We start from the raw sequence: 288,358 nt of genomic DNA on the forward strand, positions 1-288,358 counted from the left end.
GCCAGTTCCTTAGAAATGGGCAACTGCTTAAGTGGAGTGCCTCACGTAACCGCAAAACGAACACGTTAAGTGACCGTGAAGAAGCATGCTTTTCATGTGCTTCACTATATGGCACGCAACGCACAATTAGGAGCTGCAATACTTATACTTTCCATAGTGTTGTGTTCTGCTTTTACAGGGAATGCAGCGTCCATGTGTAACCTAGCCTCTCACTGATAAGGGATTAAATAAATATGTTTTTTGCAGGACTAGAGAGTGAGACACTTGTATAAGTGAAGGGAATGGAGGGCCAATAGTTCAAGACTGAAGCTGTAAACCATTGGAAAAACCGCTGTCATTTAGCTAAGGCTATAAAAACTTGTAAACTCCGATTGTTAGCTTAAACTTTAAACATGACTATGGGAAAAAAAAAATTAATAAAACGTTGTTTTCATTGTGTTTGTCTTTTGCTTAAACTGTGCAATACAGTAGACTGTTGGCTTCCCAGCCATTAGCCCTGTGGTAGGTTGCGTTTCTTTCCCTCAAGGAATGTATAAAATACATTTGCATATTAATACAGAGGAGTCGGGGAGTCGGAGTCGGAAGTACATAAAACTGAGGAGTCGGAGTCCGAACATTTATCTACCGACTCCACAGCCCTGGGTTGTAGGAGGCCCACTGGAAGGTGTCGTGGAGTCGTAAGCCCTGTACACACGGCTCAGAATCTCGTCAGGAAAAAATTTTTTTTTTTCTTGACAAGATTCTTGGCAAGATTCTCTTGCCGGCCGAGCGTACACACACTCTATTCAAAAGAACCGCTGTTCTTTTGAATTGCACGAACGCGGTGACGTCATCGACAACGACGAGCATGCGCTCGTCACATTCTTCGCCGCCATCTTGCTACAACCTACCTATGCATTGGAAGCTACCGCGCATGCGTCAAAGTCATTTCGAGCATGCGCGGGTTTCCACGGCGACAGGTAAGTATACAGACGCTCAGGTTTCTCGGCAGGAAAACACTGCCGAGAATCACAATGAGAAAATAGAGAGCAGGTTCTCTATTTTACTCGTCTAGATTCTGGGCAGTTTTCTTGACGAGAAACCACAAAGCCTCGTACACACGCACGGTTTACTCTGCAAGAAAGCTCTGCCAGCAGTTTTCTTGCTGGTTCTTGCCAAAAAAAACGTGCGTGTGTACGAGGCTTTACTCTGAGCACACATGGAACAGGCAGCTACGAAGGTGGTTACATCAGCATGTAGCCTAGGCCAGCAACATTTTTGGAAATGGCCCAAAAGAGCTGATTCTTCCCAGGGTGGCCAGCAGCCTTGGTAGAATGGCAAGTCTGGAGCACGGCAGTACAGAGACTCTCCTTCTCAGGAGGAGCATCGACCTGAGCAGCAAGAATTTTGTCACCCAAAGGAGAAGTGAGACTGGTGCGAACCATAGCCAGAATACGATCAGGAGGAATCACAGGAACCGGAACAACTCCATCTTGGAAGTGGAGGGAAATTGTCGCGACAAAGCGTCAGCCCTTACATTCTTAGTACCAGGTAAGAATGAGATAATGTAATTAAAACTTGACAAGAAAAGAGCCCATCGTGCCCTTCTGGGAGAGAGGCATTTAGCCTCAGACAAGAATGTGAGATTCTTATGGTCAATAAGAATGAGAACCGACACAGTGGTACCCTCGAGGAGATGTCTCCATTCTTTCAGGGCTAAAATGATCGTCAACAGCTCTCTGTCACCAATCTCATAGTTGCACTCCGCAGGTGACAGTTTCTGGATTAAAGCTCCCAAAGGAGCTGCTGTTGTATGGGTGCCCGATCTTGGATGACAACTACCTCTCAGGCAATGCCACACCCTTTGACACACCAAAGCTAAAGAAGGAGGATTTAAGCGGGCTATACACCCCATGACAGCAACAAAAAAATTCAACACCAATAAAAAGTAACAGAATAAAACAAATTTGTACAATGTAAGAAACAACACAAGGACCACGTATTAATGTACCAGAATCCTAAATTTAGAGGGGTTTCTTAAGAAAAGCTGGGGATTCCTTTTATGTTTACCGGACCTTATTTTGAGGGTCTGATATGGATATCTAAAGGGAACCTAATACGAAAAAAAAATATATAAAATAAATTCATGTAGTTCCCAAACAGAAATAAGTTGTTACTTAATGACAGTAGCAATACTGTCACTAAATAAGTGACTTGCAGCTGTAGACAGAGGTTCTCTTCAGCAGGCGGGCAAACACCCTATTTGCCCGTTTGCTGAACTGCAAACATCCAAAGTCGGATCCCTACATTTCGCTAATCATTTTCCTTTGCTCACCTGTCGTCATTGTATACTGTATTTTACTATGACACCAGGAAAATCGTCCAGCAGCCCTTACCTATATAACCAACACTCTCTTACGTATTACACATAGAGATATGTTAGGGCAATCCTCACAATTTTTTTGGAGCCAACAATTCTTACAAGTTGTGCAGAGGGCAGAAACTTTTTTACATTTTTTTTTTACAGCAGCATATAATGCTTTAGGGACCATTCACCGAAGAAGCGTTGGGAAGTGCGTGTGGCAACATGCTTTTGACACATTCTTAAAGAGTATTTTATGTGTTTGGTAGAACCCTGTTTAACCATCCTGAAAAGACATTGCGAGTCAGCAGAGAAAAAAATGCTGTATACCTAAAGCCATTTTTTTACATTTTATTTGGATAAAGTGGGGAGGTGTTAGAACCGCTGTCTATGTTTTTATTCCTGTCTGTGTCCCTGTTAGGAAGATGCACTCTAATTGTCTTGATCATCAATGAAAGTGAGGATGAATCCCAAATTTGTCACCAGAACAAGAATAAAGGGGAAATCAAAAAATTATTGGTGAACTGTAGGGATGGGTTTTGCAGTCTTCCAGGGTTTGCAAGCCAAACTAAATAGGGTGTTCATCCGCCCACCGAGACACATGTTCTTGTGATAACTGTCTATGAGGTGGTCTCCCTCACATTAAAGAGAAATTCCTTCACTTCCTGTTAAGCCTACAGGACGGAAAATGAGGGGAAATTTTCTTGAGACATACATTACAAAAAAACTTACCAAGGTTTAACCTTCCCTATCCACAAAAAAATTGGCTTAGGTATACTTTAAGGTTCGGAAAGGGATTTCTCTGTCTTAACAGAAAAAACACTGCGCTAACAAAATAAAATCAATTAATTGATCGTGTGAATTAAAAAAGCTGCCAGTATTAATTACTAATTACCATAGTAAACAAAAAAACACAAAATACAAGATAATACAGCGCTAATAACTTAACCTGTGAAAATTATGTGTGAGAAAATAACCAATAATGATATGAGTGAACACAATGAGTGAATAGAGAATAAACCATTCAAAATATCGGACACATCCAATTAGTCAATGAGTGTGATAAAAAATAGTCCATAAAAAACGGTGAATTGAGTCCAATTTAAGTGACCAACAATATCTGCATGTGAAAAGATCCTCCACCGAAGATGAAATAAAAGGACACCCAATGTGTGGGAAATGAAATCTCCTTACCAGAGAAAAAGACCGGGCTTTCAACGGTCTCATAGGGTATAAGGATGTTTAAAGTCTTCCTTGAAAAAGACTATTCCAGACACTGCTACTAACTCCTTTGGGAGACATTGCTGGAAGAGGCAGTAGAGGAGGCAGCCAATCCCCGTAGACGTCCGTATTGCGACGAAACGCGTAGGAGGAGCTTAGCCGTAGTGACGTCATCGCGTTAGACGGAGAGACACGTGACGAACGGAAGTACGAGGCAAACGGAAGGTCGAGGAAACGCCATCCTCTCCACGCTATATCCCACATGCAAATTTACCAAGTCTTTGTTGTAAGTGCACACTTGTTTTTATTAAATTCAATCTTTATACAGTAACGCACTATGTGGTTTCCTACCATTTTTTATTTTATGAATATATCAACGCCAAATTGCTAAACCGGAGTGGATCTGATCAGGATCTTGTCCCCTGGAGCTCTTATGCTGGTGTTAGTAGCAGTGTCTGGAATAGTCTTTTTCAAGGAAGACTTTAAACATCTTTATACCCTATGAGACCGTTGAAAGCCCGGTCTTTTTCTCTGGTAAGGAGATTTCATTTCCCACACACTGGGTGTCCTTTTATTTCATCTTCGGTGGAGGATCTTTTCACATGCAGATATTGTTGGTCACTTAAATTGGACTCAATTCACCTTTTTTATGGACTATACTTTAAGGTTCATTGGTATAAGCACATTACTCTTAAGCAAGACTGGAATTACCATGAGGTTCTATGGACTTGTGCCTATAGGTGTGTAGCACTGCCCCCATAGGGGTTGCTGTGTATAAACCTCCCGGAGCTTTTCCCCCTTCTTATCTTACAGTCAGTTACTAAGGGTTTTCACACAATCGCCCGTTCTCTCATCCGCTCGTTCCCAATAATCCATCTAGGGTTTTTATTTTTTTGGTATTTATTGTTGGAACTTGAATAGGAGAAGGGAATAGTGGGATACTCCAACTGGAATGATTTACAATTGAGGACAACTCTTGTTCGGCCTCACAGGTTAGATGTGGTAACAGGCTGTTATACCATACAACACTGGTATGGAAAGAATAAGTCCTTTGCTTGCTCTGGCAGCAGACTTGATGAAACCGTTTATCTTCAGGACACTCACTAGCATCCCCTTTGACTGACACCCGTCCATTGACTCTTCTCGCTAAAGGGGTGGCCCTCACAGGACAGGCCCCATGACACATACCTCTACTCACTGTAGGCCAAAAAAGATTTTCTGGCATGTCCTTCTTCCAGTCAGTTCTGTAGGACATCTGATTTGCAGCTATTTTTAGATTCTGGCCCTCAGGTCAGCAACCTCAGCCTCTACAGTGGGGGGGGGGAGGGGGGCAGTCGCCCCTTCCCTCCGAAACTCTGCTCTCCAGCCAAAGACCCCAAGCATGTGTGCCCTTGTCATATATTCAGTCACCCAGCATGCACTGAGGTACTTTCCTCTGACAATGGCCAGTGCTATAACTATGCCTGTGTTACCATTTGTCAGGTTTCCTCTCACTGTCCAATATGCCTCCCTATTGGACCAGTGTGAAACATTCAGACAGCATGAGCAGCACCTGAACACCATGAGCAGACCTTATCAATGGATCCCCGCTCCCTGGTAGGCAGAGAGCATCCAAATCCACCCGACAGCCTTTCTGGACCCAAAAACTCTCTCTTCTAGCACCTACCTAGGAGGGTGCTACAGATGAAAGGGAATAAAATGTGAGTTTATTCTGTCCAGTAATCAACCACACATTTTTTCCATCATCAGTGGATAGCTTCATCTATTATAAACTTAACAGGCATTTTCGTCTGAATTTCTGTGATTTTCGTGTTTGTTTTAACTAAACAATAAAGAACGCCCAGAATCCGAAATCTGAAAGATCCAAAATAAAAAAATGCTTTATTTTCGTATCCATTATATTTTTTTATGGTTGCAACAACAGTTCGATATACATAGATAGAAGATTCAACATGACGGTGACAACAGCAGTCTGTGTCTATGGAACCTGCGGTCGATTGTGCTCTATTAGTCCAAGATTATTCGACAGAGAGAAAAGATTCAACATTATAGAGTCATTATAGAGCAAAGAGTCGATGAAGCAGCTAAAAACATACGATCGCCGTGATTGGACATTTACGATCAAATGCTCCGCCCGTCGGCTATAGAAGAATTCTAATGTTGTTTGGCTAGTGATAATAATTAATAATTATAATTATTACTACTATTACTAACAACATAAAAATTCAACTATAGATTGTGGGCGGAGCATTCGACCGGAAACGTACGATTGCAGCGTCGTACAGTTTAGCTGCTTCGTTGAATCTTCTTAGAACATCCGACACCAAAAGCCTTCAATTGATAGATTCGACCTTAATTAATTCGGATTTTCGTATGTACATTTTTAACAAAACAAAATACATAAAAACTAATTTCGGGAGTAAATAAATAAATCTATTTTTCAGACTAAACCGAAATTCCAAAACAAAATATTTCAGTGTGCACATGTCTGAAGCCTCGTACACACGGCCGGTTTTCTCAACAGGAAAACTGCGAGGAGAGCTTTTGGCCTGGAATCCCGGCCGTGTGTATGCTCCTCGCAGTATTTCCAACTGTAAAACTGACCAAAAACCGCTGGACAAAAAGCTGGGAAAACCGGCGGACTTTTGCCCGGCCGTTTTTGTCAGTTTTCCTATGGTAAAAACTGAGATGGAGCATACACACGGCCGGGATTCCCAACCAAAGCTCCATTGCAGTTTTCCTGTCAGGAAAACTGGCTGTGTGTAGGAGGAAAGACTGACTGAGCAGGTTCTCAGGCTTTCCCCTCAGGATTTCCGATGGGAACTTTTCCCGTGAGAAATCCTGCATGTGTGTATGGGGCATAAGCTTAGCTACAGTCAAAATGGTATCAGTGGGATAAGGACCAGTAAAACAAGATAATGTTGTATGTAAAAGAGGTGATCCTATCAGAGGGTGTTCCTTTGTGTGCAAAAGTTTGTGTGTCTATAGACTCCAGCAATGAAAATCTGACCCTGCTGTAAGGTGATCTAATGAAAAAGGGTTATAAACTGATAAAAAAAAACTGATCCCGTGCAGACTCAAAGCATTATGTGCATTGCATACCAGCACATTATGACAGACTTACCAGTGACACGCGACACGCTGTCACCGCTGACAAGGATTCCATCTTCACCCGTTCTTTCTTCTGGGTTTGGGGGCTCTGGCCATTTGAAGGACCGAGTTGCAATGACGTCACTCCCGCTCATGTGCATGAGAGTCAGGGCCGGGGCACAGCTCTCTCAATGGACGGCATGGTCTCCATTGAAAGCATAATACGCATGCGCTGGTGGCTCACTGCCCGCTATACATGTAAATATCTCCTAAACGGTGCACATTTAGGTACCTCTATTCACTGTACTTACAGGAAAGCCTTATTATAGGCTTACCTGTAGGTACAAGATGTATTACCGCTTTAAAGGATGATTAGTATAGCATTTTCAGAAGGAAAAACCAAGTCAAGCTGCCAAAACAAGGTGTGAAAGGGATCTTGTCAACCAAAGGTTTTGTTATTTTTAAACAAAGCAGTATCATGTTGCAGAAGGCAGTCATTGCTGCGTCCAAAGCATTACTGGTTAACAATGCAACAAAAGTGCATTTCAGACCACTAAAGTAAGATAATGAAAATGTTGTCAGAAGGGAGAAAAGTGCTTGCTATAAACTTTTACTGAATTTTTTCAGTAGGTCCGCGTGTACAGGTGCTCATGTCATTATCAGAGGGCGTCTTCCTGAATGATGGATGGGAACACCTGTGCCCTGCTCAGTGTTGTCTTATAATTAAGCACTTGTCCCAACTTGTCTTTACTGTATTCTTCTAGTTCATTGAATTTATGGCCCTGTAGTTTTATTGCATCTCTTTTTATTGATTGTGTGATTTAAAGAGTAGAGTGACCTGGCTACTAAAGCTGGCCAGAGATCTAAAGGGGCCAATAAACATGACATCAAAGTCACTGGAGTGGATCCTGCCGTTTTCAGCAAAACTGGGATATACTCCCATGTCTTTGGAAAGCCCCTGACCCTGCAATCTGGCATGATAAAAAATGGCACTGGCATATGTTCTTACCACGCTGCTCTCACACCTGCTTTACAATCTCCCGACTCCTAATTCATGTTTATAGAGCTGCTAGGTGATAGCGGTACCTGAGGGTAAACTATGTATGCATATTGACTAGAGGCAAGAATCTACACTCACTGCCCACTTTATTAGGTGCACCTGTTCAAATGCTTGGTAATACAAATTGCTAATCAGCCAAACACATGACAGCAGCTCAATGCATTTAGGCATCTAGAAGTGGTGAAGAGTTCTAGTCCAATTGAAACCTAATCACAAAACTGAAACAAAGATCCTTATCCTTGTGTTACAGCTTTGAGGATTATGCCGCGTACACACGGTCGTTTTTTGGCATGAAAAAAAACAACGTTTTTTAAAAACGTCATTTAAAATCATCGTGTGTGGGCTTCACATTGTTTTTCGGCTTCTGAAAATGTAGTATTTTCGGGTTGTAAAAAATGATCGTGTGTGGGCTAAAATAACGTTTTAAACCCGCGCATGCCCAGAAGCGAGTTATGAGACGGGATCGCTCGTTCTGGTAAAACTACCATTTATAATGGAGTAAGCACATTCATCACGCTGTAAAAACGATGGTGTGTGGGCAACATCGTTTTTAATGATGAAGTTGGAAAAACTTTGTTTTATGGACATGCTGAAAAACTTTTTTTTTTTTTTCATGCCGAAAAACGACCGTGTGTACGCGGCATTAAATTTCTTGTACTTGCTGTGAAGGACTTTTTTTTTGAGGAAACAAAGTTGTAAATTATGGGAACAATAGTACCTAAAGAAGCGCTACACAATGCATGTCTATGGAGTTTAATGTATGCCGGACTTCAAGTCCCTGCCTCTGTATGATATCAAAACAATTGGAGGTGGATTGTGTCTGCTGTTTAAGAGGCCAACATCCCTGAATTCAATGTAAATACAGATTTCCCATTTGGAATGGGACTTTTTAGGCACAGATTGTGAAATGATTTTTGTAAAGAAAATCCTCAAACTTACTAGTATCAAAAAGAATAACAATCATATACAAAAAGTTTATAAAACCATGGAATGTTAGATCATCATACATACACCATCAGATGCACATGGAGAATAAGAATATCCACAATGTAGGCATCCGTGGTGTAGACACAAATTACTAATGGCAATTCTAATTCCTATTGGTTACGGAGTACATAGGAATCCTTTCAGGGATAATCCGATATGCAGTAATAGTGATAGTCTAGAAAATATAACAATATGCATTATACATCCAATAGATCCTGAACCAAAGTGAGGGCGACAGATTTAAGCCACATACATCAGCCACCCACATATTCACATGTCCAATGATGGTGCACCGTCCAAGTAAATAAGACAGGAGTGACTAGAATGGCCAGAGAGATGCAGTATTAAAAAATAAATTCAGAAGAGCTGGTGAGTCAGGGAGGGGGCGCCAGACCACTGCAGTGCAAACCGGGACCAAAGCAGCATTAACTGGGGGCGGAAGAACAGCAATTAGGGCAAACAGAGCAGTAGAGTGGCTAGAGACCCCAGGGTTGTGAACACGCACCCCAACACACACACATATAGTGTGCATGCCCAAACAACAGCCCAACAAGCCCAATGGTAACCAAAAAATACAAGGAAAGAGGGGGCATACCTTAGAGATAGTTTATGATGTCTGAACATTAAGCATAGTATGTGGATGTAAATTTAAATACTCGACATGGTTTGCCATTGATTCCACAAACAGGAAGAGAATCCTGGAGGTGAGTGGTTGGTTGGTTGCAGACAAAAGGTTAAAGGCAGCTAATGAAGTGAGTTCCTTCACAATATCCCAAAACAGCCCAGCATCGAAACAACACAGAAGGAAGCCACCTAAAAAAACACATATATACATTCATACCTAAAACATGTACAAATACAAAGATACATGTGTGGGTATACAGTACAAGGACACCCCTCTGCCTTCCAATCTCTGCTTTCTGGTGGACTCTAACCCAAATCAGGTCAACTCTGCCCCCCCTGTTTCTGCCTGCCCTCTGCCCCAGTCCTCCCGGCCAGACTGTCCCCCACAAACACAATCTTCTCCTTATGAATAAAGTAAAGTGGATCATATATGTTGATATGTGCATTAATTAATTCTCTATAGGTCTTTCGATCACCAGTAAAAGGTGCAGGTGGATTGACCTTAGGTTCTGGGGGAAAACGAGGCACATTTGGATTTTGCGCAACTAATTCTTGCAGTGTTTGGTTCTCCAACTGCAGGGTTTGTACAGTTTGAGCAAGTGCGTCTACCTTTTGAGTAAGGGCGACCACATGGTTGGCAAGTTCCACTGGGTTAATTTTAAGGTCCTATTATTCTGTCACAAACTACGGTGAACGTGAGTGAACCACAACTGCGGTTAGCGAAAGATTTCAATTCACCTCCCTATGTTATGTGAGAATTCAGTACTGGTCCCCAGGCGTCACTCCAATCAGAGAACAGGAGTTTGGGGGGTCACTACATCATCTCTCTCACATATAGGAATGCGATGAGCTACTAAGGGCGGAGGTATTACAACATGCATAGAAAGATTACAATAAAGATCAACGAGCACAACTGCATTAAGGATTCCAATGCACTTCTCTTATGCAAGTGATTATCAGTACGGGACCCCAGGCGTCACTCCAATCAGAGAACAGGAGTTTGGGGGTTCTTTACATTATATCACTTTAACATAAAGGAATGCATTGGGCTACTAAGGCAGGAGGTGTTACAACATAGCTTCCAACCTTAGCCAAGAAAAGGTATAATGAACATGTACAGTATTTAAGGGCGGAAGACCGTATACAAGAATCAACGTATGTCAGGCACGTAGCATATGAGAATACTGTATGCAATAGCAATTTACTTAAGAGAGACAACTTTAGCGTAATTGAATTGAGAGTGTATGTCGCCTTAAGATATTCTTCAGCGGTCAGCCAGTGGCGTCTCCAACTTTCATATTTAGGGGGGGGCACATGGGGGGACAGGGACAAAAGTAGGGGGGCCAACTATAAAATGCAATTATATACAGTAAATCACTGTTTGTCGGGAGAATACAATTGCTGGGCAGGAGGGATATTCCGCTGTCAGCGCTGTCTGTGTTGATGGGAAGAATCTGTGGATGCAGGGAAGAAATTTGCACCGTATATTACCTGCCTAACTGAAAGTGAAAGTAAATTGTGAATGTCTTGAAAGGCTTGCCCCCCCCCCCCCCCCACAGTGCTCATGGAGTCCTTCCTGCAACTCACTCTTCTCCGTGAGAATGAGGATGCAGGGGAAGGAGCAGATTGGGCGGCTGTGATTGTGTGAGTGCTCGCATTATGCAGTGTCAGCGAGCAGAGGGAGGGGGGAGGAATCCCCCGCAGAGCTGACTGGGGATGCTCTCCCTCTCAGGAGAGACTGTTACTCCAGCGGCGGCCCGAGCAAAATAGCTGCCATAACCCTGGTAAATTTTTTTGCATCTGCTAAATGTGATCCCGGTGGCGGATTCGCCATTGGAATCACTTTTAGAGGCGGCGGGAGAGGTGCCCCCCCCCCTGCCTCTTTCCGGTCAATTCTGTGTTTACCAGAGCCGTCCGTAAACCCGGAAGTGATCCGATCCATTTGATAGATATGCAGGAAGTCGAGTGAGGGCAAGATGGCCCCTACTGGGCTCTATGCCCTTGGAGGATCAGAGCAACCTCCAACGTCACTTCCAGTTCTTGAGCATAAAGAACAGATTTTTTAAATTTTTTGAACTAAATTCTTTTGATTAAATGAGATATCTGGGGTCTTTTTGACCCCATATCTTTGAATGAAGAGGACCTGTCATGCTTATTTCTATTACACGAGATAATATTATATAAATAAAAGTGATTAAAAAGAAAGAAAGGGGGACAGTGTTAATTTAAAAAATAAAAAGTTAAATAAATCACACAAAAAAATTCCCTCTGCGCTCGCACGGAGAAGTGATCGCATACATAAGTCACACCCGCATATGTACACAAAGTTCAAACCACACATGTGAGGAATCACTGCGATCATTAACCACTTGAGGCCCGCGCTATAGCCGAATGACGGCTACAGCGCGGACCTGAAAATCCAAGTGGACGTCAATTGACGTCCGCCCCTTTGCTCGTTCCTTGCGCGCGCTGCCGAGCGCGCAGCGGGGAAACTCTGTGCTGCCCGTGTCCCTTGGACACAGGCAATCACAGATCGCCGTGAACGGCCAATCGGAGTGGTGAACATAGGAGATAATTTCTCATTGCCGGCTCTCACAGACAGTGTCCTGTCAGGGAGAGAGGAGACCGATCTGTGTCTCCTGTACATAGGGACACAGATCGGTCACCTTCCCCAGTCACCCCCCTTCCCCCACAGTTAGAACACTAAGCAGTATACACATTTAACCCCTTCCTCACCCCCTAGTGTTAACCCCTTCAATGCCAGTCACATTTATACAGTAATTAGTGCATATTTATAGCACTGATCGCAGTATAAATGTGAATGGTGCCAAAAATGTGTCAAAAATGTCCGATGTACCGCCATAATGTCGCCGTCGCTGCCATTACTAGTAAAAAAATAATAATAATTCTGTCCCTTATTTTGTAGGCGCTATAATTTCGCAAACCAGTCACTTATTGCGATTTTTTTTTTTTTACCAAAAATATGTAGAAGAATACGTATCGGCCTAGACTGAAAAAAATGTATTTTTTTTTTAAAAAAATTGGGATATTTATTATAGCAACAAGTAAAAAATATTGTATTTTTTTAAAAAAATTGTCGTTCTTTTTTGTTTATAGCTCAAAAAATAAAAACCGCAGAGGTGATCAAATACCACCAAAAGAAAGCTCTACTTGTGGGGAAAAAGGGACGTCAATTTTGTTTGGGGGCCACGTCGCACGACCGCGCAATTGTCAGTTAAAGCAACGCAGTGCCGGAAGCTGAAATTTCACCTGGGCAGGAGGGGGGTATATGTGCCCAGTAAGCAAGTGGTTAAAGTGAGAGCAATAATTCTAGCACTAGACCTTCCCTGTAACTCTAAACAGGTAACCTGTAAAAAAAATTGAAGCAAGATTTTTAACGAGTGTGTACAAATTTAAAGCATGACATGTTAGGTATCTATTTACTCAGCGTAACATCTTTCACATTATACAAAAAAATTGGGCTAACTTTGGTGGTTTTTTTTTATAGATTTTTTCCCCCAAAAATTGCATTCGAAATACTGATGCGCAAATACATTGTGACATAAAATATTGCAATGATTGCCATTTTATTCTCTAGAGTCTCTGCTAAAAATATATATATATATATTGTTTGGGGGTTCTAAGTAATTTTCTAGCAAAAAATACTAATTTAAACTTGTAAACAAAAAGTTACAGAAAGGGCCTGGTCGGCAAGTTGATAGAACTATACTTTTCAGTGCAGTCTTTCAGAGTGCCAATAGATGGAGCCATACTATAAGGAACAATGAATTCTTTCTACACAGGGCTTAGTTACTAATACTCAGGGAAAAAAAGGTTGCTTGTTAATCTCAAAAACAGTAATTAAAAAGTAGTTTAATAATAGAAAATACACTGTATAAGTTTTTAAATGTTGATCCTTTCTAATACATTAATTGGGGAGCTGACCAAGAGAGAAACTGCTGCCACTTTCTTTCTCTCTGTAATAAATACAGGAATCTTCCCTTAAACTGCAAGAGAGTGTTTGTGATGCAGAGTGATAATTACAAGCAGTACTTGAAGCCGAAGTTACGACACAAGAATAAAGGCATACTTCAGTGTAGAAAATTCCCATACATCCATTAAAACCCCTGACTCTTAAAAATAAATTGTGAAAGTGCCATAAAATCATCTTATAAATTCAGGTCACAATCCTGCTTCCCTGACTGCAGCGTGGGAGGAGGTAGACAACTAGAGATGTAGTCACATCATAGTTTTACAATTAGCACAAGGTATGGCATAGGGAGGCACTGAGTTCAGCCTTTATTGGCAAAGGAGATGAAAAGGTGATCGTGTCAATGGAGGTTCGGCCTGCAATACACACTCTGAGCTGAATTTTTCCTTGACTTTCACTTTAACCTACATACCAGCTTATCATTCATTTTGAAATCAGGATTAAAGCAGTATTAACCACTTCAGCCCCGGAGGATTTGGCTGCCAAATGACCAGAGCACTTTTTGTGATTCGGCACTGCGTTGCTTTAACTGACACTGCCCCCAAACAAAATTGACTTTCTTTTTTTCCCACAAATAGAGCTTTCTTTTGGTGATATTTGATCACCTCTGCGTTTTTTTTTTTGCACTATAAACAAAAATAGAGCAACAATTTTGAAAAAAAAGCAATATTTTTTACTTTTTGCTATAATAGATATCCTCCAAAAAATATATAAAAAAAAATGTTTTTTCTCAGTTTAGGCCGATATGTATTCTTCTACATATTTTTGATTAAAAAAATCGGAATAAGCGGTTATCGATTGGTTTTCGCAAAAGCTATAGCGTTTATAAAATAGGGGATAGTTTTATGGCATTTTTATTAATATTTTTTTTTACTAGTAATGGTGGCGATCAGCGATTTTTATCGTGATTGCGACATCAGGGCGGACACATCGGACACTTTTGATGCTATTTTGGGACCATTGTCATTTATACAGGGAACAGTGCTATAAAAATGCACTGATTACTGTGTAAATGACACTGGCAGGGGAGGGGTTAACCACTAGGGGGCAAAGAAGGGGTTAAGTGTGTCCTAGGGAGTGATTCTAAGTGTGTGGGGGCTGGGCTACCAGTGACATGACACTGATCATAAATGTTCATGACATGGTCGGTAAGGGGTTAAACTAAAAAAAAAATATATATATATAGATATAGATATCTATATCTATATCTATATATAGATATCTATATCTATATATACAGTTGTGCTCAAAAATTCTGCCAGGGTATTTAAACTTATGATTTTTTTGCCCATTTTTAAGAGAATATGAATGATAACGCAAAAAAAATCTCTTTCACTCATTGATAGTGTTTGGCTGAAGCCATTTATTATCATTTAACTGTGTTTGCTCTTTTTAAATCATAATCACAACAAAAACTACCCAAATGACCCCGATCAAAAGTTTACATACCCTGGTGATTTTGGCCTGATAACATGCATACAAGTTGACACAAAGTAGTTTGAATGGCTATTAAAGGTAACCATCCTCACCTGTGATCTGTTTTCTTGTAATTAGTGTGTGTGTATAAAAGGTCAATGAGTTTCTGCACTCCTGACAGACCCTTGCATCTTTCATCCAGTGCTGCACTGACGTTTCTGCATTCTGAGTCATGGGAAAAGCAAAAGAATTGTCAGAGGATCTGTGGGAAAAGGTAGTTGAAACGGATATAAAAAGATATCCAAGGAATTGAGAATGCCAATCAGCCGTGTTCAAACTCTAATCAAGAAGTGAAAAGTTAGGGGTTCTGTTGAAACCAAACCACGGTCAGGTAGACCAACTAAACTGTCAGGAAAATTGTTCAGGATGAAAAGAAAAACACACAAATAATTTCAAGTGAAGTACAGGACTCTCTGAAAACATGTGGTGTGGCTGTTTCAAGATGCACAATAAGGAGGCACTTGAAGAAAGATCGGCTGCATGGTCAAGTCACCAGAAGAAAGCCATTACTACGCAAATGCCACAAAGTATCCCGCTTACAATACAAATGCAAAACAGCACAGAGACAAGCCTTCTGGCACAAAGTCGTTTGGAATGATGAGACCAAATTTACAGGTGATACTCGAAAAATTTGAATATAGTGCAAAAATGAATTTATTTCACTGATGCAACTTAAAAAGGTAAAACTAATATATGAGACTCATTACATGCAACGCAAGATAGTTCAAGCCGTGATTTGTCATATTTGTGATGATTATGGCTTACAGCTCATGAAAACCCCAAATGCACAATCTCACAAAATTTGAATATTGTGATAAGGTGCAATATTCTAGGCTCAAAGTGTCAGCTAATTAAGCCATAACACATGCAAAGGGTTCCTGAGCCTTTAAATGGTCTCAGTCTGGTTCAGTAGGAATCACAATCATGGGAAAGACTGCTGACCTGACAGTTGTGCAGAAAACCATCATTGACAAGCTCCATAAAGAGGGAAAGCCATAAAAGCTAATTGCAAAAGAAGTTGGAAGTTCCCAAAGTGCTGTATCAAAGCACATTAACCACTTGCTTACTGGGCACATATACCCCCCTCCTGCCCAGGTGAAATTTCAGCTTCCGGCACTGCGTCGCTTTAACTGACAATTGCGCGGTCGTGCGACGTGGCTCCCAAACAAAATTGACGTCCTATTTTTCCCACAAGTAGAGCTTTCTTTTGGTGGTATTTGATCGCCTGTGCGGTTTTTTATTTTTTGCGCTATAAACAAAAAAGAGCGACAATTTTGAAAAAAAAATACATTATTTTTTACTTGTTGCTATAATAAATATGGCAATTTAAAAAAAAAAATCATTTTTTTTCTCAGTTTAGGCCGATACGTATTCTTCTACATATTTTTGGTAAAAAAAAAAAAAAATCGCAATAAGCGCAAAAGTTATAGCGCCTACAAAATAGGGGACAGAATTAATTATTTTGTATTATTTTTTTTTTTACTAGAAATGGCGGCGATCTGCAAATTTTATTGGGACTGCAACGTTATGGCGGACACATCGGACACTTTTGACACATTTTTGGCGCCATTCACATTTATACTGCTATCAGTGCTATAAATATGCACTAATTACTGTATAAATGTGACTGGCATTGAAGGGGTTAACACTAGGGGGTGAGGAAGGGGTTAAATATGTTCCCTATATAGTGTTCTAACTGTAGGTGGGGGGGGTGACTGGGGGGGGGTGTGACCGATCTGTGTCCCTATGTACAAGAGACACAGATCGGTCTCCTCTCCAGAGACAGCACCGCTGTCAGTGTGTGAGCCGGCAATGAGAGATGATCTCATATGTTTACATATGAGATCATCTCTCATTGGCCGCACAGATCGCATCGCAAACGGCCACTCTGATTGGCTGTTCACGGCGATCTGTAATTGGCTGTGTCCAAGGGACACGGTCAACACAGAGTTTCCCCGCTGCGCGCTCTGGAGCGAGCACGGGGAACGCCCAAAGGGGCGGACGTCAATTGACGTCTAGTTGGATTTTGAGATCCGCGCTGTAGCCGTCATTCGACTATAGCGCGGGTCTCAGGAGGTTAATAGAAAGTTATGTGGAAGGGAAAAGTGTGAAAGAAAAAGGTGCACAAGCAGCAGGGATGACCGCAGCCTGGAGAGGATTGTCAAGAAAAGGCCATTCAAAAGTGTTGGACTTTCACAAGGAGTGGACGGAGGCTGGAGTCAGTGCATCAAGAGCCACCACACACAGACGGATCCTGGAGATGGGCTTCAAATGTCGTATTCCTCTTGTCAAGCCACTCCTGAACAACAAACTCCAGACGCGTCTTATCTGGGCTAAAGAAAAACAGAAATGTGTTAAAATATGAGGTACAGCTCTAAAATAATATATTGATAATACCCAAAACTTCAGTGAAAAATTAGGAAACAAATAACATATATGTACAAAAAAAAATGTCATATGTGAATAGCAATGCTCCAAAAACATGCATGTATAAAATAACAGTGAAATGAATATAAACTGTTAAATAAATAAGTGAATGTTTCCAGCAGGACTTGGCACCTGCCCACACTGCCAAAAGCACCAAAACCTGGTTCAATGACTGTGGGATTACTGTGCTTGATTGGCCAGAAAACGCGCCTGACCTGAACCCCATAGAGAAGCCAAGAGAAAGATGAGCGACGTGAGACTGAACAATGCAGAAGAGCTGAAGGCCGCTATTGAAGCATCCTGGTCTTCCATAACACCTCAGCAGTGCCACAGGCTGATAGCTTCCATGCCACGCTGCATTGAGGCAGTAATTGCTGCAAAAGGGCCCAAACCAAGTACTGAGTACATATGCATGCTTATACTTTTCAGAGGTCCGATATTGTTCTATGTACATCTCTATTATATTCCACTATTTTAGACAACGCCTTTAGCTGAGCTTCTTCTTATTGCACTCAATGGGAATATGCTCTTAAAAAGTCTTACCCCGGGAGAATAGAGTAAGTTTTTATTGGATCTATCAAAGTACTCCCAAAATGTACAAGCATTGAAAAGGCCCATCGCCTATGAATAAGGGTCTACACTATCTTCAAAAAGACCTTTGGGAGGGAGACCCTTTTCCACAAACCTATCAACATCATCACAGGCTAACACTCATAACACATTTGTAGTCAGAGTCTTCACCGAGGAATACGACATCCTAACTACCCAGGCCTGAGGTGTGCCATTGGCCTTGCCGACAGTACGCCTATAAGTGGGCATACCCCGAAGTGATAGTGAAGTGAAGAAATAATGATGAAAAAAGACAAAATTGAAAAAAGGGGGAACGGGTGGGTGGGTACCCAGAAATCCCACCGACGCCGGAGATTAGAGGGGAGGAGGGATAAATAGCCCTCTGACTCCTCCTACAAACACAGGCTAACCTGCGGCTAGCCTTAACACTTGTAGTCAGAGTCTTCACCGAGGAATACGACATCCTAACTACCCAGGCCTGAGGTGTGCCATTGGCCTTGCCGACAGTACGCCTATAAGTGGGCAAAAAGACCCGGAAGTAGGTGTGATGAAAAGTGGAAGGGCATGAACCATCTGTCCGGTAGGGAAGCATGCCCGGACAGTCTCAAAGAACGACTAGCATCCGTGACTACAGCAGAAACCAGCGTACTAAGAACCGATGATTAGAAGGAACCCCCCCATCCGTTGGCACTACACAACTGCCCGGAAACCAAACGACCGTCCCATGACTGATAGACTAAGCCTCCCTCCTGAAAGCACAGACATGGGCACGAATGCTGATGGCGAGAAGATACGTGGGGGAATGGAACAAGGGCCGACCTGAGGAGCCCTGTGAAATGCAAACATCATCCAATAGGACGCAAGACCAGTAGCCCTGTCAAACACCCACAACCCCTGGCCTAACTATCTATACCTGGTAAGGGGACGTGAGAGGGAGAGATGCCAAAAAGGACAAACTGATAGGAGGGAAGGGGTATGAGAGCCGGCTACCCGAAAGAGGAGTAGCTGATGTTGACGGATGAGGCCAACACGCAGTAGCGATATGCAACGATACACAGACAGAACCAGACATGGCATGACACAAACTACCCAAGTGACTGTGACCCCCCACCTAGGAACAGGCTGGGAATTGGACAAGGAAACCTGGACTGACAGACCTGCCCCGACGATCCCGCAACCTATGAACAAGAGAACAGCCCAGACCCCTACCATGAGCAGAGAAGAAGTGACGACTTCATGAACGAGAACCCTGATAAAATTGTCCTTGCAGGAAAGGCCAGAACCCGCTCCATGCTGGTATGTGAAGTAACTGGGATGGAATTGGACACAACCTGAAACGTACCGCCTACCCTGCTGTGGCCGGAAAAGGAAACCCCTTGTTGACTTACCGCTCTGCTAAGTCAAGTACGGACCAACCCGAGTGACGGAGTACTACCATGCTCTGAACCCCCACGTGGAGCAGCCAGGATGTACCAAAATGTGTCATCCCCGAACGTGCGGCACGCCCAACCCTAGGAAAACAGGAAGAAAAGACAACAGACAACAAAACATGAGACACCCCCCCCTTTCTGTACCTGCCTGGGCCAAAGACGTGAGCAGAAATGACCAGACCTCAGCGCGTGCATGAACCTGACAGATCCCACCCAAGTCTATGTGATAAGTGTAAGCAGTAAGTGAGCCCGAGTAACCTGCCGCGCAGAGACAGGTAATTAAAAACGAAACACTCAGGGCTGATGTACCCACAGACCGTGGTGGGTAGATGTATAGGCGTAAGAATGAACGTGCACGTATGACGTATGGTATACAGGCGAGAGGATTGTGGTCAACAATCATTTAAAAACGAAACCTCAGCCCGTATGGATCTGTAGACGTGACAGATCCTGAGATGCGCACCCTGGCTAACTATACCCGGAAGAATGGTATGACAAGACAAAGAAACACATGAAGCTACAAGGCTGTTCGTGTGCCATGACTGCATAGCACCGACAAGCTATGTGACCGAACCACGCTGGAGTAGAACCCCAAAAAGAAACACAAGCCCCTCTCTGCCTACCCAAGCATGACGACATGCAGTTGCCTGGAGGGACCCTAGCATGTGAATGAACCTGACGACCCCCCGGTGAATAACTGGTGAGCACAAGTGACCTGCTGCGCAACCGAACACTGAGGACCTGTGTACCCACAGACCGTGGTGGGTAGTCCTGCAGGTGAAATGAAACGTAATGCATGGTAAGACGTGACGTGACAGGCGAGAAGATTGGGGTCAACCATCATCTCTAAAATGATAACCTCAGCACGAAAGGACCTGTAGACGTGACAGATCCCGAGACGTGAGCCCTAGCCAGCTGGACCAGGAAGCAAACCTACGAAATATGATAAGACATGAAAATGGACGAAGATGAACCGGCTACCGGTAAGGGCTGAATCTGCGTGACACTGACGCCATGACAGAAACACGCCATGACAGAAACGCCATGACCGAAACACGCCATGACCTGAGCTGCTGTGACAGAAATACTAATGACAGAGCAGCGATAGCAAATCGTGCTACGACAGAACATGCCATGACAGAAACATGACGCTGACAGAACACACTACGACAGGAAACATGATACAGACAGCCCGATACGACAAAACACACGCTGCTGACAGAACTGCTATGACAGAAACATACTACTGACAGAACCGCTATGACAGAAACATACTGCTGACAGAACCGCTAAGACAGAAAACATACTGCTGACATTACTGCTAAGACAGAAACATACTTCTGACAGCACCGCTAAGACAGAAAACATACTGCTGACCGAACCGCTAAGACAGAAAACATACTGCTGACATTACCGCTAAGACAGAAACATACTTCTGACAAAACCGCTAAGACAGTACAAGCTATGACAGAAAACATGCTGCTGACAGAACTGCTATGACAGAAACCTACTGCTGACATTACCGCTAAGACAGAAACATACTGCTGACAGAACCGCTATAACAGTACACGCTATGACGGGAAACATGCTGCTGACAGAACCGCTAAGACAGAACATACTGCTGACAGAACCGCTACGACCGAAACATACTTCTGACAGAACCGCTATAACAGTACACGCTATGACAGGAAACATGCTGCTGACAGAACTGCTATGACAGAAACTGCTACGACAGAACACGCTAGTGACAGAAACTGCTATGACAGAACACACTGGTGACAGAAACTGCTATGACAGAACACGCTAGTGACAGAAACTGCTACGACAGAACACGCTAGTGACAGAAACTGCAACGATAGAACACGCTGGTGACAGAAACTGCTACGACAGAACACGCTGGTGACAGAAACTGCTATGACAGAACACGCTGTTGACAGAAACTGCTACGACAGAACACGCTGGTGACAGAAACTGCTATGACAGAACACGTTGGTGACAGAAACTGCTATGACAGAACACGCTGGTGACAGAAACTGCTATGACAGAACATGCTGGTGACAGAAACTGCTACGACAGAAACGTTGTGATAGTACACGCTATGACAGAAACACGCTGTAGACCGAATCGCTATGACAAAACATGCTACCAACCACCGCCATGACATGAACAATGTGAGGCAAGAATCATGTGATGACCCCCCCCCCCCTGCTGGACTACACCCCCCTCCCCTTGAACTGTAACCCCCAAGGAAGCCTGACTAACACGCCAGACCCCGCCGGCTTGGCCCCCGGCTCATAGCTATGCCAGGGCACATCAAGCAACATGTGCCTTGCAAACAGTGCTTATAGTTGTATCCCCTGCAAGACCGACATGGTGACAGACAGCATGGGAAGGAGAAAGTGGATGAATGGAGCAGCATTCCCCCCCCCCCCCAAGCTGTGAACGGCAGGCCACCCCCTATGGCTGCTCCACTGACAGCACGATCCATCGGATTCATGAGTAATCCACCAACCGGACTGACTGTGTGTGCGCCCCCCCCCCCCCCTTCCCCCGGCGCGAGCACCAGGAGAAGCGGGCGGCCTCCTCAATGCTGCCAGATTGAGCCCAGGCAGCGGGGGTGGGTGACTGGCCCCCCCTCCCCCGGCGTGAGGAATGTCCAGCAACGTGGTGGATGGTCTGGCGAGAGCTCGAACAGGTGGCGGCCTCCATGGAGCCATACACCACGCGGACGCCACCGTGAGTGTCCGTAGTAGTGGGAGGACAAACGGCCCCCCCCTTCACCGTGCATGTCCAGTGGAGCAGGAGGGTGGATGGAGGGGCCCCCCACTGATGCTGCATGACGGCTGGTGTGGGGAGAAGCAGGCTGGCAGCCTCCGTGATGCAAGATGGAGCCGTTACCATGAAGATGGCCCCCCTCCCGTGGAATGCACCCCCCACCCCGCGAGCATCAAGAGAAGAGGGGAGGGCGCTCAGCTGACGGAGGAGGATGGGGAGCTGACGGCACAACTGACCCCCAAGTTACCCCTGACTGAGGGGAGCACAACGGGTGGGTGGCAGCAGGCCCCCCAACCCTGGAGCATGGCAGAACCCCCCAGTAATACCACCTGTATGGTCGCGATCCCCCGTGGGGGATCGGAACCACGATGAGACACCTGCTGCCACTGCTCTGCCCGAACCGGAAGTGACGCGCGTACCCAGAAATCCCACCGACGCCGGAGATTAGAGGGGAGGAGGGATAAATAGCCCTCTGACTCCTCCTACAAACACAGGCTAACCTGCGGCTAGCCTTAACACTTATTTTCATAGCTACCAAACAAAGCATTGCAATGCATGGAAATCTCTGTCTTCTAATTTAACTAAGGTCAGGTCCTGGGTACAGGGTACATTTAGTAACAAAAAATTAAACCACTATAGAAGAAGACACTCATAACCAATTCTTCCTTATCTGGCAACCATGGCTCAAATATTCCCCCCCCCCCCCCTCTCACAACAAACCACAGGTCTCCTCCTACTATGAGACTTGGAGGCCAACTTCCTACTTTATTTGTTACCTTTCATAATTACTTCAGCAGCCTCTGTGCTTCCTTCTCTTCCCTCTTACCCCCTCCTTCCCTTTCTCTACTTCCTCTATCATGCATCCTCCTCTTCTATGTTTTATCCATTCTCTTTAGGTCTGCTCCTCTTTCTCACGTTATCACGTTAAGGAATTTCATGGTATTGAGTTCACAGCTCTACACTTTGAAGCCATACAGGTAGAGCTCTCTCCCCTTCCCTCCTTCTTCTTATAAGGTGTGCTCTTGACCATTGTTTTTGACAAAACTGTGCTGTTTCTGCAATGGAGGTCAATGATCTATTTGTGCTATCTGGCAGAGGTACTTGTATTTTAAAACAGGCTGCATGAATTATAAATTCTTAGGTAAGTAGAGAAATTTTTGTATGTAATTTAACTGTGCATCTGTACAGATGCTTGTCCAGAATTCAGCTTTAAATAAATTATAAAGAGTACATTCCCTGTGGGAATAACATTTACAGTAATAAAGGGAATTTAATGTGGCAGAATAGGAAAGGTTAATACATGGTGGGAAAAAAAGAAAGCAACTACAAGAAAAACTAAAACTAAAAAAAAAACGGAAGGCGAGCACACCTAGTGCATTACCAGGGATAATTTAATAATAAAACATTTTTGTATAAAAGTGGGTACTCGCAAAATGCAACTGACAAAAGGCCATAAACACAGTTCATGGACATGCACAGAACACAGAGCCGAGCTCTGAGGAAGGGGGTGCGCCCACGAAATGCGTTAGTTGTACCCCGTGTTCTGTGCATGTCCATGCACTGTGTTTATGGCCTTTTGTCAGTTACATTTTGTGCGTACCCACTCTTATACAAAAAAAAGTTTTTTTTATTAAATTATCTCTGGTAATGCACTAGGTGTGCACGCCTTCCATTTCTGTTTTTCTGGTAGTTCCTTTCGGATGACCCCATCTGAGGAAGGCAGCATCCACCTAGCTTTGGGATACCATATATACCTTTAATGCCCTGTACACACGATCGGTCCATCTGATGAGAACGGTCTGATGGACCGTTTTCATCGGTTAACCGATGAAGCTGACTGATGGTCAGTCGTGCCTACACACCATCGGTTAAAAAAACAATCGTGTCAGAACGCGGTGACGTAAAACACAACGACGTGATGAAAAAAACGAAGTTCAATGCTTCCAAGCATGCGTCGACTTGATTCTGAGCATGTGTGGATTTTTAACCGATGGTTGTGCCTACTAACGATCGTTTTTTAGGTATCCATCGGTTAAATTTAAAACAAGATTGCTTTTTTTTAACCTATGGACAAATAACCGATGGGGTCCACACACGATCGGTTTGGTCCGATGAAAATGGTTCATCAGACCGTTCTCATCGGTTTGACCGATCGTGTGTACGCGGCATTACACCACCATTTTATCTGATATCTGTTACATCGACCTTGGAAGACCAATTAGCGGTGGACATGCCTTTACATATTTTACTTCTTGTGAGTTGCCAATTTTTAATTGCATTAAATTATGAATTTTACAAATCATACTACACTCAAATAGGCGCTGCTGTGTCCCCTTCAATCAATTAAAAATGAAACATACAGTCCTTCTTCAATTTTGTAATTAACAAAATATTAGCTTTTAATTATACCTAAATTTTATCCATTAAATCCAGATTTTAGGATGGTTTCATGTTGGGTACAGGTTGACACATAAGATCTTCCATGAAGGAGAAGTATGGCCAAAGCTCTTTTGCCCATATATCTGTGGATCACAGGAGTGCACTTAATTTTGCACCTCTGTGGCCTCGTACACATGGCCGAGGAACTCGACGTGCCCAACACATCGAGTTCCTCGGCCAGTTCAGCACTGAAGCCGCCGAGGAGCTCGGCGGGGCGAGAGCTCCCATAGAACAACGAGGAAATAGAGAACATGTTCTCTATTTCCTCGCCGAGCTCCTCGTCGGCTTCCTCGGCCGAAAGTGTACACACGGCCGGGTTTCTCGGCAGAATTCAGCCAGAAACTCGGTCGGAAGCTGAATTCTGCCGAGGAAACTGGTCGTGTGTACGGGGCCTGTGACCCAGACTTTAGCCCGCTGTTGGCTGACATCACAGAGCAGGGCCAGGCTCTACAGGGATCCCAACAATAACCACTTGCCACCAAATCACATACCTAGTATGTCATTTGACTTCAGGTGGTTGTACCGGGATCAACCCAATACCATTTTTTAGAGCCAGCGGTCGGCACTCTTGTAATAGCAATCGTAGAGGCTAACTAGTCACTCAATTGCTATGAAAAGCAGCGAAAGGGGATCCCCCCCCATCCTTCCGCAGCTTGCTTGGGCTATCCCGTCCCACTGGGAGACCCGAACTACCAGCCGACACGTCCGCTGACTAGTCGGACACCTAAACAAAGCTGGAATCAGCTTTTATCAGGTCTCCACTAGGTAACATGAAAGCAATGAAATTACATGACTTCAGATGTCAACTACAGCATCTTTTTTAAATCAAAAGTATTCAAAACACTGATCTTGGTGTTTTGAATACTTTAAAAGGCAGAGGAGGGATATGGGGTCTTATAGACTATAGATCTCTCCATCGAGAGTACCTGTCATATGCCTATTGCTGTTACAAGGGATGTTTAAGCTTGAATACTTTCTGGATACACTGTATAATGTTTAGGAGTTCTAAGTAATTTTCTAATTTTCTACCAACCCCCCCCCCCCCCCACTAATCGTTAAATGATTCTCATCAAAGCCTGTGAAAGGATGGATGGATGGTTTGTTTCCCCAGGAGTATAGATCTAATTTTTGCAGCTTTTAATAAGAGGTGATCCTCCATAGAGTTCCTGAAGCATGATTTGAATGAAGAAGATAAGGTGGATTATACTTCAATTGAATGTTTCTTGGTTTAAAAAAGATATATCTTTTTCACCGAATTCCAAAAGGAGTGTAGAAGAGGTATTTCCAAGAAATGTTTAGGAGTGAGCCAAGTAATTGGTTACAGCTTCATCACCATGGGGAAACTCCAGAAAATATTCTGTATGGAATGTGAGGAGATTATAGCTTGCTTTTTGTGACCAATTAGAAATATTGGGGATGATTTATGAACAAAGTATATGATAGAATCTCTTTATTTCTCAACTCTCATTATAAGTGGCGATAAACTGTCCTGATGAAGTGAAATATAATGGATGACAGCTCTTTTCATTTTCGTTTGTTGAGCGTTTTATAGAGAATAATGTTTCAAGCATTTGTCCTCCCTTGTGGAAACTCTTTGATTTGCTTAGCCGAGCCTAAGGTTTGACTTAATTGATCTGGTCTTTAAAGCTGAAGTTCATTCAGAGAAAAAGGAAGTCCGGACAGCCGCACTACTGTAGAAATCACCTTTATTCTGAAAATAAAGGCATCAAGGAAATGGCAGTGAAGAAGCAGGGCGACCCACTGACATGTTTCGCGCTACACTAGCACTTACTCATAGCAGTCTCAACCACCGCTGACAGACACACTCATATAAAATACTCACTATCTCATCAACAGGTGAAACCGACAGGGCAATCAGGACATCAGGGAAAGAAAAGAACCCATCCACAGATGTTACACATCTATGTGCTAGAAACAAAATAAAAATAAATATATACAGCGGGTATAATAAGTATTGAACACGTCACCATTTTCTAGGTAAATATATTTCTAAAAGTGCTATTGGCATGAAATTTTCAACACATTTCAGTAAAAACCCCATGAAATCCATACATACATAGAAACCAAAACAAATAAGTTCAGAAAATAAGTTATGTATAATAAAATGGAATGACACAGCGAAACAGTATTGAATACAAAGTAAAGGAGGTGAAAAAAAGGTATGGAAAGCCAAGATACCAGCTAAAATCTATCAGTAAATGGAAAGCAACCCTCCCCATTGTCAGTGCAAATTAATATCAGCTGGTTCAGTCTCAACCGATGGCCTATAAAAAGTTGTCTCATTACCAAGGTGTCAGACAAGGAACATCTCATGATGGGTACTCTCTAAACCTTCGCAACTTTATTGTTTTAAAACATACTGATGGCATTGGTTGAAGGATTTCTAAACTTCTGAATGTTCCAATTGAGCACTGTTGGGGTCCTAATCCGGAAGTGGAAAGAACATAATTTCACCATAAACCATCCATGAGCAGGTGCTCCTCGCAAGATTTCAGACATGAGAGTAAAAATAATTATCCAAAGAGTTTTCTTTAAGAGCCAAGGACCACTTGTGGAGAGCTTCAGAAAGACCTGGAATTAGCAGGTACAATTGCTTCTAAGAAAACAATAAGTAATGCACTCACATGCCATGGCCTGTATTCACGCTCCATTGTTGAAGAAAAAACAACATTTAGACAAGCCTGTGAAATACTGGGAGAATATAGTCGGTCAGATGAGACCAAAATTGAACTCTTTGGATGCCATAATACACACATTAGCCTGGATTCACAAAGCACTTGCGCCGACGTATCTCGAGATACGGCGCGTAATTGCAAATATGCTCCGTTGTATCTGTGCGCCGGGCCCACAAAACTAAGATACGCCTAAAAACAGGCTTCATTCCACTGATGTAACTTGCCTACGCTGGCGTAGAGTGGGCGCATAGTTACGCTGGACGCATGTGGCGCTCCCATTGATTTTCTATTCAAATATGTAATTGAGGGAGATACGCCAATTCACGATCGTACTTGTGCCTGACGCAGGCTACGACTGGTGCGCGTAAGTTGTACATACAGCGTAAAGTTATGCCCCATAAAGGAGGTGTAACTCAGCAGCATCCATGCAAAGGGCTGCACCAGGGAACCCAAGCCGGCCTATTTTACGTAGTTTACGTTGGACGTGAATATGGCTGCGCGTAGGTTACGTTCACGCTGTAGGCAGTGATCTGGCGTATCTTTGGCAGTTGATTCTGAGCATGCGCAGAACGATGCGCCCACGTCCCGGTGCATGCGCAGTTGGTGATACGTATCTGTCTGGCGCTCGGCCCATAATTTGCAGAGGGTCACGCCTCATTAGCATGGCTCACGCCCACTTCCACTTACGCCGGCTTGCGCCCAGGAAACCCAGCGCAGTTTTGGGAGGAAGTGCTTTGTGAATTCCATGCTTGCCTCTCTGCGCTGCGTCGGCGTAGCGTAAAGGAGATACGCTACGGCGGCATAAATGTGCACCGCTGTCTGTGAATCTGGGCCAATGTTTGGAGGTCAAAAGGCACTGCACATCATCCCAAAAACACCCCCATACCAACAGGGACGTTTTGAGCTGGGAACATCATGGTATGGAACTTTTTTTTTTTTAGCATACTGTACTGACAAACTTAATTTCATTGAAGGAAGGATGAATGGAAAAATGTACCAAGACATTCTTGATAAAAATCTGCTGCCATCTACCAGGATGATGAAGATGAAACGATGGTGGACATTTCCACAAGACAATGATCTCAAACACAAAGCCAAGGAAACTCTCAATTGGTTTCAAAGACATAAAATAAAGCTGTTAGAATGGCCCAGCCAATCACCTGACTTGAGTTCAATAGAGAATCTATGGAAAGAACTAAAGATTAGAGTTCATAGAAGAGGCTCACGGAACCTTCAAGATTTGAAGAATGGGCCAAAATCTCACCTGAGCAATGCATGCGACTAGTTTCTCCATACAGGAGCCATCTTGAAGCTGTCATTATCAACAAAGGATTTTGTACAAAGTATTAAACAAATTTCAGTTAGGCCTCGTGTACACTGTTGCTGGTAAATGGATGTTTAGGAGCAGTTGGCCTGTTTTTTCAACTCCTCCTGAACTCTCCTCTGTTATCTTATCAGTACGTGTACACAGGGTCATTTACAGTTGTTCCTAGGCAGTTGAGTTAGAGGCTTTATTTTTCAGAGGCTGAGTCTAGAGGAATTTCAAGTGCCAAACGCTTCTAAGGGCAGTTAAACGCGGTAACTCGCATTTTGCCGCATTTCGTTTACAGGAGCTTTTAATTTGTGTCTATTTTAAAATGCTTCTAAAAGCAAACGCAGCAAAACACCGCTAATTGTGGCATATAAATGTGGCAAAACTGACGTTTTAAACGTGGGTTACTATCTGTCAAGTTAAATCATTCAGGAGAGGTTGTAAAAACGCCCCTTGTACATGAAGCCTTAGCGTGTTCCATACTTTTTCATGTGTCATTCCATTTTATTACGCATTACTTAATTTCTGAAAATATTTGATTGGTTTCTTTGTATTTATGGATTGAATGGATTGTTACCGACATGTGGTGGAAATTTCATGTCAATAGCACCTTTAGAAATATATTTACCTAGAAAAAGGGTGACGTGTTCAATACTTATTTTACCCGCTGTATATGTTTCAACTTATATTAAACATCCAAAACTCTCAAAAGGGTAATACTATACAATCTTACAATATTAGATTAAAATGAACAAAAATGAATAATACTAAATACTAAAACACCTTATTTTTTTTGGAAACACAATTAAGAGAAGGGGGATCACTCATAAAACATCCTACTCAAAATTCAACCCCATGGGTCATCATGTTTACATCTGGAAAATCCAGAATACTTTTAAAGAGGAGTCTGAATAAATCACCCTCTCAATAACTTAGATGCAGAAAGCTGCGGAATCACCCCTATGACATTTATTAAAATGCCTGCCAATATTAGTCAAGCGATTTGTTTTAGGACCATAGAAATGGTTGTGGTCATGGACCAACCTTCTTGTGGTCCTGCCTACATATTGCACAGAGCAAATACATCAGGCGATCATATAAATAACATATTTGATGTTGCAATTCAGAAAATAGTGAACGATAAAGTTTCTCCCACTGTTAATGGAGCTAAGAGTGTCACCCACAACAATATGTGGGCAACAGGGGCACCTAATATCACCATATCTAAAATTCCCTTTAAAATGTAACCAACTTGTCACTTTACTATTCTCACTGGAAAAACAACTTGGAGAAAGAAGTTGTCCAAAAAGGGAGCTCGCCAGGACACAGTCTTGATACCCTTAGAGAGTATCTCAGAATATACACTATATATTGTCATTGTACAACACTGGTAAGTACTATAGCCTTGACCTTGTGGAACTCCAGGCTGTAAGCAGAAAAAAAGACTGATAACCAGCTTATTGTATTTCTTCCTGACTTTATCAACTAACAATTCCTCCCTGGTTTTGATCATTGCAATACGAAGGGCTCTTTTCAAAACAGACACTGGATTGTGAAATAGTGGAAGCATTCCCGCATAGGCTTGGCCTCCTGATTAAACTGACCATCAATACCGCAAATGTGGTGCAGCCTTAAATGTCTTCCTTGCTAGAGGTTTTCTGTTAAGGTGATTGTAAAGTCTCATTTAAAAAAAAATATATAGAACAAACATGTCATACTTGCCTCCTCTGTGCAGTTGTTTTTGCACAGAGCAGCCCAGATCCTCCCCTTCTTGGGTCCCTCTTCAATGCTCCTGGCCCCTCCCCCCTATCGAGTGCCCCCACAGTCAGCAGCTTCCTATGGGGGGACTGGAGCCTAGTCACAGTCCTGTGTGTCCATTCAGACATGGAACCACCGACCTGGCTCCGCCCCTCTCTGACTGACTTTAATTGACAGCCGCGTGAGCCAATGGTGCCACTGCTGTGTCTCAGCCAATCATGAGGAGTGTCCCAGATGGCTTAGACACTCGTGAACATCGCTGGAGAGAGATGGGCCTCTGGTACGTTTTTGGGGTGGGGGGTGCTCAGATGGCTGCTACACACAGAAGGTTTATCTTAATGCATGGAATGCATTAAGTTAAAAAAACCTTCGGCCTTTACAACTCCTTTAAGTCCAGAAAGTGTCTGTTCATCTACACCTGATAATGTTCCATCCAAAAAAAGAAAACTAGGATATTGTCTAAAGCTGGCTACACATTATACCATTTTCTGGTCCAATTTTCCTTTAGATTTACCAAAACCATATGAGGTCAAACCTAAACACTTTCAAATTGTATGTAATCAGGCAGGCTCTTGCACTACATAATTGAAGGTAAATCTAAAGGAAATTGAACAATAAAAAATGTATAATGTGTAGCCAGGTTAAGGGTGTCAAGACTGCCCTGATGAGCTCTCTCTAATTTTGTTTCACACATTAGAAAGATTAAGGATAAAGGAGATCAGATCTTATTGGAACATCCACACGCTTACAGAGTACCGTATTTTCCGGCATATAAGACGACTGGGCGTATAAGACGACCCCCTAATCTTCCAGGAAAAATGTTGGTTTTGGGATATACTCACTGTATAAGACTACCCCCTTCTTACTAGTCTTTCTGGAAGTTGAGGGGTAGCCAGAACTGCTGACAGAAACAGGCTTTTTCAAATCTCACTGTGCCATAACATTACATTCCTCACTGTGTCATTACATTACATGCCCCCACTGTGCCATCACTTGCCCCTCACTGTACCATCACTTGCCCCCCACTGTACCATCACTTGCCCCTCACTGTACCATCACTTGCCCCTCACTGTACCATCACTTGCCCCTCACTGTACCATCACTTGCCCCTCACTGTACCATCACTTGCCCCTCACTGTGCCATCACTTGCCCCCACTGTGCCTGAACTTGTTGCCCCCCAGTGTAATCACCGCAAACACTCACTTTTTTGCAGGCGGTGACAGTCTCCGTGCTGCGAGCACGAGCGTCAATGATTTGAAAGCCGCGCCTTCTCTTCAGAGTGTTCTGTGATAGGCGGAACACAAATTTTCCCAGCAGTGCCTCTGTTCTCTTTTCCGCCTATCACGGACGTCTTCTCATCCCGTCCGAGGATGAGAAGGCATCTGTGATAGGAGGAACACAGAACAGAGGCGCTGCTGGGAAGATTTGTGTTCCTCCTATCACAGAACACTCTGAGGAGAAGGAGCGTCTTTTAAATCATTCACGCTCGCGCTCGCAGCACGGAGACTGTCACCGCTGGAAAAAAAAGTGAGCACCGAGACCGTACCCGGCGTATAAGACGACCCCCGACTTTGGATGCATGTTATTGCATCCAGAAAGTCGTCTTATACGCCGGAAAATACGGTATCTTTCCCTGGAGCCAATTCAGGGGGATTAAGATTGAAAAATTCCCTACGTTCGCTCAGTTTGACAAAAGAGTTAAAGAAAAAATGGGCCGATACACTAACAAACAGCACTTAAAACTCTTTGTGCTGATTCTAGCATTATGATTAGAAATTCGGACAAGGGTGGGTTTGTTTTTGTCTTGGATGCAGAAATGGATAAATCAGGGGTGATACGCCAATTGTCTGATGGGGACACGTATGTTAGGCATAAGGGAAACCCTACTTATGCATTTAAAAGGTACCTGCAGCAACTTTGATAGAGGAGTTAGGGGTGGTATTTCACAAAGGAAGAGGGGGATATGTTTGTATCTGCTTCGCCTATTATTCCCGTGTTTCACCACTTCCCAAAAACTCACAAGCGTCTTGAACCTTTATATGGGAGACTGATTGTTGCAGGAATAGGGTTCCTAAATGAAATTTTCCACCCCTCTGGCCAACCTTTATACATCTTGGTGGGAGAAGACCTGCATTTTTGGAGATTGGAACCCCTTCAGATCATGTATAAAACTGTATCTTTGTTACATTGATCTGCTATTGGTTGTTTCAAAGGATATTGGCAGTTTGGAAAGCTGGTTGGCTTATTTTACCAACAATTAGTTAAATCTGAGGTTCAGTGGCCATATGGAGGCCTTGTTTATTAATTTTTTGGATGTAACATTGTCAGGTGTAGATGGACTTTACAGGAAACCTCTAGCTTGCAACACAGTGTTGTGGGCAGATTCAGGAATCCCACATATACTAAAAAAGGTATACCGACAGGCTAATTGTTTACTTTTGTAGATAGGTTCTTTCCTTCTGATTGCCATGTCAGTTTCACCCCGTGGATGAGATATGAGTATTTTATGAGTGTGTCTGACTCTATGAGTATGCACTAGTGTAGTACTAAACGACTTAGGGCCAGATTCACAGTACAAGTACGCCGGCGTATCTACTGATACATCGGCGTACTTTCAAATTTGCCGCGTCGTATCTTAGTTTGAATCCTCAAACAAAGATACGACGGCTTTTGGCTTCGATCCGACAGGCGTACAGCTTCGTACGCCTTCGGATCGTAGGTGCAATACTTCGGTGCCCGCTGGGTGGAGTTTGAGTCGTTTTCCGCGTCGGGTATGCCAATTAACTTTTTCCGGCGATCCACGAAGGTACGCGCGTCCGTCGCATTCTCTTACATCGTCGCTAGTAGGCTTTTCCCGGCGTATAGTTAAAGCTGCTATTTCGTGGCGTATAGATAGACCTGCCATGTTAAAGTATGGCCGTCGTTCCCGCGTCGAATAAAATTTTTTTTTTTTTGCGTAAGTCGTTCGTGAATAGGAAAGGACGTAACTCACGTCGACGTTCAAAAAATGACGTCGATGCAACGTCATTTCGCGCAAAGAACGGCGGGAAATTTCAAAACGGAGCATGCGCAGTACGTTCGGCGCGGGAACGCGCCTAATTTAAATGATCCACGCCCCCTACCCGGATCATTTGAATTAGGCGGGCTTGCGCCGGAAGGATTTACGCTACGCCGCCGCAACTTTACAGGCAAGTGCTTTGTGAATCAAGCACTTGCCCGTAAAACTTGCGGCGGCGTAACGTAAATGCTATACGTTACGCCGCAGTAGATGTACCTGAATCTGGCCCTTAATGTTTTTACCCTATTTGGCGATTTAATGACGGGTTAACACAGAGGCAACCCGACTTACAGCGCGACTTAGCAAGGTGACTTCAGCGCGACTTGGAGCAACTTACAACGCAACAAATTTGCCTCCAGGACAGGCGACTTTGGCTGTGGCCAATCACAGAATTATCAGTGTGGGAGGGAGGGGTTTGCCTGAGAAAACGATTTTCTTTTCCTGTAAAGTTGCTTCAGTTAAGACAGTGATCCGACTTTGGAGGCAACTTCCATTGATATCAATGGGTACAAGTTGCCTACAAGTTGCCTAGAATTCGCCTTGAAGTAGTACAGGAACCTTTTTTGAAGTCGGAGAGACTTTAGTGGTGTACATTAAGACGGCTCTCATTCACTTCAATTGAATTTCTCATGTCGCGCGACTTGGGGCGGATCCCAAGTCGTGGTAGTGTGAACGGGCACTAAAAGGGAAACTGTTATCATGGGACATAGAGGTGGATTTATTAAAGGCAAAAAGACTGTGCACTTTGCACTACTAATTTTTCCCGGATATATATAATATAATATATATAATATAATATATAATATAAAGTTCTGCTGATTTCCTACATCCAAACATGTTGCCATCAAAAATGCTTTTTTTAAACTTTCCTGGCACCTGAGTTTATGTCAATATTAGATCCCATATCCCTGTATGTTGCGATCGTTAAGATGCCCATCTAAAAGTTTTTTTAAACTAGCCACGCTTCCTGCTGATACCACTGCTTGTGGAAGGGGGTTCCAGTCCTCACCACCCTGACAGTAAAGAATTCTCTATGCACTTTAAGGTTAAAATGCTTCTCCTCAAGTTTCAATGAATGTTGTGTCTTTTTAAACTCCCTCCCACTGAAAAGTTTTTTTTACTATAGTAAGGTATTTGTATATTGCTATCATATCCCTCTCAAGCATCTCTTCTCCAAATAGAATACGTTTTGTGCTGGTAGCCTTTCCCCATAACTGAGATCCTCTAGTCCCTTTATTCGTTTTGTTGCTCTTCTCTGGACTTTCTTCAGTTCCAGCACATCCTTCCTGAGGACTGATGCCCAGAACTGGACGGCATACTTAAGATTCGGCCAGACCAGAGTCTTGTAGAGTAGGAGAATTATCGTTTTAGCTCTGGAGTGATAATACATGCCAATATTCTGTTGGCTTTGCTTGCAGCCGCTTGGAATTGCATGCTATTGCTGAGCCTGTCATCTACTAGGACCCCCAGATCTTTCTCTATCCAGGATTCCCCCTTAGCAAGCAACTTGCATTTGTATTTTTAGACCCCACATGCATTACTTTACATTTTTCAACATAAACCATGTAGTTGTCCAACCCATTTTTTTATTTATTTTCTAAGGAAAATGAGTGCAATTTGCAAAGTGCACAGTCTATTTGTCTTTAGTAAATCAACACCAACGTTTTCTACTCTGCTTGATAGTTTTTTTAAAGTAATTATTAATCTGGTACAAGAGTAGCTGATCAGCAATTTAGCGAGGTGGTGTCCTAAAGTGGTCATTAACCTCCCTGGCGGTATGATTCTGTCTGGAATTACGTACCAAAAGCGGTACAATTATTTTGCAAGGAAATTTGGCGTTTTATACTGTAGGCCTGCAATTCTTAGGAATAACTCATTTAAATCTGACCAAACAAGAGTCTAGTAGGCATCCCGGGTATGAATTTTTTTTAAAAACAAAATTATAAATTATAATATAATAAATAATTATAACAAATAATAATATAATTATAATAAAAATTATTCAATAATGTAATCACTGAAATTTGCTCAGTTGCAGAATTGTCGCTGTCATTACTTTTATTTTTTTATGATGAATTTCCCCACAAATCGCTATCGCACAATTCTGCAAGTGATTATAATTTATTATCGCTGTTTTCTAGCTGCTCTAAAACCATTTTTGACATAAAGGGACACATTTGGTTGCTATGGACAATCTACAGTTTGCAGGGAGAAAGAACAGTTTTTATTATATAAAAGTACATGCAGGACACTGGGCAGACCACTAGGGACAAGGGGGTGTGTATTTTTTACATACAGTACTGTAATCTATAAGATTAATAAGATTACAGTATACTGTATGTAATGTGTTTGTTTACTTTTTTTAATTTTGCGCCGTTCTCCGCTCCCGTGCATCGTAACGTCGCAGGGAACGGAGATCGGCGGCACACAGGGACACTGTGAATCGAGCGAGGTCCCGCTCGCTCACACAGCGGGGATGCATCGCAGGATCCAGGGACAAGGTAAGTAACTTGTCTGTGGATGCTGCGAAAGGTAAGCCGCGCCGCTGCACGCTCTGCACATCTACCCCGAGCGTGATTCGGGGATACCGATCCTAGCATAGAAAAACAACCCCGAGTCACGCTCGGGGATACCGCTAAGGGGGTTAATGTCATTTTGTAACCGCATGGAATGTGTTAAAACTCATATTACATAGCTACTACACATAGCAGGCTGCTCATTCTGGGTCCAGAAGAGACACGTTTTATGTGATTGCATTCTATTCTGTATTTCATACGTTCATAATAAAGTTGGTAAACAATACGTTTTTTTCCCTGTCTGTCTCCCATTTGTTCATGATTGAGGATTGTAAGATGTCGATGGTGGTCCCTCCTGAGAGGTTGTGGCGACCAAGCAGAGGAGAAGAGGCTTTGGTGAAATAAGGAGCTGGCTTTACAATATCTAAAAGAAAGAAGAAAGGGGGTTATTTACTAAACCTGAGAGTGCAAAATCTGGTGCAGCTCTGCATAGAAACCAATTAGGTTCCAGGATTTATTATCAAAGCTGTAAACCCAAAATGTATTTATTTTTTTGATGTCACAATGTACCATATAAGATTTCCTATCATCTGGGCCCAGTCTTGCCACACAGAGTTAATCCAGCGCTGAGAAATCCTCTTTTATTGTTCAGTGAAATAAAACAGACTTACAGAGAAAAACCTTAGTCTGTTCCGCCCCCTTGCTGTGAATGACAGGTTGTTTACATATCTCACACACTAGCTTCAGACAGGTATTATTTTTTAATTCCCACCCCCACTCCTTTTCTGAAGTCATGTGGTTACTTTTCTGGATTTTGACTGGATGTTAGTGATCATAGCAGAATTCAGTGTAAGAAATACATAGGAAAAAATGCATGTTGACAAGGGGAGTGTAGAGGTGGGCGGGGAGTCTACTGACATCAAGACCCGACCAACCGTGCTCCAGACAACAGATCCACCCACAGAATCTGCAGTTTTTCAGGTCTCATAACAGACAGAAGGGAGACATTTGACAGGTGAGGATACATGCAGGAGGCATCTATATCCTTATAGATCAGCACTATGGCAGTAGTTTAGAAAGGATGAGAGTGGGTTTACATCCACTTTAATTGAACAAGCTGAAGTTAGAAGCTGATTGGCTACCATGCACAGCTGCACCAAATTCGGAGTGCTCTAGTTTTAGTAACTCTCCCTGAGGCTGGGTTCACACTACTACACTACTTTCATCCTACTTTGCTCTGCTACATTGGTCCTACATGTATCCTACATTGGTCCTACATCCATCCTACTTTCATGAACAGGATACTACTTTGGTCCGACTTCAATGATATTCAATGGGCCTGAAGTAGGATCAATGTAGGACCAAAAGTAGTACAGGGAGCATTTTCAAAGTCAGACCGACTTGTGTAGGACGCTACAAGATGCTCTCATAGGGAAACATTGAACACAGAGCAAAGTAGGATGAAAGTAGTGTAGTAGTGTGAACCCAGCCTAAAGAGACACTCCAGAACACAAGTTTTTGAAGAGCTGGCACTGAACATATATTGACACCTTTTGGAGGAATTGTTGTTTACCCCAATACATGTCTAATAACTTAAATTCATTGCACAGTCAAATTCATTACATATGTATATTGTTTAAATAGATATAATAGTTTGTAATTTCTCTTGTTAATTTTTATTGTTAAATACATATGGCATCTTAAAGGCTAATTATATATTTATTCCAGCTCCCCTATGTATCAATACACCATTCAGCCCGGGAAGATTTGGCTGCTCAATGACCGGGCCATTTTTTGCAATTTGGCACTGCGTCCCTTTAACTGACGATTGCGCGGTCGTGCGACGTTGTACACAAACAAAATGTAAGTAATTTCTTTACCAAAAATAGAGCTTTTTTAAAAATGTACTTATTTTTGGTAAAAAAATTAAAAACTGATAGTGTCTACAAAATAGGGGATAGATTTATGGTATTTTTATTATATATATTTTTAATAGTAATGGCAGTGATCAGTGATTTTTATCAGGACTGTGATATTGCGGCAGACACATTGTCAATTATACAGCGATCAATGCTATAAAAATGCACTGATTACTGTATAAATGTCACTGGTAGGAAAGAGGTTGACACTAGGGGGCGATCAAGTGGTTAACTGTGTTCCCTAGGTGTGTTCTAACTGTGGGGGGGATGGGAATTACTAGGAAGAGAGAGAGATTGGTGTTCATACCTTGCCAATCCATGTCACCATTGTACAATTGTGCCTGTAATAAATCTTTTAACCACTGCACATAGAGGCACCTTTCTCTTTCCTTTATGACCCTTCAGAGCTGCTTCTTCTCTACAAAGTGCTGCCTTCAGTGCCATCTCTCCACTGCTACTACGGACTGGATACCCAGACTCACCAGAGCACCCTCATCTCTCCCTCCTTTGTGATTTGAACAGGAATGTGGTGCGATTCCTGATCAAACTCAGTGGAATTTCTTTATCAGCCAGGATGTGTGTTTACTGGCAGAATCACCAGGTGAACATAAAAGGTAAAAGTATAAAAAAAAAGAAAAGAAAAATGAATACAGTTACCTAAAAGAAAAAGAGGTAAGCTGCAATGTTTCAATTTGCATATGGTTTAAAGAAAAACTAATATGAAGTATTTCTTTTTTTTCAAGTTTACAAATTTTTAAATGGATATTTTATTTCTAAATCAAAAAATATCCTTCTGTGCCTCAGTACATTCCTTGTCAAGCCAAAATGGTCTTATTACTTCACATTCTCTTTCAAGTCAAATGTGTCTTTAACAATACAACTAGATTAGGTACTTGCTTGATTGTTTCATACACTGCCGCCATCTAGTGCTCAATTTTCAGAATACAGCTTCATAGTAATTTTCTGCATATTATTATCACATTTATGAATCAATACATTTGTAGAACTATACTTTGCAATTTTCTGAGGAAAAATAAAGCTGACCATAAATGTTACAGTTTATTTGTTCAATCTACTTGTATTCATACACATGTGATCTTAAGGGGTTATTTATAGTTATGTAATGCAAAGGACTACCTTGGAAATTCACGCAATTAATATTTAGTTTGGGAGCACCTTTCGCTGCATAGCTGTTAGCAAAGTTAAAGTAAGTTGTATGGAGATAGTTTAACCACTTCAATACCAGGCACTTTCACCCCCTTCCTGCCCAGGCCAATTTTCAGCTTTCGATGCTGTCACACTTTGAATGACAGTTGTGCTGTCATGCAACACTGTACCCAAATTACATTTGTATAATTTTTTGAGACAGATAGAGCTTTCTTTTGGTGGAATTTAATCATCACCCTTAGCCATAGGCTTCTATTATATCCTGCAGATTTGGTGCACTTTCTGAAAGCACACCACACCTGCAGGATATAATAGAAGTCTATTGCCTTGTACACACGACCAGTTTTCACAACAAGAAAACTGCCATTTTTTATATTGGCCGTGAAAACCGGTCGTGCGTATGCTCCCTAGCAGTTTTCTAAACAAAAAAAAAAACTGCCCGCAAAGAAATTGAAATCAGCTCTCTTTTCTTGTTGTGTTTCCTGTGTGTACGAGGCATTAGGCAAAGTACAGTTAAAGTGGAGGTTCCCCCTAAAAAAAAATTCTAACAATACATTCAGAAGACTGATTACACTGCGGGTATGCTGTTTTTTTTTTTTCCGTACATACCTCGTTATCGCCGTTTCATCCCTCGGCTTCCGGGTATGATTCTTTCGGGTCTGGGCGTTCCTAGTTGATTGACGTTCCCCTGACCGACGCATACTTGACGTCACGACTTCCTGAAAGAAGCCGAACGTTGCTGCACAGGCGCCGTATAGAGCCGACTCTATATGGCGCCTGCGCAATGACGTTCGGCTTCTGTCGGAAAGTCGTGACGCACAGTATGCGCCGGTCGGCGGAACGTCAATCAACTAGGACGCCCAGTCCAGCAAGAATCATACCCGGAAGCCGAGGGATGAAACGGCGATAACGAGGTATGTACGAAAAAACCCCAGAAAAAAAAAAACAGCATACCCGCAGTGTAATCAGTCTTCTGAATGTATTGTTAGAATTTTTTTTTAGGGGGAACCTCCACTTTAACCCAGGAAATCTGCAGATACACTGCGCTGCACCCACAGTGCAGGTAAACAGCAGCACATCAATGTGAAAGCAGCCTTATAGGGGGCCCAGAACAGTAAGGATTAATTTATATTTGAAGTAAAACTCCATATTTAAGATGTGCTTTTGTCACCCCCCATCCCAACCACACCCTCTTTAGCTGCAGTGACCAGCGGTGTACACATGTCGCAGCCGGAGTCAGGGCTGGCCTTAGGTGTTCAGGCGCCCTGTGCAAGCTAATCCTGTGGCGCCCCCCCCATCTTCACCCCTCGCCCCCTGGTCACCTAAACATACACAAAGAGGAAAAAAAATTGTAACAAATAATTTGTTTTGATAACAGATAATTTAAGTGCATGCTCCTCCTCCTCATCCCACATGCCACCAGTTCAGCGTCATCTTTGTGCTGGACTGGTGGGTGGGAACTGTTGTTAATTGCAGGGGGCTGGAGCCTACTGTCTGGAGGGAGAGAAGCAATGGAAAAAAAGGCAGTCTTATCTATGCCCATTTTCTAAGTGTAGTATTCAAGTACTTTTATTACAATAATTTGTATAAAACGGGTGAGAGCATGGGGGAGCAGTGGGGGGCTGGACAGCACAGTAGGGAGGAGAGCATGGGGAGAGCTGGGGAGCAGTGGGGGGGACTGGACAGCACAGTGGGAGTGAGAGCAAAGGGGGAGCTGGGGAGCAGTGGGGGGACTGCACAGCACAGTGGGAGGACTGGACAGCACAGTGGGGGGGGGGGGGGCTGGACAGCACAGTGGGGGGAGAGCAGTGGGGGGGGACTGGACAGCACAGTGGGGGGGACTGGACAGCACAGTGGGGGTGAGAGCATAGGGGGAGCTGGGGAGCAGTGGGGGGACTGGACAGCACAGTGGGAGGGAGAACATAGGGGGAGAAGTGGGGGGACTAGACAGCACAGTGAGAGCAAAGGGGGAGCTGGGGAGCAGTGGGGGGACTGGACAGCACAGTGGGAGGGAGAGCATAGGGGTAGCAGTGGGGGGACTGGACAGCACGGGGGGGGCTGGACAGCACAGTGGGTGGGACGGGACAGCACAGTGGGGGTGAGAGCCTAGGGGGAGCTGGGGAGCAGTGGGGGGACTGGACAGCACAGTGGGGGTGAGAGCAAAGGGGGAGCTGGGGAGCAGTGGGGGGACTGGACAGCACAGTGGGGGTGAGAGCATAGGGGGAGCTGGGGAGCAGTGGGGGGACTGGACAGCACAGTGGGAGGGAGAGCATAGGGGGAGCAGTGGGGGAACTGGACAGCACAGTGGGGGGGACTGGACAGCACAGTGGGGGGGAGAGCATGGGGGAGCTGGGGAGCAGTGGGGGGGACTGGACAGCACAGTGGGAGGGAGAGCATAGGGGGAGCAGTGGGGGGACTGGACAGCACAGTGGGGGTGAGAGCATAGGGGGAGCAGTGGGGGGACTGGACAGCACAGTGGGAGGGAGAGCATAGGGGGAGCAGTGGGGGGACTGGACAGCACAGTGGGGGGGAGCATGGGGGAGCTGGGGAGCAGTGGGGGGGGACTGGACAGCACATTGGGAGGGAGAGCATAGGGGAGCTGTGGGGGGACTGGACAGCACAGTGGGGAGAAGAGCATGGGGAGCTGGGGAGTACTGGACAGCACAGTGGGGGGGGGGGCTGGGGAGCAGTGGGGGGACTGGACAGCACAGTGGGAGGGAGAGCAAAGGGGGAGCTGTGGGGGGACTGGACAGCACAGTGGGGAGGAGAGCATGGGGGAGCTGGGGAGCAGTGGGGGATACTGGACAGCACAGCGGGGGGAGCTGGGGAGCAGTGGGGGGACTGGACAGCACAGTGGGGGGGAGCTGGGGAGCAGTGGGGGGAGCTGGGGAGCAGTGGGGGGACTGGACAGCACAGTGGGAGGGAGAGCATAGGGGGAGCTGTGGGGGTACTGGACAGCACAGTGGGTGGGAGCTGGGGAGCAGTGGGGGTACTGGACAGCAATGTGGGGGGGAGCTGGGGAGCAGTGTGGGGTACTGGACAGCACAGTTGGGGGGAGCTGGGAAGCAGTGGGGGGGAATGGACAGCACAGTGGGAGGCAGAGCATAGGGGGAGCTGTGGGGGTACTGGACAGCACAGTGGGAGGGAGAGCATAGGGGGAGCTGTGGGGGTACTGAACAGCACAGTGGGGGGGAGCTGGGGAGCAGTGGGGGGTACTGGACAGCACAGTGGGAGGCAGAGCATAGGGGGAGCTGTGGGGGTACTGGACAGCACAGTGGGGGGAGCTGGGGAGCAGTGGGGGGAGCTGGGGAGCAGTGGGGGGACTGGACAGCACAGTGGGAGGGAGAGCATAGGGGGAGCTGTGGGGGTACTGGACAGCACAGTGGGTGGGAGCTGGGGAGCAGTGGGGGTACTGGACAGCAATGTGGGGGGGAGCTGGGGAGCAGTGTGGGGTACTGGACAGCACAGTTGGGGGGAGCTGGGAAGCAGTTGGGGGGGGACTGAACAGCACAGTGGGAGGCAGAGCATAGGGGGAGCTGTGGGGGTACTGGACAGCACAGTGGGAGGGAGAGCATAGGGGGAGCTGTGGGGGTACTGAACAGCACAGTGGGGGGGAGCTGGGGAGCAGTGGGGGGTACTGGACAGCACAGTGGGAGGCAGAGCATAGGGGGAGCAGTGGGGGGTACTGGACAGCACAGTGGGAGGCAGAGCATAGGGGGAGCTTTGGGGGTACTGGACAGCACAGTGGGGGGAGCTGGGGAGCAGTGGGGGGTACTGGACAGCACAGTGGGGGGGAGCTGGGGAGCAGTGGGGGGTACTGGACAGCACAGTGGAGGAGCCAGGGAGCACAGGATCAGAGAGCACTGGGGGAGGGAACCATTAAACACAGGGGATATGCAGGGAGAACTGGGAGGAACCAGGGAGCACGGGGGCAGTAAAATAAGTTTTATAACCAGAGCCTGTTGCAGCCTGGCTGACCGCTCAGAGAGAACGTAAGTACCCGGCCGCCTCCCTGTGTGCCTGGATAGGAGAAGCGGCAGCCGGCGGGGACAGCTGCACATGGAGGAACTAATTGGGCGGTCGGCCAGGCTGCAGCAGGCGCTGAGATGGGATCCATCCACCGATGCTTCCCTTCACAGAACTTCGCCGACTCTCCTTAGAAGCTGCATTCCGCTACCAGCACCACCTGCTCTGTGTGTGTGTGAGACAACAAGGAGGAGGAGGGAGGGGAACATTCTGACACTTCTGCGCCCCCCCTCTGCAGCGCCGGGGTGCTGCTGAGCACCCCATGCACCCGCACCTGCCTGAGAGTCTGCGACTCGCATTATGCGAGCTGTGACGGCCGCACGGCGCCCCCGTTGCCCATGTCGCCCTGTGCGGCTGCACAGCTCGCACACCCCAAAGGCCGGCCCTGGCCGGAGTTATACACCCTGTCATGGTTGGTGGGTGTAGCACCTGCCAAACGTGATCCATTAAAGTGAATGTGGCCACTATGCAAATGCCCTGCAACCTTTTGAGTAAAGCAAACAAGGGGTTAAAGCAGGCAGTGTTCTATTGCTTTCCAACAACCTGCTTTAACCTCTTAGACCCCGCAGAAGCAAGCAGTTGCAGGCACATAAAGGGTGACCCCATTTATATAGTTACATAGTTAGTCAGGTTGAAAAAAAGACACAAGTCCATCCAGTTCAACCATAAAAAATTAATAAAATAAAAAATATCATACAATCCCATATACCCACAATTGATCCAGAGGAAGGCAAAAAAACAGCAGAGCATGATCCAATTTGCTACAACAGGGGAAAAAAATCCATCCTGATCCCCCCGAGAGGCAATCAGGTTTACCCTGGATAAACTTTACCTACGAATCTTAGTACTCGGTTATATTTAGGAAAATATCCAGGCCTTTCTTAAAGCAATCTACTGAGCTGGCCAGAACCACGTCTGGAGGGAGTATGTTCCACATTTTCACAGCTTTTACTGTGAAGAAACCATTCCGTATTTGGAGACGATTTTTTTTCCCTCTAGACCAGGGGTCTCCAAACTTTTTACTTCGAGGGCCACATTCTATATTTTACACATATTCGCGGGCCGGAAACATAATTTATAAATAAATCCACAGAAGAAGAATAGAATAGAATTTGACTTACTGCTGACAGCAGGATTGGATGGTGCTCCTATATTCTTTGCTGGCACCTAAACGCTGGAGCATCATGCAGCGGGGCTAAACTTCCAGCGTGCATGAGGCTTTACATCCGTGTCACCATCATCTGTGTCCCCATCAGTCTTCCCATTCATCTGTGTCCCCATTTATCTGTGTCCCCATCATCTGTGTCCCCATCAGTCTCCCCATCCATCAGTCTCCCCATCCATCAGTCTCCCCATCCATCTGTGTCCCCATCCATCTGTGTCCCCATCCACCTGTGTCCCCATCAGTCTCCCCATTCATCTGTGTCCCCATCCATCTGTGTCCCCATTCATCTGTGTCCCCATCAGTGTCCCCATCCATCTGTGTCCCCATCCACCTGTGTCCCCATCAGTCTCCCCATTCATCTGTGTCCCCATCTGTGTCCCCATCCATCTGTGTCCCCATTCATCTGTGTCCCCATCAGTGTCCCCATCCATCTGTGTCCCCATCCACCTGTGTCCTCATCCACCTGTGTCCCCATCATCTGTGTCCCCATCATCTGTGTCCCCATCAGTCTCCCCATCCATCTGTGTCACCATCATCTGTGTCCCCATCTGTGTCCCCATCCATCTGTGTCCCCATCCACCTGTGTCCCCATCATCTGTGTCACCATCATCTGTGTCCCCATCAGTCTCCCCATCCATCTGTGTCACCATCATCTGTGTCCCCATCAGTCTCCCCATTCATCTGTGTCCCCATCAGTGTCCCCATTCATCTGTGTCCCCATCAGTGTCCCCATCCACCTGTGTCCCAATCCACCTGTGTCCCCATCATCTGTGTCCCCATCATCTGTGTCCCCATCAGTCTCCCCATCCATCTGTGTCACCATCATCTGTGTCCCCATCAGTCTCCCCATTCATCTGTGTCCCTATCAGTCTCCCCATTCATCTGTGTCCCTATCAGTCTCCCCATCCATCTGTGTCACCATCATCTGTGTCCCCATCAGTCTTCCTATTCATCTGTGTCCCCATTCATCTGTGTCCCCATCAGTCTTCCCATTCATCTGTGTCCCCATTCATCTGTGTCCCCATCAGTCTTCCCATTCATTTGTGTCCCCATTCATCTGTGTCCCCATCAGTCTCCCCATCCATCTGTCTCCCCATCCATCTGTGTCCCCATCAGTCTCCCCATCCATCTGTCTCCCCATCCATCTGTGTCCCCATCAGTCTCCCCATTCATCTGTGTCCCCATCAGTCTCCCCATCCATCTGTGTCCCCATCCATCTGTGTCCCCATTCATCTGTGTCCCCATCAGTTTCCCCATCCACCTGCGTCCCCATTCATCTGTGTCCCCATCATCTGTGTCCCCATTCATCTGTGACCCCATCATCTGTGTCCCCATTTATCTGTGTCCCCATCCATCTGTGTCCCCATCCATCTGTGTCCCCATTCATCTGTGTCCCCATCCATCTGTGTCCCCATCAGTCTTCCCATTCATCTGTGTCCCCATTCATCTGTGTCCCCATCATCTGTGTCCCCATCATCTGTGTCCCCATCAGTCTCCCCATCCATCTGTGTCACCATCATCTGTGTCCCCATCAGTCTCCCCATTCATCTGTGTCCCTATCAGTCTCCCCATTCATCTGTGTCCCTATCAGTCTCCCCATCCATCTGTGTCACCATCATCTGTGTCCCCATCAGTCTTCCTATTCATCTGTGTCCCCATTCATCTGTGTCCCCATCAGTCTTCCCATTCATCTGTGTCCCCATTCATCTGTGTCCCCATCAGTCTTCCCATTCATTTGTGTCCCCATTCATCTGTGTCCCCATCAGTCTCCCCATCCATCTGTCTCCCCATCCATCTGTGTCCCCATCAGTCTCCCCATCCATCTGTCTCCCCATCCATCTGTGTCCCCATCAGTCTCCCCATTCATCTGTGTCCCCATCAGTCTCCCCATCCATCTGTGTCCCCATCCATCTGTGTCCCCATTCATCTGTGTCCCCATCAGTTTCCCCATCCACCTGCGTCCCCATTCATCTGTGTCCCCATCATCTGTGTCCCCATTCATCTGTGACCCCATCATCTGTGTCCCCATTTATCTGTGTCCCCATCCATCTGTGTCCCCATCCATCTGTGTCCCCATTCATCTGTGTCCCCATCCATCTGTGTCCCCATCAGTCTTCCCATTCATCTGTGTCCCCATTCATCTGTGTCCCCATCATCTGTGTCCCCATCATCTGTGTCCCCATCAGTCTCCGCATTCATCTGTGTCCCCATCAGTCTCCCCATTCATCTGTGTCCCCATCAGTCTCCCCATTCATCTGTGTCCCCATCAGTCTCCGCATTCATCTGTGTCCCCATCAGTCTCCCCATTCATCTGTGTCCCCATTCTTCTGTGTCCCCATCACTCATTAGGCTATCCCCACAAATTGGTGTCCCCATTAGAGCCCCCCCCATCATTTATCCGAGTCTCCCTGCACATTTGTGTCCCCATCACAGCCCACCCCCGCCTGCATATTTGTGTCACCATTAGAGCCATCAGCCCCCCTCCTCACATGTTTGTGTCCCCATAAGAGCCACCAGCACCCCCACATTTGTGTCCCCATCAAACCCCACAGATATTTGTGTCCCCATCAAAATCATCAGCCCCCCACATTTGTGTCCCCATCAGACCCCACAGATATTTGTGTCCCCATCAGAGTCATCACCCCCCCCCCCCCATATATATATATTTATGTCCCATCAGTCATCAGCCCCCCCACATTTATGTCCCCATCAGTCATCAGCCCCCCCCCCCACATGTATGTCCCCATCAGAGTCATAAGCGCCCCAAAATGTGTGTCCCCATCAGTCTACAACCCCCCCTCCACGTGTGTCCCCAGCAGAGTCATCAGCCCCCCAAAATTTGTGTCCAAATCGGTCTGAAGACCCCCTCCACGTGTGTCCCCATCAGAGTCATCAGCCCCCAGATGTTTGTGCCCCATCAGCGCCATTCAACCCACCCCCACTCAAGTGTATCAGCCCCCCTCCTTGCATGTGTCCAGCGCGTCTCCACTCTCCGCCACTGGCTGTGCAGACCTGCTGCATCTCCCGACTCCCGCCCCGCTGGTATTGCACACTCGTTACTGGTTAACAGCGAGGCGGGAGGCGGGAGCAGGGAGGCGGCAACCGGTCTGCCCTAAACACCTTATTGGCTGCTGGGATGCCGTGGTCCCAGCAGCCAACACACACAGTGAGATGCCGGGAGGGATTGCGGGACCTGCGCTGCATATTGCCTGGGGCGAATATGCAGCGCAGATTCCACAACTAACAGGTGGACTAAGGAGTCACGCTGCGGGCCGGAAGAAATGGCCTGGCGGGCCGGATGTGGCCCGCGGGCCGTAGTTTGGAGACCCCTGCTCTAGACCTAAAGAGTGCCCCCTTGTCTTTTGCGTTGTCTGTAAAGTGAATAACTCAACACCAAGTTCACTATATGGACCCCCTTATATTTTTGTACATGTTGATCATATCTCCTCTTCTCAAGAGAGAATAAATTCAGTTCCTCTAATCTTTCCTCATAGCTGAGCTCCTCCATGCCTCTTATCAGTTTGGTTGCTCTTCTCTGCACTTTTTCCAGTTCCCCAATATCCTTTTTGAGAACTGGTGCCCAAAACTGAACTGCATATTCCAAATGGGGTCTTACTAAGGCCCCTTTCACACTTATACGACTTCAAAGTCATGCTATTTTGCCGCGATTGGGATCAGTACAACTTCAACTTTGCCACAACTTTGGCATTAACCAATGAAAACATACATCGTGTGAGGCAATTCTATTTCCTGGCACCTGTCATTGCTGCTGCAGCAGTAGCAGTGCATGAGGAAAAAGAGAAGGGGAGGCGGAGAAGACGTCAATATTGGGTACATACCATCATTGCCAATCGTGAAGATAGTGGTCAATTTTGGGTCCTCTATAATGAAGAATGAGAAGAATGCTCCTTACATTGGTGGTCAGTGAGAAGAATGCTCCTAACATTGGTGGTCAGTGGGAAGAATGCTCCTTACATTGGTGGTCAGTGAGAAGAATGCTCCTAACATTGGTGATCAGTGAGAATGTCCCTTACATTGCTGGTCAGTGAGAAGAATGTTCCTTACATTGGTGATCAGTGGGAAGAATGTTCCTTACATTGGTGATCAGTGGGAAGAATGTCCCTTACATTGGTGGTCAGTGAGAAGAATTCTCCTTACATTGGTGGTCAGTGGGAAGAATGTCCCTTACATTGATGGTCAGTGGGAAGAATGTCCCCTTCGGACACTTTTTTGGGACCATTCACATTTATACAGTGAACAGTGCTACAAATGTGCATTGATTACTGTAAAAATGTGACTGGCAGGGAAGGGGTTAACCACTAGGGGGCGGGGAAGGGGTTAAATGTGTAGCCTAGTGAGTGATTCTAACTGTAGGGGGGTGACCAATCTGTGTCCCTATGTACAAGGGACACAGCATCGGTCTCCTCTCCCTGACAAGACGTGGATCTCTGTGTTTACACACAGAGATCCAAGGTCCTGCTCAGTTACTATGCAATCGCGGTGCCCACGCATTGTGTTCCCAGTTAAAAGACGAGGACGTCATATGACGTCCTGTCAGAATAACCGAGCTACCTTGCCGCCATCAATTGACGGCGGCTGGTAGTATAGTGGTTAAATCGTTTATTTTCCCAGCGAGTAGTCATCTATGTGGTCTTTTATTAATCTCTCCAATATCTTCCCAGCTATAGAAGTTAAACTAACAGGTCTATAGTTACTTGGTAAAGACTTTGTTCCCTTTTTAAATATGGGCACCATATTGGCCCTGCGCCAATCCAGTGGTACTATTCCCGTCATTAATGAGTCCCTAAAAATGAGATACAATGGCTTCGAAATTACAGAGCTCAATTCTTTTAGGATCCGTGGGTGGATGCCATCTGGTCCAGGTGCTTTATCCACCTTTATTCTGTCTAAATATTTATGGACCATATCACTTTTGAGACATTGTGGATTTGGGGCTGTGCCGCCACCACCACCCCCATTATGGACATGAGCTCCCCCATGCTCATTTGTATACAGAGCTGAAGAATTAAATTAGCCTTCTCTTGTCCCCAGTCACCCACTCTAGATTATTTTGTAAAGGGCCTACATGCTCAGACCTGACCTTTTTACTATTAATATATTTGAATATTTTTTGGGGGTTTGTCCTACTATCTTTTGCAATATGTCGTTCGTTTTGAATTTTTGCATCCTTGATTTCCTTTTTACATATCCTGTTATATTCTATGTAACATTTAAACGACACTAGTGTTCCTTAATTTTTATATTTTTTAAAAGCTCTTTTCTTATAGTTTATAGCTTTTTTTTTTACTTTGACTGTGAGCCACATAGGTTTTATTTTTAGCCTTTTAAACGTATTGCCCATGGGAATATACGGATGAATGGATCACAATTGGTAGGCAGTAGCACCCACCAAAAGCAACAGGGAGCTTAATTCCTGCTGCGGCATGTGTACACCTTTGGCTGTTGCTTCAGCAGTTAAAAGGCGTAGAGATGGGGGCGATAAAACGGTGACTCAACCGCAGGGTTTTACCACCCCTAAACTTTACGTGTGAAGGAAACAAAGGGTGCCACTGCCAAGTGCAACTAAAGGCTCATTCATAAGTGCAGCGAGCAATGCTGCCCCCCTGAAAAGCGATCCAAACGTGTTTGACAGGCAATATGTTGCCTCCTCACCACCTGATTTTCACCCACGATTGCAACGCGGTAGTGAAATAATTGTAATAATATATTATATGAATTACGCCACCTTCTGAAATGTATTTTGCCTGTCTTAACTGTATATTCCCTCTTGTATTTTATCTATATGTATCTGTATGGTATGTAAGAATGTTTGTATGACAACACACCCCCCATTATGTTATTGGTCAAGCCTGGAATCCTGCATTCAACCTCAGGCAATGCTTTATGACCAGGTATCCATCTTCTCTTAAGTGATAAACAAAACCCGTTTTCTTTCGTAGTCATGTAACCATAAATCAGCCCCTCCCCTTTCTTTTGTTCTGTAGACAATATATACTGTATGGCTTTTTCAGTAAAATCAGACACCTTACAAACTGCCTCTCGTGTCTCATTATTTTGTCGTCTCCATATCTGAAAGAGTGCTGTTGGTAGACCTACAAGAAGGATGGTTCGTCCAGAATAACTAATATTTCCTTTCAGGTAGTATGGCAATTTCGAAGTTGAAATGAGGTGCGAGAAAGCAACACCATGTCCGATTATCTTTGACTTCTCCCATCTTGTTCAGGTAGATCTCCACCTCTTTAAGGTAGCCTACCCCTAACCTGGATGGTCTGTATATATTGGATAAGAGGGGATGTTTTTTTTGCCTGGAGTTTTGTGGATGTTTGACCCCAGTCATGGGAAGGGTATTACAAATGTATGGTTTATTAATTTATCTTTTGAAAAGTTATAATTTAATTGGGGATAGATGTCCTTCCCTTTTTCCCGCTCTCTTCTGTTCCGCCCTATATAAGTGGTGAGGATACATCTTCAAAATGGAAATTGCTCACTTCTTCTGCGAGTCTGACAAACAAGTTTCAACTTTTGTAAGTGCCCCTCTTTTTCTTCTCCTTGTATTTAAAAGGTAATATGCTTGTGAATGATTAGGTCTTCTGTTGCAATTTTTGCATAATATTGAAATTCTGTTTATATCCTGCAGGCATTTCAACTTTCAACTCAACTTTGTGGAGAAAAAAAACATTCCCCGCTAGGTGATCTATGTACATTACAAGGATTTTGAAAAACTTTGTTGCAGATTCCTACCTTTTGTTATTCCAAAGACATCACTGTGTGTTTGTCTGTGCCCATGTTCAGAAATGAGTGTAAGGGGAGCGATTTCATAATTATTAACCAGCTGATGCACCTTCAAGGCTTTAATGAGGGGAAAATTGCAGGGTCGGCATGCCTTTAGATGTGATTTCCTATTGGAAGTATCTCACCAAAAATGTTTTTTTTTGGTTTTTTTTTGGAGGGGGATGTCGGATATCCGATTTGTATTTTAGTGCAGACTTCTGGGAAAATCAGTGAGCAAATCACACAAGCAGGAAATTATGTTTCTGGGGGGCATTCTGTACACAGATCACCTTCAGGTAACCATATTGCATTTCACAGAAAGTTACAGCGCTGCATATTAAAAAGGAAAGGTAATTTTTAATAACATACAATTAAAATATGTCGCAATTGTATACGCTATATTACATTAGTTGCCATTTTTTTTCCCCATGAAAGTTGAGTTACCCTTTAATCACAGCACCTGTATCTTCTATGGTCACTAATGAGATCCTAGACTAGTTCTCTCTGCCTTGATGCATGAAGTGTTTACAATTTTTCCCCTGAGCACCCTGGTAGGGGATATTCCCCAAATGGCTAGGTCTCGTTTCATTTGATTTGTTAATACCTTTATGTATTGCATTTCATTCATGAATTGTACAGACCCTGACAAAAGTCTTGTCGCTTTTGTACAAATTGACCTGAAGTGACGCTAAAATATATTTCTAATCAAGATTTTGTTACAAGAAATTGGTCATTTTAATCCCAACAGCTTTTGTAATAATGTTTTAGTGCAAAACGAAACTGACAAAAAATATTCTAATATTCACAGCTTGGTAAAGCCCATTGAGTCAATTTTTGCAGAAACATAAGTGTTGTCGCCTTGTTATATGAGCTTCACCTGTGACTAATAATGGATCAATTAGGTCTCAGGTGTGTATAAAGAGAACACCAGTACATTATTTCAGTGCATTAAACATCATTTGGGAGGGCTTTAGCTTTTCATATGAGCCATTTCTAACATCAATTGAATAATTAAAAGTCAGGTTAATAGCAGGAGTTTCTACAAAATAGAGAAGCGACAAGACTTTTGTCAGGGACTGTATGTCTCATTTATATTTGCTAGTGTTTGAAGCACTCATAAGATTCTTGAAGAAGCCATATCTTGGGGAAACATGTAGAGCTGAAGTTGCTGCACCACTGCTCAAGCCACATGTTCTCTTGTGATGGTTTTATTATGCATTTTGTCATTTGTAATACAATGTATCTTATCAAAATATTTGAGTATTGACCTTGGTACAGGGAGAGCCGGTTCACACTGGGGCGACTCGTCGGGCGACTCAGCCGCCTGACAAGTCGCATCCCATTCTATTCAATAGAACCGTTCTAATAGGAGCGATGCAAGTCGCTCCGACTTAGAAAAAGGTTTTTGTACGACTTTGGGGGCGACTTGCATTGACTTCTATACAGAAGTCATTTTGCAAGTCGCCTCTGAAGTAGTCTTCAGGATGCCTTGCCGAGTCACCCCCGAAGTCGTGCCGCCACAGTGTGAACCGGCTCTTAAAATCCTTTATTTTCTTATTTTGTTTATTGGGTTGCAGTGTTTTTTGCCCAACACTACAATGGTTGTTTGGCATGAACTTTCATTATAATGATTTATTGATAATATACTGTATATGCACAATTTACCCATTTTCTATGCCCTTTCATTTAAGTTTTTAGATTTGAATTTGTTGTATGATGCACATGCAAGGTGTAATTTATGTACCCAAGAGTGAACATTTTAAAAAAAAGGGGTAGCACACCTACTTCCATTTTTTGCTCAATGTATATTGCATGGATTTTAACAAACATTGTTGCAGATTCCTACCAGTTTCTACTCTGAAGACAAAGCTGGTTGTTGTGTACAGAGAACATTTTAATGGCAGTGGCTTTTTCATTCTTAATCAGCTGATGCAGTATTCTAATTACGTTACAGGGCCTGCATCCTCTTTAGAAATAATTACCATTAGGGGGTATCACAATTTTTTTTGACATTTTTGATGCAGAGGATACCTCAAAAATTACATAATTGAGTGCATAATTCTGGGAAAATTAGTCAGCCAATCATACAAGCAGGAAATTACATTTCTGGGGAACTGTGCACAGAACGCCCCCAGATTGCCTTCTTGCTCTGAATTTCAGAAATTTGCAGAGCTGCAGATTGAAAAGGAAAGGTAATTATTAACAACATTCAATTACAATATGGCTTGCGTAGCTATTGTATATGCTATATTTTATATAAAGAACTTTCAGTGTCTGCGTTCATTTACTATTTAAATAAATAAAAAATAAAAAAGGCGCATCGAAGAATTTTTTTTTGTTGCTAGGACCAAAAGAACCCAGCAGAGAGCCTAGATCTTTACTCCTGGCTAGACCAAAACGATAGCCTATAGCAGAGTGGGTTATATACCAACGGAGGAAGGCCCATGGGCATAGCCAAGGTTTTTTATTCTGCCTAGTCCTACTCCTGCAGGAGGCAATATAACCCTATAGGATTAATGGAGCACCGTGTCCGTCGAACTAAAGAGAAAAAACGTTTTGGTCTGTTAAGCTCACATATGATTGATAAGTCACTGCATTTCTAGAAGGATCAGCAGCTAATTTCTGTAATGCTGAAAATATGAAAAACTAAATAAAACGAATTTAGCCACCACATCTAGGGACTCATAAACCGAAAAGAAGTTCTCTTTGTGGGTTTAGCTCAGCTGTAAGGACTTCTCTGTGTCTTAATTTGTAGTTCCTCTTTACATTGGCTATTAAAACATAAAGGTTAATGGTACTTTTGGATAAGGAGAACCTGGTTTCAGCCACATGAGCCCTCATGCTCTACGGGGAGTGCAGAATTATTAGGCAAGTTGTATTTTTGAGGATTAATTTTATTATTGAACAACCATGTTCTCAATGAACCCAAAAAACTCAATATCAAAGCTGAATATTTTTGGAAGTAGTTTTTAGTTTTAGCTATTTTAGGGGGATATATGTGTGTGCAGGTGACTATTACTGTGCATAATTATTAGGCAACTTAACAAAAAAAAAAAATACACCCATTTAAATTTATTTTTACCAGTGAAACCAATATGACATCTCAACATTCACAAATATACATTTATGACATTCAAAAACAAAACAAAAACAAATCAGTGACCAATATAGCCACCTTTCTTTGCAAGGACACTCAAAAGCCTGCCATCCATGGATTCTGTCAGTGTTTTGATCCGTTCACCATCAACATTGCGTGCAGCAGCAACCACAGCCTCCCAGACACTGTTCAGAGAGGTGTACTGTTTTCCCTCCTTGTAAATCTCACATTTGATGATGGACCACAGGTTCTCAATGGGGTTCATTCAGATCAGGTGAACAAGGAGGCCATGTCATTAGTTTTTCTTCTTTTATACCCTTTCTTGCCAGCCACGCTGTGGAGTACTTGGACGCGTGTGATGGAGCATTGTCCTGCATGAAAATCATGTTTTTCTTCTTCCTGTACCACTGCTTGAAGAAGGTGTCTTCCAGAAACTGGCAGTAGGACTGGGAGTTGAGCTTGACTCCATCCTCAACCCGAAAAGGCCCCACAAGCTCATCTTTGACGATACCAGCCCAAACTAGTACTCCACCTCCACCTTGCTGGCATCTGAGTCGGACTGGAGCTCTCTGCCCTTTACCAATCCAGCCACGGGCCCATCAAGACTCACTCTCATTTCAGCAGTCCATAAAAACCTTAGAAAAATCAGTCTTGAGATATTTCTTGGCCCAGTCTTGACGTTTCAGCTTGTGTGTCTTGTTCAGTGGTGGTCGTCTTTCAGCCTTTCTTACCTTGGCCATGTCTGAGTATTGCACACCTTGTGCTTTTGGGCACTCCAGTGATGTTGCAGCTCTGAAATATGGCCAAACTGGTGGCAAGTGGCATCTTGGCAGCTGCACGCTTGACTTTTCTCAGTTCATGGGCAGTTATTTTGCGCCTTGGTTTTTCCACACGCTTCTTGCGACCCTGTTGACTATTTTGAATGAAATGCTTGATTGTTCGATGATCACGCTTCAGAAGCTTTGCAATTTTAAGAGTGCTGCATCCCTCTACAAGATATCTCACTATTTTTGACTTTTCTGAGCCTGTCAATTCCTTCTTTTGACCCATTTTGCCAAAGGAAAGGAAGTTGACTAATTATGCACACCTGATATAGGGTGTTGATGTCATTAGACCACACACCTTCTCATTACAGAGATGCACATCACCTAATATGCTTAATTGGTAGTAGGCTTTCGAGCCTATACAGGTTGGAGTAAGACAACATGAATAAAGAGGATGATGTGGTCAAAATACTCATTTGCCTAATAATTCTGCACTCCCTGTAGTATTATATTGCATCTTACCAAATATCCACTGATCAATATCACTTGTTAAAAAGAAAAAAAAAACGAGTCACATCCACTGCCAAAATTTTAATCATTTTAATGTTTTCAGTAATGGAATGTAGAACAGTCAATAATACACAGGTAAAAGAACTGTACAATAAAAGCTTTTCTCTTGGTTTAATCTCTCAACTATATCCTGTCTTAAAATATATTATAAAATAACGAAAAAATATATGTATACATTTCTTTGAAAAGATTAAATGGACATACAGTCATGCAGTGAAAGACCTTCAGTGACTGACAGCAAAATAGAAATGAATGGTTTTATAAAAAATATGCATAGCAAAATAGTCATATACCTCTCCACACAAAAAATGTAACTTTTAAAAAGGTCACAATTCATCAATTGCGTTTGTTTTTTAGTGATAAGATTTTTTTTTACCCTTAGGCCTGTTCACATCTGTGCATTGTAGAACTCGATATGCATTTTTTTTTTTAAATGCATTTCATGTTCTAAAGCATTTTTATTGTGTTGCGTTGCAATTCAACGCAATGTATAATGCGATTTACATGCGTTTCCTCCCTGGTTACCTGGGAAACGTAAACATGCGACTCAAAAATTGCACTTAGAACACATGTTTTTGGTGTGCTACCATTGACTAATGGAAGCAGCGTTTTTTTTTTTTTTTTTTTTACAAAACTCACTAAAGAGGCAGCAAGCAGGACTTTTCAAAAGCACAGTGCACCGCACAGATGTGAACAGTTACATAGTATTTCAGGGGACAATTTTACATGTGCTTTTTACGCACTGAGCAGGTGCGTTTTAATTCAGCAAAAGCACACAGATGTGAACAGGCCCTTAGAGTAGTTAAGACACTTTGGAGCCGATTCAAAAAAGCTGGAATAAAAACCGTAGTTTCTGTTCATACCAATCAGATAGAGTTTAATTTCTGCAGTAACTTCAGTGCCCATTTCCTTTTCTCTTTTATTGAATCCTTCCCTTTGATCTTTAGTCTAGTAGGCAGCATTAGCCGATTGTCTAATGACGTAGAGCCATTGTTGCTCTAGGTTTGGTTAAAAAAAAAAAAAAAGAAGACCTCTGATAGTTCTATCATACTGGTAATCTGGGGTACAAAGCCACAAAAACCTTATGAAACTAGATAATGTTCAAGTGTCAGTTCACACTGCTGCACACGTTATGTAGGTTATCACATGGCAATGTACTATAGAGAAAGAAAAGCTAATAAAAATCCCTGATTTATACAAACAACCTGGGGTAAGTTTATCAAAGTAAGCCGGTCACAAGAGAAATGCAGTGCCCTCCAAAGCCGACCTATTCTTCTAAAAATACTAGTTGCTCAGCTGTGATGCCAACAATTTCTTAAAGTGAATAACACTCATTGTGAAGCGCCTGGCCTCAGGTGATACACAGAGATGAAACAAATCCTCCTAAATAAGTTGTACCTGTATCTACAGCAGTCTACAGCAGTCTTCCCCCTACATCCATGCAAAGTGCAGAATTTACACAGGATCTCCAAGCTCTGAAAAGCGGGGGGCAGAGAGCCGACGTTACATCAGTGAGGTGAGATCTGAGAGCTGATTGGAGGGAAGGGACACAGCAACAGAATTGAGGTGGTCAATCAGCTGAAAATCTATGCTTTGTTCATTTCATGTCTGAGGTTAACAACCACTTTAAGATAATCAAGTATGCATGGCAGGAAAGTCAGACTTGATCTGAATAATTGTTCTGGGCTAGTGACTCAAGGTACTCAAGCAAAAAGGGTCAAAACAGCCAGGGTTGTTTTTCTTCCTGTTAGGTTACTTTTAAGTTAGCAAGCGACATTAACTGCAAAAACAGCACCCTGAGTTTGCATAGAATCCAAAAAGTAGGTGGCGAGTCGAGGGTCAAATGTAAATCTTCTTACATGCCCTCATCAGTCAGTCCAGTCCCAAGCATATGTGGGTCTCTATCTTCAGAGATAATTCATAGTCTGCAATGGGTGAATAAACTAATGTTGGCCATACACGGGTCAGTTTTTTTCTTGTCAATCTGTGGGCTGAATGAAAAAAGGTGGATGGAGGAATCATCCCCACAGTGTCATTGTATTCTAACCATTGGGAAACTTCCCTGCCATTAGAATACACAGATTAGCGTTGCAGTCAATTGCCTGCGGAGCTGATCGAGCAAGAATATAGCAGCAAGGTGGTGGAACAGAAGTCGATTGGTAGATCCACTTCTGTGCAACCACACACTGATCGAACGTTGGCCGGTCCAAATTTTAATACATGTACAGCCAGCTTAAGAGGTGCACATATGGACTGAAAAACAATAGAATTCCAGTGAGGGCTCACCTTTGAGACCTGCGTAGATCCAATTTGGATTCCTGAACCTGAAAACAGACCCTCCTACCCAAATAACCACGCTAGACAAATGTTATTTTTCTATAGAATGAGAGCTTGCTGCATTCACACTCCACATCAAAAGCAGATCCAAGTGTTCTGCAAAATGCTGGCAGATTTACTCACTCAATGCCAGAACTACAATGGGTTCTTAAAGAGGCTCTAAACCCTTTACACATACCCACTGAAGTGACTGGCTTCAGATACAAAATATTCCTACATGAATTGTACCCGTTTATCCGCTGTCCACTATTCTCTACATCAGTTCAAAGTACACAGATCAAAGGCTATTTCTTAGCAGCAGAAGGCAGGGGATGGAGATCTAATTTTACATATACTGCAGAGCTCTATGAAACCTAAGTGGAGGAGAGGACATCCCCTCTACACACTGCCATAAGGAAACACACACAACTGAGGCTGTCGCCTGCCATGTGATTGGGGGGGGGGGGGGGGAAATCACCCGGGAGGCTGTTGTGTTGGTATAGAATCTCATCAGCGATACATTCAAATAGCAGGAGAGAGAGATCAATAAATTATAGGTTTTGTAATTTTTCATGCTAGAGGCTTACAATTTTAAAACTGGGTTCACACTTAAAAGCGGATGCGGCTCACAGCAGGGGTCTGGTGCATCCCTGTTCTTGTTTCATGGGCAAATTTTTGCCTGAATTTGGAACTGAAACCGAGTCAAAAGACACACAGGACCCCTGTGCAATCCGCTCCATTGAGAGCCGGGCACACTCTCCTGTCATGCGCATTGGAAACCCGCATCCAATTCACACAAGTGTGAACCCAGCCAAACTATGTGATCAATATTTGGGTTTTGTCCAATTTGGAATAAGGTTCCCATTCTCTGCCCAATGTCTACAGACAGCATAAACATGGGTAGGAATGAATTTTATTTGTAATATAAAGGTTTGGGTTTAATTTATACACATTGAATATTCACTATAACTTTCCTTTTCCCAATAAATCCTGTGCTATTAGAAATGTGTGCGTAAATCTTATGTTATTAGAAATGTGTGCAGAAAAGGAAAAAGACAAACATGTTTCTCTTTTGTACTTCAAAATTTGAAACTATTCATAATGAATATTCAATTTTTTTACAACATCATCATACTTCAAACCAAAGCATTTTCTTATACAAAGTATAAACACAACAGGTTAACAAAACCAAATATTTTATACCTATGTATAAAATATTCAATACAAAACACAACTTTAATTTCATTTTAGAACAACGTTCAGAGTATCAATTTCAAGGAGCAAAGAAACAGAACAGGTTCTCCCACACTGCTCTATTCCCTTTCCAAACCCTTGAAACAATGCTACTATATTTTACATATTAATGTAAACAAAGAAAATGATATCCTTTCAAAAGGAATAGAAAAAGTAGGTTGTATTTACTCGTCATATTTTAAAGATGTAAGCAAGATATCTTAAATCTACAAAGGGCAACATCAGGATAATGAAGATACCAGAGCCAAAAAAATAAAATAAAAAAAAGGTCATGTTCCCAAGTATTTTTTTTCTGTACATTTCTATTCATTGCATCAGGCATTACTAACATGTTCATGTTTTGGCCTTAAATCAGCTTCCATAGAATTTAAGTCATGGTGTCCCTATTAGGAATCAAAGGCATTGAAAAAAATAAATAGAAATACACTGTTCCTCCAGGCCAATGCTGACATTTGGTCAGCAGTAAACCTACAGTACCTAAAAATCTCCATAGGCGATGCTTTAAAAGAGCTACCAGTTTGGAATTGCACAGTATTGCTCTGATATTCGCAGCGATACCTCACGTGTGATGCAATTACCATATGTGCTTGCACATGAGCATGGGGGTAGGTTTTTTTTAAAAAAAGAAAAAGATTAAAAAAAAAAACTTAACACTATCCCTTTAACTTTTTATCAACTTTATTGTACACAGGGAACAAACATCCCCTGTGATAACTTGTTATCAACTTTATTGTACATCCCCTGTGATAGCAGTAAGCATGACCGGTCCACTTTATAAATTGATCCGGGGTATATTAGATTGGGTTGATCAGATGCTTTACAAGCCAGTAACAGCCTGTAGATATCAAACAAAAACTAAAGTGACAAAATCCTTGTTTCTGGCTTCTTACATTACAGAAGGAAGTAAGAGGGAGACCCCCCTTCCGTGCCCTGAAGAAATCAAGCAGCTATGTTGCCACTCAGATCAATTTGTCATGAAAGCCAATCACCAGATGAAAACCGATACCAGGATGATGCCTGCAGGTGCAGGCATCATCCCGGTATAACCGCTTCAACTTAATTGAGTATGGGTACGTCCTAAGGGGTTTAAAGTGGTTAAAATATACAAAAGTTCCTTCTATTCCACCTGGAATCTATGACCACCTGTTTAGATTGGAAAGTAAAAACAAAAAAAAAAAAGAGCTGCAAAACCTCCCCCCCCCCTGGTTACATAAGAGGAAAAGCCTGATGTAATCATCATATATTCCCAGACTAGTAATAAGAGGACATTAAACATGGAAAGGGTGTAGACAAGCACCCCCCCCCCCAATTCTTGTATTGCAAGTTGTATTTTCATCATCGGAGATCTCCCAAGAACGAACAAAGTATTTAACCTTCCCTATGATGAAATACAAAGCAGCAGAATATCCAGTATGGTTTCCAATACCTTTTTAAACCATTTAGATTTTTTTTTTAAATGGCTGAACAAATTTAATAAGGGGATCTTCCTGGAGTTAAAATTAAAGCAATAAGTCCAGGAGGCGGCATACACCTCATTGGACTTGCCTCATAATATGCCTGCCAGATCAGCTTTAGGTAAATGACTGCCACAATCTAATCTTCATAGAGCCATAAATGAAAACACATTTACAGTCAGTAAATACCAGGGACGTATTAGGTTTTTAAAAAGATGTACAGAAAAAAAAACAAAAAACATACATTCAAGGCATACACCCAATATTAAATTTGAGCGCATGACAATTTTAGCTGACTTGGATAACAGGGAGCTCCCAATAAGTGAAATCAAAATATATATAAAAAAAACAAACAAAAAAAAAGGCAAAAACATCCTCTAAGGCACCTTTCACACTGGGGCGTTTGAGCGTTATTCGAGCGAAGCCTCATCTGCAATCCCAATGTGCTGGTAAAGCACCGCTAAGACCCTAACGTTTTAGGGCGTTTTTGCAGTGCCTCAGTGTGAAAGGGTAAGGCGTTTTTTTTTACAGCGCTTTAATTTCAATGGAGAGGGGTGTTTTTGGAGCGTTTTTTTTCAGCGCCCAAAAGCTGCTCCAAAAATGCTGCTTGCAGGACTCGGTGTGAAAGGGTCCATTGAGATGCATGTAAAAACGCTTCAGTATGAAAGGGGTCTTACTAAGCCAGTGTTTTCACTTTCCTTTTAGGTTTTGAAAGATTTAGTGCACACAGGTAAGCTTCATTTAAAATATATAAAAAAAAATCTCCCGAAAAGGCTTCAAGGATCACATTTGCCATTTAGCAAGCTGGCTTGTGGATCCTTTGGCAAGAGTTTGGTATCGACAAATTCTTTATTCAATTAAATCTATAATTTCAGGGTAGAAGCTCCAACACTGCACTTCCTGCCTGGCAAGCTGAGGCAATTCTTGTTTCAGTGTGTTCCCTTGCTTGCTTACATTTTTTTTTAAAACAGAAGCCTTGTCTCTACATTTGGCAAGGAGACAAACCTTTTTTGTGAATCTCCTGCTCTTGGAGGTCTGTTAGTAGCGTCCATGACTAGCACTATCATCTCCACCAGACTGTAATCCATCAAACTATCAACAAGTCTGCTTTTAATCCCCTGCTAGCATCAAGTTCTCCCTCTTCTTTCACATAAGACCATCAGGCACAAAAAAAAAAAAAAAAAAAAAACACACACACACACACACACACACACACACACACACACACGTTCCCTTGCCCCCCATAAAAGTGCCCAAATAAATTTATCCTCCTCCCCTATACATTTTGAACGGAAACATGCTGCATTTAGATTTACAAAATGTTGTATTCAATTTAGCAGCTGCTGGTTTTGCCAGCATAGTTTCCATTTCCTGGAGGGCCAAACAGAAATGGCCCTTGAGCTGGAGTTCTGAGGCCAGTGAATTGTTTCGGGTGAATAGAAGGAAATATCACCATTTCTTGCAATGCTTATTTCGCTAGTTCTTGTCCAGCTATGTCATCCAACTTGAGATTGGCCAGTCTACAATTTCATTCAGTCCAGTAGTAGATGTTGGCTTATTTGGTCAAGTTTTTTTTACTGCTCCACCCCTGCTGGCTGTATGGAAAGAGATTGGCCTATGTGAGAAGGAGGAACTTGGGCTGTTGGGTATCCTAGGTAAATGGGAAACTACTGGAGCTACAGCTTTGGGTGTGGTTTTTGCACGAGGAAGAGAATTACTGGCAATGGAGACTGCATCTTTCATTTTTTGGAACTGCACCCCTTCAGAAGTCCACTGCATAAAGGCAGGTTAATATTGTCACCATGTGCTTGTTCTGACCTGGTATATCTACCAATCACTGTAATCGATCCTGTGCAATTAGTAGAGTTATTGTAATTTTAGTTTGTAGACATTATGCTCGGCCATTGCTCACCTTGCCCTGCGACTAGTACTGCAATTCTTCACCAGCCCCTGCATTCCTTTCAAGTACCAGCTGGATCCTTTTAAACTGTCAAAAGGCCAGCCTGTCCTGAGCAGCAGCTGTTCTGAAAGAGGCAGCATCCTGCTCACTGAGGACCCCAGAATTTGTTTGCCATGACCCTTGCAGGGGAGCCGCTTACGCAGTGAAGTCTGAATGAGTCAGGGGCTTGGGACCCGTACTGGCCATTTGGGTCAATGGCTACTCCCTTTTTACACACGCCCAGAGCCACCACCATAAAACGAAGGGCACGGTGCCCAAATTCCCCTGTCCCTGACTAGCCTGCTTCACACTACAAGACTTCCAGTGATTTCACATGTCATGAATTTGTCCTCTATTCAAGGAACTATGGGTGGCTTCATCAGCATTAGCCATGGCTTATATATGGGCTGAAACCCAAGTACAAAGCTTCTATGCTTGGACAAGATTTTGGGAGAGAGCATACGTTATGCATCTACTGTGCCAAAATATATTACAGTAACTGATCAGGGGAAAGTCTAGATACTAAACTACCCACTGCCAAAAAAGTTGACCAAAGATGGTACGCATAATACAAACATTTTTGTAGTCCTGTAGTATTACAAAGTATAGAAATTATACTACCTGCTACCTGTATATGCCATATGAAGCATGTACACAATCTGTGCAAGCATTGACCTGTTGAAAGCAGCTCCATAAGTCCACTCCTTACTGCCAGGAACACAAGGAGGGGGGGAGGGGTACCAAAAATATTTCCCACAACAGTTTTCCCTAAACCCATGGCCCCATAGGGGCCACTTGTGCTGATATGGCAGCATTTTCAACACTACGTGCTGGGCAAGTAACACATTACACAAATTATTCTTGCCAACTTAGTTCAGATGAAGAATACCGAGCCTTCCAACAATCCCCTTTACCCATAAACCAATGTTTATGTACATGGCATTTCACTGTGTTGGATTTGACAATTTACCCATGTTTTCTGCATCTGGGAGAAAGAATAACAAAAGTTTCAGTAGAATAAAAGGACATACCTCCACGCTACAACATACATTATAGTTATGAACATATTTACATCTCATGTACCACGAGATCTATGCAGAATGCCATTTGGTGGCACATTGGCTTTGTTCACATTAGGTAAAGCCTTCTGCTCTTCAGTAAGGTTACACAATGTACTTGTCCTAAAATCCCAATATATTAACATTGTATATATTTAACCATTATCCCAGCAGCTATATTTCTCCTTACAACATTAAAATAATTGCACCAGCTCACGTTGTGCACCATTAATGTTCATGGACAAGTTCAAGTCCCAAGCCTTTCCATTTCTTCTGCAGCTTGTAGACCTAAAAGGTAAACAATGAAAATCTAATTGACCTTGTCATCCCATCAAGTATATCGTATGTAAATTATTCAGAAGACCATAGTAACAATTTTTTGGGCATTTTCCCAAAATATTCGGATTTGTATTTGTTTAGCAAGTTAAGCTTCTCAATGTATTATTCTGGAGCGGAGGGCAGTCTTGGCCTTGGTTTTGAGTCTGCATTCCCATTCGCATATGGACATGTCTCTGTTCCATTATTCCAGGAGGTTGACCTGTTGATTGAATGCTTCCCAACCCCAGTGTTTAGCAAGTGTTCACCGTTTGGATCTACAAACAAATAAAGAAAATCTTATAAAAGATCAGAAAAAAAAATAGCAATGAAACATTGAAAAAAACAAACACTGGTTAACGAGCAATCACATTAAAACACAACGCCAGAGATATCCATTTTTTTGTGGAATGAGACACAGGTTGATCCCCACTGGGTCTCTTCATGGCAGTGAGATCCACATCACAGCCATGAAAAGCTGAGCTCAGTCAAGCTGTTGACAATGGCTTAAAAGGGAAAATGGTATACTCCCCAGCTAGCATATTATTGTAGTGGCTCATATGGTCAAGCTAGGGACATTCCAAAATGTATACATTCCTAACAAACTGTAAATAAGTTGAACACCACATTTACTAGCATCTGTTGTTGCGGGCATTGTGGAGCAATTAATCTTCAAAGCTCACAGCAGAATCTGACTTTGTTCAAAGTGTTCTCCCAGGCAACTTTATTTACTGCTTTTTTAAAAAGATGTATGTACTTAAATGTCGATAGCGAAGTCAGAAGCCGATTGGGTACCATGCACAGCTGCAACAGATTTGGAGTGCACCAGTTTAAGTAAATCTACCCCACGGTCTTGCATTTTTAAGAAGAAGCAATAAAGCACAGCCTTTGTGCAGTACTGCATAAGGAATATAATAAAATAGGTCACATACATTTTAAACATTCTATATTAATCATCTTGCATCAAGTTATTCGTTTTTACAACTGTAGCCAATTATAGCTAGACATCCCATCAAGACAGTTTCCCCATACATTTCTACAAGGAATCCACTCTGGGCAAAATACACAAACATTGTACTACTCTGCACTGCAGCCATGCTGATGTGAGATCAGGTCTCTGCAGTGCACCAACACAGCATAGAACGCCTGATATGGAATCAAACTTTGCCACATTCCGCTTCAAGTGGGAAAATCTATTTTGGATGTAGCGGTTTTACAGAGTTTCTTATTAGACTGGTAGCTTTACTAGATTAAAGAGTAAAAAAAAAAAAAAAACACCGTCCGTGTACTTCGAGAGAAAAGGAAAAAATCCTTGTTGAAAAGTATCTTGCTGTATCCCAGGAATGTTTTTGAAACAGGACTGGAACACCTTCGGCTAAGGGACCTACAATTCACAAAAAGTTACTTACAAGACCTCCCATATATATTATAGCATAAACTACTACAATATAACAGCATGAGCGCAGGGCTTATTTATGTAGCCTAATCAGACAATTAAAGAATGCATGGCAAATTTATAATATATATATATATATATATATATATATATATATATATATATATATATATATATATATATATATATATACACACACACACACACACACACATATACACACTGGATCTCTATACTGATATGGACTGGGTAATGTGTTAGGAATGAAAAGGATGGCACATCATTTGATGTAAATGAAAATTATCCACCTACAGAGGGCTGAATTCAAAGACACCCCGAAAAATCAAAGTGAAAAAATTATGCAGCAAGCAAGCATTTTGCTGAAATTTCATTGCAACAACTCAAAATGGTCCTCAGTTTGTATGGCCCCCAAGTGCTTGTATGCATGCCTGACAACATCAGGGTATGCTCCTAATGAGACAACAAATAGTGTCCTGGGGTATTTCCTCCCTGATCTGGACCAGAGCATCACTGAGCTCCTGAACAGACTGAGGTGCAACCTGGCGGCACCGGATGGACCGAAATATAATGTCCCAGAGGTGTTCTTTTGGATTTAGATCAGGTGAGCTTGGGGGCCATTCAATGGTATCAATTTCTTCATCCTCCAGGAACTGGCTGAATGCTCTCGCCACATGAGGCCGGGTATTGTCGTGCACCAGGAGGAACCCAGGACCCACTGCACCAGCGTAGGGTCCGACAATGGGTCCAAGGATTTCATCTCGATACCTAATGGCAGTCAGGGTGCCATTGTGTAGCCTGTAGAGGTCTGTGTGTCCCTCCATGGATATGCCTCCCCAGACCATCACTGACCCACTACCAAACCAGTCATGCTGAACGATGTTACAGGCAGCATAAAGTTCTCCGCGGCTTCTCCAGACCCTTTCATGTCGGTCACATATGCTCGAGGTGAACCTGCTCTCATCTGTGAAAAGCATGGGGCACCAGTGGCGGACCTGCCAATTCTGGTGTTCAATGGAAAATGCCAATCGAGCTCCACAGTGTCCGGCAGTGAGCACAGAGCACACTAGAGGACATTGGGCCCTCAGGCCACCCCCATGAAGTCTGTTTCGGATTGTGTGGTCAGACATTCACACCAGTGGCCTGCTGGAGGTCATTTTGTAGGGCTCTGGCAGTGCTCATCCTGTTCCTCCTTGCACAAAGGAGCATATACCGGTCCTGCTGATGGGGTAAGGACCTTCTACGGCTCTGTCCAGCTCTCCTAGAGTAACTGCCTGTCTCCTGGAATCTCCTCCATGCTCTTGAGATTGTGCTTGGAGACACGGCAAACCTTCTGGCAATGACACGTATTGATGTGTCATCCTGGAGGAGTTGACTCCTGTGCAACCTTTATAGGGTCCAAGTATCGCCTCGTGCTACCAGTAGTGACACTGACCTTAGCCAAAAACAAAACTAGTGAAAAAAGTTAGAAAAGATGAGTAGGGAAAAAAATGTCAGACACCTCCACCTGAAAAAACATTCCTGTTTTGGAGGTCGTCTCATTGTTGCCTATCTAGTGCACCTTTTAATCAGTTTCAGCTGCTTTCCTGTTAATTCCAATTAACAACCCCCTCTGCTACTTAACTGACCAGATCACTATCCCAGGAGTTCTGATTCAAAAGTGTTCCTTTAATTTTTTTTGAGCAGTATGTATGTATGTATGTATGTATGTATGTATGTATGTATGTATGTATGTAATTCAAAGCTAGGCAAACTTTTTTTATCTGTTAAAAAGTAGAGGAGTTTGCACATAGGCAACAAGAAGAATGTCAAATGTAAAATTGTTTAATCGCCTAGTTTTCTTGGCTTTTTACTGTACATAAACAAAATTTAGATCATGTCTGGGTCTATACTTGATTTGTGTCTTCTTACTAAGGTCTTTATTGACCCAAAGTGTAGATCTAAACCCAAAAACAAAAGATTTAACATATGGAAGGTAAGGCCTCATGTAAAAAAGACTAAGCATGAGTGACTTGTGTGAAACGCGTCAACCTGTTCTGTGTTTTTGTCTGACTTGGTGACAAATGACTTGGTGTGCCACCATTCCCTTTCTTCTTTCATTTGCAGTCACAGTAGTGAGCCAAGAAGCACCCACAGCCATCAAGTATTTCATAAATTACCTGGTGTACACCATGCGTCTCTACTTTTAAGTTCTTGATTTAACACTTGCTCGGTAAGATTGGACTTCTATCTACTCTAGAATGTCGGAAAGACAAATTACACAGGATGTCAGCCGGACTTTCAGGCAAGCTGCAAATAACCCATAAATAGCCCATAAATAGCCAATGCCTGGGGTACTTTAAGCAATAGTGCAGAGCAAGGAGATTAGAGGTTATTGGGAATCTTACACACTGTCCGAGTATGTAGCATTGGAACGGATCCCGAGGGGACTACATCTAAAAAGGTTCCCAACTTTTGAACTCTACGATGACGATCTTAAGAAATGGACTGATACACTCTCCACATGTTCCATTGCTCTTATGAATATTATTTCATCTAAAACCAAGGAGATTGGGAATCTACAAAGTAAAATCTCTGATTTACTAGAGGACACTGTACAGCCAGCTGCTGTGTTTTAATATATTTAAATAGGCTGTCTCTGCAGGCAGCACATGGAGTCTAGATGCACTGCTATAAACAGCTCATTCACAGTATATGGGCCTCTGTGCCATTGTGAACAATGCCTTACAACCACTTTTACCTACAGGAAAGCATAGATTGAGCTTACCTGTAGGTGCTAAAAAAATCTCCTAAACCTCTATGGTTTAGGAGATACTTACAATAGAGCGCGACGTGGCACAAGCACACTTTAGAAACGACGATCACGCCGTTTCTAAAGGAGGTCATGCCGTGACTGGCAGCTCCAATGTGTGTGCGACATGTTGCCGACCAGTGCTGTGTCGGGCACCACAGTGGGGGCTTCGATCCCAGGCGAGTACAGTAAAACCTTGGTTTGAGTAACTGGGTTTGAGAGCATTTTGCAAGACAAGCAACATTTTTAAATACATTTTTACTTGATATACAAGCGATGTGTTGATACAAGAGTAGTGTCATGCCACAACCGAGTATAAAATAGAAGAGAAGCGCCTCCAAGTGTAGCAATATGGTTACATTTAATGAAGGTACAACATTTAGAAACTCACATGGATGAGGATTAAAACAGGCACATCTAAATATGGAGGCATCCAGGGTAAAGCTGTCCACAGACCATCTCCTGCACCACCATTGATGTCGTCCCTTCCATGAGTGGTTAAAGCCTCGCTTTCAGATTGCTCTACTGCAAGGTAGTCTTCCCGGTCACGATTGCAGACGGACAGTGGTGACTGCCAGCGGCGAGGAGGATGTTCTATGTGGATCGCTTTACTCTGGATGCATGCATACTTAGATGTGCCTCTTAATCATCAACCATGTGAATTGCTAAATGTTGTACCTTCATTAAATGTAACCATATTGCTACACTTAGAGGCGCCTCTCTTCTCTTTTATACTCTGTAGTTCCTGTGGATTTTGCTTCTAATCCCCTTGTGGAGGCTGCCATTTGTGGATGGACATTTTATGGTTACACAACTTATCACATTGCTATAATATTTTTATATGGACTATAACAACTGAAGGACTTATGAATAAATGGTTGTGGAACGAATCATTTGAGTTTCCATTTTTTCTTATGGGAAAATTTGCTTTGATATACAAGTGCTTTGGATTACTAGCATGCTTCTGGAAAGAATTATGCTCGCAATCCAAGGTTTTACTGCATTACATAATGAGCTAGTATGCTATGCAGGTGTTACTTTTGTAAAAAAACAAACAAAAATAAAAACGACTTTACAACCACTGCAACTACTTCAGCCCGTACCACATTGCTGGTCAAGGACGAGGCCACTTGCGATTTGGCACTGCGTCGCTTTAACGGACAATTGCACGGTCGTGTGACGTGGCTCCCAAACAAAATTGGCGTCCTTTTTTTCCCCCCACAAACCGAGCTTTCTTTTGGTGGTATTTGATCACCTCTGCAGTTTTTAGTTTTTGCGCTATAAACAAAAATAGTGACAATTTTGAAAAAAAATTATATTTTTTTACTTTTTGCTGTAATAAATATCCCTCCAAAAAAATAAATATATATATATATATATATATATATATATATATATATATATATATATATATATATATATATATATATATATATATATATATATATATATATATATATATATATAAAAATAAATCCCTCAGTTTAGGCCGATACGTATTCTTCTACATATTTTTCAAAAAAAATAAATAAAAAAAAAATAAAAATCGCAATAAGCGTTTGATTGGATGCGCAAAAGTTATAGCGTTTACAAAATAGGGGATAGTTTTATGGCATTTTTATTTTATTTTTTTTAAAAGTAATGGTGGCGATCAGCGATTTTTTATCGGTACTGCGACATTATGGCGGACACTTCACACATTTTTGGGACCATTGGCATTTTTATAGCGATCAGTGCACACACAGCTCCCGGTTCTCGCTCTGTAACGAGTGATCGTGGGTGCCTGGCGGTGATCGCGCCCCGCCAGGCATGCCCGTCGGCATCAGGGGCGAGCGGGGGGCGCGTGAGCACCTATTGGCTGCTCGGCGAAATGACGTAGATATACGGGATCTCGTCCAGCAGAGCCGACCTTCCGCCGTAAAACTGCGGCTGGTCAGCAAGTGGTTAAGCCTTTGCAGAGTACAGCTGACTTGGATAAACTTTTAAATTAAAGACTTCATCGTTTGGAGAAATAAATTGAAGACTAAGACAGAAAAGATGTCGAGACAAACTGAACAATGACACCAACTCGATCTATGTATTGCGGCATTGACGAGGTCGGAGTTTTTTCTATGGTAAACATGTGAGCTTCTCGGACGCTGAAGCAGAATATATAGAGGAATCAATGGTTACACATCTGACTCTAATCACACATCGGCACAGCCACCTGGATGGCACACCAATCACCCCCCCCCTACAAAAAAAAAAAAAAAAAACGGGGCTCAGAAACAGACCTTACAAGAGGACAAGGAATGGAGACCCAAAAAGACACAAAGGGGACAAAACCGAGGACAGTACAGGAGGTGGCAATCGCTATCCTACAAGAACCCAGGCACGCAAGACGACAGGTACTCAGAATGTCTTAAATCTTTCCAACAGGGGTTTTTTTTTTTTAATTCTTTATTTTATCAAAAAATACAAGAATGTAAAATATAAGTATACAAAGAAATACTATACACCCTATTGCAGCCCTTGTGCCCTATTAAATTCTGGATTTTCCAACCGGAAGTCCCCACCCCTCCTCTACCTCTTAACTTAATAAAGTTAATTTTTAAAAATGTATCTTTTGTTAAATTTACTCCCGTTGCGGGAGGGTTCCCTCAGTCTAAGGACTTAATACCTCTACATAGCTTCATGTTTTTTTAAAGACTTTCCAACTCTCCCATTTATCTGTTGATTCTGCACTTTCTTCCTCTAGGCTCTGCCTCCAACTTTCCATATTATGTTTCCTCCACAGTATTTATCCACTCTCGGATTGAGGGGTCTTCCGCTTCTTGCCACTTTTTAGGAACAAGTCCTTTTGCGGCATTCAACATATGTGGAATTACCAAGTCTTTGTATTGTTTTACTGATCCTTCCACCCCATGTAGCAAAACTATCCACGGGTCCTCAGGTATTTTTCTTTTTTAGTAATTACTTTTTATTATAAGATCACTTCCCAATATTTTAGATTTTTGGACAGTCCCACCACAAATGGGCCATCATTGCTACCACCGTACATCCTCACCAACACTCCGCAGATTTTCCCGGTTGGTACCTGCCGATTTTATCAGGAGTTGTGTACCACCTTGTTAAGCATTTATAATTAATTTCCGCTGTTCTGGTGTCTACCGCCAGGTTATGGGTTAGTTTCAGGATTTTACCAATAGTGACTTTATGTGTAAGCCCAGTTCCCATTTATTTATAAATGACGGGATCTCCAGGTGCTCCACAGCCAACAATATTTTATAAATTCGAGATATGCTACCTCTTGTATTTTCTGCAGTGCATAGCCGCTCTAACGGCGTTAATTCCGTCTCTGTTCTTATTGGCTGGGGTAATTGTGCCAAGAAGTGCTTTAACTGGAGATACCGCCACTCATTCATCACCATAAGTTCAGTTTTGTGCTTCAACTCTTGAAATGGTATAATTATCCCCCTTCCAACTAGGTCTCTTAATTGTGCGTTCTCACTTATTATCCAATTTCCTCCTATTGCTTCTTTACCAGTTGGAAAATACTAATTTCTTTCAGTGAAAATAAAAGTGAATAAAATTTCCCCTTACTTGTTTTGTGCGTCACGTCCCAAATTTTTAGTGCATTAAATATCAGTGCATGTGTATTGTCGCCTAGTTTTCTTAACTGTGGGGGATTCCAAAATATACTTTTCAAATGTGCCTTACTCATTGTGTAATCTAACAGGGTTTCGACTCCGGAGGAGACTTCCTAAAGGGACTCAACATTATGGCATGAAGGCATTTTTTGTGCTTACCATTTTTTAAATAAATGTTTAAGGAATTTAGCCATCAAAAAAAAAAAATCAAAGCTGTGAATGGAGGTTAAGTTGGGAGCCTTGATGTCTGAATCAGAGAGTGAAATGTTGATTTAATCTTTCAGGGATCACTGTGCTACAAGAGATTTAGAACAGTTGTCATGGCAAAGTGGTTTGGAGGCAAATGCAGACTAATATCGATTTAATTCAGTCCTTTAAAATCAAATCTGAGTTCTCATTTTTATCCCATTAGTGCACGGTGTTCGGAGATGGAAAGATTTAAAACATTTATTGAGAGAGATCTCACCGCTTTGGATGCAAAATTTCCCACAAGCACATGCATCAAGTGAGATAACCTCTCATTTAAAGGATGGATAGCTCTTAAACCTGGAAGAAGACTCATCTATTATTCGTTATTCCGATAAGGGAGGTCTGGTGGTAGTGTTAGGAGTGGAGACCTATAGACAGGAAGCTAAACATTTTTGGACAGATGCACCCATTTAAAATTAAAAAGTGATCCAAAGAAATAAAAAAGTCACGTCAACATCACTAGTAAATAAGCTGCACTTGAAATTTTTGACAGCAAAATGTGAGTGTTTGATACCACAATATCCTTTGATGCCAATTTTTTACCATCTCCCCAAGACCCAAAAAGGTTTGAATTCATTGCAGGGAAGCCCTATCTGGGTATGGCTCTCTCAATGAGGGATTAGGCCAACGGTTAGATAACATCTTACAGCCCCTGGTCCGTAGACTCCCTAGCCATCTTAAAGATACAAACCATCTTTTAAATATTGCAAATACTAGATGGGATTACCTGCGAGGTAGCTAGCCTCGATTCCTCCATACCCCATGGTTTAGCCATTCAAGCAGTCAGTTTTTACCTTGAACATTACACCAATTTCATGCTGAAGGTCCGTATGTTTGTTCTGGATGTACTGCAATGCACAATTTTGTTGTTTTCAATTGGGAATATTTTTTGCAGAAATGCAGGGCTGCGATGGGGGCAACATTTTCATCCTTCCTCGCTAACCTCGAAATGGGGTGGTGGGAGCGGTCCCATATTTATGGATCTAGCAATCCATTCAGACAACATAGATTCTAACGCTATATAGACAATCTGATATTCATTGTAGATGAACGTATGGGTACCTTGGACTCTTTGGAATATCTAAAGGAGAATGACAGAAATTTACATTTAAGGGGTGGTGGGACGACAGCCAGGGACGGCCTCAACACGTCGACCTAGAACCAATGACGTCTGTCCCTTAGGTACTCTCCTCCAGCATGCACAGCGAGGCGATTTTTATGTTGATTAACTTCTGGAAGCAGAGACGATTTTTACACAGATTTTTTTAGCTGCCATCTAGGGTCTGCTGTAGAACCATGACATAAGAGAAGCTACCATATAGATGATAGAACAGCCTCAACTTGCATGTACTGCTAGATGGAATAGCATACGATACTGCAAACATCACTTTAATGGATACTGGAGTTCCGCTTTAACATAATGAGGACATAATTTAAAAAAAAGTTATAATTCTTCACAAGTAGGAATGGACATATTTAAAAAAAAAAAAACGAAATCGACGCAGAGGAGTCAATACCCGGAAGTGGTGCAAATACCTGTTTTATACAGGTATTTGCACCCCCTCCCCCCTGAAAGGTGTCAAATGCGACACCGGAGGGGGGAGGGTTCCGAAAATCGGAGGATCACTTTTGGGTGAACCTCCTCTTTTTGAACCTCCTCTTTTTGAACCTCCGCTTTAACAAATGCACTATTTCTAGGTTTTTATTGCTGAAGTCTGTCGCCTAAGAAAGACCATTGGTAAGCAGTATATAAGCAGTATATAAATATTGCATTATCAAACAAGAACACAAAATGAAAACTTGGGGTATTTGGGGGGTTGCTTTACATAAAAAAAAAATTATATATATATATAAAGTTTCCTATAGGTTGGGGGGAACAGCTGACCCTTTAATTTTTTTTTTAGCCGTGATCCCGATTAGAGGAGACTTACCTTCACTTCCTGTCCCTGTGACATCAGGATGAAAAGTCAAGGGAGCAGTAGTTATCAGGACAGGAATGCACAGACAGCGACAACAATGCCAGACATGTTAACCCTGCCTCAGTCTATTAAAACGTTCTCCATATAATTTAAGAGGCCCATGCTCCAGTCCAAAGACTACACAGGAGAAATCATACTTTGTCATTAAGCCGTTTTGGTACAATAAAAAAAAAAAAAAAAAAAAAAAAAGTGTGCTCACCTGCAGACTTTTTCTGGGAATTTACTTTGCAATTTGTTTCTTCCTGAAGTCTTCTTTCAAACGTCCGTACATCTTCTAGAGACATACCTGTGATACAAATATGATATTAAATGGTTATAACCAAAATACCAATTTCCTCTTTCTAGACAAGCGTAGGTCAGTGACAACGCACCCTGTTGAACAAAAAGAAAAAAAAAACCTTGCTCAGCACTTCAGCCACCCTGTTCTTGGTCAGCAGCCAGTAATAGAATTCCAATAACAAAATCAGCCTTTGAAGATATGGGTAACAGCACACCATTTCATTGTGCAAAGTTGGGCCCCTTTCACATGGGCTATCCAATCAAGTCCACCTGTCAGCTTTTCAGGTGAACCCGATTGGACTCTCCATTCACCTCTATGGAGCAGCGGATGTCAGTGGTGACATGTCCGCAGACACCCACTATTCGATCCGATCCTCTGCCAGACAGATAGAGGTCCTATTTTCCATTTGTCTGGTGGATCGGATGAAAATGGGCAAATGGTCTGTTTTCATCCGATTTCCCTACAGAGGTGAGCGGGGCTGTCCATCTCTACTTGGTAAGCGGAGACGGAATTGCCATCTGCCTGCTCAGCAGGATCAGCAGAGCAGAACAGAGGTGCCCGTGTGAAAGGGGGCTCATTAAAGCGGTAGTAAACCCGCTGCCGTTTTTTTTTAACACCTGAAAAGCAAAAGCCATAATGAGCTAGTATGCACTGCATACCATCTCATCATGAAATGCTTACCTTGAAACGAGGCGTGAGGAACTTACCTGGTCCACGCCGAGGGAGATGACGCTCCAGCGCTGTGATTGGCTGGAGCGGCGATGTCCTCACTCCCGCGCATGTGCTCCGGAGACTTCTCCCTGACAAGGTCCGGCGGCTGTAGGGTGTTTAGCCGAGGATCTCCAATGCGCATGCGCTGCTGCATTTAGCGGCGCATTGCGAGGGGAATATCTCCTAAACCTTACAGGTTTAGGAGATATTCTTTATACCTACAGGTAAGCCTTATTATAGGCTTACCTGTATGTTAAAGTGGTAGTACAGAGTTAACTACCACTTTAAATTATCCCATTTGAACAAAAAAAGCACAACAAGAAACCACAGCACTAAAACCTGGTCTATTAAAGTGATGAAGAAAAAAAAAAAGAAAAAAATACATCATATACTTACCTGTTCTGCAATGGTTTTGCAGCAGCAGCAGCAGTTCTCGTGCATTTCACTGAATTAGGCAAGTATTGGTGGTGGGGGAGGGGGGCTGAATAGTGGAGGTTTACCTTCATGCATAGAATGCATGAAGGTAAAAACCTTTACAACCACTTTAAGTGTAATGGTTATGAAATGTAAACATTGTGATAATCCTCCCTGGTGCACTGTTGTATTCTGACAGTGGGACTCCTCCACTGTCAGAATACACTGATCAGAGATGCAGCAGATTGGCTGCATGCACTGAGCGAGTAGAAATTCTCCAACATCGATCCGGTGGAAATGGCCATAGATGGATCGCGATTCAGCAAGTCTCTGCTGAACCGGCTGAATTTCGATCTATCTACGGCCAGTTTATAAGATGAGTCACTGCTTTGATCAATTCCATTCATAAATTTCAGCTTAAGCAATTGATTTCAGTATACAGGCATTTTGCCACAGCGTGATAAACAGAATTTAGAAGAGATAGCAGGTATGCCCGACTGGCCAAGGTGCCCTTTTGTTAAAGCATGATATAAAACAAACTTTCTCAATTGGGTTCCTGCAGAGGTTGCTAGAGGTTCCTTAGGTGTTTTCTGCTCAATGGGATCATGGTTTCCAATTATATTTTTAGTTACCGGTATCTGTTAGGGGAGTGTTCTTTCCACCGAGAACCAGTGTCAGCGGCTCTATTCTGATGTATATATATATATATATATATATATATATATATATATATATATATATATATATATATATATATATATATATATATATATATATATATATATATATATATATATATATATATATATATATATATATATAATAAAAAAAAAAAAAAGGGGCCCTTCTGCACTGACCATTAACAAAATGGGGCACTTCGGATATATGCATTATACAGCCTCTCTCTAGATCAGTCGTTAACCAGGGATACCTAAAACAATTTCTGCCTCTCACACCAATGATCTTTTTAGAGCCATCTGCAAGGAGAATTCTTCCTGTGTACCAAGACCACCAAAATAAAAAAGGGCCCTTCGATACTGGCCACCAACCTGAGGGAGCACAATTTTCATCGTCTTTTTTGGCATTCATAATGCACCACCCTGCCCTTACCTGGCTCAACTTAGCAATGGGGGAGCCCAGTGAGGATGTTGTTCTTCCCACTGGGTAACGTCAGTATGTTGTTAACAGTTACCAGTTGTACAAGCATCTGATCAAACAGATCTTGGTTTTAGCACATCCTAAAAAAAATGCAATGCACCACTGTTCCCCCCCCCCCCCCCCCATGCCAATGTGAATGCATATGTAAACTGATCACACCACAGATATTGCCGTAAATGTCAGAACGAGACCAATTTTAGCTCAAGACCATACTGGAAAAGCTTTTAAAGCATCGCCTATGAAAAGTTTTAGTTACTGTAGTTTGGTGCTGTTCCACAGGCATACACAATTTTAAAGTGCGACATGTTTGGTATCTATTTACTCAGCAGATCACCACATTTTACCCCCAAAAAATGGGTAATCTATGGTGTTTTTGTGCAAATAAATTCTGTACCGTAATTGTTTTTTTAAATCTGCATTTAAAAACGCTGCGCAAATATGTGACAAAAAAGCCACAATTTTATTCTCGAAGGCCTCTGCTTAAGAAACCTAAATAACTAGGTGGTTTTATAGCAAAAAAAAAAAAAGAATATGTTTTTTACATGCAAGAGAGGAATGTAAGGATTGTTCTGGACTAAAGGATGTTAAAAAGGTTTGGAAATCACTTTTATAGAACTCATTTAGAACTTTTAAAACCTGCATTTAGAACCAAATTCTTAAATTGCAAGTTTTTACTTGAACCCAACCCTCCAAGTTTCTAAACCACAAACCAAAATCTAAGTGAAAACCATTTAACTGTTTAAAACACAAATAGCCGATTTGATCACATTTAACATCTGTCTATAGATCATAACAGGTTCATAATACACCATTCATATTGCCACATAAAAACACTACAACAGATCTTGAATGAAGCTATCCATGTGGAAACACCCAATGCGTTTCAAAAAACTTCAAGGGTATGGGTGGCACTAGAGAATATTTGTACCATATTAGGACATGGAAAACATCATCCATACCCAGGGCTTTTTTTCAAGGGGAACTCAGTTCCACCACCTCTGGCTCAGACCCTTTGATGCCTGCTCACCACAATCACTTGTAAACACATTAGTCTGGTTTCTGTGTTTACAAGTGACAACTTTGTAACCCCCTGAACTCTTCTGGTATTTAATGCCCCTCTAAGACCCTTCTACTACTTGCGAAATCTGAACAGGTCATGGTTGAGTTCCTGCACCTATTTTCTGAGAAAAGAAGCATTGTCCATACCTTTAAAAACTACAGACTGATGCCCTCATTTGGTAACCCTTGGAATGTACCATATCCCCAAAGGGTAAGGAACAGACACAAGGACTGCTAAAGGTTTTACAGATGGACGCTGAAGAAGATATCCACTGCAACTCTCAAGATGGACATTGTAGGTGATTAGTAACTATGCATTTTGCCTAAGGTAATATCAATGGAGCACTTGGTAATGCAACCCATTATCTACTGGTCCAGCGGTCATGGATTATCAGTGAAGGCATTCACCACATGAGACTGTCATACAAGTGTTTGTGTTCTAATAGTTTAGCTGTTGCAGCTTATGTATGTATCTGAAGTCTTGTGACAGAAATGTCTTTGTTCTATTGTTATTATCTTGCATGCACAGTGCCAAATAGGTAAATATATTCTACTGTATGTGTGTAGTTACTTTGCATCATATTAATAGGTGAACTTATTCATTAAAATATAATTTTTATGCAGTTCCTGTTACCTTAGTTAATTGCTGTCCTTTTCTAGCTAGCTATAGCTCAAGGCTTAGTAAACAGCATATGATAGAGCCAGGTTAGGCACTGACAGCCTATAGGTCTAGTTGCATTTCAGATTAGAAACTATTAGAGACTAAAAAACAGATACTTAGGTTCCACAAATGTTGCCTGTAAGCAATTGCTTCTCAGGTTGATCGAATATCGGTTGGAGGATCTCTGTATTACCACTGATCCAGTATTCAGCTCTTCTGAACCAGATGCCACATCTACCAAGGGTGGCATTACGACCTTCCCCATTGGCCACCTGTTTGACCATTCTAGCGATAGGTGGTCTCTACTATATGGTAAGCGTCCCTGATCACGGGGTATGGGGTGCCAACAGAAGGCTCTGCATGACAGATTGGTGGTGGAATATCTGTCTGATTGACTATTGGATTCTCATATATCAACTGTAAGAATTCACTGTTTGCACAAACTCTGAACTGTTTAGTCCATATTTTTCTTCACTTGAAAATATAGGATGTTATTTATGCACTAAGGGCCAGATTCACGTAGCTTAGTCGCAGCGTAACGTAACCAGTTTACGTTACACCGCCGCAAGTTTTCCGATTTAGTGCCCGATCCACAAAGCACTTACCTGGAAATTTGCGGCGGTGTATCGTAAACACGTCCGGCGCAAGGCTGCCCAATTCAAATGGGGCGGGTACCATTTAAATTAGGTGCGCTCACGCGCCGGACGTATTTCCCGACGTGCTTTGCGCGAAATTACGACGCGCCAACGTTTTGAGAATCGCGACGTCAACAAAGCACTTACGCCGGGAAAAAAAAAAAATTAAAAAAAAAATTCAAAAGCGATGCGGGAAAGACGGGCATACTTTAACATGGTGGAGTAATTTTCCACCATGTTAAAGGTGCACTATCTTTGCAACGGAAATCTAACACTTGTGACGACGGGAAAAATCTTCGTGGATCGCCGCAACTCCCAATTTGCATACCCGACGCTGGTTTACGACGCAAACTCCCCCCAGCGGCGGCCGCGGTATTGCATCCTAAGATCCGACAGTGTAAGTCCATTACACCTGTCGGATCTTCTGGCTATCTATGCGTAACTGATTCTATGAATCAGTCGCATAGATACTCAAAGATACGACGGAGTATCTGAGATACGACGGAGTATCTGAGATACGACGGAGTATCTGAGATACGACGGAGTATCTGAGATACGACGGAGTATCTGAGATACGACGGAGTATCTGAGATACGACGGAGTATCTGAGATACGACGGAGTATCTGAGATACGACGGAGTATCTCCTTTGTGAATCTGGCCCTTAGTGTATTATATGACATCAAGAATTAAGTTTAAAATCACCTTGTGATACTAGCATGACTTTTTGTATGTTTTACTTTGTTAGTTCGCTTCATTATAAGTACACATTGTTCACTGTTTTACTTTAGCACGGTATATCCGCTCTTATATTGAAATAACTTTATATACCTGGGTTTACTATATGTGTACTACGCCAGGATTCCTTAAACAAAGCTAAATATTGTACCCATCATGAAAGGAGGCAAAGACCAAGATTATATCTAATCCAAATACGTGAAATATTAAATTTAACAAATCCATATTTGTGTATATATAAAATATGCAAAAGAGCCTTAAACTGTAAATGTACACTGGGTAACTTTGCTTTTATACTCCAATAGTTTCAGGTTACAAAGATTTGAATAAAACATAAGTGAAGCAGCAATTTCTTTCATAAAGCAAAACCATTTACACTTACCATACCATTCATCCATCCAAGCCACAGCTTCTCTGTGACCTGCAAACAGTATGTCTTTGATATTCTGAAAGAAAAACAAAATTAAGCATAATACACACATCTTTTCTAAAGGTTACAAATTAAAGCCCAAGTAATTTAATGTAATAATTGCATCTTGTAGCCAAAATGATGGATTTATAGTGCAGCCAGCCAAGCTCAAATGTACCTACAGAACAAAACCAGTGATGTAAATCCTGACCAATCAGAACCTGTGCCATACTGCTGGATTGTCGGTAAAATACGTTCCATTTTGTTAAATGAATGTTTAATTTAATGCTTCTATTCCTGAAATCATTCTTCATTTACAGCATTTTTTTTTACATCCGCCTAAGACTTTTGCACAGTACTGTACCCGTTTATCTGCAGCACTCTCTGCTCTACAGTCTTCCAAAACATACATTTTACACAGAATCTCTCACCAGCAGAAAACAGGGGATGGCGATCTGACAAACAATTCAGAGCTAGAGAGCAGAGCTCTGTGAACGCCGAGTTGATTGGAGGGGGAGGCACCCCCCGCCCCATCAGGCTCAGAGAAAAACAGAGTGGAGTGTACAAGTCACCTGCTGTGTGCTGGTGGGGGACAATCTAAAGAGTTGGCTTAGGCCCCTTTCACCCTCGGGCTTTCACATTGAGTAGGCAGTGAAGGAGTTTTTCAGGCGGTATAGCAGTGCTATTTTTAGCGCTGTACCGCCTGAAAAACTCCTCAGTGTGAAAGGGGTCTTAGAGTTCTGTTAGTGACTGTGTGACCAGCTTGGGAAAAACAACCTGAGGATTTTTAAAAATCAAAGTTAAAAGCAAATATTTTTTGGAGTACTTTCAAATTATATATTTGTCATGTCATCAAATTAAAGAATGAGAATTTTAGTGAAAATGCTTGTGCAAACATTAGAAAATCTACTAGCTTTAGGGTGTCTACTTGAATAAAAGGGGTAACGGAGAGCAGTTTGAACAGGAGCATTGCCAATCTGGGGAGGGTAGTAACAGACTGAGATGGGCTTGACTAACAAATTAACGCTAAACACCAGCTAAGGGCCCTTTCACACCAGCGGACAGTATGTCCGTTTTTTCATCCATCCGTTTACAGATGAAAAAAAGGACATGCATGTAATCCTATGGGATAGCGGGTGTCCGCGGATGAACATCCACTGACACCCGATCTCATTGGTCGCCGCTATGCTCGTTTCTGCAGAGGGAGGAAAAGCCTATTTTTCCATCTGTCTGCAGAGCGGATCGGATGAACACGGACATGCGGTCCGTGTTCACCCGATCCCCCCCCCCCCATAGAGGAGAGTGGAGATCTGACAGGGCGGTCCCTGCACACCGTGTCATCTGCCGGCTCAGCGGGGATCAACGGAGCGATCCCTGCTAAGCAAGCGGATATATAAGGAAAGGGTCATCACGGGATCCTCCCGTGTGAAAGGGCCCCAACACTTTTTAAGCAGTTAGATTATTATTTTTTTCGGGTCAAAGATTTTACATAAAATAAATAAAAGCCGACACCTGTCAGTGGTAAACATTTGTAACTACCACTTTTGCTGGACAGGTTGGTCAGGAGGTTGAATAACCACAAACTTACTGGCCCGATTGCCCGGTCAAAAAAAAAAAAAGATGGGAAAAAAGCCTACAAAAAACAACAACATTTTAAGAATCGAATGCACGTCTATGAATCGGTAAGCTGCAATCGGTAAGTAATAAAGACTTACCTTATGAATAAAACTCTCAACTCTTGACTGAAAACCATAGACCTCAAATTTGGCTGCAACTAATTTGTAAGAGCACATAATGGGCTGCGTGGTCTCTTGCCAGTCTTGTAGCAATGGCCCTCGGCCGGTCTTCTTTGAACAGAACATTTTAAGATCCTAATGGGATATTTGACAGGGAGAACTTTTATGTGAAAGTCAATATCTTGCTTTGTTTTCATTTACAAAATAACCAACTTAAAGCTCGATTGAACCCTCCTAATTTATGTAATGCAATTAGGCTGGCTGAACATAGAGTGCTACAGATGTCCAACGTTTTTAAAGCATAGTGCTGCAACAAGACCACAGTTCAGGAAAGGGTGGGGGAGTCGTATTCATTCCTGTATATGTATTATGACTGCATTCCACTAATGCATTAAAAGCATTCAACTGGGCTTTAACAATCATAAGTGAAATCTTCACATAATTTACACTTTATCACTCATTCATTTTTTGCACTTGTACTGGCTGTCCACTAAACTTTCTTTATTTTCACAGCCAGGCATTTGGTGGATATTTTACCACTTTTAGAAAGGGTCTCTTATTTAATTGATGGGGTGCGTCAACGAAACATTTCCATGTACACTGGGCTTAAAAAATAAAAACCACACCAGTTCTTTTGGCAGATAAAAAAATTGCTCATATAGAATTTTGTACAGACGTTTAGCGGGTTTTTTTATGGCAGAAAACTGCTCATAAATTCAAAACATAAGGCCCTTTTTGTCTGCCGCTAAACCCTTAGCTTAATGTATGCCTATAATCATATTAATGTGCATGGACACACAGGATAACATTGAGCTGCTTCCACAGGCAAAACGCTAAACTCCTCTAGAAGCTGCGATTTTTAAGTCTGTGTGCGTGAACCCTCAAAATATACAGTTGATGTGCCTGTCTGTGGTCTTGAGCAGGTGGGGTTGGGAGGAGTTACAGCAGTTGCGGCTGAAACGCGTCTACCTCTGCTGTATTTTTATCCTTATGGAGTTTGCGAATTATCCTTTATCCATATATGGGTATTATGTGGACAAATCAGAAATGTGGTTTAGAGTTTGTGAGGTTCGGAAAGGGGAAAAAGCTCTGCCTGCGATGCACATCTCAAACAGGACCTGCTGCATTCAAATAAATGAAAACTGGAGGCTCAGAACAGTCGTTCAGCCTAGGTTCACACTGCTGCGGGTTAGAAATTGTGAGATCAGTTGAACTTGCACGATTTTAACCTGGCAATGCAGTTTGACTTCGGGGGCGATTTGACAGACATCTGTGCGGGTTCCTGCATAGACGTCTATTGAAATTGCACCCAAAGTCACCAAAAGAAGTGCAGGAACTACCGGTACTTTTGGGAAAAAGTCGGCGCTGCACCTATTCAGGCTGTGCTATTGCTGGCAATAGCCGCCAATTTGGCATGTGGTTTGACAATGTGAACCTAGGCTTAAACCGAGAATGAGAATTTGCAAACATGAGTTTTACGTGCATTTAAAACTCACAATAAACACAGAAAAAAAGGATTTTATGCTCACCGTAAAATCTCTGAGTTCATGGACGGACACAGCCTTAATCTTGACTTAGTGGGTATTAGCCTTCCTTTAGGAGTTGACTAGGCAGAAACTTATATAAAAGGTCAACTTATCATACACACCCTAAAGCCCCGCCCAGGGGGCAGGCCCTCTGGGTATAACCCTTCTCTCTGCATCTCGCAGATCAGTTCGTCAAAAAGTAGTACAAACATAAAAAGGAGGGGATTGTGCTGTGTCCGTCCATGAACTCCGAGAAAGATTTTACGGTGAGCATAAAATCCTATTTTCTCTTTTGTTCATGGACGGACACAGCCCTAATCTTGACTTAGTGGGACGTCCCAAACCAGTGTCAAAATGAGGGGTGGGAACAGCAAAAAAAATCTTCACCCCAAAACTCCTCAACTGAGTTGTAACTCTAAACAGCCGCCTGCAAAACTTTCCCGCCGAAGAAGCATACGAAGATGCACTCATATCAACTTGTAAGGTTAAGTGAAAGTGTGACCGGGTGACCAGGTCGCCGCCTTACACACCTGGGAAACAGACACTTGATGTCAGAAACCCCAAGAGGCACCATTGCCCTGGTCGAATGCATCATGATAGGGAGGCGCCCGACCCTTTATAGCGCAAGCCTGATCAGGATCTGTCGGGTCCACCTGGAAATGGTGGCCGATGAGACTGCTGGGCCCTTCTTGGGACCAGCCACCAAAACCAACAGTGAGTCTGAACTTCAGAACGAAGCAGTAACAGACAAGTATATTCTCGGAGGTCGGACAGCGTCCGAGGAATGTCACGTCGTCTCCTTAGAATTCGACGGATGAGGACACAAGTATGGCAGTAAAATGTCTTCCTTGAGATAGAAGGTCGAAATGACCTTAGGAAGAATCTAAGGCTGCGAACGCAGCACCATCTTATCCTTGTGGAAAATCAGATAGGGAGCCTTTCATGACAAGGCTGCCAGCTCAGAACCCGTCTTAGCTGACATAACAGCCACCAAAAGGACCACTTTCTGAGAAAGCGTTAACAAGGGAACTTCCCTAATGTTCTCAAACAGTAGTTCTGAGGCACCTAGAGGTCATGGCGTTCAAGCCATTGACTGTAAAGCAGGATGACCTATGGGACCTTGCGACAAAATCCTCAATCCACAGATCCTCTCGTAGCGGTAGATGCCAAGGTGCGTCTGCTTAAAAATAAAAATCCAGAATCTTGAACAGCCTTTAAGCCATGGGCCTGAAGGGAGCCATGTCTTCTCCTGAAACTAGGCAGAAAAAAAAAACTGATCTGTGACCCTGGGCGGGGCTATAAGGTGTGTATGATAAGTTAACCTTTTATATAAGTTTCTGCCTAGTCAACTCCTAAAGGAAGGCTAATACCCACCAAGTCAAGATTAAGGCCGTGTCCGTCCATGAACGAAAGAGAAAACTATACTCATGGCCAATTTATATGGATAAAATGGAAATACATAACAGCTTTGCTCAATCATAATAAAATTGTGTTTTAATGCTTACTTCTATTTTTTTGTAATAGCTTTCTGCTAAATCATCAGAAGCTATATCAATGCAGCACACATCATCCTCTGGTGTGGGTTTTTCCCCAAATACCTGCAAAATAAAAATAAAAAATTCTCAATTCCACCATTTTCAAAATATTAAAACACTAGCATCATGGAAAATCCAGTGTGATGAAGCATTTCAGGATATCATATTTTACGTCACCTTCATAGTCAAGTGAAAACCTATTGCTGTCCTCTCACACTCTATTAGAAAGGTAATTTACGAAGTTGAAACCTATAAAAATATTCTTAGAATCTTGATGTCCAAACATTAAAATACAATTGTACTCAGGAGGTATTTTATGACCTTGCCCATTACATGCAAAAGTTATCAGGGGGCACTGAAGGCAGAATCTGGACACTACTCCTCTGATTTTATGCAATGAGAAAGTTGTGTGAGCAGAGGGATCCCTCTGTACCCATTCCCAGAGGGTCCACCATTTCTGGAAATCACCTTTGAGGCCTATTCAGACTAGGTGTCAAGTTATCACAACGTGCCTTTTGTGCATTGAGGTGCACGGTTTACGAGCAGCACATTTATTTTTGAATTAGCTGGCAGCACACCCAATACAGAATACTTTATTAATCCCAAAAGGGAAACTGGGAAATTGTTACGACACAGACACTTAAAGACAACACAAGATCACAACATTAAACTGAACAAGATGCAAAACACAACAAAAATTACCAACAGCCATTAACACCAAATAAAAATTAGAAACTACACTACAAACATACAATTAAAATACAACATAGAATAAACAGATTCAAATAACAGAAAAACTACCAAATGCACCACTTTCTGTAAATAACCAACACACTTTAAAAAACAAAATCCTGATCATAAACCAGAATTAAATCTTCACCTCCAGCCCTCACAGAAAGCCACAGGCAGAAATGATTTTGCAAGGTCTCTTCAGTAGCAAAGAGTAAGGCAGGAGGTGTGCCGACGGTAAAGCGTCGCTATTTTTAGCGGCTATACCATTGGAATTGCCATGGTAGTCGGCCGATAACTGTGCGGTTTTACCCCCGCTAGCGGTTGAAAAAGGGGTTAATACTGCCCGCAATGCGCCCTTTGTAGAGGCGCACTGTGGGCAGTATCCCATTGTTTTCAATGGGAAGGAGCGGTGGAGGAGCGGTAAACACACTGCTCCTCTCACCGCTCCAAAGATGCTGCTGGCAGGACTTTTGGAGCAGTCCCGCCAGTGCATCGCCTCAGTGTGAAAGCCCTAGGGCTTTCACATTGAGACTACAGGGCAGGAGTTTTTCAGGCGGTACTGAGGCCTGAAACTCCTCAGTGTGAAAGGGGTCTAGCCGTTTTCTCTTGGAGAAGTTGAGGTACTAAAGGCACCAAGGCAAGCAATAGACTGTTCGAATCCCAGGCAGTTCAGCAAACTGGCCAAGATTCAAGCCATGTATGGACAAGCTGAATGTACCCAAACTGATCAAATTGGGTGCAACCAGCCTGTTGTATTTTACTAATTGCTAATGGAGCTTGACGGCTCGCCCCCCCCCCCCCCCCCCACTTCATCAGGCGAACACATTGGTAAACTGTTGATGGGGAAATTGAGCAATTTTATTATTGAGATTAGGTGCTCCATCTATGGCCAGCTTAACCTCCAACAAAAATAGAGATAGGGAAATTGGACGTTTGCGACTATCTACTTTATGCTTCTGAAGCCAGACTTTTTTTTTTTTTTTTAAAGGAGGCCAGCACAAGTAGTCCACATTATAAGTTTCTTATGACAGATCACTTAAAATAATGAATCCACCAAAAATTGAATGTTCCAGGCAAATACCAAGACCCCTGGATCTACTCCCAGTTTCTCAGTGAGGACATAACCTTCATTGCTGATAAGCCACAGAAATACTCAAATACATATGTAGTACGACACAAATGTACAATCTAAAAACGGGAACAAATCATTTCAAGGAAATAGGTAAACCAGTGATCAGGAAGAGATAAATCTCCAGTAGTACCAAATGGTGCGAGATCACAAGCCAATAACTGGAGACTTTAGTATGGCACAACTTGTGCTCTGCAAAATTTTAAATGAGCTGTATAACATTCTAACATTCACATAGGCACCCTGTGCATGAATAAAACACTAGTTTCATTAGATAAATAGTACAATTTAGTGACAACTATGTGACCAGAGTTTGAATAGTTAGTAATTTTTTCAGAGTTTGAATAATCTTCCTTTTATACTGCCAAGCTGACTGACTCTCTACTCAGTCTCTTGACCACAAACAAATGGTTTACTAGCACCAAGCTCATCTTAAATGCCTTTATTTGTCTATGTATAATCTAAGTGTGTGTCATGGATGCAAACAACTCACTATTTGTTGTTTCCCCCCTTACTTGATTTGCAATACAAATATTTGCAGGTAAAAGCACTACCGTCTCCTAGCATAACAGTATTTGCATTTCTAGCTTATTAGAACACTACACCAGACACATGCAAATAATACGATTTGGACAAAGATTGTTTTTAATACCAGATTTACGTGAGGACATCACAATTATCTATTGGCCCACTTTTAGGCTCCTTTTACATCTTGATGTTCCAAATAGCGCGATTCGTTGCATTGAACATCGCAGTAAAACCACGCAAACAGAATTGCGGAACACCTGTCGCCAAAAATAAGTTCTTGTACTTCTTTTGGGTGTCAGGCATCCCACGATTCTGTTTGCGCAATTTCACTGCGATTGTCACCCGGCGAATCATGGAAAATCGTGCTGCGATTGGGGTGTTATTGAAAGTGACGGGGATCGCACGGACATCCCACAATTTGCCGCCATTTAGAATTGTGGGCAGAATCGCAGCAATTGAGAACGGCAAGATGTAAACGGAGCATAACAAACTTTTTCATTTGTAAATAGAAAATGTAATGTCATAGTAGAATAAAGCAGAATACGTTCAGGCTTTAGAACCGCTTCAAGTTGTCCTGCTTGTTCAAAATAAAATAAATGGCTTTTTGTTCAGAGTATGGTCTCAAGTTCACTTTAGGGAAATCTCCTCTAGACCCGGTTCACACTTGTGTGGGCTGCATTTTGCAGGTAAAAATTGAAACGAATGGACTGCCCTGCCCACAAAAAAGTGGGGAAAAGTCCCCGTTTGTGCCCCAACTACTGTTATGTTCCGATTAGTGGCTCGTACTCTACATATGTTGATATTGGCGTCAATGTTATGTTCCGCATACTGCTCTGTTTATTCTACTTAGAGAACAGTCAAGTGCTTTGGCGGCTGTGTCCGCTCTATTGTCATTACTTGTTCCTCTTGAAAAATCAAAAAAAAAAAAAAAAAAAAAAAAAAGGTAGAAAGAAGTCCCAAACCATCTTTGAAAATCGTGCTACACAAAATGGCACCATGCAATTCCACACAGGCATTTTGCCGATGAGTGGGGTGCCATTAAAGGGGCTGTAAAGGTTTGTTTTTTATTTTCTAAATTGGTTCCTTTAAGATAGTGCATTGTTGCTTCACTTACCTTTTCATTCGCTTTGCCTTCTAAATGTTTATTTTTTTCTTTGTCTGAATTTCTCACTTGCTGTTTCTCCCCAGTAAGCTTTCCACCATCATCCATGGGGGTTAGTCAGCCAGAACAGCTTACTGAGGAGGAACAGGAAGTGAGAAATTCAGACAAAGAAAAAAAACACTTAGAAGGAAAAAGGTAAGTGAACCAACAATGCACTAGCCTAAAGGAACCTATTTATAAAATAAAAAACAAACTTTTCAACCCCTTAAATAGTTAATGGCACCCCTGTGCTTCTGCTAAACAGTAGTGCATCTCTCTGGAGTGTTGCGCATTCCAGGCACACAATAGTGTGAACTTGGCCTTTTGCATTCCCCCCCCCCCTATTATTGAACTGAAAAGGCATGCAATAAAGTTAATTGTAATATGAATCTGGACCCTTAGTTTAACTTTTAAAATAAATCCCCCCCCCCCCCTTTTGGGACTTGACCTCCGAAAGATTTAACCTCCTTCATGACCAGACCATTTTTTGCGATATGGCACTGCGTTAGTTTAACTGGCAATTGCGTGTTCATGCGAAGGTGTACCGAAACAAACTTTGACCTTTTTTACTTTCTGCCATAAAACATATCTAAATAAAAAAAAAGAAAAAAAAAAAAGTAGGCCAATATGTATTCGGCTACATATTTTGGTAACAAAAAAGCCCCACTAAGCATATATTGATTGGTCTGAGCAAAAGTTATAGTGTCTACAAACTGGATAGTGCGAGAGTGTGTGCGATATATATAGATATATACACACATTATATATATATATATATATATATATATATATATATATATATATATATATATATATATATATATATATATATATATACACACACACACACACACACACACACACACACACACACACACACACACACACACACACACACACACACACACACACACACACACACACACACACACACACACACACACACACACACACACACACACACACACACACATATATATATATATATATATATATATATATATATATATATATATATATATATATATATATATATATACACACATACACACACATACACACATACACACACAATATCAATCTCTAGTAATGGTGGTGACCAGCGACTTATAGCGGGACTGATATTGCGGCAGACAGTCGGGACACGGACACTTTTTAGGGACCAGTGCTAAAAATATGCACCGTCTCTGTACTAATGACGTGTAAAACTGCTATAGGGCGGTCAGAACGTGGTTAATGTTTTTTTACTTCTGTCCATGTCCATGCTTGGGAGACTCCCCCTCATCATGGCGACAACTGGATTAACCACTTAAGGACCGCCTCCTGCAGATATACGTCTGCAGAATGCCACGGCTGGGCACAAGCACGTACTTGTACGTCCTCTTTAAGTGCCCCGCCGCGGGCTGCGGGTGTGCGACCCGGAGCTCCGCAGCCACGGGACCCGATCGCCGCTGGTGTCCCACGATCGATCCCCGGAGCTGAAGAACGGGGAGAGCTGTGTGTAAAAACAGCTTTCCCGTTCTTCACAGTGGCAGCTTCATTGATCGTGTGTTCCCTAATATAGGGAAACACGATCAATGACGTCAAATGTCCAGCCACGCCCCCTACAGTTAGAAAAACATATGAGGTCACACACAACCCCTACAGCGCCCCCTAGTGGTTAACGCCTAAACTGCACTGTCATTTTCACAGTAAACAATGCATTTTTATATAATTCTTGCTGTGAAAATGACAATGGTCCCAAAAATGTGTCAAAAATGTCCGACGTGTCCGCCATAATGTCGCAGTCACAAAAAAAAAAAAAAAAAAAAAAAATCGCTGGTCGCCGCCATTAGTAGTAAAAAAAAAAAAAAAATTAATAAAAATGCAATAAAACTATCTCCTATTTTGAAAACGCTATAAATTTTGCCCAAACCAATCGATAAACGCTTATTGCGATTTTTACCAAAAATAGGTGGAAGAATACGTATCGGCCTAAACGGAGGGAAAAAAAAAAAGTTATTTTATATCTTTTTGGGGGATATTTATTATAGCATAAAGTAATATTGATTTTTTTTCAAAATTTGCACTCTATTTTTGTTTATAGCGCAAAAAATAAAAACCGCAGAGGTGATCAAATACCACCAAAAGAAAGCTCTATTTGTGGAAAAAAAAAAAAAAGGATGCCATATTTGTTTGGGAGCCACATCGCACGACCGCGCAATTGTCAGTTAAAGCGACGCAGTGCCGAATCGCAAAAACTGGCCAGGTCCTTTACCTGCATAAAGGTCCGGGTCTTAAGTGGTTAAAGGGATGAAAAATACAAAACTAAGTAAAATCTTCCACAGAGAACAGGCATCAGCCGTGTTCCCCCCCCCCCCAAAAAAAACAAAAAAATACTTTATCCTGTCCTAAGCAGCAAAACAGAGGTGGAAGAGGCATATTATACCCTGCTCAAAAACATTATTACACATGCTACTGCATGCAACACAGATTACAACTTTAAAGTGGATGTAAACCCCATTCATGAAATTTGAGCCGGGCACATATCTGCAGTGTTTTGTTATCGCTCTTCAAAGCCCTGAGTCCCGTGGCTTTTTCCTGCTCAGTTTGGTTATCAGCATAACTTCTATCAAGTTCTGACACAGGAGATAAAAGCAGGTTGAATTTTGTGTCAAAGTGTGTGCAATAAATAGATTAGCAGAGAGCTGTTCTATTCACAGCACAGCTCTGCATCGTTTCTTCCTTTCTGCCTACGAGGAGAGGCGGTGTGTGCACCTTTCCTTCAATCAGCTGTCTCACAAGAACCCACACCCACGGGTGAATCAGGAAGAGAGATTTCTAACAGGACGTGCACTTTCTAAACAGTATATAAAGCTGAAGGCAGCAGATATACATGAAAAACCTATGTAGGGAGATACGTTTCATCTCTGTGCATCATCTGAGGCTGTTCACTTCACTGGGTATATGAGGATTTACATCCACTTTCATTTTTTTTAGTACAAGGTTATAGTATGCATTAAAGTTGCTTACCCGTATATTGGAGCCATTATTATTTTCAAACTTTGTTTCTATTTTGATTTGAAATTTTGGCAGAAAAGAACACTGAAAAAAAAATTCTATTGTAAGAATGGTGTAAAGAAGTCATCACATAAGCACACAAAATAATTAAACAGCAAGCATAGTAGTTGTACAGGAACCTGTTAAGTAAATTAAAAAATATGCAAGGGACTTGAAACCTAACATGGGGTCTCCTCAATGCCAAGCTACGCCCTTAGGCATGATTTACTAGGCATTTCCTCTTAAGGGTTCGTTCACACTATAAATGCAAGAAAAAAGCCTGTACAGCGTAGACAGACACATTTACATGGTTTGTACTAACCTGGTGGTCCCCAGAACTGTGAAATGCGTTTATCCTGATCTGGGTGAATATAAATGCATGAGGAGACAATCTTATGTCTGTGGCATACACAAACAATCTAGTCTATCTGTCCTGCAAATGACTGATCAAAAAAGAAGACCGGAGATTGTGTCTGAATGTCACGGTTTGGCAAATAAGCCAAACTATTGGTGTGGTCATTTCTTTCCTTGTCCTGTTCCTCTCCTTTATATAACAATTCAAAATCTGCACAGCCATCAGTTTACCATTTTCTTCTTTGGCCTAATAAATTACATCAGATTGTGTGTGAAATGCACCCTATATAAATGAAAAAGTTAACCGGTAAAATGGTGTACATAACAAAGAAATCTTGGAATTCAATTACATTCCTTAAAGAGAAATGCTTGTAAACCACAGCTGTCAATTCAAGTCATTACAAAAAAAAAAAAAAACATTTGGTGTTCGCCAAACAGCGAACCATTTGGGGCGTTCGCGGCAAATTCTAAAAGCCGTGGAACACCCTTTAGAAGTCTATGGGAGAAATCAAAAATGCCAATTTTAAAGGTTAATATGCAAGTTATTGTCATAAAAAGTGTTTGGGGACCTGGGTACTGCCCCAGGGGACATGCATCAATGCAATTTTTTTTTTTTTTAAACTTCAGTTTTTTCAGAAGCAGTGATTTTAATAATGCTTAAAGGGAAACAATTAAAGTGAAATATTCCTTTTAATTTCGTACCTGGGGGGTGTCTATAGTATGTCTGTAAAGTAGCGCATGCTTCCCGTGTTTATAACAGGAAAAAAAGTCATTCAAAACTACTCATGGCTATAATGAATTGTCGGGTCCCGGCAATATAGAGAAGTTATTGAAAAAAAAACGGCATGGGTTCCACCCAGTCCATTACCGAACCAAAATTAAAGAAAAATGTGTGGGGGCCCTTCTGGTCTGGATATTAAGGGGAACCCTGCACCAAAAAAAAAAAAAAAAAAAAAAAAAAAAGCAGCGGGGTTCCTCCAAAAATCCATACCAGACCTGATTTTAAAGGGAATCCTGCATATATATATATATATATAAAAAATGGTGTGGGGTTCCCCCCAAAAATTCATACCAAACCCTTATCCGAGCACGCAACCTAGCAGGCCGCAGGAAAAGAGGGGGATGAGAGTGCCCCCTACTGCTGAACCGTACTAGGCCACAAGCCCTCAACATGGAGAGGATGTCCCCATGTTGATGGGGACAAGGGCCTCATCCCCACAACCCTTACCCTATGGTTGCAGGGGTCTGCAGGCAGGGGGCTTATTGGAATTTGGAAGCCCCCTTTAACAAAGGGGAACTCCAGATCCAAATGTGTACCTTGTACCCCTACCATTTCACGAAAACAAAAACAAAAAAGTGTTACAATTTCCAAAACCACAGCTTGGGGCAAGTCTTTTTTTAATAAATGATTTATAAATGTACTCCAGTCTCGAGCGATACGGAGAAAAAAAAGCCCCGCCGATAAGAACGAGACCGCCTCCATAGGAGGTGCCCGGCCGCATAAAGCTTGCCCGCCGTGACAGCTCTTTTATAGCCGAGGTCGGGGGCCACCCGTCACGTGCGTGGGTGACCCCCGCCGCCCTCTGATGCAAGGAGAAAGGCCGGGGTTACCCAGTGACGTTTACAGGTGACCCTGCCCCCTCTGGTGCATTGCAGGAAACCGCGTTTCACCATTTTACATATTTCAGAGAATCCTTTGACTAAATAAGACTTTAGAAAGTCTGTCAAATTCAGTTGTTTACAGTCATTTTAGAAAATGTATGTTAGTAAGCAAGTCCATGATTCTGGCCAATGGATACCAATTTCTGACCAAACTTCCATTGGCTCAAATATGCAAATTTACATAGTGCAGACTAAAATGTTTTTAGAAAGATTGTTTGGCAGCCCGGTAGGTCATGCATACATGGCTCATCACCATCTACAGTTTCACATTTTAGGGAGGTCAAACAGCCTAAAAAACAAATGCATGCAATATTCTGAGAGCTACCAGTCAGTCAGTATCAAGCATGTACAAGCTTTTAAATCGCTTGTTATGTATTGTTATACAGGATTTATTACAAATGGAGACTGTCTGGCAAATCTTCTGACAGTTTTGGAGAATGGTCGTATAACTTACATATTTTTCATTTGAAATTTTATTAATTTCTGCCAATTATACAGAAATGAGAAATAGATGCTCTTTAATACTATTTCGTAGACAGCTTTGTGGAACCAACAGACATACAATTGCAAGCTGTGCATGTCGGGTGGAGAAAATCTTTTGGCAGGTCCGACAGTTTTAAGTCTGAACGCTTAATGACTGGCTAAGGACAGGAACATTTTGGCAAAGATTTAAATATTTTCCAATTAATAAATAAATTAGGAGTTCATTGAGGGACATAGGAAGTTTGCCTTCGCTTATACGGAGGATTGGATACTAGAAAATAAACTGTAGGCCAGCCCAGAATAACGCCTCCTACTACCAGCATGCTTCAGGTTTTGTATAGTACCAAGAGCATTGACAAGGCAAGTACCAAGAGCACGATCACAAACGCAGAAAAAAATACCTATTTATAAAGTTTAAAGAGGTTGATGAGGGGTGGGTGGTCCCAAGGGGAGCTGGGAGAGAGGTGGGGCACTTTTGGAGGGGTAAACCAGAATTAATTAGGATACAAAGGTTGTAAGAGGGGACATGGTATTCTACTTATGGAATTTTGTGTGCTTTTGATATGAGAAAAAAAAAAAAAAAGGAGGATTTGTGGGACCGCTGTCCCTCTAAGTTTCAAGAAAAGTGTTTTACAGCCAATTTTTCATCCAAAAAGAGTCCAACTGAGGGATAGGCAACACCGCAAACAAAATGCTAACAGGCTCAAGAAAACAGACTGGAAAATGCCTGCTGCTTAGAGCTGGCCAAAAGACCAAACGCCTGAAGTCGTCAGATGAGGCCTCAACATTTACCTGGTAGAACTTTGAAAACACATGGCCAGAATACAAGTGGCAGCCTTGTAGTTCTAGACAACAGTTGCTTGATGACAAAAATCTAAAGAAACACTCACAGTAAAGAGGGTGAACACTTACCGAATGTCGGAAGATAACGGCCGGTTTAAAAAATAAAAAACATTTAGCCTGTGTGTGTCGGTTTGTCCGACAGAAGCCGGCATTTAGCCCGTGTGTGTCGGTTTGTTTATCCGACAGAAGCAGTCAATTTTTCTCGGCTTCTTTTGGACGAGCATGCTGGAAAACCAGCAACCTGGTCATCGCTCTCAGTCAATGGCAGAGATTGCTGATCGGAGTGTTCTGGTGGGGGGAGGGGAGGCCGTCCCCGTCAGAACACAACAGATCAGTGGGGGAGATTGCTCTACTAACCTTGCATGGAAGGGGGAAAAAAAATGAATAGTGTGTACCCAGCTTTAGAGTGTGCCTCGACAGGAAAGGGTGGAACATGAACCTTGAGCCCATAAGCGGTTTCAGCCACCTAGAATGTTTAATGAAAAGTTTACAGAATTAGTCTAATAGAAGCAGTGTGAGAGGCTCATCTCTAGCTGCATTCAGACAATGGAGAGAACGTTTATTTTAATAAACTGGAACCGGATGTAGGGATAGGGGAATGATGTCCTGGTTGAGGTGAAAGGCAGAAAATGTACTTGAGCAAGAAGTCCTAATCCTCAACATCACAAAAGGTTCCTTGCAAGATGAGGCCACCAGAAACTTGCCATACACTAGTGAGGGCTACAAGGAATACTACCTAGTGTCTGAGTAGAGGAGATTTTCTTATACAGGTTCAAATGGCATTTTCTGAAGCACAGAGAGAACCAGATTCAGATCAAAACGGAGACACGGGGAAGTCCCAGTAAAAAAGTCTTAAACAAGGAGAGGCCAACAGTCTCTGAAACTAGATAGAAATGGCAATACCCTGACCTTGGAGAATGTCGAGAACTGAATGCTAGTCCTACAACTGTGGCTGTAGTTTACAAAGGAATCTCATGGAGTAATTCCTAGTCATTGAGACAGCAGATCCTGTAAACCACAGAGTGTCCACCAGGAGCCTTATCAGGTCAGCATAACACAGATTAACACATCCACCTGTGCCAATCAAGCAACAAGGATTACTGCAATGCCCTCCATCTCAGTCCTGCAGATGAGTAAGATTCAGAGGAAGAAAAAGGCAGAGATTAGGATGTACTGATCCTACAGAATCACCAGGGATATACTGCTTCTGCTAAAAGGAACTCTGCACCTGCAGACAAACCCGTCCAGTTTGTTGTTGAGCCAGGAGGTCCACAATCCTCACCTGCGATACAGATCCTGGAACACACTCCCCAGGGTCTGGCTGGGGAAACCTGACAAAGCCGTTAGTACTTCCACTTGGCAGCGCCCAACCACGACACTACCTGTGACTATGTGTACATACACACCATACATTTTTGTAAATATTTTATATCTTCATATGACACTGAAGAAATTACACTTTGTTACAATGTAAAGTAGTGAGTGTATATAACAGTGTAAATTTGCGGTCCACCCAAAATAACTCACACAGCCATTAATGTCTAAACCGCTGGCAACACAAGTGAGTACACCCCTAAGTGAAAATGTCCAAATTGGGCTTAAGGTGTAGCAGAGTGTCATTACATGAAAAGATGGTCTCTCTCTCTCTCGCTTATGAAGAACTGAAATTTAGCCAAACTATTAGTACCCAAAAGGGTCAGTTTTGGCTGTGGAGCATCAGGTGCAATTAGGTAAAGACTTGCATCAATTAGTATGTCCACAGTGGAAAGCTTTTGGCACAAAGCCATAGCCTAAACCTCACACGTTGCAGAGAAAAATCCCACTATAAAATCAAGGTCCTCAGTACTTTCTTCCATATCTTTACATAAAAGGAGGTTCTACTCCTGATTTCTGGACAGGGTCAGGGGGATAAGATGTGTAGTGCTTTTGGCTTCCTGAAAATGAAGGTTCTAAAAGTGTCCAAAGTTTTTCGTAGATATGAGCCCCTTGCACATGATCATAATTTACTGATGTTTACTCAGGAACTGGTTGACAGAAAGGGGGGAGGATTTACTAAAACTGAAGCACTTTGCCAGGTTCACACTGGGCTGCGGGAGTGAAGCTGTGCGAGTTCAGCTGAACTCGCACGATTTCACTCCCGCTGGCAGTCCCGATTTCGGTCGCGATTTCAGAGACATCTGTGTAGGTTTCTGCACAGATGTCAATGTAAATCGCAGCCCGAAATCATAAAAAGTAGTACAGGAACTAGTTTTTGAAATCGGTGCAGCCATGCACCGATTAGGACGGTGCCATTGCCGACAATTGCTGGCAAATGCCGCCGACTTGAGATGCGATTTGACATCTCAAATTGTACCAGTGTGAACCAGGCCTTAATCTGCTGAAGATGTGCATGGTAGTCAACTAGCTTCTGACGTCAGCTTGTTTAATTAAGCTTTGACAATAAAAGCTGGAAGCGGATTGGTTTCTTTGCAAAGCTGCGCCAGAGTCTGCACTCTCCAGTTTCAGTAAAGTTTAGTATAAGTAAAAGTGAAAAAAAATTCCTTGCCCGTGTTGTAATATATTCACTTAAAACAAACTATAGAGGGCGAGTGCGCATGCGCGGGCAACGGCGATGGCTGACTGAGCCGTGAGCTCCGCACCAGGCAGGAACAGCGGCGCCCGTAGCTCGGTACACAGACGCCCCCGAGCTTTACAAACCCACACAGGCAGCCCTCGGGACAGCGGGCACATTTTGGTACCTCAGGGTACTCTGAAATCCAGATACTTTTGCCGTTCTGAGACGTGGAACGATTGTGAGGAGAATCCAAGATGGCCGCCGCGCGGCTCACACAGGCACAACAGCACAGCCTCATTGACCAGGGATCTCTCAGGCAAGTGACGCCCTTCTCCCCCCTGCAAAACAAACAGGAAGACCTGGGAAATTCCCCTCATATGAACTATCTTTACCCAGACACCAATGGAGCTCAGATTCAACCCATAATGTCTGAAAATTTACTCACACCTCAGGGACCTATGGTTTCACCTCAGCATAGTCCCCTCAGCCATGACGCATTATCAATGGGGTCGCCTACCCTAATGGAGGAACTATTCTTGAAATTTTCATCCTTATTAGACAGGGGCTTGTCGCAAACAGCAGCCAAAATTACGGGTGATTTAAAGGCTGACTTCCACTCATTAGGTACTAGGATAGAAGCTGTTGAGGGCAAATTGGAGGAAACAATTGCAGCTACCTCACAGAATTACAGTCATATGCAAACACTTCAAGACCAGCTGGAAGTAGCCATGAATCGCATTGATGAACTCGAAAACAGATCACGGAGGTCGAATATTAGGATTAGAGGTCTGCCTGAATCCGTCATCAATGTCCCTGAGGCAGTGCAGGACCTAATCAAAAATCTTCTTCCCAACATCACTCCTCAGCGATTGGAACTAGACAGAGCTCACAGGGCCCTAGGAGCCCCTAGGAAAGATGGCTCTCCAAGGGACATCATTGCTAAGCCACATCACTTTTCTGTCAAGGAGGAAGTCATGAGACAAGCAAGGTCGGCTCAGGTCATATTGTGCCAGGGTCATCAAGTACAACTTTTTGCGGACCTATCTCCTTCCACCATCCAAAGACGAAGGTCTCTGAAACCCCTGCTTCTTGCGTTAACCCAGAAATCTATCAAATATAAGTGGGCTTTCCCATTTGCGGTCAAATTCTCTCTCAATAGCAAACCATATGCCTTTTCCACCCTATCAGAAGGGGAAAATCTGCTACTGCGACTGAAAATCATAGCTCAAGAAGCAGACATGGACACTTCCAGCATGTGTCAAGGGTCCAACAAAAGAGCTATCCCTACCAGCCCTCCATCTCCCCTGTGGCTGAAGAACAAGAATAAGAAAGCCAAGGACAATGGAACTACCTGAAATGTGACTTTTGTGCTTTACCACCAAGCTCCTTTTAGCTTGCTCTCTGAGCAATGGTTAGGCCTGATAGGCCGATTGGATTTTTTCCTCATGTTCTCTTATTTTGGTCTTTTTTTTTTTTTTTTTTTTTTCCTTCTCCATTTCATATATAGGTCATATTACCTATCTAGTTCTCCCAAACTGTTCCTAAGCTAGTACCTGCTGGTGGTCGGCACAGGCTTTCCTTGACCCACTCTTTGAGGGGGGGGGGGGGGGGGGGGGAGTCTGAGGCGATTACCTGGGGTCGTTAATTCCACAAAAGTGGTATATTATTTTTTTCTTTTTTTTGATGTGTACTGTTCATTGCAATTTTTATTCAGGTCGATAATATATTTTTGGGCGCCTGGTTCCTGCCTGGTCCTAATGCGCCTCCAGCCAACCGTCGGATACCTTATGGTCTCCGAGGGGTGGACAGCTCCCTCTGATTTCAGAGGAGCTGATGTTGTGTTTGACTTCCTGGGCGTCTGGGGCCTCTCCCCCCCAGCGCTTGTTTTCTCTTCTCAGGGAGTTCCTTTTTGCTCTTTTCTTTCCTGTCTTCCCTCACCTTACCCTATGATCCTTAATTGTATACAAACATGCCTAAGATTTTCTTCACCTACAGGTGCTTCACTCCTCCTGACTGCCTTCAGGGGTACAGCCCTCATGACTTCGTTCTTTTCGAAACTACTGTGGGTGAGTGGGGGTTGCTCCAGCCGCGGTGCCGACTCTTTACCACATGGCTAATCAGGTAGATTTTAATATTCGCATTGCCTCACATAATGTTCAGGGTATGAACTCTCAGATCAAACGGAGGAAGGTAATGGACCTTTACAAATCTATGCACCTTGACATTGTCATGATGCAGGAAACCCACCTTCCTATCCGATATAGCACTACTTTCCTCCACCCACATTTTCCTCAATTTTATCTGGCCAGTGCTGAAAACAAAACCAAAGGAGTAGCGATACTATTCTCCAAGAAATGTGCCTTTGTCAAATTATCTGATGTCATTGACCCAGAGGGAAGGTTTATTCTGGTTAAAGGTAGGATAGGGGATCAGTTATTCTCTCTTGTTTCCTACTATACCCCTAACAGGGGACAAGCTAAATTCTTCAAGACAATGATTGATACCCTGTCTCCTGACCTCGAGGGCACCATTGTGCTCGGAGGGGATTCTAACACAGCCCTGGACCAGGGCTTAGATAAAACTAAACCTCCTGGGTCTAGATTGATTCGCCCTACAAGAGAAAGCCTCAAATTCGCAAAAGTTCTGCATGATAATGGCCTAGCTGATACCTGGAGGGAACTCAACCCCTCTACACGAGATTACACTCATTTTTCTCATCCACACTTGTCCTATGCACGCATTGATCATATCCTCACCCCGTCTTCCACTCTCCCGGCGATCCTGTCTGCCTCCATAAGGGACACTGTATTATCTGACCACTCCTTAGTAATCATATCGCTTAAATTAGGGGTCCGGGAGGGATCACGTACGTTTTGGAGACTGAACGAGTCCTTACTGTCTGAGCCAGTCAGGGTCAAGGAGATAGGCTTAGCCTTGACAGAATACTTTAAACTCAATGATACAGGGGACGTTTCTGAGGAAACGATATGGGCTGCCCACAAAGCCTTTATTAGAGGGAGGCTCATTCAGATCTCTACGAAACTAAAACGAGAAAGGGTTGCTGAAATAAGCAAATTGGAAGCGGAATACATTTCCCTTAAAGCCAGACATAAAAAAAACCCGTCTGGAGTCTCCACGTCGGTTATAGACAACGCTAGACTGGCGCTCAATCTCGCTCTTACTACCCGGGCTGAGAAATCAATTAGGTGGGGTACACATAAATTCCACACCCAAGCTGATAAAATAGGCCCCCTCCTTGCTGCCAAACTTACCCCTAAAACTAAATTGATTTCTATGCCTAAAATAAAAATAGGGGGTAATCCTCCTACAACCAATCCATCCAAAATCCTAGAGGCTTTCCAAGGCTTTTATTCACGCCTTTATGAACCCCACACCCGGCTAACTGTTGGTTCAACGCCACAATTCCTAGAGGGACTACATATCCCGACCCTGTCAACGGCTCACAGAGATATCTTGGATTCCCCAATCACAGATGAGGAGGTTATGGAGGTAGTTAAGGGTCTTAGAACTGGGTCGGCCCCTGGTCCAGATGGACTGTCTATCCCTTATTACAAAACTTTCTTGGATATCCTGGCTCCACACATGACTAAGTTTTTTAATTCCAAAACCAGGGGTGATCCTCTGGATTCCCAGATTAATACAGCCTTTATAACGGTCATTCCTAAACCGGACAAAAACCCAGAAGACGTTAAAAACTACCGCCCGATATCTCTTATTAATAACGACCTTAAGGTCCTCACCAAAATCCTAGCCAATAGATTAGCAGGGTTCATAGGGCAGTACGTACACAAAGACCAGGTAGGTTTTATACCTGGCAGACAGGGTCCGGACCAAATTAGGCGAGCAATAGACCTAGCGTCGATTTTGCAAACCAATTGGGCGGGGGGGACCCCCCAGAGAGGATTTTTGTTGTCACTGGACCTGCAGAAGGCCTTTGACTCTGTTTCCTGGCCCTATCTTTTTAATTTACTTGAGATGTGGGGATTTGGACCTAGATTTCTAGGCATTATTAGGGCCCTATACGCAAACCCTAGAGCTTTAGTTAGAATTAACGGACATTACTCCAAACCCATTGAGATTAAAAGGGGTACCAGACAAGGTTGTCCCCTGTCCCCTTTAGTTTTCGCTATAGCAATCGAGACTTTAGCAATAGCCATACGTCAGAATCCCAATATCTCAGGAGTTCAGTGTGGAGATCAAACTCACAAATGTGCCCTCTTTGCGGATGACATACTGCTGTTCCTAACCTCTCCTGTCTCCACCCTCCCCAACTTATGTCATATTCTGGACGACTTCTCCAAAATCTCTGGCCTATCGGTCAACTTTTCTAAATCACAGGCCCTTAATATATCTCTGCCCTCACAACTAGTGCTGGATCTTAAACAATCCTTTAACTTTAGCTGGAATGACTCCTCAATCCAATATCTGGGAATTGCTCTGGCCGCAAAGACGGAGGCTCTATACGATCTTAATTACCCCCCCTTATATAAGAAAATGGAAGCTGATCTTAAAATATGGTCCAGATTTAATCTCTCTTGGTTGGGAAGAATAAACTCAGTCAAAATGACCCTGTTCCCTAGAATACTATACTTGTTTCGCTCACTCCCCATCCCCATAAGAAGAAATTATCTAAAATCTTTACAAAGCAAACTGCTAAAGTTCATATGGGGATCAAAGGGGTATCGCGTGCCACAAGACACACTAATCCGCCATAGAAGCAAGGGGGGTCTGGGTCTACCTGACCTTCATAAGTATTATCTCTCGGCTAGATTAGCTCAATTCTCTGTCTTGTATTCCAAGATCAATGTACCTGATTGGGTAAATATAGAACAACTAGCTATTCCCTCGGCTCCCCTTGACTACCACCTTTGGTCCCCCATCAAATCCCGCCCTTCCATCCTCTCCCCAGTTCTATCCCAATCATTTGCTTTGTGGGATAGCCTTAGACACAATGCCAGAATGACATCAGCTGCCCATCCTCTAGCTCATATCTTCAATAACCCTGAATTCCCATCGGGCATGCGACCCTCTCAGTTCCAATGGTGGCTGGACAAGGGGCTATATCGGATAGGACATTTCTTTTCTTCCAGCGGTCCCATCTCCCTAAACTACTGTACTCATACTTTGAAAATTCCTGACTCGGAGAGGGGTCGCTTTAATGAAATTTCTGATTATCTACATAGCATCTGGAAGTCCAGACCCCTTCCTCCTGACTTCACTTCATACGAACATTGGTGTGGACAAGCAATGGGGCGGAGGGGAGGCATCTCGGTGATCTACTCGGCCCTCACTCACCCAACAGACAAAACGCCTTATATGAAGGCTTGGGAATCTGACTTTCAAAGTAATATGAGCCTAGAGAGCTGGCACAAAGCTTTTTTCAGATCCTTCAAGGGCATTCAGAGCGCCTCCCTAATGGAGGCCAGTGTGAAGGTTTTCACCAGGTGGTATCTTACCCCCTCCAGATTGGCCTCCATGTTCCCTTCTGCGGATCCCCTCTGTTTTCGGGGGTGTCTGCTGCGGGGCACCATGGCGCACATATGGTGGGAATGTCCTAGAATCCGCTCCTTTTGGAGAATTATCTTCAAAATTATCTCCAAAGTTACTGGGCACCGGATCACTGGGGCTCCCAATACGGCCCTCCTAAATGCCCAAATACCACGACTTAACAGACCCACACAGAAGTTGGTGCACTTTATCTTACTGAGCGCGAAGATAGCCATTGCTAAGTCTTGGAAACAACCCAGGCCACTCATCTCAGTGGTTAAACAAAAAGTTTCATGGATCATGATTCAGGAGAAGTTATCCAGCATACTGCATGATTCCTCCGAAGCATTCCGTGAGACTTGGGCCCCTTGGGCTAACTATGTTGGCATTCCTCTTACCCCTGTACCTGAATAGGTCGGATTGTGCTCTTAAATGGTATAAGGCATTCAACTGCCCTCTTCCCCTTGACCCCCTTACCTCTATTTCCTTTTCCTCTGTCCTTTCTTCTTTACCTCTTATGCTTTCCCTATTAGACTTAGTATTATTTACAATTTAATTGAACAACTCTTTAAGGGTCATAGCCCTAGAGTTTTAAAGCTCTTTGTGTTTGTTATCTTCCGGGGGAATGTTTGTATGTTATTTCCCCTAGAGGGCTTTTTGTTCCTTCCCCACACTAGTGGGAGGGGGATAAAGGTTTGGGGCCTTTCACTTGGCACAGTTGGTTCCCAATTGGGGTGTCGAGGGTTGGGTCCCGGATCTTTCTTTCTTAGGTCCGGCCCCTTGGGTGTTAAGTACTAACTATAGAGGCACTTAGGTCCTCTTCGGTACCCTAGCTGGTTAGTTAGGTAGATTTCCCCATTTTCTGTCTACTCCCCCCGGAAGAGATGGTTATTTACTTCGCTTTATTGTAACCTCACAATGGTTTCATTTGTCTCCTGGGGCTTATGTTATGTTTACTGATATGTCATGACTGTAACCCTTTTGATAAATCTCAATAAAAATTTATTGAAATTAAAACAAACTATAGAGGTGCAAATATGCATATGCGCATAAATTACTGCACTCAACTAAAAAACTTTCCATTTTAGTTTTATGGCTCTGTACTCAACGCGGCATTACCGATCTTTACTTAAAGTGGAGTTCCACCCAAAAGTGGAACTTCCACTCATGTGTCTCCTCCCCCCATCTCGGGTACCACATTTGGCACCTTTACGCAGCGGTGCCTCATGCATGCACAGTAGGGACCCAGCATGAAGCCGTAAGGCCCCTTTCACACTGGGGCAGGAGGCGATATAGCGTCTGATTTGGCCGCTAGCGGTGTGGTATTAACCTCCGCTAGCGGCCGATAAAGGGTTAATACCGCCCGCAATGCGCCTCTGTAGAGGCGCGTTGCGGGCGGTATTGCCGTGGTTTTCCATTGTTTTAAATGGGAAGGAGCGGTATACACGCCGCTCCTCTCACTGCTCCAAAGATGATGCTGCTGACAGGAGTTTTTTTTCTCTCCCGCCAGCCCATCGCCTCAGTGTGAAAGCCCTCGGGCTTTCACATTGAGTATGCAGTGCAGGAGTTTTTCAGGTGGTATAGCAGCGCTATTTTTAGCGCTGTACCGTCTGAAAACCTGCTCAGTGTGAAAGGGGTCTAATGCTACACTGCCGGGTTCCCTTACCCGCAATGGTGGCGGCAGCATCGGACAGCTGATGGAAACATCAGCTGCGGTGCCGACAATGCTGGACTCCAGAACAAAAATCATAAATGTATGTGTAGTATGCAGTATGTGTAGCTGCGGTCTTAATTTTTTCAGGGGTGGGCAGACCTCTAACTGTGTGCATTCTTCCATAGACAACATTTCTACAGAAAAATCCGTCCAAAACATGCTTTTTTTACTCCAATGTGCAAGAGGCCATAGCGGCAGAGAAATCTGCTTTTGTCCGACAGGCTGCATGTCTGAGAGAAATCTAGGCCGAGATGAAGGAAGCAGTGTCCATATAAGACAAGCCATCACCTATTCTGTGTTTCTTCTAGGTGGTCAGCAGTACACATGTTATTCTAGCCATTTAGTCCCAGGTCCATTGCACCTGCGATTCTCCATTGCAAGTGAGGGGATCCCCATTTGGATACACATGGTTTATCAGCACGGAATAGATTGGGTTTTTGCATGTCTAGAGAAGGAGCCACCAAGCTTCCAACATGTTCAACAAGCTTTGACTGTACCACTCGGCCCGCCGCGTCATTGGATGTGATCGACAGCAGCGCCAGCCAATGGCTGCGCTGCCATCAATCTGTCCAGCCTAGCCAATCAACTGCCAGGCTGGGAACCGAAGAGGATCACGTGGACACGTGCGGGATGTTTTTTCATTTTAATGCTTAGGATGCATTAAGGTGAAAAAACATTTAACTTTACAACCCCTTTAACCACTTCCCGCCCGGCCTATGGCCGATTTACGTCCGGGATGGGGTTATGAAATCCTGACAGGACGTTCCAGAACGTCCTGCAGGATTTCATGCCGCGCGCGCCCGTGGGGGCGCGCATCGCGGCGATCGGTGATGCGGGGTGTCAGTCTGACACCCTGCATCTCCGATCTCGGTAAAGAGCCTCCGGCGGAGGCGCTTTACCACGTGATCAGCCGTGTCCAACCACGGCTGATCACGATGTAAACAGGAAGAGCCGTCGATGGCTCTTCCTCACTCGCGTCTGACGCGAGTAGAGGATAGCCGATCGGCGGCTCTCCTGACAGGGGGGGTTAGCGCTGATTGTTTATCAGCGCAGCCCCCCCTCGGATCGCCACACTGGACCACCAGGGATGCCCACCCTGGAGCACCAGGGTGGGCAAAAAAAAAAAAAATGACAGAAAAAAAAAAAAAAAAAAAGTCTAAAAAAAAAAAAAAAAAAAAGCATAAAGAAAAAAAAAAAAGATGCCAGTCAGTGCCCACAAATGGGCACTGACTGGCAACCTGGCAAAAATCAGTGCTGCCACCCCAGTGTCCATCAGCGCCACCCCAGTGTCCATCAGCGCCACCCCAGTGTCCATCAGTGCCACCCCAGTGTCCATCAGTGCCACCCCACAGTGCCCATCCATGCCCAGTGCCCACCTATCAGTGCCCATCTGTGCCACCCATAAGTATCCATCTGTGCCGCCTATGAGTGCCCAGTGCCGCCCATGTGTGCCCATCAGTGCCGCCTATGTGTGCCCATCAGTGCCGCCTATGTGTGCCCATCAGTGCCGCCTATGTGTGCCCATCAGTGCCGCCTATGTGTGCCCATCAGTGCCGCCTATGTGTGCCCATCAGTGCCGCCTATGTGTGCCCATCAGTGCCGCCTATGTGTGCCCATCAGTGCCGCCTATGTGTGCCCATCAGTGCCGCCTATGTGTGCCCATCAGTGCCGCCTATGTGTGCCCATCAGTGCCGCCTATGTGTGCCCATCAGTGCCGCCTATGTGTGCCCATCAGTGCCGCCTATGTGTGCCCATCAGTGCCGCCTATGTGTGCCCATCAGTGCCGCCTATGTGTGCCCATCAGTGCCGCCTATGTGTGCCCATCAGTGCCGCCTATGTGTGCCCATCAGTGCCGCCTATGTGTGCCCATCAGTGTCGCATACCAGCGCCGCCAATCAGTGCCACCTCATCTGTGGCCGTCAGTACTACCTCATCGATGTCCATCAGTGCCATCTCATCGGTGCCCATTAGTGCCGCCATATCAGTGCCCGTAATTGAAAGAGAAAACTTATTTACAAAAAAATTAACAGAAAAAAATAAAAACGTAATTTTTTTTCCAAATTTTCAGCTTTTTTTTAGTTGTTGCGCAAAAAAAAAAAATCGCAGAGGTGATCGAATACCACCAAAAGAAAGCTCTATTTGTGGGGAAAAAAGGACGCCAATTTTGTTTGGGTACAGTGTAGCATGACCGCGCAATTGCCATTCAAAGTGCGACAGTGCTGAAAGCTGAAAATTGGCTTGGGCGGGAAGCTGCGTAAGTACCTGGTATGGAAGTGGTTAAGTAACATTTCTCTCGCTAATTTTGGTATAAAATGTAAAGTCTGTCCAAAAATTGACAAGAGAAATCTTCCTGTACTCACACAACTGCAACTTCAACAAAGCACAATCCGTTTTTGCCAAATCTCATAATTCGTTTAAATCCTGGGAAAGTAAAATTATCCACCAATTGAAATTGGGCATTACTTACCATACCCTTTAATGCTCCAACAGGACTAATGAACCTTCCACTAACAGCCGACACAATTTACCAATATATTGTATGTAGAATTGCTTAAAAGCCCCTTTCAAAGAAGCAACAAGCATTTCAGAATTAATGGGCAAAACATTCCTTTTGTAAAGGTACATTAACCAAGTCAACACTGTAAAGGTTGTTAAAAAAACTTGACAAGTGATCAAAAGTTCAAGACACAACAAAGAGTACATGAGATCATGCGACTTACCGTGTATTCTGAGCGTCAGCCGGCAGGAAACAAAAAAAAAAAAAAAGAAAAAAAACACAAGAAACACGTTAGACAAATGCAATTGAAATTCTTGACATAATGTCAGTGACATATGCTTACAGTTTATTGTTAATGTCAAAACTCCCACTTCTGCTTGTTCATTTTCTTTAAATCTCTTTTCATGTAAATTGCATGGCTTAGTGGAAAACCACCCCCGATCTTGACTTCGCTGTAAAGCAATGATTGGGAAGTGCAGACTTTTGCTTAGCTATGACCTGGCAATAGGACATTTCTACTAAAATATTATTGCCCAATTTAGGTTCAATTTCTCTGAACAAAATAGCCATTTAGACAAAGCAAGCATTTTTCAGATTCAAAATGTGAAGGATACAGGTGATATGGGGGGGGGGGGGGGGCATCTGAATATTTATTCTAATGGTTTGGGCAGAGGGGTTTTATAGCCAACCTTCCACAAGCTCTGCAGGCAACCACTTTAGGAATGATTTATGAAAGAGAGAACAAAGAAACCCGAGGCAGAAAGTTCATAGCAACCAGATTCAATGTTTACCTTTTCTCAGGAAAAGAAAGGTTGCTGGCTGTGCACACCAGCCCTACTACTGCTTCACATTTTCATAAATCAGTCCCTTTGTGAAATGAATTGATACAAAAGGGTCACGTGCATAAAAAGGGACTGCAAGGGGAAGAGTGGAACTCTTTTTTATTATTTCCCAAAGTAGCCTATAATCTTCCAGAAGTCAATTCTCCAGGGAAGACTAGAAATAAAAGGAAATATTCTTCTTGGTTCCGTTTAAACACTGCAGATTTACAAGAGACGCCAACTACGGCCTGCAGGCACCATGGTAAAAAGTCTGTAAATATACACCACTGTGCAAGAGTTTTAGGCAAGTGTAAAACAAAATTCTGTAAATTAACCACTTCCAGACCTTGGGTGTTTTTCAGATTTGGTGTTTGCAAGACTAAAACTGTTTTTTTCTGCTAGAAAATTACTTAAAACCCCCAAACATTATATATATTTTTTTCTAACACCCTAGAGAATAAAATAGTGGTCATTCCAATACTTTGTCACACCGTATTTGCGCAGCGGTCTTACAAGCGCACTTTTTTTGGAAAAAAATCACTTTTTTGAATGAAAAAAATAAGACAATAAATTTGGCCCAATTTTTTTATATATTGTGAAAGATAATGTTACGCCGAGTAAAATGATACCCAACATGTCACGCTTAAAAATTGCGCCCGCTCGTGGCATGGCGTCAAACTTTTACCCTTAAAAATCTCGATAGGCGAGGTTTAAAAAATTCTAGAGATTGCATTTTTTGAGCTACAGAGTAGGTCTAGGGCTAGAATTATTGCTCCAATGATCGCGGCGATACCTCACTTGTGTGATTTGAACACCGTTTTCATATGCGGGCGCTACTCGCGTATGCGTTCGCTTCTGCGCGCGAGCTTGTCGGGACGGGGTGCTTTAAAAAAAATTTGTTTTATTTATTTTTATTTATTTTATTACTTTTTACACTGAAAAAATAAATAAAAATTGATCACTTTTATTCCTATTATAAAGGAATGTAAACATCCCTTGTAATAGAAAAAAGCATGACAGGTCCTCTTAAAATATGAGATCTGGGGTCAAAAAGACCTCAGATCTCATATTTAGACTAAAATGCAAAAAAAAAAAAAAAAAAATTTGAAACGGTCATTTTTTTCAAATGACAAAAAAAAAAAAATTGTCTCCAACAGGCTGGGCGGGACTGACGTTTTGACGTCACTTCCGCCCAGCAGAGCTATGGGGACGGGCGAAGGAGATTTTTCCTTCAGTCTCGTCCCCAGTCACCAGCCGAACGGTCCCGATCCCCTCCCGCCACCGATAACGGCGATCTCGCGGCGAATCCGCCGCGGAGACCGCCGTTATCGTGTACCAGACCGCGCACACTAAAGATCGATACCTCGGTTGTGGCAGCAGCTGCTGCCGTTACCGAGATATCAATCTTTAAAAAGAGGACGCACATCGTCGTGCGCAGGTCTGGAAGTGGTCAAGAACACTTTCAGGAATAAAAAAAAAAAAAAAAGGTCAGTTTTCCTTTTATCAATTAACAAAATGGAAAGTAAATGAACAGAAGAGAAATCAAAAATCGATAGCTGGTATGACCACCTTTTACGGTCAAAAACAGCATAAATTCTTCCAAATACACGCAAACAGTTTTCATAAAGGAACTCGGCAGGTAGGTTGTTCCACAGATCTATGGATGTAGGCTGCCTGAGATCCTTCTGTATCCCTGTAATCTTAGACAGACTTGTTGATGTGGAGATCAGGGCTCTGTGGGGGCCAAAGCTACACTTCCAGGATTCCTTGTTCTTTACACTGAAGATGGTTCTTAATGACATTGACTATGTTTGGGGTCGTTGGCCTGCTATAGAATAAATTTGGAGCCAATCACACATCTCCCTGGTGGTATGGCATGATGAATAAGTATCTGCCTGTATTTCTCAACATTGATGACAGTATTGATACTTACCAAATCTCCAACTTAATTTGCAGAGATGCAGCTCCAGACTTGTAAGGAACCCTCACAATGCTTCACTGTTGCCTGCAGACACTCAATGTACAATTTCCAGCCCTTCAGCTAACAAACGCCTTCTGCTACAGCCAACTATTTCAAATTTTGACTCATCAGTCCAGAGGACCTGTTTACCAATTTTCTGCAGCCCGGTTCCTGTTTTGATGCATAATTGAGCCGCTTAGCTTTGATTCCATGTTTGAGGTATGGCTTTTTAGCTGCACTTCTTCCATGAAGACCACTTTTGGCCAGTATTCTCTGGACAGTAGATAGGTGTACCTGGGTACCGCTAGTTTCTGCCAGTCTGTGCTGATGGCACAGCTTAAAATCTTTTGAAGTTGAAGGGTAGGGATGCAAGCACGAGGCATCTCATTTGGTGCATTACGTTTTCTTGGATGACCTAGGAGTCTACGGTCCTCAATATTGCACAATCAATGGTGTCCTCAATGCGGAGAAATTCAGACAGATACTAAACCATCATGCCATCCCCATCAGAGAGGTGTATAATTGCCCTACAATTTATTCTGTAGCAGGACAACGACTCCAAACATACAGCAAATGTCATTAAGAACCATCTTCAGGGTAAACAAGTCATCCTGGTAGTGATGGTTTGGCCCCCACAGAGCCCTGATCTCCTCAAGTCTGTGTGGGTTTACATGGAGACAGAAGGATGTGAGGCAGCTTTCAGCCACAGGAGATCTGTGGTTAGGCCTAAAAGAATTGATGCTGCTATAAAGCCAGAGGGTTGTCACACCAAATATTAATTTCAGATTTTTCTGTTCGCTCACTCTGTATTTTGTCAATTGATAGAAACAGTAAAATAGATATTTTAGAAAGCATTCTTGTGATACAGAATTTCTTCACACTTTCCTAAAACCTTGGCACAGTACTGTAGATACCTCAAAAGGTCTACAGTAGCCCGAGACTATATGATCAGCAACAAGAATGCTGGCTATACATAATGCAAATTATCACCACTTTTACCACCACAAAAATTACACAATGTAACCGAACAAACATTTCTGCTAAAATCTTTTGCGTATGGAGTGTAAGGCAGGCCATACACTGCAAATTTCTTTGCTGCAACCAAGGGTTGCAGCAAAGAAATTCACATTATTACCCTATCAGCACAGACAGTGGGGAATCCCTCCTGCCAGTGCCAAGCAAGTGTCTGCTTTCAGCAGGGAGGCAAGGGAAGCCGTCCTCACCGGGAGAAGACAGTGATTATCGCAGGCTGGTTGTACCAAAGTTGATCGATCAGCACATGGAATGCTTTAAAGGAGTTGTAAAGGAAAAAATTGTTTTGCCTAAAATTAAAGGGGAGGTTCACCCTAAAACAATTATATACCATTCCATCCAGCATACTGCCGACATGTACAGTATGCCTTTTTTTCCGCACGTCAATCATCTACGCCTCTTCATAGGAACGCCTATTCCCCACGGGAGTCCGAAAAGAAAAACGATAAAACGGTATGTACAGCGAAAAAAAAAAAAAAAACAGCATACTGTACATGTCGGCAGTATGCTGGTTGGAATGGTATATAATTGTTTTAGCGTGAACCTCCGCTTTAATGTCTGCAAGGTAGACAGACAGAATAGTGTAATGATTCTGTTAAAAATGAGTAAATGCCTATTAAATTCCTTCATCTATATCACCTCCGGCGTTCTAGTTTGTTCTCTCATTCACTTCCTGGTTTGCGGTGCTCCTTCATGTAAGAACTACATTTCCCAGTATGCATTGCAGCACGCCCAGTAATTCACACCTTCTTGAAGTCTCTAACATGTAGAGAGTGTCCTTTCCTTTACAACCCCTTTAAGGTGAAAAACAGAGTGCATTAAAAAAAAGGTGAAAAACCTTAAAGCTTTAGAACCACTTTAGGCAAATACAAAATCTCTGTATAAATGTCAAATATTGAAAGAAAATAAAGAGATTTTTAATACAGCTTACCTGTAAAATCTTTTTCTTGGAGTACATCACGGGACACAGAGCGGCATATTCATTACTATATGGGTTATATGGAGTACCTTCAGGTGATGGACACTGGCAATCTCAAAAACAGGAAGTGCCCCTCCCTACATAACCCCCTCCCATAGGAGGAGTACCTCAGTTTTGTAGCAAGCAGTATGCCTCCCAAAATGGTCCCCAAAAGAGGGGTGGGAGCTCTGTGTCCCGTGATGTACTCCAAGAAAAAGATTTTACAGGTAAGCTGTATTAAAAATCTTTCTTTATCGTACATCACGGGACACAGAGCGGCATATTCATTACTATATGGGATGTCCCAAAGCAATGCTTACAATGAGGGGAGGGAGAACATCTTCCCAAGACAAAAGGATTTAATTTAGAGATATACTCAAATCATAATAAATCCAACTTAGTTGAGAAAAAAATAATTTTAAGGGAGCCCCCGGAATCCGAGGGTCTCAAACTGCAGCCTGCAGCACTGCCTGCCCAAAGGCTGTATCAGTATTCCTTCTTACGTCCAACTGGTAGAATTTTGTAAACGTGTGGACAGAAGACCAGGTTGCCGCCTTGCAAACTTGAGCCATAGAGATCTGGTGGTGTGCTGCCCAGGAGGCGCCCATGGCCCTAGTAGAATGAGCCTTTAATGATAACGGAGGAGGCAACCCTTTCAAGCCGTAGGCCTGAGTGATTAACTGTTTAATCCACCTCGAGATGGTGGATTTTGCAGCTGCCTGCCCCTTCTTGGGCCCATCCGGTAAAATGAACACCACATCTGTTTTCCGGATCTTCTCTGTAGCTTTAAGATAGGCCTTCATGGCCCTGACAATATCCAAGGTATGCAGCAACCCTTCCTTTCTGGAAGTAGGTTTAGGAAAGAAGGATGGTAATACCAAATCCTGGTTTAGATGAAAACTGGATATAACCTTTGGTAGGAAGGAAGGATGAGGGCGGAGAACGACCCTGTCCTTATGCAAAATAAGATATGGTTCCTTACAGGATAAGGCTGCCAGTTCCGATACTCTTCTGGCGGAAACTATGGCGACCAAAAATACTAACTTCCTTGTCAGTAAAACCAAAGGAATTTCAGCCAACGGCTCAAAAGGTTGTTTCTGTAAACTTGACAGAACAAGATTTAAATCCCACGGACAAAGCGGGGATTTAACTGGAGGATTAATACGTAAGACCCCCTGTATGAAGGTCTTAACCAGCGAGTGGGTGGCCAGCGGCCGCTGAAACCACACTGACAAAGCTGAAATCTGTCCCTTGATAGTGCTTAAAGCGGTCCTCCACCCTAAAGTGGAGTCCCGCTGATCGGAACCCTCCCCCCCTCCGGTGTCACATTTGACACCTTTCAGGGGGGAGGGGGGTGCAGACACCTGTCTAAAGACAGGTATTTGCACCCACTTCCGGCCACACGATACGGGCGAAAGACGGGCATTCCGTCACATCCCGTCTGTCGCCCGTTGTGTGCTGGGAACACTCGGCTCCCAGCACACAGCGTGTGAGCCAATCGGCGGGCGCAGCGCGACTCGCGCATGCGCCGTAGGGAACCGGGCAGTGAAGCCGCAGCGCTTCACTTCCTGGTTCCCTCAGCGTGGATGGCGGGGGGAGCAGCAGAGTGACGAGCGATCGCTCGTGCTCTGCTGCGATCGGCGCTGGACTCCAGGACAGGTAAGTGTCCTAATATTAAAAGTCAGCAGCTGCAGTATTTGTAGCTGCTGACTTTTAATATTTTGTTCCCATGGCACATCCGCTTTAATGCCAGTCCTCCTAGCTGGAGAAAACTCAATACTATCGATGGTAAACTTACGAGAAAGCCATAGCTTGGACTCACACCAGCCTACATAGGCCTTCCAGACCCTGTAATAAATCACCCTAGAGACCGGTTTCCTGGCTCTGATTAGGGTAGAGATTTCCTTCTGAGACAGACCTCTACCCCTGAGAATCAGGGATTCAGCTTCCAGGCCGTCAAATTTAGATGCCGTAAGGCAGGGTGGAGGATCGGACCTTGCGATAGCAGGTCTGGCCGTAGAGGAAGAGTCCAAGGGTCTCGCAGCAGGCGGGGTAGTAACTGGAGCGGGGGAAAAGCATAAAGAAGTTTGAACTGATGCCAAGGGCAAACCAGCGCATCGGTTCCGCAGGCCATCGGATCCCTTGAGCGGGATATGAACCTGTCTAGCTTCTTGTTGAGTCTTGATGCCATGACGTCCACGTCCGGCACTCCCCATCTCTGGCAGAGTGTCTGAAAGACCTGTGGATGTAGAGACCATTCCCCCGGTAACAGAGTCTGGCGACTTAAAAAGTCCGCCTGAAGGTTGTCCACTCCTGGAATGAATATTGCCGATATGCAGGGCACATGAGCTTCTGCCCATAGGAGAATCAAGCTCACCTCTCTCTGAGCGGCTTGACTCTTGGTTCCCCCTTGGCGATTTATGTATGCCACTGCCGTGGCATTGTCCGATTGAATTCTCACCAGGAACCCCTGCAACTTGGACGTCCAAGCCCTGAGGGCTAGTCGAGCAGCTCTGAGCTCCAAGATGTTGATGGGCAACTGCTTCTCTGGCTTTGCCCAAGTGCCTTGGCGAGTGCAACCATCCAAAATTGCTCCCCAGCCTGTCAGGCTGGCGTCTGTGGTTACTATCTTCCAAGCCACTGGGCTGAAAGACTTCCCCTTCAGTAGATTCTGAGGGTCTAACCACCAACACAGACTTTGTCGGACTCTTGATGAGAGCGGCAAAGGGATATCTAAGGCCTGTGGCCTCCTGCTCCATGCTGACAGGATGGCTGCCTGCAGGATGCGAGTGTGGCTCTGGGCGTACGGTACCGCCTCGAATGTGGCCACCATCTTGCCTAGTAACCGCATACATAGGCGAACAGTTGGTTCCTTCTTGCTTAGAACCAGTAGGATTAATTCCTTGATGGCTTTGACTTTTATCAGAGGCAGAAACACCCTCTGTTGTTCTGTGTCTAATCTCATGCCGAGATATTCCAACTGCCTTGTGGGCTGGAATGCTGATTTTTCTCGATTTAGGACCCAGCCGAACCTCTCGAGGTACTGAACTGAGGGCCACTGCTCGTTCCAAGCCAGGAGACGAGTGATCTATGACTAGGAGGTCGTCCAGGTATGCTAGGATCGTGACCCCTTGGATCCTTAGATTGGCTAGGATTGGAGCTAGGACCTTCGTAAACACCCGGGGGGCCGTAGCCAACCCGAAGGGAAGCGCCATGAATTGGAAATGACGTAGAGCCACCGAGAAGCGTAGAAATCTTTGATGTGGCTGGTAAACTGGAACATGAAGGTAAGCATCCTTTATGTCTATGGATGCCATAAAATCGTCCTTCTGAAGTGCGGCAACTGCTGACCGCACGGATTCCATCCGAAATGAGCGGACCTTTAGGTATGCATTCACCATTTTTAAGTCCAAAATTGGCCTGACATCGCCGTTGGGCTTTGGGATGATGAATAGGTTGGAGTAGAAACCTAGCCCCTGTTCTTGGACTGGTACCTCTACTATTACATCCTGAGAGAGTAGATGATTCAATGCCGCTATTAATGCGGCTCCCTTCTTCGGATCGTTTGGTACTCTTGACTCCTGAAAATGAGGAGGAGGAAACTTTAGGAAGTCTAGTTTGTAGCCTGTAGCCACGGAGGACCGTACCCATCTGTCGGGAATGCTGGCCTCCCAAACCTCTGCAAAGAGACGCAGTCTTCCCCCCACCTTCGAGGGTGGGGGCGCCCCTTCATAAGGCCGGCTTGGGGGCTGGCTTTGCTGGCTTGCGAAACCACTGCTTCTTGCCTGCGACGGCCTGTCCCTGCGACTTGTTAAAACTTGATCTTGCAGGAGGCCGTCGATACTGTTTGGTATTGGAAGGCCCCTGCCCAGGGGAGTACTGTCGTTTAAACGCAGGCCCCCGAAACTTCTTCTTGGTGGGCAAAAGAGTACTTTTTCCGCTTGAAATGGTCTGGATGTATTTGTCCAGGTCTTCTCCGAAGAGTCGTCCTCCATGGAAGGGGAACCCTACCAGGAGCTTCTTGCATGGGGGCTCTGCCTCCCAGCTCTTTAACCATAAGAGTCTTCTCATATGGATAAGGGATAACGATAAACGTGACGCTTGCTGGATAGAATCCTTAATCGCATCTACCGTAAAGCGTATGGCCCTAGGGACGTCCGAAAATTCTTCTGCCTGCTGGGCAGGAATAAGTTTAAGCATCTGCTTAGCTTGATCCGATAATGCTTGTGCAACCCCAATTGCAGCCACAGCTGGCTGCACTACTGCCCTTGCAGTAGTGAAGGAGGTTTTAAGTAGCGTTTCCAAGCGTTTATCAACCGGATCCTTGAACACCTGTATGTTTTCTACAGGGCATGTTAAAGATTTGTTAACACATGAGATGGCCGCGTCTACAGCCGGGGCTGCCCATCTCTTGGAAAATTTCTCTTCCATAGGATATAAGGCAGAGAATCTTTTTGGTGGTACAAAGATTCTATCTGGCTTGGCCCAATCTTGGAACATAACTTCCTCTAGTAGAGGATGGATCGGAAAAACCGCATTGGTTTGAGGCGCTCTTAGTGAGCCCAAAGCTGAGACCGTTGATACTTGGAGATCTGGTACTGGCAAGTTGAACGTCCTATGGACCAAGTCTGTTAAAACTTGAACCCACCAGCTCTCCCTTTGGGAGGCTGCGCCAGACTCCTCCGTACCCGGATCCTCGATCCCTGAACCTACTTGGTCCTTGTCCAAGAGGTCTTCCAATTCCCCTGCGTAAGGGACCTCCTCATCTGAGGGTTCATGCTCGGGCGACGGAGATCTATTCCGTTTTTTGCCCCGCATAGCCTTGGCTATCATTTTTTCCATTCTTTTTTCCATCTCCTTTAGAGAGGTGGACAGTAGAGTTACTGTCCACCTCTCTAGGTGGACAGTAGAGTTACTGTCCGTGACCACCCTAGGGTTGGACTGACCCGTGCCAGCTCCAGCCCCAGATCTCGATGGTCCCACCAAGGCTCCCTCTGGGGAAAGTAGCGGTATGACTTTGTCCGAGACCTCAGACCCTCTGGGGGAATCCCCACCTCTTGTACCCTCTGAACCAGATGCCATGGTACAATACCGAGGTACGCCCGCTACTTAACGGTGTTTGGGAAAATAAATAGTCGTTGCCCAAAAACCTTTCTGGGGGAAAAAATGCCTTCCTTATTAATTTGGTTTTTTTTTTAAATCAAAGAAAGAAAAACCATTCTGTCCCCCTTTAGTAGTATTTGCCAAAAAAAACTGCTGAAAAAGAAACCCCATCTCTAGGGTAAAAGAGTCTTTTTGAAGACTGTAATACTCTTCTTTGGCCACTGTGTGTCCTCGGCGCCCCACTCTGCCGCTCTGGTCCTTCCTCTCTCAGTTCCAACACTTCACTGAGCTGGGAACTTTTTGGAAGGGCCGCCCCTTCCTTTTACCTACAGGCCCGCCCTTCCCCTGTCAGAAAACGGCGCGAAATTGCGCCCATATCACGGGGACGCGCGCGCCCGCGGAGGGGGGGGGGGAACCACACGAGGAGGTCAGAGGCTGATCCTGCCGTCCAGGCCAGGATCCACAGAGCGGCATTTTTTCCTGCAGCAACCGCCTGGACCTCTCTGAGCAGGCTTGCAGGTAGGAGCATTCACTCCCTTTTACATAAGAAACCTCAGTAGATTCCCAGGGGCTTCTCTTAGAGAGAATTGTCACTATACACACAGGCCCTTTTTCAATGCTTTCTAGCACCAGTTGCAATACTACCAGGGAGGTCACGATTATGGGGAATATATACATACAGAGTCATCCTATCCTAAGATATGTGACTCACCTTGCCAGATGCAGCGCATAAACCATAGGCATGTCCCACTGTGACCTTCCCCCAGAAAAAACCTGCTGCGAACCAAGTTCCGCAAGTTTCCCCTTCACTTACCTGCTCCATGCCGCAGGACTTTGCACAGCAAGAGGTCCAATCTTCCCCCATCTCTGTGGGGCGTCTAGACCTTCAGACCCTGGGTTCCTATGAAGGATCCACTGTCCTGGGCCCATATAGCACCCTGGCAACAGAAACATTAGGCCCCCAAAGGTTTCTAAGTTCTGGGCCCAGAGTCCAGCTCTCTGTGACAGAAAGCATTATGGGCTATACCCCAATGGTTTGGGGTCCGGTTACTGACCACTTTAGCACTGAGGCCTTTGGACAGAACCGGTTAGCCCACCTTAATCCCAAGGATGTGGAGGCAAGCTAAACCATGACCAACACCTAAGACACTGGCGTAAAAACTGAGGTACTCCTCCTATGGGAGGGGGTTATATAGGGAGGGACACTTCCTGTTTTTGAGATTGCCAGTGTCCATCACCTGAAGGTACTCCATATAACCCATATAGTAATGAATATGCCGCTCTGTGTCCCGTGATGTACGATAAAGAAAGTATAAAAAAAATATATATATATCACACACATACCTGTAAATGCCCTTCCATCAATAAAAAAATCACATCGTCTTTTTATTGGTGGAAGAAGGGCAGCCTATAGTCTTTATATTTAAATTTGTATAATTTTACTACTTTATTTTCCATGTGATGTGTATTATGCTATGCTAGATTTGTTGATGTTAATTTTGAGCCTACTTGGTTTAGAAGACATTGTTGTGCATTAGTTGCATTCTAAAATGTATATGTGGTGTGTGATTTGGTATTCTGGCTGTACATCACATGTTGGCGACATTGTTTTCTTGTGTGCATATGCCAGTGATTTACTTGAATAAAAAAAAAAAAAAAAAAAAAGCTTGAAAAGTATATTAAAATGTTCATTATCTCAATGGCCTTCACAGAAACTTGAAGCACCAATATTGATGCAGAATTGTTAACTTTTGATATAATACAGATGATATGGACATTGGAATGTGCCGTGAAGTTTGCATTCCTTTGTGCAATGTGTGGCGATTTAAATGTGTCAGGGGCACATATGCTTGCATTAGCTATAAACTGTAACATCCTTTGTGAAAGATATGTAAAGCAATATAAAAGAAAAAGGGATGCATAATTAGCTAAGGCTGCCAGAGTAAATCAAGGGTTGAAAATACTGAATCCATTACATCTTCTACAGCACTTTACTACCACACCGACATGCCCTGGGAGGTAGGAAGTAGAGCTGCACAATTAATCGCCAAGAATCGTTCACAATTTTTTCCCGTTGCGATCTTGACAAAGTGTTTCCTGATCTTTGGTATGCAGAGAATTTTCTCTCTGCTGTCAAAGTCTGGACAGTCTGCCAAGTTTTACAACATTCTTTATCAGTGGAATGTCAAGTCTAAACATTGTATCAATTTGTCTTTTACATCAAAGGAATAGACTTCTGTATGCAAATTAGGAACGTTTAACCACTTAAAACACTAAACCTTTTTCTGACAGTTTTCAAGTTGAAATAATTTTTTTCCCCCCTAGAAAATTACTTAGAACCCCCAAACATTATAAAAAAAATTTTAGTAGAGACCCTAGACAATATGGTGGTTGTTGCAATATTTTATGTCACATTGTATTTGCGCAGTGGTCTTTCAAATGGATTAAAAAAAAAAACAACAAAAAAAACCAGTAAAGTTAGCCCAAATTAATTTTGTATAGTGTGAAAGATTTTATGCCACGAGAATCGTGAGAATTGTGATCTTTATTCTAAGCTACAAAATCGTGATTCTCATTTTGGCCAGAATCGTGCAGCTCTAGTAGGAAGAATGGTACATAGAAGTACATTAATGGCCAAGGCTTCCTTATTTAACTATATCTGTGGGTTTTACTCAAAAAAATGGTCAGTATGTCAATTGGGACTCTGAAGCAGATGGGGGAATTTTTTTTTTTATAAATTGGATTCCTCCATCCACACAAACGAGATGGATGGAGAAAATACCACTGGTGAGGCATTGTTTTCGAACAGTGTCAGAATACACATTCCCATCTAAAGACCAACTTTTGTCAGACAGGAACCCCACACACACACACAATTCCTGCAGAACTGTCCAAATTTCACTCTATGGCCAGCTTTAGCAGACAAAAGCCTACTTCACTTGTCATCTTTTCTATATAAAAATAAAGCTATAAATCTATGCATTCTAGCTAGACAAGATGCAATAAAAGGTTAAAAAACAAAAAAACTAGCATGCAACACCTGCTAGACAGTGGCAAGTATGAAATACTCCTATGCAATTCTTCCATATCATCATTGAAGGTCGCCTTCTACATCCTGTTTATTTCTAAATCACTTCAAACCCCAGTGTCTCCAAACCAAGAGCAATGTGTACAGAAATCTCTACAAGAGCATTGTTACATTTTCAGCAAGTTTTTGGCAGATTTGTTTGTCCTTCAGATCCAGTTTGGGAATCTTTTTGAAACATTATACTGGGAGTGCCAACTGATATTTTAAACAAGCAGCTAGCAGGCTTCAACTGGCTTCCATCATGTAGTGTTAGATAGTAGCTTGCCTAAAGTGACAGGCAGCACTACAATTATGATCTGTGTAATCTCAAATAGAACCTGGATGGGGCTTTAAAAGCTTATCAAAAGTTGCCTTAAACCCAGTGAAAGCTTTGCTGTATGCATAATACCTCTAGCAGAAAACCCCCGTTGTGAGCTTCTCTCCAAGTTTCAGATTAGCAGACATTTTTCTGAGACAAAAAAAAAAAAAACGGGAGGCTGCCATTGCTAACCTCTTTCTCTGCAAATGGTAATATCCTGGCACCCATATTGACCCTTCTGACAAAGGCATGAAGAGAAGGTCTCTTCCGATGTTCCTGCTCTGCATATTCGCTCCAGGTTAGCGACTAAAAAATTTATAGACTTACCAAAACTGGAACGCTCAGAATCTGGGGCAGCTGTGCATGGTAGCCAATCAGCTTCTAATTTCATCTTGTTAAATTAAGCTTTGGCAATACAATCTGGAAGCCAATTCGTTTTGTAAATAACCCCCATAAGTGTTAAATGCCAAAATGAAAAGCCATGTAAATAAAATTTTCAAAATGAGGCAAGCAATGGCAGCCTTGGTTTTTATAAGGTTTGATGATTCCAAATACAATTGAGGGGCGTGCATGTGTAGCACCCCAATAGCGTTTATAAAGCCAGTTTGCAGTGATTTGCATTTTAAATTAATGCAAAAAAGGACACAGAAACCTCAGTAATATTTATGTCTTTTACATTGGTCGAGTCATACTAGGCTTTTGTTTCTTCATTTTCAGGCTGAAAATGGAGATTATGCTTGTATGCTCCCAAAGAACATGCTGCATTCACTCTATAAATAAACCCTTTCACAGAGCCTCGTGTGAATACAATTCTCCCTCATGTTGATTCTTATTCAAATGAGTCTTGCAAACATTTGTTCCTTATTTACTCCATGGCAGTTCAATGACAAGCTTCAGTCAACCTCCCTCGCTTTCCGGGCGCAGTGCACCTGCTCAATCTAAGCTTTTAGGCAAGCAATCATTGGAGACACCTTATTATTAATGTGACACCATATTGACTGTCAGTGGCGGGTGACTCATGTTGGTGACAACAAATGGAAATCACGAAAAGGAAGAAACAAGGCCTCAAGTTTGAAGCATTGACCAAATACAAATTAAATACAGTTATGAAAGAAGAGGTATATCCATAATATTTTATTGGAAAGTTTTTGACCAGGGCAGCTTAATTAGCATTTCTTCATTGTCAAGCCAAGGTAACATTTTTGCCAAGTACACCAGCTTCATTGAGTTTGTCGGCTCTCTCTTGGGTGTCAGGGTTTTTTTTTTTTACTTTGTTTATTGATTTTCTGCAAATACAATTATCAATTAGGCACATTAACGGTTACATCACGTCTATAGATCAGTGCAGAAGAATATCACATCAGGGTTATATAATATCCTGAGACTATAGTAAACCCTGTATCCTCAATGGAGGAAATCCAAAACAAGCGAGACAGGGCAGCCAAAGTAAAACCTAGGGCCCCACCACAGTAAGTCATAGCATAATAGGCAGTAGAGATGCATCGCAGTTACAGTCTTAGGCCCCATTCACACGGACGGACCGTTCAGGTCCGCCTGTCAGTTTTGACCGCTCCATGCATCCCGGATGTCAGCGGAGACATGTCCGCTGACATCCGACCCTATCCGCTAAAAACAGACGTATGGGGACACGTCCCCATCCGTCCATGGCGGATGGGGTAAAATCTGATGCAAACGGACACGCTGTCCGTTTATCAGATCGCTCCATAGGACACAGCGGTGCCCGACAAGCCCCTCCCCACTCAGTGAACAGAGAGGAGCTTGTCATTCGTTGGCTCAGTGGAGATCTGCGGAGAGATCATCCGCTGAGCTGGCAGGAGCAGGCTGACTCCGTATCGACGGAGTCCGCCTCGTGTGAATGGGCCTTACTCATACAATCCAACACACACACACACACACACACATGCACACAACCAGTCTCACCTCACCGCCCACCTACAACCAGATCCAAAACACACCAAACCAACCGCCCCGCCACCCACCAACCCCCAGACATACCAGTTCAACTCATGACAATAGCCCACTATGGTTGGGAGAGCGGGGTGCCTTTCCAAAAGAAAGTTGCAATATCAAGCTATGGTTGCCAAATCTTGGTAAACTTTTTCAGACAGGCTCTTCCCTTATAAATGCATTTAAAGATGGGTATAATCTTATTCACCATACAATACAACAACATTTGAATATCCAGAGCAGAGGCACTTTTTCATTGTAACAGAATTATTTTCCTAGCATAAAAAACTGCGTATCAGATTTCGAGCATGGATCTTAGTTATGAAGTCCTTGAGCAATCCCAGAAGCCCGACCTCCAGTGTGTGAGGAATGGGTAAATGCAAGTTGTCCTAAAGAAAGAAAACAAGTCCTTCCAAAATGTTGATAAAGCAGGACAAAACCAAAACATATGTATGTAACCGGCCTCAGTGAAGCCACACCTAGAGCAAGAAGCAGCAGAATCAAATCCCATGTGGGCCAGCCTGGCAAGAGTATAGTGCAACTGGTATATAAATTAAAATTTTACATATCGATTATTAGACCCAATAAGATCATGGAAGCAGACCTCTGAGGCCTCCTCCCACCGCTCCTCAGACAGCCCCGGAATGTCCACCTCCCATTTCCGCTGAGTAATCTGGAAGGGTTTGACCCCCCGCAGACTGGAATAAATAGTCGTAACCAGCTTTTCAATATCCAAGTACAACAATAGCACCTCCAAAGGTGATTCAGCGAGCTCCTGGGTCAGACCATCAAATTGTGCCCGAACGGCATGGCGCAATAATAGATTATTGTATAAAAATGCATCCGTCACTCCACACTGCATCTTTAAATCCTCAAAGGAGATGAACGCATCGTTGTTAAAGATGTGGGAGGTGTGTGTGTGTGACCCCCAGTCGTGTTCACCACAGAGACGTTGGGGTTTTGCCACAGGAGGGCCTTGGGAGATATCCCGTCCGAACTCGTGAGCACCCCGCTACCCTCATGCCAGGCTAACCCGCCGATTTATATTGGGGAGCCACGAGAGCAGTGTCTGGGTACAGACCTGTGTAGGCCATCAACAAGCGAGGCCCTAGAGCCTACCAGTGCAGTCAATAGAGCGGTGGAGCAGGACGAGGAGGCCTCTAGGAACCAGTCAAACATACGCGAGCTATGACGCTATAAAATGTTGCAGATTAGGGCAGGCTAGACCTCCGTCAAGTTTAGCAGCCTGAAGAGAGGCCCAAGCAATTAGTGGGTTCGACCCCTGCCAGAACTGAATGATCAGCGGTCATGTGATCGCTTAGTTCCTGGGCTTAGAGCTGGCAGGGGACAGCTGCAGCATCATACCAAAGCTGCAGCATACAGGCGAGTATGCATTTATAGGTCACCCAAATTTCCCCATAACAAAAAGTTATGTTTCGCACCAAGCAGGCCCTTTTTAAGCATAGTGTACAAATACAGGCTCACACTTCTGTAAAAACAGTAAAACAAATCAGCCAAATGATCAGTCACCAACAACCACACAGTCTAACATTCAATCCAAAATAAGGAGTCTATGCTAAAGGGACAACAAACCTAATGGAAAACGGTTAATCATTTTAACTTTCAAGTGCAACAACCACACCTACAAAATGTACATCTACTTTCTTGATCCAATCACCCTGCAGATGTGAATCAGATCCAACGAACCTCTTATGAGCAAAACTTTATCCTCCCTATGTCACGTATCATATGTCCAATTACCATTAACAAATATTGATGCTGCCAGGCTGCACCCCCATCTCCCAAAGGTAGGTTTGATGAGAAACAAAGTTCCATTTGCAGCATCTTTAAACAATATTTCTACAAAAATTATACTCCATCCCACCCCAATGGCGGATGAATCACAACAAACTTTGGAGTTTACCAAATTCTGTACCATTTCCCCCAGGCAGACATGATAGGGAACCTGATAAAATACAGAGTAAGAATCTAAGCCCTACAACAGTGAGGCAAACTGGAAAAGCCAACCCTGGTATATTTTTGCCACACAGTGTAGTAAAAAGATCAATGAGCCTGCAAAACACAGATTTAAAGCTATACATGTCGGATCAAAAAGTGAAAAAAGACACCAAAAAAAAAATTATAGGTCACAAAGAATAATACTTGCCATTAAAAAAATAAAAATAAAAACACCATGGCAACATGGACACAATACCTTCCATAATGCATTGTGTACTGCAAGTGAAACCAGAAACCCCATTCTACGTGAAAATATCACAATTGGCATAAAAAAAGGGATTTTTATTAACAGCTTACCTGTAAAATCCTTTTCTTGTAGTACATCACGGGACACAGAGCAGCATAGCCATTACATATGGGTTATATAGTGTACCTTCAGGTGATGGACACTGGCACTCTCCGACAGGAAGTTCCCTCCCTATATAACCCCCACCCATAGTGGGAGTACCTCAGTTTTGTAGCAAGCAATATGCATCCCAAAATTCCCCATAAGAGGGGTGGGAGCTCTGTGTCCCGTGATGTACTACAAGAAAAGGATTTTACAGGTAAGCTGTTAATAAAAATCCCTTTTTCTTTATCGTACATCACGGGACACAGAGCAGCATAGCCATTACATATGGGATGTCCCCAAGCAATGCTCCATGAGGGGAGGGAGACAACCAGAAAAACCCAAACAAGAGGTGCCACCGGACAAGAGGAGATTAAACTGCGGCCCGCAGTACCGCCTGCCCAAAGGCTGAATCAGCGTTCCTCCTAACGTCCATTTGATAAAATTTTGCAAATGTGTGGACAGATGACCAGGTTGCTGCCCTGCAGACCTGAGCCATAGGGACCTGGTGATACGCTGCCCAAGAGGCACTTATAGCTCTAGTGGAATGAGCCTTAACCGATAAGGGTGGACTCTTCCCCTTCAGGCCATAGGCCTGAATAATCGTCTGCCTAATCCACTTAGCAATAGTGGCCTTAGACGCTGCCTGGCCCTTCTTGGGCCCTTCCGGCAGAATGAATAAGACGTCCGTCTTACGAATCTGGGCTGTAGCTTCCAAGTAAATCTTTACAGCTCTAACTACATCCAAGGAATGTAGTAACCTCTCTTCCTTAGAAGAAGGCTTTGGAAAAAATGATGGAAGAATCACATCTTGATTAAGGTGAAAATTTGATACCACCTTAGGCAGGAAGGACGGAAGCGGCCGCAAAACGACCCTGTCCTTATGCAATAATAAATAAGGTGCCTTACATGACAAGGCTGCCAACTCCGACACCCTTCTGGCGGATGCCATGGCCACCAGAAACACTAGTTTCCTAGTCAAAAGGACCAAAGGGATCACGGACAAGGGCTCAAAGGGCTGGCTTTGCAAGGCCGATAGAACCAAATTTAGATCCCAAGGATACAGGGGAGCTTTAATCGGGGGATTCACCCGAATAACACCTTGTAAAAAGGATTTCATTAAGGAATGGGCAGCCAACGATCTCTGGAAGAAGACCGACAAGGCAGACACCTGCCCCTTGATTGTGCCGACCGCCAACCCTTTTTCCACTCCCAACTGTAAAAACTCCAGGATTCTCCCAATAGTATATTTGCGGGGATCCCATTTCCTGGTTTCACACCAGGTAATATAGGCCTTCCACACCCTATAGTATATTAACCTGGAAACTGGTTTTCTTGCGTTTATAAGGGTAGAAACGACCTGCCCTGAAAGGCCTCTGTTTCTGAGAATCAGGGACTCAGCCGCCAGGCCGTTAAATTTAGGGCCTGTAAGGCAGGGTGGTAGAATGGCCCTTGTGAGAGGAGGTCCGGACGTAGAGGGAGGACCCAAGGCTCCTCTACGGTCATCCTTTTTATCAAGGAGTACCAAGGTCTTCGGGGCCACTAGAATCGCTGGCTTGCGTTCCCTTTGAATTCTGTGAAGAAGACGGGGTAGCATCCGTATTGGAGGGAAGGCATAGATTAGCGCAAACTGATGCCAAGGACACACCAAGGCATCTGTCCCGCAGGCCAATGGATCCCTCGTTCGAGAGACAAAGTTTGCTACTTTGGCATTGAATCTGGACGCCATAATGTCCACCTCCGGAGTACCCCACTTCCGGCAAATGACCTGGAACACTTCGGGATGGAGGGACCACTCCCCTGGGGACATCTGTTGGCGGCTGAGGAAGTCCGCTTGCCAATTGTCCACCCCGGGGATAAAGATAGCTGAGATGCAGGGGACATGGGCTTCTGCCCATGAAAAGATCCGATCTACCTCCCTTTGGGCTGCCTGACTCCTGGTGCCACCCTGGTGGTTTATATAAGCTACGGCAGTGGCATTGTCGGATTGTACCCTTACTGGGGAGCCCTGCAGAACCTCCGTCCAGCCCAAAAGAGCCAACCGAGCTGCTCGGATCTCTAAGACATTTATGGGTAGGGCTGATTCTGCCCTTGACCATTTCCCCTGTAGGGTTAAATCGTCTAGGACTGCACCCCAACCTGATAGGCTGGCGTCCGTGGTTACTATCCTGCATGAGGGGGGATTGAACGATCTTCCTTTCAGAAGATTTTTTGTGACTAGCCACCAACACAGGCTCTGCCTTACCGCATAGGGAAGGGAAATGGGAAGATCCAAGGCCTGGAGTCTTTTGTCCCAGGCCGTGAGAATTGCTCTCTGTAGCCTCCGAGAATGGATCTGGGCATAGGGCACTGCCTCGAAGGTGGCCACTAGCTTTCCCAACAGGCGCATGCAGAGGCGTATAGATGGCCTTGTGCTGCTTAGGACTATGTGGATTAACTCCCTTATCGAGTCCACTCTGGACTGGGGCAGGAAGATCCGTTGTTGTCTTGTATCTAAAATCAGACCTAGATACTCCAACCTTCTTGTGGGCTGTAAAGCCGATTTGTCCCGGTTTAGAACCCAACCCAGGGACTCTAGGCAGTTTACTGCTAGCAACACTGCCCGATTTAGACCGGCCGCTGAGTGGTCGACTACCAGAAGATCATCTAGGTAGGCCATGATCAGAATGCCCTGTTCCCTTAGGATGGCTAATACGGGGGCCAGGATCTTCGTAAAAACCCGAGGGGCCGTGGCTAGTCCGAACGGAAGAGCCACGAACTGATAATGCCGATAGTTTAGGGCAAAACGCAGATACCTGTAATGGCCTGGGAAAATCGGAACGTGCAGGTATGCGTCCTTTATATCGATGGAGGCCAAGAACTCCTTTCCTTGGAGGGCGGCCACCACCGAACGAATGGACTCCATTCGAAAAGACCGGACTCTTAAAAAGCGGTTTAATAACTTTAGGTCCAGAATAGGCCTGACGTCGCCGTTTGGCTTCGGGACAACGAAGAGGTTTGAGTAAAACCCTTGTCCTTGCTCCCCTGCTGGTACTTCCATAATCACTCCTTGAGATAGGAGTCGCTCTAGGGCGGACAGAAGCGATGCCTGTCTCTGAGGGTCGCCTGGAAGTCTTGACGTTTGAAAGTGAGGAGGGGGGAACTCCCGAAACTCCAGCTTGTACCCCTGAGTTACTGAGGACAGAACCCATTGGTCGGTAACTTGGGCCCCCCACAACTCCGAGAACAACCGGAGTCTTCCCCCCACTCGAGAGAGTGGGGGCGCCCCTTCACAAGGCTGCCTTAGGGGCAGCCTTAACCGGCTTACGGTTCCACGGTCTCTTGTTCCCTGCAGCTTGCCCCTGGGGCCTGTTTGCAGCTGCGCGTCCAGGAGGCCGTCGATACTGCCTAGAGAATGAGGGCCCTGGAACTGGAGAGGTTGGGCGCTTAAAAGAGGGACCTCGGAACCTTTTCTTAACCGGCAAAAGGGTGCTCTTACCACTAGAGATCTTTTGAATATATTTGTCAAGATCTTCTCCAAACAATCTCTCTCCTTGAAAGGAGAATCCTGTAAGGAGTTTTTTGCAGGGGGTTTCTGCAGACCAGTTCTTTAACCAAAGTAATCTTCTCATGTGAACCAAATACAGGGATAGGCGGGACGCCTGTTGGATTGAATCCTTGATAGCGTCTACCGCGAAACATAAAGCTCTAGGTAGATCGGCTAAGTCCTGAGCCTGTTGAGCCGGAAGGTCCTTTAGGGCCTGCTTGGCCTGGTCTTTTAAAGCCTGGCAGACGCCAATGGCAGCTACAGCTGGCTGGACCACTGCCCCCGCTGTGGCAAAGGATGCCTTCAGTAAGGTCTCAAGCCTTTTATCCACAGGATCTTTGAACATGTGAATATTGTCCACCGGACACGTTAACGCTTTATTGACACATGATATGGCTGCGTCAACAGTGGGGACAGCCCATTTCCTTGAAAACTCCTCCTCTAAAGGGTACATAACTGCGAACCTTTTAGGAGGCAAAAAAATCCTGTCTGGCTTAACCCAGTCCTGAAATATCAGGTCCTTTAATAAAGGATGGACCGGGAACACCAGGTTGGCTTGGGGCGCTTTTAGGGAGCCCAATGAGGACACAGCGGAGGCCAGAGGCTGAGGCAAAGGCATTTTAAAAGCTGACCGCACCATATCCGTTAAGGACTGGACCCACAATTTTTCTGCGTGAGAAGCTGAAAAAGGTTCTTCTATAGTAGAATCTTCAGAACCTAAATGGTCCAGGTGATCCTCAGCCTGGTCTCCTGTATCTTCCAATTCCTCAGTGGAAAGGACATCTTCCTCAGGAGATTCAAACCTGGGAGACGGGGACCTAGCCCGCTTCTTCCCGGATAAAGAGGCCGTAATAAGAGCGGCCATCCTTTTTTCAAATCCACCCAAGGTGGAGGCTAACATCTCTTCCGTTACATAGGAAGGAGTTGGTTGAATAGGGCCCGCCATAGCACCTAGCAACCCCGATGGCTCACCCAGGGCAGCAACCTCCGGATCCTCCGGGGAGGTAGGGGCAGGTGGATTCTGGGAAATATCCTCCGAGCCCGATGGGGAACCCTTCGGCTTTTTAACACCTTTAGCATTTTTAGCGTTCCCTGCACCCTTAGGAGCCATAATAAACAAATCTGAGATACTCCGCTAATATACAACTAACTGTAATAGCTGGAGAAAAACACACATTTAAATAAATGAGGAAAAAAATTAGGCTAGGGTAATGTTAGACAGAAAACTAAACTTCCCAAAACCTAACAAGAGATAGCAATATTGAGCCCCAAGGGCTTAATCATATCCTAATATTGCTTCCCTTAATGCTGGGCTAAGAGAGTACCAAATGCTAAGTACTCTGACTGCTACTTAGTACACCGGCTTTTCAGAGAAAATATGAGCTTAAACAGCTCTTTAGCAAGGTGTGTACAAAAAAACGGCCACTAGGTGTCACTGTGTCAGCATAACATAGGCAAACCTATCCTGCTCAGCTCAGCATCGCTGCTCCGTGTCCCTTCACAGCCTTCAGCAAACTGACAGGCTAAATAGAGTTTTCCCTCTGATGTACAGAGGGGAGGGAACTCCCTGGGCGTCCCCCGCCCCTCCACGCAGCGTCGGCGCCTATAACAGTGCGCGCGCGCGCGCTCCCGACGCCGCTCTACAGGAAGCAGGAAGCAGAATCCATGTGGGGAGAGGAGCCCGGGAGCTGCTGGAGACACACAGACATCAGGAAGTAAGTAATTTAAACCTGACATGCTCCCCTTTACATTTCATGGAGCAAAAACACCTTGTAGCAGCAGCAGCAGTCTATTAGCCCAGCCAGAGGAACAGTATACCTGGGTGTTTGAGCCATCCAGTCATGCAGACTTTGTGGTTTCTCTTTAGCCCATGCACAGAGGCATAAAAAAAGGCTTTTCCCCAGAGTCCCCTGTGGGGAGCCCACTGACAAACCAAGTTCCGTAGGCCCCCCCGCTTACCTTTCCACGCCGCAGGGTATTGCTCATGCAAGAGGCCCAATCTTCCCCCTTCACCGTGGGTATGGTCATAGACCTTCAGGGACCGGGGTCCAAGTCAGGAACACCACACACCTGGACCTATACAGCACTACTGGCAGCAGGTATCCATAGGTTAAAAAACCCAGTCCTGGAACCCAGAGTCCAGCCCTCCAAGGAGAGGCATTATAGGCAAAACCCCATCCACGAATTGGGGCCCGGGTACCGTCCACTTTGGCTATGAAGCACCTTGGACGGACCTGGTCGGCTGGCCCTGGTCCCAAGGACAAACTGCAGGCACAACCTTCAACGTGCACCAACACCTAAGACACTGGCGAAAAAACTGAGGTACTCCCACTATGGGTGGGGGTTATATAGGGAGGGAACTTCCTGTCGGAGAGTGCCAGTGTCCATCACCTGAAGGTACACTATATAACCCATATGTAATGGCTATGCTGCTCTGTGTCCCGTGATGTACGATAAAGAAAAAAGACTAGATGACCAACAAGGTGTGACCAAGTGGTGCCAAGGTCTCCAGTTGATCTACATGACTTCCATTTTCAATAGCATCTTCCCTTGATTGGCCCCACATCTCAAAAGGGAGAACACAGGCCAAACCTGAAAACAAAGTTGTGAAACTACGTTTCTCCTGCACAGAAAGACAAGCAATTGCCTTATTAAATATTTGATTACCTTATTGGAAGAAATCATATTCCTGTGTTTCACCAATAAAAGGACCACAAGAGTGATTAATGCACTGCACAACATTTTTAGACATAGGGGTAAAAAAAGTTTACTTTTTCACAAAGCGGAGAATGGCAGACATTGTAACCCGTCAGTACATCAAATAACCTGGGCACACACCAGACATGAGAGTGTATCTGCAAAATCTAATTTCAAGACCTCATTCTTTGGGCATACAGGGCTCTTTTTATATGAAATCAAATAAAATGCTTTTAAAATCTGAGACAAATTTGAGACTAATCTGCCATCAATTTTGGATAATCCTACAAATTGAAGATGATAGGATATTATATTGAGTAACAAATTGACCCTTACTCGTATCACTGTCTGTCTAAACTTGGTAAAGAAAAATCAAGGAGCTTAGGTGAATAGCTCATATTTTTAAAAATTATTTCTCATTTCGCCCTCATGTCTCATCTTTTGTTTTCAGGATTCATCTTCATTTAATTTACTTTCAGCATCTGAGACCTGGGGATGACATGTGTCAAGGACTTCGGATGTAAACGTTGGTATCTCAGTAGAGAATTTCAATCAGTTTTACAAAGAATACCGCCAGCCCTGTACCAAGATGTTTAGGAATATAAATCGCATTCACTTTTCAATGTAATAACTTGGAAATAGAATGTTTTTCATGCAGTCTTTGTCCAAAAATAGTAAAAGGTTGAATGTGGTCCTGCCAACACAATGGTGGTGATTTACTAAGAAGGCGGCACTGCACCAGTTCATACATTAATTGGTCCCATGGAAAAGCCAACTAATTCAACGTGCGAACCGGTGCACATTGAAGCGCAAATAGCGATAATACCCGCATATGTAAACTGCAACTGGCGCTAGGGTAACTGCGGGTTTATCATTGATAATAGCGCACACCCAATACAATTGGTTAATTTCATCTCATTGGATGTCTTGTTAGGCAATTAGAAGTTCTCGGTTAATTAACCCTTTTGATGCTAATCTCATTCCTATCACTTCAAATATCTTTTTTTACCCAAATCTTTCAATACATTACAAATTCAATTAAGTGCAGGAGCCCGTTTGATTTCCTATAATTTGAATTGTTCAAGTGCGTCTTCCTATTACTCATTTTGCCTAAATATCGAGTTGTACAAAGATTGGCCAATCAGATTGCATAGTGCATGACCATCTTAAGTGCCAAATTTGGAATGTAGATGTGCCATGACCCACTTGTATTTTCCAAACGATACTTCTTGAGCATTATACAAGGCACATGAAAAAACACCTTTTTTTAAGACGTGCTAGAGTGATCAGGAATCTTCAAACTACAGCTCTCCAGCTGTTGCGGAACTACACGTCCCATGAGGCATTGTAAAACTGACATTCACAGACATGACTAGGCATGTTGGGAATTGCAGTTCCTGAACAACTGGAGGGCCATAGTTTGAAGACCCCTGTGCTAGACCATTATTATGCCTTCAGAATTGGGAGTGTGGCATCTACCCAACTTCTCTCTGCTGGTGGACACAAGAACCTACATCTATAGATATAGACACACACACACACACACACACACACACACACACACACACACACACACACAAGCAGTAAGGAATATACATTGGCCCGGAAGTGAATCTTTACACAGGAAGTAGGTGTGTGTTTTGAGGCCAAATCATTTATGGCCACCCCATGTAAAAATAAAAGACAAAATTATCTTCATTTGCAAATAAGAATCATCTCTTACTCAGAGAACAGTGAGTGGGGCATGGTGGTGGGAAGAAATTAGCAGCAGTACAAGCAACTTCCTTGAGGGGCGTGATGTCATTCCTGTGTGCTGTCCACCGCTTCAGCAACCAGACATGTGCCACACGCACACAGCACTCGCGCATTTAGATGCATTTGGTGCATTTAGCTGCAGGAATCCATATTTTTAAGGGAAATTAATAGTAAAGTAGTTGCAGATTTCCAGGACTGGACTAACAAATGTTTCTAGTGAAAGGCAACTGGTGTTTTATAATCAATGTCTTAATGTGCCATTGACATAGATCACTGTTGAACTTAGGAATGTGTCTTTGCAAATTTAAATGAGTGCAGAGTGATTTTAAGACTGAACATTTTTTGGGGATGTCTTCACCCCTAATAGGGTAAAAACACCTCCCAAATTTGTCCAGTTTTGTCTTCAAATTTGTTGACAAAGTCCAAGATACTTTTAGCACTTTGCTGGGGACACCGCAAATTTTAGAGTGCAATTTGCCTAATGGTGACACTAGTTAGATTGACCTGTGTGCCTCCAACGAACGATATTGGTAGGGTTTACCCTCACTTCCCGTTTGGCCATGTGACAGGAAGTGAAGCCAATTTGAGGAAGAGGGACACAAAGCCAAACCTAAAAAGCCAAGCAGGTGTTAGAAGACTCACTTGGTTTGCCTCAAATGCCCACAATTAGATAAGGATGGTCTTAAGCTAGTTTCAGTGCTCTAAATCAGTGGTTCTCGACCCTGTCAAGTACCCCTAACAGGCCATGTTTGCAGGTTTACCTTAATCTTGCACAGGTGCTTTAAATCAGAGTCAATGGCTTGGTATTTTGGACAGCTATTTTAGCCCAGATAAATTCCCAAAACATGTCCTGTCGGGGGGACTTGAGGACTGAGGCTGAGAACCACTGCACTAAAAAATGGAAAATTTAATACTTACCTCTATTTTTTCTTTTCCTGGTGCCAATCCATGTATATCAGGGATATGCAATTAGCGGACCTCCAGCTGTTGCCAAACTACAAGTCCCATGAGGCATAGCGAGACTGACAGCATCAAGCATGACACCCAGAGGCAGAGGCATGATGGGACTTGTAGTTTGGCAACAGCTGGAGGTCCGCTAATTGCATATCCCTGATGTATATGATACTATGAAGGCACCAGGAAAGTAGCTTTTAGACAAATCTCACTTTTTTCTGGTTTTGCCATGCCAATCAGCCTAGTTAAGCTGCAGCTGGGAAATCTGTTGCATAAAAATTGTTAAGGGGGAGAGCGTAAAACTTGGATTAAGCATGCATCTGCAAAAAAAAAAAAAAATGAACAAAACACTTAACATAAAAAATTGCTACACATTTTATTGGTCAACAAAACAGGACTTAGAAAAGAGCAAGGAAAGCAAAAAAACACATGTACCGTATTTATCGCGGTATAACGCGCTCCCGCGTATACCGCGCACCCCTAAAGTGACCCTGAATCCTGTGTAAAAAAAGTTTTTTTTGTACTTACAGTTTTGGTGTCTTGCGCTGCGTCCTCTTCGGCGGGTCCGGCGTCCTCTTCGGCGGGTCCGGCGTCCTCTTCGGCGGGTCCGGCGTCCTCTTCGGCGGGTCCGGCGTCCTCTTCGGCGGGTCCGGCGTCCTCTTCGGCGGGTCCGGCGTCCTCTTCGGCGGGTCCGGCGTCCTCTTCGGCGGGTCCGGCGTCCTCGCTCGTTTCCCGCGCTGAGTTTTGAACACTGCGCCGACCTATACCGAGCGCAGTACACTCGGGTATAGTCGGGCAGTCTCGGCAACTTCCGCGCTCACGTCCTGGACGTACAGGACGTCAGCGCGGGTAGCCGAGCATTGCCGACACTACACGAGTGTCAGAGTGCTCTGACACTCGTGTATTGTCGGCAATGCTCGGCTACCCGCGCTGACGTCCTGTACGTCCAGGACGTGAGCGCGGAAGTTGCCGAGACTGCCCGACTATACCCGAGTGTACTGCGCTCGTTATAGGTCGGCGCAGTGTTCAAAACTCGGCGCGGGAAAGCGGGTATCGGCGTATACCGCGCACCCACGATTTTGCCCTGATTTTCAGGGCAAAAAAGTGTGCGGTATACGCCGATAAATACGGTATGTTAATTTGAGACAGTAACAGAATATGGTTTTGAGGTCAGACCATATTTCAGAGGAAATTAACAGGAGTTAAAAGCACTGTGCCCACAAACTGACAGTCTCTTAAGGTGGTTGTAAGCCCTTACAACACACGTTTTGCTACATGTAAGATTAGATTATTGCTACAGGTAAGCCTATATTAAGGCTTGCCTGTAGCTACTCTGCATATCTCCTAAACGTAGGATATATGCCCTGTGTCTGCATGTGCCAAAGTCATCGGCACGTTGTGTCGTTAGACTGTGCCATTACCACAGGAGTGCAGACTTCCTGGCAGGCTCTGCATGTGTACTATGCGAACACGCTGGAGCACATCCTTACTAATGAGGCAATTAAAAACACATGCACGGTCCATGAAACACACAAAATGCAAGTTCACCCAATGTAGAGACAGAACTTCAAAGTGGGTAAACCTGTTAAGGATAACCCAAAAAAACTCTGAAAAATCCAAGTGCTGTTCACACACACAAAAAAAAAGTCGCTGACCTGCACGGTTTAGGAGATATACCCTGTCCCCTGCATGTGCCGATGTCATTGGCACATGCGCACTGGGGCAAACTGAAGCAATGGCACTTATGTAAATTTGCTGTCCCCTCAAAATAACTCAACACAGCCAATAATGTCTAAACCGCTGGCAACAAAAGCAAATACACTCCTAAGTGAAAATGTCCAAATTGGGCCCAATTAGCCATTTTTCCTCCCTAGTGTCATGTGACTTGTTAGGCCCCTTTCACACGGTCAAACCGTTCAGGTCCACCTGTCAGTTTTGTCGGCGGAACGGCCGCTCCATACATCTCTATGGATGTCAGCGGAGACATGTTATAAAAAGAAAAAATGTGTGCTAGGTGCAAAAATATAATACTAAATTAATAAATATATCCTTGACGGTGATCCTGCCACTAAACCACAACCTTGATACAAGGTACAACAAAATATAAATAATAAAAGTGTAGCACTGGACGATAAAACATATGCAATTATATGGTTCAATAAGTGATATGGTAAAAAAAAAAGTTTTTTTTGCGCTGTATTTACCGTTTAATCCTTCAGTTTCGTTTCAAACTCCCGCGGGGAGTAGGCGTTCCTATGAAGAGGGGAACATGATTGACGTCCGGCTATGGGGCGTCACGTGTTCCGAAAATAGCCGGACTAGGTCTCGGCTCTTCACGGCGCTATACGGCGCCTGCGCACGGACTAGGAGCTGACTGCGCAGGCGCCGTATACAGCCGAATCCTATTTTGGCTATTTTCGGAACGTGTGACGCGCCATAGCCGAACTTCAATCATGTCCCCCTCTTCATAGGAAAGCCTACTTCCCGCAAAAGAAACTGAGGGATTAAACGGTAAATACAGCGCAAAAAAAAAGCATACTGTAGGTGACGCAAGTATGCTGGACAGGATGGTAAATAATTATTTTAGGGTGAACCTCCGCTTTAAATATGTTCTACACAGATCATTTGTTTACAGTGGATTTAAAAAGGCATTTGCTTGCAGTTTTTGCAAAAAGATAAAAACAAGGAGGGGACACCAGCCTTGTGCATTACCAAGACATAATTTAAGAAATATATGCACAGACCTGAACAAAATAGTTTCATCACAAATCTCAAGGAAGGAACCACTGCACACACCACCAGATGAGCCAAGACGATGCCACGAGGGCCTGCACTAAGGCCACTTTCACAGAGAGGCACTTTACAGGCACTATAAATAGCATCAGCAATGCGCCCCTGTCACTCCAGTGTAAAAGCCCTCAAGCAGTGTGCTTACAGGACGTAAAAAAAAAAAGGCCCTGCAAGCAGAATCTTTGAGGCGTTTTAGGTCAAAGCGGTAAAGCGCCGCTAACGTCCCTGTGTGAAAGTGCCCTAAAGCGTTTTGAGAGCACCCCCTATCCTTCAGATCAAATGTCTTCTGTACAATACACACACACACACACACACATACCCCCCATGTATTAGACAGATATCCTCCAACTCCAATTAGTGAGGAGGATGGGCTGATAATTACGTCACACTTCAACTCTCAGGGCAAACTACTTAAATCAAAAATACACAAAAACATTCAGCAACTGCCAGAGATGATAAACTGTACAACAAAGGATGATACTGCTCTTTATACATTCACAAAATAGTGTAAAGCGCCTTTCCATGCTTGACAATCATGGCACCAATAGAAAGCCATACAAGCACTTTATTAGATGCCGCCGCAGCAATGCATGCCTGAAGAGATGTACATCTAGGTAACCTTAGTTGTCTGATAAACGAAAGGCCAGGATGCAGACTCCAATAGCACTGAACATGTCCATTTCAGAGAATTGTGGCTATAAGCGAACCACAGGGGGGGGGGGGGGGGGGGAAAGGGGGGGGGGGTTTATGTGCTGGAATGCACACCAAGTTTGACATGTGGAAGTGCAGCTCGGCAAAGAGGGGGCTGAGCCACACTCTGAATTCCTCCCCCAGATGCCACAAGAGAAAACAATGAAAGCACAGGGAGATGTATACAAATAAAACTACATTCAAAAACAGAATCAATGCTAAAGTCCAAAATGGAAGACAACAACTTTGCCTATTCAAAACCAATGTTCTGTTTTTTGAGCAATTCAATTTTTTTTATAGCTCAACTTAAACTAGATTTAGTTGCATATAAAATTTTAACATACCAGTGACTGTAAAGGGATAATAATTCCAGGCCTTTTCAGTGATGTAGAAAATCTTTGGAACAAATCCTCGTACCCAGGTTGGCAGTTTGCTGGAGAAAAAAAATAAAATAAAATTAATATAACCCGGTATACATATTACCCAAAAGCATTTTTCTAAATAAACATTAAAAAGACACCCAATGTCTTTGCATTTCCGTAAAAGAAAGGAGAAAAAAAAAAAAAAAAGTACAGTTTAAACTCTCCATCATGTTATCCTACGTGTCCATGCACACATAGGCTGTTATCAGCAGTTTTGGGCAGTGGCGTTTTTGAACAGTAAAAAACCCCCAAAATGAGTGGGTTCTGGAGAGATGTTTTTCAGCTGTAAAGACGCTGATAAATGTAGATGAACGCAGATAAATGCTCAAAAACATCGCTCACCAGCATTTTAAGGACAAAAAAAAAAACGCTGACGCGGAAAAACTTTAAAATGCTATTGCAAAAAACGTTAAAAAGTTGAAAAACTGACTGCATAGCTACTGGCGTTTTCGCAACGTTATTTTAACGTGCAGTGTGCATGAGGCCTTATACTATACTACAGCCATCACTATGCTACAGTATAAATATTAGGACTATCTTACTTTGCCATTACAGCATCCTTTTTTCGGAATTCAGATTTATCCATTTATGTATTCTTAGAATAAATGTAATTTGTAAATAAAACACCTTTTAAATAAATCCACAGCGGTTACAATTTAGTGTACAGAAGCATTTCATTTCTCTTTCACAGTTGGCTTAATCCATCTTTCTAAACGTGGTAAAATTGCAAACTTTTCAAGCACAAAATTGTTATCTAGTCACATGTATGGGGCAATAAATGTCTATAAAATGTCTGCATGTCTGCGTTATTTGGAATATTTTTACATAACACATGCTGCTTGAGTGTCTCACTGCTGTCACATCCAATCTGTTTCAGAAACCTGCTGATTGTTTTCATACAGCTGCATACTGTTCTGACGCTGTGGCTTCCTCTCTGGCCTAATACTTTGCTAAAGTAACGGATCCGATGTAGAGCTTTATTCAGACTGTAATCACTAAGATTTATCAGAGAAGTATAAGGAGTCTTCAGAGAGATATCAGCCATCAAAACTTATTGAGGTGTCAAGACAGGCTAAATATTGCCCAGTTCTGCCTCAACTGCAAACAAGCAACCAAAGGGTCTCCTTTAGGGCTTTCTGGGCATAATCGTGGTCATGGTCACACAGATTATCACACTGGAAAGAAAGTCCGTGTGATGGAGCTTAAGCTTACTGGGGGGGGGGTTACCTGCCAAGTTGCAGAGTACACTGTGGCTCAGCAGTATAGGCATGTGAAGGTTGCAGAACTGTAAATCCTGGCTAACCACATTTAAATCTGAGTCTACAGCTAATTGTTGTATGTTAAAATTGATCACCCTACACTTGTTAAAGTAATTCGAAAAGGCAAACATTTTACCTTAAAGCGGGGGTTCACCCTTAGAGGGCACTTTTCCCCCTTAGATTCCTGCTCGTTATTACTAGGGGAATCGGCTATTTATTTTAAAATATGTGCAGTACTTACCCGTTTACGAGACGCATCCTCTCCGTCGCTTCCGGGTATGGGCTTCGGGAATGGGCGTTCCTTCTTGATTGACAGGTTTCCGAGAGGCTTCCGACGGTCGCATCCATCGCGTCACGATTTTCCGAAAGAAGCCGAACGTCGGTGCGCAGGCGCAGTATAGAGCCGCGCCGACGTTCGGCTTCTTTCGGCTACGAGTGACGCGATGGATGCGACCGTCGGAAGCCTCTCGGAAGGCTGTCACTCAAGAAGGAACGCCGGCTCCCGAAGACCCATACCCGGAAGCGACGGAAGAAGATGCAGCTCGAAAACGGGTAAGTACTGCACATATTTTAATATAAATAGCCGATTCCCCTAGACCGAACGAGCAGGAAGCTAAGGGGAGATTTTTTTTTTTTTTTTTAAATGGGTGAACTCCCGCTTTAATGCATTCTCTGAAGAAAAAAAAAAAAAAAAAAAAAAAGGATTTCTCTTATCGTCAATGGACGGACACAGCCTTCTCAAGTCTTGATAAGTGGGTTATGTTCCTGACAGGCATACAACCGCATTGGAGTAGCTGTCGGCCCGGTCCACTGTGAGTGAGACAACACCACAGTCTAGTAATGTGTGGGCCCTGGAGCAAAAAAGCCCACCGGCCACCCCAGGAGTCATGGGGTATGTCGTGGCAGACCCAGCCCTTAGCAATGGTGTGCTCACGCTCGCTAGCCGAACTGAGGAGACTACAAGGATCTATATATCCAGTTTGTCACCCAGCCGGCAGTTGATAGAAGAATCTTAAATAAAGAAAATCAAAAAGGAAATAAAATAAAACAAAAAATTATTCAGGGCGCTGGGCCCAAAAGGGAGCCATGTCCTCCTTTGCTAGGCAGAAAAAAAAACTGAGACTGCATGCTGCAGGGAGGAGGGTTATGTCCAGAGGGACCGCCCCCTGGGTGGGGCTGTTCCACTCTGTTATATGTATTTAAATATCCAACATGTTGTGCCTAGTCCTCTCCTATGAACAGGAACATAACCCACTTGTCAAGACTTGAGAAGGCTGTGTCCGTCCATGGACGATAAGAAAAAAAGTTTTATAGCTTTTTATCTTACAGGAGAGAAGAGATCCAGTGCTGTGTACGACCATCTTTTCTACCCGCTCCGCTTCCCATAGGAACTCAGGAGTGAGCACGTACTGTATACCCCCATAGAAAGCGGCTTGCAATGGGAACACACAAAAAGAAAAGAGCCAATATTGCCGATGGGGGTCCCCAAAAGAGGAGGTTCCGGCCCGCTCTGTCCAATACCATTGCACAGAGAAGGTGTAATGTAATATATATATACATATACACACACACGACAATTGCGCTTATAAATTTAAAGCCTACCCAAATCTTATACCCAATTTAAACTTCTACAAATTACCACAGCCACAAAGCAGACTATTGCCAAAGAATGCAAGTCTTCATCATTAGACTCCATGCACACTGAAGCTAAAAAAAAAAAAAGCCAGTAGCTTTGCAGGGAGCCTGTCAACGTTTTTAGCGTTATTGCAATAGCTTTAATCAGCGTAGCTTTTTTTTTTTCAATGTATAAAAAAAAAAAAAAAGCGCAAAAAAAACGCTGGCGCCAGTGTTTGAGAGTTTGAGCGTTTTTCGCCGTTTTGCAATGTTTCCCGCCGAAAAACGTCACTTTGAAAGCAAATTTTGGCCATTCAGAAAAAAGCCAACAAACTTCAAAGCTCATTAACACTAAAAAACGCCCAGGTGTGTATGGGCACATAGGCTAACAGAGTTCAGTTTATGGGCTTTAAAAAAACAAAAAACTCCAATAAACTACAGTTTATCAGCTTCAGTGTGCATGGAGCCTTAATGTTTTTTAAAACGACAAATAGAATAAATCAAGCCATGATCCTCTCGAAAACAGATGCCATAGCTAACGATAATATACATAAATTTGAGAAAATATGGAATCCTTGGGTGACCCATTTTTTTTCTCCTACATTTTCAAAACTTCTTTACCAAGACCTTGGTAACTATAACCGTTTTGAATAACTGCCGTATATATCTGCTAATCCTGACTTTTTTCTTCTTATCTTTACTTTCCTTTAAGTCCCCTTTCACACTTACACGACTTGTCACATGATTTTGTACTGCAAAATCTTATGACAAGTCATTCTCCATGATTTGGCAAGAAAAAAAAAACACCACATCATTTCTAAATTCATCCACATCACCATGGGCCCTTTCACACTGGTGCGTTTTTGCCGCGTTTTCGCGGTAAAAATAGCGCTATTAAAACGCTCCCCATGCCCCTCTCCATTGAAATGAATTAAAAACGTGGTAAAAACGCGGGGGTTTTACCGCAATTTTAACGCTCCGTTTTTACAGCGTTTAATTCATTTCAATGGAGGGGGCATGGGGAGCGTTTTATGAGCGTTTTAATAGCGCCAATTTTACCGCAAAAACACGGCAAAAACGCACCATTGTGAAAGGGCCCTAAATATATAAAAATGAATAAAAAAACTATACAATAAAATTGCATAATAAAATTGGCATAAATTGAAAACTTGCCAGGTAAACCAGGATGTGCAACTGCAGCAAGTAAAAAACCACTGCATATAAAAAGAGAACCTCTATATCTTACAGTTGAGATTCCTGGTCTCGCACCAGCCAAAGTAGCCCTTTGCTATCCTTGAGAAAGGTGGGAATGAGAACCAGTAAGCCCACTATTCATTAGAACCTGGTTTCAACAATCATGCCTATAAAAAGCCAGAAACTAAAAAGCTGGGTGGAGCAGAGGACCCTGTGACAAGCGGTCTGGCCTATGTGAAAGAAGCCAAGGGCTTGTCCATGTACCAAGTTCTCCTGAGCCAATTAGGACCAACGAAGCCCACCATAATCCATTTTTTCCTCGATCTTGCGGAGCAGTCAAAGGAGCAGCCACAAGCTTGTCTAGTTTCTGGTTTAATCTGGAGCCCATGATGTCCACATCTGGTGTTCGCCTTTTCCAAAAGAGCATGAGGAAGAACTCAAGATTAGACGGGGTTCACACTTGTGCGAAAAAACACAGATACCAAACAGGGAGGAGTGGATACGCAGGATAAATGAGGTCAGGGAGGCGGAAGAATGGATCGCAACCTGTAAAGGCACTAGAGATGCGCACACTGCCCGATGGATTCTCTGGACAGGTCATTTTTCAGACCCCAAATATATCCTCTAGTTTGGACGAATCCCTGCTAAAGTTAGCGGACCCAACTCTGGGTCACAACAGGAATGTAAACCGCCCATGATACGGAGCGTAGACCGCGGACATTGCTTAACATAACCGTTTTCTTTCAACGCGATAGCCTGGCGACTGGTGGCCCGGTGCGGACGTGGTGGATCCCCCATGCATCTTTGGTGAGATTCCGATCTTTCTCTTTCTCTCTCTTTTATTTTTATTATTATTTTTATTATCATTATTACTATTATTTTCTATAATGGTTAAGCACTTTTACAGTTGTTGCTGTTGACATGGTTAATGCCCCTGAAATGCTGAGATGGCAACGCGCGGCAGGGCTCACAACCCACGTGTGTGCGCCCTAAACGATAGGGCCAGCGCTGTGATTCTCATTGTGAAATGCGGGGACCGGGGGGGGGGCCTGGAGGGTGCGTTGGGGGCTGTTGTTGGAGGCCTTGAATGGCACACCTCCTCCGGCGTGGACCCTTGGTAGGGTCGCTCCTGGAACCGCCTAGCGTGGTTCTCCACTCGTGGCAATACCAGAGCCCGAAACGCGCTGTGCTTAGATAACTGAGGAGGGTAGGCAAGCCATCCACCCTACTCTCAAGAATAACCTTATGCTTTACTTGTTTTGGCTACCTTCGGATATTTCTTTGTGTTTTCTTTGTTGTTTTGTTGCAATGGAAAAATGTACGTCACTGTTACTAAAGAGTATTGCTAAACTGTAAGATGTGACTGAACTCAAAATCTTTTTTTTTTTTTTTTTTGTAAAACGTAAGAGGATTGAGGCTGGGTTCACATTGGTGTGCTGTGGGAAGCCATGTGAATCCATTGTGGGTTCCAGCATTGCACCCGGTGAACACCCATGTGATCAGATTCTGGGGTGGACCAAAAAAAAGGGTCCTGCACAGCGCACCAGTGTGAACCCAGCCATAGAGAAGTAAGGAGAAAGATAGAGCGACTACCTAATTCTAAAAAAAAAACACACCACCGTTATAGCCACATTGTGTTTTTATTTATTTTTTTACAAATTCCATGCATTTAAAGTGTATACATATGTGAAATATCATCAAAACAAATTGTGAGACTATCCAAAACCATTCCCTTTTCAATTAGTGAGAACTCCCCCCCCCCCCCCCCCAACCATTTCCTAATAATCCTCTTTAAAGCGCTTAGTGGGAAAAAAAAAAAAATCAGTGAGACTAGCGAGACAGAAAATCTGCGTCTCCTCAGGTTCTCCCTCCCCCAGTCACAGCAGTGTGGACCTCACAGGGGGAGGAGAAAGTTGAGCAGAGTGCTTGTGCCAGCCCCTTCTAGACCGGCACAAAGGCAATGATTCATGGAACTTGTAGTTTCTCATTAGCTCTGAACTACAATCCCAGATTGCATTGCCAGAAGGAAGTAGAAAGAGAAGCTTGTGTTTTTTTTTTTTTTTTAATTACTCACAAAAATGATATGCAGAACACCTGTACACACGATAGGTTGGTCTGATGAATTTTTCCATCAGTTATCCGATGAAGCTGATTGATGATCAGTCGTGCCTACACATCAGTTAAACCGATCGTGTCAGAACGCGGTGACGTAAAACACAACGACGTGCTGAAAAAAAACGAAGTTCAATGCTTCCAAGCATGCGTCGTTTTGATTCTGAGCATGCGTGGATTTTTAACCGATGGACGTGCCTACAGACGACCGTTTTTTTCTATAGGTTTTTTTATCCATCAGATAATTTTAAAGCAAGTTCCATTTTTTTTAACCGATGGATAAATAACCGATGGGGCCCACACACGATCGTTTGGTCTGATGAAAATGGTCCATTAGACAGTTTATCAGACAAACCGATTGTGTGTACGCGGCATAAGACTGTCATCAGTGTTAGGCGTGATTTATATAGGAATTCGATTTTTAGTGGCGAGGGTGAACTTGCGCTTTAAAGCAGGGTTAGGTTATAAAAAATAGCCCAAGATTTGAAAATCTCAGGGAGCACTGATCAATCCATCATCCGAAAATGGAAAGAGTATGACACCTGCAAACCTATCAAGACATGGCCATCCACCTAAACTGACAGGCCGAGCAAGGAGAACATTAAATCAGAGAAGCAGCCATTATAACTCTGGAGAAGCTGCAGTGATCCACAGCTCAGGTGGGAGAATCCATCCACAGGACAACTATAAGACCCCTTTAACACTGAGGCGCTTTGCAGGCGCTATAACGCTAAAAAAAGCACCTGCAAAGCGCCCTGAAAGAGCTGCTGCTGTCCCTCCAATGTGAAAGCCCTGAGGGCTTTCACACTGGAGCGGTGCACTAGCAGGATGGTAAAAACGGTTCTGCTAGCAGCATCTTTGGAGCGGTGAAAGAGCGGTGTGTATACTGCTCCTGCCCATTGAAATTAATGGACACCGTGGCTAGACCGCCAGCAAAGCGCTGCTGCAGCGGCGCTTTGTGGGTGGTTTTAACCCTTTTTCAGGCCCCTAGCTTGGATCTTGCAATGTCTCATGGGACTTGTCGTTTCATCACAGCTGGAATGCAAAGGTTGCCCACCAATGGGAGAGCAAAGCATAGTCATTTGTTAGAATGGCTCAGTCAATGTCCAGACCTAAATCCAATTGAGAATCTGTGGCAAGACTTGAAAATTGCTGTTCAGACGCTCTCCATTCAATCTGACAGAGCTTGAGCCATTTTGCAAAGAATGGGGAAAAATACAAATGCATGCCACACAACAAAAATTTGGAAACCGTTAATTTTCCTTATTCACAATTATGTGTCACTTTGTGTTTGTCTATCAAATCCCAATAAAATACACTTCCGTATTTGGTTGTAAAATGACAAAATTTGGAAAATGTCAAGGGGTATGAATAATTTCAAGGCACTGTATAAATAAATGTATAAACTTTAAAAAAAGGGGCCTGATGTGCCTTTTTAATTAATCCATAGGAGCAAAAAATATTGTGAAATATTACCCTTTGTTTACATAATAAAACCAGTAAAAGTTTGTGGTATGAACAAATCCCTATGGCATGGCAGCTAGGGACAACATCTTTGTTTTACTGCAAAGTTCCACTAAAATAGACAAGTGGAAGATCCTGTGTATTATAACTTGGCACACGGTGTGTTTACTAGTACTCTTACCAAGGACAGGCTGCACTACTTTCTACAAATAAAATCAGGGGATTCCTTTGTCCTTTGTGTTCTTGTGGAACATTTTTTCTTCGTGTTTGTGTTGGGCTTTGCACTCATCACCAGCTGGTATTACAAATGACATGGAGTGCAGAAGTCCAGCATAAGTAGAAGATTATACTGCTCAAGTTAATATGGCGTTTAAAGAAATCCTGTACTGAGAAAGGAGTTTAGCAAACAGTGCTTAATTCCAGGTGAAACTCCACTGTACTACACCCCGGGAGGCATTGGGTCGGTTCTCCAAACTGACACGACTGTGATCAAGTGAGCCGTTGTAGCTATAGCGGTTCACCTGATATTCACTAGTATTGAGCTGACCTTTTACATTACAAAACATTATGTTTTTTTGAAAAGTTACTACCACAGTTTTATCTTCGGATTTATGACTTTACACCGATGGTCAAGGGGTACTTCCATTGCTAGATTTAGGCAACGCAATGATCTACCCCATAAACACAAACACCCCTGTGCACACTGGTACTGGATATTTACACTAATGGCTGCTCAGTGCTAGCAGTATGGAAGGGTCCTCAAAACTTGTTTTGGGCCAAAGTGGGGAATGATTGTGTTTTTATTGCTGCCCATGTTGCCGCTGGAGATTTACCCTAATTTCTGTCGTATCAGAAAGTAATGAGAAATCTCTGCAATGGGGACCCAGACAGACAAACAAAAAACACAATTCTAGCAAAGTAAGAAAGATTACAGAAAAGATTACAACTGCTGGCCATGCTTGAAAGCTGTCCATTCCTTGTAATGACCACTGCCCTCTCAAATTTCTTGTACATTCATCACAAGGGCAGTATATACGGAAAAATACCAATGGGAAACCAAAATAAAACCCACTCAACATTTTTCTGGCCCACGCTAACCAAACCTGGCTGGAGCGCATTCATTAAAAATTAGTATCCTAGTCAAATATCAGATCAATATAAACAAGCCATGCATGTAAAATGAGGACTCTTGCCACGGTCACATGGCTTAAGGAAAAGCAGTCAACTTTAAAAATAGGATTTTCTTCATCATACTTACCTGTACAATTATGAGTACATCACGGGACACAGAGTAAGGCTATTATTCCTTCTTACTGCAGGGTTTGACAAATTTGCTTGGAATCTAGGAGCCAGCTAAAAAAGTTAGGAGCCAGAGAACGCACCCCGTCCCGACGAGCTTGCGCGTAGAAGCGAACACATACGTGAGCAGCGCCCGCATATGTAAATGGTGTTCAAATCACACATGTGAGGTATCGCCGCAATTGGTAGAGCGGGAGCAATAATTCTAGCCCTAAACCTCCTCTAACTCAAAACATGCAACCTGTAGATTTTTTTAAACGTCGCCTATGAAGATTTTAAAGGGTAAAAGTTTGTCGGCATTCCACGAGCGGACGCAATTTTGAAGCGTGACATGTTGGGTATGAATTTACTCGGCGTTACATTATCTTTCATAATATTAAAAAAAATGGGGATAACTTCACTGCTGTTTTTTTTTAATTAAAAAAGGTGAATTTTTTTCCCCAAAAAGTGCGCTTGTAAGACCGCTGCGCAAATACGGTGTGACAGAAAGTATTGCAATGATCGCCATTTTATTCTCTAGGGTGTTAGGATAAAAAAAAATATATATAATGTTTGGGGGTTCTAATTAGAGGGAAGAAGATGGCAGTGAAAAATAGTGAAAAATGACATTAGAATTGCTGTTCAACTTGTAATGCTTAACTTGTAATACCAACGGCCACCACCAGATGGCGCCAGCTCACAAAATAGTCGCCAGGACACCATTTCTAGTCGCCATGGCGACCTGGATTTGTCAAGCCCTGTCTTACCGAGTTATACGCCATTTCTCTCTCTAGGTGAATGGTAGACTAAAGTCTTAGACAAGAAGTTTGCCCCTTTATAACCCTTTTCATACAGGAAGTACTTAAGTTTAGTAGCAAGCACTGAATCCCCAAAAGAGGGGAGGGACCTTTGCGTCCCGTAATGGACTCAAAGAAAATGATTTGAGGAAGTATGAGAAAGAAAATCCTATTTTTAAAGTCGAATACTTGGCTGCTCCAACATCCACTTGATAAATTCTTGTGAACATATGCACTGAAGACTAGGTAGCCGCCTTACAAATTTGAGCCACAGATACCCGATGGAAAAAAGCACAGGAGGTCCCACACCCTTGGTAGAATGAGCTTTCACCCTGAAGGGAGGAGCCTTAGATTTTAGACCATAGGCCTGAATGACCAATTGGTGGACCCAGAGGGCAATGGAAGCATTGAAAGCTGCCTGTCCCTTCTGGGGTCCTTTTTTTTTTTTACCAGGAGGCGTCTGATCCTTGGATCTCCGCAGAGCTGGACAAATAAACTGACTGCATGCACTACGTCCAAGGAATGAGTTGTACCCCCCCCTCCAGCGCCCGAACGAGGCAGAGAGAAAAAATGTGGCAAAACAATGTCCCCTTTCAAAAAAAAGGCCGACACCACATTTGGCAAGAAGGATGGAATAGGAAGCAACACCACAATGTCGTGGTGAAGGATTAAGGTTGCCTACATGAAAGGGCTGCCAATGCCTACACCCTTCTAGCCGAGGTGATGTCCATCAGGAAGGCCAGTTGTGTGACAAGACTAGTTGTGTGACCTACGCCACTTCTGGCGCCTACTCTGCCCTCTCCCATTCTTCTGGGAGACACACAGGTCCCAGAAGACAGCAGGGACCAGTGAGGACGCGCAGCGCGACTTGCGCATGCGCAGTAGGGAACCAGGAAGTGAAGTTACAAGGCTGCAGTATTTGTAGCTGCTGGCTTTAATATATATTTTTTTAGGCGAACCTTTGCTTTAAATAAGATGGCTGTGTGCCGGGACGCTCTGCTCATTGCGGTCACAGTGAACACATGCAGCTGTGTATGCGCCATACTTAAAAACTACAGTGCATGCGCAGCTCTGTGTGCTCAACCCTCTGTGTGCCATGGCTGACCAAAACAGCTGTGGCCCTGTGTGCACTATAGTGAACCATCGTGCGAGGACTCATCCCCAAGAATGGCAGCCAAGATAGCAAGAAAAGAGTATTCCTACCCAAACACCAGCAGCTAGGCCAAACTCCACCTGCAGTCATTGTCACACAGGTGTCCAGCCTCTAGCTAGTTTGACAGATTGTTAAAACACATGGGGTACACCACAATAAGCAAATAAGGGGGTTTCCCTTACCCATCCAGGTGCAGGGCAACCTTCAAATACTGGGTACCCCATTTATGTTGTAGGGTCCTGTATAGCACCCTGCAGGAATACCTTAGCTCTGTAGTGTCCAGGATTCCACTATGCAGGGTCCAGCGCCCAAAAGTCACATTACAGGCAATCCCCAGATTTTAGGAACCGTTTTGGGACTCAAGACCTGGAGCTCCAGAGAGCTCAAACAAAACATGCCCATCCCCCTTGCACACACTGGTATTAAAAAAAAAAAAAAAACCTGGAGTACTTCCTGTTTAAAAGGGGTTATATAGGGGCAGACTTCCTGTCTAAGACTTTGATCTACCAGTGTCCATTCTCCTAGAGATGGTGAATAACCCAGTAAGTAAATAGCCTAACTCTGTGTCCCGTGATGTGCGATAAACAAACAATTGCCCCTTAGGTAGTACCAGTAATAGTGACGACTATATGTACCAGCATGCTTCTCTCCCCAGCACACAGTAGCATATATTAGTGTATGCAGTAGTATTGGGGGCAATTTTTGGACCAATCATTGTGGTCGGCTCTCAAAAGCCGTTTACCAAGAACAGAATATCTTACAAATCGCTTCAAAAAGTGGTATTATTCGTACGATTTTCTAATCGTGTGTACTAGCTTTAAGCAACATTTCAAAACTCGCAGGATTAACAGGTAACTCTGGTTATAAATTTTATACATGGTCATAATATAGGAACATTAATTTTTTTGAACTAAGCAATGGATAATTTAATATTTAGCAGGCATTCTACTTTAGGATAAAATAGATAAAGGGTTTTCCAAAAATGCCTAAAAAGAGAACTGACAAACTGGTGGGGTGGTGACATCACGCTCTCCACCTTGTCCAAATCAGAGAATACTTTGCATTCATTGAGAAAGTGCAAAGCATTCTCTGAATGGTGCCCATGCTGAGCGGGCAACCTCCTATGTTTACAATGCTTTAGGCCGGCCGCTCAGCAAGGGACCCAGAAGCAAGTGGAGATCTCGGTCTACTTCAGTGATTTCCAGGGGCATTGACCAGATATGGTAAAAGCACAGTTACTTGGTCCAAGCTGGATCAATGTAACCATGTTAAAATACACCATATCTAAAATTCATTGACGCTGCAGAGTATTTCCCCCCTGACTGAGGCCTGCAGTGAGCGATCAATCTCAACACTGAAGGGGGTTGCGCCGAAATTAACCATTTGCTAATGGAACATGTGTATATGAAACAGAACTGTGAAAATGGGGCACAACAGCCACGTAAAATGTGAAAAGGCAAATTCATTAGCATTAAATGTTTTATAGCACACCTGTTCAGGTAGACTCTTTTCTCCGTGTACTGCCCTTTGCCATGGATGGGGTCTTCATAAGGCTCATTGATGATCACTTCCACCCCTTCTCCATCCGAACTCTGTTCATGGCTATGCTTGCTGATCATGTACAGCTGTCCAATCTTGTACTATACAAAAAAAAAAAAATACATGTGTCAATGAAAGGTTTCCCTGCCACAACTTGGCATATGCCTGCAGTACGACTTACTAATGCAGGTCTGATTTGACATGCATTATAGTGAAGGCCTTCAGAGAGGTTTTACTTTCTATAATTGAGAAAACATTCTAATGCTCAGAGTGTGATGCTGGACAACAAGTTAGAACAGGTGGGAATCTGGGTTATGCCAACTTGTTAGACACTGCCTCACCTCACAGAAGGGAAGCGTGGGAAGTTCTGACACAGATTTCCTGTCAAGACAAGCAGCATGTGTTCACCTTGACTTCAGCAATGCTACACAAGTCATGCCTCACCAAGGAACAGTGCAGTGAGATAGTAGTTAGAGAGTTCTCCCAACAAGTAATTAAAGTTTTTCATGAAAATGCCCAATGCTGCTCTTTATGGAAAAAAATATAGAAGAGGGAAATGTATTTGAAATGATGAGAGAATCTAGAGCAGCTGTACATCTTAACCCATCAACGTCATCTTCAGCTTATTCAGATAAAGCCGATCTCCAGGTTTTAACCACTTGCTTACTGGGCACATATACCCCCCTCCTGCCCAGGTGAAATTTCAGTTTCCGGCACTGCGTCGCTTTAACTGACAATTGCGCGGTCGTGCGACGTGGCCCCCAAACAAAATTGACGTCCTTTTTACCCACAAGCAGAGCTTTCTTTTGGTGGTATTTGATCACCTCTGCGGTTTTTATTTTTTGCACTATAAACAAAAAAGGACAATTTTGAAAAAAAATACAATATTTTTTACTTGTTGCTATAATAAATATCCCAATTTTTTTTTAAAAAAAACATTTTTTTCAGTCTAGGCCAATACGTATTCTTCTACATATTTTTGGTAAAAAAAAAAAAAAATTGCAATAAGCGACTGGTTTGCGAAAAATTATAGCGCCTACAATAGGGGACAGAACTATTTTTTAATTTTTTTTTTACTAGTAATGGCAGCGATCTGCGATTTTTATTGGGACGGCGGTACATCGGACACTTGACACATTTTTGGCACCAATCACATTTATACTGCGATCAGTGCTATAAATATGCACTAATTACTGTATAAATGTGACTGGCATTGAAGGGGTTAACACTAGGGGGTGAGGAAGGGGTTAAATGTGAATACTGCTTAGTGTTCCAACTGTGGGGGAAGGGGGGTGACCGATCTGTGTCCCTATGTAATCAAAAATAAAATAAAAACCTCAGGTTTGTAGCAACATAACTTTTGCGCAAACCAATATACACTCATTGGGATTTTTTGTTTAATGCGCCAAAAAAAATAAATGTAAACCACAGAGGTGATGAGCAAACCAAACTTTTATTGCGATTTTTTTTTACGAAAAAGAATACGCATCGGCCTAAACTGAGGGGAAAAAAATCATTTTTTTTCAAAATTGTCGCTCTATTTTTGTTTATAGCGCAAAAAACTAAAAAACGCAGGAGGTGATCAAATACCACCAAAAGAAAGCTATTTATGGGGAAAAAAAAAAAAACATCAATTTTGTTTTGGAGCCACGTCGCACGACCGCGCAATTGTCAAAGCGACGCAGTGCCTAATCGCAAAAAGTGCTCTGGTCTTTGACCAGCAATATGGTCCGGGGGTTAAGTGGTTAAAGAAGACATTTTTCTTGCACTAAAGGCGCAGGCCAAGTTCATGATATTAAATTAAAAAGTAAAATATAATACAATTCCATATAGAAATATATACACTTTATAAACTATAATTTTCGGTCTTCGGCCAAGTGCATCCTGCGATTTCGGCACGCCTCTACTTTAAATCCAAAAGTAGCTTTGGGGGGGAAAAAAAAGCTGCAGGTATACCGATTCAGCCACATATATTTTCAACTAATAATATCTGCTGGTACCTTGTCACTTCTGATAAGTGCATTTGGTACCCTACATTACAAATTAAATGCTATAGACTAGAAAATATCTGCTAATTGGTGTGGCCATTAGCAGGTCTCAGAAAAGCAGGTACTCGCTTCTAGATCATGAAACGTGTAAAAATATAATCAAGCACATAACAGAAATATTTGAGTGGGGGGTTCTGGGAAAGGCGCCAAGCAGGTTCACAAACTGACTTAGACAGAGAAGGCGTTTGTAGCTGATCTGCGGAAAAAAATGCCAGGGGATAGGTTTAGTTACTCTGTAAAAGGGAACAGGAATCGAATCAAAAAATAAAACCCATCTCTCAAACTGCAGTCATTTCTGCTATTGAAGGTTGCCTTAAATTGGGTGACGGAACAGCTAGCACTAAGGCAGGGAAGTACCCAAAAATATTCTCAATGAAAGCAGATATTTGTTAAAGCGGTGGTTCCCCCTAAAACAAATTTCTAACAATACATTCGTAAGACCCGTTACACTGCGGGTAGGCTGGCTTTTGTTTTGTTTTTTTAGTACATACCTCGATCTCGGCGTTTCGTCCCTTGGCGGTGGGCGTTCCTAGTTGATTGACGTTCCTCCGACGGGCGCATACTGCGCGTCACGACTTTCCGAAAGAAGCCGAACGTCGCTGCGCAGGCGCCGTATAGAGCCGACTCTATACGGCGCCTGCGCAATGACGTTCGGCTTCTGTCGGAAAGTCGTGACGCGCAGTATGCGCCCGGAGGAACGTCAATCAACTAGGAACGCCCACCGCCAAGGGACGAAATGCCGAGATCGAGGTATGTACTAAAAAAACAAAACAAAAGCCAGCCTACCCGCAGTGTAACGGGTCTTACGAATGTATTGTTAGAAATTTGTTTTAGGGGGAACCACCGCTTTAAGATTGTTCTGTAATGTGGCACACATCAGGAATCGCTGAGATCTTTTGAAAAACGCTCCCATTAAACGATTATTTTCTTTAACCAAGTAATCCCTTAGCAATAGTAAACCGATTTTATGAACAGGTTACACTCCTAATAAGGAGTTTACAGTAAGCATGTAGACAGCCACCCACACACAGTGCCATTGTATTATTGGTTCATAAACTCAGTTTACATTTTACAAGTATAAATCTTCAAAAAAACAAAAACAAACACACACTACATTATCTGAAAGCAAAATCTGTTTGACCGGAAAAATTAAACTTTTATCAGATGTTTAGTGAGCCTACGAGTGAGGAAATATCAAAAAGGTGACTGCCTTTTTTTTCCAAACACAAGTACAGGTTCCAGCCCCAAAGCAGAACCTGCAGTGGCATAGCCTACATTTCTTCAAAGGCTCGCTTTTAAGCCTAAATCCTCACTCGAACACCTAAGCGACACTGCGCTCTCCCCCACCACCACACACCAAATGTTATGCTGGCCATACCGATTGAACCGATTGATCTGCAAAAATCCAACAGGGCAGTTGTACAAAAGTTGGTAGATCGACTTCTGTACAACTACCCTGCCCGTACATGAAATTAAACTGGCCAAATTTTGATGTATGACCACCACTACTTTTCTTTTAGGCTGGTCATGAGATGTGCAGGGTCTTCTCTCCTCCAGCAGTGGGTAGTCTAGTGACTGACTTTTATTCAGGAGGTAGAGCGCCAAGAAGACTTTCCCTCCCGGGATCTTCCTTCATAAATTTAGGTCAGTGTGTATTCTGCTACATGTTTTTGATAAAAAAATTCCATGCAGTGTATGGTTTGGTTTACAAGAACATTTACGCGTAGTGTCCACAAACTATGGGATATATTTATGGAACTATTTTTTATACGAGCAATGGTGGCGATCAGCGACTTATTGCAGGACTGCCATATTGCGGAAGAGAACATTCTGACACTGCCTGGAACCAGTGAAAAATGCACGGATCACTGCTACATAAAAAAAAATAAACACTGTCACTGTACTGACACTGGCTGGGAAGAGGTTAGCATCTAGGGGATAACTGTGTGCCATGTTAGTGCGTTAACTGTATGCCGCTTTTACTGGGGAAGTAATAGAATTTCTGCTTTAAAAGAACACAAACCATTCCTTCCCCAGTCAGAACTGAGATAAGCCTTGTTTACATTGGCATATCTTAGTTCTTTGTATTGCCGACAAACATTGAGTGCCCAGTACCTGCAGATTGACTTCTGCCACGAATAATCATAGCAGAAGCAGTCCGCGTGCCCCCGCAGGCAGAAGTCCAGAATGACATATATACTTACTGCATATGTGATCCAGCACACCGCTGCAGTCTTGTAGCAGTAAAAATTAACTTAGTGAAAGAAGAATTTATTTATTATATACAATATATATATATATATATATACACACATACACACACATACATATACACACATGTATATACACACACACACACACACATATATACATATACATATACACACACACACAATATCTCACAAAAGTGAACACACCCTCACATTTTTGTAAATATTTTATTATATCTTTCATGTGACAACACAGAAGAAATGACACTTTGCTACAATGTAAAGTAGTGAGTGTACATCTGGTAACAGTGTAAATTTGCTGTCCTCTCAAAATAACGCAACACACAGCCATTAAAGTCTAAACCACTGGTAAAAAAAGTGAGTAAACCCCCAAGTGAAAATGTTCAAATAGCCATTTTCCATCCCCGTTGTCATGCGACTCGTTAGTATTATAAGGTCTCAGGTGTGAATGGGAAGCAGGTGTGTTAACCACTTGAGAGCCGCGCTATGGTCGAAAGACGTCCACAGCGCGGCTCTCAAGTGCCGGGTGGACGTCCATAGACGTCCTGCTGCTGTTGTTCCCTGTGCGCGCCGCTGGGGGCGCGGAGTGGGGAAACAACGTGCCCGGCGCATCGCTCGGGAGCCGATGCGAGTGCCTGGCGGCCGCGATGTCCGCCAGACACTCGCGATCGTCGGGAACACAGCCGGTAACTCAGGACGTGGAGCTCTGTGTGTAAACACAGAGCTCCACATGCTGTGAGGGAGAGAGGAGACCGATCTGTGTCCCTTTACATAGGGACACAGCATCGGTCACCTCCCCCAGTCACCCCCTCCCCCCACACAGTAAGAACACTATGTAGGGAAACACATTTAACCCCTTCCTCACCCCCTAGTGTTAACCCCTTCACTGCCAGTCACATTTATACAGTAATTAGTGCATTTTTATAGCACTGATCGCTGTATAAATGTGAATGGTCCCAAAATTGTGTCAAAAGTGTCCGATACGTCCGTCGCAATATCGCAGCCCTGACGAAAAAAAATCGCAAATCGCTGCCATTACTAGTAAAAAAAAATAAAACAAAAAAAAAAAAACAAATCTATCCCCCATTTCGTAGGCACTATAACTTTTGCGCAAACCAGTCGCTTATTGCGATTTTTTTTTTTTTTTTACAAAAATACGTCGAAAAATACGTATCGGCCTTAACTGAGAAAAAATAGTTTTTTTTAAAAAAAAATGGGATATTATAGCAACAAGTAAAAAAAAAAAAAAAAAAAAGATATATTTTTTTAAATTGTCGCTCTTTTTTTGTTTATAGCGCAAAAAATAAAAACCGCAGAGGTGATCAAATACCACCAAAATAAAGCTCTATTTGTGGGGGAAAAAAGGACGCCAATTTTGTTCGGGAGCCACGTCGCACGACTGCGCAATTGTCAGTTAAAGCGACGCAGTGCCGGAAGCTGAAATTTCGCCTGGGAACGAAGGGGGTTTATGTGCCCAGTAAGCAAGTGGTTAAATTTGGCGTTATTGCTTCACGCTGGTCACTGGAAGTTCAACATGGCACCTCATGGTAAAGAACTTTGAGGACCTGAAAAAGAAGAAGGACTGTTGCTCTACATACAGATGACCTAGGCTACAAGAAGTTTGCCAAGACCCATAAATTGAGCTGCAGCACAGTGGACAAGACCATACAGCAGTTTAACAGGACAGGTTCCACTCAGAACAGGCCTTGCCATGGTCGACCAAAGAAGTCGAGTTTATGTGCTCAGCGTCATATCCAGAGGGACACGCTGACCCTACTGCTTATTTGATTATATGCCCGATTTTATCTGCTGAAATGTAAGTGTAAACTTCAAATCTTTTTGCCGTCAAGTAAATCATTTTATACAGTTTTACACCATGTGCATCTTAGTTTTCTCTTTTATCCTTTTCCATACGCTGAGTTTTTGAATTGATATTGGCACAAGCCTCTATCATTATTGGCTGATACTGGGATAATCTCCTCTTCCGGTATACCTTATACTGTATCGCAGTGGAAATCACCTTCCTGCCTGTCACTCAAGTCACCTCCAGAACCAGGACACCATCACTTTTTAGCCTATACGACCCACTAAGTATACGCTTAATTGGGTCCACACATTCTGGTAAGCCTCCATTTTACCCTGGTGGTGGATTCACGATAGAACTTCACTTCATGTTCTCAACATTAAGTCACTTTTTGAATTTTCTATGCGACTTCATTATTCTTATGAATCTTGATTTATTTATGGTTTTATTCACTGACTTTTGAGCACTTATGGCGTTATGAATTTACGTCTGAGATCTGTTTTACATTTTCTCTATTTGTTCACATTTAATTAGCGCTACACCTTTTTTGTTTTATGTTTTTTGCCTGCAGAATTGATCTTATTCTGTGGTGTTGGCTGCCATTTATATGTTATTATAGGTAGCGCGGTGATATATATATACATATTTTGTACTCATATCCAGAGGTTATCTTTGAGAAATAGACCTATGAGTGCTGCCAGCATTGCTGCAGAGGTTAAAGGGGTGGGGGGGGGGGGTCAGCCTGTCAGTGCCCAGACCATACGCTGCACACTGCATTCAATTGGTCTGCATGGCCGTCGTCCCAGAACAAAGACTCTTCTAAAGATGATGCACAAGAAAGCCCGCAAAGTTTGTTGAAGACAAGCAGACCAAGGACATGGATTACTGGAATTATGTAATGTGGTCTGATGAGACCAAGATAACCTTATTTGGTTCAGATGGTGTCAAGTGTGTGGCAGCAACCAGGTGAGGAGTACAAGGCCAAATTTGGCTTGCCTACAGTCAAACATGGTGGGAGTGTCATGGTCTGGGGCTGCATGAGTGCTGCCGACACTAGGGGGCTACAGTTCATTGAGGGAACCATGAATGCCAACATGTACTGTGACATACTGAAGCAGAACATAATTCCCCTCTTCAGAGACTGGGGCGCAGGGCAGTATTCCAACATAACAGCCCCAAACAACTACTGACTTGCTAAAGAAGCCGAGGGTAAAGGTGATGGCCTATTTGCAAATGCGTGCAACTAAACCCCTGTTTTTAAAAACGCACTGATATTCTGTGTTTTTTTACATGTATTCGCCCTTTCCAGCGCTCCTTGCTGTGAAGGCCAGTCATAGGTAGGGGCAGTGACAGTTGTTTTTTGTAAAGGTAATGGACTGGCCAAGATCGTCTCCAGACCTAAACCCTATTGAGCATCTGTGGGGCATCCTCAAATGGGAGGTGGAGGAGTGCAAGGTCTCCAACATCCACCAGCTCTGTGATGTCATCATGGAAGAGCAGTCATAGGATGGCGTCCTAGAACGAGAGCCGCACCACCCGCCGTAATTTGACAGTGGGCGGGCAGCAACTAATTAAGGACCTCCTGGATGAGTTGTCATGCTCGGAGTAATTTTTGAAGGCAGGACACTACTGGGAAGGTACACCACTGTTCTAAGTAATCTCCATTTGTGGATAATGGCTCTCCCCGTGGTTCAGTAGAGTTCCAGAGCCCTAGAAATGGCTTTGAACCCCTTCCTAGATCGATACATGTACATTACAGTAAAACCTTGGATTGCAAGCATAATTGGTTCCGGAAACATGCTTGTAATCCAAAGCACTCTTACAATGCAAATTTCCCCATAAGAAATAGAAACAAATGATTCCACAACCATTTATAGGTCTCAGTTAATAGTCCTTAAAAAAAAAATTATAGCAATGCGATAGGTTGCGTAACCATAAAATGGGGGATTACAAGCAAAATACAGCAGGAGCTACAGAGTATAAAAGAAGCATCTCTTATGCAGTGTACACAACCATTTTTAAATGGTCTAGAGAGAAAAAAAAAAAAAAACAGTCCTTCGCCACCGAGGAGTCCTGATCAACCCTAGATACTCCAACGCCGAGTCGGAACCTAGCATGCCCAGGATTTGAACCCTGGGTCGCACACATGGAAGGCAGGCTTGCTGCCACTGAGCTACATCTTCTGGCCTAAACGTTTAACACCCACCCTAATCTTCGGAGGGTCTGAATGGGAACAACACATCCACTAGGTCTGAGACAGAAGCTGCTCTCAGAAGAAAGTCGTCCAAGTAGCCAATGAAGCAAAGCCTCGCTGTCCCAAAAAAGCTAGGATAAGTGCGAGCTCCTAGCTGAAAACCCATGGTGCCAGATCAAAAGAGAGGGTCACAGGCTGACAGAGACCCTCTCTCATCACGAAGCACAGAAAAAACACCGACATGTGCAAAATGGGACATGCATGTATGTGTCCCTGATGTCAGAGGACGCCAGGACATCCCCCGAATGGAGCACAGCTACAAACGTACAAATGGATTCCATGCGGAACTACCCGACGTTCAAAAGGTATTCAGGGCCTGAGGCCCATAGAAAACCCCAAACCTCTCGTCCTGCAGGAAGGGTAAAATTACCCCGCAGCTTAGCAAGTCCCACACTGTCCAAGGCAGACCGACAGGCCAGGAGAGGAAGACACGAGGAAAGAACTTTGTTCTGTAGATAGGAGGAAACTCATCTAGTACTCCTAAGAGACCACCTCGCAGACCCACCTAGCGACAGGGGAGAGAAGGCTACATACATTAGCAGGATTTGGGTGCCGGCGTGATCGGCTTACCCACCCAGGGACAGATTAGTCCCCCAGCTGGGCCTTTGACGGCCTGGGAGGGTTGCCCATAAATAACTACACACACACACACACACACACATAGTGTGTATGTATATTATGTAGGTGTATGCACACATGCCTTTGGAGGAAACCGGAGTACCCGGAGGAAACCCACACAGACACAGGGAGCGATAATGCAAGCTCCAGGCAGATTGGCGTCAGTGTCCAGATTCGAACCAATGACTCTTGCTGCCAAGTAACGGAGTTAACCACTATATCACCGTGTGCACAAAACCATTCTGAAACAGAAGCCCTGGATAACAAGGGCGCAGCATTCCATGAAGCATCACAGACCTATATGAGGCCCTGGACTAGCTGGTCCGCTAGCCTAATAACTTCGGGAGAGAGTCGGTGCTCCTCCACTGTCTGGTGCAAAATGCTCACTCCTTGAGTGACTGAGACCCCAGAGTAGTGGCCACAATAGTCAAACCCCAGCATGGTAAACATGGATCGGGTCAGTACTTCGGATCTTCCATCAGTCAGGTCCATACAAGCGGGGGTTCCCGAAATAGGGAGAATGGTCACCTATACATGACACCCGGTCCACCACCGGAGAAGAAGCCCACCTTTTAAAAAGGCTCTCCTCAAAAGGGGCACTGAACCACCTGGCGGTGAGGGACTACAAAAGCCCTCAGCGGCTGTTCTCATACCGCCTCTTAGAAATTATCAAAGAAGGGCACAGAAGGGAAAAACCTACAAAGAGCGGTCTAAATTGTGTGATCCAAAAAAGACAGAGCCCTCGGCAGAAACCCAGCTGCACTATCCAGCTTAAGAGAGTCCCTTGCAGCAGTGAGAAGCGCACCCATAAATGCCTTATCCTGCTTGCTTTTTTTTTTTTTTTTACTACCCAGGTACCTGGTCCATGGCTCCATAACAGAGCATTCCCCAGGGGATAATGGGGGAAGGGGGCACTCTTACCGCCCATCCGCAGTCCACCCCCACCCTGGCACAAACGTGTCCAGGACTAACAATAAAACCATGGTGGGAATCCCAGCTGCCAACACCTGCTGCCACCACCAGCATGTTGAATGAATGAATGAAAAACTTATAAAGCGTGGCGCATGCGAACTGAATCGCTTCTGGGCGCAAGTTGTTCGTGTCTCATGACATCAAAAGAGCAGAGTTTTGATCTGTCTTCTGAAAGTCAGGTGGTTTTCCTCCATGTTGGGGGAAGGACCCAGATACCGACTCCAAATATTAATATTTACATACATAGTGTGCATGTATAATATGTAGGTGTATACACACCTGTCCTTACAAATAAACAGAAGCTCCTAGAGCCCTATTCAGGGCATTTCACCCACTTGCTGCGCTGACCATGGGTACCCAGGGGACTCACCTCAGGAGGAGACTGCCCAGCCTGCCATCCGCTCTCAGCACATGGCAGGTGAGAGGAAAGAAAACCGTGAGGTAACTGTGCGGCATCTGCAGGGACCTGTGTGCGCCATATACAGCACTAGGGGTCAGGAATCTAAGATGGCCGCCGAGCGTTCAGAACGCTGCAACAGGAAAATGGTCGAACGCAATGTAAGCTGCGCCATAGCACGGCTACGACAAAATGGCCGCCAATGGGGAGTTCTCAATGCAATTGAAAAACCTCCCAAAAAATGGTGCCAGCACCGGCCAAATGCCACGTTTAAACAGGAAAAGCCTCCTAGGGCTTTTTAACAGTGAAAAACCCCTCACAGGAAAGCCCCATACAAAAAAAAAAAAAAACAGGCCAGATAACAGTCCCCTCAGGAAGGCCCCCCCGACGGCGGCAATGTTAACAATGCAGCAAGGGAAAAGAAGCAGGGAAGGGAGAAGAGAACCCTCGAACCCCAGGAATGCCCAGCCGTACCAACCCACCGAAGCGGGAGGGACTGTACTTACCCGTCCGAGCGAGGACTCGCTGACGCATTCCTGACAGAACAACCGCAATGGAGGTATTTTTCAGTCATATGTGGACCTCGGAGCAAAGCTCACCAGCCACCCCAGGAGTCATGGTGTATGGCGAGGCAGACCCAGCCTCTTTGCAAAGGTGTGCCCACGCTTGCAGGTTGGACCGAGTAGACTACAAGGATCTATATTATCCAGCCTGTCTCAGCCGACAGTTGAAAAAAGATTTTTCAAGAAAAAAGGTAAAAAACATTTCTCCTCAGGGCGCTGGGCCCAAAGGGAGCCATACGTCCTTCTCCTTGCTAGGCAGAACGAAACTGAGGCTGCATGCTGCAGTGAGGAGGATTATGTCTGGAGGGACTGCCCCGTGGGCGGGGCTGTTCAACTGTTAATGTAACATGTATTTAATTATCTAACATGTTTCTGCCTAGTCCTCTCCTGTAAACAGGGAACATAACCTACTTGTCAAGATTTAAAGAGCCGTGTCCGACCATGGACGATGAGATTTTGATAACATTGTTTGCCTTGCAAAACACTCTCAAACCAAGGTTTTACTGTACTTTATTTCTAATCTGTTCATGATTTTTTTTAGATTTTGGCATGTGTGGCTTTTTGTGATCTGTTAGCATGCTTTACTTTGTCAGACAGCTTCTACAGTTCCAATAAAAAGTATGTGAACCCTTTTGGAATGATATGGATTTCTGCACAAATTGGTCATAAAATGTGATCTGACCCTCATCCAAGTCACAATAGACAATCACAGTCTGCTTAAACTAATAACAAAGAATAAAATGTTTTTATTGAACACACCATGTAAACATTCACAGTGCAGGTGGAAAAAGTATGCATCCCTAGACCAATGACAATTTCAAGAGCTAATTGGAGTGGAGTGAGGTGTCAGCCAACTGGAGTCCAATCAATGAGATGAGATTGGAGGTGTTGGTTACAGCTGCCCTGCCCTATTAAAAAAAAAAAATAAATAAAAAAAAAAAAAACACACACACACACACACAATCGGTTTGCTTTTCACAAGAAGCATTGCCTGATGTGAATGATGCCTTGCACAAAAGATCTCTCAGAAGACCTACGATTAAGGCCCCATGCACATGAGACCAGGGCTGTGGAGTCGGAGGAGTCGGGGGAAATTTTGGGTACCTGGAGTTGGAGTCGGCAAACAATGCACCGACTCCTACTAAATTTAGATTGGAATTAAAAAAAAAAAAAAGCAAGTTTAAATGTCCCAATTCACAAAAAGTTATAATTAATGACTCCTCTACTGTAAGAATAAAGACCAATGCATGCAGTGCCTCACGTAACCGCAAAACGAACACGTTAAGTGACCGTGAAGAAGCATGCTTTTCATGTGCTTTACTATATGGCACGCAATGCACAATTAGGAGCTGCAATACTTATACTTTCCATAGTGTTGTGTTCTGCTTTTACAGGGAACACAGCGTCCATGTGTAACCTAGCCTCTCACTGATAAGGGATTAAATAAATATGTTTTTTGCAGGACTAGAGAGTGATACACTTGTATAAGTGAAGGGAATGGAGGGCCAATAGTTCAAGACTGAAGCTGTAAACCATTGGAAAAACTGCTGTCATTTAGCTAAGGCTATAAAAACCTGTAAACTCCGATTGTTAGCTTAAACTTTAAACATGACTATGGGATTCTCCTATGAAAATCATGTTTTAGAATAAATGCCCCTTCCTGGATCCTCCCACTGCCCTATCTTCAGCAGCAGATAAGCACACAAAGGAGAAAGCAGCAGCCCAACTACCTCTAAGATTATTTTCAGCCCTAAAAATAATAAAGTCTGACTTAAAGTGGAGTTCCACCCATAAATATAACATTACATCAGTAGTTTTAAAAAAAATGTCATTAGTCCTTTACGAAAAAAAATATATTTTTTAGATGCCTTCAAAGTGTTGTTGCTAGGTAGAATAGTTAATCTTCCCACTTCCTGCACCTAGGTGCTTAATGCTTCCTAACCTACACCGCACAGACTCCTGGGAATGTAGTGGGTGTAACTTTCCAGGAGTCTGTGCAATCCCCAGTCTCAAAGAATCGTGTGACTTGGACAGCACAGGTGCTGAAACCTGATCTGACACTGCTTGTGCAGCACTGAGCATGTGCTAGATCTGCAAGGCTGAAATCCAGGAAGTCATACAGTCTGGCTTCATGATGCCCACACTTAAGATGGCCCCAGTCAATTTCTATTTTATAAAGTGTCTAAATGCTGTAACAACCTAACAAAACTGACCTTAGTTTACAGACTAACTTTACTAGAATACATTAAGCTTGTGTATTACAGGGGTATTTATATTTAAAAAGTGAAATTGTGGCCGGAACTCCGCTTTAAGAGCCTCTATGAAAGAGGATCTGGCAGAGGCAATTCTCTTCCTTAGAACTCTACATTGAATTGATTTGCATTTGCTAAGCCTATAACTACATTTCAAGATTAATATAAACCATTTCTAGGTTTTACAGATTTTGTTTTTGGTTCATTATAGATAAGCTTTGTTTTTGTTCTAAAACAACCAAATAATGTGGTTTGTATTTTTGAACTGGTAAAAATCCTGTTCCTGATGTTTATGCCTGCTGCTACTATCCAGCCACTTGATTGATATTTTTTTTTTTATAAAACGTTTTCATTGTATTTGTCTTTTGCTTAAACTGTGCAATACAGTAGACTGTTGGCTTCCCAGCCAGTAGTCCTGTGGTAGGTTGTGTTTCTTTCCCTCAAGGAATGTATAAAATACATTCGCATATTAATACAGAGGAGTCGGAAGTACATAAAACTGAGGAGTCGGAACATTTATCTACCGACTCCACAGCCCTGCACGAAACGCTGGTAAATGCGTGTTCAGAGGCAGTTGGACAGCTTTTTCAACTGCCCCTGAACACATTCAATGTTATCCTATGTGTCCATGCACACAGTCAAGTTTTTCAGTAGTTGCGTCAAGTTTCACGTTTCAGATGCTAAACGCGGCAAAACGCGGTACCGGCGTTTTGCCGCAATTTTGTTTATAGGCGTTTTTAAAGGTGACCTATTTTTTTGCATTAGAAATATCAAAAATTATGGCAAATGATGAAAAAACATTTAAAAAAAAAAAAAATCATAAAAAAAACCGAATTGCTTGCATTGTGGACAACCCACAACTTGTGGCAGGTGACGTGACAAGTGGACAATTCACAACTTGTAGCAAGTGGACAATCCACAACTTGTGGCAGGTGACGTGGCAAGTGGACAATTCACAACTTGTGATGTGAACAGGTGACGTGGCAGGTGGACAATCCATAACTTGTGGCAGGTGACGTGGCCAGGTGATGTGGCAAGTGGACAATCCGTAGCTTGTGGAAGGTGATGTGGCAAGTGACACGCTAAATACAAGTACACTGCTGCTTTCTCAGCTGCTACTCACTCTGGTCTCACAAAATGGCTGAAATGGTTAAATACTGTTATTTGAGCTGAGGGAGGGTCTTATGTTTAACGCTTATAAAATGCAAACTCGGTAAAAAGCTGCGAAATTCGCAGCAAAACGGGTGTATTTAAATGCCGGTTTTAGCTTTTAAAAATGTGTGTTCAGCAGAGTTTGCAGCGGCGTCCCGTGTGCATGGGGCCTAAGAATTGTTGACTTGCATAAAGCTGGAAAGGGTTAAAGTATCTCCAAAAGCCTTGCTGTTCTTCAGTCCATGGCAAGACAAATTGTGTATAAATGGAGAAAGTTCAGAACTGCTGCTAGTCTCCTTAGGAGCGGCCGCCCCCTAAAGATGACTGCAAGAGCACAGTGCAGACTGCTCAATGAGGTGAAGAAGAATCCTAGAGTGTCAGCTAAAGACTTACAAAAGTCTCTGGCATATGCCAACATCCCTGTTGGCGAATCTACGATACTCAAAACACTAAACAAGAATGAATTTCATGGGAGTATACCACAGAGGAAGCCACTGCTGTCCAAAAAAAATCATTGCTGCACGTTTAGTTTGCACAAGAGCACCTGGATGTTCCACAGCAGTACTGGCAAAATATTCTGTGGACAGATGAAACCAAAGTTGAGTTGCTTGGAAGAAACACACAACACTATGTGTGGAGAAAAAGAGGCACAGCACACCAACATCAAAACCTCAACTGTGAAGTATGGTGGTGGGGGCATCATGGTTTGGGGCTGCTTTTCCACCAGCTAAAGCTCAACGGAAGATGGGTGTTGTAACAGGACAAAGACCCAAAGCATAGAAGTAAATCAACAGAATGTCTTAAACAGAAGAAAATACGCCTTCTGGAGTGGCCTAGTCAGAGTCCTGACCTCAAGAAAGCGATTCACACCAGACATCCCAAGAATATTGCTGAACTGAAACAGTTCTGTAAAGAGGAATGGTCAAGAATTACTCCTGACCGTTGTGCACGTCTGATCTGCAACTACAGGAAATGTTTGGTTAAAGTTATTGCTGCCAAAAGGAGGTTCAACCTGTTATTAAATCCAAGGGTTCACATACTTTTTTCCACCTCCACTGTGAATGTTTACATGGTGTGTTCAATAAAAACATGGTAACGTTTAATTATATGTGTGTGTCAGTTTAAGCAGACTGATTGTCTATTGTTGTGACTTAGATGAAGATTAGATCACATTTTATGACCAATTTGTGCAGAAATCCATATCATTCCAAAAGGGTTCACATACTTTTTATTGCAACTGTATTTATGCGATTTCTTGATTCAACAGGTCTGGCAGTAATCAGGCCTGGGTGTGGCAAGTGAAATTTAACTCCGCTTTCCAAAAAAATTGTGGTTAATCACAGTTCATTCATGAATAAGCATGGGAGGGGGCAATTACCTTTTCACATAGGGCCAGGCAAGTTTGAATAGCTTTTTCCCTCAACACAGGGCTTGAAAAAATTGCTTGGAATCTAGGAGCCAGCTAAAAAACTTAGGAGCCAGGAACGCGCCCCGTCCCGCCAAGCTCGTGCGCAGAAGTGAACGCATATGTGAGTAGTGCCCGCATATGAAAGTGGTGTTCAAACCACACGTGAGGTATTGCCGCGATTAGTAGAGCGAGAGCCCTATACATCCTCCAACGTAAAACATGCAACCTGTAGAATTTATTTAAACGTTGCCTATGGAGATTTTAAAGGGTAAAAGTTTGTCGGCATTGCACGAGCCGTTTGAAGCGCGACATGTTGGGTATCAATTTACTGGGCGTAACATTATCTTTCACAATATAAAAAAATTGGGCCAACTTTACTGGTGTCTTATTTTTTTCACAAAAAAGTGTATTTTTTCACAAAAAAGTGTATTTTTTCACAAAAAAGTGCACTTGTAAGGGGGTCAGCTATGAGGAATGGGCACTATTCAGAAAACGTATGCATGCAAAGTGGTCTCTTATTGGAGGAGGAAGGGTGGCGATGTCACGTAACTATGTATGAAACATCCATAGCTGGATACTCTCCAATTCTTTCTGTGCCAAGAGAATTATAGGGAACGTCATTTTATCTCATTCCGAAAAGGTTCCAACCCATCCCCACTATCAAAAGTAAAAAAAAAAAATATATATATTTTTCACTGGAGTGTCCTTTCATTTTCCTGACTGTCCCATGCAAAAGAGGCCGATTTGGTAGGTATGGAACTTCTTTAAAAAGTTTTTAGCGGAATCTTGGTCATCAGAATGACTTGAAGGTACAACTAGTTCTAAAATTTACCCTACACCAGGATGTTGTGCTCATTTTGGCTTCATCTCCTCACAGGATAAGCAGACCTTTGATTTGAATTTAAGAAGCATGCTTAAAAGGCAAGTCAATATAAACAAATAGCCAATATTAACTTAAAATTACACCGTGCTGCATAGTTTAACACGTCCATTCCGGGCTTTGCTGGTCTACGTTTAGGAGTAAACTGATGCAGACTGCTTTGAACCGCTGTGTTGTATGCTCAGTCATGGTTGCCAACCCATTTCTGATGCAGTGTTCTTGTAACAGTTCCTCTTAAAATACTCAGAACAATTCCAATTTATTTGTTTGCATTTTTCAGGGACCTCTGGACTACCTAAACTACCATTAAGCAGTTAGGAGAGGAAAGTATACCCAAGTCCTTCTGTGCTAGAGGGCAGTAAAAGAAGTGTAGCTTTAAAAAAGGCCTTTGAGCACTGACGGAACTAAAATAACCAAAGAGGATTAACAGTCCGTCACAAGCATGACCAACACCTGGAGGAAATAGAACAAAATACACAAACCGCATGCAGGGAGATTTGTTTTATTTAAACAAAATAAAATTAGACTTTTTATATATATAAAAAAAAATATATATATATTCTTTTTCCCTGAATACTATTCTTAAACTTCTGTAAATATAAAAAAAGTGCAGCTAAAGTACCGTAGTACTTGGTTCTTAAAGAGGAGTTCCACCCAAATTTGGAACTTCCTCTTAACCCACTCCTCTCCCCCTTACATGCCACATTTGGCATGTAATTTTTTTGGGGGGGGAGTGGGGGCTTCAGCACGAGTGGGACTTCCTGTCCCACTTCCTCCTTCCTGTAGGCGACTAAGCTTAGTCGCCTTCAGGAAGTGGCTGCTGTAGGCGATCGCCTAGGACACGTCACAGGTCCTAGGCGATCTCCTGGCCAATTACAGGGCGCGGCGCCGGGCCGCTCGCGCATGCGCAGTGCCGCGCCGCTCGCGCATGCGCAGTGGGTGCCCGGCCGTGAAGCCGAAAGCTGTCACGGCCGGGTGCCCACACTGAAGATGAAGACGCCGGCCGGGGAGGGGGGGAGAGCAGCGGAGCCCCGGCCGGCGCGTCGCTGGAGCAGGTAAGTGCTTGTTTATTAAAAGCCAGCAGCTACACTTTTTGTTGCTGCTGACTTTTAATAAACATACAAATGGCTGGAACTCCCCTTTAACCACTTACAGACCGATGTACCCAAACAAAATTGACGTCCTTTTATTCCACACAAAGCTTTCTTTTGGTGGCATTTGATCATCGCTGCTATAACAAATGTCCCCAAAAAAATAAAACATTTCTTCATCAGTTTGGGACAATATGTATTCTATATATATTTTTTTTTTTTTAGCAAAAATAAGTATAAATAAAAAGAAAAATCCATATATTGATTTGCACAGAAGTTATAGCGTCTACAAAATAGGGGGTAGATCTATGGCATTTTTATCATTTACATTTTTTACTGGTAATGGCGGTGATTTTTAGTGGGACTGAGACATTACAGCGGACAGATTGGACACTTTTTGGGGACCATTGCCATTACATACAGCGATCATAGCTATAAAAATGCATGATTACTGTGTAAATGTGACTGGCATGAAGGGGTTAACACTGGAGGGTAATCAAGGGGTTAAATGTGTTCCATCGTGAGGGTTTCTAACTGTGTGTGTGTGGGGGGGGGGGGGGACTGACGGGAGGAGACATATCAATGTACTGTATTTATTGGCGTATGACTTTTACCCTGAAAATAGAGGGTAAACTGCCTGCATGTTATACACAGGGGGCCATGGAAGTTTTTTTTTTCCTGAAACTTCCCTCTTAATGTTAGGGTGCGTGTTATACACCTGTGCGTGACTCCTGTCAAAACAAGGATTTGTGTGTGTACACACACATCCCCATTCTGGCTCTCGTGCCCACAATCACAGGTGGCCAGTGGCTAGAAACTGCCATGTTAGACTACAGAGCCCAAAAAACAGAGCAACCATACAAAAAGGTTTCAAATATGTCTGACCTCCTCTCCCAAAGTGACGTTTGTTGGTGGCCTATAAATATTAATCTGGCTTAAAAGGGGTCAGATTGGGGAAACCGAGACATCATCCAATACTATTGGGTACCTTTAGACTGGCTACTTTGATGTACTAACCTACCAGAGAAGCCAGTTTCTGCACTCCACAAAAGGAAAAAAAATAAAAATAAAAACTCATCTACCTCTTTCCACAGAGACAAATTCATAGGCATCCTGGCCCGAGATGTCACTTCCGAGATGTCAAACGCCTTTCAATTTGTATGCAATCAGGCAGGCCCTTGTACTACATAGTTGAAGGGAAATCTAAAAAGGGCCCGCTTACATGTACCACCATATAAAATGCATGAAAAATGCTTTGGCCTGGATCTCTTATTTGGGCTATATGTAGGATACGATTACTCATTTTGGATGCTGCACTTCAGCCTCTGACTATCCGACAATTATGGAGGATGCTACACAGAAACAGCTGGAGTGCCAAAGGCTGCGAGTGATGCTGTTAGCTTATGCAAGCATGCTACAGCCGTATACAGTATAGCTAGTGAACTGAAAATACTGCAGTAAAGGCATTTGTAGCACAGCCTTACGCATTCCCACTGAAAAAGCAGAAATTAACTTTCAAAAATGCTTTCACCCTCAAGATGTTCCTAACCAAAGCTCACTTATGTGCTGCAAAACTGGTTTTGGATGGTTTTCTATTTTTAGTGTGCTGAATTTGCAACCTTCATAAAAACAGTCATCTTTCTCCACTTTCTTGTCTCTCAATTGTTGTACTCTGTCCCATTCAGGTGTTTGTTTTGTTTTTTGACATACACCCAACTCACAGGTAAGGCAATCTTGGGGCAATAGACTGCTGGAAAGACTATATAGGAACAACAGAGTGGGCAGAGTTTTGCATTAATGTAGGTACCACTAGGCACAACAAAGGCATGTTCGAACACCTGGTTAGTTTAGTGGCTGAATGGAGTAGGTACAGGGCAGAGTATGCAGTGAACGGGCTCCATTCAAGTGTCAATTAACCCAAACATTGAAAAAAAAAAAAAAAAAGAAGAACTACAGTTCATATAACCATGTTCATACTCACAAAGCCACTAAAACATTAGTTTTGTGTAGTAATAAACCTGGTTGATCCTGCCTTCAGCTATCCCTCGTGTAGAGTAATAAACCTGGTTGATCCTGCCTTCAGCTGTCCCTCTTCTTCTGTGTCCCTACTGCAGCCCAAGATAATGTAAACCAGCTGGTGTCCTCTACAGAGCATGCTCCATTTTAGTTCTCCAAGCCCTTAACCTGTTTCCAACCACACTATAGCAGAATGATGGCTACAGTGTGGCTCCTAGAATTATGCTCCCCTCTGCCGCCTAAGGCACGCACACGGGGCAACACGGATTGGGGCCAATGAGAGCTGCCCTTTACCACGTGATCGCTCCATCCAATGACAGAACGATCACAATGTAGACACAGCAGGGTCATCCAGGGGTTCAACGCTCTCCTCACACTGATACAGCGTGAGTGGAGAGGAGAACGATGGAGTGGCAAACAGTGAGTTTTACATAATTAGTGCCCAGCAGTGCTCCACTGTGCCATCAGTGTCCCTCACCAGCAACCAGTAGAGTACCCTCACCAGCACCCACATCTGTCCTAGTTTCCCTATCGCACCACAGTCGGCAGTATGGCAAAAAAAATTTAAAAATTCCAGCATGGAGGCATAACAGCTTCTTGGCCTGAGCAACAAGAGCAGCAGGGAGCTCCGAGTCTCATCCGATTTGGCATATGAACCAGTTTTAAGCAGCGAGTCTGCTACAGAATCAGAGGAAGAGGAACGTGTGCCAATGAAAAGGCATTCTGGCGTGGAGCAGCAGCTTACTACCAGGAGCGCAGTGTCATCCACTGCAACAAAAGCTAAGCACTAGTGGGGATATAGGGCACATGCTAGCCTTCCCTATGCCCTTCAAGACCCCCTGCGGCTTCCTCACAACTCCGGAGCAGCAAACATCCCCCCTTTCACCGCCTAGTCAGGTGTCTCAGGTGAGCAACGATAATTCTCTTTTTACATTTAAAAAGGGCAACTCCACTTTCGTGGGGGAAAAAAAATTGCAAATAAAGAAAAATCTAGCGCATATAATTGACACACTAATCATATTGTAATTGAAGGGTATTGCCTTTCCTTTTCAATTTGCAGATCTAGCTTTCTGAGAATGCATTGCAATATGGCTATCCGGGGGTGTACTGACCACTCCCCAGAAAATTCCTGCTCATGTGATTGGCTCAATTTTCCCAGAAGTCTGCCTAAGATGCAAGTCAGACTTCAGGCATCCTCTGCAACAAAAATATAATATAATTTTTGGAGGGATACTTTCAATAGGAACCCGTCTAAAGGGATGCAGGCCCAGCAGCTTTCCTCATTAGTGCCCTGCTGCTGCCACACCTGACAATTATGAAACAACTCCCATTAGACCCCCTCAGAACAGAGGCAGAGACAAACACACATGGATTTCTTCAGAATAACAAAAAGGTAGGAATCTGCAACAAAGTCGGTTATACTCCTTGCAATGTACATAGATCAGATCCCCAGGCCATAGCTGTTGAGTCAGCCGTCTGTCCCCTCCCCCGTGCTCCCCCTGTACTCCTGTCCCCCATGCTCCTCTGGTCCCCCCCCCCATGCTGCTCTGGCCCCCCATATGCTCAGCCATCCAGGCTTCTCTGGTCATCCATATGCTCACCCCCCCATGCTGCTCTCGTCCTCAATATGCTCACCCCCCCATGCTGCTCTCGTCCTCCATATGCTCACCCCCCCTCCATGCTGCTCTCATCCTCCATATGCTCACCCCCCCTCCATGCTGCTCTCGTCCTCCATATGCTCACCCCCCCTCCATGCTGCTCTCGTCCTCCATATGCTCACCCCCCCTCCATGCTGCTCTCGTCCTCCATATGCTCACCCCCCTCCATGCTGCTCTCGTCCTTCATATGCTCACCCCCCCCCCCCTGCATGCTGCTCTCGTCCTCCATATGCTCACCCCCCCTCCCTGCTGCTCTCGTCCTAAATATGCTCACCCCCCCTCCATGCTGCTCTCGTCCTCCATATGCTCACCCCCCCTCCATGCTGCTCTCGTCCTCCATATGCTCACCCCCCCTCCATGCCGCTCTCGTCCTCCATATGCTCACCCCCCCTCCATGCCGCTCTCGTCCTCCATATGCTCACCCCCCCTCCATATGCTCACCCCCCCTCCATGCTGCTCTCGTCCTCCATATGCTCACCCCCATGCTGCTCTGGTCCCCTCTCCCTGGCTTTACTTAGTTAAGCAGCGCGACTGAATGACATGCTCCTCCGGAGTCGGCACTGAAAAGCTTATACGATCCGGAAGCAGGGCTCAGGGCAGCCGCACACAGCTGTGATATAAGCTTTCTCGTCACCCGTTCTACTGCCATTTCCTTTCCCCGCTCTCCATCTAGACTAACCGCGGCAGCAGACAGGATGGAGAGCGGGGGAAGCAAATAGCAGTGGAACGGGTGACGAGGAAGCTAATATCACAGTTGTGTTCGGCTGCCCTGAGCCCTCCTTCCGGATCGTATGAGCTTCTCAGTGCCGACTCCCGAGGAGCATGTCATTCAGTCACGCTGCTTTACTAAGACAGGAAGATGTGAGCGCTGGGGGGGACAGAGGAGCGGAGGGGACCAGAGTAGCATAGGGGGGGGGGGGGTTGCGCTGCTTAACTAAGACAGGGAAAGGTGAGCGCTGGGGGGGACAGAGGAGCGGAGGGGACCAGAGCAGCATGGGGGGGGGGGTTGCGCTGCTTAACTAAGACAGGGAGAGGTGAGCGCTGGAGGGGGACAGAGGAGCGGAGGGGACCAGTACATGCCTGCCCAGCTGTCAAACTTAGAAGATGACGGAAGTTGGCAGGCAGCGGAAACCGCGGCGCATTGCGGGCGGTATTAACCCTTTATCGGCTGCTAGTGGGGGTTAATACTGCACTGCTAGCGGGCGAATCCCGCGGCAATTTAAACGGTATAGCGCCGTGTGAAAGAGCCCCATCTCTTCAAGTTGATTGGACTATCATTCAATAATTTATGATATGTTTGCACAGCAGAAGTGATCTTTTCCATTGTTAACCATTTTAGTGTCACATATATTTTATCATATTGGAATATTATTCAGCATTTGTTTTTGTTTGCACAGTAAGAGTGTTCTTGTCTATTAGCACAATCTGGCACCTATTGGAGCCATACACTGTACAAACATAGTCACGTATCTTTTCACCATTGATTGTTATAGATTGCATTGTCAATCTTTTTTCACATAGTACCATTATTGCGGTTATTCCAGTAATAGAGGTGTCGCAGTGCAACGCAGCTTCAAATTTTTGATAAATGCACATATGTTCAATAAAGCTACTTTCACACCGAGGCGATTTGTAGGCACTATAGAGCTAAAAATAGCGCCTGCAAAGCGCCCTGAAAGAGCCTCTTCTCTCACTACAGTGTGAAAGCCTAAACCGCCACTGGCGGTTTGAACCCCTTTTTCGGACGCTAGCAGAGCTTTTACACTAAAAGCGGTGAATTGGCAGGATGGTAAATAAAATCCTGCTAGCCGCATCTTTGCAACGCTGTAGGAGTGGTGTATATTTGTGCTCGCCTCCTCTATTCCCCTGTGGTCTCTCCACTACCCCCCAAAGTAAGAAGTTTGTATACATTACAGCTATCTATCCAGAGCAAAGGGGCATGCTTGATATGCCTCTCTTCGGATATGTGATTTGTACCCATCATTTAGGGGTGGGGCCTGCCAATCAACGGTCATCTGAGGCACATGTGTACACACACACACACACACACACACACACACACACACACACACACATTACTGAGGACATACAGGAAAGTTACTACGGACCACTTAGGCTTTGAGGAAGGGGGTACGCCTCAGAAACGCGTCAGCCATCCAGATGTCTGAGGTTTCACTGGCAGGTGCCGCAAGGTCCAGTCCAGCTGTCTGAAAAGCGCTTCGTCAATTTTCCTTGTGAGTAGGACTATTGCTTTTATTCTGTTTTTAATAAAAAACGAAGTGGTAATGCACTAGGTCGGTGCGCCCTCCTGTTCTCTTTCTTTATTTACACCACTCCTAATGCACCCCTGCCTAATGTCATCGGCATTTCCGGATGGAATTGCAGGAGACCTATATAAAAGCACACACAGCAGGACATAAACCAGCTGTGTGCTGCATTAAGGAGACACCTGTGTATCTCCCCTGTCACCAATGGCAAGTTTTAAATCCACTCATCTTGACTGCTGCACTGATTGGGAGGCTTACCAGATATATTGAACCCAAGTGAGCCTACGCTCAAAGGGCCAATAAGGCTGAATGTGTGTAGATGGAAGATCAGCAGAAACCGAGTGTGCAATCAGCAGGATACAATGAAGTCTTCACTTGGAGGATGGGTATCAACAACTTGGAGATGACTCATAGAAGATCAAACCATTCCCAGAGTACATGGAGGAAATGAAAGGCACATAGTGATTCCGTAACACATGGGATGTTTAATAACGGTTAAAAACACTTACAATTAGAGGATTAAAAAAGGACATCAATGTAGAAATGTGCATGGCAGCAGTAGAGTCCGACGCGTTTCGCAAAATCTTGCATCGCATCTCACCCCAGACGATGCAAGATTTTGCGAAACGCGTCGGACTCTACTGCTGCCATGCACATTTCTACATTGATGTCCTTTTTTAATCCTCTAATTGTAAGTGTTTTTAACCGTTATTAAACATCCCATGTGTTACGGAATCACACTATGTGCCTTTCATTTCCTCCATGTACTCTGGGAATGGTTTGATCTTCTATGAGTCATCTCCAAGTTGTTGATACCTTCCCCATCATCCTTCAAGTGAAGACTTCATTGTATCCTGCTGATTGCACACTCTGTTTCTGCTGATACATCTTCCATCTACACACATTCAGCCTTATTGACCCTTTGAGCGTAGGCTCACTTGGGTTCAATATATCTGGTAAGCCTCCCCCTCTGGTGGCGGGTATTATTATTACACGTTAAGTTTATTGAGAATTTATATTTGATTACACATTTGATTACTCATTTGGTGTTGGACATAGACAATCAGTGTCTTATTTTAGCGCTACATTTTTTCGTATTTTGCTTTTTGCTTTCCTTTGTTCACTGGATTGTTTGTAGCTGCTCAATATCACGATAGCGCAGATTTAGTTTGGTTTTTCATATCATGGAGATTACCTACAGATACCTCACTTTATTTGAGGCAGTTACCCGATTGAAGTAATGGAAGATCTGGCTGGAGGATATATAATTGTACCCTTCACACCAACACAATTTCCGTTAAGGTAACATTGCACTTTATTTTAATCAATATATGCAGGTCACATAAATATGTTAGGTTATCCTATCTTTAGTTTTATTTTAATTTTTTCCATATATATTTCACATACCTATTCTTATGTTATATAAGGTATACATTTTCTTTAATATACACAGGTGCACATTCACCAATATTTCCCTAAAGGAATATATCAGTTTTACCTCGGGCCACAATATGTTAAACATCTAGGTAAATTAATAATAAAACAATATATAAATTGCATATCTATATAAAAATATCCATGATTTCATCAGGACGCAGTCGATGAATAATTACTACTACCATTGCAATTTTCAGAATATTATATATATATATATATATATATATATATATATATATATATATATATATATATATATATATATATATATATATATATATATATATATATATATATATATATATATATATATATATATATATATACATATACACACACACACACACACACACACACACACACACACACACATAATATCTATAGTCCAATATATCCCAACTGGCCACTTCATGTGGACCAGAATATGAATATACTGACATATGTCCAATTTAAATATTTTTACCCAGGTTGTACCAATTTATGTGGGTCAGCCTACATTTTTTTTGTCCCCTGGGGTGGGTTGCTTCCCTGGACCGGGCCACCTACCTGACAGCATCCACAGTGAGATTGTCTTGAATGATGGAGAGATATAGATATATATAGGCAGATGGCTGTACGATTATCTATATACTGTAACTAAATATTATTTTCCACAATATATAAAAATACTAATGTTTATTTCTTTGTTTTTAGTTTTGCGACATATTCCATATACATCGTTTATTAAATTATGTGCCCATGTATGGCTCCTGAGGAAGCGGACACTAAGTAACCGCGAAACATGCAACATGTAGAGTTTATATACACTGCACAATATTTGATGTTTTGTATACATCATTAATACAATGTTAATAAGCCGATTTATGATTGTCACAATCAATATTTTACTGTAAATGTTTAGAAATGTTTACTTCGTAATAAAAATATTTTACATTATAAATATGACTGTCTATCAGTTGCTCATACGATGCCAGTATAGTCCAATACAGCCTCCCTTTTCTTTACAATATTTCAATGGGACGAAGGCATCATTTTGTAACATAAATATACCCTAGCACTTTAATACACCCCTGCCTCTTGAAATCAATGAGCGGCGCTTTTAACCCCTTTGGCCACTAGCGTCCCAAAACGCTACGATAAAGCTCCACTAAAAATAGCTGCGTTTGACGCCTAGCGCTGCTCAGTGTGAAAGCAGCTTTAGTCATGCAGCTAGCACAGCACCAATCAGGGCTGACCAGACACACTGTAGAGGGCCATACATCAGCAGAGTAAAAGCCCCTCCCAAGGATCTTTCCCAGCAGATGACAAAGAACAGGGAAAGATGTGACCACATAATGCTGCAGGAGTAAGGAAGAACTGCGCACGTGTGGTCAGGCAAGCTGCATTCTCACAGCTGGGTGGATTTGTGAGGTTTTAGGGAAACACAACCAATGGCAAACCAGAGAGTGGGGATACCATGGTTTGGTTGAAGCACTGTTAAACGTAAAGGATATATTTTTTTGTTTTTAAAGGGGGGGGGGGCAGGATTTTAATTTACAGAGTGGCAATTCACATATAGAATTTTATTTTTATTGTCAATAAAGGGGAACCAACCTTTTAGCAATTTAAAAGCATTTTTTTTTTTTAAAAGGGAGCGCACACACACTCCTGTGCTGCGATTTGGCCGTAGAGCATGTGCAGTGCAAGCACAGTTTTCAGTTTTACCCGCGTTTCTCAGACTATAAAAGACTACACATTTTTGGCGTGAAAGCCATGTGTTATACAGTGCATCCGGAAAGTATTTACAGCACTTCACCCTTTCCACATTTGTTATGTTGCAGCCTTATTCCAAAATGGATTCAAATATTTTTTCCCCTCAAAATTCTATAAAATACCTCAGTGTGAAAAGTTTTTTTTATAAATTTGCTAAAGGATTCACAGCCTTTGCCATAACGCTCAAAATTAAGCTCAGGTGCCATTTCTACAAGTTGGAGTCCACCTGTGGTAATCTCATTTGATTGGCCATTTGGAAAAACACACACCTGTCTATATAAGGTCCCAGTTAACAGTGCATGTCAGAGCACAAACCAAGCTATGAAGTCCAAGGAATTGTCTCTAGACCTCCGAGTCAGGACTATCAAGGCAGAGATCTGGGGAAGGGTACATAAAAAGGTCTGCATAATTGAAGGTCCCAGTGAGCACAGTGGCCTCTTTCATCTGAAAAAGGAAGATGTTTGGAACCACCAGACCTCTTCCAGAGTGGGCTGCTCGGCCAAGAGACAACAACCATGTCTGCAACACTCCACCAATCAGGCCTGTATGGTAGAGCGGCCAGACAGAAGCCACTCCTCAGTAAAAGGCACGACACACCACCTGGAGTTTGCCAAAAGGCACCTGAATAACCAAGACCATGAGAAACAAAATTCCCTGGTCTGATGAAACAAATATTGAACCCTTTGACCTGAATATCAAATGTCATGTCTAGATGAAACCAGGCACCGCTCATCACCTGGCCAATACAATCCCTACAGTGAAGCATGGTGGTGGTAGCGCAGTGGTGATTTTTTACAGCAACAGTCAGGGTCAATTGAAAGATAAATGCAGCAATGTACAGAGACATCCTTGATCAAAACCTGCTCCAGAGCGCTCTGGACCTCATATACTGGGGGCGAAGGTTTATCTTGGTTGTGTGCTTAGGGTCATTGTCCTGTTGGAAGATAAAGGAGTGGCTATGGGACAACTCTGAATGTTCTTGAGTGGCCCAGCCAGAGCCAGACTTGAACCTGATTGAAACTATCTGGAGAGATCCGACAATGGCTGTGCACAGACGTTCCGCATCCAACCTGATGGCGCTGGAGAGGTCCTGCGAAGAATGGGAGAAACTGCCCAAAAATAGGTGTGCCAAGCTTGTAGCATCATACTCAAAAAAAACTTGTGGCTGCAATTGGTGCCAAAGGTGCTTCAAAGTATTGAGCAAAGGCTGTGAATACTTATGTACGTGTGATTTTCTATAAATTTGTAAAGGCCATCAAACTTCTTTCACATTGTCATTATGGGGGTATTGTTTGTCGAATTTTGATCAAAATAATGAATTTAATCCATTTTGGAATAAGGCTGTAACATAACAAAATGTGGAAAAAGTAAAAGTGATGTGAATACTTTCCAGATGCACTGTATATACCACTGACACTAGCAAATTTAAACCATGCTCTGCGTACCAAGCCCTGCCCATTTGAAGCCAATTAGAGCCTCGGGCTCTAAATATGTGCAAAAAAAAAAAAAAAACACACACCACAAACATGGCATGCAAATTAGGGTAGCGGCGCCCCCTAATGGCACACGCTGCAACCGCAGACAGATTTCACTTAGTCAATTTGGCATCATGAATCACATTGCCGAATCTCATACAGTATAACTGTATGAGCAATTAGACTGCAGAGTACTCCCCAATATATTCAGGTTATATTAACATTTTTAAAAGTAGTAAATTGGATGGTGATATAAATGGTCTCACTTTACACCTTTTGCCAATTTTACATCTTAGAGAAAGTATGCAGTACATTTTAAAAATGAAGCTTTGCATGGAGAGTGCTACAAACAGACGATTAGCTCTATAAATATGTAAAGCTGACGACTTCCAGCCATGCAAAACTCAAGTGCTAAGCAGACTTCAAAGCACAACCTGACATTGAAAGTCTTTTTCCAGCCAGCCCTTTTGTTACAGAAACGTAATGTGCCCTATCAAAAGAGCAGCTTCGGGGAATGGGGAAGAGGTGAAAAGAATAGGAGCCAGGATTTCTGACATTGCTTTTCCATTTTAATCCTACATGAGCCAGTGCTCAGCAGGGCCATAAACGTATCATCGCTTGATTCTGCAAAGATCAAATGGCAATCTTATGCCTTTGAAAAAAAAAAAAAATCCTATGATCAACCATTTATAGTCTATATGTATGGCCCAGCGTTCAGTATAAGACCAACTTTAGGCCAGGTTCAAACTGGTACGACACGACAGTCGTACTACTTTGAATTAGACTTTGCCCTGCGACTTGAAGTCCAACATGCATCAGACTTCAATGAACAGGGATCCAGCTTTGATCCGACAACAGGCACCGAGTCTGGAATGAATATTTTAGGGGGAAACGCCACACACCCCCAAAAAAAAAAAAAGCATGGGTTCCCCCTTTAAGAGCATACCAGGCCCTTCGGTCCACTCAAAATCCATACCAGACCCTTATGAGAGTACACAGCCCGGCAGGTCAGGAAAGGGGGAGGGGGACGAGCGAGCAACCCCCCCTCCTGAATCATACCAGGCTGCATGCCCTCAATATAGGGGTGTGGGTGCTTTGGGGCAGGCCCCCCACCCCAAAGCACCTTATCCCCATATTGATGACGACAAGGGCCTCTTCCCGACAACACTGGCTGTTGGTTGCTGGGGTCTGCGGGCACGGAGCATATCGGAATCTGGAAGCCCCCTATAACAAGATCCCGGTCCCCCACCCTATGTGAATGAGTAAGGGGTACATCGAACCCCTACCCATTCACTTAAAAAATTATAAAAAATATAAGCACATTACTCCTGCCTCTGTCGGTTCCTCACCTCTCCAATTCTTCTCTGTCTTCTGCCGGGTCTTCTCCCTAGGTTCTTCCGATATTGACTCAAAGCTCTCTCTCGCTCTAATGCTGGTGCGCCACTACTTAAATTGGCATGGGGTGGGGTCACCAGGCCCTGCCCCTTATGACGTCACCGTCTGGGTGGGGGGGTGATGACGTCATAAGGGGTGTGCCTCCAGTGACCCAGTCCCATGCAAATATAAGTAGTGGCACACTGCGCTCCCGGCATTAGAGCATCGAGTCAACATCGGAAGAACAGAGGGAGAAGACAATGGAGAAGACCGGACAGAGGAGCGAGCAAAAGAGCGAGAAGACAGTGGAGGAGACCCAGCAGAAGACAGCGTGAGAAGAACCAGAGAGGAGAGAAGTACAGACCGAGGCAGAAAACGTCAGCAGAGGAGGCAGAAGAGCCGAAGAGGGGAGAAAGTCAGAAGAGACGCCAGGGCTGCTTAATAAATTACTTTAAAAAGCCTTTGTGCTGTGTTCTATTTTTGACACTTTTTAAAAGGTGAATGGGTAGGGATACAATGTAGGAGTACCCCATACTCATTCACATAGGGTGGTGGGGGGGACATTGATTTTTCACATATCATGCGACATAAGCTCCCAATGTCAGAGCCTGTGTCGTACCAGTGTGAACCTGGCCTTACTCGTCTCATTTCACCAAGCGGTATTTACTGCTTTAACCACTTAAGGACCGAGCCTCTGAGATTTGGCATTTACAAGTTACCGTATTTATCGGCGTATACCGTACGAGCGGGGAGGACGCCGCAGAAGGACACCGGACACGACGAAGAGGACACCCGAACCTGCAGACGGACGCCGGACCAGACGCCGCGCAAGACACCAAAACTAAGTACAAAAATTTTTTTCCACAGGAATTCTGGCAACTTTAGGGGTGCGTGCTATATGCGGGAGCGCGCTATAACCCGATAAATACGGTAATCATTTTTTTTTGCTAGAAAATGCCCAAATTTTTTTTTTCCCCACTAGACACCCTAGAGCAGGGGTGTCAAACTGGCGGCCCTCCAGCTGTTGCAAAACTACAAGTCCCATGAGGCATTGCAAGGCTAACAGTTACAAGCATGACTCTCACAGGCAGAGGCATGATGGGACTTGTAGTTTCGGAACAGCTGGAGGGCCGCCAGTTTGACACCCCTGCCCTAGTGCATAGGTGTCAAACACAAGACCCGCAGGCCAAATCCGGCCCTCCAGGCCATTTCATGTGGCCCTCGCACCACTTCTGCAGCTGAAGGAGAGCTCCAGCCCTCCTCCAGACCCCTACTCTGTTTTCAAGCAATGCATCCAGCTTCTTTCTTCCCAGCAGCAGCATAAGGAAAGGGGGGTGCACTGATGTAAGGGAGAGTAGGGGACTCTTGACATCCAACGATAGGGGAGGGAATGCGCTGGACATCTAATCTTACAGATAGAACCGGCCCTTTTGAGGACAATCATAATGCTGATTTGGTCCACGATGAAATTGAGTTGGACACCCCTGCCCTAGAGAATAAAAATGTCAGTCGTTGCCATACATTATGTCCCACTGTATTTGCACAGAGGTCTCACAAGCACAATTTGGAAAAAATACACTAATTAAAAAAATAAAACCATAAACATGTCATAAAGATGTCAAGCTTCAGAATTTCTACAGGTTACCAGTTTTTAGTTACAGAGGAGGTCTAGTGCTGGAATTATTGCTCTCACTCCAACAATAAAGGCGATGCCTTATATGTGTTTGTTTTGAACATCGTATTCATATTAGACCAACGTATGCGCTCGCTTCTGAATGGGAGCTCCGTGAAATGACGCAAAAAAATTAAATAAAAAATTGGGGTTTTTTTTCCCCATCACAAGGAATGTAAACATCCCTTGTAATTTTTTTTTTTTTTTTTTTTTAATGATAGGACCCCCTAAAATGTGAGATCTGGGGTCAAAAAGACCTCATTTACACTATAATGCAACAAAAATTCCCCTTCCAGATCATTGGGCGGAAGTGACATTTGACTTGCACTTCCGCCATCCAATAGTGTGGAGCCGAATGGGGGTCATCTTTTCCTCACTCGGCATCTAGCCTGTGAGGGTATAGGGCCCGATCGTCTCCGCTGCTACCGACGGCTCCTGAAAGCAGCGGAGACGACCGATGCGCGGCAGGAGGGGGGCCCCTCCCCCGCGCCTGAAAAAAGTAATTGTGGTGAATGGATGTTGAGACCACTTTTATCTGAAAGCTCACCGCCTGCTGAAAAGTATACTGGGATTATGGTAGCCATCTGCTGCCATAACAGTATTCCTCTTCAACCAGCTGCTGTATAATGAAGGCGAGTGGTTAAAATCGGTCCTAAAATAGAGTTTAATATTTTCAAAAACTTTCTATGCCCCTTGAATACCTTGGGATGTTTACTCTCGAAATGTGGTTATTTTGTGGGTTTTTAAATGATCCTGGTGCTCCAGGGCATCCAAAAATGTGAAAGTTAGGTCATGAAATTTGATGTGCTGTGAAAGTCTCACAAGTGGCATCGCCATACAAGGGAGGAGGCGTAGAAAGTGTAATTAGAAGTATGCCTATTTTTTTGTGTATATATATATATATATATATATATATATATATATATATATATATATATATATATATATATATATATATATATATATATATATATATATATATATATATAAAAAATTGGCAACTATGAAAAAATATACAATTTATATAAAAATGAATTATAACACACACACTTTTTTAATCATGTTTTTCCTCAACTTATACTGATAACCTGTCATCTCTCTGCCTGATGTATCAGGATTACATATCGTTGATACAGCAAGCTTTTTGTATGCCAGAGGGCATGCATTAAAAAAAAAAAAAAAAAGAAAAACAAAAAACACACACACACACACACACACACACACACAACCTTAGTGATATCCAATTCTTTTTTTATTTGAACTCCAGGGGACAAAGTTCAAATCTGTGCCTTTGTTTTTAAGCAGCAGGGTCAGACAAGTTCCACCTTCTCTTCTGCAGTACACATTTCAGAACGCAACAAAAATCCAAAGAGTCATAAACAGCTGTGGGTAAAAGGATAATTCTACACCAATTTCTTTATAAGTAATTACTATAATAAGGTTTGGTGGTCTTTTGAAAGTTGCGACTGTCCCTTGGAGTCACATTCATTATCCAGCTGTGTATTTGTCACTAGATTGGCCCCTGCAATTGTCACAATGAGTCATCTTTTCTTATTTTTCTTTCCTAAACACATGTGTATCACAGCAAGTTTGAGCTCTCAGGCGTGGAATACGAAGCAGCACATGCCAAGCTGTGGCTTTTGTTGACCATGCAGAGAGAAAAAAAAAAAAAAAAAAAAAAAAAACACCACACTTTATTCTAGTGTGACGATTAGACAGAATTGTGTCTGAATCTTGAGCTGGTGTATGTCCCTATTGAGGTTACCATCAGCAACCCCTACAGCAAAATAACTGCTTTGGTCAGTATTACTTATTGCTGGGAGCAAGCAGTTACACAGTGCAACCAGGCATCTGACTTTAAAGGGGTTGTATGCCCATGAGGTTTTCCACCTTAATGCATCATATTGTGCTGCAGCAGCCCCCCAGAGCCCACTTTTTACTTACCTGATCGTTCCAGTGACAACAACAAGCCCAGCAGCTCCAGCCGTGGTCTTGGGGTCCTCATTGGATAGATTGATAGCAGCGGGAACCATTGGCTCCCGCTGCTGTCAATCAAATCCAGTGACACAGGAGCAAGTTCTGCTGTCTGTCAATAGACGCAGCACCAGGACTCGGAGCGCGCCCGCACAGGTGCCCTCTTGGAATGAGTCTCCAAAGGGGGCACTTGATGTGGGGGCCAATAGCACCACTGAGGGACCCCAGAACAGGAGGATCAGGACCACTGCAAAACCCTTGCCCAGAGGAGGCAAGTATAAAACTTTTTTTTTAGTATTTCTTTTTTTTTTTACTTACACATCTTTACAGCCCCATCAAGTACCAGAGAAGCAAATCCTTGTTTTATAAAGCATGCAATTCTTTTGGCCCTTTCTGGGTTTATGTTGGTTGCAAACTGTCCCGTATACTTGCCACAATGCAGCACACCGATCTTCATACAATATCTCTCACAAATGGCAAGTAATTGTTTTGTTTCTCTTTGTAAATGTAAGTGCTGTAGTACATCCTCCGGCAAATCAGAATTTGGAAGCCCCCACCAAGAGGGCTTCAAAATATAAAGCCCAAATGCCCCACCCCCCGTGAATGAGTATGGCAGTGATGTCACTTCAAAGGAGGTGGGGATCCAGGCGACAGCAGCCAGCTGTTATACAGTATCTCACAAAAGTGAGTACACCCCTCACATGTTTTAAAAATATTTTATTACATCTTTTCATGTGAAAACACTGAAGAAATTACACTTTGCTACAATGTAAATGTAAAGTAGTGAGTGTACAGCTTGTATAACAGTGTAAATATGCTGTTCCCTCAAAATAACTCAACACAGCCATTAAATGTCTAAACCACTTGGAAAAAAAAGTGAGTGCACCCCTGTTGGAAGGCAACATGAGTAAGACCCCTTTCACACTGGGGCGCTTTTCAGGTGCTACAACGCTAAAATAGCGCCTGCAAATCACCCTGAAACAGCCGCTACTGTCTCTCCAGTGTGAAAGCACAGAGGGCTTTCACACTGAAGCGGTGCGCTAGCATGGCAGTTAAAAAAAAGAAATCCTGTTAGCAGCATGTTTGGAGCGATGTGTTTACGGCTCCTCCACTGCTCCTGCCCATTCTAATAAAAAATAACGGCGCTTTACTGCCGACACATCCACCTCCCCAGTGGACAGGCAGATGGTCCCCAAGTTGGAATGTAACCAATTAGACCTCTAACATTGCATGACAAAACCGTCTCCAATTTGACTATGGGAATCATTGATTAACCATTCTACAAGCAAGCTTCAAAGAAGAACTATGGCTGCCAAGATAATTGATAACAAAGATCAAATGAGCAACAGATATATGGGCAATACTACCCCTAGAGGCCAATACAGCAAGTAGTATAGTAATATAAATCTGTTGAACACTTTGATGCGTCCAAAAACAAAGTTGGGCTGGCAATGGGGGGGGGGGGGTTTGAATGAGGTGTGCATTGAGGGATGGATGGCTCTGCACACAACCCGAGTAGGGGGTCCGGTATCCGGCGGCTCCTCTGCCACCTAAAGACAATAAAAAGAATAAGGACCCAGTCAATAAGTCTGGAGGCAAGGCCAAAAAGAAAAGTGAGGGACAAGTTGAACAATCTTGTGTAGAGATCGACCAACATATTGGCGGAGAAATAAGCATCGGCCGATTATCCAAATTAGGCAGATATTGAGCACTGACCGCACCTCTGCAAGCAGAGTAGCGCCGTGGGGAGAGAGGGAGCCGATACGTGTATGTAGCCCTGCCCTTTTCTTAAACCGCCCAATCATTGGCTGGTGTTGGATAGCTGCTGGGTCTCATCCACCCCCGACATCCCACTAAATTTGTCAGCTCCTCTCTCTCGCTGCATTCAGTTTCACACAGTTACACTATTGGCTGTGAAACTTTCCATTACCAACCAGTGCCACCTGTCAGTGCAATCTGTACTGAGGACATAATGTGTGTGGTAAAGTAACAGGAGCAAGCAGGTGGGTGAGTTTTTGAGACGGAAAAAAAAAAAAGCAAAAATGTTGGCATCGGCCAGAGAAAAGCCCATATCGGTTGACCTCTATTCTTGTGCTCTTTGACAGAGCCACTTATGACAAGCTATGCAAAGACGCTCCCAGCTACAAACTCATTACTCCAGCTGTGTCTGGGTGGTTGAAGATCAGAGGCTCACTGGCCAGAGCTGACCTCCAGGAGCTGCTCAATAAAGGTCTGAATTAAGTTGGTGTCCAAGCACAGAGTCCAAGTCATCTATACCAGAAATACAAAGGGTGGAGATGCACCTGCGGAAACAGCCTAATGGCAGGATCCAAATTTTCTAATGTACATTAAAGGGGTTGTAAAGGTTTGTTTTTTTATTTTCTAAATAGGTTCCTTTAAGCTAGTGCATTGTTGTTCACTTACCTTTTCCTTCGATTACCCTTCTAAATGTTCCCCCCCCCCCGCCTTTGTCTGAATTTCTCACTTCCTGTTCCTCTTCAGTAAGCTTGCCCCCATCATCCGAGCTATTCTGGCTGGGACTAAATCCCTGCAGGGAGACGCTTTGTTCACAGCGACTCGTTAGTTATATAAGGTCTCAGTTGTGAATGGGGAGCAGGTGTGTATAAATTTGGTGTTATTGCTCTCCCTCTCTCATACTGGTCAGTGGAAGTTCAACATTTCACCTCATGGCCAAGAACTTTCTGAGGATCTGAAAAAAACTGTTGCTCTACATAAAGATACCCTAGGCTATAAGAAGATTGCCAAGACCCTGAAACTGAGCTGCAGCACGGTGGCCAAGACCATACAGCGGTTTAACAGGACAGGTTCCACTCAGAACATGCCTCGCCATGATCGACCAAAGTTGAGTGCACGTGCTCAGTGTCATGTCCAGAGGTTGTCTTTGGGAAATAGACGTATAAGTGCTGCCAGCATTGCTGCAGAGGTTGGAGGGGTAAGGGGGTCTGTCAGTCAGTGCTCAGACCATACGCTGCATCAAATTGGTCTGCATGGCTGTCATCCCAGAAGGAAGCCTGCAAACAGTTTGCTGAAGACAAGCAGTCTAAAGACATGGATTACTGGAACCGTGTCCTGTAGTCTGATGAGACTAAGATAAACATATTTGATTCAGGTGGTGTCGAGCATGTGTGGCGGCATCCAGGTGAGTACAAAGACAAGTGTGTCTTGCCTACAGTCAAGCAGGGTGGTGGGAGTGTCATGGTCTGGGGCTGCACAAGTGCTGCTGGCACTGGCGAGTTCATTGAGGGACCCATGAATGCCAACATGTACTGTGACATACATAAGCAGAGCATGATCCCCCTACCTTTTTAGATTGGGCTGCAGGGCAGTATTCCAACATAACGACCCCAAACACACCTCCAAGACGACCACTGCCTTGCTAAAGAAGCCGAGGGTAAAGGCGATGGACTGGTCAAGCATGTCTCCAGACCTAAACCCTATTGAGCATTCTCAAAACGGAAGGTGGAGGAGCACAAGGTCTCTAATATCCACCAGCTCTGTGATATTATCATGGAGGCGTGGAAGAGACCTCCAGTGGCAACCTGGGAAGCTCTGGTAAACTCCATGCCCAAGAGAGTTAAAGCAGTGCTGGAAAATAATGGTGACCACACAAAATAGACACTTTGGGCCCAATTTGGACATTTGCACTTAAGGGTATACTCCCTTTTGTTGCCAGCGGTTTAGACATTAATGGCTGTGTGAGTTATTTTGGAGGGGACAGCACATTTACACTGTTATACAAGCTGTACACCCACTTCTTTACACTGTAGCAAAGTAATTTATTCAGTGTTGTCACATGAAGATATAATAAAAAAAAAACATTGTAAAAATATGAGGGGTGTACTCACTTTTGTGAAATACTGTATATAGAAGAGTTTGAATGCTTCTATATATGATGTACAGATTCCCACAGAGCAGGCTAAAGTTTGTATTCTTCCAAAGGCCCCAACAGCCAAGGTTCAGTTTGAACCATCAGCTTGTCCCCAATAAACACATCCAAAAGTATTAAATACATTAAAGTGTTGGTAAACCTCAGACATAGAATACGAACATGGTCTATCCCTCTTTAATGTGTACTTATCTCACTGTCATTTGTCACTCACATGAATCACTTCCGACAAGTTTTCCGGACACCAAGGGGAAAAAAAAAAATATATAAAAACGCGACAGAGGTAGCTCCAGCTGATAGACAGCCTCAGCCCTGTACTTTGAGGGGATGTGCCCCTTCCCTCTAATCAGCTCACAGCACTCCTTACCAATAGAGATGGGCTCGGGGCGTGGTTGTTTTTTTATCTCAACCCACATGCCCGATCCCACCAGGAAGCAAACACTGCACACCACTAATCACAGGCAACGAGACATTTCCCAGTCTGTGCAGCTGCGGACCGGGAAATGTCTCACTGCCTGTGATTAGCAGTGTACAGTGTTGGCTTCCTGGAGGGATCGGGCAGGTGGGTTGGGACTACAATCCCGAGCCCATCTCCACTCACCGAGCTCTGCAGAACGTAAAGGTCAGCTCTCCGCCTCCTTTTTCTGAACTCTAATAAACTTTATAAAAAAACGCTCGACTTTGAATGGATTGAGGAGAAGACTGCAGATAAACACCTTAGACTGCAAGCTCCTTGAGGGCAGGGACTAATGCGAATGTACAATATATATGCAAAGTCCTGCGTAAATTGGCGGAGTTATACAAGTATCTGTAAACAAGTACAGTGTAGATGGATTTGTATAATCTCTCCATCACCTAAGACCAATAATGTCACTGAGTATATGTAAGGGTTTACAACCACTTAAAGCGGGGGTTCACCCTATCGACGAAAAAAAAAAAAAAAAAAAAAAAATTCTTTTACCTTAAAATCAGGTATTGTAGCGCGAGCTACAGTATGCCTGTCCCGAATTTTTTACCCCCGTACTCACCTTGTAGTCGTCCATCGAAGATACCGGGGAATGGGCGTGCCTATGGAGACGGAGGACGATTGACGGCCGGCTCTGGCGCGTCACGCTTCTCCGGAAATAGCCGAAATAGGCTTGGTCTTCACGACGCGTGCGCATAGCCTGTGCGCAGGCGCCGTGAAGAGCCGAGACCTACTCCGGCTGTCTTCGGGGAGAGTGACGTGCCAGGGCCGGCCGTCAATCATCCTCCCTCTCCATAGGCACGCCCATTCCCCGCGGGAGCCGAAATCTACGATGTCCGAGTACAAGGTGAGTACGGGGTTAAAAAAATCGGGACAGGCATACTGTAGCTCGCGCTACAATGCCTGTCTCGATGGTAAAATGTGTCGGGGGGGGGGTGAACTACCGCTTTAAGGACCAAGCCTCTGATATTTGGTATTTACAAGTTAAAATCATTTTTGTTTGCTAAAAAATTACTTGGAACCCCCAAACAGAAATCCCTTTTTTTAAATTTAAAAAATAAGGACAACAGTAAAGTTAGCCCAATGTTTTATATTATGAAAGATAATGTTATGCAGAGTAAAACGATACCCAACATGTCACGTCAAAGTTGCGCCCGTTCGCGACAAACTTCTACCCTTAAAAATTTCCATAGGCGACGTTTAAAAAAATTCTACAGCAGGGGTCTCAAACTGGCAGCCCTCCAGCTGCTGCAAAACTACAAGTCCCAGGAGACATTGCAAGAATGGCAGTTACCAGCATGACTTCAGGCAGGCGCATGACGGGACTTGTAGTTTTGCAACAGCTGGAGGGCCACCAGTTTGAGACCCCTGTTCTACAGGTTGCATGTTTTGAGTTACAGAGGAGGTCTTGGGCTAGAATTATTGCTCTCGCTCCAACGATCGCGGCGATACCTCACAGGCGACACCTCACAAAAAGCCCTCAGATCTGATATCTAGACTAAAATGCAATATGTAATTCTAAAAAAAAAATAAAAAATTGCCCTTTAAGAGCATTGGGTGGAAGTGACATTTTGACATCACTTCCGCCCTGCAGTGATATGGAGACGGGTGGGACCCATCTTCCCCTCACTTGTCTCCATACCAAGGCAGGAGATGGACGTGATAGTCTCCACCGCTGCCGACGGCTCCCATAAACGGCCGAGGGCACCGCCAATGAAAGTTATCTTGCCGCGAAAACCACTTTTATCTTTTAGCGCCCGAAGAAGATGATACCGGGGTTATGATAGCTAGCTTCTACTATAACAATGGTATTCCTCTACAAACAGTCAACGTGGTTAAAACATCACATTTATATAGAGTAGGGTTGCATAGGTGCTGATACCAAGCATATGCATGAGTAATCAGTACTCGTGCAAATTCTCATACCTAAAAACAATACTTTCTGACTCAGTTCTTTCAGCAGGATTCCCCCACTGGACAGCTGAAATGTTAAGAAAACAAAAAAAAAGGCAATTATCAGTTGTTAGGAGCGAGGCCGCCGCGTCTATAACCAAGGACTCATTCAGTCATCAGTAGGGGTGCAACAGATCAAAAAAACTCACAGTTCAGATCGTTCCTCGGATCAGTCACAGATCGGATCATTTTAGGGATCACCACCATATATAGTCCCCACTAATATCCACATCATCTCCCCCACCCCCACTGTAATATCCACATCTTCCTTGTCAGCGCGCCACTCTGGGGAGCTCACCTAGGCTGCCGCCGCCGCCAGGTGTACCAAGATGACCGCCCCGGCCTTTGCTGTGGCCGCAATCCCCGGATCGCATGGTGTGCCGATCCGAACCCGGCAACCTGTACGGATCACAGATCAATGCTGATCAGTTGTCAACAGGGGAACCCCACTGATGACTAGGGGTGCAACGAAAGTGTAAACGAAGTCCCGGCAATTGGAGCCGTCAAGAAATCTATGACTACATATTCCTCCAATTCAATACCCCTGACAAAGGGCTTATACCAGAAACACGGCGGGTACCGGAGAGATTATTCAATATTACTATCTAATGTTATCTTTTCCTGCCTTTTAATATGGCAGTTTTTTAAACGACCACTACATTTTTGGATGATAAAATTTTATGTGTAATAAATATAATTTTCTACTGTACTATTGCATGGTTGTTGCCTTTAAAGTCCCAAGCAACAATCTCTGTAAAATTAGTTCAACTGCAGACTATTTGCCCAAGACTTTCACACTGGAGGCATTTTTCCAGGCACTTTTGGGCTAAAAATATCACCTGTAAAATGCTTTCCCTGCAGCCTCAGTGCTTTTACACTGGAGCGGTGTGCTTGCAGGACATTAGAAAAGGCCCTGCAAGCAGCATCTTTGGGGCGGTATACACCACTAAAAAGTGCCCCGCTAGTGGCCCAAAAACACTACTAAAAAAATAATCTCCATTATGTCCAAGGGTGTTGTGTACTTATAGGAGCCCGCCATGCAGACGTCACAAATTTCAGTCCAGGCACCAGGTCATCACGACAAAGTCTGGATCCGCCTGATGTCTGGACTTACACCCATCTCAGCGAGCCGCTGATAACCTGAGACGAGCGCTTCCCACTCCGCTCCAGCGCTCCAATGAGCGAGGTGGGAGCATAGTGGAGAGCTGTGACCGACAGTCTACAACTCTCTGCTCAGGGATCTCTGAAAATCGCGATCGGCGGTGTCCGATCGCTCGGTTCCCAGGTGCAGCATCGGAACGAGCCTGCATCCACCGAGGTAAAGTATGATTCGCAAAAATAGATAAATATCCTTTACTTCTTTTTTAAGAGCCATTGAATTACTTACAACTGCATTCCTATTTAAAGTAAAAGTAGGCGAATGTGTTTTACAATATCTTGCTATTAAAACTAGGACTCGAGATCAAGTGCTTGTTCTCCAAGCTATATATATTTTATAAGCGTCACGTGTAATTACAGAAGCTTTATTTGTGCCAGCGGTACGGAGAGAATTTTACCGAGCATTGTGCAACTTAAGACAAAAATATATATATATATATATATATATATATATATATATATATATATATATATATATATATATATATATATATATATATATATATATATATATATATATATATATATATATATATATATATATATATATACACACCGGTATATATATGGCTAATTACAGAGGATGTATAATTAATCAAGCTGAAGCATGGAAAAACAGGACTTTTTTCATACAAGGTTGTCACATCATACAGAGTTAGATTTTCCCTTTTCCTGCAAGACTAAATTATGAAAGCACAGACTTTCACAGAATACTTTTATAAAACTGCCTTATCTTATTTTATCATTTTAACAAAACATAAAAAATGTACTCACAATATGAGACTTATTTACTAAAGTAGCTTTCTTTTTTCCTTATTTATTTTTTACACACACCTGGTATAAGTAAATCATTTTAATTTTATAGTGATTGGCCACAGCTATCATAGTACAGATGCACTGTGATTGGCCCTGTCTACCATGTGTTCACTGACCAGTCACAGAGAACATCCTAAAAGTACACAATGATTGGGTATTAAAATGTGATTGCTCATTGTTCATTGGCGATTAGGCCGGCCTGGTACAATAATCTGTCTTTTGCCGTGTCTGGTGGACGCTAGGGCATGTGACTGGGAAGACATCATGACATCCAACTGGGATAGGAAAGCTGTAATTTTGCTATATGCCAGACAGGAAACCGTTAAATAACCCTGTCCCTCTGTTATCTCCAGCACAGAGGAGTGTTCTGTAGTCCTGGGAGACTATGGAGAATGTCATGCACAACAGCCAGCACAAGGAGAGAGCAAAAGGAAGTTAGCGCAAAAGTTGTCCTGCAGTATCAACAGGTGTTTAACCACATGCCGACATCATAGTAAAACATTTTTAATGTAAAAATTATTAAAATCGCACTTAATAAGTAGATAAAAAAAAATTGCATGTGAAAGTTTTGTAGCTAACACAGCCTGTTCACTCCGGGACTCTGTAGTGATGACGTCAGCACGCCGCTAGCCTACGTCGTTTCGTCACAATTGACAACACCCGGACAAAGTAAATTGTGACGAAACAACGTAGGGTAGCGGCGTGCTGACGTCATCACTACATACAGAGTCCCAGAGTGAATGGGCTGTGTTAGCTGGCCACAAAACTTTCACATGCGATTTATCTACTTATTGTAAGTGCGATTTTAATTTTTACATTTAATTTTTACTGGATTACGCTATGTCAGCCTTCTTTTCTTCCTCACCTTGGCTGTAATTACATCTGATCATCTGTGAACGGTGGAGATATATTTGATACCGGAGAAAGGATATCCTGCTACATAGACCCCTAGGTTGGGTTAGAAAGCCACACGCCAACAGAAGATCTCTGGTTGGGATCTTCCCTTTCGGTAAGAGGCAGTTTTTTTGGAAGGTGGAGGATTTCCTTTCCATCTCATCACTGTTCTGCGATTCCTTTTGGTTTGATGTCACCATTTTACTTGTAGAAGAGCAGTGCATTTCCAGCTATCAAACCACCATCTGATGCGTCTTTTCCTTTGAAAATAGGACGTTGATTTGCTCACCCCTTTTTCACTGGGACTCATTAGAATGTGTCACAAATAGGGCAACCTATTTGTTATAGTGATTCTAACATATCAATTGCACTAGGATTTCAAATATGTATGCTAGTTGGCTTTTTGTTTGAATTATCACATTTGAGCAGCTTGTCGTTTTCTATATTGGTCCATTTTGTGTGCGTCTCGCATTTAAAGTTGCAGCATCTGTTTTTTGTTAATCTACTTGACAGTGCAGTATCACTACAATTCTTACACAATTCTCCAATCATGCCATACCACCAGGGAGGCATGCAATTGGCCCAGATGTATTCTGCAGCAGGACAATGACCTGAAACATACAGCCAATGTCATTAGCCACTTGGCATCCAGCCCATTAACAAAAGACGGCCACAAGGTGGCTCTCAATTGCCGGGAGGTTGTCTTTAGACGTCCTCGGCTCCTCCGGCCACTGGGGGGGGGGGGCGTGTGCTTGCCTGCCGCATCACTGAGATGCCGATGCGCGTGCCTGGCGGCCGCGATGTTCGCCAAACACCCGCGATCGGCGGTTACACAGACAAGGACGTGGATCTGTGTGTGTAAACACACAGATCCACGTCCTGTCAGGGAGAGAGGAGACTGATGCTGTGTCCCTTGTACATAGGGACACAGATCGGTCACCTCCCCCCACAGTTAGAAACACTATGCAGGGTACACATTTAACCCCTTCCTTGCCTCCTAGTGTTAACCCCTTCCAGTCACATTTATACAGTAATTAGTGCATATTTATAGCACTGATCGCTGTATAAATGTGAATGGTCCAAAAATGTGTCAAGTGTCTGATGTGTCCGCCATAATGTTGCAGTCTCAATAAAAAAAGCAATTAGTGAAAAAAAAAAAAAAAAATCTGTCCCCTATTTTGTAGGCGCTATAACTTTTGAGCAAACCAGTCGCTTATTGCGTTTTTTTTTTAACCAAAAATATGTACAAGAATACATATCGGCCTAAACTGAGAATTTTTTTTTTTTTTTTTAAATTGGGATATTTACTATAGCAAAAATAAAAAAATTTTCTTCAAAATTGTCGCTCTTTTTTGTTTATAGTGCAAAAAATAAAAAATACCACCAAAAGAAAGCTGTTTGGGAGCCACGTCGCACGACCACGCAATTGTCAGTTAAAGCGACGCAGTGCCGGAAGCTGAAATTTCGCCTGGGCAGGAGGGGGGTATATGTACCCAGTAAGCAAGTGGTTAAGAACCATCTTCAGTGTAAATAAGAACAAAGGAGTCCTGCAAGTAATGGTTGGCCTCCACAGAACCCTAATCCGAACGCAGAGGCTGTCTGGAATTGCATGAAGAGACAGAAGGATCTACAGCCACAGAAGATCTGAGGTTATTCCAAACATCTTGGAGAACTAACCAAACTGCAGAGTGGCTTAAAAAACTGTGTGCAAGTGTACCTAGAAGAATTGTTGCTGTTTTGAAGACAAAAAGGTGGACACACCTAATATTGCATTTGATTTGGAGCTCTCTTCTGTGCATTTACTTTGCATTTTGTTAATTGATTAAAAACACACACACACACACACACACACACACACACCTTTTAAAGCTGAATTTTTAACAACTGTAATCGTTAAAGCTTTGGCTTACCAGAGCTTTACTACAATTCCTGTAACAATGCCATTGTTTCCTTAAAGCGGAGGTTCACCCTAAAAAACATCTATGTACCATCCCATCCAGCATACTTGCGTCAGCATGCTTTTTTTTTGCGCTGTATTTACCGTTTAATCCTTCAGTTTCTTTACAGACTCCCACGGGGAGTAGACGGTCCTATGAAGAGAACATGATTATCATCCGGCTATAGCGCGTTGCGTTCCGAAAATAGCTGGACTAGGTCTCGGCTCTTCACGGTGCCTGCGCACGGACTAGGAGCTGACTGCGCAGGCGTCGTATACAGCAGAGTCCTATTTCGGCTATTTTCGGAACGCGTGATGAGCCATAGCCGGACGTCAATCATGTTCCTTTCTTCATAGGAACGCTCATTTCCGGTGGGAGTCTGAAAAGAAAACGAAGGATTAAACAGTAAATACAGCGCAAAAAAAAAAAAAGTCTACTGTAGCTGACGCAAGTATGCTGGACAGGATGGTATATAATTCTTTTCGGGTGAACCTCCACTTTAAACTCCTGCGACTGGGTATAAAAATGGCATTAGAGAATGCCATTTATTTTTGCATGGACAGTCTGTGTGACTGGTTGTGGAACAGCCCAGTTGTAGTTGGGGCTTGCTTTCCCCGCCTCCAGTTTTAAATTGGCTGGCCGTTCTCATTAGCTGCACGTGTGTGCGTGTTGATGACAGCTAAAGGGTCAGTGATGGGGAAAAAGATAAATCCCTGACACACCAACACATTATGGGAGAAGTAGTTCAATGGGGAACTTACCTACACCCCAGGCTGATGAAGATTTCTGGACGCAATCTGGTGGGTGCCTGTAAGCTAAAATGCTTTAGGCATGCCAACTTTTTTTTCTGGTATCTAAAACAAAACACCACACACACACTATGGGTTTTCAGCAGGGTTTCCCAGAGACAAAAAAAAAAAAAAAGAAGGTCATTCAAGGGAACATAACATTCGAGAAAGGCTTCGACCGACCGATGGATAAAAAATAAAAAATACAAATACATACAAAATTAAAAGGAACTTTGACCTGCCTGTAAACTCCATATAATGGAGCATAACACAAGCAACATATTCAAAGATCTTGGGTTATAGGCTGATACACAAGCTCTTGAGGACACCCCTGGTCATTTCCCTATAGCCCTACCCCACTTTGTGGCGTCTGCCGTTTTGTTGCAATCAATGTAGAGTAACACAGAAATCTAAGGAAGTGTGGCCTGTACTTCAAGATATTGAATTTACACATAATTCCATAAGCCTTTTATTCTAATTCATACAATAAAGGCACAGGCTTAGTCCCCATTCACACCTAGGCGTTTTGTCGCCTGCAGTGTGACGCCGCTGCCGCCAGAGGGCTGGAAACACATTGCCCTCTATGGAGATGGTTCACATCTCCACGCCGAACGCGTGTCGCCTGAAAAAGGTCCCGACCTTTTTTTCAGGCTGCTTTCGGCGACCATCTCCATAGAGGGGCACATCTAGGCGGACAATCGCGGCGTTTTGTAGCCGCAAATCGCGGTACAAAACGCCGCTATTTGCCCGCCGCGATTTCGTCCGCCTAGATGTGAATGGAGCCTTAGTGTTTATAGACCCTGGGACATCCACAAGAAATGAATGAGAAGGCTGGGCATCAAGTAGGCAAAAAGAACTGTGCCAATAGGCCCTACACAACAAGGGTCAATGGACCCAACTTCAGAGTGCCATCGCAAGAACCCCGTGACCAAAAAGTGCATCCACAGAAGATTTAACACCCACCTAGCAGAGCTTTAAAGGGTATGAACAAAAAGGATAAAATGGTGCCTTACAAAGCTGGGCAACAAAGGCGTGTTGTCGGAATGCCCAGGAAACATGTTAATGCACAGGAGGAGTTCTCCTTTAGTGTGTAAGCTCTGGCAATGAAGTGTCCTAATAATCTGGCAATGGTGAACGTGAAAGCAGGATGTCCCTTGCAAGGGACTGAGGGTAGGACGAATAGGGAGCGACCTTCCGACAGAAGCTTTTGCTTTGAGGTAGACTAAGCCATGGTTCACATTGCAGCAATTTGGCATGCCAAATTGGCGGCTATTGCCAGCAATGGCTGAATCGGGGGAACCCCTTCGATTTCCAAAGGTAGTTTCTGTACTACTTTTGGCAAAGTCAGGGTACAATTTCAAAAGACCTCTGTGCAGAAATCTGTGAACCTAGGCTTATGGCTCCGACGACATCCAGAAAATTAACATTTAATTTTGGTGCTTTGGAGCAGGGCATAAAGATGGGGCCTTGTCTTTGGTTTGAAAGACAAACCACCTTAGGAAGAAAGGGTGGTCTTGAGTGCAAAACTACTTTATCCTTGTGAAGGATGATGGTTCTTTTCAAAAGAGCAGCCAAGCTAAAACCTGTCCCTTCAGAGTGCCTAAGGCCAAAGTTCTCAAGTCTTGTTTGTAGGAAGGTCTGAACACAAGTCAGGAGTAACCTCTGAAATTGAAGAGCCTTTGTTAACACCAGGTCCATACCACTAAAGCCAGTGACCGAGAAGCAGGCTAGAATAGACGGCCTCGAGACAGCAGGTCTGGCTGGGTGGGAAGAGGCTAGGGGGTCATCATCCAGTAGTTTGAGGTTCCGCTGGGCCAGTTTAGTGCACAGAGAATCACCAGTTTCTTTTCTTGCTCTATTTTGTGGCACAGGTGAGGCAAAATTCACATTGGAGAAGGGCATGGATTAGCCTGAACTGAAAGCAGGAAATGATCAAAAGCATCCAAGGCCAATAATAGAGGATCCTTGGTCCTGTGCACAAATAAAACATAACTTGTGTGATCTGGAGGCCAGGATATCCATAATTGAACCCCCCCCCCCCCCCCCTCTCCGACATCAGATTGAAGATGTGGGGGTGAAAGGCCCATTGGCTCTTGGTTCAGGTGGCTTTGTGGTCCAAGTCTTGCGCCAAAAGGAAGGGCAGAACTTAGGTTTACAAGTTGAAGTCTGGGTAGAGAGTTGAGGTGCTCTGAGCTTTGAAGAAGGATATTTTGGAACTTTCAACTTGGGAAGAACCTTTCCTCCGGTTATATCTTTGATTAAATATAAAACAGCTGTGCCATCTCAAAGATTTAAATTAAATCAGCAAAAGGAATAACCCATACAAACAAAATCCATCAGTCCAACAGGTCCATATGCCAAGTGACCAAAATGGCCATTACAGCATTAACATGTGATTTTTGAGATAGCGCAGCTGTCATTTGGATTTTTTTTTATTTTTTTTAGGCGTCAGTACATCAACCTTTTTTGTGCCATTTTCTTTCATTTGATGAATTTGTCAAGTGCCTCAAAAGAGACAACCTCTCTCAAAGGGCATACAAGTTGGGTCCCTCTTAAAGGCAGCTTCTGCTGACCAGGCGATAAGACATTCTATGCATGTTGGAATGAGCCATTCTGAAGATAATCAACTTGTTCTATGGCATCGGTAAAAATGCAGGGCAGAAGGTAATTAAATAGATCAGTTACAGTATGCTCTTGGAATACAAGATTGTGTTGGTTGCTCATTGACCTAGTCCAATTATCTATGGTTTGGCAAAATTTGAGAAAATTGCAGCAGTAGCTGGATGCAGAGCTGGGCCTGCAAGTGCAAGAAATATGTAAACTTCGATAGGTTTTACTTTTTTTTCCTGCAAAGTAAAAGCACAATTGTCTAGCATGCATGGCATACAAGCCCATAATGTGTCACTTGCCTTCAAAACTAAGCCCGCGCTTTCACCGCATTCATTTTCGCCCCTCTTCCTTCCGGGGCCACAGACTCCAGCTCTGTGACTGGCCGGAGCCGCGTGACGTCACTCCTGAACATGCGAGCGGGAGCAGTCAGTCACATCACTTGCGAGTGAGCACGTAGGTCCGTTCCTTCACAGAGCATGCGACAATGACATCATCAGCGCACTACAAGGTAAATAGCTCCTGAACCGCGCACATTTAGGAGATATTTCCACTACCTAGAGGTAAGCCTTACCTAAAAGGTAAAAGTGACATCGGGGGTTTTACAACCACTTTAAGAGCATCTCAAACTTCCCATCTGCAGAATCTCTGAAGAAAGGAATATTAACTGGTATAGTGAGATGTTCAAGACCAAGATGGCAGGGTCTACTACCAGAACGTTTTTGTGAATTCCTTTCCCACTGGATAAAGCTTGGCAATCATTTTTGGATGACTGAAAATTTGCCTAATAATCATAAATTGACAAATCTGACATGAATGAGGAATGTTTTCTTAAACTTAGTGGGTCTCTGTATCTAAAGGGGCATGACAAGATGGGGGAGAAAGATTAAAGCACAACAATGCTGAGGCTTTTGAATGCAGCAGGAATGAACGTATCAACATTAACGAGCATACTGCATCAGGTGCATGGTGGTAAGAAATCTATGGCCTGCTCTTAAGGGCCCTTTCACGCGTACGGACCGTATGTCCGCATTTTTATCCGTCCATTTTTTGCGGATGAAAACGGGACATACATGGATCCCTATGTGATTACGGGTGTGAACATCCGCTGACACCCGTAATTTTTCCGCCTCCGCAAAGATCCACATTTTGCGGACGGAAGAAATCCTATTTTTCTTCCGTCTGCCGGATCGGATCAGATGAACACGGACATACGGTCCCGTGTTCATCTGATCCCCCATAGGTGAGAGCGGAAGAAAGACAGGGCGGTCCCTGCACAGTGTGCGGGGACCGCCCTGCCAGCTCAGCGGGGATTTTACGGAGGATCCCCGCTGAGCTTTGCAGACACGGAGCGGATCATTACTGATCCGCCCCGTGTGAAAGGGCCCCAACACTGCCTTGAGTCCTGCAGAAGGAGCCCAACACCAGGAAAGTGAGTACTGGAGTTAGGTAGACTTATAGGAGGAACAACCAGGAGAGGCATTACCTCAAAACTTTGCCAGTGTCCAATCACCTGAAAGTACCAGTCTAAAACCCCAGGTCTACATTGCCTGTATCCTGTACTATCAAGATAAACTAGCTAGAAAAAAAAAAAAAAAACACTTAGCATTTCATCATAAAAATCATTGAATGCCAATCTCTTAACTAAACCGTTAGTCATCATCAATGAGTCACCCTGACTTCTGAAATAATCCTCTTATATAAACATCTAACAGAGAAACCTAGTTAACGTTTTTGTTCATTTGCATGCAATTTCAAGACTTGAGCTAAAAAAAAAAAAAAATCATACTATTTAACCACTTAAGCCCCGGACCAATATGCTGGCTAAAGACCCAAGGTGTTTTTACAGTTCGGGACTGCGTCGCTTTAACAGACAATTGCGCAGTCGTGCGACGTGGCTCCCAAACAAAATTGGCGTCCTTTTTTCCCCACAAATAGAGCTTTCTTTTGGTGGTATTTGATCACATCTGCGGTTTTTAGTTTTTGCGCTTTAAACAAAAATAAAGCGACAATTTTGAAAAAAATGCAACTTTTTACTTTTTGCTATAATAAATATCCCCCAAAAACATATAATTTATTTTTCCTCAGTTTAGGCCGATACGTATTCTTCTACCTATTTTTGGTAAAAAAAAAAAAAACGCAATAATCGTTTATCGGTTTATAGCGTTCACAAAATAGGGGATAGTTTTATTGCATTTTTATTTATTTTTTTTTTTACTACTAATGGCGGCGATCAGCGATTTTTTTCGTGACTGCGTCATTATGGCGGACACTTCGGACAATTTTGACACATTTTTGGGACCATTGTCATTTTCACAGCAAAAAATGCATTTAAATTGCATTCTTTGTGAAAATGACAGTTGCAGTTTGGGAGTTAACCACAGGTGGCGCTGTAGGAGTTAGTGTTCACTGTGTGAGTGTTTACAACTGTAGGGGGGTGTGGCTGTAGGTGTGACGTCATCGATCGTGTCTCCCCTATAAAGGGGATGACGCGATCGATACGCCGCCACAGTGAAGCATGGGGAAGCCGTGTTTACACACGGCTCTCCCCGTTCTTCAGCTCCGGGGACCGATCGCCGCACTCGAGCGGCGATCGGGTCCGGGGGACCCGCGGTCCCGGAGCTTCGGACCGGGTCGCGGGAGCGCGACCCACGGCTGGGTACAAGTACAGGAGAGAGATAGATTATATATATATATATATATATATATATATATATATATATATATATATATATATATATATATATATATATACACACACACACACACACACGCGCTTGTGCCCAGCCGTGCCATTCTGCCGACGTATATGTGCAGGAGGCGGTCCTTAAGTGGTTAAGTCATAAGCATAGCTCAGGATTGTGTATTCACCGCTCAAAAAAACGCGGCAAAGAAGCTGCTGCTAACAGGACTTTATTTTTGACGCCCTACCAGCGCAGCACCCCAGTGTGAAAGCACTCAGGCTTTCACACTGGGATTGCAGTTGAGGCTTTTCTTAAAGCGCTGTACATGCGTTTTTTTTTAGCGCTGAAGCGCCTGAAAAATACCTCCAGTGTTAAAGGGGTCTTAGGGTGACGCAGCCATTTGTCCTAATGTGACAGGTGTGTGGGTGAGCAGCCCCAAAATGCAAACAGTGTGCATTCAGGGCCCATCACCTGCACCCCTGCCACATCAGGGCAAGCAGCTGTGTCCATGCAGCTGCTGCATCCTATATATTTAAATGGGCTGCCTGCATGCAGCACATGGAGTCTAGATGCGCTGCTATAAACAGCTCATTCACAGTATATGGGCCCCTGTGCCATTGTGAACAATGCCTTAAAATAGTTGTGAACCCGTTACAACCACTTTTACCTACAGGTAAGCCTAGATTAAAGTGGTGTTCCAACCTCAATTAGCATTTTTAAAATGTATGTCTTTTCATCATGCGTTTTTATAATATAAATCCGATCACTTACTATTTTACAATCTGCCGCCGCTCCGCATAGTTATTCAAAAAAGATAGTTTTATAAACTATTTCCACACAGTTGTCATTTTGCTTGTGGGCATTGTGAGGCCCACAAGCACTTACTTCCTGGAAGTCTTGGATGGGGAGTGATAATTGGGTAGCGCACTGCATCCTGGGAAATTATGACACACATTTCCCAGGAACATTAGAGGGAGATGATGTCAGAATCCTAGGTTCCAAAGGTAGATTTTGTGGGACCGCATAGCAACAGGCATTTCCAGATGAGTAAAACTTTTTTTTTTTAGGTCTAATGAGCACAATAATGAAAAAAAAAAAAATTGGGATGGAAACTCCACTTTAAGGCTTGCCTGTAGGTGCTCGAAATATCTCCTAAACCTCCAAGGTTTAGAAAATATTTGCAAAAGACTAGCGCCGAAGTCTATGGCGCATGCACGGGAGCGACGTCATCGCGGCTCTGGCCATTCACAGTGCCGGAGCTGCGATACCTGGAAGGAAGAGGGCGAAAGATGGAGGCAAGGAAATAGAGGACATCGCAGGCTTCGGTTTCAGGTAAGTGACACATAATGGGCTTCTATGCGATGCATAGTAGCCCATTATGCTTTAACTTTGCAGGGAAACAGAGGAAGTAAGGCTGCATTCACACCTGAGCGTCGGTCGTTTTTTTCTGGCGTTTTGTCGCGCGCGTTTGCATACAGCGTCGTGCGACGTTTTTGTACTTCGGCGTTTTTTATTTTAGCCAATAGGAAAAATGATCATCTTTTCATCACTTGTTGCTATGTTGGTAGATTTTTTTAATCTTCTGCATGGGCGACAAGTTCTATTTATTAAAGCGACGAAACGCCCGTAGCAAACGCCCGTTGTCGCGCGATACGCTCAATTTGCGTGTTTCCCATTACTTTCTATGGGAAAAAAAACGCTCAAATTACGCCCAAACTGCACGCCTGAGCAGTGCGCTTCAGGCGTAAAAACGCCTAGGTGTGAATGGGGCCTAAAACCCATCAGGGTTTACTTCCTTTTTAATATTTGTAAATACCTGCTACAAAATGAGGGGGGGGGGGGGGATGTACTTTGTTTATCATTTCACACACGTGCTTTACATGTTAGACCAACACAAGGCCTGCAGGCAGAATCCAGCCTTCCAGGACCATTTTATATGGCCCTCACACCTCTCCTGGAATTGCAGCACCTTCCTAACAGCAGAGGATGACGGAACTACGGTCAAAACCTGCGCTTCTTCATGCAGCCACAGAGGCCCGTTTCGTAGTTTCTGCCCTTTTCAACAGTCGGCAAGAGAGGACTCCTACAGATATCCTACATATCCCGAGCCTCTCTCTCTGCAGCTCACCCTCATCTCTGCTTTCTCTGGTCTCGGCATTCAGCAGACTCCAGACCCTGCACTCTTCTACCTAGCAGCAGCACAAGGTAAGGTGGGTGCACTGATGTGGATATGGGAAATCTTGACATCTGATGCAAGGTGGGTGGGGTGCTGTGGACATCTGCTTATTATCTTAGAGATTACTACAATTCTTTTCAATCTGAAAACGAGGGCGACACCACTGGTATCATCCAGAAACTTTGTTGGGTGAGTGCTCAAACAGAACCATGTTTCTTGTGCACAATACCAGCAGTGTGTGACCCTCCATTTCAGATTGGCATTGTCTGCTACAGGAGTGAGAGTGGGCTCTGAAACGGCTGCCCAGCACTGTGGTAGTTCGAGAACTACAAGCCAACAGCTGCTAAGAATGTCCGAAGTTGTACTTTATTTAAACACAGAGCTGTGTGTATGAATGATACAGCCGTGTGGAGCCCTGAACAGCCACACTGCTTTCAAGCAGTGACAACTGATACAGGGAACTTCTCCACTGGAAACATGTTGCACCCTAAAATCCAGCGAAATATGCAACATGTTCCCGAAGGTGAATTTATCCTTAAAGTGATAAAAAAAAAAAAAAAAAACACCACACACACACACAGAGGCTCTGTTGCAGTGGTTTTGCACAGAGCAGCCCAGATCTCAGGATCCTGCTTCCGCTCTCCTGGTCCCTCCTGCTATGGGGGCACCCGAGCAGAGTCACGGCTCTCCGTGTCCAGTTAGACATTGAGCTCTGGTTTGGCCCCGCCCCCTCTCCTGATTGGCTGACTTTGATGGCACCGCTGCTGTGTCTCAGCCAATCAGGAGAGTCCCGGATAGCTGAGGAACGCGTGGACTTTTTTGGAGAGAGATGGGGCTTAAGTATTAGGGGGTGCTGGGGCAGCTGCTGCACACAGGTTTATCCAAATTACTAAAACCAGTAATAAAACAAATGCAGGGACAATTACTTATGATAAAGAGTAGATACATGGATTTAGTCTTAAAGCGGGAGTTCACCCGAAAAACAATTTTTAACATTAGATTGAGGCTCGTTTTGTGAAGGGGAATCTGGTGGGTTTTTTTTAAATCAAAGCAGTACTTACCGTTTTAGAGATAGATCTTCTCCGCCGCTTCCGGGAATGGGCTGCGGGACTGGGCGTTCCCATTTGATTGACAGGCTTCCGACAGGCTTTCGACGGTCGCATACATCGCATCATGAGTAGCCGAAAGAAGCCAAACGTCGGTACGGCTCTATACGGCGCCTGCGCACCGACGTTCTACTTTCGGAAAATCGTGACGCGATGTATGCGACTGTCGGAAGCCTGTCAATCAAATAGGAACGCCCAGTCCCGCAGCCCATACCCGGAAGCGGCGGAGAAGATATCTAAAACGGTAAGTAGTGCTTCGATTTTAAAAAAAAAACACCCGATTCCCCTTCACAAAACGAGCATCAATCTAATGTTAAAAAATTGTTTTTGGGTGAACCTCCACTTTAAGTAAAGGGCTTTTTTTTTTCCTTTAACCAACAAAGGCGAGGGAAAAAAAAAAAGGCATACTAGCACATTAAACTTACGGCTGGGGGCTGCATCCATCTTAGCACGTTTCTTTCCGTGTCAGCGTGGAAGCTGCCAGTCCCACTACAGTTTTCTGAAGAAACTGCACGTGTGGTTGTGCCTTAACAGCATATGCGCCAGTTACAAATTGGCTGCTTATACAGTAAAAACCTCCAAAACTCTGCACGTTTAAAGTGGTTGTATACTCATTCTGATCATTTTTCATTATTATAATAATAATAATAATAGGCTATAGCATAATTTGCCATTTTTATTCTTCTCTTACCTGCTTCCTTACTGAATAATCATTTTTCTTTTAAATGACGTCATCTGCGCAAGTGCCGTAAGAACCAATTTCCATGCTGGAAATATGCTGGGGCTGCGTCATTTCCTACTCTTGGCATCAGCCCGAGATCCCAAGACACTCCTTCCCCTTTTGGAGCAAGGCGGCAACAAAAGGGGAAGATATTTTACAAAAACGCTATCCACTTGTAATCATTAAGGCTTGGTATGATAAAACCTTTAACATGGAAAATACTGATCAGGAATGAATATCGTGTGTAATACGTCTGTCTGTTCCTAAAGGGTGATACAGAATCAGGTGCTGCAGGTGTCAGCTGTCAACACCAAGTCACACCTGAAATGTCAAAACTCCAACACTGCTGACGTCAATGTTTAAACCATAGAGCAGAAAGGAAAGCAGGTAAAGAGATGAAGCAGTGTGACAAGACCAAAGTTACAATATTGCTTTACCTGAACTTGTTTTTTTGAAGAACTGGTAAAACCTCTTTAACCACTTAAGCCCCGGACCATTTCGCTGGTCAACGACCAGAGCACTTTTTGCGATTCGTCACTGCGTCGCTTTGACAATTGCGCGGTCATGCGACGTGGCTCCCAAACAAAATTTATGTCTTTTCCCCACAAATTTCTTTTGGTGGTACTTGATCACCTCTCCGGTTTAAATTATTGCGCTATAGAGCGACAATTTAAAAAAAAAAAAAAAAAAGCAATATTTTTTACTTTTTGCTATAATATACCCCCCCCTCCCCCCCCCCCAAAAAAAAAATCTATAAACACGTTTTTTTTTAACAAAAATAAAATATTGCAATAAGGGTATATCGATTGGTTTGCGCAAAAGTTATAGCATCTACAAAGTAGGGGGAAGTTTTATGGCATTTAAAAATAATTTTTGTTTTACTAGTAATGGCGGCGATTTGCGATTTTTATCGTGACAGCGACAAAAATGTGTGCCACTATCCCACCCCCAGTAATATCTGTATTTCAGAAAAGCGGGGATCAAGTTTTTAAAAAGAATGGCAGAGGATCATTTGACAACACCCATCTCCTGCACCATGAGAGCCCTCCAAATTCTAAATGCAACTTCCTTGTTTGAGAAAAGGGGAAAAAGACAATTCTAAAAACACATCCCATAATGCATGGGATGCAGATTTTTTGTTAGTATTGGTTTCATATTCCACAAATGAAATGCATCTGGGTTCCTACTTAATCTCTGTATGAAGCGACATTTTGTGTCTACATTGTGATGTGATCCTGCAGTGGTTCTGTTCAAGTGCTTGGTCGTGTACTGGTTCATCCATGTCTGTCAGGTTCTTACTAAAGACAAACCGTTTCATTTACATTGTCCCTTCTATTTCCATATATGACTGATGGATCAAATGTTATGAAAAAAAAAAAAGTAAAAGTAAAAAAATTATAATTTAATAAACTTAAATTGTCATACAAATATATTTGAAATCAAATCATTATTTTATGGCATAGTGTGGGTGGATGTCTGCCAGTCACAGGCTGTGTCACACCCCTCCAGCCTGCATCTTAGAATAGAGGGGGGCAAAGCCTCCATCAATCTACAAGCAATATCCTAACCCCCCCCCCCCTCGCATTGGGAGGAGGGAGGAGAAAGGAGGGAGGAGGAAGGGAGTGAGGTGTCACTGACCACTGTGTATACGCCCACATGTGTGACTCGAGTCACATGGGCTGCTCAGATGTGATAGGGAGGAAATGCTCAGCATAGAAATTCACTGAACATTAAGCATGTGCACTGGCTGCAAAAACTGAATTGGGGACATAGACAGAAGATAGAGCAGCAGGATCAACCAGGTTGTGCGTTTTTGTTTTGCAGAATACAGAAAGTACACAAGGGTTTAGTGACACCAACATCTACTGAATGCTTGGTACGCTAGAAGAATTTTTTATTTTTTTTTGCAAAAGTACCAGTTACATTTACCAGTAGCTGGATTTCTGGGAAGTCTTACAGGACGGCACCCTGAGAGATGACTGGCTCCACCTGACAGGAAACGCAATAAAAAAAAAAAAAAGTTAAAAACCCCACCCCTCCCCGTGCTCCTCAGTTTGAGATAAAGTATGAACCCACCAGTGCACGGGAAAAACAAAATACAAACCAACAATGTATCACAAGGGTGGGAAGTAGGCCTGCCATCCTGTAAGACTTCCCAGAAATCTAGCTACCGGTAAGTGCAACTGGTACTTTCTCAAATCGTCTTCCAGGACGGCACCCTGAGAGAGAAGCAAGTAGCTTCAGGCCTACCTTAGGGCGGGACCACTGCCTGTAGGACCTTCCTACCGAATGACAAGTCCTGCGGCGACAGGAGTTCCACTCTGTAGTGTCTTAAGAACGTGTTCTGGCTTGACCACGTCGCCGCTCTGCAAATCTGATCCACCGAAGCTCTGGCCCTTTCTGCCCAGAAGGTTGCTAGTGGCCGCGTGGAGTGTGCTTTAACTTTAGGAGCTGCCTTACCGGCTTGAACATAGGCTAAGGAAATCGTCTGCCTAATCCACCTAGAAATAGACTCTGGACGCCTGATGGCCTCTTTTCTGGCCAGAAAAATTAATCAATAGATAGGGTAGAACGTCTAAACTCACTAACCCTCTCTAAATAAACAACGTCTAACATCCAGACAATGGAAGGAAGCTTCCTTTTCATTCTGGGGGTTTGAACAAAAAGGGAGAACTATCTCCTGTGAACTGTGAAACTTGGTCACTACCTTAGGAAGGTACAGGGGGTCCTGACTTAGCACAACCCTGTCCTCAAATAAACGAAAAAACGACTCTTTAATAGAGAGCGCCTGCATATCACCTATCCTCTTGGCCGTCGTGACCGCCAACAGGAAGGCGAACTTAAAGGTGAGTAACCTAATGGGGATACTACCAATTGTCTCAAACTGAGCCTTGGTTAACTGATCCAAAACAATAGAAAGATCCCAGGGCGGAACCCTGGAAATCTGAACTGGGGACATCCTATCTCTGGATGTTAGGAACCTACAAACCAGGGGATCCAGGGATAGGCGTCTATCCAAAAAACAAGACAAGGCCGCCACCTGAACTCTAAGAGTCCTTGTGGCTAGCCCCTGGGTCTACCCCGTCCTTGAGAAAATTCTAGGATGACCGAAGTCTCCTGCTGGGATACTTGTCTCGCCGAGCACCAGCGAGAAAAGACCCCCCAGATTTTGGCATAAATACGCCCAGTAATTTCCTTTATACTGGCCAGAAGAGCGTCGATTACCTTCTCGGAGCAGCCCTTCTCCCTCAGGCTGCGCCTTTCAAGCACCAAGCCGTCAGCTTGAAGAAGCCGGGGTCTGGGTGAAAGACTGGACCCTGCCGAAGAAGATCTGCCCGAACAGGGAGAAGGAGCCATCGACCCGCGCTCTAGAGCGGGAAACCAGGTCCTCTTGGACCACCAGGGTGCTACCAGAATTAGATTTCCTGCTGCTAGGTTTAGCTTCTGCAGGACTCTTGGAATCAGGTTCAGAGGAGGAAAGGCATAGACCAGATGAAACTTCCATACCTGGGCCAATGCATCCACCCCCCCCTCCGACCCATGTTCCCAGGAGAGGGAGAAGAATCTCTTCACCTTCACCTCAGAGGTCTCCTTCCCTGTTAATTTCTGAATGCACTTCGCACAGAAAGGTTTAGAATAATCTGAGGGCAGTTTACTATTGCAATAGCCACATCTCTTAGAACGGCTAGTGTCCTTGGAAGAAAGACTAGCACTCCCGTGGGCAATGATGTCCTCCCCTAAGAAAGGAAGGAATACACAGGCATGCACATAAATAACAGGGGGAAGAAAACTGGGTCCCAGCCCACCATACCCCCTGTACCACAGGACAACTCACCCCCAGTGGCCTCCTCCGCAGCTATGGTCATGAGTGACCGGTCCTCCCGCTCCATGTTTGAGGGACGTCATTGGCCTGCGCCGGCTAGTCTAGCTCCAGGATAGCCACTATCCCAGGAGACTCCAGCACTTCGGGGGGTTCTTCCAGCTCACTTAGTGAGGCCCCCCTGAGTAAGAAGGGACCCCCCTAGAAGGGACAATCCGACTAGACCCAGAGGCTGCCCAGTGCCTGCGGTCCAGCCCCCCGGGCCCCCCCCCCCCCATCAGCCCCAGGCCTTCGGTCAGAAAAATAAAAAATCGTTTCGCTGTGGGGAAACAATCAAGAACTGAGGAGCACGGGGGAGAGGCGGGGTTTTTAATCTCTTTTTTGATTGTTTCCTGTCAGGTGGAGCCAGTCATCTCTCAGGGTGCCGTCCTGGAAGACGACTTGAGAAAATAGTTTTTGCATATGAATAAATGTGGTTACAGAAATACAGATATGCCATGTTTTAATATCTCACTTAAGTGTGCGTGTTCCCTCAGGCTGGGTTCACACTTGTGTGAAGTGGGAACCAGAGCGGTTCCTGTGTGGGTTCTCGCACTGCACCTGAATTGCAGACGGTTCACCCTTACATCTGAAAACCGCTGCAGGTGTCAAAGTTAATGATCGGTTCACAGATCGCAGTGCAGGAAATGTGTGAAATTATGCAGGATTTGGATCGCATAAGTGTGAACACCGATCTGATTCCAGTGCAGCCCAAAAAATGGTCCTGCACCATTTTGATGCGAATACAATGCAATTTCAGCTGAATTCACATCGCACAGACATCGCATGTGATGTGCACAGCAATGCGGTGCACATAATATGCAATGTTTGAGCGCACAAGTGTGAACCTAGCCTTACTATGCATTCTGTTACGCCGATGTACATACAGATTTCTGTCAAATAAGGAAATAGTTGCTTAAGCATAGACAACCTTTCCATGTGTTATCTGAAAGGATCTAAAGACAAAGAATACATAGGCAGACAAACCACATGGACCTCTCAGACCTGTTCTGCCATCAATGCTTGTTTGCATAATGCTTGTGCAGAAAGTGATCGGGGGAAGAAAAAAAAAAATGTGTTTGTTTGAGAACTATGGTTGCTTCAAGCTATAAGTGTAAATATAACACCAAGTAAATAGCCCAGACGGCCCTAGGAAAAAGTGCTTTTAATAAAAATGCAAACATGCAGCACAGACGCCACAGGTGTGTACTTAGCACTTGCATCCAAGTGGTTTACACCTCAGCGGCTGAGGTGTGATTTATGTACACTTTATCCTCGGACATGATTTGTGTATTTAGTTGGTGCACTTCTCACTGACTTCCAAGCATGCGATACAGCAGGGCACCTGGTTTGTTTTCTCTGCACGCTTTAGAAAATTAGCGAAGTAAAAACTCAAACCAGAAAGAAGATTATCCGGAAAATTTTCCTTTTTACAGTCACTCATGTCTGCTGCCTGGGACAAATTGTGTCAACCAGTCAGTGAAACACGGGTTCCTGGAGTTGTAAATTCCATCTGTCTGAAAAGGAAGTTCTCACCAAAGATGGCCGTACATGGGAGGGATCCGACTTGAAGCAGAGTTCCACCATTTTATTTTATTTTTTAAAAGTTAACAGCTACAAATACTGCAACTGCTGACTTTTAGAATATGGACCATTACCTGTCCTGGGTGCACGCGATGTCAGCACCTGAAGCCGATCCGCCCCACGGCTCCTGCCGCCACCATCTTCGGGAAGGGGAACAGAAAGTGAAGCCTTGCAGCTTCACAGCCTGGTTCCCTACTGCACATGTGCGACTTGCGCTGCACGATCCCACTGGTCCCTGCCGTCTTCTGTAACCTGTGCGTCTCCCAGAAGACAGCAGGGGATTAGAGGAGGAACCAGACCTGTATTAGACAGGTATCTGCTCCACCTTCCCTCCAGAAAAGGTGCCAAATGTGACACCGGAAGGGTTCCAAAAAGCAGAAGTTCCATTTCTGGGTGCAACTCCACTTTAAGAAACCCCTGAAGCATCCTCTCTTCACCCAACACACATCCAATTCTCTGTCCTGTCTCTGGTCTCTCCACCTCCTTCAGCTTTAAAGTGGTAAAAGCCCAAAAACAAAATGTGTAATATATTTACAGCTTACCAATAATTAGATTTGCAGACAGACACTGATCGATTCACAGGGTAGATATGTTTTATTGGTGTGTATTTTATTCTCTACAGAACTCCTCCTGGGCAGTAAAGGATGTTTTGGACATTGTTGCTGGTGGTAATGAGCCTGCACAGGTGTGTGCCAAGCTGCACTGATGAGCACCGATGTTGGCACTGTATGCAATCGGCCACGCCGATCGCGTGGTAAAATGCCCACTGTGATTGGCTGTGTCCAAGGGACACAGCCAGCACAGATTTTCCCAGATGTGTGCCCGCGGGGAACACCCTCCAGGCAATGTAGGTCTGCGATGTAGCCGTCATTCGGCTACAGTGTGGATGGGACTTTTTTTTAAACATTTACTTCTATCCACCCTGGTGTATAATCTATAGAAAATGTAGGACTTTTAAATGGGGTAGGCAAGAAACACCTTAACGCCCTCGGTGCATGTGACCATTTGCCGATTTATTACACATGTTGAAGTGGCCCAAATTGTTTAGGTATTGGCAGAAACTAATGGATAGTATTAACTATGCTTATCAAACTCAGATATAATTATCTAAAGTATGTTTATGGGGATAGCTAGAAAAATAAACTTATGCATTAGGATACCCATTAATAAAATGCAATTTGTAGCACGGAAGATTAGAGAACAAAAATGGATATCTCCAAGTATTCCCATATATGAGGAATGGTGGACACAGCTCAATGACATTTTATTAAAAGAATTAAAATTGTTTCGAAACAAAGGTTTGTCAAATAAATTCCAAAAAAATGGAAACCATGGTTAGTATTACAACACCAGAGGGAACCTTTGAGTTGGATAGATTCTTTACAAATCATAGAACAGAGCGTGAAGGATAAACATAAATAGGTATTAGAGCTGCACGATTAATCGTGGAGAGAATCGCAATCTCGATTCACCCCCACACCCCTGCGATCTCCAGGCTGGGATGACCCGCGATTATCTTCTCTCACCGACCATTCCACGTAACTAGCGTGGAACGCAAATGGCGCCGATATCGGAACCAACGTCAGCAGCCTGCGCCGCTGGATGGATGCCTGGGCTTCTCTCACAGTTCTGTACTACTGCGCCATGCGCCACCCAGTGGTTGCCGGCGGTACTTCTGATGCATTACTCTTTCTCACAGTTCTGTACAACTGTGTATCCATGCGCAACCCAATGGTTGCCGGCGGTCCTGCTTCTGATGTTTAAAAAAACAGACCAGTGATAGGAGTTATATGGTCATATGGTCTTTATTATAGACATATCACTGGTCTGGTTTTTATATATTCATATTTTCAGATAAATCACAGGTTTACAGATTTGGGGGGGGGGGGTTCTGGCATTCAGTTTTTGAGAATCGCGAGAGAATCGTGATCTTTAGTCTAAGCAAAAGAATCGCGATTCTCATTTTGACCAGAATCGTGCAGCTCTAATAGGTACACACATAGTCAGAAATAGATGGTATCCGCTTATTCTATATGGACAAAAATGCCAAGAGAGGGGAAAGAGTGGAAGGGAGGGAGAGAAAGACACAGCATCTCAATAAATATGGAGACGACAATACAAAAGTAATTTCCATTATTAAGGGGAAAACAATGCAACCATGTTGGGCCCTTTTAAGGGGGGGGGGGGTCTCCTTTTTTGTGCTTTTGGTTGTTGTTGGGAAGATATATGCAGTGTGAATGTATTTTGTATCCTGTTTTTTCATTTGCAAGTCAAAAAGAGAGGGTGGGGGGTTTTGCCGGTGGGTTAATTTTCTTTAGCCCCCCTTCCCCGTGTTATTTTCACCTAGTGAGGGGAGGGAGTGTTAGATGCACTAGCATGTTCAAAAATTGGACAGGCTGGTTGTGCCCAATTTGAGCGATCAACTTGGATACAACCACGCTGCCGAATTCACTTGCGATTATTGCTAGTGAGGGCTATAGCCACTAGCAATAACAACTGTCTTCTCCCAGCAGGGATGGCCTGACCCGCTGGAGCAGACAATTGCTCAGTGGGAGAGATTCTTCCTTCAGCACGGTCTGTTGATGGGGAATTGTGCTAACTTCACACAGTCTATGGCCTGCCCAACACTACGGACATCTTTATAGAACAGAACTTGCACTGTTTTGAACAAAGGATCTTTATCGGTTTTCAGTATAAGATTCTTACGATTCAAGCTGAATCCAATGAGACAGCCAGACTAAAAATAAAGATCCTTATCCAAAAATCCTTGCAAAGTCCTGCAACAAGAAATGGCGGATTCCTGTGGCTGGAATGACATTGAGCCCATACAATGCAATGACAGGCTGACACTAGACCGATCGATTGACTATTCGCACAGCCAGCAATACCTTGTCGTTAGGAACAGATCCTGGCTCCATAGTCTGTCTGCAGCCAGCCATGGTCACTACAGGTAATCACTGGCTGTGTAAACAGTCACACATATCTGTAGACACCATCAGTCTGCCATTGCATTATATGGGCTGAACAGCCTTAACACAGAAATTGTTTTTCTGAGCCCTCTGTAATATTGTTTATTACCAAGAGATCTGCCCTGTAAATCTGTTTAACTTACTTTTAAAAAAGTGATTGCGAGGAAGGGAGAAAAAAAAATAAAAAAAAAGTACATGTGATGCCGCGTACACACACGATCATTTTTCAGCATGAAAGAAAAACGTTTTTCAGCATGTCCAAAAAACGAAGTTTTTCAAAATTCATCATTAAAAACGACGTTGCCCACACACCATCGTTTTAAAAAAATGATGAACAAAGCGCGGTGACGTACAACGGCACTATAAAGGGGAAGTTCTATTCGACTTTGGGGTGCTTTAGCCGATTCCGTGTTAGTAAAAGACGATTCACGCTTTTTTTGTCTGTTACAGCGTGATTAATGTGCTTACTCCATTATGAACGGTAGTTTTACCAGAACGAGCGCTCCCGTCTCATAACTTGCTTCTGAGCATGCGCAGGTTTAAAACGTCGTTTTAGCCCACACGATCATTTTTACAACCCGAAAAACATTTTTTAAACAACGTTAAAAAATGCAGCATGTTCGAAAAAAAAATTGTCGTTTTTCAGAAACTGAAAAACGATGTGCAGCCCACACACGATCATTTTAAATGACGTTTTTTTAAAAAATGACGTTTTTTTATGCTGAAAAAAAATCGCGTGTACGCGGCATTACATTAAGCTGCCATTTAGAGCAGCCCTGATCCTCCTTAAAGCGGAGGTTCACCCAAAAATAAACTTTCTGCCATTAGATCCAGCATACTGCCGACATCATAAAGCCGACATCATAAAGCCCGTCAATCAAATCCGCTTGGCTTAGGAACGCCTATTCCCCGCAGAAATCCCCGCTCGGAGCCGGATAACAATGGCTGATAAAACGATAAGTACAACAAAAAAAAAAACGCATACTGCAGATGTCAGCAGTATGCTGGATCTAATGGCAGAAAGTTTATTTTTGGGTGAACCTCCGATTTAAGTTCCCTGCTAGTGCTCCTGCCTTGCTAAGTACCCCCATAGCAAGCATGCATACCCTCCTGCCTGCATGCCTGAGCAAAGGTCAGATGGATTCTAGAAGTAAATGCTAGATGAATTATCTGCTCTTATTCAGGATAGGCCAGAAATGCTATGGGGTGTTTAAGGAGACTTCTCATCACAGGACATGGATGGAGAAGGGAGCCTACTTTGAATATTAAACGTCAATTAGTGTTTTCAGCTTGTGGTGTTTACTTACAGTTTAGCTCTAAAGAGCATTGCAAAAGCAGAGGGTTGGAAGGTTGAGGCAAACCTTTTACCACTGACAGGGGCAATTATATAAAGTACATCTAAATCTATTAGTCTACCATTACCCTCCCCACAAAAATGCTGCTCTTGAAGGGTGGCCATGTTACTCCTCCATAGAATCCATTTCTTGTCTCTCACCACCTCACACTAGGAGTGTAAGAAAAATAAAGCCGATCAGAGGCATCTCCTCTCAGGGGAGACCTGTATAATCAGGGCACTGATCATTAGTGCCCCGATTTTCTGTGCATCAGTGATGCCAGTCAGGGCCACCCATCGGTGCCAAATATCAGTGCTGCATATTACTGCCTCATCAGTGCCACCCCATCAGTGCAGAAGTAAAATTACTTGGAGTACATTCTGACAGAAGCGGAGGGGAAATTATAACAATACAAAAAAAAAAAAAAAAATTGACCACCAAAAGAAAGCCACGTGTAAAAAAAAAAAAGCCATTTGGGTACAGTATTGCATGACCGCACAAATATCAGTCAGTGCATGAAAGCTGAAAATAGGCCCGGTATTAAAAGCACTTAAAGTGATACTAAAACACACTGTTTAAATTGACATTGTCCCGTCTATTTCTGTATGTGGATCAGGGCACTATTTTTTTTTTTTTTTTAGGCAGAGCAGTAGCGAAAATTAGCCATTCAAGCATGGAGCAAGAAAAGGCAATACCACAGAAAGAATGGTTATCCTGATTAAAGCTAGGTTATAAACTGGATGCAAGTTTTTATTGAGGATTGCATCGAGATTTGAAGGACCACCGGCAGTGCGACCATGTAAACACAGTAATGAGTACTACAAAATGTACTAGAATCGCACTTGAACACCTATTTTTATTGCAAATTCCATTCAACTGAATAGATCGCAAAATCCCACCGAATCACACACACTGGACCCTTTTTGAAAATGCATCATGTTCAGATTGCAAATGTGTGAACACCCTCCATAGTAAAACATGGTATTTTACTTGTCATGTGATTCTGAAACGCATCAGAATTTACATTAGTGTGAACCAGGAATAAAAAGCAACTAAGCAGATTACGACTAGATGACAAAATTTGTCAATTTCCATGTCAAATTTCTCGACCAACAGAAGTATCCCCCCCTCTGGTATAGAAACAGACAACGTTTTTAAATGCACATGGCAATTTAATTTTTAGCACGTACTTTTTTTGCAATGCCCTGTGCTACAGCTCAGTAGGGTACTGCTAGGCCAGATTCTAGCTTACATTAGCGATGGCAGCTCAGTGAGTGCCAGACTTCATTCTTAGCGGAGTAGTAGATTAGGTGAAAGGAATTCTAGCAATGTCCTAGCATTGGCTTTAGGCGCTTTCTTGTATGTGAACTGAAAGTCTGTTACGGTAACAATTGTAACCACCGCTAGATCTTATTACAACATACAAGAAAATACAACAGTACACTATTGAAAAAAAAAACAAGAAACCTAACAAGATAAACCATAAACAATGGGGAAACAAAATGTAATTTTTTTTTTTTTTTTTAAACAAAACATGGAATTCTTGATGGTTTGGCACAGAGCAGCCCCGAGTCTCCTCTTCTGGGGTCTCCCACCAGCACTCTTGGCGCCTCATCTCTGTTGAGTACAGAGAGAATAATAGTCAGAGAATTGAGAATTCCACAACTAATCAAGTCCTCATCTTTACAACAATGGTGTACAACAATGGTGTGGGCAGGCTGCAGTAAAGAGGTCCAGTGCCACCAATGCAGCGGCAACCCACATCTGGTGACAGGCGACATGGAAAGTGACACTCAGTGCTTTCACCGATTCTGCATTATGGCGAGTTGAACCATTTCATTTAGATTACAATGCAATATAAGAAATATGCTTCAATCTTTCTGGCACCATACCAACCATGGTGCCGTGCTGATGGAAGCGCCAACACTGGCTATTGCCCCGATAAATTGCCCAAAAAAAAAAAAAGTCGGTCTCCGTTGCCAAAAAAGTTTGGGGACCACTGCACTAAAGAAAATCCCAATCTTTCTGTATCTGCTGAAACCCAGCAATAGAGATGTCCAAAGATACAATTACTGTCCCATTCTCATGGGTACATTGGCAATACCAGCTGGTGCCATTTGGCACATACTCTAAATACTTATCCCCCCCCCACGTCTGCATTAGACCCGTACACATTGAGGACCAGGCTATGACTGCATTGCAGAAAAATCCTGCACATACAAATTGTTCTAAACACACACACACACACACGTCCCTTGGAACAGTGATCATCAACCCTGTTCTCAGGGCCCACCAACAGGCCAGGTTTGCAAGATAACCGAAATACATCACAGGTGACATTTGCTGCTCAGTGATCGTATTCTAGTCTGCATCTCCCCAAGGCAATACATAAAATATGGCCTGTTAGCCTGAGGACAGGGTTTAGGACCACAGTCTTGGAATAAATGAATGCATGTGTTGCTTTGCAGTGTGCCAAGAAAAAAATTAATAAATGATGAAGCACGTATGATGGCTGCAAGTTAGGGACCTTAGATTTGAAGCTCCTTGAGGGCAGGGACAGATGTGAATGTACAGTACATATGTAAAGTGCTGTGCAAATCTTTGGCAAATAAAAATTAAATAATTTGAACCATGGACACACAGCCAACTAAAACTTGCTAGGAAAGCCATATGAATAAGGCAGAGTTCACACTGGCATTAAGAGCAGGCATTAAAACCCCCCCTCAAACACCTATGCACAAGATATAATAGACAGAACATTGCGCTGTTCACATCAAACATTAGCGTCCTTTCAAAATCGAAACCCTATGTCGTACACCCCCCTACAGTTGTAAACACACACTAGGTGAAACGAAACTCATTCAGCGCCCCCTGTGGTTAACTCCCAAACTGCAACTGTCATTTTCACAATAAACAATGCAATTTAAATGCATTTTTTTGCTGTGAAAATGACAATGGTTTCAAAAATGTGTCAAAATCGTCCGAAGTGTCCGCCATAATGTCGCAGTCACGAAAAAAAATAAAAAAAATAAAAAAAAAAATAAAAAAAAATCGCTGATCGCCGCCATAAGTAGTAAAAAAAAAAAATTATAAAAATGCAATAAAACCATCTCCTATTTTGTAAACGCTATAAATTTTGCGCAAACCAACCGATAAACGCTTATTGCGATTTTTTTTTACCAAAAATAGGTAGAAGAATACGTATCGGCCTAAACGGAGGAAAAAAACATTTTTTTATATATTTTTGGGGATATTTATTATAGCAAAAAGTAAAAAATATAGCATTTTTTTCAAAATTGTCGCTCTATTTTTGTTTATAGCGCAAAAAATTAAAACCGCAGAGGTGATCAAATACCACCAAAAAAAAAACTCTTTGTGGGGAAAAAAAAAAAGACACCAATTTTGTTTGGGAGCCACATCGCACAATTGTCTTAAAGCGACGCAGTGCCGAATTGTAAAAACCCCTTGGGTCATTTAGCAGCATATTGGTCTGGTCCTTAAGTGGTTAAAATGTGTATTTCTGTCACTTTCCATCGTGGAGCAGTTTTAACACGCCCTAAACACTTAAACGCTATAAAAAACGCACAGGGTGTCTAAAGCTCGTTCACACCTGTCTGACGCCCATACAAATGTCATAAGAGCGCAATTGTTGAGCGTCAGAAATTTTGTAAAATGTTAAACAAGCCCTCTGAACGGGCCGTAAAAAAGTTTACACATAAAAATACACACATTCAATCAACGAATCAGAATGCCATCAACCAGTTATGAAGTTGTTTCACTTTCCTGCACAGTCCGACAAAGTAAATTAAACTGTGGCCCTCCAGTTGCTGTCAAGCAATCCGAGAACAGCAAATCCGTCATCAGAATAAAGCTCAGTAGCTCCTAGACTACAGAACATGGCAAGCTACTGTAAAGTCGTGTTAAAATCAGGTAAATAGAAATAACTGATGAATGTATGTAGCTTTCATTACTCTAATGTATGCAAGTACACAGGTCTGGTAACTCCTACAAGTCCTGAAGGCAAGCTGCAAAGATAACAGTATATAAACAGCTAATCACGTGAACATATGTAGACAGAGTGCACAACTCCAAGTCTGGACTGGACTAATATTAACCAGCAAGTTGAAAACGAGCAGTGCTTTACGTTACAGCTCTGCAGATCTTTTTTTGTTGAATGAGTAGTTGTTGAAAGTTAAAAAAAAAATAAAATAAAAAACACAAGGGGGGGGGGATGGGGAAGCGAGTGTGATGTTCGAGGAAATTAATAACCAGAATTAACACAGGTCTTCCACAAAGCATGTACAACGTTAAAGTGATTGTTATTTTTAAAACAAAAAAGCACTAACATGTTATACTTGCCTGCTCTGTGCAGTTATTTTTGCACAGAGCAGCCCCAATCCTCCCCCCAAGGTCCCTTGCTGGTGCTCCTGGCCCCGCTCTCCTGCTCCCACAGCAAGCAGGTTGCAATGGGGCACCTGAGCTGATCCACTGCTCTGTGCGTCCATTCAGACAGCTGCGGGTCAGCCCCGCCCCCTCTCCTCATTGGCTCACCGACTTGGATTGGCCAACGGCACCTGTTGCCATTTTAGCCAATGAGGGAGAGTCCCAGACAGCCAAGCATCTCGTTCAACTTCGCTGGATCAGGATGGGGCTCAGGTACTGTAAGTATTTAGGGGGCCGAGGGTACTGCTGAACACAGGTTTATCTTCATGCAACAAAAACATCCATGCTCAGCTACACGTATGCGGCATCCGTCTCCTACCAGATATAAGGGTGTTTCCCCTTCCACATTTGCTTAGATATGAGCGACTGAAGCATGGAGAAGAAGCCTATTGGAACAGCCAGTGGTATCATTTGAGAGCAGAGACTGCCAATCTCCCAGTATGCGGTCTTCTATGAGCACAGAGCCAGTCAGCTCTGTGCTCTGCCTCTCCAACACTTACTGGAGAGCTGAGCTGTTGAGGGGGCAGGAGTCGTTCAGGCATCTATAAAGGTGGTTCCCAACACTAAAGTCAACGGCAGCCAAAAGCAGGCTTTAGCCCACTGACCACTGAATCTGAGTCACAGGCGTGTAGAATCAAGTGCTCTCCTGTGACCTGCAGGAGGAAACCAAAAGAGCGCTACTTTATAGAATTGTAGACTACAGTCATTGTGACAAAAAGTGAGAGTGAATCTCCATAATGGGGGCAGTAATAACCTAGCAGGTGTTCCAATCCATCTCCACCCTACCCAAAAAAAAATAAAATGTATTTTAGTTTATCTCTAGTCTCTGACAGGAATAGAGCCTGTGTGGTTGAGTGAGATCCACCAAGGAAAGAAAGGGGGAGGCCTAGTGGCCATGACTTTGGCATAAAGGTTAATATCTAAAATTGAGTAACGAGATTGGGTGGTAACTGCCACAGCAAGTATGATCTTTGCTTGAATTAGGCAGGGATATCGTATGTGCACAAAGATTCAGGGGAAAAAAAAACTCTCCCCCTCACTATGAAGTTTACACAGCTAGTTCGCTGCAGGATGAAGACTTGCTTCATGAGACATTTATAATATGTAGCTGTGAAGCCATCTGGGCCAGGGCCTGCTTTTTAATGCTTGGGAGAATTTTTCTTCCATAAAATCTGATTCCAGGGCCTTGGACAACAAAGTAGACAGATTAGCCCGAGATAAATAATCCAGAATAAAGCCCCATACACACGGTCGTACTTTAACAAACTTCTAAATTCCCAGGTTTTTAAAAAAAATCTGACCGTGTGTACGTCTCCAGCGGACAAACTTTTTCGGTTTTCATCGGACAAAAGTTTGCTCTGCAAATGGTCAAACTTTCCGGCAACAAAAGTCTTATGGTGCAAAGTCCTGCCGTGTGTACAGAAATCCATCAGACTTAATTAAATTACTTACCAAACATTATATATATTTTTTTTCTAACACCATAGAGAATAAAATGGCAGTCATTGCAATACTTTGTCACACCGTATTTGTGCAGCGGTCTTACAAGCGCACTTTTTTGGGGGAAAAAATCACTTTTTTTAATTAAAAAAATAAAATAGTAAAGTTAGCCCAATTTTTTTATATATTGTGAAAGATAATGTTACGCCGAGTAAAATGATACCCCACATTTAATGTGCCAATTCTTACATATTTGGCTTAGATGAATTACAAAACAGATGAAAGGCCCCTTTCACACGGTCCTATGGAGCGTGGGATGTCAGCAGAGACATGTCTGCCGACATCCGACCCGCCAAAATCAGACATATGGCGATACGTCCCCATCCGTTCATGGCGGATCGGGTAAGATCTGATAAAAAAAAAAGGACATGCTGTCCATTTTCATCAGATCGCTCCATAGGAGACAGCGGTGCTGCACAAGCCCCTCCCCCGCTCAGTGAGCAGAGAGGGGCTTGTTATCCGCCGGCTCAGCAGACAGATCTGCCGCTGAGCCGGGGGGAGTCCGCCTTTTGTGGAAGAAGCCATAATGGGGCTGGTCGGCTAAAGTTTAAGATTTCACAATAAAGATTTATACACAGGCGAGTATGTTTGCCTACAAGGGAGGGAGGTGTCCAATGATCAAGATGCCTCGCAACTGCGACAAAGTACGGTAGAACAATGAAAATGGTACCACAGGGAAGTATATACATTTATCTTCACTTTGAGACTAAAAAGATTACCCAAGAGTAAATTATTGTTCTTTTCTTGCATGGTACATTTGTCTGTCAGATCTGTGCAGTATACATAGTTACATAGTAGGCGAGGTTGAAAAAAGTCCATCAAGTCCAACCGATGTGTGCGATTATATGTCAGTATTACATTGTATACCCATGCATGTTGTGGTCATTCAGGCGCTTATCCAATAGTTTTTTGAAACTATTGATGCTCCCCGCTGAAACCACCGCCTGTTGGGGAATTCCACTATGCAGTTTAAGGTTAAACCTCTTCTCTTCCAATTTTAGCAAGTGGACACGTGTCTTTACTCCCTTCTGCGAAAAAAGTTTATCCCTATTATGGATTCACCAGTATGGTATTTGTAAATTTAAATTTAAATCATATCCCCTCTCAAGCATCTCTTCCCCAGAGAGAATAAATTCAGTGCTCGCAACCTTTCCCCATAACCAATATGACCCTTTATTAGCTTTGTTGCCCTTCTTTGTACTCTCTCCATTTCCACTACATCCTTCCTGAGGACTGGTGCCCAGAACTGGACAGCAAACTCCAGACCAGAGTCTTTTAGAGTGGGAGAATTATTGCTTTATCTCTGGAGTTAATCCCCTTTTTAATGCATGCCAATATACTGTTTGCTTTGTTAGCAGCAACTTAGCATTGCATGCCATTGCTGAGCCTATCTACTAGAACCCCAGGCTTACGTGTAGTTACCCAGGATATCTCCTAAACCTGCACGATTTAGGAGATATCCCCCTGTGTCTGCATGTGCCGAAGTCATCAGCACATGCACACATCGTGTTCCTACTTCAGTTAGACGTGCCGTTACCGACAGCTCCTGCGCGCATAGGAGCCATTTACCCCCATAGTCCAGGTCATGTATGAACCACTTAAAAAAGGATTAGTCCCAGCACAGAACCTTGGGGGACCCCCACTTCCCACCCCTGACCATTCCGAGTAAGTATTCCCCATTTATCACCACCTGAACTCGCCATTGGAGCCATTTTTCTATCCGTGTACTCCCCCTATGGTACATTCCAACAGACCTAACTTTGTACAGTTAACATTTATGGGGAACTGTGTCAAAGGCTTTTGTAAAATCCAGATACACCACATCTACGAGCTTTCCTTTATCTAGATGGCAGCTCACCTCCTCATAGAAGGTTAATAGATTGGCAACAACGATTCTTCATGAATCCATGCCGATTACTGACAATTATACAGTTGTTTTAAATCTTATATAGTCCCTTATCCCCTCCAAGTGCTTGCATACTAGCGAGGTTAGGCCAACTGGTCTAATTCCCAGGGATGTATTTTGGTCCTTTTTTAAATATTGGTGCTCCAATCAGCTGGTACCATTCGTCAGGAACAGTGATTTGGCAATTACTTGACCAAGTTCCCCAATGACTCTCAGGTGCTAACACCTTCGCCATTTCACCATCCTTTGTAACAGATGCCCTTCCTCATTCCTTATGGGCCCAATATGGTCTGTCCACTCCTTTTTATGGATTATATACTTAAGGAATTTTTGGGGATTTTTTGCTCTCCTCCACCATGTGTAAAGAAAAATGTTTATTTTCTTCCAAAATTGTTACTCTTTGTTTATAGTGCAAAAGGTGATCAAATACCAAATTAACCACTTGAGATCCGCGCTATAGACGAAATACATCCGCAGCGCGGCTCTCAAGTGCCAAGTGGCCGTTTAAAAACGGCCTTTATGTGCATTACCCGCGCGCGCCACTGGGTGGCGCGCGGCGGGTAAAAACTGTCCCGACGCATCGCCGAAGACCCGATGCGTGTACCTGGCGGCCGCGATGTCCGCCGGGTACACGCGATCGTCGGTGACACGGCCGGTAACAGCAGGGACGTGGAGCTCTGTGTGTAAACACAGAGCTCCACGTGCTGTCAGAGGAGAGGAGACCGATCTGTGTCCCTTGTACATAGGGACACAGCATCGGTCCCCTCCCCCAGTCACCCCCCTCCCCCCACACAGTTATAACACACCCAGGCTACACAGTTAACCCCTTCCTCACCCCCTAGTGTTAACCCCTTCACTGCCAGTCACATTTATACAGTAATTCGTGCATTTTTATAGCACCGATCGCCGTATAAATGTGAATGGCGCCAAATTTGTGTCAAAAGTGTCCGATACGTCCGCCGCAATATCCCAGTCCCAATAAAAATCGCAGATCGCCGCCATTACTAGTAAAAAAAAAAAATAAAAAAAATCATAATTCTGTTCCCCATTTTGTAGGCGCTATAACTTTTGCGCAAACCAGTCGCTTATTGCGATTTTTTTTTTTTTTTTACAAAAATACGTCGAAAAATACGTATCGGCCTTAACTGAGAAAAAAAAATAGTTTTTTTTAAAAAAATTGGGATATTTATTATAGCAACAAGTAAAAAAAATATATATTTTTTTTAAATTGTTGCTCTTTTTTTGTTTATAGCGCAAAAAATAAAAACCGCAGCGGTGATCAAATACCACCAAAAGAAAGCTCTATTTGTGGGGAAAAAAGGACGCCAATTTTGTTTGGGAGCCACGTCGCACGACCGCGCAATTGTCAGTTAAAGCGACGCAGTGCCGGACGCTGAGATTTCGCCTGGGAACGAAGGGGGTTTATGTGCCCAGTAAGCAAGTGGTTAAAGCTCTATTTGTGGGGGAGGGGATAAAATTAAAAAGTCGCACGACCTCACAAACTGACACAATGGAGAAAAAAGGAGAAAAGATCCATTTATAGCAAAAAAAAAAAAAGGCAGAGACAAGAGGATGCGGTGGCTGCACAGGCTAGACTAGATGTCCAGTGCATCCCGCATTCAGATGTTTAGAGCCCCACCACCATAAGTCAAGAATCCCTCACCCTCTAGTGCACCCCCTTACCATGAAGCACAAGGTCTGGAGGAGGACCAGAGAAGGGCTGGAGTCAGCTACTGGAGTCTGTTGAATGCCAAGACCAGGGGAGGCAGAGACAAGAGGGTGCTGTGGCGGTTGGAGTTCTGTCACCCCATCTCTGCTGCCGAATGTTAAAAACAGGGGGATGGGGCATAGGGGGGTCAAGACCAGCCTCTCTGTGGCTGCATGGAGAAGTGCAGGATCTGTAGGGGTTATGTCCTCCTCTCTGTTGGTGACTGCCGAGACAAGGTGGGGGGCAGAAACGAGGAAGTTGCTGAAGCTGCAGCAGAGGTCACATGAAATGGCATGCAGGACCATATTTGGCCTGGGGGCCTTGTGTTTGACACATGTCCTAGGACATATTTATCATAATTCCTCCACAAAGAAGGCAAGAGGCACCCTACCAAACACCATTAACAAGGTAAATCCAAGTATATACAGTGCGTAGGTTTGTTTTAGGATGTGGTACATGGATACAGGAGAATAAAAACCATGAAGTCATGTCTTGTGTACACATTGATGTGGCTTCACAACAGAGCCTAGGTAAAGAGGAGGAAGAGAGTTCAATGATTTTCTTGCCAGAGAAAGCCTTCAATACCACTATAGTTGGGAGAAAACCCTTTTATATACTTGGATTTCGAATCAAGTACATCTTGATTGACAGCTAAATACAGTATTTTTCCAGCTAAATACTGACTATAGCATTTTCTGTTTCTATGCAAATGGCAACATTCACCAGGCTACATTCAAATCTAAAGTACACGTTGAAAGTGTTATTGGTTTCATCTTTTATTAGTGTAAACCTGTACCGTTTTATGACCAATAAACCAGTGTAAACCAGCTCCGAGCGCTCAACCTAGATGACAATTAACAGGGTGCCTAAAATATGATAGCAGTACCAATAGACAGCTGGTTAATGTTCCCAGCACAGCAAGATAGAGCCAAGATGTAAACATACTTTCTCCTTACACTGTAAAGGTATGATGTGACCCTCGAAGAAAGGCTTAGTGAAAATACCACATGCTTTTGCAGTGTTCTAAAAGGGAACGAAAAAAGGTCCGCAATGGGATGAATCATCATAGAAGATAAACTTCCTTTATCAGTCTGAAAATTCTGCTAGAAAAGACAATAATCCCTGGCATGCCCAAATCACATCTGTTATGTGTCTGATTAGCCTTTGCTTCAAAAAGGAGTCTGGTCAAACTTGTATATCTGCGTTTTTCTATGTTCGAAGATTGCAGGTGTCCTCAGGGGCACACAGAAAACAGTTGTGCCTTGTTCATACTGTAATGGCACACCTGGGTGCAGAGCAGTGAGATGCAGGGAAATGCACACTGCATGCATTAGTCTTTAATGGAGCAGAAGTCATCTGAAAGCTCCATGTATTGGAGGTTTCTATGCACTGCAGCCTTTACAGGCGTCAAGCTCTTGGGTGTTCATTTTTTTGGCCAGAATAACCAATTTATTCTGGCCATTGAAAGGAATTAATGCTCAAGCACTAGCGTTTAGGTACGTTTAGCAGCTTCCAATAGCACCATGCGTTTTCCATGCTGCTCCTGGATGCAGTGGGTTTTTCCTGCCTCTAAATGCTGCTAAAAACCGACGTTAGACCTACCGGTAACGGTATTTCTATGAACCTTCCAGGACGGCACCCGAGAGATGATGGCTCCTCCTGCAGGAAACACAATCATATGACAGTTTAAAAGGCCCCGCCCTTCCCCTTGCTCCTCAGTATGCAATAGAGTAATCCTGAACTGGTAGTAGTCCTTATCGGTACTTACCTTTTTTCCCCTTCCACATAGGGTGGGAAGTAGGCCTGCCGTCCTGGAAGGTTCATAGAAATACCGGTACCGGTAGGTCTAACGTCGGTTTTCTCTTACCACCTTCCAGGACGGCACCCGAGAGGATAATTGAGTAACACAGGCCTACCTTCAGGGTGGGACCACAGCTTGTAAAACCTTTCGACCAAAAGCTAAGTCTTGCTGTGACAACATTTCCACACGATAGTGCTTCAGGAATGTATGACGGCTGGACCAGGTGGCTGCACTGCGGATTTGTTCCCAGGAGGCCCCTGCTTTCTCAGCCCAGGAAGTTGCTATGGCTCTGGTAGAGTGAGCCTTGATTTTTTTGGGAGCTGTTGCTCCACTGCATATATAGGATTTGGATATTGCTTCTCTAATCCATCTTGAGACTGAGGCTTTTGATGCCTGCAGTCCCTTCCTGGGCCCAGCGTGTAGAACTAGTAGGTGATTAGATCTCCTAAAACTCTTAGTTCTCTCTAGATAAATGAGAAGACACCTTCTTACGTCTAAAAAATGAAATTTCTTTTCTTTTTCGTTCTTTGGTTCAGAACAGAAGGACGGCAATATTATGTCTTGCGTCCTATGAAATAGGGATGCCACCTTAGGCAGGTACAGGGGGTCTGCTCTAAGGGTGATCCTATCTGGCTGCACCCTCAGGAAGGGTTCTTTCATGGATAGCGCCTGCAAATCCCCAACCCTTCTGGCCGAAGTAATGGCTAACAAAAAGGTCAACTTTAAGGTTAGAAACTTAAGGGGAACCTCTTCCAGAGGTTCGAATGGGTGTATAGATAACGCCTCTAACACCCTAGTTAAGTCCCAAGGCGGACAACTATATTTTTGGACTGGAGAAACTCTTTCTCTAGCCAACAAAAAACATTTTATAAGGTCCTCTTTCGCCAATCTTATCAAGATAGACTGAGAGAGCCGTTATTTGGACCCGAAGGGTACTAACTTTTAATCCTAAATCTACCCCATCCTGGAGGAAGTCCAGGATAACCGGGATAGAAGTTGAAGATACCTGTCTTTCCTTACGCCAGGAACAGAAGGTCTTCCATACTTTTTGGTAAATCTTTTGAGTTACTGGTTTTCTGCTCATGAGGAGAGTATCTATGACCTTCTCTGAGCAGCCTTTGCGTTCTAGAATCTGGCGCTCACTAACCAGGCCGTTAGCTGAAAGAATTCCGGCTTTGGGTGGAGTACTGGGCCCTGCCTGAGGAGATCTGCCATGTACGGGAGCTTCAGAGGTTCCGCCATTGCCATGGCTCTTAGGTTTGCGAACCAAGTTCTTTTTGGCCACCATGGTGCTATCAGAATAATCTGGCTGGGAGACCTGCTGAGTTTCTGAAGAACTCGCGGAATGAGCGCCACCGGCGGGAAGGCATAAGCCAGTCCGAAGCGCCAGGTCTGGGATAGCGCATCCAGACCTTCCGACTGTAGTTCCCAGGAAATCGAGAAATACCTTTCTACCTTCCTGTTTTGTCTGTTGGCAAACAAGTCTATTTCCGGTTTTCCGAAATACTGGACCAGGTGTTGAAAAACCTCTGGGTTCAGTTCCCATTCCTCCTCCCTCAACCTGTGACGGCTGAGGAAGTCTGCTTCTGTATTGCTCGTTCCCTTTATGTATATGGCTGAGATAGAGAGTACTCTTTCTTCTGCCCATATCAGGATTTCCTTGGAAAGTTCTAGTAGGGGACTGGACCTGGTCCCTCCCTGGTGACCTAGGTACGCTACTACTGTAGAGTTGTCTGAGCTTGCTTGGACTTCTCTGCCTCTGATGTCTTCCTGGAAGGCTATTAGGGCTTCCCCCACTGCTCTGAGTTCCCTGTAGTTGGATGACCTGCGAGCTAGTGAGCTGTCCCATTGCCCCTGAGCTTTTTTCCCTTCCAGGTGGGCGCCCCACCCCCAGGAACTGGCATCCGTGGTAACCTTCACTGGGTTCCACTGAGCCCATGGTCGTCCTTCCCTCAGGTTTTGGGGAGATGTCCACCATTCCAGGGAGGTCAGAACCTGGGGGGTGAGTACTATTTCCTGATCTAAGGACTCTTTCTTTTTGTCCCAGGAGGACAGGAAGAAGAAGTGTAATGTCCTGGCATGAAGCTGAGCTCAAACTACCGCTGGGATGCTTGCTGACATCAGGCCTAGGACTCTCAGAACATTTCTTCTGGAGAGTCTGGGGTTTTTGATAAGGTTCCCAACTGCTGAGGCTAGCTTTAAAATTTTTTCTTCTGGTAAGAAAAGTCTCTGCTGCCTGGTGTCCACTATGTATCCCAGGAAGGTCTTGACCTGTTCTGGTTTGAGGGAGGATTTTTCTTTGTTGACTATCCACCCTAGGCTCTCCAAGAGTGCTATTGCTTTGTTGGCATCCAGCGTGACTTGGGGGGCTGATTTTCCTGAAATCAGCAAGTCGTCTAAATAGGGTATAAGGGATATGCCCTGAAGGTGCAGGTATGCCACCGCTTCTGCTAGGATTTTTGTAAAAATCCTTGGGCTGGAGGTTAGCCCGAATGGTAGTGCTCTGAACTGCCAGTGGAAGGTTTCTCCTTCCACTACGACCGCAAACCTCAGATATACCTGGTGATCCACGTGGATTGGCACGTGAAGATAGGCATCTTTGAGATCTAGGGTCACCATGAAGGCTTCCTTCATGAGGTTCTTTCTTACCGAATAAATACTTTCCATGGTAAACTTTTTGTATTCCAGAAACTTGTTCAGGTTTCTCAAGTTTACTATTAGACGGTATTTCCCGGAGGGTTTTCGCACTACGAAAATATGGGAATAAAATCCCTGGTACTGCTGAGCTTTAGGTACTGGTACTACCACTAGTTGTTTGGCTAACTCCTGTATGCCCTCCAAGAGGGCAGACCTTTTCAGGGTATCCCTGGGAAGGTGAGTAAGGGTGATCATGGTGGGGGGTGTAGCCAGAAATTCTAGGCGATAGCCTTTTTGAATTATTTGGCGGATGTAATGACTGTTCGAAATTCTCTCCCATAGAGGGAGGAATTGAGACAGTCGACCCCCCCACTCTGACCTCGGCGTCACTTGGACGGTTTGTCGCTGGGTTTTGGAGGAGGGAAAAGGAGGTTGTTCTTCCTGTTCCCTTTGCCAAAGTTCCAACGCCTGAAAGGTTCCTTTTTGGCTGTCTACCCTGCCCCTGGGGGCCTCGAAAAGTTTTCTTGAAACCTTCTTTTTTGGGTTTAACTGGGAATTTTTTACCTTTCTCTGATGACCTGGCAAGGACATCATCCAGGTCTTTACCAAACAGGGAACCTTGGAAGGGGATGCCACAGAGTTTTCCCTTGGATGTAGCATCTCCCTCCCAAGCCTTGATCCAAACTGCCCTCCTAGCAGAGTTAATGAGGGCTGCTGTCTTGGCTGCTGCCCTTGCAGATTCCGTAGCTGCATCTGCCAGGTAAGCAATCGCCTTCCTTACCACTGTAAGTGACTCAACTACCTCCTCAGCCTCCGAATTCTGGGCGAGGTGGTCGGTGAGTGTCTCTACCCAAACATCTGTATTCCTAGCCACACATGCTGCTGCTAAAGCTGGACTTAGTGCTGCCGCATTGGCCTCCCAGGCTTTTCTAAGGAGAGATTCTGCTCTACGGTCCATCACATCCTTGATGTTACCCGCATCCTCAAAGGAGAGATCAGATAATTTAGTGACTTGCGACAAGGCCGCATCAAGTCTATGAAGCTTAAAGAAGACTTCCTCATCTTCCTGGGAGAAGGGGAATCTTCTTTTCCAGGTTTTTTGTTTGATTATTCTCCTTTCAGTGTCTCTCCACTCCTGAAGGACTAACTCCTTGAGGGATTTGTGCAGGGGGAATACTTTAGATTGAGAGTCACTCAGGCCCCTATAAACCTTATCCTGTGCTGAGGTAGGTTTAGGGGTCTCAGGAATTTCCTCTGTGGCGTAGATTGCCTGGAGGAGACTCTCTAGATCTTCTACAGCAAAGAGGTGTTTTCTTGGACGTGTGTCTTCCTGAGACTGACTAATGGAGTCTTTATCTACCTCTCCTGAGCTGTGCCTAGACCTAGGTAGACTGACTACCTCACTTTCTTCACCGTCTGCTTCCCCCAGGGGGGGAATTTGTGAAGGTGTAAAGAAAACACTTGGGCCCCTAGAAAAGGGGGTCTCCTGAGAGGAAGTGCCTTCCTTAGGGGTAAGTTCCTCCGTTTCGGTCTGTGCCGACTGCCCGGCTGCCTCCCGGAAGGCCTTGACTGTTGCTAACATTTCTGTTTGCATGGATGAGAGAAAACTCTTCATGGCAGCAGCCTCCTTTCCTGCCAGCATATTAATACATTTATAGCAGAAAGGTTTTGTGTAGGATTTGGGGAGCTTCTCTCTACAATTCCCACACTTTTTAGAGGAACTATGCCCTGTAGCGGAAGGAGACTGAACTGAGGCCTCCTGGGGTCCGCTGGGGGTTTCTGAAAGACATGAAATGTACATTTAAATTGTCTTTCCCCAAGACTGCTGGCTGTACTGGGGAGGGGAGGAAGTGGACGAGAAGGGACCAGATCCTGCTCCGGTCGTTCCCTAAAAGTTTGGGAACTCTCAACGCTTCCCTCCTCCCTTTCCAGGGGGATTGGTACTTACCGCCCCCCGACCTGGATCTGCCAGCGGTCGTGTCAGTCTTTCCGTCCTCTTCCATGAGGAGGGTGACTCGGTCCTGGCTGTCGGTACTCCTGTACTGGTTCACCGCAAGCCGACCCGTCCACCGCCCACGCCGTCTCCACGTTCCGCTGGGAACTTCCGGGTTACGCCGTCTGGAACCGCCCACTTCCTGTGATGCAGTTCCTGTCTCAGAATGAGGCCTGGAGCGCGGCGTTTTGAGTCTTGGAGACCCGGGAAACGGCGATTCGAATGGTGGTGGATTCGATAGCACACAGTGATGGCTCACCTCCCCGCAGCTCAGAGCACTGGTGCTTACATAGGGCGACCTGTGAGTTTGGACCGAAGTCTACAGGTAAGTTCAGCCCTCCCCGGCCTTCCTTAGACCTGTCTCACAGGGGTACCTTCGACCCTCCCGGGTCTCTAGGTTTCCATTAACAAAACAAACGTGTCGCTGTGTTGGAGAAACACAATCAATACTGAGGAGCAAGGGGAAGGGCGGGGCCTTTTAAACTGTCATACGATTGTGTTTCCTGCAGGAGGAGCCATCATCTCTCGGGTGCCGTCCTGGAAGGTGGTAAGAGAAAAGCATATATATGCATGGACACTAAAGCCTGGTAGAACACACCAATAGTTTGGTTGGAGCTGCTGTACTAACCATCCAACATTAGTACAGCGATCTCCCCCACTTAGAGGGCTGATTGGGAGACAGCCAGCTGCTGTTTGCCAGCCTGCTCATCCGACAGTCCGGACTGGTCGACATACACAGGAAAAACGTCAGCTTTAACTGGCAGAGGTCTCCCGACATTTGACCCGTGTACTCGGGGCTATAGGCCAACATATAAGGACGTTTAGAGGCATGAGAAAACAAAAATTAAATAAAAATACACCCCTAGAAGCAGCTTTAAAAACACCCAGTGTGCACGAGATCTAAACAAACAAGAAAAATCTATTCAGTCATTAACCGATTTCCAGCCGTCTTATGCAGATTTACAGCAGCAGAATGGCTCTTCTGGGGAAAATTCCGTACATATACGACTTTGCCCAGGAGAGCCACCAGAGGGCATGCTCACCCAATGCATGTGACTGGCGGGCGCAATCGCATGCACAAGCGGCAGCACGGGGGGGGGGGGGGGATGTACACAAATCCATGTGCTGTTAAGAGGGGAGAAGACAGATTGTGTGTTTCTACAAAGTAGAAACCACGATCTGTCGTCATCTCTCCTAGTTAGTCTCATCCCCCCACAGTTAGAACACACAAGAGGGAACACACTTAAAGGGTCACTAAAGGAATTTTTTTTTTTAGCTAAATAGCTTCCTTTACCTTACTGCAGTCCTGGTTTCATGTCCTCATTGTTCGTTTTTGCTTTGATGTTGCTGTAAATCCTCTCTGTTCTGGACACTTCCTGGTTGCCTGTTTCCTGATGACCACAGTACTGGGAGATTTCTCACGGTGGTCACTAATCAAGGAGGTGTGAGTAAAACGAAACTGGATTGGTGCTGAGGAGTTTTAGACAAAGTATCACTGCTCTCTATTGGCTGACTGCCCTCTAGTGGCTCTCTGTACATCAGAGAACCAGCAAACAACAGCAAAAACGAAACTACACTGCAGGCACATTATATGATTGTTTTTTTATCTATTTTTAATCATTTTTAAAAGGAATCAGTTAACTATTATGTCTCTATACCATGTAAACAGTCATTTCAGCTAAAAAAAATTTTTTCCTTTAGTGACCCTTTAACCCCTTGATCGCCCCCTAGTGTTAACCCCTTCAATGCCAAAGACATTTAGTAATCAGTGCATATTTATAGCACCGATTGCTCTGCATTATAAATGTCAATGGTCCCAAAAAATTGTCAAAAGTGTCCAACCTGTCCGTCACAATACCGCATAAAAAAAAAAAAAAAAAAGAGAAGACATAAATGCCATAAATCTGTCCCCTATTTTGTAGACCCTATAACTTTTGAGCAAACCAATTAATATGCATATGTAGAAGAATACCTATCGGCCTAAACTGAGATTTTTTTTTTTTTTAATTGGGATATTTTGCTTTAGCAAAAGATAGTGTTTTTTTTAAATTGTTGATCTTTTGTTTATAAAAAATAAACTGCAGAGGTGATCAAATACCACCAAAAGAAAGCTCAATTTGTGGAGAAAAAAAAAAGGGACTTTAATTTTGTTTAAGTACAACATCGCACAACCGCGCAATTTTCAGTTAAAGCGACGCAGTGTCGCATTGCAAAAAATTGCCCGGTCATTGAGCAGCCAAATCATCCAGGGCTTTAGTGGTTAAGCAATATACACTATATTGTCTAAAGTATTGAGATGCCAATCTTTTCACACACTTGAACTTTAATGGCATCACAGTCTTCGTTCGTAGGGATTGACACTCCAAGGTTTAGGAGTGTCTCTTCTCCTCCACATCAGTGCCTGACCTCACAAATGCGCTTCTGGAAGAATGGTCAAACATTCCCATAGACACACTCCTAAACCTTGTGGACAGCCTTCCCAGAAGAGTTGAAGCTGTTATAGCTGCATAGAGAGGGCCAATTCCATATAGAACCCTACGGACTTATGCTGCGTACACACGACCGTTTTTATGACGTGAATTTTTTTTTTTTTTTTTTAATGTCATTAAAAACGATCGTGAGTGGGCTCCAGAGCATTTTTCGTGACGTGAAAAATGGGCATTAAAAATTGAGCATTTTTTTCACGATCGTGTGTATGCAAGGCAGGCTTGACAAGAATCGGGTTGAAAAAAAAATATTTTTTAGACCATTAAAAATGGTCGTGTGTACACGGCATAAGACTGGGATGCCATTAAAATTCATGTGCATGTAAAGGCAGGTGTGCCATTTTCCTGGCTGCAGGATCTCTAGCTTTTTCCTCCCCAACCTGTCACTAGCCTGCTCCTTTCATTGACTGGATTTCAGTTCTTTCAGTCACAGAAGCTCAGCATCCTATGTCAGTAAATAAAGTGGTTGTAAAGGCTGAACGTTTTTTTCCCCCTTCATGCATTCATTGCATGAAGGTAAAGAAAACCTTGTGTGCTGCCCCAACCTGTTCACAAGAGCCTCTGTTGTCCCGGGACTCATTGGCGGAGACAGCAACGGGGGCTTTTGGCTCCCACTATTGTCAACCACAGCGAGCGAGCCAATGAGGGGGGGCACTGAGCGTAGGCTCTATGTGTTATGGATGTATACAGCGGGGCCCAGAAGTGAGTACACCAGTGCCTCCATAGCAAGCTGCTTGTCATTGGGTCAAGGGGGAGGAGCCAGGAGTGCTGGCAGGGGACCAGAGAAGGATCAGGGCTACTCTGTGCAAAACCACTGCAAGTAGGACTTTTTTTCTGTGTTGGGGTATACCTGTGCATGCCCATACAGGGCACTTCTTGAAACATGTGTGCCACGATCTGCAGAAATATGTTATACATGCATACCTGGGTAAACTAATGTAGGAGCAATGCTACATCCAGCCAGTCACTTGTGTTGGCATCTGTATGTGTAATCCCGATTGCGTGAAAGTGCAAGCGATTTTACAGTTGAGCAATACACATCCGTGTGCATGAGCTTCATATTGTTTACAACAGCTGCAAGATTTCCTGATGGAGGTCAGATTTTACATCATGTAATCTTGGGTTTACACAACTCAGTTGTCGTATAATACAATGATATGTGTATAAACCCTGGAAACAAACCAGAAAACGTATGGGTGCTTTATAAAAGCTAAAAGGAAAGAAAAATTTGGGTCCTTGCCAACAGCAACTAGTTAGGTGTTTACTTTCAATCTCTACCTTGTCCAAGAAGAATGATTGCTGCAAACTGACTGGCAACCACGAGCAACACACCTTCTCTTCCTGTATGGCCATGCGGCAGGCTCAACAGGTCTTCATACAGCTGCTGTAGAAGTGCATTTGCCCACATGTTTGCTAGAGGTTTTGTGTAGCAGATGCATCACAATGAGAGCATTACATAACAGAGAATGCTGAATGAACAGGCCGGACTGGTGCAGAACGCACCGACTATGAGCAGTACAGCCCTGATCATTCAGCATTCTCAGCTACCCGGCAGGCATTGCACCACTGCTTCTATCACCGGTAGGTACAGACTACCTTAGTATAGCTTTACTTGCATTCACACCTATTGATTCTGCCAGGCATCCGAGATAGAAGAGCAATTACACATTTTAAATCATTTGTTTGGATGGTTAGCAGTGAACAGTTTACCTCAATGACCTGGATCATGCCAGGATGGGGCCCACAGTGAGCACCCCAGTCACCATCTGTTTTCTGGCATATTGTGGGCTGGCCATTTGGATAGATAGAGAATATATATATATATATATATATATATATATATATATATATATATATATATATATATATATATATATATATATATATATATATATACACACACACACACACACACACACACAAACACACATACATATATACATACACACATATATATACATACACACACACTGATGTGAACATATAATATATGTAAAGCGCTGTGTAAATTGAGGACACTATTAAAAAAAAAAAAAAAGTGATGCATCCATTTATATTATATGCACTTTTATATATACGCCTGGATTTGATGTAATTTGTGTATATATAATAGCCTTTGTCCTGAAAAGTCCGTGGTGCTGGTCCCTGTCAGTACATGATCCGAGTGGGATCTAAAGTCATAAGACAACAGCTCTGAATGAAGCTCCGGCACATTACTCAGAGGAATGACTGCTGTACTGATTCATTTGCACGCACTATTTTGCTGCAGCTATGAAACATGCAGCAGCATACCTCTGGAGACAGGTACAGACCTGATTAGAAATCATGGTGCCAGCTATTATTTTGAGTCAGAATGAAGGTCTAGGTGTGAGTAATAAAAACAGTTTGGGGAGGAATGGAGTATGAACCAAGCTCTTCATGCTGCTGAAAAATAACCCATGAGAGAAATAGAAAGGCTGCCAATGCTAACCTAGGAGAAAATGCTAGTTGCCTGGCTGTCATGTTAACTATTGCTTTAATTACCTGAATATAGAATTCAAGTTTGCCTACTTGTAGCGCAGCAAAGGGTCAGCAATAATGGGGCCAGGAGACTAGCACTTTCACACAAAAAATAAAAAAATAAAATAAATAAACAAGGTATGAACACACGTTTCAGCATTACAAAGGTTTGTTATTGTAAACTGGAAATTTCTGATATCTTGGAAAACTGCAATCCCTCAGACCCCATGCACCCTGGACCATTTTTCATCTTGAGTTCCTATTCCCGACTATGGTCAACATGCAGAACCCCATTCTTTAAAATTGTCCCTGTTCACATTTGTACACTCAGTCAGTCTACACAAAAAAAAAAAAAAAAAAAGTGTGTTTTTGCGTATTCAGGCCCCCAGAATTCAATAGGAGCGCCTGTAAATACAAATTGTGTGTTTTTGCTCCTGGAGAATGCCTCTCCTCTTCTGGAAATGCCCAGGAAACAAACGCCTGAAGTGCAGTCACCGGATAGGTCATGCAGGCTCCGTGATCACTCAGTCTGAGGAAAAATAAATAAAAAGGGGGGGGGGGTTGTGGGAATTCATCTCTTCACCAAGAATACATGTCATGAAAAAAGTGTCCACTGAATGGAGGATAAAAGCTGCCTTCCACAAGGGCTTCTATAGCTCATCTCTTCACCAATAGGTAGTAGAAGGTCCATTTGCAAAAGAGCAAAGTCCTGACTCCTGGACCACAAGAAATGTAATCAATTCTGCCAATGCCAGCTGTTGTGTGGCCAATACATACACATGGGATCAAGGTAACCTACTACCAACAGTTTCATTCTTTGCAGGGTCTCAAGAGCGTGTGGCTTCTTCTCTCATCTATGCTGCTGCTTTTGCAATAGGAAGCTGGGTGGCTTAGTTCAGATACCTGTATGTATGGGCAGCCCTGGTATCCCCTAAGATGAGGCCAAATTGGAATTAAAGAATGAACACGAATACGACCCATTTTTTTTTTTTTTTTTATCAACTTTATACTAGATCCAAAATACACATTTCCCAGTACCAGTAAATTGAATTTAATCATGCAATAGTAAAACTAGACACTAGCACAAATATACCACACATATTAGGGTCCCATGGATGGCGATCATAGATTTAATAATCTCTTCCCTCATATACTTTTGGATTTATCATGAAGCTGAAATGTAACAATTTTATTCTGGGATGGGGGGGGGGGGTGTAAAAATCCTTCCTTTACTGCACAGAGCAGCAATATTCTGGGGTTAACAGCAGCGGCTGCAAGTGTGAAGGGCCTGCGCTGCACACCTACCCCGCGCCATTCACAGAACTTGTATTATTATCACTGTCCCACATTGCAACACCTCCTGTTAACACAAAGGGAAGATCCTGTCATTCATCCGTTCCTCTTCCATTAATAGAAAGCTTTCCGGAGATCCCGGTTATGACAATACCGGGCAGAATGAATGAGACACACTATTACAGGTAACAAATGTGTGTAAATCTGTACCCCCCCCAAAATATAAAAAAGGTCAGAAATAAAGGAAAATTACTATGGTAGATAAGAAATACCATCACATTCACAGGCCAGATGAATTGTAAAGGGACATGATGGGGGCTCCTTCAACCCACTGCAGTAATGTACATTTGTCATCAGCCTATTTACATTAAAAAGGAGAAGTGTGGTCAAAGCCCTTTAAGCCATACGTCTGTGGGTCACAAAAGTGTACTTGGTTCTGCACTCATGTCACCCAGATTCAGCTGGCAGCGGGCTTGAAGCAGTTCCACCCATTTCTGTGTTTGTTAAAAGTCAGCAGCAAAAAGTGAAGTTGACTTTTAATAAACACACACTCACCTGTCTCATGGTCCAGCGATGCCCACGCCGAAGCCTCGCTTCTACTCTGCGGCACCGGGCTGTGACAGCTTTCGGCTTCACAGCAGGGTGCACACTGCATGTTCTGTATGGCGGGACAATCTTCTGGGTCCTGTGATGTGTCCCAGAAGATTGCAAGGAGGGAGAGGAGAACTTCGGCTCTCCACCATGAGCGGAGGTGGGAGCTGGGTACCTGTCAAAACTAGATAACCCCCCCCCAAAAAAAAAATGGCATGCCAAATGTGGCATGTTAGGGGGTCAGGAGTATTTAAAGCGAAAGTTCCACTTTTGGGTGAAATGCCGCTTTAAGCTGTCGTCACAGAGCCGGTGTATTGTCACAGTTTGCTGCCTATCCTAGAATGCTCCGGAAGTCACGTGGCGGCCAACTGCGCATGCGCGATGCATTCCAAACGCAAATGCGATGCGTTCCAATTGATTCACGACAGTGCACACCAGTGAAACCTCGGTCGGCATCCAGGCTCTTTCCTTAACATCCCCGTGGATTGGAGGATGTTAAAAAAAGAGCCAGGAGGCCGAGCGAGCCGTCCGAGCGAAGCGAGGACGTGAGGCCGACTGGCCACTTATCTCTAAATCCACGTCGCCCTGAATGCCGGGTTCACTGGTTGTACTGTCGAAAATCCATTGGAACGCATCGCACTTGCATTTGGAACGCATCGCACATGCGCAGTTGGCCGCCACGTGACTTCCGCAGCATTCTACGAGAGGCAGCAAACTGACACTACATCGGCCCAGACTTTGGAGGAATCCCGACTTTAATGTCGGAATCCACCCAAATTTCAGATCAGTAGCTGGCTCAGCCTGTCAGTGCACTGCAAAGAGCCTAAGCCAGCCACTCCAGCCCCTCCACATCCCAAAGAGACAGACATTCATTACTCATTGAAGACAGAGAACTGAGCGATCTTTAGGTACCGAGTTCTCAGTGTAGAGAAGGAGGGGGACAGATGCTGCACCCACCTAGGTGAGTATGTAGGTTTGAAATTCTGTACTTCTTTTAACCCTTGTAGATTTTTCTAAGCGATCCCCATTGGTCCAGTGTTAGGCACATACACATGTGCACCCTCGGCTGACACCACAATACATAACCATGCAAGGAGGAGTGCGCAACAGTCAAATCATCAAAGGTCTATGAGCAACTATCCATATCCTTCGGTCCCCGACACAAAAGGGTATGGAAGGTCCCCGTCCCCCTATGCAAGGCACTGAAAGGTCCCCCTATGCAAGGCACGGGAGATCTATACACACAGTCCGGGCAATGTACGGAGGAGTCTATGTCAGCACACATGGAGCTCCACTGAGGAGCGGAGGACCCCCCATACCGGTAATGAATGGGGCTCGCAGACAGACCCGACCGGGCTGTAGCCGAGCCTCACACACACGGCATGTTTTTGGGAGAAGGTGTCGGTGCGCTCACCTCGTCCACCGTTAGCGGCATACAGATCCGGTATTCCTTCACCAGCATTCTGGGCCCGGATCCGCTCCCTCCGCACTCCAAAAAAAACTTTCCGGATCTTCCCCCGGTGTGTCCTCACCTCAGACTGAGCGGAGCTCCGCGCACAGCGACACACCTTACCGACACTGACTCCGCCCCTTCCCTCCCGCCACACTCACCGAGGAGCATTAACCCCTCCACTCCCTCCTCACACCGACCCGAAGAATCTCCTCACACCGACAGGACGGCGAGGCTGAGCGACAGTGCGGGGCCCTCCTACATCTTTAACACCCCCCCCCCTCACCCTATATACCACACACTCCCCCGGCCCCCCTATATACACATACCACACACTCTCCTTGGTCCCCCTATATACCACACGCTCCCCCAGCCCCCCTATATACACACCACACACTCTCCTTGGTCCCCCTATATACACACACTACACACTCCCCCGGCCCCCCTATATACACACACCACACACTCTCCTTGGTCCCCCTATATACCATGCACTCCCTGGTCCCCCTATATTATATATACACAGTCCCCCTATACACCACGCACTCCCCTTGGTCCCCCTATATACCACACACTCCCCTTGGTCCTCCCTATATACCATGCACTCCCCCGGCCCCCCTATATACACACACCACACACTCTCCTTGGTCCCCCTATATACCATGCACTCCCTGGTCCCCCTATATTATATATACACAGTCCCCCTATACACCACGCACTCCCCTTGGTCCCCCTATATACCACACACTCCCCTTGGTCCTCCCTATATACCACACACTCCCCCGGCCCCCCTATATACACACACCACACACTCCCCTTGGTCCCCCTATATACCACACACTCCCCGGCCTCCCTATATACCATGCACTCCCTGGTCCCCCTATATTATATATATATATACACACACACACGGTCCCCCTATATACCACGCACTCCCCTTGGTCCCCCTATATACACACACTCCCTTGGTCCCCCTATATGCCACACACTCCCCCGGCCCCCCTATTTACCATGCACTCCCTGGTCCCCCTATTTTATATATATATATACACACACACACACACACTCCCACAGGTCCCCCTATATGCACCACGCACTCCCCTTGGCCCCACTATATGCACCACACACTCCCCTTGGTCCCCCTATATGCACCACGCACTCCCCTTGGCCCCACTATATGCACCACACACTCCCCTTGGCCCCGCTATATGCACCACACACTCCCCTTGGTCCCCCTATATGCACCACACACTCCCCTTGGCCCCGCTATATACACCACACACTCCCCTTGGTCCCCCTATATGCACCACGCACTCCCCTTGGTCCCCCTATATGCACCACGCACTCCCCTTGGTCCCCCTATATACACACCACACACTCTCCGGTTCTCCTATATACACCACGCACTCCCCTTGGTCCCCCTATAATACACATACCCCCTATATACCACACACTCCCCAGTCCCCCTATAATACACATACCCCATATATACCACACACTCCCCAGTCCCCCTATATACGCCACACGGTCCCCCTATATAAACCACACACTCCCCCCGGTCCCACTATAATACACATACCCCCCGTCCCCCTAAATACCACGCACTCCTCTGGTCCCCCTATATTACACATATCCAGTGGTGTATTTAGGTTTTGTGCTGCCCTAGGTCTGACTAAACTCATGCACCCCCTAATTTAAATATGACCCACTCCCTCCTTTCAAGGCCACACCCCAACATAAAGGAGAACTCTGATGTAATAGGGACTGCTTCGGACTCTGGTGTAATAGGAAATTCTGATGTAAGGGGTCTCTGGCAACCACAGCCCTTTCTTTACAAACGAGCCCACAGAGCTCCCCCTTACATCGCGGTCCACATATTGTACAGGATTAGGGGCAAGAGTGATGTACATAAACACATGTCGCCAGCAACACCCGGGCACCGCCATGTCGCCAGCAACACCCGGCCTCCGCAATGTCGCCAGCAACACCCGGCCTCCGCAAAGTTTTGTCAGCCTCACCTGGTGCCATATGTTTTCGTGCTGACATCTTCCCGAACACTCCTCTCAGTATCTTCCTCTCCTTCAATAGATCACCCCCAGCCACTGCACAGACAGACAGAAACTCCGCCTCCCGACTCGTACAGCATCCTCATCTGTTCGCTGAGCCCAGGACTTCCTGCTAATAGACACAGGGTGACTTCCACATAGGAGGGGCTGGGGGAGCTCGACAAGGAGTTTCTAGTACTCTCCAAGGTAAGTTGGGTTCCACAAGCCCTCCGCCCAAAGTGACTCCCGTCAAACATCTCCCCTTTCGGCAGAAGACTAACACAGAAGGAGACCCCCCAACGGGTTGACTTTGAATTTAGTCCAGTCCCCCAAACACATTGTCCCAAACAGAGCATTACTCACCCAGCCAACCTCTGCCTCTCTTGTAGAACATATCTGCTGCTGGGGGAGAAGCGCGGACTGGTCTTTCCTCCAGGAGTCCTTTCAGCCGCTTATGAGAAGACAGGGGGGACTGGGCTCACTTTCAGGATGTTGGGGATCTGGGCCAGCTGACCAGCTTTCCTGGGGTATACAGGTGGAGACTGAAGTCCCATCCACTTTTGCTAGATGAAAATCCCCCCAGTGCTTGCAGAGCAAGGCTGACACCCTCCTGTTCCAAGGGTTGCGTCAGTGGAAACCAAAGTCCCATCCACTATCACAGGAATTCCATCTTCTATTAGTTCATGGCAGAGGCCAGCAGCACTCTGCCCTGTTGCAAGCTCTTCTGCTGGGTTGCTGTCAGTAGAGACCGCATTCTCATCCACAGATTTCAGCTCAAGCTGCAGTTGTGAGGTGCTGATTGCATTTTCTCCCTGGAGCTCCTGCAGAGTTGATTGTTGTGGGCAGAGGTCAATAGCGCCATGCTCTGAAACCAGCTTTTCTGCTGAAGGCTCATCGGGCTGTTCCTCCTCAACAGAAAAGTCTATTAAATACACAGGCCCAGATTCTTAAAGGACTTACGACGTCCCCTACCCGCCGAATTTGAATTCCGCCGGGTGATTTACGATACGCCGCCGCAACTTTACAGGCAAGTGCTTTGTGAATAAAGCACTTGCCTGAAAAACTTGCGGCGGCGTAACGTAAATCGGATACGTTACGCCGCTGCAGAGATACGCCCAGTGTACAAGAATCTGGGCCCCAGTCTCTGGAACTGGTGTCTGGGGATAGAGCATTCACCATCTATTGTCCATAGAATAAGGATGTTACTGGCGCTGGGCAGAGCTCAGTGATGTTCAGCCCCAATGCCAGTACTTCAGTTTGGATTTCAGAAAAATTTTACATCCTTCAATGAAAAAAGTCGATTAAATCCATACATTCTGTGTCTGATAAAGGAGGACAGCTTTCTCGTCTCCTGAGCCCTTAAACCACAAATGGGAAGATGAGCCGGCTGCTCCATCTCCCGTACCCTTATCCGGCTGCTGGACAAACCATATTCCTCCATTCAAGCTCGTCCTGTGCAAAAACAGGTTCGTCCAAATCAGTCAAAACTTGCTGCATCCGCCATAAGAGCTTGGCTTCCATGGGTGGAGGTGGGTAAAGCACACTGTTGCTCTGCCCCATTGCCGACACTTCAGCCGTGATTTCAGGACTGCTGGCTGGTACCTATGGATAGTCCCAGGCAAAGGGAGCCCTGCCCTGCTGCTGAGCAGAGTTTAGCAGCTGTCTGTAAGTGATCTCCAGCTCCCATTGCTGAACAGCCAAAAACTCCAAATCTTCCTGTGCCCAGAGCAGTTTCCGAGACATTCATTCTTTGTTCTCTGTACTCCATGATTTCCTCCAAACGCCACTCCAGATCACTCCCAAAGCCAGGGTCCCTGATCAGCCTCCAGTACAAGAGCCCCAGGCCGCCGTAGTCAAAGTCTTCCGTCAATGTCATCTGTCCACGGGCACACCTGGGCTACATACTGTACCCGTGGAGGGCTCTGTAGCTCTCATCCAACAGCATCTCTGCCGGATCAGACTGCCTAACTACTGTGCACTACTGGTTCCCCCAATAACAGCACTCACACTTTATACTATGAACAGTACCTTGAATGGACAGAGGGGGAGGATTTTTCTCTCGGTCAGCCTCTGCCCCTAATAGACACAGGGTAACTTATGCATAAGGAGGGGTCAGGGGAGCTGGAAAAGCAGTGCTCTCCAAGTAAAGCTGGGTTGCACAAGCCCTCCGCCCAAAGTGACTCCCGTCGCGCCCCTATAACATGCACTCACCAGTCCCCCTATAACACGCACTCCCCAGTGGCCCTATAACACGCACTCCCCAGTGGCCCTATAACACGCACTCTCCGGTCCTCCCATACAACATGTATTCCCCCTGTTCCTCTATAACACTCACTCCCCAGCCCCCCTATAACATACACTCTCTGGTACCCCTATAACACACATTCCACCCTCTCCTCCTATATAATACACACACCCGGTCCCCCATAACATACACTCCCCAGTCCTCCTATTACACACACTCCTCGGTCCTCATATACAACACACACTTCCCGGTCCTCCTATATGATACACACTCCCCCGATCCTTCTCCAACACACAATCCCCTGTCCTCCTTTAATACACACTCACCCTCTCCCTCTATCTTCTTTCCAATCATAATGCTTCCTTTTTTCTTTCTTGATTGATTTCTGGCTTCGGTTAAATGTTCCTTCTTTCCTGCATTATTTACTAGTATACAGAAGGAGCAGACACACAATGACTAGATGTGCGCTATTGCTACCAGCTTCACTTAGGCCATATAGATACTGCACTATTTTCTGTTTCTTTTTTCTGTCTTTTTCCTTTTAAATAATTGTGCCTTTAGAACGAACAAGCTTTTGCCTTCAGTATAAATAACTTAATAGTCGAATTGTAGCAAAGATACAATATAAAATAGGTCTTCTGACTCATGATTGTGAATGTATCGGTATTGTGTTATTATACAGGTTTTTATTTATAGTACCAAATGGTTTGCACAGCACTTTACAAAATAGTGGGAAATGCAGTTATAAAACAATTCATGGCAAGAGGGTTATGAAAACCTACAATCTAAAAAGGACAGGGAAAGCAGTACAAACAAACAAAAAAAGTTATAAAAAAAGGAAAAAAACGTCCAGTAGACCGAGTAGGGGGATAGCTGGGCAGATTGGGGTAAGGAGTCCCAGACAAATGGGAGAGGCTCTGGGGAAGTCCTACAGGCAAGAATTGGAAGAAGTGAAGCGCTAGATAGCAGGAGGTCTTGGGACGAGGATTAAAAAAGATGATTTGGATGATATTTTGAGAAGGGTTGGTGATGTAGAGTTTTAGGACAGAGTTGTGGATGGCTTTGTGTGTTGTTAGTGTTTTGAATTTTATTCGTTGGGTGATCAGAAGCCAGTAAAATGATTGATATACAGTGGGGAAAACAATGATTTCATCCCCTACCAGTGGCGGCTGGTACTGTATATTTTGGGGGGGTGGCAAACAAGACTTGGCGCCAAGGTCGGTCCAGCACTTACCTCGTCTAGGTCGCAGGCAGCTTCAGCTCCTGCCTGCATCTCAGTTTTCATGACGGCTTCCCTCGGAGCGGCGGCCAATACGATCGCTTCTCCTCTCGGCCAATAGGGTCTCAGGACCCGCTTCCTGATTGCCTGGAGAGGAGAATCAGTAAGACAATAGGGAATATTAATTTGCCATTGTCACACAACTGGGTGGGCTTAGGGCACAGTGCTCTGCACCTCGAGCCCACCCTTTTTTTAAACCATTTAGAGCCTCATGCTGCATGCAGTCAGTGCAATCACCAGCACATGAGCTCTGAAGGTCCAGCATGCCCTGCTTTAACTTCAGAGCTTTGTTCCAGAACCGAGGACTCCCCCATGTCCAATCACACAGCCAGAACCCGTGAACCCGGAAGAAGGACCAGGGGAAGATGTGACAGCGTGCCTGCACATTGTACATTTGCCTTACAGGCTTCTTTTTTGTTTTTACCAGCCAAGGTTTAAAACTGGTTTTGGCTGGGTTCACACCTCCGATGGATGCTGTTCGCTGCAGGGATCCGGTGTGTCCCTGTTCTCTGTTTCAGAGACGTATCAGGGATGACATTTTGTCTGAATTTGGCCCTGAAACTGAGCCAAAAACACACAGCCTTCCTGTGCAAGCCGTTTCACAGTCGCAACAGAGATATGTGAACCAGCTCCATAGAGCTGGTTCACAAGAAGCTTGGTGAAAAGGAGACAACTGTTGGAGCGATTATTCACAAATGGAAGAAATACAAAATAACCATCAAATACCCTTGGTCCGGAGCTCCATGCAAGATTTCGCCTCATGGGGTATGGACAGGCCGCTAATAAGGCAGTACAGCCGGTCTTGTCATACCGGGCCCATCCCCATCAGCTCCACAGAGGGGCCCGGGCTGCTTTACAGTTAATTTCTGCATATTAAAAATATAGAGCTTTCTAAACTTCACCCCTACTCGCTTAGAGAAGGGGGATGAAATAACATTTTCTGGGCCCTCACCAGGTTAACAGAGGGGCGCAGGAGGCGAGTGCAGTTACATAGTTACATAGTTAGTCAGGTTGAAAAAAGACACAAGTCCATCCAGTTCAACCACAAAAAAAATAAACAAACAAAATAAAAAACACAATACAATCCCATACACCCAACTCCATACCCACAGTTGATCCAGAGGAAGGCAAAAAACCCCAGCAGAGCATGATCCAATTTGCTACAGCAGGGGAAAAAATTCCCTCCTGATCCCCCGAGAGGCAATCGGATTTACCCTGGATCAACTTTACCTACAAATCTTAGTACCCAGTTATATTCTGTACATTTAGGAAAGAATCCAGGCCTTTCTTAAAGCAATCTACTGAGCTGGCCAGAACCACCTCTGGAGGGAGTCTGTTCCACATTTTCACAGCTCTTACTGTGAAAAAACTTTTCCGTATTTGGAGGTGAAATCTCTTTTCCTCTAGACGTAAAGAGTGCCCCCTTGTCCTCAGTGCTGACCGTAAAGTGAACAACTCAACACCAAGTACACTGTATGGACCTCTTATATATTTGTACATGTTGATCATATCCCCCCTAATTCTCCTCTTCTCAAGAGTGAATAGATTTAGTTCTTCTAATCTTTCCTCATAGCTGAGCTCCTCCATGCCTCTTATCAGTTTGGTTGCTCTTCTCTGCACTTTCTCCAGTTCTCCGATATCCTTTTTGAGAACTGGTGCCCAAAACTGAACTGCATATTCCAGATGAGGTCTTACTAATGATTTGTACAGGGGCAAAATTATATCTCTGTCTCTGGAGTCCATACCTCTCTTAATACAAGAAAGGACTTTGCTCGCTTTGGAAACCGCAGCTTGGCATTGCATGCCATTATTGAGCTTATGATCAACTAAAACCCCCAGATCCTTCTCCACTACAGATCCCCCCAGTTGTACTCCCCCTAGTATGTATGATGCATGCATATTCTTAGCATATTCTTAGCCCCCAAGTGCATAACTTTACATTTATCAACATTAAACCTCATCTGCCACTCAGTCGCCCAATTAGACAGAGCATTGAGGTCGGCTTGTAAATTGGCGACATCCTGCAAGGACGTTATTCCACTGCATAGCTTGGTGTCATCTGCAAAGACAGAAATGTTACTTTTGATCCCAGACCCAATATCATTTATAAATATATTGAAAAGTAAGGGTCCCAGCACTGAACCTTGGGTTACACCACTGATAACATTGGACCATTCAGAGTAAGAATCATTAACCACGACTCTCTGAATTCTGTCTTTCAGCCAATTTTCTATCCATTTACAAACTGATATATCCAATCCTGTAGACCTTACCTTACACATGAGCCGTGTGTGCGGAACTGTATCGAACGCTTTTGCAAAATCCAAATATATCACGTCCACAGCCACGCCTCTGTCCAGGGTTTTACTTACCTCTTCATAAAAGGAAATCAGGTTTGTCTGACAACTTCTGTCTTTCATGAATCCATGTTGTCTGCTGCTTAAATAGTTTTTTTCCTGCAAGAACTCATCCATGTGGTCTTTTATTAAACGTTCCAGTATCTTCCCAACTATAGAAGTTAGACTAACAGGTCTATAGTTACTTGGTAAAGACTTTGTTCCCTTTTTAAATATAGGCACCACATTGGCTCTACGCCAATCCAGTGGTACTATTCCTGTCATTAATGAGTCCCTAAATATTAGATACAGTGGCTTTGAAATGACAGAGCTCAACTCACCTAGGATCCGTGGGTGGATGCCATCTGGTCCAGGTGCTTTATCCACCTTTATTCTGTTTAAATATTTCTGGACCATATCACTTTTGAGCCATTGTGGATTTGGGGCTGTGTCACTCCCACCCCCATTTTGGACATGAGCTCCCCCATGCTCCATTGTATACACAGAGCTGAAGAAAGCATTTAATAAATTTGCCTTCTCTTTGTCCCCAGTCACCCACTCTAGATTATTTTGTAAGGGGCCTACATGCTCAGACTTCACCTTTTTACTATTAATATATTTACATTTTTTGGGGTTTGTCCTACTATCTTTTGCAATCTGTCGTTCATTTTGAATTTTTGCATCCTTGATTTCCTTTTTACATATCCTGTTATATTCTTTGTAACATTTAAACAACACTAGTGTTCCTTCATTTTTATATTTTTTAAAAGCTACTTTCTTATTGTTTATAGCTTTTTTAACTTTGCCCGTGAGCCACATAGGTTTTATTTTTAGCCTTTTAAACTTATTGCCCATGGGAACATACTTTGCAGTGAGGTTCCACACAGTCTTTTTGAAAAATTCCCATTTCTGTTCTGTGTTCATCTGTGTCAATAGTCCCTCCCAGTCCAAGTCCTGGAGAGCAGCCCTCATCCTTGGAAAATTTGCTCTCTTAAAAATTAGTGTTTTAATATTTCCTGTATGTATTTCTTGCTTATAGTTAACATTAAATGAAATCATGTTATGATCACTGCTACCCAGGTGTTCCTTTATCTGAACATTAGTAATAAGCTCTGCATGGTTTGAGATTATCAGGTCCAACAGAGCATCATTCCTAGTTGGGGCCTCAATAAACTGCACCATAAAATTGTCCTGCAATAGGTTTTTAAATTTTTGTCCTTTAACTGTCCCAGAAGTGCCATTAATCCAGTCAATTTCTGGGTAGTTAAAATCCCCCATTATTATCACCGTCCCAGCCCTTGCAGCCCTTTCCATCTGTGCAAGGAGCTGAGTCTCCACCTCCTCATTAACATTGGGTGGTTTATAACAAACTCCAATGATTAATTTTGAACTACGCACATCTGTATGCAGTTCCACCCATAATGCTTCAGCCTCATCACACTCTCCATCAACCAGGTTCTCTTTCACGCTTGCTTTGAGGTCACTTCTCACATAGAGACAGACCCCTCCACCTTTCCTTTTTACCCTGTCTTTCCGAAAGAGAGCATAGCCAGGAATATTAATAGCCCAGTCATGTGAGGATTGAAGCCAAGTTTCAGCAATACCGATTACATCATAGCTCTCCTCATGCACCAGAGCTTCCAACTCACCTGTTTTGCTTGGCAGACTTCTGGCATTGGTGAACAAACACTTAAATGTATTGTTACATTTTTCTCTAGTGTTTTTCATATAATTTATAGTAGTACAAATGGCACTATTATTTCCAATGGCTGTTTGCAACATGGGAACTTTCTTGTCACCTGCCATAACCCTCCCCCCATCTATCCCCATTCCACTCTCCATTAATGTCTGACCCCTAGCTGACCTGTGTACCCGATGTAATTCTAGTTCACCCTCCCCCCTCAATCCTAGTTTAAATACTCCTCCAGCATTCCCATAAACCTCTCCCCCAGCACAGCAGACCCCCTTCCATTCAAGTGCAAACCGTCCTTAGCATATAGGTTGCACCCCAATGAAAAGTCATCCCAGTGCTCTAGAAACCCAAATCCCTCCTTCCTACACCAGCTCTTTAGCCATGCATTCAGCTCTCTAATCTCCCCCTGCCTTTCCTGTGTTGCGCATGGCACAGGCAATATTTCAGAGAATATAACCTTGGAGGTCCTTCCCTTCATCTTGCAGCCTAGTTCTTTAAATTGATTCTTAAGGAGCCTCCACCTTCCATGTATACTGTCATTGGTTCCAACGTGGACCAAGACAGCTGGGTCATGCCCAGCCCCTCCCAGTAATTTATCCACCCGGTCCACCACATGCCGAACCCTGGCACCAGGGAGACAGCAAACCATTCGTTTGAAGCGATCCTGGCGACAAATTATTCTATCAGTCCTTCTGATTATAGAATCCCCTATTACCACCAACTGTCTAGGCCTACCTGCACTCCCCTCCCCACCTCTACTAGATGGGTTGCTCTCCCGGCTGTTAGGGGTAGCAGTAACATCTAGGGCTGCCACCTCTGTGTTTGCCACCTCCACATCATCACCCAAATTGGCAAATTTGTTTTGATGCACAAATACAGGACTGGCCTTCCCTTTCTGCACGCCCCTTCCACTCCCTCTAGCTACATTAACCCATCTCCCTATCTGATAATCCTGACTTGCCCCTCCACCCTCCACATCAACCTTACTGACCACCTGCTCAGCGAGCAGAGGACCCATTTCAAGGTTGTCATTTCTACCCAGTGTTGCAACTTGCTCCTCCAGATCTCTAATACGAGCTTCCAGAAGGGCAACCTGCTCACATCTGTCACAGCGGTATCCATCTTGGAGCTGTTGCACCAATTTTGCATACATGTGACACACTGTGCACTGAGCAAACCCTTCAACCCTGCTAGCACTCATTTCCCAGTTACAATACAATTACTTGTAGAAGGTTTAAGAAGTTACTTACAGTTTTAGAAGACTCCTGTCTTAACTCTTGTTTTAAACTCCTGGTTTTTAACTCATCCACTTGTATTCAAAAATCCCACTTCTGATCAGAAATTCCACAGATCTACTCTTAGCAAGGAGCCAGCTCTTATGGAGTTTTTACAGACACTTATATACTCACCTGTTACCAATTAAACACTCCCCTTAATTAGCAGAAAAAAAATAAAGAAAGCTGTTTAAAAAGTGTCAGAGAAATGAGACAAACAATTCAACACTTTCAAGCACAAACAGTTAAAAGCAGCTAACAGCAAATCCTGGTTTTTAACTCATCCACTTGTATTCAAAAATCCCACTTCTGATCAGAAATTCCACAGATCTACTCTTAGCAAGGAGCCAGCTCTTATGGAGTTTTTACAGACACTTATATACTCACCTGTTACCAATTAAACACTCCCCTTAATTAGCAGAAAAAAAATAAAGAAAGCTGTTTAAAAAGTGTCAGAGAAATGAGACAAACAATTCAACACTTTCAAGCACAAACAGTTAAAAGCAGCTAACAGCAAATCCTGGTTTTTAACTCATCCACTTGTATTCAAAAATCCCACTTCTGATCAGAAATTCCACAGATCTACTCTTAGCAAGGAGCCAGCTCTTATGGAGTTTTTACAGACACTTATATACTCACCTGTTACCAATTAAACACTCCCCTTAATTAGCAGAAAAAAAATAAAGAAAGCTGTTTAAAAAGTGTCAGAGAAATGAGACAAACAATTCAACACTTTCAAGCACAAACAGTTAAAAGCAGCTAACAGCAAATCCTGGTTTTTAACTCATCCACTTGTATTCAAAAATCCCACTTCTGATCAGAAATTCCACAGATCTACTCTTAGCAAGGAGCCAGCAGTGGCTGGACTATTTCTTCTTTTTCAGAGCGCATGTACATAATCCTGCATATTGCTCTGCTGCCTAATTATTCCCGGTTGTAGCTACCCACTGCTTTCCCTGGCAGAGTGATACAACGATGCTTTGATGCTATGCTCAGCTCCCACTTCCCCTCCTCGGGTGCCCACTGCCGAGACTGATGTGGGGCGACAGGCGACTCATTGGCTGACAGGAAGCAAACACCAGGAGGACAGCATGGCTGCACTGCACACAACGAGTGGAGAACAGAGGATAGAATCCTCACTGTACTCACTTATGCTTACACACAGCATAGCAGGTCATGATTATCAGTAGGGATGAGCCGAAACACCCCACTGTTCGGTTCGTACCAGAACCTGTGAACAGACCAAAAGTTTGTGTGAACTTTAGAACCCTGTTATAGTCTATGGGACTCGAACGTTTGAAATCTAAAGTCCTAATTTTAAAGGCTAATATGCAAGTTATTGTCATAAAAAGTGTTTGGGGACCTGGGTCCTGCCCCAGGGGACATGTAATAATGCAAAAAAAGCAGTGATTTTAATGATGCTCAAAGTGAAACAATAAAATCAAAATATTCCTTTAAATTTCGTACCTGGGTGGGGGTGTATAGTATGCCTGTAACGTAGCGCTCGTCTCCTGTGCTTAGAACTGTCCCTACACAAAATGTAATTTCTGTAGGAAAAAAGTCATTTAAAATCACTCGTGGCTATAATGAATTGTTGGCTCCCGGCAATACAGAGAAAAGTCATTCATAAATAAAAAAAAATGCGTGGGGGTCCCCCCAAATTCAATTACCAGGCCCTTCAGGTCTGGTATGGATATTAAGGGGAACCCAACGTCAAATTAGAAAACAATGATGTGGGGTTCTCCCCAAATATCCATTCCAGACCCTTCAGGTCTGATATGGATTTTAAGGGGAACTCCACCCAAAATTTAAAAAAAATGGTGTGGAGTTCCCCCCAAAAATCCACACCAGACCCTTTCTCAGAGCACACAACCTGGCAGGCCACAGGAAGAAAAGAGAGAGCCCCCCCCCTCCTGAACCGTACCAGGCCACATGCCCTTAACATTGGGAGGATGTGGCCCCCTCAAAGCACCATGCCCTCATGTTGATGAGGACAAGGGCCTCATCCCCACAACCCTTGCCCGGTGGTTGTGGGGGTCTGCGTGCGGGGGGCTTATTGGAATCTGGAAGACCCCTTTAACAAAGGGGACCCTCAGATCCCAGCCCCCCCCCATGTGAATTGGTAATGGGGTACATTGTACCTCTACCATATGTAAGGGGTTCGCTCGGTAGCGGGGTGTGTGACCCCTTGGATGGGTTCACCACACACTGAATCTATACAGAATGGCAGTCGAAGACGGTTGAAAACAAAGTTTTTAGTTTATTTTTCCATCTTGCTGGAAAACAATTGCAAGCATCATCATCCGAATCACTGGCAATGTGATTTTGAGCATCTTCATTTTCAGAGTCACTAGCATTACGATTATTGCTACCATTTTCTACATCGCTGGATGTTCGCTCCCTAGGTTCATCATCTTCTGAATCATTTGCTTCATTATCAGATCCGCTGCCTCCTCCTTTCATGTCATCATCGCTGTTGTCATTCTCATATCGATGCACTGGACTTTCAACATCTGATCCATGTTGTCTGTTATTTCCCTCATCATCAGAGTCACGCTCATCTTGAACTGGGGTTGCACCACCGTCATCTGAGTGATCTGGGCTGTAATAGTCCGCTTCCTTGGCTGGGCTTCTCACACCTCCAATTGTGGCCACATTCTGCGGAGGACATAAAAGCTTTTGAGTCTCTATGAAAGGCAAAATGGCACAGCTTCTTCGGCCTATGGAGGGCTCTTCAATTGTCCTTTCCTGCTTTTTGGCTACAGCACCACAAAAACAAGTATTTTCCTTGGCTGCATCTCGAACTACAAATGGCTTAACTTTGAATGCCTTGCTAAGAGCAGCTGCTTGATATACAGCCCCCATAGCTGCTGCTTCATCTGCATGTATGTTCTTTCCCAACTCCTCCTTGCCCATTGCTTTAAGAAGCCATTCTTGAACTTTAGGTACACAAGTGGCTCCAACCACTATGATCACCTGATAAATGTCATCCATGTTCATTTCAGCACCACTCAAAGCCTTTTGCACAGGTATGGGGAATCTTTCAAATAGGTCTTCACAAAGCTCCTCACTGTTTAGCTGAGCAAGAGTGGGGGTTTTACTGATAACTTCTTCATCCTGATAGGGACTTGAAAAGTCATCAAGACGAAGATAATCCACCTCTTTTGTTCCCCATATTTCAAAACTAGTTAGCTTTGTGTCCTTGGTCAGATCCTCACAATATGTGTCCCACTGCTCCCAGTGAGATGTTAAGGGTGGACTGTTTCCAAGGATACCAGTAAACAAATCAAATATTTCAAAGTCTTTGCACTCCTCCAACAACAGACAATTCTCTGCTGGGCTTTGTTGCTGTGTCACGATGGCCTCCATTTGCTGCTGGTGTCTCTGTTCCAAGCCTGCAATGCTCTCTCGGTGAACCTGTTGTTGAGCTGCCATGCTCTCTTGGTGAGCCTGTTGTTGAGCTGCAAGGCTCTGTTGTTGAGCTGCAATGCTCCGCTGCAAATCTGCATTCATCTGCTGTTGGTTTGAAACCAGCTGTTTCAGTATCTCCTCCATTTTGGGTTTACTTTAACTGCCCGCATTCTCCACCATATGTAATGGGTTCGCTCGGTAGCGGGGTGTGTGACCCCTTGGATGGGTTCACCACACACTGAATTTATACAGACTGGCAGTCGAAGACGGTTGAAAACAAAGTTTTTAGTTTATTTTTCCATCTTGCTGGAAAACAATTGCAAGCATCCAAACAGCATAAACAAAATAAAACATAAAATAAACCCTAGCCAATCTGGGCGTCTACCTTCGACACAGGAACCTATCTATGGAGTCTGGCTCAGCCTAGCGCTGAGCAGACAGTGCTGGTCGTACAGCACAAAAAAATAGTCTTTTGATTTTTATCACACAGAAAAATCACTCCTCTCCTCACCTCCTCAGAAGACTTTCAGTGCTGCTCTCCTACTCACAAAGCCTTAGGAATGATGCAGCAATTCAGTGGTAATCCTTTGGACTACTTATAGAGGCCTTAATTGCCTCATTCTGAACAGTTGGAGTCTTTCAACGCCCTTAGACCTTGTCTGGCTATTTTTGCAGCCGACGCCCAATAACCATTTGTGTATTGTCTAAACAAGGCAGAAATGTCCTGTCTGTGACAACACCCACAGATTTACCTGACTTCTTGTCACACATTTCACAAAGAAAGTGTAACAATTGTAAAAAAAAAAAAACAGACACCGTTGGGAAAGTCCTTTATAAAAAATAAAAGATTCCAGAGGTGGTAATCCACTCTCGGTCTCCGCTCCAACGCTGTCGGTATCCTGCGATGGGTGATCTCCTCTCCGGGATCCAGTGATGAGAAGATCTTCTCTTCATCCAGGTCCAGGATCCAGCGATGAGATGTCCATCCAGCGCAACGCATCACCTGTCTCCACTGGAGACAACCCAGGAATGACGTGGCTTCAGCCAGTGACAGCTCTTATGTACCTGCGTTACATCAGAGGGGGCGGGGTCACTTGCACATCACTGGGAAAGCCTGGGCTTTCTCTTGCATCAGAGGGGGACGGGGTCACGTGACGGGTGGCCCCGCCCTCACCTACATAAGAGCTGTCACTGGCTGAAGCCGCATCATTCCCTGGCTGTGTCCGGTGGAGACAGGTGATGCGTCCGCTGGATGGACATCTCATCGATGGATCCTGGACCTGGATGAAGAGGAGATCTTCTCATCGCTGGACCCCGGAGAGGACATCACCCATCGCAGGATACCGACAGTGTTAGAGCGGAGACCGAGAGTGTATTACCACTGCTGGAATTCCAGATTCCGATAAGCCCCCTGCCCACAGACCCCCACAACCACCGGGCAAGGGTTGTGGGGATGAGGCCCTTGTCCCCATCAACATGGGGACATGGCGCTTTGAGGGGTCAAAGACCCCCAAAGCATCCTCCCAATGTTGAGGGCATGTGGCCTGGTACGGTTCAGGAGGGGGGGCGCTCTCTCGTCCCCCCTCTTTTCCTGTGGCCAGGTTGCATGCATGGATAAAAGGGTCTGGTGTGGATTTTTGGGGGGAACTCCACGCCATTTAAAAAAAAAATTTGGGGTGCAGTTCCCCTTAAAATCTATACCAGACCTGAAGGGCCTGGTAATTGAATTTGGGGGACCCCCACACATTTTTTTTTTATGAATGACTTTTCTCTGTATTGCTGGGAGCCGACAATTCATTATAGCCGCAAGTGATTTTAAATGGATTTTTCTTCCTTCAGAAATGACACTTTGTGCAGGGACAGTTCTAAGCACGGGAAACAAGCGCTACTTTACAGGCATACTATACACCCCCCTAGGTACGAAATTTAAAGGAATATTTCAATTTTATTGTTTCACATTAAGTATTATTAAAATCACTGCTCCCAAAAAAACTGCAGTTTTTAAAACTTTTTTTTGCATTGATACATGTCCCCTGGTGCAGGACCCAGGTCCCCAAAAACTTGCATATTAGCCTTTAAAATTAGCACTTTAGATTTCAAACGTTTGAGTCCCATAGATTTTAACGGGGTTCTAAAGTTCACACGAACTTGTCGCGAACACCCCAAATTGTTCACTGTTTGGCGAACAGGCAATGTTCGAGTCGAACATGAGTTCGACTCGAACTCGAAGCTCATCCCTAATTATCAGGATTATGATAATCACACAGGCAGCACAGTCAGCATGTGCTCTGTCAAGGATCTGTCACATTGCTGTTGGGTGCCTACTTTGTTATGCCGGTACTGGGTTACATGTTGTTATTACCCAGCACAGCCATACGTTAAAGTCAGCACCCAAAAGCCATCTGACACACTGTATCAGATCCATGACAGTACACATGCCGACTGTGCTGCCTGCATGATTAGCAATGAGATGCTAATTTACACTTGCATTTGGGGGAGGTTCAGTAATCAAGTGCAGCTGAGCTTCCCGTCTGTCATGGATGCACGCCTCTTAGACCCACAACAAGGCTCAGGTGCATCCCCGCTGGCAGGCTTCCAACTGTATCGCGGAGATCGCGCACAGTGACGCTGCTTTGGTGCCCAGCGGCCTTTAAAAGGGGCTTCTACTGTCCAGACCCTTGCTGTCTGATCTGCAGCTTATCCTGTGACCTGACCCTGAACCTGCACCTGTTACTCTGACCTGGCTTCCTGACCTTGCTACTATTTCCAAGCCTGACCTTTGGCTTCCTTGACCTTGTTCTGCTCATCTGTCTGCCTGATCCTCCATTGCCTGATCCTGCCGGAAAACACTGACCATCCGCTGCCTGCCTGTCACTCCTGACTGTATCTGATCCGCTGTGCATTACCTGGCTCATCTGACCCTTCTTCTGCCTGCTGCTTGCATCTGTGTGCACCTGTTGCTCCTTAACGCACATGCATTCTCTGACCTGCATCCTCAGCCAATGCAAAAACGTATGAAAAACTGACCGTTTGTCAGTTTACATTTGTTTTTCGTCTGATCCTTTTTAAAAAAAAAAAACGGAAGAAAAATAGAGCTTTGATCAGTTTCAAAAACCAGATCATGACGGATGTGGATATAAACTGATGTAAATGGAGAATCAACTATTTACATCAGTTATTCCATAGAGATGCATTGATGTCCGTTTTTCATCCATCGACGGATGGATGAAAAAATGGACAAATGTGAAAGGGGCCTAAACCAACTAAAATAACTAAACAGCTGCTTAGAAAAATTAAAGTGGAACGTAAACCTACTGTAACTTTTGTAAAACTGGGAGTGGGCAGTTTTTTTTATTGCAGAACAAATATACTCCTTTTAGCATGTTTTGTCAGAAGATGTGCCAGTAGCATACCTAGATTGACTGCTAGTGCTTCCTCTCCCTATCCTAATCTGTATTGTAAGATTACAAAAGGCCAAGTCAAATAAAGGCACTTTTATACAGATTTAATGGCTTCGATACTAGACACTAAATTACCGATTTGGAACATGTATATATGGAGTTCTAAATTCACTGGTTCAATACTTTTTCCAGGTCAGTGACATCAAGGGAAAGGACAGAGTGTTTGGATGAGGCATGTCTATAAAATTTGTTATCTCAGTATTTGCCTTTATATGTACCTAAACAAAAGAACAAACAAATTATATATTGCCAGTGGTGGCTGCATTAGCTTTCTTTTTTTCAAATTTGTTCTACTTTATTTTCACCTGATCATCTTCTCCATACCATACTTTCTGTCCTAGACCCCATACACACTATTAAATTTTCCACCCCATTCTAAAATTCTAATAGGTTTACATAATGCAGCAACATCCACACAAATCTAAGTAGGACACTCAATGTTAGAGGTGATTTATTCTTCCAAAGCAAATACACTTTTGCAAACTGGTACTGACTAGTATTCCAACGTTTCTCTTCTCTCTGTTGTTCTTCATCACTTAGCTAATGAGACCCCAAAGCTGATGGAGAGGGGCAAGAGAGGGTCAAACATGGATGATATGCAGGCAACAGTAGGGCTGCAACTAACGATTATTTTCATAATCGATTAGTTGGCCGATTATTGTTTCGATTAATCGATTAATCGGATACTAGCCTTAAAAATTGGGCCAATTTGATGTTGGGCAGATTACAAAACACAAATTGCCGCAAAAACACATTACATGCTTTTCTGCAGCTTCTCCATTGAAGTATATTGAACCAAAAAAAAACAAAATGGCACTGTTTTGCGTTAAAAAGTCCTTGCCCTTTCCAAATACGCAGCAGCTGAAAAAAAATTATGGATGTGAATGTGTCCCATAGGAAACCATGTAAATGAATTGTAGTGTGTTTCTGCAAAAAACAGAGGTGTGACCCAGGCCTGAGATGTTTAGTAACATAATGGGGTTAAAAAAACTAAAATAAGTACAAAAAGAGCAAATAATTAGGAGGTAGGCAGCTAGAAGGTTGTCATGGTGTACAATGAAATCTTTTGGCTTTGTGCAACTAAAAGGCAGGTTTCATCCACCCACTGGCTTGTATACAAATTTGGGGCAATTTTTAGGCATTTTGTGCAGACACCCCTAAAGAAACCCCAAGGCACCCCAAAAAAGGCTGCTTTAGATAACACTGCAGTGTGCACATGACACAGGAAAGCACTGGATTTTTTCCAGGATTTTTGTTCAGGAAATACAATCCTTCCAAAATTGAATGTAAAAACAAGCAAAACTTTGATTTGTCCAGTCATCAATACAAAGAATTATTTATGATTATTCGTACAATCGTTTGTTTGAAAATCTTCTAATGTATAGGCAGCTAAAGTAATACTAAATACACTATGTGGTTGATTTACTAAAACTGGAGAGTACAAATTCTGGTGCAGCTCTGCATAGAAACCAATCAGCTTCCATTTTTTTTTGTCAAAGCTTGAGGCTGGGTTCACACTATCGCTGCATGCGGCTCACAGCAGGGGTCCGGTGCGTCCCTGTTCACAGCTTCAGATCCGATTTCAGCTCCTGTGCAAATACGCACCAGAGCGGCAGCGGAGATGTGAACCGACTCCATAGAGAGCGGGGGAAACCCGCATCCAATTCACAATAGTGTGAACCCAGCCTAATTGAGCAAGCCAAAGTTAGAAGCCGATTGGCTACCATGCACAGCTGCCCCAGATTTTGCACCATCCAGTTTTATCCAGCCACTGTGCCCCATAAAATGCATGAATCTCTACACAGAGGAGGGTGGCTGGAGAGAAGGGGCTGCACCCACACACCATTAATGGACACACCGCAACTGGTTTTAAGGATAATGCATTAGGTTGGTGTGCCTTTTCTTCCTCTTGTGGTTTCAGAATATCAGGATCAGCAAGACGTGGCTTTTCCTTATAAAACCAAGATGGAGATATAACACGCTAACTTTGGGCAGGCTCATGCCTAAAGCGCAGAAGAATTTATGTTTGTGTCTATTTGAACTTTGATTAGGATAACAACAATAATCTCCACTAACCTCATGTTCCCAACTTTCATATAGTTTTCTGTAGTGTATCCCCAGCCAAAAATGTAGCATGTCCACATTCTCCGACCCTCATTTCCTCTATTAGATCTGCACGTTCTGACAGTCCTTTCAAGCGATACATATATTGAACATTATGCGCAGCCCTTTGGGGATGTCAAGAGCTGCATTTGAGGCCCCCCTTTAGCTCATACGTTGACAAACACCGGTCTACCAATTTAACAGCCCAAGACAAAAAAATAAATACAAATTTTCATGACTGTTCTAAACCGAAATCTATGTGTAGTTGTACATCACCCTTATTCTTTGGACCCCCTTATTAAATAAGCCAGCTTTTATTTCTGTAATGCCCTGTACACACGATTGGTTCTTCCGATGAAAACGGATGAACCGATCATGTGTGGGTCCCATCGTTTTTTTTTTTTCCCATCAGTGAAAAAACTTAGAACCCGTTTTAAAATTATCTGATGGTTAAAAAAACGATAGAAAAAAACGATCGTCTGTGGGCAAGTCCATCGGTTAAAAATCCCCACATGTTTAGAATCAAGTCAACGCATGCTCGGAAGCATTGAACTTCATTTTTCTCAGCACGTCGTAGTGTTTTACGTCACCGCATTCTGACACAAACAGATTTTTAACTGATGGTGTGTAGGCAAGACCGATGAAAGTCAGCTTCATCGGATATCTGATGAAAAAATCCATCGGTCCGTTTTCATCGGATGAACCGATCGTGTGTACGTGGCATTACTCTGTCTTTTCAATATGCCTCCATTACATTACAGTAAAAACAATGTCATCCAAGCTTTTTTCCTTTTGTGGGATATAATATCGTACTCATCCCCTTGTTAAAGATTATGGAAACATGACCCCGTACAAAGAGCTTCATAATAATCAAAGCAAATAGTCTACTTATTTGGATTGTGAATTTTCTCTGATCTATTCAATTTATTTTTTATTGCACTGCAACAATACTACACCAAGGCTTACAGTAGGAAATAAATAAGCAATCATACTGAGATGCATAAACTTGAAGAAGTCACTATGAGGAAAGAAATATAAAAAGCATAAGTGGAAGGCTGACTGCAGGTCAGCCTGAATTTGTAGGAGGAGTCGGGAGGTATTTAAACCCACCCTCTATCCTCCTTTCTGGGCGATGGTTCTCTTGTGTGACACCTCCCATATTACAGATCACTTCCTGTGACATCACGTCTGGTTTACTTCCAGGGGGATGTGTGGCTGCTGCGGAGCTTACCTGTTCGCTAATTGTGCGGACATAGGTATGGAGGGGGGGGGTTGATGCCGTGTATCATGTCCCGTGTCTGCCGTAAGTCGCCAGTTAGAGACTTTAATTTGCTTCCCCTTCGGTGGCCGGCATGGGTGGTCAGGCAAAGAGAGGACACTGGGTAGAGGTAGGTAAGATGGGAGGTGAGTTGTGGGGGATGGTTGTTTGCTGGAGCATGCAAGATTCACAGGGGGCATGTCTACAGATGGGTGTTGCATAGCAGGACATTGGGAAGCTTTGTCATTTGTGGTATGAGTCTCTGTGTCTGGAGGGGGTTGTTGGGGGGTGTTCCTGCATGGTGGGGAGGTGGTGCCAGTGTGTGTCACACTCGGGGCTGGTCGGGGGGCCAGGGGCCTGCCCCCCCCAGTACATCAAGTATAGATGAGAGTATGTCCTTCCTTCCATATATTAGGTACTGGCAGTTATCAGACTTATCGGACTCGCCCTTGTCAATCGGCTTTCTCATTCTATCTCCCCCTGTCTCAGGATTATGGTTGGAGTGTGTATGTGATCAGTATTCAGTTTTGCAAGCTCAGTGAGTGTATGTATTAAGTCAGACTGTATGCTATTTCAATTCATGCGATTACGTTTCTCATGGTTTTATATTATTCATGTTCTCATGCAATTACGTTTCTCATGGTTTTATAGCATTCATGTTCTCATGGGATTAACATTTCTCATGGGTTTTATGTCTTGTTTTCATGTTTCTCATGGGATTAACGTTTCTCATGGGTTTTATGTTTTGTATTCATGTTTCTCATGGGATTCACGTTTCCCATGGTCTTCATGTTTTGTGTTCATGTTCTCATGCGATTACGTTTCTCATGGTTTTATAGTGTTCACGTTTCTCATGGGATTTACGGTCCTCATGGTATTGTTTTGTATTCATGTTTCTCATGCAATTACGTTTCTCATGGTATTCATGTTTTGTATTACGTTTCTCATGGTATTCATGTTTTGTATTCATGTTCTCATGGTATTCATGTTCTCATGCGATTACGTTTCTCATGCGATTACGTTTCTCATGGTATTCATGTTTTGTATTACGTTTCTCATGCGATTACGTTTCTCATGGTATTCATGTTTTGTATTCATGTTCTCACGCGATTACATTTCTCATGGTTTTATAGCATTCACGTTTCTCATGGGATTCAGTGTTCACGTTGATGCCATGTATCATGTCCCGTGTCTGCCATAAGTCGCCAGTTAGACTTTCATTTGCTCACGCTTCCCCTTAGGTGGCCGGCATGGGTGGTCAGGCAGAGAGGACACTGGGTAGAGGTAGGTAAGATGGGAGGTGAGTTGTGGGGGATGGTTGTTTGCTGGAGCATGCAAGATTCACAGGGGGCATGTCTACATATGGGTGTTGCAAAGCAGGGCATATCGGGACATTGGGCAGCTTTGTCATTTGTGGTTTGAGTCTCTGTGTTTGGAGGGGGTTGTTTGGAGGTGTTCCTTCATGGTGGGGAGGTGGTGCCAGTGTGTGTCACATTCGGGGCTGGTCGGGGGGCCAGGGGCCTGCCCCCCCCAGTACATCAAGTATAGATGAGAGTATGTCCTTCCTTCCATATATTAGGTACTGGCAGTTATCAGACTTATCGGACTCGCCCTTGTCAATCGGCTTTCTCATTCTATCTCCCCCTGTCTCAGGATTATGGTTGGAGTGTGTATGTGATCAGTATTCAGTTTTGCAAGCTCAGTGAGTGTATGTATTAAGTCAGACTGTATGCTATTTCAATTCATGCGATTACATTTCTCATGTTTTTATGCTATCCATGTTTCTCATGCGATTACGTTTCTCATGTTTTTATGCTATCCATGTTTCTCATGCGATTACGGTTCTCATGGTTTTATAGTATTCATGTTCTCATGCGATTACGGTTCTTATGCGATTACGGTTCTCATGGTATTCATGTTCTCATGCGATTTACGTTTCTCATGGTATTCATGTTTTGTATTCATGTTTCTCATACGATTACATTTCTCATGCGATTACATTTCTCATGGTTTTATAGCATTCATGTTCTTATGCGATTCTCATGGTTTTATAGTATTCATGTTCTCATGCGATTACATTTCTCATGGTATTCATGTTTTGTATTCATGTTTCTCATGCAATTTACGTTTCTCATGCTACTCATGTTCTCGGTTGTTCAAGTTTCTCATGCAATTTATGTTCTCATGTTTGTTTTCCGTTTTCTCATGCAATGTTACGTTTCTATTGCATGTTTCAGTCGTGATGTTTTCCTAGTTGGTAGTATTGGTATGTCCATGTTAGATTCATGGCGTTTCACTGCTGGGGAGGTCACCCATCACGTTTATGGGTACCAACGGATTTAGATGAGCGTTTATAATTGGTTTGTACGGTGGCAAGTCTCCTCATTTGTTTCTCATACATTTCATGCATCTTGAAATTTCACTACTCATAATAACACGTCTTCAGGTTCATCAGGCCTGAGTTTACGTTTTTAATTTGCCTGCTACTCCTCAGGTTGCTCGGCCTTTGCAAATTCATGGGATTGTCACATTCTCAGTCCGGCTCATACTTTGTATTATCGGTACGTTTGGTTATTTTTTTTTCACATTGTAGGTTACCACATCACACCCCGGCAGTGTTCCTCTCACGTTATTCCCGAGACTGTCATGGTTAGTCTTACACTTATCTACATTTAATTTTCATTGTCTTTGCATACATAGGAAAATCGAACAATGGCGGGACTATAGCGGTGCAAGCAGAAACCCATAAAGAAAAATAGAACAAGTACTATAAATTTTAATGGTTTATTTAAAAAAAATTATAGTGTCAGGTTGTAGGACATATCATAGACTCAAAACAGAGCCCAATTCATAAATCAAAACAACCTGGACAGGTATAACAAAGTTAAAAGGTTTCCATAACAGACATAAATACTGTAGCAGAGATCACAACCCGGTTGGTAAACCCTATATATTTCGCCTGGTTAGGCTTCTTCAGGGGTGGTTGAGATCAGAGTATGGATTCTGATAATAACATACAGAAAAAAGAAAGAAAATTAGTGATCTATACACAAATATATTAAATATATATAAACAATAAATATATAAAGTCGCTCTGTCAGTGTATATCAACATAATGCCCACCTGCTGGTCCGTAGTGGATGTGAACAAACAACAGGGTGTATATTACCCTGATACCATCACCTGCCTGACAAATCAGGCCAGATGGACACAAGTTGACAGCCAAAAGGATAACCTAGGCAGGAAGAGTGAAAAACCGCTGCAGATGAGATTCACACAGTCCCCAACCATCGGAGAGGCAGGGGGCGGCACCCAGAAACAGAATGGCCAACTGTGGAGAAGAGTAGTAATGTCAATATCTATTGTAAAGTACATAAGGAAATATTTATTTAATAAAGAGTAAAGATAGAGTGTACACTCACAGTGCTCAGGTATACAGGTATAGCATCTGTGGAGGCTTATGCCTAGCTTGAGACCGGAGGCTAGTCAGATTTGTGACAAGCTGATCCAAATGTTGTGTCAACCAAAAAAATAAAAAATATACAAACGAAAACAGTTAAAGATCAAGCAGAAAAAATAAATGAATAGAATGAAAAAATATGGAATAGATAGAAGAAAAATAGAGGGAAACAGACAGTTTGCTTCTATATCATATTAAAAATAAATATAGTGATCATCAGCAAGAAGACTGTTCCATAGTAAAGAAAATCCAGAAAAGGAAGAAAAAAGAAAAAATAATTGAGAAAACAACAAGTCAAAAGACTTAGACACGCAAAAGAAACAAATTTGTATAGTAAGCAGCTGGTGAGCATAATAGGGAGAGTACCTAGGTTCGTCTGTCTTAGCAGCACAAGTTAACTCCACAGGAGTGCACAACACACTGACGCTCCACAGCCAGACACAGTCCAGATATACCCCTTAGCCCCTCCCACACGTCCATGCGTCATAGGAGGCGCGGTCGGGCGTGAGCGGACACAAAGTGCCAGTGCACAGACGCCCAGGCTGGTGCTGGACCGGAGGCCTACAATCCCCAGCAACCCCTGGGTTGGAAGGCGTGGACGGTCGAATAATCGGCCAATCACAACGCGCCGGGGGAGGGGCACCGCCGTGGAGCGGAGCGGCTCGTAGACAAGGAGAGGAAGCCAAGTCCAAAGGCCGGGAGTGGCCGAATCACCGATGGAAGGGGAGGGGGATCAGCAAGCAGGAGGGGGAAAGAAAGCACTGGCAAAAACGGGCTCATAAAATGAAGCCCTTGGGTGTCCAGATGGAGGGGGACAAAAGGCGAAAAGGCAAACGCAGCAGCATCATAAATCCTGCAGATGATATAGGATTGTCCAATAGGCAAAGAAATTGCAACTTGGTAAAAATAAAAAGGATAAGTCAAGGCCCGTACCTAAAAGGTGCAGGGTCATTGAAAAAAACCCACATGGATATAGGCAGGGTGGCAGAAGCACATATACAATAGCAGAGCGATTCACAACAAAGTTCATATAAATGGACAGTACTCATGAAACAAAAAATTATATATAATTGAAGGTCAAACATTTCTGGGGCAATCATATATATAAATAGAATCCTTTTCATGCATATATATACACATTAGCAAAATGCCAAAATAGCGGGGATAGTGGAAAGGGAGAAGAGGAAGAGAGGGGGGGAAAAACAAGGAAAGAAGGGGGGGGGGGAAAGAAACAGGAGGCCAAGGAGAGGGGAAAAGAGGGAATTGGAACCAAATGGCAAAGGGAAGGGAATGTGAAACAAAACAGACAGAGGATGCAGAATGACAAGCATCATATATTCCATGCTGGAACAACTCAGACAGTCGCCCGATAAAGGCATGGCAAGCCCAAAGATGGAGCACAAGAAAGATGGAATTGGGACATACAGACTAGGTAGCCCTTACAGGAAAGATTTAAAGCTGATATACTCATTCAGTCCTGGGTAATGGGTGGCGTTTAAAGTTTGTATCCATTTAGTTTCAAGTTGCAGAAGACTGCGATCAATACCCCCACCCCTAACGTGTGTGGGCACATGTTCCAGGGCAGTGAATTTAACCATATTAGGCTCAAAATTGTGCTCATGTCCCACATGCCTACTGATGGCAGTGGTAGACAGTTTTTTCCGTATGGGTGCAATATGATCCGATATTCGTTTGTGGAAAGGTCTCTTCGTCTTGCCTACGTAGAAGCACCCACACATGCATTTGGCCAGGTACACCACGCCGACAGTCTGGCATGTGACCCGATGCCGAATGGTGTGGGTACGTCCGCCGGGCAACACGACTGTAGATCCACTCAAAATAAAAGGACACATGTGGCATCCCTGGCATGAGAAGGTGCCATTAATTGTGTGTAAAGAGTTTTCTAAGGGATTATGATGACTCTGAACAAGTTTGTCCCGCAGAGATGGTGCTCTGCGGTAGGTAACTTCAGGTCGATCCTTGATAAATTTGTTGACAGTGTTATCTGCCAATAATAATGGCCAATATCTATCCAAAATTTCCCTGAACTGTGTATGGCAAGCAGAATATTGAGTAAGCAGACGTATTGGTTGCAGGGAGTTAACCCTTCGGGGGGGAAAAATCAAGTCCCTGCGGTCGATACTTGCAGCTCGATTGTAAGCCTTCTTCAGGATATTGTGACTGTAACCCCTGTCCTTCAAACGGCAGTATAGGTTTCTAGCAGCTATTTCATAATCATTCTTGAGGACACAATTCCTCTTTAGTCTAATGTATTGGCTGTAGGGTATACTTTTTATAAGCGACTGCGGGTGGCCACTAGAAGCATGCAGAATAGTATTACCTGCAGAAGGCTTACGAAAGAGAGAGGAGTAGACAGTTCCATCAGATCCAATGAAGATGGTAAGATCAAGAAAATTGATCGATTTACGACTGCATTCCATGGTGAACTTAAGATTAAAGGTATTTTTGGCCAATCTCTTCATAAATAAATCAAGTTCCGCTCTGCTACCAGACCACAATAGCAGAACGTCATCGATGTATCTGTACCACGAAATAACGTGGCACAGATACATCGAGGAATCTTCATCAGAAAAAAGCTCCTTCTCCCACCCCCCCAGGTACAGGTTGGCATACGATGGGGCACATTTAGTCCCCATCGCAACCCCCTGCACCTGGAGGAAGTGGGAGAGTCCAAACATGAACACATTTCTGGTGAGAATGAACTTTAATATATCCAAAATAAAAATGTTATAAGGCTCTGCCTGATCGCCTCTATCCTTGAGGATTTTACCCACAACTTCAATGCCCCTATCGTGTGGGATTGCGTTATAAAGGCTTTCAATATCGATAGCAACCAGCCAGGTATTGGGTGGGACTGATATGCCATCGATAGTTTGCAAAAGGTCAATCGTGTCCTTGATGTACGAGGACAGGGCGGTAACATGCGGGCGAAGGTAATTATCAACCAGGGAGCTGGCATTCTCTGTTAGTCCTGCACAGCCCGATACTATAGGTCTCCCTGGTGGGCATTTTAAAGATTTGTGAATCTTTGGTAGAGCGTACATTGTAGGAACCTTAGGCTCCTGAATGTTCAAAAAGTTCCACGTATCCTTATCAATCAGGCCCTGATGATAGGCCTGAGTGATAAGGGCGTAATATTCATTGTTAAAGCTTAGAATTACCGACTGAGGTATTGGGCGGTACCAATCCTCGTTTTCAAGGATCTTTAAACACATGCGTTCGTAGTCCTTTAAGTCCATGACTACTACGTTGCCCCCTTTGTCAGAGGGTTTAATTATTATGGAGCGATTGTCCTGAAGATTTCTGAGGGCTTGTCGTTGATTAAAAGTGAGGTTCGAAGAATTATTAGAGAGGTCAATTTTCTCGACCTCTCTTGTGGTTTGCTGGACAAATGACCATATACTGGCATTTTTGTTCAGGAGAGGAAAATTTAACGATTTGGGTTTGAAGGACATAGGTGGAGGAAAAGTGACCTCAGAGGCACAGATTCCCAAGGTGGGTGGTACCAGGGGGGAATCGTCATCCACATGTCCCTCCTCCCATAGTTCCATCAGAGTCTCGATGGCCTGTATCTCATCGGCATCTTTTTTAAGTTCTTCAAAGTTTCTATTATCTGACTCAGTAGATGGTTTGTCATAGATAACCTTGAACATTAATTTCCGGGCAAAGAGATGAATGTCTTTAATCATTTGAAATTTATCCCCCCCGATGGATGGACAGAAGGTAAGTCCAAGCTTGAGGACATCAATCTCATGTCCACTCAAAGAAGTGGATGATAGATTGATGACCTCAAGATCCAAAGAGGGCGTACTCACTTCGTCGAGGGTATCGGGGTGGATGATAGTTCCATCTGTTTGCCTAAAAAAATTGGTGCAATTTTGGGATCTATGCTTGCCGAGCTTTGGGGAAAGAGTGAAGATACATGTGAGGATACATTAGGTTCACTTACCCGTCTCGTCGGGGTGGTGTGAGGTGTCATTAACAGAGGCGACGTAGGTGCCGGAGCTCGCGGAGGGTGCGCTAGTAAGGCATTCGTCACCTGTGGGGTATCAGGATGCAAGATTCGTGATAAGGAAGATGGACGAAAGTTATCTAAAATAGAAGAGTTAGTTGGTAAACGCTTAGTGGTGTTGAGACCGGTTTGTGATAAAGATTCTGAGGATGTAGATTTTCGGTCATTTTTACGTTTCCGTGGGAAACGATCATGAGACATCTCTCGGTAAACAGTTGACTGACTTGATGCTGTAGAGGAAGCAGAAGTGACATTTGGTATGTTAGTCAGATTAGCAGGTACATTGCGTGTAGACGGATGGGCTGTAGGTTTGTTGAAAGTTGGTTGATTCCATTTATAAGCATACTTATTGTCATATGCAGCCTTATCTCTAAGGTATTTGCCCTCCTTAAAATTAATTAGGTCAGTGGTATACTCTTCCAAATGTTCTTTAAGGGATCTCTCCCTCTCAATGAACAGTGGATTTGATGTCGACAATACCAATTCAATGTACCAAGCATTGACCTGAACATCAAGATCCTCAATTTCAGCTTCGTATTGGTTGCATAAGATGTTCATCATTTCGAACGAACAAGACTGTAAGTTCTGTTCCCATCTAAGTTTAAGGGCGTCATCTACCTTTTTAAGATTGGGGAATATTTGTATCCTCAGGCCCCATGGGGTGATCTGATTTTCAACATATTTGATAAAGTATTGTTTATGCCAAAATATTCTGACCTTTTTTTCCAAAAGTCGTTGTAATCTAGAGAATGCTCGATCAAGCTCAGGAATAGTTATATCGGCATTATTTGTATTGGACTGGATTTTGAACATAAAGCCTTCCCATGCAGCGCCACGAAAGTCTGCCATGCTAGCAGCAAAGGACGGTCTGAGAGGAAAAAGCCAGCAGAGAAAAATAAACAGATAATACAAACAAAAAACAGTGCAACATACACCGGGTATCCTGTAGCAGGTGAGGTGGGAGTCCCCCTCCCCTCTTTTTCTAGTTATCCCTCCTGGATCCCCTTCCCTTTGCCCCTTCTCTAGTTATTCCCCACTGACAGTGGCTCCAGCACCTTGAGTGTGCATCACTGTCACCCCCACCTGGTTGCCGTGTACGGTGCAGACTCCCACCTCACCTGCTACAGGATACCCGGTGTATGTTGCACTGTTTTTTGTTTGTATTATCTGTTTATTTTTCTCTGCTGGCTTTTTCCTCTCAGACCGTCCTTTGCTGCTAGCATGGCAGACTTTCGTGGCGCTGCATGGGAAGGCTTTATGTTCAAAATCCAGTCCAATACAAATAATGCCGATATAACTATTCCTGAGCTTGATCGAGCATTCTCTAGATTACAACGACTTTTGGAAAAAAAGGTCAGAATATTTTGGCATAAACAATACTTTATCAAATATGTTGAAAATCAGATCACCCCATGGGGCCTGAGGATACAAATATTCCCCAATCTTAAAAAGATAGATGACGCCCTTAAACTTAGATGGGAACAGAACTTACAGTCTTGTTCGTTCGAAATGATGAACATCTTATGCAACCAATACGAAGCTTAAATTGAGGATCTTGATGTTCAGGTCAATGCTTGGTACATTGAATTGGTATTGTCGACATCAAATCCACTGTTCATTGAGAGGGAGAAATCCCTTAAAGAACATTTGGAAGAGTATACCACTGACCTAATTAATTTTAAGGAGGGCAAATACCTTAGAGATAAGGCTGCATATGACAATAAGTATGCTTATAAATGGAATCAACCAACTTTCAACAAACCTACAGCCCATCCGTCTACACGCAATGTACCTGCTAATCTGACTAACATACCAAATGTCACTTCTGCTTCCTCTACAGCATCAAGTCAGTCAACTGTTTACCGAGAGATGTCTCATGATCGTTTCCCACGGAAACGTAAAAATGACCGAAAATCTACATCCTCAGAATCTTTATCACAAACCGGTCTCAACACCACTAAGCGTTTACCAACTAACTCTTCTATTTTAGATAACTTTCGTCCATCTTCCTTATCACGAATCTTGCATCCTGATACCCCACAGGTGACGAATGCCTTACTAGCGCACCCTCCGCGAGCTCCGGCACCTACGTCGCCTCTGTTAATGACACCTCACACCACCCCGACGAGACGGGTAAGTGAACCTAATGTATCCTCACATGTATCTTCACTCTTTCCCCAAAGCTCGGCAAGCATAGATCCCAAAATTGCACCAATTTTTTTAGGCAAACAGATGGAACTATCATCCACCCCGATACCCTCGACGAAGTGAGTACGCCCTCTTTGGATCTTGAGGTCATCAATCTATCATCCACTTCTTTGAGTGGACATGAGATTGATGTCCTCAAGCTTGGACTTACCTTCTGTCCATCCATCGGGGGGGATAAATTTCAAATGATTAAAGACATTCATCTCTTTGCCCGGAAATTAATGTTCAAGGTTATCTATGACAAACCATCTACTGAGTCAGATAATAGAAACTTTGAAGAACTTAAAAAAGATGCCGATGAGATACAGGCCATCGAGACTCTGATGGAACTATGGGAGGAGGGACATGTGGATGACGATTCCCCCCTGGTACCACCCACCTTGGGAATCTGTGCCTCTGAGGTCACTTTTCCTCCACCTATGTCCTTCAAACCCAAATCGTTAAATTTTCCTCTCCTGAACAAAAATGCCAGTATATGGTCATTTGTCCAGCAAACCACAAGAGAGGTCGAGAAAATTGACCTCTCTAATAATTCTTCGAACCTCACTTTTAATCAACGACAAGCCCTCAGAAATCTTCAGGACAATCGCTCCATAATAATTAAACCCTCTGACAAAGGGGGCAACGTAGTAGTCATGGACTTAAAGGACTACGAACGCATGTGTTTAAAGATCCTTGAAAACGAGGATTGGTACCGCCCAATACCTCAGTCGGTAATTCTAAGCTTTAACAATGAATATTACGCCCTTATCACTCAGGCCTATCATCAGGGCCTGATTGATAAGGATACGTGGAACTTTTTGAACATTCAGGAGCCTAAGGTTCCTACAATGTACGCTCTACCAAAGATTCACAAATCTTTAAAATGCCCACCAGGGAGACCTATAGTATCGGGCTGTGCAGGACTAACAGAGAATGCCAGCTCCCTGGTTGATAATTACCTTCGCCCGCATGTTACCGCCCTGTCCTCGTACATCAAGGACACGATTGACCTTTTGCAAACTATCGATGGCATATCAGTCCCACCCAATACCTGGCTGGTTGCTATCGATATTGAAAGCCTTTATAACGCAATCCCACACGATAGGGGCATTGAAGTTGTGGGTAAAATCCTCAAGGATAGAGGCGATCAGGCAGAGCCTTATAACATTTTTATTTTGGATATATTAAAGTTCATTCTCACCAGAAATGTGTTCATGTTTGGACTCTCCCACTTCCTCCAGGTGCAGGGGGTTGCGATGGGGACTAAATGTGCCCCATCGTATGCCAACCTGTACCTGGGGGGGTGGGAGAAGGAGCTTTTTTCTGATGAAGATTCCTCGATGTATCTGTGCCACGTTATTTCGTGGTACAGATACATCGATGACGTTCTGCTATTGTGGTCTGGTAGCAGAGCGGAACTTGATTTATTTATGAAGAGATTGGCCAAAAATACCTTTAATCTTAAGTTCACCATGGAATGCAGTCGTAAATCGATCAATTTTCTTGATCTTACCATCTTCATTGGATCTGATGGAACTGTCTACTCCTCTCTCTTTCGTAAGCCTTCTGCAGGTAATACTATTCTGCATGCTTCTAGTGGCCACCCGCAGTCGCTTATAAAAAGTATACCCTACAGCCAATACATTAGACTAAAGAGGAATTGTGTCCTCAAGAATGATTATGAAATAGCTGCTAGAAACCTATACTGCCGTTTGAAGGACAGGGGTTACAGTCACAATATCCTGAAGAAGGCTTACAATCGAGCTGCAAGTATCGACCGCAGGGACTTGATTTTTCCCCCCCGAAGGGTTAACTCCCTGCAACCAATACGTCTGCTTACTCAATATTCTGCTTGCCATACACAGTTCAGGGAAATTTTGGATAGATATTGGCCATTATTATTGGCAGATAACACTGTCAACAAATTTATCAAGGATCGACCTGAAGTTACCTACCGCAGAGCACCATCTCTGCGGGACAAACTTGTTCAGAGTCATCATAATCCCTTAGAAAACTCTTTACACACAATTAATGGCACCTTCTCATGCCAGGGATGCCACATGTGTCCTTTTATTTTGAGTGGATCTACAGTCGTGTTGCCCGGCGGACGTACCCACACCATTCGGCATCGGGTCACATGCCAGACTGTCGGCGTGGTGTACCTGGCCAAATGCATGTGTGGGTGCTTCTACGTAGGCAAGACGAAGAGACCTTTCCACAAACGAATATCGGATCATATTGCACCCATACGGAAAAAACTGTCTACCACTGCCATCAGTAGGCATGTGGGACATGAGCACAATTTTGAGCCTAATATGGTTAAATTCACTGCCCTGGAACATGTGCCCACACACGTTAGGGGTGGGGGTATTGATCGCAGTCTTCTGCAACTTGAAACTAAATGGATACAAACTTTAAACGCCACCCATTACCCAGGACTGAATGAGTATATCAGCTTTAAATCTTTCCTGTAAGGGCTACCTAGTCTGTATGTCCCAATTCCATCTTTCTTGTGCTCCATCTTTGGGCTTGCCATGCCTTTATCGGGCGACTGTCTGAGTTGTTCCAGCATGGAATATATGATGCTTGTCATTCTGCATCCTCTGTCTGTTTTGTTTCACATTCCCTTCCCTTTGCCATTTGGTTCCAATTCCCTCTTTTCCCCTCTCCTTGGCCTCCTGTTTCTTCCCCCCCCCCCCCTTCTTTCCTTGTTTTTCCCCCCCTCTCTTCCTCTTCTCCCTTTCCACTATCCCCGCTATTTTGGCATTTTGCTAATGTGTATATATATGCATGAAAAGGATTCTATTTATATATATGATTGCCCCAGAAATGTTTGACCTTCAATTATATATAATTTTTTGTTTCATGAGTACTGTCCATTTATATGAACTTTGTTGTGAATCGCTCTGCTATTGTATATGTGCTTCTGCCACCCTGCCTATATCCATGTGGTTTTTTTTCAATGACCCTGCACCTTTTAGGTACGGGCCTTGACTTATCCTTTTTATTTTTACCAAGTTGCAATTTCTTTGCCTATTGGACAATCCTATATCATCTGCAGGATTTATGATGCTGCTGCGTTTGCCTTTTCGCCTTTTGTCCCCCTCCATCTGGACACCCAAGGGCTTCATTTTATGAGCCCGTTTTTGCCAGTGCTTTCTTTCCCCCTCCTGCTTGCTGATCCCCCTCCCCTTCCATCGGTGATTCGGCCACTCCCGGCCTTTGGACTTGGCTTCCTCTCCTTGTCTACGAGCCGCTCCGCTCCACGGCGGTGCCCCTCCCCCGGCGCGTTGTGATTGGCCGATTATTCGACCGTCCACGCCTTCCAACCCAGGGGTTGCTGGGGATTGTAGGCCTCCGGTCCAGCACCAGCCTGGGCGTCTGTGCACTGGCACTTTGTGTCCGCTCACGCCCGACCGCGCCTCCTATGACGCATGGACGTGTGGGAGGGGCTAAGGGGTATATCTGGACTGTGTCTGGCTGTGGAGCGTCAGTGTGTTGTGCACTCCTGTGGAGTTAACTTGTGCTGCTAAGACAGACGAACCTAGGTACTCTCCCTATTATGCTCACCAGCTGCTTACTATACAAATTTGTTTCTTTTGCGTGTCTAAGTCTTTTGACTTGTTGTTTTCTCAATTATTTTTTCTTTTTTCTTCCTTTTCTGGATTTTCTTTACTATGGAACAGTCATCTTGCTGATGATCACTATATTTATTTTTAATATGATATAGAAGCAAACTGTCTGTTTCCCTCTATTTTTCTTCTATCTATTCCATATTTTTTCATTCTATTCATTTATTTTTTCTGCTTGATCTTTAACTGTTTTCGTTTGTATATTTTTTATTTTTTTGGTTGACACAACATTTGGATCAGCTTGTCACAAATCTGACTAGCCTCCGGTCTCAAGCTAGGCATAAGCCTCCACAGATGCTATACCTGTATACCTGAGCACTGTGAGTGTACACTCTATCTTTACTCTTTATTAAATAAATATTTCCTTATGTACTTTACAATAGATATTGACATTACTACTCTTCTCCACAGTTGGCCATTCTGTTTCTGGGTGCCGCCCCCTGCCTCTCCGATGGTTGGGGACTGTGTGAATCTCATCTGCAGCGGTTTTTCACTCTTCCTGCCTAGGTTATCCTTTTGGCTGTCAACTTGTGTCCATCTGGCCTGATTTGTCAGGCAGGTGATGGTATCAGGGTAATATACACCCTGTTGTTTGTTCACATCCACTACGGACCAGCAGGTGGGCATTATGTTGATATACACTGACAGAGCGACTTTATATATTTATTGTTTATATATATTTAATATATTTGTGTATAGATCACTAATTTTCTTTCTTTTTTCTGTATGTTATTATCAGAATCCATACTCTGATCTCAACCACCCCTGAAGAAGCCTAACCAGGCGAAATATATAGGGTTTACCAACCGGGTTGTGATCTCTGCTACAGTATTTATGTCTGTTATGGAAACCTTTTAACTTTGTTATACCTGTCCAGGTTGTTTTGATTTATGAATTGGGCTCTGTTTTGAGTCTATGATATGTCCTACAACCTGACACTATAATTTTTTTTAAATAAACCATTAAAATTTATAGTACTTGTTCTATTTTTCTTTATGGGTTTCTGCTTGCACCGCTATAGTCCCGCCATTGTTCGATTTTCCTATATATAAATTTGGGATGAGGTGCTCTTGTTAATGATACTATTTTTCAGTCTAGACCAACCAGATCCTATCCCTCTTTTTCCAAATGTCTTTGCATACATGTCAGGTTCATATCTTCACTTTAGTTCTCATGGCTACACTCCACTGCTGGTTACCTGTCACGTTTATGGGTACTGTCGGATTGAGAGGTTCGTTTTCTAATTGGCTTGTGCGGTGGAAAGTCCCCCTCATCTGCTTCTCACAACTTTCATTAAGTTTTCATACGTCATGTAATCTTACTACTCACATCACCTTGCCTGACACGTCTTCAGGTTCATAGGCTTGAGTGTTACGTTTTTGATTAGCCTGATTTGCCTCAGGTTGCTCAGCCTCGCTACTTTCTTCAGACTGACACGTTTTCAGTCTTGTGCTACGTATTTCCTGCAGAATGTTACTGCGTTTGTTAATCACGTACACCTACGTAAGTAACGGTAAGGCTGCATTCACACCTGAGCGTTTTGTCGCCTGAAGTGCGACGCTCAAACGCGCGAATCGGGCGTTTTTGAGTGTTTGTATTTCCCATAGAAAGTAATGGAAACGCTCGATTCAAGCGACTAGCACGACAACGAGCGTTTGCTACGGGCGTTTTGTCGCTTTAATCAATAGAACATTTCACCCAGGCAGAAGATAAATAAAATCTACCAACATAGCAACAAGTGATGAAAAGATAATTTATCCTATTGGCTAAAATAAAAAAATGTCGAAGTACAAAAACGTCAGACGACGCTGTATGCAAACGCGCAAATACGCATGACAAAACGCCGGAAAAAACGACCAAACAAGCTACGCTCAAGTGTAAATGCAGCCTAAGGGAAGGTAGAGATTTTCCTTTTCCTAAGGTAAGTTGGGGTTTGTTTATTTTTTGTTTATAACTATGTTGTTCTTGTTTGCAGAGGTCATGTCACGGGCAGCAGATATCTAAGATGTGGCCGCCATCCGTCCTTCTCCGGTTAGGGGTTCTGTACATGGTAGCTCACCCTCCTTGAAACCTCCCGATACGGCCGTCTCTTTTGTTACAGACGAAGCTTGATCTACAAGTCATTTTCAATTCCGCCTAGGAAGCTCATGACTCGGCCTGGGATATCTTCCAGGCTTTTCCATCTCGGTATCCTGGGTTCTTTTGTCACAAACATTCAGTTTCTACTTGCGTTTGTCTTTTTTTTGCCACTTTCAGCTCAAGCGGGCATACAAGCTGGGTCCGGTCATAGTCTTAGACCGGCTCATGGTGTCTTTTGCAGAAGTACCCAGGGATAGGACACTTTTCCTTTCCCTAGTACCCCCTTCTTTGCTAGCACAGGGCATGACACGTAGCCATTCCCTGCTGCCTAGGGTGGCACTTTAGTGTTCACTCCGGCCGTGTTTTCAGTACAGGTGCAGTTTCTGCTGCTTGTCGTCAAGGGGTCTGTATTCACGTTGAGTTAGATTTGTGGGAGTCGGCTTTTATTTCCGGACATATCCCGGATCCACATGTTTGTCACAGGCGTTCTTGCGTTGGCGGCTCAAGGTTGCATAAGGTTACTTTCATTTTAATCTCTTTGCTAGCTCATCCTACTGTCTTATATTTGCCCCCTTTTAGGCATACTGACCACGTGACCCCGGCACACCTCAGGTCACTTTCCCTGTTATGCTCTCAGACCTTTCCCTACCACGATTACCTGAGACTCTGAGTACAAATATCACTTTTTTTTTTTTATTAGATTTCTGACTAAAACCGCACTTGTGTTCTGAAAGCGGCTGAATAAACCCATAGCTTTCTAGGTATTACACTTTGCAGCATGACGTGCTTAGGCTGGATCTCAAAACCTTGTGATGGTAAGAGTGGGGGTGGTGCTGGTTAATCTTCTTGGCATAGCAGAATGCATTTGAGTCCATCTCTTAATTTGAATGTATTAAGCTGGCCATAGACTGATTACAAATTTGGCCCGTTCAACAGGAACCGGTTGAATGTCAGTGTGTGGACATTACTTCTTGATAGAAGTCGATCATTTGGTCAACTTATGTTGAAGGGACATGCTGGAAAACATTAAAAACAGCTGCTGCAGCCAGTTGGAATGAAGTGTGACACTGGTGGGGATTCCTCTGTATTTATCTATTTTTGGTTGCTTGCATAGCGCTGTCAATTTACGCAATGCTTCACATACAGTATCTCACAAAAGTGAGTATACCCCTCACATTTTTGTGAATATTTTATTATATATTTTTTTGCATCAACACTGAAGAAATTACACTTTGCTACAATGTAAAGTAGTGAGTGTACAGCTTGTATTAGAGCTGGTTCACACTGGGGCGACTCATCAGGCGAATCAGCCACCTGACAAGTCGTGTCCCATTCTATTCAATAGAACCGTTCTAATAGGAGCGACGCAAGTTGCTCCGACTTAGAAAAAAGTTCTTGTACGACTTTGGGGGTGACTTGGGGCGACTTCCATTGACTTCTATACAGAAGTCATTTTGCAAGTCGCCCTCTGAATTTGTCTTCAGGTCACCCCCAAAGTCGTGCAGCCCCAGTGTGAACCGGGTCTAACAGTGTAAATTTGGTGTCCCCTCAAAATAACGCAACACAGCCATTAATGTCCAAGCCGCTGGCAACAAAAATTTCATGAATAGGTGTGACCAGAACTGTGTGGACAGCAAAGAGGGAACCAAACGCATGTAAAGTGAATAATACGTTTATTAACCACTTAAGACCCGGACCAAAATGCAGCTAAAGGACCTTACCCCTTTTTGCGATTCGGCACTGCGTCGCTTAAACAAAATTGGCATCATTTTTTCCCCACAAATGGAGCTTTCTTTTGGTGGTATTTGATCACCTCTGCGGTTTTTATTTTTTGTGCTATAAACAAAAATAGAGCGACAATTTTGAAAAAAATGCAATATTTTTTTACTTTTTGCTATAATAAATATCCCCCAAAAATATATAATTTTTTTTTCCTCAGTTTAGGCCGATACGTATTCTTTTACCTATTTTTGGTAAAATCGCAGTAAGCGTTTATCGGTTGGTTTGCGCAAAATTTATAGCGTTTACAAAATAGGGGCTAGTTTTATTGCATTTTTTTTTTGTCACTGCAACATTATGGCGGACACTTCGGACACATTTTTGGGACCATTGTTATTTTCACAGCAAAAAATGCATTTAAAATGCATTGTTTATTGTGAAAATTACAATTGCAGTTTGGGAGTTAACCACAGGGGGCGCTGATGGGGTTATGTGTGATCTGAAGTGTTTACAACTGTAGGGGGGTGTGGCTTTAGGTGTGATGGCATCGATTGTGTCCCCCTATAAAAGGGATGACACGATTGATGCTGCCGCCACAGTGAAGAACGGGGAAGCCGTGTTTACACACGGCTCTCCCCGTTCTTCCGCTCCGGGGACCGATCGCAGGACTCCAGCGGCGTTCGGGTCTGCGAGTCCCGCAGCTTCGGACCGGGTCGCGGGAGCGCGCCCACGGCTGGGTACTAGTACAGGACGTACATGTGCCCAGCCGTGCCATTCTGCCAACGTATATGTGCAGGAGGCGGTCCTTAAGTGGTTAAGGAAAGTGAATATAAAATAAAAATGTATAAAATATCAAAACTATACCGAAATCCTAAACGTAGCCAGGCCGGGGTCATACAAAGGAAATCAGCAGATGGGGGCAAGGAGCAGGACAGGACAGAGGGAAAGTGAACAGGATCAGGCAGCAGGGATACAGGGTAACAGGCTCAGGATCACGGGTATATAGGGAAACAGGATAACAAGATCAGGAAAACAGGTACAGGTCAGGGCGCAAGAAAGATGCCAGGCAAGTATGTGAATGCTTGCTGGGTATTTATACACACACCTAATTAGCCTCAGGTGACGCCTGAACGCAGGAGGTGATGTCTGCTCCATACTGCTGGTGGACATTAGTACTGCGGGCCAAAGATCTAACAGTGCCACCAGCAGGTGAAACCTTTCATGACAGCTCCTGACTGTTAGGAGACACCTGCTGGTGGACACCAGTACTGCAATTCACAGGACCAACAGTGACACCAACGGGTGAAACCTTTCCTGACAATAAGTGAGTACACACCTAAGTGAAAATGTCCAAATTGGGCCCAATTAGCCATTTTCCTTCCCCGATGTCATGTGACTCAGTGTTACAAGGTCTCAGATGTGAATGGGGAGCAGGTGTGTTAAATTTGCTGTTATTTCTCTCACTCGCTCATACTGGTCACTGGAAGTTCACCCTCATGACAAAGAACTGAAAAAGAATTGTTGCTCTACATAAAGATGGCCTAGGCTGTGAAGAATGCCAAGACCCTGAAACTGAGCTGCAGCACGGTGCCCAAGATCATACAGCGGTTGAACAGGTTCCACTCACAATAGGCCTCGCCATAGTCAACTAAAGAAGTTGAGTGCGTGTGCTCAGCATCATATCCAGAGGTTGTCTTTGGGAAATAGACTTATGAGTGCTGCCAGCATTACTGTAGAGGTTGAAGGGGTGGAGTGGGGGTCAGCCTGTCAGTGCTCAGACCATACATGGCACACTGCATCAAATTGGTCTACGTGGCTGTCGTCCCAGAAGGAAGCCTCTTCTAAAAGATGATGCACAAGAAAGCCCGCAAACAGTTTGCTAAAAACAAGCAGACCAAGGACATGCATTACCAGAACCATGTCCTGTGGACCGATGAGATCAAGAAAAATGTATTTAATTTAGACGGTGTCAAGCGTGTGTGGCGGCAACCAGGTGAGGAGTACAGAGACAAACCTGTCTTGGATTGGATTGGATTGGAATAAATACTTATAGAGCGCCGAATGCGAGTTGTGAAACTCGCGTCTAAGCGCTTACCAACAAGCTGGGGGTATCCAGTTCCCAAGAGCAAAAAAAAGAAACTAGGACATCTAAGTAAAAGAGGGGAACAGACAAGAAATAAACAGAAATATAAAAAGAAGGGGGGGGGGGGTGTCAGGGCACAAAAAGCCTATCCCTACTCCCTGACCATGGACCGCAGCCTGGGATTAAGGCAGCGTCCTGCTAAGGGCTTGGAAGGCCAAGTCTCTATCTGTAGGCTTGTGAAAAAATAAGTGTTTTCAAGCCCTTACGGAAGGCCATCAAGGAGGAGGATGCTCGGAGCTGATGAGGGAGCTGGTTCCAAAGAGAGTTCCCCAGTGTTTGGAGCCGGCGGCCACCTTTTGAAGCTGATCGACTAGATTTAATAATTGCTAACAGGGCGTCAGTCAAGCGAAGCTCTCTGGGTGGACAGTAGTGTTGTGTCATATTCGATAAGTACATCGGACCTAGTTGCCAATAGGCCCGAAACACCAGACAGAGTGCCTTGAACTCAACCCGTTTTGCTATCGGGAGCCAGTGTAGATTCTTAAGCAACGGGGAGATGTGATTCCGCCTTGGGCAGTTTGTGACTAGTCTTGCAGCATGATTCTGTGTAATCTGCAATCGTTTTATCCACTTCTGTGGGAGCCCTAGAAAGAAAACATTAGAACAATCTAACCTAGAGTGGATAAGTCCATGAACTAAGATCATACGGTTGTGCTGAGTGAAGAGATTCTTAATTTTCCGTAATAATTGCAGATGATAGTTGGCTGATTTTATGCAATATTTTGCGTGAGGTACGAAGCTTAGTTCAGCATCAAAAATTATACCCAGATTTTTTACCTGCTTAGCTGGAGTTGGGGCAGGGCCAAACGAGGATGGCCAGGCAGGTAAAAAGGTAGAGTTGGCCTGTGGGCCGATCAGCAAAAGCTCAGTTTTGTCGGCGTTAAGGCCTAGCCTGTTTGAGTCCATCCATTGTTGGATGTTAGATAATCCCTTATTCAGCTGCTCAGGCATATTAGGTCCACTTGCAAGGTCTGCCAAGATCTGTGTGTCATCCGCATAGATCTGGCAGCCTAGACCATATCTGGTAATGAGGTTGGCAAGTGGGCGCATGTAGCAGTTAAAGAATAAGGGAGAAAGGGCAGAGCCCTGAGGTACCCCGCAGGTCAATGACTGGGTATTTGAGCGGTACGACTCCATTTTTATGGAGTGTGTTCTTTCGGACAGGAAGGATCTAATCCAATTTAACACTGCGTCCTCACAGCCAAATAAGGATTGCATTCTAGAGAGCAGGATAGAATGGTCAATGGTGTCAAACGCCGCAGAGAGGTCCAGCAGCACCAAGGCTGCGGACCCCCCCGCATCGCGGACACCCAGCAGACGTTCCCTCATATCTAGGGCAGACATCTCCGTACCGCGACCAGGTCGAAATCCCGACTGACAGTCATGGAACAGACCGTGTGACTCAAACTGCTCCTGCAGCTGGGTAAACACAACCTGCTCCGGGACCTTAGATAGAAAAGGCAGTAGAGAAATGGGGCGGTAGTTGGTAAGTATCGTGGGTTCCAGGCACACTTTTTTCAATAATGGGAGTATGATTGCTCTCTTGAATCTAGAAGGCACTATACCCAAGCGGAGGGACAAATTAATTACTCTGCAGATGTCAATAACCAGAGTGTCTACATGCTTCTGAATGAACCAGGCAGGGCAGGGGTCATCAGGATAACTGGTTGGTTTCAGTTTAGAGATGATAGCTCTGATTTCCTCCTCTGACACTAGGCGGAATTTCTGTAGTTTTTCCGGGGGGGTTTTGGCTTTTGATGTTGCACAGGGGGGTGCTAAGGAGGATCGAGCACGGATTTTCTCCACTTTTGAAATGAAAGACTGGTGGATATCATTACACAGTTGTGGGGATGCCATAATCTTGGAGTGGAATCTTTTTGGCTCAAAAATCTCCCGGACTATGGTGAACAGTTCTCCCGTTTGATTAGGGGCAACGCTAATTTTGGTATTATAATATGTTCTTTTTAGCGTTTTTACTGCCTTGGCATAACCTCTGCAATGTATGCGGTAGGCTTGTTTGTCCAGATTGCATTGAGATTTTAGCCATTTTCGCTCCAAGAACCGTCTCTTTTTTTTGAGAGGGAGGAGGCTAGATGAATACCACGGTTGGGATTTCTGTAATCTCGGTCGGTTGTTAGCCACCTGAAAGGGCGCCACTTCGTTCAATGATTTTTTGAGCCTAGATTCAAAATCGTCCAAGGCACTCTCTAATTGGAGAACACCTTCTTCGAGATCGTCAACAAGCTTATTCTCCTCAATCTCGTTGTCGGTTTTAATATAGCAGTTCTTGAATTCATCACAGTTCACAGGCTTAAGTTTTCTAAATGGGATTGACTTACGCATGTTATTACCCGCCTGTATTCTTTTGAGAGCAAAGTCGGGAAGAACATACGAAGTAAAAAAATGATCTGACCACACAATTTTTTGTATCGTCACTTTTGAAATGCAAAGACCATATAGGAAAAGGGCATCTAAAGTGTGGCCCTTGATATGAGTGGGTTCCTTGATATGCTGGGTGAAATGTAAAGCCTGCATGTCATCCAGGAGATCTTGAGCGTCCTGGTTCCGTACATCGTCTAGCCACAGGTTTAGGTCACCCTGAATCACTACATGATTGGAAATCAATGAAAGTTGCATAGAGAAATCGGCAAAATCAGAGAGAAATTGGGCCAGAGGGCCAGAGGGCCAGGAGGCCTATAGATGATTGCGAATGTGAATGTTGCGTTATCATTCACTAAGCATTTCGCTGCTAGGTGTTCAAAGGTATTATAGGGAGAAGAGGAGATTTCTTGGCAAATCAAATTAGTGTCGTGAATAATGCATATGCCTCCACCTTTTTTAGTTTGTCTATTCTTGGTCATGATGCTATAGTTGCTGGGTAGTAATTCATCATAGATTGATTTTGAGCTGTCCTGGAACCAGGTTTCTGTAACTCCCATCATATGAGCACCAGAAATTAGCAGCACATTATGAATTTCATCGCAGTGCTTTACTGCGGATCGGGCATTTACATATAGGGCCTGAATAGACTCAATTGAGTAGGGCTTAACCATTTTTTTCTGTCTTTCCCGATGTAAATGTGGCCGGTCAGTGATGGTAGGGGCCGGAGCAATTTTTGCAGTATGGGATAAGCAAAGCGCATTGATATCTATTAAGGGAGGGATTTGAGATTGTTCCCAGGAAAGAAGCTCTGCACGTGAGTAACACAATCGTGTACCCTTACCTGTTGATGGAAGATCTGCGCGTGTCATCTTAGAGTTGGTGTTATTGATGTTGCCTACAGTCAAGCATGGTGGTGCGGATCCACCTCTTCTTGGGTCCCCCGATGGCACTCCAGGTCCCTCCCAGAGCAAGCATTTTACAATGGGGGCTCTGCATGTCCATTCACACACAGAGCTGTGGCTTGGCCCCACCCCCCACTTCTCTTTGGCTCACTGGCTGTGATTGACAGCAGTGGGAACCAATAGCTCCCGCTGCTGTCTCAGCCAATGAGAAGGAAAAATCCCTAGAGAGCCAAGGCTCTCATGCACATCGCTGGATTGGGATGGGGCTTGGATATGTATTGGGGGGGCAGCTGGGGACACTGCTGCACACGTTGTTTTTTTTTTTTTCATGGCAAGACTGCAGAAGATAAATTGTTATATAATATAAAAAAAAACCTACAGAAACTTGTATCCTGTTAAAGTCTTATTTTAGTCAACTAAATTCGAATGAGTTTAGTTAAAATTATAATGCATCATTTAAGCATTTTTCTAGAATTTCTAAACTCATTAAATACCTGGAGAAAAAAAAATGAATGTTATTTATGGGATTAAGGTTTGAACATGCATTAAAGAAATTTAGCCATTGTGATATAACCCGTCTTTATAAATAAAACCAAGTTTCATAAACAAAAATATTGCTTTTTGACATACATAAGTGTAACTTTAAGATATAAAAAAAAAAAAAAATGTCATCGCACATATTAACTGAATATATTATCAATATATTAAGAAAAAAAATAAAAAGAATGTAATAAGAAAAGCCTTTTTCCTTTATTTTTTCCCCCCTTTTCAGCAGCTTAGTAGATTCACCCTATTTATTCTTATAGTAGTGTTAATTTTGATGTCAAATTTCGATTTAGTGCAGTCCTTTATGCCAGTATCGCGCTTTTAATAATAATAATAATAATAATAATAATAATAATTATTGTTATTGTTTGTTTTTAAACACATAGGCCCAGATTCTCGTCCAGCGGCGTAATTTTGTGTGGGCATAACGTATCCGCTTTACGTTACGCCTCCGCAACTTACACGGGCAAGTGCTGTATTCTCAAAGCACTTTCTCCGTAAGTTGCGGCGGCGTAGCGTAAATCGGCCGGTGTAAGCCCGCCTAATTCAAATTTGGATCAGGGGACAACTACTCTGACCCGACGTGATTGACGTTTTTGCGGAACGGCGCATGCGCCGTCCGTGGAATTTCCCAGTGTGCATTGCTCCAAAGTACGCCACAAGGACGTCATTGGTTTCGACGTGAACGTAAATGACGTCCAGCCCCATTCACGGACGACTTGCGCAAACGACTTAACTTTTTCAAATTTCGACGCGGGAACGACGGCCATACTTAACATTGGCTGCGCCTCATATAGCAGGGGCAACTTTACGCTGGGAAAAGCCTAACGTAAACGTCGTAACTTTACTGCGTCGGCCACGCGTACATTCGGGAATTCGCGTATCTAGCTAATTTGCATACTCGACACGGAATTCGACGGAAGCGCCACCTAGCGGTCAAAAAAAAATGCAGTTAAGATCCGACGGCGTAAAGAGACTTACGCCTGTCGGATCAATGGATATCTATGCGTAACTGATTCTAAGAATCAGACGCATAGATACGACGGGTCAGATTAGGACTTACAATGGCGTACATGGCGCTGCGCCGTCGTAAGTCCTTTCAGAATCTGGGCCATAGCCTTTAATATATGGTGCATTTTTGTTGGGCGATTGAATCATATCTGTGTCTCAGTTTTTGCCAAGTGTCATTTTTTGCTGTGTTCTATTCCTTGCTGTCTCTTGATGAGAAAACTCACTTTCTTATGTAGGATGATATTCTAACATTTCTGCGTACAAATGAAATTTGTCCTGAGGGAGAGTTTTGATGACTCGGCAGTCCAAATCATCAGCCATAGCCTATGGCGGTAAGTCAGGAGACATTAGTAATATGAAACAAGCTGAGGCGAGGATTTAGCCAATTAACACACATGAAATTAGGATGCGATGCGAAACCCAATTTCTTACTGTATGTAAAGAGGTTAAATGAAAATCTTGTAATTTTAGTGAGATTTTGCTGTTTGTTAAAAACTTACCCAAAATGCTTTTTAAAATAATTGGCACACGTTCCTTTCCTTTGCTACATTTTGTATAATCCGGTTTCATAAAAAGATTTGTAGGTTTGGACTTCACTGACTATTCCCATTTCGATACAGAAAAAAAGAAGGAAGTTATGAAAAAGCCATTAAAGCTTTTAACAAGTCGCGCTATTCAATATATGAACCAAAAAAAAAAAGTAGAAAAATTATTAAAAAAAAGTGACAGTGTGAATCAAGATCATTGATTATACACAATAAATCATATTCACTTCAACCCCGTAACATTTTGCCCCCTTAATGACCAAGTCATTTTTTTTTGCAATACAGCACTGCATCGATTTAGCTGACAGTTGCGTGGTCGTGCAACATTTCACCCTAACAAAATGTATGTCCCCCCCCCACACACACACACACAAATGGAGCTTTATTTTGGTGGCATTTGAATACCTTTTTATTTATTGCGCTAAAAAAATAAAACTATCATCAAAAGAAGGGAGCTGCTAGCTGCTGAACAGGAAGAGTTCAATAGCCTGAGTCAGGCAGCACTGTGGGAACTGTAGCCCAGAGGAGTGAGACACTGCTTTATTCAAAAACTGCATATACCTGAAGGAAATTGTCAGGAGGAGGGGGAAAGAGCTGTATTTTCTCAAGCTGTACTGGACATGGCTTTCTCTTGCTGTGAGGGAGATCAGGGACTGCACATCACTGTCCAGTGTGCACCGGGTTTGGTGGTGCCAACAGCCAGTCATCCGGGTGTCAAGTAGAGAGTGGACTTATTGCAGTGTGTGACCAGATGGTATGCTGCAATACCGCAGGGACTGGCGAGCTGCTGCTGTGGGGTTCCCTTCTGCTGGCCTATTGTATTTCCGATAGCTTGAACTGCTCACTGTCACAATATCTGACCAGTGCTTGCATGTCATTGGATGCAAATACTGTTGAGCCAGCAGTTTGCCGACAAGTTCCTTTAATCGGGTCAATAGAGGGAGCAGCCAGCTCGGAGCGTGTAGCCTTCACCACTGCAGCCCTGATTGACAAGATTCCAGCCCTGCCTTGGTCCAATCAGGCGCCGGTGACATCACTTCCTGTTCCACGGTCCATGCTGGTCAGTGTGGAGCTTCCTGGTGAAACATCCATTCTAGCCAGCTGCCCAATCCTTTCCAGCTATCCAGAACAGCGGTGAGACCCGCAGACCCATGTGGAATGACAGGACTGCACTTTACTTTGACGAGCATGCATCTTTTATCATCTTGTAAATGTTTTTAATCTTATCCTATTGAAGTCATAATTTTAATACGACACTCAGGTCAGCGCCTCCACCCTCCCTGATTTGTTCCATCATTTGTGAGGTCAGGCACCGATGTTGGACAAGGCCTGGCTCACAGTCTCCACTCTAATTTATTCCAAATGTGTTCTATCGGGTTGAGGTCAGGACTCTGCAGGCCAGTCAAGTTCCTCCACCCCAAACTTGCTCATCTATGTCTTTATGGACCATGCTTTGTGCACTGGTCCAAATCATTTGATGGGGGGGGGGGATTATGGGTTGTTTTTTAAGGGGTTGGGTTTCCAGTGAAGGAACTTCTAAGGCCCCGTACACATGGTCGGACAAAACCGATGAGAATGGACCGAGGTTCAGTTTGATCGGTCCAAACCGACCATGTGTATAGCCCATCGGTCTGTTTTTCTTTGGTCCAAAAATTTAAAACATTCTTCAAAACCGAACCGATGCCTGATCGGTCCAAACCGATGGTTAGTACAGAAAGCATCGGTTCAAAACCCGCGCATGCTCAGAATCAAGTCGACGCATGCTTGGAAGCATTGAACTTCGTTTTATTCAGCACGTCGTGTGTTTGACGTCACTGCGTTGTGACCCGATCGGTTTTTGGAACGATGGTGTGTACGCACATCAGACCATCAGGCCACTTCAGCGGTGAACCGATGAAAACGGTCCGTCGGACCTTTCTCATCAGTTTGGTCCGACTGTGTGTACAAGGCCTTAGGCGTCAGCATGCCAAGACATTTTGGACAATTTCATGCTCCAAACTTTATGGGAACACTGATGTCCACAGATTGGTGACACTGTTAGGCAGCAATGATTGCCACTGATTGGAAGCACTGATGGGCACTAATTGGCAGCACTGATTGGCAGCGTTGATGGGCACCAATTGGTAGCACTGATAGGAAGGCAACATTGATTGGCACTGAAAGGGGCAAAGGGGAGTTTCACATGCAGCAGAACGAGGCTTGCAAGAGCCTCTCAGTGTGTGCCACTGTCATGTAAAGCAACTGCTAACTGGGAGAAAGACCAGCTGTCACAACTCAGCCACGATGTCGGGGGTTGGCAGGACAAAGCAGCTATCAACACCAGCCGAAGAATGGACTGCTTAAGAAAGTGAGCATATCCATCCCATTGGCTATTGTTTAATAGCCCCACTCAGCCACGACATCACCGCTTAGTTTTGACAGCTGGTCTCTCTCCCTGCAATAAGTGACATTACATGAGTTTCATACACTGAGTGGCTCTCGCCTCACGATCTGCCTTCTGTGAAACTGTTTCACAGACAGCATGGACTACACACTGCTTGGATGAAATATTTCGGGGCAGATCTTGGAAGACAGCACGGGGCGATTAGTGTGTCTTCAGGCACATCCGGCACACCTATGCCCGTCACCCTATTCCAACAGTGCTTACCACTTAATTCCTTGATACCCTCTTGTAATGCTGCTCATCTTTACACCCTCTTCCAACACTGCTCACCTCTACTATTCCCTCTGCCAATGCTGTTTATCTCTGTGTTTCATGACACTCTTCCAGCTCTGTTCACCTGTGCATTTTCTACCACCCCCTTGCAATATTGCTAACCCCCGAATCCCCCTGCCACCCTCTTTCAACACTTCTCACCTCTGCATCTTCTGTCACCCTTTTCCAATGCTGCTCACCTCTGCATCTCTTGCCACCCTCTGCCAATGCTGCCCACCTCCTGGTGAAGGAGTTGACTCGCCAAGGAATAGTCTCCAGCTTTATGTTCTCCTAGACAGCAGTCAGTCACTGACTGACTGCTATGCATTCTATCAACTTGAATTCAGAACAGAGTGGGACATGAACCGCTTTACTGTACTAATGAAGGTGGTAGCAGGCAAGCAGACGGTGCACAAATAGCATAACCCATCATACTACTCTGGCTAGTGACCCCCTACATAACCAAAGCGGCACCTGAGGCAAGAGTCTCAGGTTTCCTCATTATAAGGACAGCCCTGATAGAAATCTCTGGAAGACAATCATTTTAAGGGACCACAAAATGTGGTATCTTTTAGAGTAGGAATGTTTTTGTTTGATGCAAAGCATCCCCGCCCAAAAGAGGAGAGTGTGCAAAAAGGGGTTACGTTTATGTTCAAGAAAAGAAAAAAACACACTATTTGTCCACCCTGCCCTCAAATTGAAACTTACCAAGAAACTTCCTGTTAGCTGCTTATCTATTTCAGCATGATATTTGCTTTTTACCATTCACCTTCGTTGACCTCCTGAGGCAAATTCTTCTATAGAGCTAGACAAACCTGTGCAGTGAGCTCTTATAGACTTTTTTTACATTCAAGCAATTTAGTAGGTTTTGCATATGTCATTTCATACAAAGCTGTGTACAAGTTTAACCTTTTCCCCACCGCGCCATAGCGATTTTACTGCTACAGCGCGGTGGAGTTATTCCGGGACGACGTCCCTGGGACGTCCTCCCAGAATGCTTCACTCGCGCGCCCCCTGGGGCGCGCTCCCGGAATCATCTGTGAGCGCCGGGTCTGGAAGACCCGGCGCTTCACAGATCGCGGTAAATCGCCGCTGATAGCGGCGGTTTACCACGTGATCGCTCCGTCAAATGACGGAGCGATCACTTGTAAACAAACCGACGCCGGTTCCTCCCTCTCCTCTCTGTACCGATCGGTACAGTGTGAGAGGAGGGGGGAGCGCGGGGGTGTCAGCAGCAGCTGCTGTGGGCTGGATCTGTGACTATTGCAGTCACAGATCCAGCCATCCCTCCCTGCGCAATACTCTGCAATATCACCCCTACTATGTGCAATACCCCCCATACTCTGCAATACCCCCCACACTCTGCAATACCCCCCCACACTCTGCAATACCCCCCCACACTCTGCGATACCCCCCTACACTCTGCGATACCCCCCTACACTCTGCGATACCCCCCTACACTCTGCGATACCCCCCTACACTCTGCGATACCCCCCCACACTTTGCGATACCCCCCCACACTCTGCAATACCCCCCCACACTCTGCAATACCCCCCCACACTCTGCAATACCCCCACACTCTGCAATACCCCCTACACTCTGCAATTTTTACAGAATTTTCGGTCTTTTTTCTTTTATAGTGCAAAAAATAAAAACCGCAGAGGTGATCAAATACCACCAAAAGAAAGCTCTATTTGTGTGAAAAAAAGGACAACAATTTCAGACGGGTACAATGTTGTATGACTGAGTTATTGTCATTCAAATTGTGAGAGGACCGAAAGCTGAAAATTGGTCTGGTTAGGAAGGGGGTTTAAGTGCCCA

The 288,358-nt window shown here is 43.9% G+C and overlaps 1 protein-coding gene across 1 annotated transcript; it reads right to left on the reverse strand.

The window, feature by feature from the left end:
- Positions 1-61,261: 61,261 nt before the first annotated feature.
- Positions 61,262-238,219, reverse strand: LOC120915285 (cytoplasmic phosphatidylinositol transfer protein 1-like). Its single transcript, XM_040325664.1, has 10 exons — positions 238,060-238,219; positions 149,487-149,635; positions 137,047-137,135; positions 106,939-106,946; positions 91,074-91,145; positions 84,502-84,594; positions 81,450-81,605; positions 79,708-79,771; positions 73,870-73,956; positions 61,262-63,886 (listed from the first exon to the last, which is right to left on the reverse strand). Exons 1-10 carry the CDS (start codon positions 238,105-238,107, stop codon positions 63,735-63,737), a joined length of 918 nt encoding a protein of 305 aa, XP_040181598.1. The 5' UTR covers positions 238,108-238,219; the 3' UTR covers positions 61,262-63,734.
- Positions 238,220-288,358: the final 50,139 nt, after the last annotated feature.

This window comes from Rana temporaria, chromosome 10 (genome assembly GCF_905171775.1).
Source record: "Rana temporaria chromosome 10, aRanTem1.1, whole genome shotgun sequence".
Classification (NCBI taxonomy): domain Eukaryota; kingdom Metazoa; phylum Chordata; class Amphibia; order Anura; family Ranidae; genus Rana; species Rana temporaria.

What these genes read in the sequence shown, in the direction of transcription:
- LOC120915285 (XM_040325664.1), bottom strand. Translation starts at nt 238,107, where the DNA reads ATGCTGGTGAAGGAATACCGGATCTGTATGCCGCTAACGGTGGACGAG. An exon ending in GCTATTACAAAAAAATAGAA is followed by an intron (nt 81,606 to 84,501) that starts GTAAGCATTAAA and finishes ATATCCCATTAG; the next exon opens with GATCTTAAAATGTTCTGTTC. An exon ending in TTGAGAGTTTTATTCATAAG is followed by an intron (nt 79,772 to 81,449) that starts GTAAGTCTTTAT and finishes TTTTTCTTTCAG; the next exon opens with AATATCAAAGACATACTGTT.